Here is a 288358-nt window from a genome sequence, read left to right as displayed (position 1 = left end):
ACATTGTGAAGAAAAAGGAAATAAATACATGTATTTCACTTTTTTCAAAGGAGAACGGATCCGAAGGAATTTCAGAACGATCCACTAGGTGGGGCACTTCCCATTCAAAGAGCAGACGCTTTGCCTCTGTGCTACATTTTGTTGCTCTGAATAGTGGTGAATTGCATGTTCTTTTATCACATAATGTCGTAAAAAAGTTCATCTATAATAGTTGTTTTTAACACAGAAAGGACAGTTAATAAACAATGAAAAAATATTTGCACATTGAAAATGCAAGTAAAAAACGCAAGACTCACTCTGGGAAATTGGACATATACTTTCCTATCACAGAACTGTTTCTTATCATGTATGTAGCATAAAGTTATAACAAGAAATAGTTTTTGCCGCAGTCATAAAAAGGTATTGCTATCTTGTTTGCTTACATAATTGTGAGCGACCTCACCTGTCGCTTTTAAACCATAATGTACTGTACCTTGTTTGCAACAGAAACTCTACCATCTGTGGGGTTTACCCTAAGGGGCCTACTCCCCCTACCCTTTCCTTCCCCTTCATTTTCCTCATGTCCCCTCCTTCCATCACTACTGGATGGCTGTTCATAGAGCGAGCTAACACCATGGGCGTTGATTCACCAAAATGCCAGGGGTAGCAGAAGTGACATCACAAACCAACAGGGTCCATGCCAAACTGGGGGAAGGGTAATCTCAATGCTCAGATTGATTCAATGGGTGATAGAGAAGATAAATTAAATAGTCTGCCCTGCAAGCAGAGCACTGACAGGTTAGGTTTCTATGCAATGCTGAAACAGGTGCTGTAAAAGTCTAAGGAAAGAAAGGAACAGCTCTTTAGCCCGTGGGTGGCCATCTTCCTGTCCCAGGTACCACTCAAGTTGCTGTTTTGTCACCGTTCTACTATAAAGGAGCTGATCTTGAGCCTATGTTCTACTACAACTCTGTTTACTTTCATGCATAGTGCTTGAAGAGTCTTCAGCGTTGACGCCAGATTGAGTACTTTACGCTTCTTATGTGAAGAAGTGTGGCTCAGGGGTTAGAGGCGGCAGACCTGGAAGCTGAGATGGCCCTGGACCAGGGTTCAATTCCCCGCCTCGGCGGGTCTTGGGCTCAAAAATTCCACGGACTCGATAATTCTCGCTCCGGTGCCTTCTCAACTCACGGGTTCACACTCTGCGACTCTGGGCAATAGCTTGCTTAATCTCCACAACGGCCCCTCGCGGCGGGATGCCTGGCTTTCACCTTGTGGATACCCTGCCGGGGTTATCTCACAGGGGAATACCAGGACGGGTTCCCTAAGCAAGCGCCGGGAAACCCTTTGTGGGTAGCTGTGCGCTATATAAGCTCAAAATACATACATACATACATACATACGCTGAGCTCATCAGGATGGGTCACCAGTGTAACACTTGTATTCGGTGACATTTGCCGCTCCATATAGGTTTGCACCAATTTGCAATCCCTGGGCTCAGCACTGTCGAGTATACTTTCTATGGCCTGGGGTCTTTGAAATCACCACGGCTGTTTGCAGTCCTCCACTCTGCACAGATGTGGGAAGTTCTTGAAAGTATTTACCTTACTGGGTAACATCCAAACCTTTTCCTCACTGTTGGCTGCTGTGCACACAACTCTGGGCATGTCAGGCATAGGTTGTAAGCATGTCTGATAAATTCCCTAATCCTAGTCAGTTTCCTGCGCCTGTCTCATGAAGTGCTTCAATCCAACAGGCCCTATGGTCGCTGACCGCTGGAGAACTATTACCAGAACCGGTCTACAAATATTCCCTCCACAGACGTTCATTTCTAAGGCAAGATTTTCATGAATCGTTGTCTTTTTTTCAGCAGTCGAAGGCAAAGGAATTTGGCACCCAACTGAAATAGTGTTGTATGTCTTTGTTTTTTCTGAGCTTCTGCTGCACTTTTTTGAGCAACACATTGTTCCATCTCTGTCAACTTTGGGTTGATCATTTCTGTCCCTTGAGCAGTGACTGGTAGGTTCACTGCTATCGCCCAGCTCTTGGTATTTTCGATTGCATGTTCACCTCCTTGAGCTCTGACTGGTACTCTTCCTTGTGGATTTAAGCATAAGTTCAGGAAGTATGGTAGCACCCCAAAATAACCAGGCTGAAGTTCAGAAGGGGAATGAGCAATAAAGATGTTTTTAAATTTTGTTTTGATCTTTTCTCATTTGTGTGCATTCAAAGATAGAGATCATTTGTCAGGGAATCCGTTCTACAAATTGCTGCTTATTCTTTTAACATAGAGAGTGGTGTGTTATCTCTCTGACTGCAAATTGAGAACATTTTGTAAGGTGAACTACATGACAATCTTGCTGGGGGGGGAGGTAATGTGAAGGGAAAGGCTTTAGGATGTCATTTGCTTTTAACACACAATAAATTCTAAATACCTGTTAATTTACTGTACAATTTTTCCAAAATATTTCAGCATTTAGGAGCACAAATGAAGCATATTTGTTTGCAACTCTGAAACAAAGTTTTTAATAGGACCAAGACGAATCAACACACGTTACTTGTTGATGCGGAAATGATCAATATTTGCTGAAACCCAATTTACACACAGTATCGTTTAGTTTTAGCACTACAATTGCATGTCTGGCAAATGTACTGGCCATTTCAATGGGACATGCGCTGCCTGTAAATGACAGTGCTACCACACCATGTTTTAGTAATATATTAGCAACAGGGTCCTCCAAAATGCACCACAGGCTACATACTACTCTCTTGCTGAATGGGCATTGACTGTTTGCTTCACTTGTTGCCTGCATGACACCTGGATTTTTCACAATTCCTATAACTAAATTGATGAGGCATTGATTGTAGCACCCCCACCCTAAAAGTTGTTCCAGCCGCACTGGATTTAAGGGTGTCAAGGAGAAGCCAACTGAAATTGCTCATGGTCTGTGACACGAAGCTGGCAGATGGCAGCAGTGAACAGCGGTAGAGCAGGCCACACCAGCCATGCTCACAGGTTTGTCCCCTTGTTTGTCTTTGCTCTAAATCTCTCAACTACTGAGTATTTTTTGTGAAGGTCCCTCATCAGGACAGAGCTCCAAAGGTGTTGTTGTAGTTCCTCGTTTGCCCTTAAAACCATTAAATGGTGGTGCCTGCCTCCTCAATCAGTGCTTCACTTCCTCCGTCGTTGCTGTGCTCTTTTGTTCCCCCACACTGTGGTGAACCACTGAAGTAGTACTTCCATTATCCTCTTCTGAATCAGGTCTAACCTGTTTGAGCTATATCAACTTTTGTTTCATTAGGTCTAATCCAAATTATACCAGTCCCAGGATGCTTGTATCCGGTGCAGGGAGGACCTGGCTTGGCAATTCAGTTTGGACTTTTCACATGAGGCATAGGGTCAAGACTGATTTGCATATGGCTGGGTCTAAACTGGGGTGGCACGCTGAGCAAAAGAACAATGGATTTAACCCAAATCTATTGAGTGGGGGTCAATGTTTTGATTTGCTCTGCATTCCGTCCATCTCCATTATGTGAGTGTCTTTTGCATTCAAATTATATGACATTAGTTAAATCACTAACACTTGGTGTTAGCTCAAATCCTTTTTAAGAGGTGCTTAAATATACTGATAGGGGAACTCACCACTTTCCCCTCTCGCCAGCATTGGCATAGCTAGACCTTTAGCCTTCTGTGGCGGTCCCTGTGTTTGCCCTGGTGGTCTCATGTAAGGGGGATGCTGGCTATTCCTACCTTTGCTGCACCGCGGCAGCCGCAGGTAAGAGCAGGGGGGAGGCCGCCGCCCCCAAAACTACTTCTTGCTATGCCACTGCTCGCCAGGAAGTTGCCTCCTCGAACATTCTTGTTTTAGGTCCACCTAAGTGTCAGGTTGTGCCAGTAATCCTGAGATGAAAATTGAAAGGTGTGTGGCAATGGCTGTAGTCCAAAATCTGTGGGTACAACCCCCTTTATGAATTTACGCTTTCCCAAAGGCAAGTAACATGCCCATGCCATAACTTGCTGAACATGAAGGAACTGAGGATCTGGGACCAGCAACTGCTTTCAGCCTTCTATGGCCCGTACCTGGTGAAGACAAACTTCTAAACACAGACAGCTGCCTGTAATCTACCCACCACTGGCTGGACCAGCCCATGGGTCTGAACTAACACGGTTGTGCCTCCTTTCAGGAATAACAACATGCTCTTTCTTCCAGTACCAGCATGACAGTGCAGAGGTTTACAGGCCTGCTCAAGTGGGCTGCTACACTCTTCTAAGAGACCAGCTCCGAACTAAACTGAACAAACTGCTGGAAAGTTGCACTCATACACACTCAAGCAAATGCAATCAGACAATCAGATGACACTGCCCAGAATCATACAAGAACCCTAACCTTAAAATCTTTTACATCATCCTTTTTTCCTGGAGTAAATTTGTCAACTTCCACCGAGGCCTCCAAACGCATGGCATGTACGGTGCTCTGGGCACCTCCTGCAGCCGACACCCCAACATGTACACATATTTTCCAATACATATGGTGCCCTTGCAAGAAGGAGCTTCAATACCGCTGGGACCAACAGTGAAAGCAACAAAATCATCAAGGACCTCGAGGCTGGAAACAGAGCCATACTCGCTGCCACAAAGTCAGGTTGGGATCATGGGTAAATTCAAGTTAATTGCCTGTCATGTGGTTCAAGAACGTGTTCTGTTCCTAACTGAAGCAGATGGTTTGGTTTTAGCTATGAGCAGCCTACTGAAGACCCTCCGAACTCCAAAGCAGCTCCATTCCTCAAGTTGTACTTCAGTTAGCTTCAGATCGCCAGGCTTTGTTCTTATATTTCTATGTCATTCAGACCCTTTCCTACCCCTGGGAAGAATGCGTCCACTATTCCCAGAAAGGCGCAGGGCTTCTCTAATGGCTCAGAGGACTGCAGTTCAAAGAAGAAATTAGCTACTTATTCCTGCAAGAACACTGACCGCTGAGACAACTCTAAGTGGTTTCTCATCAACAGCATTTGCAGCCCCCGTCTTGGACCAACAAATACCTCAAAGCCCCAGTAATCAGACATCTGAAAACTGATTTAAGATCTAGTTCTTTGCCACCATACATGTGCAACTTTGTGGCTTAGGATTTCCAGTTCACTTTTATGCCGCTGTTTTGATATTACTGATATTTGCATATTCTCATCTACCTTTGCTCAAACCCATTACGTTTTCTATCCTTGCTCACTCAGAGGCAACGCTCAGACTTGTTATGGACAGATGTGCAGCATTTTTGCTTGTACATTGTTATGAGAATTTGTAGAGCGCAGCTAATCACCCGTGAGGGTATCCAGGTGCTGCGTAGGGCAGGCATTAGGAGGGAGGAGGAGATCACACCTGTTTCATCTTGATGAGCCATATTTTGAGGTTCCTTTGGATGTCCAAGAGGAAGTGGAAGGTTCTGAGGTGTTTCGGGAGGTCGCTACAGGTCTTGGCTACAAGGTAAGAGAAGCATCCTCCACTACTGGTCTTCTTGAGAAGCAGATCGAAGGTGCCTGGTGGGTTCATAGAAGATGAGGCAGTGGTTGAGGTAAGCTGGACCTGTGTTGGGGAGAGCTTTGTAGGAATGCGTGAGTAGCTTGAGCATACATTTTTACTAGACAGGGAGCCAGTGGCGATTGTTGAGATGTGGAGAGATGTGGTTATTTCGCTGAATGTTTAGCAAGCAGCATGAGTCTTGCAACGGCATTCCTGTTGGTTTGGACTCGACGAACAACATGGGCTTGGATGCTTTTGTAGAGGGCATTTCCGTAATAAAGTCTACTTGTGAGGGCTTTTTCCTCCCTTGTCCCTAGGAAGTGGAACGCCCTTCCTGTGGAGCTTAGGGATCAATCCTCTCATTCTCAGTTCCGGGAGGCCTTGAAGACCTGGCTCTTCAGGGAAGCCTACCTCTAGACAGCATTCCTCCTCTTTTTCACACTCAGCTTTTCATTCCATCTTCAGCGCCTCGACGCCTTCGGGCAAAGTTGCGCTATACAAGGCTCTAATCATTCATTCATTCATTCATTGTGATAAAAGCCTTGGTACCGTTCGTCTGGTGTTCATTGACAAATATGGCAAACCAATGAGACTCCCAGACTGTTAAGAGATACCCGCTGAGAATCCATGATTCTGCTCTCCTTACATAACATTGGGTATAGACCCCAGTGATTTTTTAATTGGAATATCAGACTATGTAGGAGATTTAAACATGTTTACAGTTATATGTTGGCTCCAGGTGGTGACTATAACCTTCTGGTTTGTTCTGGTGAGCAACCTTGCTACTGCCCAACATTCCCTATAATTAAAGAGCAAATATTTTTAAAAGCAATATCTTAGACTAAACATTCAGTTGCTTTCTTGTGATTACTGTTTCATACTGTATTTGAGTTCCAGTTGCTTTCCCAACTTCTGGAGTAAGTTTTGAGTTCGACCTAGCTACCTTTGGAGCATTAAATATAGAAAAGGTGCTATCCTCATAATCTCAGAAGTACCTGATGTCCTGCAACACCAGAAGTAAACAAAGGTCCCACCATAGGTAGTGTCCCGTAACCACTAACTTCCCCAGGAACCAGAGAGATTGTCTTCCAGCATCTTTATCAGAAACGCATACTTAGCTAGTAAAGGCTGATTATTCTGTATTTGTGATCATAATTGCCGAATAAGCAATTATGCAACATAAACCAACTTCTCTCATTTTACAATTCTGCTTCATTGGTAGTTGGTCTGATGAGAGACTGCCTGTCATAGTACTTAGTTCGATATCTACCAGCTTTTTTACAATGATTTTGCGACCTGATCATATGTCACATATCCTCCAGATCTTTAACGTTTGGCTTCCATTCTCGTCTAAGCATCCACTGATACAGAAAGAAAAGATACAGGGCAGACTATTTAGTTTTAGCCGCTAAACACTGGTATGTTGGTTTGACGAAAAAGCTTGTTTTTCTTGCTCTCGGCTATTCTCTATGTCTATCACTGCTTACCTGCTATATGATTGTTTTTGTGCTAAGAATGTATAGAAAAGGTGGTACATGCACTCCGAGGTTAAAAAATAATAATTTAGAGAGGTAAATAAGCTTTGCGCGTGCAAAAAACGTGGCTGAAAATAGAAAAGAAGCTTCATCCCAGGGGTAACAGTTCCTGAATGCACAGCCAAGATTCCAAAAATGGAGTAAACCAGTGTTGATCAAAAATTGAAATGCTAATCGATTCACAATTAGAAATTATTCCATCATCATGATTGCTCAACCATCAATTTTTAGAACTCATCACATTATATGCCATAGCAACAAAAAGGCTTGAGTAAATCATGCTTGTGCAAACCCAATGCATTTCGGGCAAGCAAAGCCCTTCATCAGGGGACATTACATCACCGCAGGTAACAAAACAAACTTCCGGCGTCTTAGTCGATGGTCTTGGAAAAAATGACAAGTACAGTAAAGGCTAATTACTCTGTATTTGTGGTAGTAATTGTAGAATAAGCAATTATGCAACATAAACCAACTTCTCTCATTTTACAATACCGCTTCACTGGTAGTTGGTCAGATGAGAGAATGCCTGTCGTTGTCAAGACGGTTTCTAAAACACCAGGAGTCACAGATCTCCTAGACCTAGTATTCTGGAACACTGTCCACCAAGACAGGAAGTGGGCGAGAAAAAACCCTCGAGTAAGGATCTGAAACATAGGGTTTCAGCTATGAATTATGAAAAACAGGGTGTATCTTCCATGTATGTGGTAGCTGTAGGAAGAAAAAAACAGGGTTTACCACTTGAGTGATTTTGAATGGTCCATAAAAGTGTGGTTTGAGTTTGCTATGTGACAAGTGGTGAGGCAAAAACTTTGAGGAAAGCCAAACCTTACTATCAACCTGGTATGGTGGAGACTCAATGTCGATGGAGGTCTGCAGTGTCTTTCATCTTCTTTTTGGCTACCTGAAGATTAACATTTAATTTTTGTATGATCTCTCAGATGTGTTGTATAAAAGAGGCTGCTGCAGGACCTGAAGTTTTATAATTGAAAGAAACTTCTTTAAATGTTTTACAATTTTGTATTCATCATACTTTGCACTAATGTATTGTATCTTGTATCTTTTTGAAAAAGACATGTCCTTATAATGTCCTACTTCATGAAATGGATTTCATATTAAAAAAAGTAATTAAATTACGAAAGACCATTCGAACTAGATAAAGGTCTGTTTAATAGTTAAACTGTAGTAATAAATAGAAGACCAGGGTTTCTTTCAATCATAACATGTGTAGGTCCTCCCTGACCTTATTTGGACCAAACCCCTTTTCTTATAGCAGGACTTGAAGTGGCATCAAGTAAAATAGATGGAAAGGTTCTAGAATGGTAACCATACAAGCAGAAAAATGGGGTGGTCTTGGAGGCACTATGGACTGTGTTGTTCATTGAAGACCTGGCTTGGCAGTTCGGGCTGGACTGTTCCCATTAGGCATAGGGTCAAGAGTGATTTGCATATAGCTGGGTCTGAACTGAGGTGCCGAAGTGAACTAAAGAATGATGGTGGATTCAACCCAGATCTGTGACTGGGGGTGAGTGTCTGAAAAGTTTTAGCGCTCTGTCAATCATCTCCTTGTGTTTGATTTGTTATAGGAATACTCTGCTAATGGTAGATATGAGGAACAATCACTTTGGGTAGAGTTACAAAAACAACCAAGGTATTGTTCTAGCCCTTGATTAAGGCGTTCCGTTTGACCGTTAGTCTGGGGATGAAACCCTGAGTATAAGGCTACTTCAATATGAAGGGTCTTACAAAAGTGTTTCAGGAATCGAGATGTATACTGAGGATCTCGGTCAGATGTAATGATCCATGGAAGACCATAAAGGCGGTAAATCTCTTTATGAAGATCTTTCTGAGTTCTTTGGCAGCAAATAATTTCCTTAAAGCAGTGCAATGTGCCATCTTGGAAAAGGAGTCTACTTTCACCCTAATCACTTAGTTACCTGCAGAAGGAGGTAGAGAGGATATGAAATCAGTGGATATGGTATGCCATGGAGCTGGTGGAACAAATAAGGACTTAAGTAACTCCACTGGTTTAGTGTGAAGTGTCTTGGCCTGGGCTCATACAGGATAGGAAGATACTATCAGTATATTTTCTTACCGATGGCCACCAGAAAGAATTCAGCAATAATTCAAGAGTGTTTGTAACACCAAAATGACCAGCAACAGAAGAATCATGAAACAACTGCAGGGCTTCTAGTTGTACCTTTTGTGTTGGGAGGAATAATGCCCTTTCGTGGTAGTGGTATTAACCATGTTGCATGATCTGACCGCTTAGCTTCTGCCATTATTCTTGGTTTAGGGAGGTATACCCTAATTGGACTCTGTCTAGGAATGACTGAACTGCGCCAATGATCCGGTGTGGCTCATTTATGTTATGTGTGTTGTGGTAGTGTTAGGCTTTCCGGATAACGAAGGGACAAGGCGTCTACCAGACTGTTCTGAGTCCCAGGTATATAGGTAATGGTAAAATCGTATTGGCTAAAAAAATAAGCCCACCGGGCTTGGTGGCTATTTTGACACTGGAGGCTGCAAAGGCATCGTAGATTCCTGTGATCCGTTCTAATTTCAAATCGGTCCTTGGTACCCATTAAGAATTGTCTCCATTCAGGACAGGCTAACTTCATGGCCACTAGCTCCAGCTTGAGAACAGAGTAGTTGCTCTCAGAGTCTGACAGGACATGAGACAAGTAGAAGACTGGATGTTCCAGTCCGTTGTCATCTTGTTGTTGTAGAGGCACCTATTGCTCTGTCTAACGCGTCTGTTTCTACAACAAACTTTCTTGTTGCATTTGGATGACGTAAAGCGGGAGCTTGAGTAAATGCCTGTTTCAATGACTGAAAGGCTCTCTCAGCAGTTTCAGTCTATTTGAATCCTAACCGGAGATTTTATTCTTTAAGGTTTGAGAGTTGTAACTTGTATGGTGGGCAAAATTATAAATGAATTGGTGATAAAAGTTTGTCAAGCCTAAGAAGCATTAAGTTTCTTTGAAGGCCTAGCGTTTACCTTTTGTGGATCCATGGCAATACCTGTCTTTTTCATTCAGTAACCTAAAAATTCCACTTCAGACTTATCGAACTCACACTTTTCGGGCTTACAGAAGAGGTTGTTCTGACGTAGTCTTTCTAGGACTTGAGCAACATGTATAAAATGTAACTCAGGAGCAACTGAGGAGACCAAATTGTCGTCTAGATATATTACAACCATTTGATTTAGGAGGTCGGAGAGCGCATTATCCATGAATCGATGAAAAATAGACAGAGCATTGGTTAGTATAAAGGACATAACTCTTTATTCGAAATGGCCCAAGGGTATTCTGAAAGCGGTTTTCCACTCATCTCCTTCTTTGACTCGAAAGAGATGGTAGGCACCCCTAAGGTCCAGCTTGGTAAAGACCTGTGCTCATCTAACAGCCTCCAAGATATCTTTAATCAAGGGTAAAGGATAACGATCCTTGATTGTGATCTTGTTCAGACATCTGTAGTCTATGCAAGGCATAAGGTCCTTTGTCTTCTTTGGAACAAAGAAGAGAGGTGCCCCAGCAGGTGATAAGGACCGAGTGATTAAATCACTTTGAAGGTTTTCTTCAAGATATTGTTTAAGGGTTTCCTTCTCAGGCTCAGTAACAGAGTGCACCCTTCCAAAAGGTACTATCGCTCTGGGCTCTAGAGGAATAGCACAATCAAACTCCCTATGAGGGGGCAGTTTCAAGTCCTTCGTTTTCTGAAGCACATCTGCATAGCTTTGGTAGTGACTAGGAACACCTTGGACTGTGTTAACAGAGATAAATACTTCATGTTTTGCTATAGGAATCTCTTTTGGGGACCAGTATTCCTCAGTATTCCTCAGTGAGATAACAGAATTGTTGGCAAAAATGCAATGATAAGGAAATAGCCCTAGTCTCCCAGGATTGTGTCTAATCAGCCAGGGTATTCCTAAAATCATGAAATGATTAGGTGAGGCTATCAGATCAAAGGATAAATACTCTTGCTGTCTTCCAAAAGTAAATTGTAGTGCCATTGTCATGTTTTTGACCGATCCACAAATAAGAGGAGTGCCGTCTACTGTATGTACTTGTTCTGGAGTCTCCTTCAGAATACGGCATATTTGTCTCTTTGTGGCCCATTATTCATCCAAATAAATATTGCTGGCTCCACAATCTAACAGTTCCAATATGCTTTCTTTAGTGCCATCAGGCAACCGTAGGAACATTGGTAGAAGAAAAAGAGAATTCAAGGTCTTTTTTGACATGCAGATTGAAGGTATTGCAGACCATCTCGTCCTCTCCCTTCTTACAGAGGACGGGATCAGGCATTTTCTGACTGTCTCAGTGGATGGGTTGGACAATTGCGGATCATATGACCAGAAGTACCACAATATAGACACAGTCCTTGTCTTCTCCTGTGTTCGGACAGCGGTCCTATGGTCAGGCTTAATTCCATTGATTCTATTTTGATGAAGCAAGTGTTTCTGATATAGGAATTTCTGTTTAACAAGCACTAGGTGGTGTCATTCCTGTATGTGGATGGACACATGATTTTCGTCTTTCCGACCGACGTTCATTGAGACGATGTTCAACAGACAGCGCAAGATCCATTAGTACAGTCATGGTATCAGCATGGGGAGAATGCACTAACTCTTCCGTTGATGTCTTCTCATAGACCTCTTCGAAAAAGAGTGACTAATGTTCATTCCACCCAAGTGGTTTATGCAGCTAGTTGTCTAAAGTGCATGATGTAGTGGAGGACATCCTGGTTCCCAGGGCTTCTTCTGCTGAGGTTTCCAATCCGGGTCTTTGGAACATTTATTTAAAGGCTACACGAAAGGGCATGTAATTCGATAACCGAGGATCGTCCGAGGCTACCAAAGGAGTCCCCATGCCAACGCAGGACCAGACAAGACACTGATGAGATGCCTAACCATACTTTTATCTAATGAAAACTGGGTTGGGCGGAAGGCAAAAAATACTATTTTGGAATCCAGTAATTCTTTCAACTTATTGGGATCTCCGAGGAGTGGTAGTAGAGACTGTGAGTACATCATACGTCTTAGCAGCCAACACTTGACGTCAGGCTGTATTTTGTATACGTAACTGTTGTAATTCTTGTTGTACAGTCTGTACTAATGCCTGTGTCACTTCTACTGACCCTTCTGGAGGTGACGTCTGAGGAAGATCCATAGCATCAGGATCAAAACGGGTTTTTAGGCATTGCAATCTGTCAAGACTTGTGATGTTCTTACCGGATCTGGCGTGTTGGAGAGGTTCTCGACTTCGGTTCTTGAGGGTTCTGGTAAGGACGACTGCTTCTGATAGCCACAGTGCCGCTGACAATGAAATAGCCAAAGCAGACCGTGCCCTCCAAAAGTAGTCCCAAGAGGAAAAAACTCAGTGGGGAAAACCTCTGTTGGAAGTGGGAACTCCAGGAATTAAGAGGAAGGAAAGAAACCTCCAGAAGGAGACAAGCAAGGCCACGAATCCGAACCGGAATAGAAAGTAAAATCGGGAACAAGGTTGGCCACATGAATCACAGATACACCATGCAGGAGCACAGGATACCAAGAGGAGCAAGGACACACAAGTAGGAGCGAAGAGTGTTGCAACGCAAGGAAATGAAGGATCCAGCCCTTTTAATACCCATGAACAGGAAGGGATCAATCAGGAACAGGAAGTGACTAAACAGGAACAGGAAGTGACCAAACAGTAAGTAAGTGACCACCATCTTGGATAAGGAAAAGGATAGTGAATGGAATAGGAAGGTCACAATCTTGAATTGGTAGAGCTGTTACTTCCCAAGACCTTCTGGGAAGAAGACTATGAAATCATGGGAAGGCAAGATGGCCCCAAGAAGACATAAAGAAAGAAATATATATCCAGTGAAAGGAAGATGCCGCAGCTCCACAACCAGAGCTGCGCCATTCCTGTCATACAAATTGTTAGATAACAGACCGCCACATAGGTAGGAGGCATGTCCAACATAAAAAGAGAGCAGGCACCACGGGACGCACCCGTGACACCAAAACAGCAACAGCGGGCCGCCGTGTAGCACTGTGACGTACCTGAAGAAAAGAAGAAGGCGCCACAGGCAGCATTGCAGCCCAAGAGGAAGAAGCGGGCAGCACTGCGGGCCGATCACAGTCTGCGGTGCAATAGTCGTACTACTTGGTTGGATGTCTACCAACTTTCTTACTATGATTTTGCATCCTGATTGTGTTAGGTGGTTTGTAGAGTGGATGGCTGTCCCTGCGAAGGGACGTCCCATCGCTGAATACCGGAGGGAAGGTGCATATGATACATCGGCTACTGAAACAGCCAGGTTTTACCTGCCTTTCTAAAGGCCAATTGATTGGGGATGTTCCTAATGGAGCGGTTGGGGATGTTCCTAATTGATATTCTTGATATGATATTTTGTCCCACAATATTTGTCTTTCCAATATTCTGTCTAAATAACACAACTCCTGAGACTCAAGAGTCATTTAAAAATGTGGGTATAAGGAACTTGGGAAATGTGCAAAAAATTTCTGAGAGTCTGGCAATGGTGAACATTCAGGAAGGTTTCTTAAACGTCATTTTACAGTGAATATCATGAATTGCCCGACATTTAATAATCTTGGAAATAGAGACCTCTGTTTGAAAGTCATTCAACACTTCAGAATTTAGAAAGTTCTGCAAGTCTCCTAACACTAGATATCTGAGACACTCTAAAGAAGCATGCCACTTTCAAGCATAACACTATGTTAGGACATTAGAATCTTACTAATCCACAGAGTTCTTTAGCACACAAATGTAAGTACTCCCTGAGACAGTTCAGAAACTCCTAAGCTGAGAAGTGCAGTGCAGAGGAGTTGATTTACTCAAGAGCTTATTATGGTCTCAGAAATAAGGCACTCAAGAACACTGTGAAAAAGAACAAGGCCAAGTCCCAACTGGCAACTCGGAACACTGTAACATCACTTGTACAAACCCTTGAGCCATGTAACATCCACCACACCTACAGCCATCCTCACAGGCAATAACACCACCTCCTACACACTGCGCCACAACTGAGAAGAAGTGGGAGTAGGCATTCTCTTCAGTAGACCACTTTAGGCCACTCCTAATCCCACACAAACTTTTGCCCTAACATGATTCTAATATCACTTCACACCAGCCACTGTCCTTTATAAAGTAAACATTCAATTTACAATTTACCAGGGAAAATAGGAACTTTCTTTGAGGAGCGTAACTATGTCAGGAGCTCACTGGCATGTTACTCAATTTTCAAACAAAACATATCCCTCTTCGGTCAGTTCTCTCCGACCGCTCATTAATCAATACAAGCACTAACAGATCATAACTCAGGAAAATTCAGAATATCAAACTAATATCTACCACACTATCTAGATTACCACCTATAGCTCATTCTCCTTGAGGTCATATTCTAGTCAATTATCCTCCCAGACTACCACTTCCCACCAACATCCCCATCTTCACAAGAAAGCAATCTCCGGATTTTCTCAAATGCAAAATTACCTCATTCCAATATGAATCAATCTAGTTGATCTATTTAGCCATAATCTGAAGCATGTATTTGATTCACATCACCCCTATGCTCACCTTCTCCTCAACTGCCCCACCACCACAACTACAGACTGCACTTATCAGATGTATGAAAAGAAAATGAATAGATTTCTATGTAAATGATTTAAAACAAGACCTCTATGAAATTGAGATGTACAAACAAGCTCAGAGTATACTCTGACGCTCTATACAATGCCGAATCTGTATACGTTCATGAGCCGATAACTTAATTCATCCTCAAATTAAACTTGCAGACACACACCATCAAGATTCCTCACTTTATCATGGGTACCTGTCATACAAACTTCATTTTCAGCCAATAACTTCACACAGTTCTTCTCTTTAAAATTAACCAACAACAAACAAACCATAGCAATACTACTGTCTCCCACACCTCCATTCTCCTACAACTTCACTTCATCATATCATCACTCAGCTGTACTCATTCTCCATTATATCTCCAAGTAAACTATTTCCAAGCCGCCAACCCATCCTTCTGCACCATGTGACAATACAGCCCAAAGATCATTTACCCTCACCACAGGGTTCTTCTCTGCTTGGCCGCTTATCTCCACTTCTCCCTTACATTTAGCACATGCCCTCAAGCTTATCATCAGCTCTAATTTTAGCATTTCTAAAAAAGAAATCATCAACAGCCGATTAATTTCTGTCCATCTATAGCCAAAATCACAGCTACCTTCTTTCTCCAAAATACTGGCATTGTGGGTCTTTAATCATATCACACGATTCTAGTCCTTGGACAACTTTCACAACCCTTTTCAATCGAGCTTCTATGCCTTTTTTTCAACCAATTCTGCACTTTCACCTGTGTCGAACTTTATCACCAACACACTCCACAGTCACCGTTCTTCTAGCCTCGCTCACTGTCATCTATCTGCTACTTTGATACAGTAGATCACCTTACTCATCTTCCTTTCCTTGTGTCACTGGGAATTACAGGGCTTGATGATTTAAAATGTCCACTTTTGGAGGCCGACTGCCTCCTTTTCCCCCTTCGGTGTTTGTTTCCCCTGCCGGTTGGGCTTCTTCACTCGCGGGCATGCCCCTTTCTCAGCATGACACTTGGGCAGGGGCCCCCCTACCCCCCAGGCTCCACAATGAGGGCTCGAGCTGGGGCTGTTGCTTTGCCCGGTCTCCAGCAGCACCCCCTACCCCCGAGCTCTCGCTGTGGCTGCTTCTTCGCCAGGTCTCCAGCATGAAGTCGTGTGTTATGGGGGGACCTTCAGAGCTAGTACAACCCTAGTTTTCTGTGGCCCGCAAAGTGCCTTCTGCTCGGCCCGAATCCAAGATTGAATTTGCGTCGTCCTGGAGCTGCTGCTAAAACAGGCAGTGGTATGTGGAGCAGCACTCTGCACTATCCAGTACTTTACGAGGATCGGAACTTCTGTGTCTGCAGAAGTCCGCGAGAAGTACTCTGACTGTCAGGATCCACCAAAAGCGCCTACCATACCTTTAAACTACATCTCCCAGAATCCTTAGAAGGGGTGTGAGTTAATAAAGATAGGGAGGACCATCCCCACTTTGTTCGTGATTTTGAAACCTGCAGTGTTTGAGTTCCAAAGCGGATCGTGGTTTTGCCTTCTCACTGATTCTTGTACTGAGAAGTTTTGTCCCTTTAGTTGAGGTTTTCAGCGCGAGTGAAAGCGGTAACGCGCTGGTTCTTTGGAGCAGTTAGAAATTGCCGACTTGAGCGGAATTGTGATTAACGTACCTTTGTTCTCGCGGGGCGTTCCTGTTGTCACCAGGCTTGGTGAAGGGAAGCAGAGGAACTCGCAACGGAGGAAGAGCGGACCGGAAAAGATCGGCTCAAGTACTGTGAGTTTTTTTAAAACAACGCGTGGAGTTTAACGCGTTGTTGGGATTAAAATACTTGTACTGTTTGCACTGAGAGTAATGGACTGCCGTCGTTGCTAGCTGATATTTTGTGGTGCATACATCAGAGAGCGGAGTGCAGTGGGGCCAGCTTTCTGCGCACTACCACTACGAAGAACGGCACTAGTGTCTTTAGAGCTAATTGCCAAAGCGGAAGATAGTGGGTAATCCTACATCTTGCCGTGTTTGGAGCATTATTGTTTGAGAGGACACAGAGTTCGATGGTAGGGAGCGGAAGGCAGTAGTAGGAAGCTACGTCTTGCCGTATTCCTAAAAGGAGTATATTTTTTGTACTTTCTGGATAAAACAGACATTATTGTTGAAGAGACTATATATGATTTGGATACACATGGTTGGTGGAATTACACACGTTAATTTAGAGCACAGTATATTCAAGGAGGGGTAGGTATAACTACATTATAGAAAATTGAACTTTAAGTTTAGGTGTGACCTGAGAGTAATTGTTGGTTATATTCCTTAGGACCATCGGTGCAGTTATTTACACACTCACTGTACAGGGAGGAGGAGGAGAGCATTATATTCGAGAAAGGTGAATACTCTAATATTGGTGGAAAGAGAACAATAAGAGCAGGGGTTGCTTAGAGAATAGTTATAACCTGTATATATTGTTTTCTTGTCTTTTCAGCCATCCCTTCCCCGCTGCCCCCTTCCTTTCCCTTCCTTGTTCAGTTATTTTCCCTCGCCCTATCGCTCGAACCCACTGTTTTTTTTGTTACCAGTGTGTTGGTGAGATCGGGAGGTGGAGTTGTATGTACATCAGCCGGATCCTGCAGCGTGGAGTGTGACAGAATCACGAACCCACGAATTGTATACTGCCTGATCCGGTTGGGGTACATATGGCCACCTTGGATGATGTGTTGAGGGCCCTGGTTTTGGTCCAACAAGAATTGGCAGCGTCCAAGGCAGAGGCGGTACTTCTTAAGGATAGGGTTGAACAGTTATCAAAAAATCCTTTTTCTTTAGGTTCTTCTCAGATTCAGGTTACCGTTCCCCCCCCTATTCCTTTAGCTACCCCAGAACGATGTGGGGGGGGACCCTCGTAAAACCCAAGCTTTCATGACTCAAATCATGCTCCATTTTTCCTGTAAACCAGCCTCCTTCCCTACGAACCATTCCAGGGTGGCGTTTGCTATCTCTTATCTAGTGGGGGACGCGGCCAATTGGGCTGTCCCTCTGGTAAAAAGAGATGACGCCATGTTGTCCAACTGGACCGAGTTCAGGAACGAATTTGAGAAAGTTTTTGACAGGAGGGCCACTAATTTCAGCGCAGATAAGGAGTTATTATCCCTGCGTCAGGGTAGGAGTGACTTAATTACTTATCTAACCACATTCAATCGATTGATTGCGGAAACTGATTGGCCCGAAGGCAAAAGAATGTCCCTATTTTATCAGGGTTTGAGGGATGAATTGAAGAACGCAGTGGCCTACATAGATCCTCAGCCCACCACTTGCGTGGATATGGTGAACTTGGTCCTGAGATTGGATGGTAGGCTGACTGAGCTGAGTGGGGATAAAAGAAAATGGGACAGAGGATACAATAGTCTAGTGAGCTCCCCTCCTAGAGCTCTAGAGGCATCGACAGACGTGGCAGAACCTATGGAAATAGGAGCTATTAGATCCCCTCTGTCTAATGAGGAGAAAGAAAGCAGAAGAATACACGGTCTTTGTATGTACTGCGGCAAAAAAGGGCATTACGTGCGTGAATGCCCTTCTAGGCCCCAAAACCCCTCTAGTTGGAACAAGAATAAAAGAATAGCTGCTTCCACTATGGGTAGGGAGGCAGACAACTTGTCAACGCCTTCATCCCGAGAGAAAGTGATACCTGATTGGAGACTCACTTCCCTATTATCACCTGGTATAGGAATGAATGAGTCGCACCTGGTTCTTAATATGTCCTTAGAATATGAGCAAAAAAGTCACCAAGTCAGGGTTATGCTGGACTCGGGAGCCACGGGTAATTTTATTGATAATGGGTTAGTGTCTCGCTTAGCTATCCCCAGAGTACCTAGAGATATACCAGAGAAGGTATTGGCAGTAGATGGACAGCCTATTAAATCGGGTCTAATAGTTGAGAAGACAGCTGAGGTAATGTTGTCAATAGAGGTGTCAGAAGGGAGACATGTGGAAAAGATAACGTTGAACATTATAGAAGCTCCCCAATATGAAATCATATTGGGGATGCCGTGGTTTACTTACCACAACCCTTCTATAGACTGGAAGACTCGAACAGTACATTTTTTATCTGGGTATTGTCAGGAACATCTGGAGTCTTATGCATCCTCACCTTTAGCGGTGGTCGCATGTCAGTTCAGGGTGGCCACATTGGCACAGAAGAAGGGGGTGGACGATAAACGGTCTATCAGTCCTATAGGGAAGGTCAAATGCACGATGAGGGCTGAGAGGTCTAGTATGAATGTGCGTTATAGTCCCCCAGGAATGTTCCCCTTCCCCGCTAACTCAGGAATTGTGGCCTGTACTTTGCCAGTTGATATTCCTTCTGATCTCCAATCTCAGCCATTAGTTAAGGAAAGGGTATCAATACTGCAGGGGGCTCACAATGGGGTGCAGGAATGTTTGTACAAGGTCAAGGAGGGATACATACAAAGGGTGGGCTGTTCCGAGGTGCCTGCTCCTGGGAAGGTGCTGTCTTTTCGTCAACGGTTTCCTGCTATGCCTGGCCCTAGAAGGCGCTAGGGACGGGGACATACTGTCAGGATCCACCAAAAGCGCCTACCATACCTTTAAACGACATCTCCCAGAATCCTTAGAAGGGGTGTGAGTTAATAAAGATAGGGAGGACCATCCCCACTTTGTTCGTGATTTTGAAACCTGCAGTGTTTGAGTTCCAAAGCGGATCGTGGTTTTGCCTTCTCACTGATTCTTGTACTGAGAAGTTTTGTCCCTTTAGTTGAGGTTTTCAGCGCGAGTGAAAGCGGTAACGCGCTGGTTCTTTGGAGCAGTTAGAAATTGCCGACTTGAGCGGAATTGTGATTAACGTACCTTTGTTCTCGCGGGGCGTTCCTGTTGTCACCAGGCTTGGTGAAGGGAAGCAGAGGAACTCGCAACGGAGGAAGAGCGGACCGGAAAAGATCGGCTCAAGTACTGTGAGTTTTTTTAAAACAACGCGTGGAGTTTAACGCGTTGTTGGGATTAAAATACTTGTACTGTTTGCACTGAGAGTAATGGACTGCCGTCGTTGCTAGCTGATATTTTGTGGTGCATACATCAGAGAGCGGAGTGCAGTGGGGCCAGCTTTCTGCGCACTACCGCTACGAAGAACGGCACTAGTGTCTTTAGAGCTAATTGCCAAAGCGGAAGATAGTGGGTAATCCTACATCTTGCCGTGTTTGGAGCATTATTGTTTGAGAGGACACAGAGTTCGATGGTAGGGAGCGGAAGGCAGTAGTAGGAAGCTACGTCTTGCCGTATTCCTAAAAGGAGTATATTTTTTGTACTTTCTGGATAAAACAGACATTATTGTTGAAGAGACTATATATGATTTGGATACACATGGTTGGTGGAATTACACACGTTAATTTAGAGCACAGTATATTCAAGGAGGGGTAGGTATAACTACATTATAGAAAATTGAACTTTAAGTTTAGGTGTGACCTGAGAGTAATTGTTGGTTATATTCCTTAGGACCATCGGTGCAGTTATTTACACACTCACTGTACAGGGAGGAGGAGGAGAGCATTATATTCGAGAAAGGTGAATACTCTAATATTGGTGGAAAGAGAACAATAAGAGCAGGGGTTGCTTAGAGAATAGTTATAACCTGTATATATTGTTTTCTTGTCTTTTCAGCCATCCCTTCCCCGCTGCCCCCTTCCTTTCCCTTCCTTGTTCAGTTATTTTCCCTCGCCCTATCGCTCGAACCCACTGTGTTTTTTGTTACCAGTGTGTTGGTGAGATCGGGAGGTGGAGTTGTATGTACATCAGCCGGATCCTGCAGCGTGGAGTGTGACACTGACGCAGCCTCCGCCCCTCATCACGGCACCTAGGGCCAGATGTAGGTAACCAAATAACGGTCGGTAAAGGCCGAAAAATACAGATTTTCGGCCTTTACCGACCTGTACTTGGCTTGTGAGATGTAGGGGACACAAAAACATCCGAATCGGTAAATTTACCGATTCGGAAAATTTACCAATTCGGAAATTAAGAATTGGTAAAAATGACTTTTGAGATGTAGGTAACCTCTTAAATACCGAATTTGCTTGAAATTCGTTATTTAAGAGTATGTATTTACCATGGATTGAAATCAGATGGTAACCAGGTGCAGGCTATAAAAAGGTCCCAAAATGCAACAGTTTCACCAGAATGGCGCCATTCTATGTGATTGCGAGGCGGCTACGGCTACAGGCAGAAGGAGAGAGGGTCTGGAGAAGGGAGGAGCAGGTGTACAGGCAGAGGATCACCCTATTCCAGCTAACTGAGTCAGAATTCCTGCAACGGTACAGGTTAGACCCCCAAACCATCCTGGACCTTATCAGGGACCTCCACCCACTGTTGGACCACCCAACCCCAAGGGCGTATGCCATCCCACCCCATGTGCAGGTGCTGTGCAGCCTACACCTGCTTGCATCTGGGAGTTACCAGAGTGTGGTTGCTGCGGTAGGTGGGGTGTCCCAGAGCTGCCTGTCACGTTTCTTCAAGAAATTCTCAGACGCTATGTTGCACAGGATGCATCACTACATCAGCTTCCCTGCAACGCATGCAGAACTGCTCCGGTCAAAGGCTGACTTTTATCAGATGGCACATATCCCCAACATCATTGGCTGTATTGATGGTACCCACATACCTATTTGTCCACCTGCTGCCACTGAGTACATTTATAGGAACAGGAAGTCCACCCACACCATAAATGTACATGTGATCTGTGATGCCAAATACATTATCACGGACCAAGTAGCCAAATTTCCAGGGAGTACCCACGACTCTTACATCTTCCAAAACAGTGGGATCTATGCACGCCTGACAGCGGGGGAATTTGGGGTAGGATACTTGCTAGGTAAGACACTGTGTGAAACTCCCTTGATACATATTGCAGATGGATGTGTATGTGTGCATGTGAGTAAAGTTTTTTTCTTGTTACTAATAGGGGATAGTGCATATGCCCTCCGGTCCTTCATCCTCACACTCTACCTCAACCCTTCAACAACCAGCCAGAGGAGATACAATAGGGCACACAAATCTACCCGAAACATTGTGGAGCGCACCTTTGGTCTGTGGAAGAGCAGGTTTCTCTGCCTGCATAAGAGTGGAGGGGCCCGCCAGTACACACCAATCACCTGTTGTAAGATGATTGCAGCCTGTGCAATGTTGCACAACCTTGCGGTTCAGAAGGGCACCGAAGTGGATATCTCTGGCTATGAGGACCATGATGATGAGCAAGCAGTGCCTGAACCACACACATCAACTGATGGCAGACTCAGACGGATGAGATCACACAAAACTTTTTTAAAGTAAGTAGAAACACACAGATAGGTGGAGTATGCAACCAACGTAGTTTAATCGTGTGATTAAGTGGGTTCCTCATGCACAAATGTGCAACACAAATTATTTAACTTGGATTAAGTGAGTCCTGGGTAACTTAAACATGAACTGTAAATAGTCATTTGTGTCCTCGCTTCCCAGTGCCAGTTGTATGGTGCTCACTGTGCACACTTTCGGTTTGGCCTGTAGCCTCAGCGTGGTGCCTGCTGCTCCTCCTGGTCTCTGGGACAAGGGTACTTCCCATGCTGCTCCTGCTTGTGCTTTCTTCACTCTCTGGCACATCCAGGGCAGCAGTATGTGCAGTTTGGGCATTCAACAGCGCCTCAAGAGCACTCGTCATCCTGCCCATGCCCCTAGTGAGCTCATTGCTGTTTTGGGTTACAGCCTCCTGCATGTTAATGCTTCTCCTGCATAGCACAGATGTGGCTGTGGCCAGGTGATTTATTGCTTTGTTTTGTTGTTGCACACGCTGCCTTTCCTTGCGCGTTGATGCTACTTCGTTGTCCAGTTTGGTGCATAGCAGCTGCACCGTTTGGGTATTTTCGTGAATCCCTGCAGCCATGTTTTTGTTTACCTCTACTAGTTCCCTGATGCCCTTTCCTATGTCTCCCATGTTGTTGTTCAGGGACCTCATTTGGCGTTGGCAAGACATGATGACTTTTGCCTGCATCCTCTGGATTCTCACCATGCTCCCCTCCAAGCCACGGAACACACTTGGATCCTCCACACGTGCAGATGCACTGCTTTCTTGGACTCTGCGGCGTCTTGCTCCAGTATGGGCCACCTCTGCGCTCGTCTGCTGTGTGGCAGAGGTACCATCCACAGGCAAGGTGGGTGTTACTAACCCCTCCATATCACCTGCTGATGACTCCATTTCTTTGAGTGGGGCCACAACATGCCTCCTGCTTGGTTGTGATGCAGGTGTTGTCTCATGCTGTGATACTGGCATTTCTGGGGATGACAGCCGCAGAGAGGATTGTGATCTGTCAGGGGACTCTGGAGCCATTTCTGCGTCTTGTGCAGGAGGCTGGCTACTTGGTGCACCTGTGTCCTGTGAGACTTCCTGTGTACTTGGACCTGGCTCATGACTCTCCTCCCTCTCTGGTGCCGTGCCTTCACTCTCCTGGGAACACCTGCGAGATGTGTCACCTGTGGACATATGAGCGTACATTACCTGAGTGCTACTGTCTCACAGTCACTACAATAAATATTTCTGACTTTAGCTTTATTCTCTGTGCAATCATTTCCCTAACTTGCTGGTTGCTGTGCTGTTTGACATGCTCTTACATTCCCTAACTACATGTACCATGATGCATTGCTCCTGTATAGTGCTAGCAGTACTGGACCAGGGGTCACTTGCCCACAAAGGTTAAAGGTAAGGGTGATGAAAGGGGGGGATGCTGTGCATGCGTCTTACCTTTTCTGCTTGCAGCACTGGCTGAGCTGTCTACTTCTCCCAGTCCGCAGACGCTGTCAGGTTCAATGGTAGAAGCCACCATCTTCTCAAGGTCAGTTAGGGGGGGTGCTGGGTTCTTGCCTCCACCAGTTTTGGTTGACTGCTTGTGGATTTCAGCCAATTTTATTTTGGTTTGGCTTCTGAGGTCGCAGAATCTCTTTTTCAGGTCCTCTGTGTCTCTGGTTGTCACTCCAACAGCATTAACTTTATCAAGTATGTCCAGCCGGAGTTTCCTTTTGGCAGATTCTGCCACAGTGAGGGACTTCCTGCCAAACAGTTTTTGGTGACCTTCACCACCTCCTCAACAAGGACCTGCAGCTCCATGCTGCTGAATTTCATTTTCCTCCTCCTCTCTGGCTGCTCTTTCTCTTTGCTGCTTGCCATTTTGCAGTTTTAAAAGTGCACAAAACTCTTTCTGCTGCTCAGAGACTCCGCTTGGCTCCAACTGCCTCGCCAGAAGCTTCTAATTAGTAGCAGCTGCCTGTGTAGCCACTTCCTGGTAGGGAGGGGGAGGGTGGTAGCACCTGATTGGCTGCCTACTTAAGTTTCACTTTTGTTTTTTTTCCGATTCGGTATTTACTGAATCAGTATTTTCCGATTCGGTATTTACCAATTCAGTATTTCCCATTCATTCCTATGGGCCAAAAGGCCCATAGGAATGAATGGGGAATACCGATTCGGTAAATACCGATTCGGAAAATACTGATTGTACGATTCCGATTTTTACCGATTTTTTATCTACATCCCGTTTACCGATTCGAAAATACCTATTCTGTAAAATTCGGTATTTTAGAATTGGTAAATTAGGATGACCTACATCTGGCCCTTAGTTCAGCATTCTCTCTAACTACCGAACAACACTGAGAGGGAGAGGGGTTTGCACACAGCTGCCATCTTGTCTCTCGACCGACATGACCTAAAAGGTATATGGTAGCCAACGTTTAAAAATGTGGTTACTGTAAGACATGTTGCAAAGGATCTGGTCCAGCATCTGTATAATAGGGTTGTATGCAATAATATATTCAACCTTTTCCAATGGTAATGTATCTCAAAGAACACTGTCTGCATTGAATCAAGGGCCAGATGTAGGAAGCCTAATACCGGTCGGTAATGGGTGAAATTTCCGAATTTCGGGCGTTACCGACCGGTATTAGGCATTTGAGATGTAGGGGCCTAATTCAAGGATTCGGTAATTTACCGAATCAGTAATTTAAGGAATCGGTAAATTACCGAATTCTTAAATACCGATTCGGTAAATTACCGAATCCTTAATGTAGGAAGCACTCAAGTGAGTGCTTTTCACTTGTAAGGATTCGTTATTTACCACCATCTACAAGTTGGCGGTAAATCACGAAAACCGTTAAACAAGCATTTGCAATGCAATAGGTCTCTCATTAGTAAAGTTTGAGCTATCGGTATTGTAAATGATTTTTTTTTATTTATTTGTTGCGTGTACACATGTTATATAAACATATGTGTGCCTTATGCTATCTATTTAACATGGGTGTGTTGAGTCCATCTAGATGCTCCTCCACTCCTAGAACAATTTTAATACATTTTCTATGATACTCTGCGCATCTTCATATAAGGTTTATGCCGTGGCATTTTTCATGCACATCAGTTTTTTTTTTTCTAAGAAATGTAATCAAAAACATGAATGCACGGGATTACATTTGTGCAACAAGTTAAAATCCCACCAATGCATTCTGATCAACAGAAGAGTTATTCCCACGTGTAAAGTAATTATAATGTGCACTCTTTGGGGTGTTAAACAGTGTCGGTTTTATGTCAATCAATCAATCAATCAGACAGATTTGAATAGCGCGCTACTCACCCGTTAGGGTCTTAAGGCACTGGGACAGGGGGGGGGGAGCCGATCCTGCTCGAAGAGCCAGGTCTTCAGCTGTTTCCTGAAGGAGAGGTGGACCTCGGTCAGACGTAAGTGGGCGGGGAGGGAGTTCCATGTCTTGGCCGCCAGGTAGGAGAAGGATCTTCCTCCGGCGGTGGTTCTGCGAATGCGTGGGACGGTGGCGAGGGCGAGGCTGGTGAACTGGAGTTGGCGGGTGGGTGTGTAGAATGTGAGGCGGTTGTTGAGGTATTTGGGACCCATGTCGTGGAGAGCCTTGTGAGTGTGGGTGAGGAGTCTGAACGTGATCCTCTTGCTGACGGGGAGCCAGTGCAGGTCTCTCAGCAGGGGAGAGATGTGGCTGTGGCGGGGGATGTCCAGGATGAGTCGTGCAGAAGCGTTCTGTATGCGCTGGAGTCTTTTCTGGAGTTTGGCTGTGGTTCCAGCGTAGAGGGTGTTCCCGTAGTCCAGTCGGCTGGTGACGAGGGCCTGGGTTACCGTCTTCCTGGTGTCGGTGGGGATCCACCGGAAGATCTTACTGAGCATGCGCAGGGTGATGACACAGGATGACGAGACGGCGTTGACTTGCTTGGTCATCGTGAGGGAGGAGTCCAGGATGAAGCCCAGGCTGTGTGCATGATCCGTTGGTTTGGGGGTGGTGCCCAGGGCAGGGGGCCACCAGGAGTGGTCCCAGGCAGAGGGGGATGTTCCCAGGATGAGGACTTCCGTCTTGTCTGAGTTCAGTTTCAGACGGCTGAGCTTCATCCATTCCGCGACGTCTTTCATTCCTTCCTGGAGGCTGGCTCTCGCGGTGGCGGGGTCGTTGGTGAGGGAAAGGATCAGCTGGGTGTCGTCTGCGTAGGAGATGATGTTTAGGTTGTGTTGGCGTGCGATCGCTGCGAGGGGGCTCATGTAGACGTTGAAGAGGGTGGGGCTGAGAGAGGATCCTTGCGGGACGCCGCAGATGACTTCGGGGGGAGGCGGACTCTCTGGGTTCTACCGGCGAGGAATGAGGGGATCCACTCCAAGGCCTTTCCTTGGATTCCGGTGTTGCTGAGGCGCTGTATCAAGGTGCGGTGGCATACGGTGTGGAAGGCTGCTGAGAGGTCCAGGACGATGAGGGCAGCTGTTTCCCCGTTGTCGAGCAGGGACCTGATGTCATCGGTAGCTGCGATGAGGCAAGTCTCGGTGCTGTGGTTTGCTCAGAAGCCGGACTGCGAGGGGTCGAGGGATCCGTTTGTCTCGAGGAAGGTGGAAGAGTTGTTTGTTGACGGTCTTCTCGATGACTTTGGCCGGAAAAGGGAGGAGCGAGATGGGGCGGAAGTTCTTGAGGTCCGTGGGGTCCGCGGTGTGTATCTTCAGGAGGACGCTGAGCTCGGCGTGTTTCCAGCTCTCCGGGAATGTGACGGATGTGAAGGAGCTGTTAATGATGTCCCGGAGTTGGGGTGCGATGATGGAGTCGGCTTTGTTGAAGATGTGGTGTGGGCACGGGTCGTTGGGGAGCCGGAGTGGATGGTGTTCATCGTGCTGGTGGTGTCTTCGGTGCTAACCGAGGTCCAGGTGCAGAGGGTGGTGTTAGGGGTCACTGGTTCTGTGGTTGGGTGCGTGGTCTGTGCGCCAAAGTTGCTGTGTATTTCGGCTATCTTGCGGTGAAAGAACGAGGCGAGCGAGTCGCAGAGGTCTTGCGAGGGTATGATGTCGTTGGTGCCGGCGCTGGGGTAGGAGAGCTCTTTAACGGTGCTGAAGAGTACCTTGCTGTTGTGGGAGTTGTAGTCCTGTCGTTCTTTGAATGTGGTCCTTTTGGTGGTGCGGATCAGCTGGTGGTGTTTGCGGGTGGCGTTCTTGAGGGCTGTCATGTTTTCTGTTGTCTGGTCATGGCGCCAGGCTTTCTCGAGGGTGCAGATTTTTTTTTGGAGTTCTTGAGGTCGTTGGTGAACCAGGAGGCTTTTTTGCTGCCAGGTTTGCTGGGAGGGTTCTTCAGTGGTGTGAGGTCATCGGCGCAGTTGGTGAGCCACTGTGTGAGGTTGCGGGTTGCTTTGTTGGGGTCCGTTGTGTTGGTGGGAGGGTTCTGGCTGAGGGAGGTGATGAGCTGGTCGGCGGTGATCTTGCTCCAACTTCTGCGGGGAACCCGCTGTGGGATGTGGTGGGTCGCGGTTCTCCTGAAGTTGAAGTGGACGCAGCTGTGATCTGTCCAGTGTAGTCCGGTGGAATGGCTGAAGGAGATGTGCTTGCTGGAGGAGAAGATGGGGTCAAGCGTGTGGCCGGCGTAGTGGGTGGGGTTGGTCACCAGTTGCTTGAGTCCGAGATTGGCGAGGTTGTCCAGCAGGGCAGCGGTGTTGCTGTCATTGTTGTTCTCCAGGTGGAAGATGAGGTCTCCTAGGAGGATGTAGTCTGAGGAGGTTAGGGTGTGCGGGCTGATGAAGTCTGCGATGGCTTCGCTGAATTGTGTGCGGGGTCCCGGGGGTCTGTAGATGAGGGTGCCTCTGAGGGTGGTCTTGAGGTCGGTGTGTATCTGGAAGTGAAGGTGCTCGGCGGCGGTGAGGGTGTCGTCAGAGTTGGTTGTGATGCGGATGCTGTTTCTGTGGAAGATGGCGATGCCTCCTCTGGTTTGGTTGGCGTGGTCCTTCCGGGTGATCTTATAGCCGTCCGGGACGGCTATGGCGATGTCGGGGGCTGAGGAGGCGATGTCCATTTCATTCTACTAGTAAAATGCTTGAATTTGCCCTTCGCACTGCGGTACATAGCTCTTTTTTGATTTATTTACAGCCCACGGTGTTGCAGGGGTTTATGCGTACCGCTCTAGCGGGATGGATCAAATTTAGGTTAAGGGTCCATTAACTGTAGTTCAGTGGGATAAAGCGCATGCTCTGCCGACTGCGCATACCTCAATAAAAGAGAAAATACGAATGTTGTAAGTCACAAAGTTACAGAACATCCAATACGCTAAACGGTATGAAATCTGTAACATTTCAACATTAAAAGAAACATAATGGGCTCATGCACAAAGAGATGTGACAGCATAAAACAAGCGCGGCTGCTAAAGTGAAAGCGCCTGCGCTGTATTTAATTATCCATGACGAGGGAGGAAAGCAGCTGCCTCGCTGCGCACCGCTGCTCGCTCCCGAGACCCAAAGGCCGTGGGAGTGAACGTTTAGAGAAAAGGCGGGACATGCACCCGTCTTTGGCTAATTGCTTGCTTTCATTATAGAAAGCCACATGCAAAGGCAAATGGAATGTTTGGGAGTTGCCAGACCCACATGGAGAAGTTTAGGGGAAAGTTTGGAGTGCTTACATTAAGCCTCCCATAGAGCAGCGCGCGCTAGGCTCAACCTAAAAAGGGAGAAACTAATAGCTTTTTATATATTAATATAAATAATTACAAGGGGCAATTACATTAAGTTTTCCATGGATCCCACACGTTTGGCGGAGAAGATCATTACTGGAACTTACAGGAACAGTTGCACTCTCAAGAGAGGCATAAACATGTTAGTGGGTATCTTTTTTTTTAAATATCTTTTTAGGCGGCATTTGGTATCTTTGAGTAAAGATGGCAAAGCCCGTAACCAGGTGGTTGAATAAAAAGAAACTGTAGCTTGGACTTCCCTTCTTAGAGCCAACTCATAGTTTTTGTAGCAGTAGACCCGTAGTTCAATAAAGCCAAAACAGAGCAGACTCACTCATTAGGCACAACGGAACTTAAAAAGAATGGGAGTTGTGTGGCCAACCACTTTAGAGAGCATTTGGCAAGTGGGCAACACGCCTCTGTCTAGGTGTTTTAATCACAAGGGAGAGCATGGAATGCCAGTTCTTTGCCAGCAGACCCTGACAACCAAATATTTGAAGGGAGACATTTTCCAAGAGATGGTCAGAGTCCTTTGTAAGTGCATTTCTTGCCATTATTAAAACATGTCTGAGCATTGCCTTGAGTAAATTTAACCTCATTTCCTGCATCCCATAATTATGTACTGCTCTGCATTCTTGTTAAAAGTATGTGAATTTATGAAAGCGCCAATGCTGTAGTGTTCATGTCCTATGCTGTGCGATAAGTACATACTTTAAACTATCGCTCAGAACCGGACTGGAAGCCAAAATTCGCCCTTGCAGAAATGTTTAGACTAGCCCCACATTTCAAGAGGTTGTTGGTAGAATGGGGCTCGGTCGAGTCATAGCAACCCATCCTGCTCTGAAAGCACCCACGCGGCCTGCAGCCTGCTGGGGTAAGGCCAGAGTGGCAGAATAGCCGGTCTACCCTGCTATTGCTTTGTAACTCTGTTTATTTAGAAAGTACTATAGCCGTTGCACAGGAAACATTTTAAAATAGAAACAAATACCTGAACATACAAATGGGATAAGGGTGGTTAATATTAAAAAGAAATGATAATTTGTGATATGGCTGAAATGCACCCTTCAAATGAATATTAATGGGGAAGACAGACGAGACAGTCTGTATGTAGTGAGATATGTAGGAATGAAAACATACAGAACACAATGGTTTGGTGTGAGTGGGACATTGCTCACTTTGTTTTCAGTGAGGTTAGGCTTCAAATAGATAACAAGCAGTGGAGTAACAGATGAGGGAAAGCAAGGAGAGGCTACGTGGGTAGTCAATGCAAGGAACGACTGCAAAGAAGGACTGCGGCATGAGGGTGCAGTCGAGAGATGAGTCGAAGAGCAGAAAAGTGGGATGAGGAAGAGGAAAAAAAATGAATACGGAGAAAAGAATGAGGCTAGAGGCGAGGAGATGAAAGGAGTGAGTGACGGACTGAAAATAAAAGTGCAAGGGAGAGAACGGAGAAGTTAGAGAAAGTAGGCAAAGGACGTATGGAAAAGAGAGAGGGGTGATTGAGCGGAAGGTGAGAGAGGGAACAGGAGCAAACATTGTGTAGGAGCAGAAATACTGGCAGCGCTGCACAAATCAACATTACATACAAGTGTGTCACAAAATTACATAACGTTGTATAATATAACAACATAACATAAACAGCACAACATGGAATGTTAGGAGGAAAGGTGGGGAAAGGAAGCAAGAAAGAGCGGGGGAAGTGAAGGCAGAGTAGGAAGAACTTAGAAGGGATTGAGGAGAAATAGGAAACAAGTATATAAAGGTTCACAAGAGCGAGGCCAGCAAGTTGGGGAGCGCATTCCTTTGAAGTCTGATGGGGGCGGGAAAGTGGGGGATCGGCTTCCTTTGAAGTCTGATGCCGAGGCCCAGACAAATGGTGGTGTGCGAGCGGCTTCCTTTCGAGTCTGATGGGGGGCGGGGGAGCAAATGGCGAGTGCGTGCCCGGCGCACATGCACTGGCCATAATCCGCATTCCAAAGCCCTCTGGCAGGCTTTCCTGGAGCCCCTACATAATTCTCGTCGGAGCAATGCGCATTGGCTCAGCGAGACCTAAAAAGCAATGTTGTGCTTTTTTAACAGTGCCATGTGGCAGACATACATGCCCTTATGGCATGTATGTGTGCCACATGTGCACCCATGCACTATTCAGGGGTGCAACAAGGTATCAATGTGACACCCTGCCACCATTGTGGGTCTTCCCCCTCTTACCAATTCGGTATTTACCGATTCGGAATTCCCCATTCATTCGTATGGGCCTCCATATTTTGGATACTTGTTTCATCAGATACAATCATACCCAAGTTCTTATGCAATTCTTTATTTCCAGTATGTATAGATTCAAAATGGTTTTTCAGTTTCAGACGTCGCACAAATTTAAATAAATCAATTTTCAAATTACATACATCTGAATTGGGGCAGAAGCTCATTCCTTTTGTAAGTACAGTGCTCGCATCTTTGGATAAACAAATACCAGACAAATTCACAATATTTACATCAATTATTTCTTTTGGGTCCAAGATCTGGTCCTGACACCTTGTCTCTCTTCCCCTTGAGCCACCTCTTTTTTCCCTCCTTGTTTTCCTGCCTGTGCGGGGCATTTGAATTCCCTGTTCCCCCTCTTTATTCTCCTCACTTCTAATAAAAAACGGTTGTTCCCATTGGCAGTGTTATTGTTATCAGATTCACTGTCCTCGGTATGGGCAGTGTCAAGAGAGGTAGAGCTGGAGCTCACAGACTTGGTCTCAGTGGTGCTACGTTGGTTCTCCTTTGGAACCATATGGTAAGATTTAAGGCATAATAGACCGTATGGAAGACTGTTATTATTTTATGACACGTTCCAAGTTGTCAGCCGTCTTTCGAAAACTGGGATAGTCCATCGTTGATTTTTAGTAGTAGGAAACCAGCAGCAGTAACAATGAGGAAGTGCTGTCTAGTGAAGGGATTCATAAATGGTGATGGCGCCGTACATCGGTAGCTTGCCCAACGCACACAGTGGTTTGATGATGCTTCGGTTTTGTTTGCTGTACTCTGCAACCAATATAAGGTAAGAAACGATCAAGGTATTTTAAGTGATAACCGCGATATGGATACTGTACTGAGTGACTAAACGGAATGAGACCATACGCAAGGGTTTGGATTAGTTATAACGATGTTGATCTCTACAGTTGCGGCTCTCTAATGTGATTTGGACACTGCATTGTGCGTCATTCATAATGATTATAGCACTGCATAAAAATTGCGAACTAAGAAACAGTGGCAGTGGGGTAATTTCTAAGATAAACGTTGAAATTAATATTGATTCTTATACTTAGATCAATGTTGAACACGATATTGCTCAGGCTTACATAAAGATCGCTAACTAGTTTCCAATATTACATTTGACTTCCATTTTGGGATAATTTACTTGGAATCAAGGGGACATTGTATATATGCTGAGGTTTGGGTATACAAATGACATATGGAACTCGGACCTGATTGTCAGATTTTCTCCCAATTTGACCGACACTGCAGAAGCGAGGATATGCCCAATCCGCTACCCCTACTCGGACTGTAGTTCGCCAAGACCACAACAGCAGAATCAACAGACCGAGCACAGGGAGAAGGTGGGAAAAAACAAAAGAGAAGGAAAGACCAATGGACCCAATTCGAACACTTCACCCTCAGGACTTGCTACTGCTAAGATACTGACTGGATAAACTGCAGAGAAAGAAAGAAACACAAGAGATTACAAAAACATCCCCACAATGTCGTTTCTCTTGGCACATACTTTACTCAAACAGTATGGCGAAATACAACCCCATCCCTCTGCTTACCAGATGGTACACAGTAGTTGTCTTTAACGAGTCACTGGATGGTAGGGCTGGTGCAAAAGTACTGCCTTGATCCTCGGTCAGAAATGTAATGTTCAAATTCCCACGTAATCAGTAAAGAGGGGAAAAAAGTCATTTGACCCCAAAAAAAACTAAAATGTACTGTTACTTCGTCTCAGTAAGGTACAAAACCGAATGTGGCCACAAAATGAAAGCAAAGAAAAGAAAAAAGCAACCGGAGACGCTAGACTCGATAGCTCCGTGAAAGCGTCCCAAACCCTCTCCACAATGAGGGCGATAGTTCCCAAAAGACCCGGAAACAACTCTTCCGTTTATAACAAAGTCCCGAGCTTGCACATAGCCGCGCACAGCCGGTAATAAACAGATTGATGGTCGTTACCAAACGATGACTCCTCACTAGGAAGACTGAGGAAAAAGGTAAATCCAAGAAAACATCCCACACGTATCTTCAGTCCGACGAGCAGAACGAAGCCTCCCTCTGCCTGTTAACTCCTTATGGCTCTGTGAAACGTCTCCGAAAACTGCCAGGACATAAATCAAGACAGGGACCCAAAACGATGGTAGTAGATAAAGCGACCAGTGTAGAAACCAAGCAAGGAGTCTATGACCCAGCACAAATTTATGACGCTGGGAAGGGAGAAGGACAGGAAAAAAGGGGGCGGGTCCAATAGCATGTTGTAGTGTAGAGTCCACTCAATTAATGGTAGAAAAGCAGGTTTATTGGAAGAGAAGCACAGGAGCAAGGTAGGGTACAACCTACACAGGACTTCTTCCCAGCAACTGTAACACACAGAAGCCAGGAAGAGAATCCTGTGACATAAAGGAACATTAAGGCAAAACAATTCCAAGAATAACTTAAAGGGGCAACACGACACATCTTCTTCCTTATGAAAAAAACAAAAAAAAACAAAATAAATCAACAAACAAAATCTCGTAACCATATGGGTTTGGAACATACACGTTTCTTACCAATAACAAAATTCTCTATACAATTGGAATCCATAACAGTGGCGTGGTTGGTGTTGCAATTGGAAGAACCACAATCAATAGCATTGTGAGCATCATTAACATTCCCAGTGGAAACCAAAACATCCTTACTAGAAACATCTGGAACAACTTCACTAATAATACTGCCACCAGTAGAGGTGCCAACAGGAACAGACGTAATTTCAGATGGAGCAGAAATACTTTCAGAAAAGAGAAAACCACCATGATCCTCTTTTTGAACAACAGGAGGATTAAATGATATGTTAGGCAAACTTGTAGCATTAACAGAGCAGAAATCTTCTTTTCCTTTGTAAATAGCAATCCTCTTTAAATTCCAAACTTTACCATCACTCAAAAGGACAGCATTGCGTAAAACTTTCTTAATCATTAAAGGTTTTGAGAACTGAGATTCACCTTTGCGAACCTTCCATGGTTTTTTAACTTTGACCATCATTCCAGTTTTAACACTAGTGGAACCAGAAGCAAATTTATTATCAAAATCTTTCTTGTATTGGAGATGTTTCCCAACAATGTTGTCTTTAATTTCATTCATACATATATTTAAACAATCTTTTTTATGCAACCAATTTGGATTATACTTGGTCCTAGCAACACGGCCTCTCATAATTTCGAAAGGTGACATCTTTAATGCATCATGAATATTGGTTCTATAGGACCAGACAGCTTTGTAAACACCAACTTCCCAATCATCTCCTTTCATTGTGGCAAGTTGAATGGCACTTTTCAAAACTTTATTGAATCTCTCACATAATCCGTTACCACTCGGATTATATAACGAAGTGGTTTTATGAATTATGCCAGTCTTGTCAAAATAAGATTTAGCCAGTTTAGATAAGAACTGGACACCATTGTCACTAATAATTTGAGTAGGAAGACCTTCCTCCATAAAGACTCTATCAATAAACTCTAAAACTGTGGCAGAGTCGACTTTATCCACAATGGTAATGCAGGGCCATCTTGAAAAAATATCAATGATAGAAATCACGAATTTGTGACAAACTCCGATAGGTCCCATAATATCCATAGCAACAGTATGCCAAGGACCATCAGGAATTATAGGTACACACATGTCAGGTTTCAAAGTATTGAGTACTTTATCAGAGTTGGAACAAACCACACATTCTCGTACCATTCTTTCAGACATGACATCAATACCTGGCCACCAGTACCATTGCTTGATATTTTGCTTGGTCTTAACAATACCACAATGATCCTTGTGGCATAACTCTAAAATGGAGTGCCTCAACGTTGCAGGAGGAACAGCTTTATCACCACGAAAAATCGTATTATCCAAAACAGTAAGTTCATTCCTGACCTCCCAGAATGGTTTAAGGTCAGATGGTAATTTACTTTTCTCTAGCCACCCCTTGCGAATAAAAGAAACAACAGAGGTCAGAACATTGTCTTTAACATACTCTTCAGTCCAAGCTTTCTTCTCAATGCAAAACGGATTCTCATCATGAATAAGAGCAACTTGAAAGGAATCCCATTCACTAACTGTACACTCTTGCAAGTCCGAGGGCATGCGCGAAAGAAAATCAGCAATAACATTGTTTTTGCCAGGGAAATATACAATTTTGATTATAAAATCTTGTAAGCGCATAGTCATCCTAGCAATTCTAGCAGTGGCATTGTAAAGGCCATCTGTAGAGAGGAGTTTGGTAAGGGGTTTATGATCAGTTCTGACTACACAACGTTTGCCCCATACAAAACTTCGAAAATGTTCTAAGGACCAGACAACAGCAAGAGTTTCCTTTTCAATGACAGAAAATTTGCTTTCAGGAACTGAAAGAGCCCTGGATGCAAAAGCGACAATGTCTTCTTTTCCAGAATCGTCAATTTGTGAAAGAACGCTGCCCAAACCCTTGTTACTGGCATCGACCGTAATGACAGACTCAAGGTCTAAGTCAAAAGGAGATAACACTGGGGCATTAATGATATCTGATTTAATACCATTGAATTCATTCTCACAAAGGGCGGACCACTCAAATTTGACCTTACTTTTCAAAAGTTGTCTAATATTAAAAAATTTACTAGAAAACCCTTTAACAAATTTAGAGTAGAATTCTACCATACCGAGGAATGATCGGACATCATCCTTGCTGGTTGGAGAAGGTGCCTCCTTAATGGCATCAACGAGTTTGGGTTTAGTTGAGACCCCATCAGAACATAGAACATGACCTAGGTAAGTTACAGATTTAACTCCAAAATGACATTTAGAAAACTCAATGGTTAAACCTTTACTATCTAGAATATTAAGAACCTCTTCAAGAATGGAATTGTGCTCTGTTTCATCATTTCCATAAACTAAAATATCATCCTGGAAAAATTTAATTTTAGGATGTTTGCCAAATAATTGGTGCATAATACGTTGGAAAATGGCAGCAGCGGAGGCTAAGCCAAATGGCATTCTCTTAAATTGAAAACATCCCATAGCGGTGATAAATGCTGTGAGATGCCTGCTGTCATCATCCAAGGAAATCTGATGGTATGCGGCCGAAAGATCCAATGTAGAAAAAATGGTGGCACCTTTAACAGAAGACAACATCTCAGAAATCTTGGGTAATGGAAATTTGTCAACTACAATGTTCTCATTTAAATGGCGAAGGTCAACACATAACCTAATTTTGCCATTCGCACGTCTAGCGATAACAACTGGAGAAATCCATTCAGAGGATTCTATAGCTTCAATAATATCCTCTTTAACCAACTTCTCCAATTCTTTTTCAACATCACTGCGAACTAAAATAGGTATATTCCTAGCTTTAAAAATTTTAGGTTTAGCATCACTTCTCAAAACAATGCGATGAGAGAAACCTTGTAGATTACCAATTTTGCCGCTAAAAACTTTGGGAAACTTTTTAAACATGAAATCACCAATTTTTTCACCGTCATCAATTATTAACACCGGTTCGGGACTATTGGGATTAAGAATGATGTCTAGATTCCACTGATCTCTCCATCCAAGGACAGAAGGGCCACGTTTAGACACATAGAGTTTCACTAGGGAATTTCTATCTTTAAATCTGAATTTTAAAGGTTTGAAACCAATGATCTCAATCTTTTCCCCCAAATATCCTTCAGGAGAAATATCAGAAGCATAAAAGTCATTACCTAAATATTGTGCAAAATCAGAATTCCATACTTTCTCATTAACAATAGTGTATGGGGAACCAGAATCTGCATAAATGTTGATGGGAACCCCACCAATCTTCATGTTACACATAGGTTTTTTAAGAACATTCCCTTTGAGAGAGTCATTGATGTTGAAAATATAAACTTTCTCAAGCGGTTTCTGGATACACTCATCTTCCATAGAGCAATGTGAAACCTTTTTAATGCACTCATCTTCAACAGAACAATGTAAAACCTTTCTAATTAAATTTTCTTCATCGCTAGAATCAGAAGAATCATAAATCACCTTCACTTTCTTACTTTTAGATCTGTGGCACGCTCTGGAGTAATGACCGATTAACCCACAATTGGAACATTTTTCCTTAATGGCAGGACACAATTTAAAGTTAGCCAAATGTGAACTACTGCCACACCTGAAACACTTGAGATTATCAGGATTTTTATCAGGTTTTTTAAACTCACCAGATTTAGGTTTATTTTGGAACTTCTGTTTATAATTAGATTTACCTTGAACTTTAGAAACAGTATGATCTGAAACAACGTTAGGATCTGGAGAAACTTTCTCATTAATTTTAATGGCTTTAGCGCTGCGACCAGAAAGTTCAGCCTTCCTAACAATAGCTAAAATATCTTTAAGATCAGAATCCCCATTAATCCAAAGTCTATCTTGGATTGATGGATCTGATGCGTGCATCACGACTTGATCCCTTATGAATTGTTCTTGAAGGTGATCAAACTTACAGTCATCAGCAATCTTTTTCAATTCAGAAATATAAACATCTATAGTTTCTCCAGGTTGTTGTTTTCTGCGAAAAAATTTATATCTGGTAATACCAATGCATACTTTTGGAGAAAAATGGTTATCAAAATCAATTAGAATATCATTAAAAACATTAGATTCTCCACCACCAGTACATTTTGACATTTCCTCATATACTTTTAAACCTCCAGCACCAAGAGAATGTAAAAACAATTTTTTTTTTCTTTCAGGTTTCATCTTTGCTTCTTCATCGATGGTATCAATAAAGTTTAAGAAATATGCCTTCCATTGAAGCCACTTCATACAGGGTTCTGGTCCGGATGGCCAAAAGGCTTGAGGCGATTGAATTGTAAAGTTTTGAGTAGCCATGAGAAGGTCAAATATGAAAGGAAAAAAATAAAAAGAAAATAGTCTTACTTGTTAATAAATAAAACGTTGTAATGTAAATAATGCTGAAAACGCTGATGGAAACTGCCTTGAACTGCTTTAAAATGAAGGAGCGCTGTAGAATAACGTTTGACGAAGAACAGATGGAGCGCTGACAAGTTTTAACGAAGAACAGATGAAGCGCTGACCCGTTGCTATGGAAACGCTGGAAACATAAATAAACCAAAATAAAATGGCCGCCGGCGTCTTTCGTCAACGCGTAACGTGCGTCAAACGTAGGAAGATGACGCGCCTCAAAATAAAGGTTGTTGTGAGCAGGAGAACTGAAGAATGGAGGCGCTCGAGAATGAAGGTTGCTGCGAGCTGGAAACCAAAGAATGGAGGCGCTCGAGAATGCCAGCGCTCGAGATAGGAAACGCTCGAGGATGAAACGCTCACTGCCTTGATGAGGTATTTATTTAAAAAATGCACCCATAGCCATAAACTCTTCGGAGAGGAATTCAACCCTGCGCTAATTAGATAAGGTTGGGGTGAATTAAGGAATAATAGCGCACTTGGAAACGGGGTCAAAACAACGAAGAAAGTTACTCACATGGCATGAGTGGAGCAGAGGCAGTTAGATGAAGCAGCAAGGAATCAGTCACATAACAGCAGTAAAGGCAGGATTCCAGAAGAAGAAAGTTTCCAAAATGCCAAAGTGTAGTCCAAGGTGATGAAATATTCGTAGTAATAAAAATTATTCAATAAAAAAAAAATTCTTGTAAATATGAAAAATAGTAAAAATTGTATAAATTAAAATCATCAGGGTTCATGGGTTCCTAGTGCTTCCAGGACCTCGTCGCCAAAATTGTAGTGTAGAGTCCACTCAATTAATGGTAGAAAAGCAGGTTTATTGGAAGAGAAGCACAGGAGCAAGGTAGGGTACAACCTACACAGGACTTCTTCCCAGCAACTGTAACACACAGAAGCCAGGAAGAGAATCCTGTGACATAAAGGAACATTAAGGCAAAACAATTCCAAGAATAACTTAAAGGGGCAACACGACACATGTGCATAGAGAGAGGACAGAAAGGAAAAAAACCAAGATCCCTACCTAATTCCCAACACTGATGTTCTGCATTGGATTTCAGATAAGGATGAATTGTATGGGGAAAACTTGGATTGGAAAGTGAAAGGAACTGCGTTTCTGAACGATTGTGATACTCCTTAGAACCCCTTTGTGGGTCGGAATTAACACCACATTGACAGTAGGTTTATTTTCAATGAAATCAGATTGAAGTATAAGAGGATTTATCTGCTATAGGCTATTGAATAGGAAGACATTGACGTATTTGTGCTTCTCTTCTATTTTTTATAGAGTCTAAAACTTAAACAATATAGGTATTTGCCCTAGTATTCCTTGACACATACACAGCACGGGATATTAATGGTATTAGTGAACCCCCTGTTGTTACGCACAGACCTAATTTTGAAACAACGAACTGGCTACGTTAATCCAGTCACTACTATACGCACTGGTGGATATGCTTTTGTTGGTGACTTTTTTGGCACTTGTTTCACCAATATGTTTGGGCAATAAGGTGGTACGTTCAGTGACGTATGGTTTCTAAAATGGTTCTCCGCTCTCTCATTCGTATACTTTATCTCAAATTGTTTTCTTTAGCTTGGAGCATTCTTTTGCCTTAATTTTTGAGAATGCTGGAGTTCACTTTGCGTTGACTATGAATTTGCCAATATATGTACAAGACTAGTTATAATGACATATAATTATGTGGTATCATTAAATACAATGGAATCCTGTATGCTTATGTTTATACAGCCTTGAGGAAGTCGTGGATCATGCCCCAATTGCGACGAAACACGTGTTGGCTGTGGCTGAAAACACCAGAATAAAGCTTGAACTAAGAAAACCAAAATAAATTGTGTATATCCTGTGTTTACATTACTGTATATGCTTGTCATTAATAGAGAAACCTTGTTATAACTTTAACGTGTGCTTGGGAGTAGAATTCATGTTTTAAGAGCTTTGCTCTTGCCTAGTGGAGGTTAGTGGTTCCCCACACCTTTGAGCACGGTCAACTTAATTCCTGAAACAATAGACAATTAGTGCAATTCAACCTTGAGGCGCCAAAATCCCTAAACACATAACCACATTTCTTGTATTTCTGTAACCTTGTGCATATCTACTGCTGTTAAAACCTCTATACTAAAATTCCATTCCTTTTTAACCCCCTCACCTGTCAATTCACACAGCTTTTGGCCAGGTTGTTATCTCAGACAGTATTTAGAATTACTCAAAAAGCAACCCAATTTCTGTTTTTATCCACATTTAAAAATAAATACTGTTAAGAAAATAAATGTTTTCTGTCTGTATTTATCTGTAAAAATCAGTAAAAATGGAAAACAGGGAGCCTTAAACATGAGCCAAAACCACAAGATGGATATGAGAGTCCCATGTTTGTCCCACTATATGTGTCCCCAATGTGGCCCAAGTTGACAGGGGTGTTGATTGAGCATTGATGTCATAAAAGTCAGACATCTGTAATTGAGGTATTCAGATTTTGTTGAAAGGGCTCTAACAAATCATAAAGAAGATCCTCTTCTGATATCCATGAATAGTTTGCTGAAACTTGTGGAGAAGATCGGTTAGTTATGTCCCTGGTGACAAGTAAGATATCACTAAATGAATTTTGTGCATGTGGAAAACGGGAAATATATATTAAAGACTCAGAGGATTTAGCCCTTGACATATATTGACTAACTAGAATATTTCCAGCACACATAAAATACTTCTTACATTGTGATTCATCCTATTCCTAATAGGATGGAGGTTAGCTTGTTTGACCAAGATAGAAGTGAAATCCCTAAATGTAACAATAGACTGTCCCATTCAGTTAACAACTCCCTGCTGACTATGGAAGAGGTGTAGCTCATCAAGATTATGGCCATAAATTCAACACAATTTCAAGTGGTGCTAAGTCATTTCCTATCAAGCCATAAGAATGTACACTGAACTTAAGGACTCTAACTCTGGGGTTATTATAAATTACTGCTTACCACGGAAGGAAACTAAGAAGACACAATAACATGTGAGATGCGTCTTTTCTGAAACACTTTCCAATGTCCTTTGCACCACTCTATTTATGTGTGAATAGATGATTGTTAGCTCATAGCACCATTTTCGTGGAACAATAGTTTAACCCGCACTATTTAACCCCTTAATGCTCTATAATAGGATTTTCAACTGGATTTTAATTATTCCATTGCTTCCCCCATGTGACAACTTCACACCCCTTATGCCCTACTTGCCTTAAACCCAATGTTTAGCTCTACTGCAGTCCCTCCCCCATCCAGTAGGAGAATCAATTCACATGGCTGTAGTCCAGCCCAAACCCTTTGCCACTTTCATGTGCATAATCACGGGAAAGAAAAAAGGGAATATGAAAACAAATGAATAAATATTCTATCACAATATATGTACGCTGCATACTGTGTCAGATCAAGATATTGGAGACTAAAGACTAGGTTAAACCAACTACAACTCAATCACTGTCTTAACATAGGTTGTCCAGTCATTGTGCTTTAGACTGCACATAACCAAGTACATATTTGGAAGTGGCAGCTGATGTAAGATACCAGTTTAGCAGGACTCATGTCACACTTTTTTCTACAAGGATGGCTCAATTTTTGTAGGTTCTAACTTCTGTCAGCTGTAGTTTCACAAACTTGAACAAAAAAACCTTGTGCATATCTACTGCTGTTAAAACCTCTATACTAAAATTCCATTCCTTTTTAACCCCCTCACCTGTCAATTCACACAGCTTTTGGCCTGGTAGTTATCTCAGACAGTATTTAGAATAACTCAAAAAGCAACCCAATTTCTGTTTTTATCCACATTTAAAAATAAATACAGTCAAGAAAATAAATGTTTTCTGTCTGTATTTATCTGTAAAAATCAGTAAAAATGGAAAAAAGGGAGCCTTAATCATGAGCCAAAACCACAAGATGGATATGAGAGTCCCATGTTTGTCCCACTATATGTGTCCCTAATGTGGCCCAAGTTGACAGGGGTGTTGATTGAGCATTGATGTCATAAAAGTCGAACATCTGTAATTGAGGTATTCAGATTTTGTTAAAAGGGCTCTAACAAATCATAAAGAAGATCCTCTTCTGATATCCATGAATAGTTTGCTGAAACTTGTGGAGGCCATCGGTTAGTTATGTCCCTGGTGACAAGTAAGATATCACTAAATGAATTTTGTGCATGTGGATAACGGGAAATATATATTAAAGACTCAGAGGATTTAGCCCTTGACATATATTGACTGACTAGAATATTTCCAGCACACATAAAATACTTCTTACATTGTGATTCATCCTATTCCTAATAGGATGGAGGTTAGCTTGTTTGACCAAGATAGAAGTGAAATCCCTAAATGTAACAATAGACTGTACCATTAAGTTAACAACTCCCTGCTGACTATGGAAGAGGTGTAGCTCATCAAGATTATGGCCATAAATTCAACACAATTTCAAGTGGTGCTAAGTCATTTCCTATCAAGCCATATCAATCTGCCATAAGAATGTACACTGAACTTAAGGACTCTAACTCTGGGGTTAGTATAAATTACTGCTTACCACGGAAGGAAACTAAGAAGACACAATAACATGTGAGATGCGTCTTTTCTGAAACACTTTCCAATGTCCTTTGCACCACTCTATTTATGTGTGAATAGATGATTGTTAGCTCATAGCACCATTTTCATGGAACAATAGTTTAACCCGCACTATTTAACCCCTTAATGCTCTATAATAGGATTTTCAACTGGATTTTAATTATTCCATTGCTTCCCCCATGTGACAACTTCACACCCCTTATGCCCTACTTGCCTTAAACCCAATGTTTAGCTCTACTGCAGTCCCTCCCCATCCAGTAGGAGAATCAATTCACATGGCTGTAGTCCAGCCCAAACGCTTTCCCACTTTCATGTGCATAATCACGGGAAAGAAAAAAGGGAATATGAAAACAAATGAATACATATTCTATCACAATATATGTACGCTGCATACTGTGTCAGATCAAGATATTGGAGACTAAAGACTAGGTTAAACCAACTACAACTCAATCACTGTCTTAACATAGGTTGTCCAGTCATTGTGCTTTAGACTGCACATAACCAAGTACATATTTGGAAGTGGCAGCTGATGTAAGATACCAGTTTAGCAGGACTCATCTCACACTTTTTTCTACAAGGATGGCTCAATTTTTGTAGGTTCTAACTTCTGTCAGCTGTAGTTTCACAAACTTGAACAAAAAAAACATAAACGAATGTTTTCCACACTCAATTGGTTTGCTAGGTCTACCATCTTAAAAATGACTCTTGAATAGAACATGTTTAGCAAAGTGACGAGAAATACTTCAAGGTAAGTCATATTCTGGGGTGGATGTAATGAGAACTCATGTGTTAGGTATTTGACAGATGAAGTCCCACCAAGACTACACATGTATGGCTTGACCATGAGATTTAAACATTCTTTTAAATCTTGTTGCTTCACCCCATCCTTATTAACAATAAGATAATTTCATCAGCTCATGTACTCCACCTTTGTTGTGACATTATTTACATGGTCACACAGCTTGACTAAAAATGTGGCATAGTTGGAGGAGACTTCTTCTGTCTCCATAACACTTTCCTGAATCTATCTCACAGAGGCTTATAACCGAGTTTTAGAGATATTCCGGACAGAATAATAAAAGTAGCACAAAGTGGGGGGAGCGGCTTGCACGCAGCCGAGATGGCCGAGTTTCTTTGAGCTCCGTCGCGTCGCCTGGAGGTGCGCGATAACAATCGCTAACGGAGCTTGTTTCTGCATGCGAAAATGATCGCATCGGATGGCGGAATGCGGGGAGAAGGCAGTGAACGTTTTTGAAGAGGCTGCGACGTTTCCAACATCCTTTTTTTTCACCTGAAGCCTTTCTCCTCAGCAAGCTCTTCAAAATGGCGGCTCTTATCAGCTGAATGAAGCGTCGGAAGAATACTGGGAAAAGTACTCCCTGTGCACCTGTGTGCTTATACTACTTGACTTTTGACTGCTCTCTTGACTGAATTTTGCTATTTTTTTACGCTTGCGCTCAAAATAGTGATACTAGATACAGCTTTCTCTCCTCAATATTTTTATTTTTTTGGTGCGCTTATATGCTACTTCTTTTATTTCTGCAACATTTTCAGCACTGAAATGCCCTACCTCTTCTTTTTTCTGTCCTGACAGTAGCGACAGTATTTAGCGCCTGGGTACTTTAGAAGAAGAGTTTTTGTTTTTTGTGCGCACTAGTTGCTCAAAGGTCTACTCTCTCCAAGTGATTACCCTTGTTCAGCGACATATTGGGTGTACTGGTTGTGGAGATATTCTTTCTGAGGTGACCCTTGTTATTATTTTTTCTTGTCTCTCCTCATGGCAGACAATATGCGTCTCTCTCCCAAAACTAAAGACTCCAAAACTACTCTTATAAGATCTAAACATAACTCTCCTTCTCCAGAACTTGTACCGAAGGACTCTGGCACTACTTTGGATGCTATCCTCTCTCGCCTGAATTCGGTTCATGATATTGCGCAAAGCACAAAAACCAATACTGACTTGCTTCAAGTTGAGGTTGCGGCAATTAGAAATGATTTTAAGAACTTAACACTTCGAGTTTCCAATGCTGAAGCGCGTATCAGTACTGTTGAGGACTCCACACACCAGCAGTCCAAATCCATACAGAATATGGAGCGCTCCTTAACTGCATTACAGAGAGATCTTACGGAGCAGGAAGATAGAAACCGTCGATCAAATTTGCGCATTTTTGGATTACCTGAGGATGCAGAGAAAATGGCGCCTTCGATGATTGACTTTTTACTCAGCTGGATTCCTTCTGTTCTAAATATTTCGTTTCAGAAAGACTTTGAAATTGAGCGTGGTCACAGAGTCCCTTCGTTCAAACCGAAATCTTCTCCACATCCTAGATCAGTGGTTTTTAAACCATTGCGACATCAACACTCTGAACAAATTTTAGCGCAGATGCGGAAAGTTAAGGTGATTACTTGGGAGGGCCACAGAATCGCTATATCCCAAGATTTTGCCAGAGATACTGTCATCCGTCGGAAAGGTTTCCTCAATTTGCGACGGCGTCTTCTTCACATGAACATACCATTCTCTTTTGCTGGTCCTTCAAGATTTCGTATAACTTTCAAGGGTCGCTCTCAGATTTTCTATGAGCCTACTGATCTGTCTACTGTTTTGGACAATCACTCTGAATCTCAGATGGAGTCCTCGCCTTCTTCTAGTGCCTCTGGTTCCTGAATAGTTCTTAGTTTTTTGTATACGCTTTGCCTCTAATGGTTTCTATATTCTTGCGAGAATATCTGTTAACATTTTAGAAAGAATGATAGGCTATATTCACAGGGTTTAATATGTTCTAATATTTCCTTTTCTCTATAGGATAAATTTATATGATATTGAATATGTTTGTTTAGTTTTCGTATCATTTATTTGGATGTCACTTTATATGTGATCTCTTTTTCTTTTTACCTATATGTCTCTTCCTTTTCCTGGGATTTCTTCTTTCTTTGAATATTCAGTATTCTAATAGTTTTTTCTCTTATCTTCTTATTCATGATCATTTGATGTGTCTGGTACGTCTCTATATCTTGTTTGTATGTTATGTCCGTTTTCTTTGCTACCTTTTTTGTCCTTTTCATATTCTGTTTGGCAAACTCTGTTTTTTGGCTTGTTTGTTTTTTTTTCGCTTGTCTCCTCTTGCCCTTATTAGATAAACTTTCTTGCATTTTATTTGCATTCTTTACTATTTTTCTTTCCTGTTCTTTATTCTTCGACTATTACCTAGTCCTGATGAATTGTATGATTTATATATAAGAATGTTATTTATAATGTTGTCAATAGACTTTTTATGGATTGATTACCTTATATTTATTCTATCAATATAGTCATATCAGTATGATGTTTCCATATAATATACATGAATTGACCTTGTCTTGTTACAGGAAACTAAAATTTCATATAAAGAAGCTTTGCTGCTGCGGAAAGACTGGGTTTTAGATGTTGTCTGTTCAGAAGCCTTTGGCAAAAAGAATGGTGTAGTGACTATGATTTCGAGGAAGGACTGACTGTTGTGGCTTCGGAACATGACTCTGAGGGAAGATGGTTGTTGACTCGACTATACAATGGGTCTCTTGATTTATATGTCCTGAATATTTATGCTCCGAATAATGAAGATTTGTCTTTTTGGTGCTCTCTGACTAAAAAACTTTGCGAAGTTCCTCACAATGGAAATTTGATTGTAGGAGGGGACCTTAATCTTCCAATGGACCCTCTTTTGGATAGACACTCAGCTTTCGAATTTCGTCCACCTAGAGCTCACAAACAGATGTCTAATATGTGCTCCTCTTCTAATCTTACAGATTTGTGGCGATTTGTGGTAGTGATTTCACCTTCTTTTCTTCTCCTCACTCTAGCTTTTCTCGTATTGATTACCTATTAGTTCATTCCACCTTACTTCGGCAATCCTCAGACCCTGTTATTCATCCTATCCTTATATCTGACCATGCTGCGGTTACATTCACACTCCTTAATTTGTCATCACCTAAGGAACCCCGTACTTGGCACCTGAACTCATAGACTCTATATGATCAAGCCCAAGTGGCCTTACTTACTAAGGATATTGAGCATTTTTTTCTTGAAAATGAATCTTCGGTTAGCTCTCCTGTGGTCCTATGGCATGCTTTTAAATGTATGATCAGGGGTCAGATTATTGGCAAAATGGCGAAAATGAATTCAGATATTAAGAAGGAACTTACGGAATCAGCGAATGACATTAAACACAAAGAATCTCTGTATCGATCTTCTACAGATAAACGGCTTTTACTAGATATATACATTTTTAAATACTCTTATAATTCTATTGTAACGAAAAGAGCTCATATTGGTGTTCATCTCCAGAAATCTAAAAGATTGCTTTAAAAAATCGTGCAGGGAATGTTTTGGCTGCTAGGTTGAAATTTCAAGACTCTGCTGTTAGATCGATACAGATATCTTGTATTAATGACAGTTTTGGTATTATGAAATTCCAAACTAAGGAAATCCTTGAGGTCTTTCGTGAATACTACAGCAAATTATATACTCCTAATAACCAAGCCTCTTTGGCTCATTGCCAACAATTATTAAACACAATTCCCATCCAGAAGGTGTCTGACGAGGATGGAGTAGAATTGGGAAGACCAATTGAACCTGATGAAATTCTTCTTGCTATTAAGGCTACTCGCTCTGGAAAAGGTCCGGGCCGGATGGTTTTCCCATTCTTTTTTTAAAAAACTTTTCTTCCGTCTTTTGTACCCCGTCTTAAGGATGTCTTTGATTCATTTATTTCATCTGGTTCAGTTTCTGGTTCGGCCGCGGAGATTACTATTGTAGTAATTCCTAAAGAGGGTAAGGATCATTCAGACCCTATATCTCTCCTAAACATGGAAGCAAAGATTTTTGCTAAGATCTTGGCCAAACGTCTGGAAACATATATACCTCTCCTTATTCATCCTTCGCAGACTGGCTTTGTTAAAGGTAGGTTAGCTAGGGATAACATTAGAACATTTTGTCATATTCTAGGGAAAGCAAAACTTTCTCAATTACCTGCAGCAACGCTTGCCCTTGATGCCGAGAAGGCTTTTGATAAGGCATCATGGCCTTTCCTACAAGCAGTCCTGCGGGCCCATAATCTTGGTGACCCCTTTGTTAATGTGGTGATGTCTTTGTACGCGCATCCTCGGGCAAACATTAGGGTTAATGGTGCTACCTCCTTTTTTTAAATTTATGTCAGGGCACTAGACAAGGCTTCCCGTTATCACCTTTTTTGTTTTTATTATCTATCGATCCTCTTCTTTGTTTACTGAACCTTAACCATGATATTAAAGGCTTTCAATTTGGCTCCGATTGTCTTAAAACAGCTGCTTATGCAGATGACGTACTTATTTTCTCGGACGGTATAGTCTCTGTAATACCTGCTATTTCTGAGACTATTAAATTATTTTCTAGCCTCTCGGGTTATACCCTTAACAAAGACAAAACGGAAATGTTCTCTCTTAATGCATATTGTTTTACTGCGCATATGGGGGATGCTGGTTTTAAGTGGCATAAACAAAAAGGAATCCACTCTGGTAGTGGTAGTGGTCCCTACAATGGTGGGAAGCACACAGTGTTGTTTTGAATACCCCTCACACACCAACAGGCCCCTTGGTGTCATGCTTCCTCATTGGGGTCTTCGCACCTCTCTACGGGATTCGGCATGCTACGACTCACGACTACGTAGGAGCACTGAAAGTGTACTATGTGTTGGTGTGTGTGAGGTAAATAAGTGTGAGTGGTGAGGTGGTGAAATGTGGTGGTTAAAAGATACCTGGCTCGTAGGTGGAAAAATAAACATTTTAATTAAGCCCTCGGATGGTATCGTTAAAAGGGGTGCAGGATGAGGTTGTTTACTGTATATTAGGGTACATCAACCTCAGAAAGTGCGTCGACATGTTTCGGAGTGTGAAAACTCATTCTTCAGGACGAGGATATGCACAACTATCCTCATCTTACTCACATGCAATGTAGATGTAAAAGTGAACTCTACAAAAAATATAAAATTAGGTGTAATGTGCCTAATAGTGTTTCAGAAATGTAGTCTGTTGCGCCCAATTGGCGTTTATAGAACAAGACCTGTAAAGAGACAAAAACAAAATAAATCATACCATCACAATAGGACGTAGATTTTGACTAGGGAAAATGACCTGTTCAAGATAAAGACGGCTAGTGTAGAACCAGTTGAGGTCTAAAAACCCTGAAAAGAAAAAGGACACGGACACACTAGAAGACGAAGACACACACATTTGAATGGATACGCCACAGTTTTCCCTAAGTTGGTTGTCAGGAGGGAAAAAAATGGTTTAGACAATGCTTACTTATGAACTAGGGCTAGCTGGCCTTATGAGCCTTTGCGTGGTATTGTTTTTTTTTTTCTTCCTGCTCAATACGGTAACCTAAAGGATGTTAGAAAGCTCAATTCAGGTTCTTATTGCTAATACTCACGAGTAATGTAGATACCATTGCCCTGATCAGTAAGCACCAAACTCACGGTTTCTGCAAGACCCAGTAGGCTGCCTTCCCCTCAACGCGGCTCCGACCTTCCGTCGAATGGCTGAGACTTGCCCCCTTAAATATTGCCACATTTCGGTTAATTACTGCTTAATTCGGAACGGATCATGCCCAAAGAAGGAGTGTGGCCTTCGATTGATATTCCGGTACTGCGCGGAAGTTTTTGGGCGTTACCCTTCTTGTGCGCATGCGCGTAGGGGAAGTGAACTCCACAGAGTCACTGTCCCGGTTTTCCGCGCATGCGTGATGATACGCTATCTAGCCGCGCAAGCGCACTGTGGAGGAGCCCACAGTAGTTATACTTATTCAGGGAGCCGGCGAAAATACGAGCACATGCTAAGTTTGGAATTTTGAAAAAAGAACTTGCATAGGTCTATAATCGCCACGGAAGTACCATAAGGAGATGTGGATATTACGAAGTATGAATTTTACAAATTATGGGCTGAATCAATTTAAAAAACACAGCAATTTGTCAAGCTCTACCATATATCGATGTTATTAGGGCAAGATTTAAGGATATCACTTCTAGATGGATAGAGTAAGTAATGTAATAAATGGGGCTGATATACTAGTTGAATCAGGGTTAGCTAGTGCCAAAAAATAAGGGATCTTGGTTTGAAACGTGAGCCCATAAGTCATCGCAACTGGCCCCATGGGATGGAGTCATTGAGTCCAGTGGTGTCCGTGCCAAGACGGAAAGCCCACCTCTGCTCCTTCTCAAATAGGCCAACATCTGTCGGTAGCTGTTCAATGACAGTCCAGTGTAATTCGTTGACACAGTGTTGTGCCTCCAAAAAATGTGCTGCCATTTTTGTGGTTGATTTTCTACACCTTACGTTGCTCTTATGCTCATTTATTCTGGTCTTCACAGCTCGAGTAGTCATGCCCACGTACTCCATGTTGCATGGGCACGTGATGAGGTAGACAACGTTCTTGCTGTTACAGTTGGTGAACACTCGTTGTTCCCACCTTGTACCATTTTTGAAAGTAAGGGTCTGACTTTTCTTAGTTAAGTGGCAACTGTTGCAGTTTCCGCATGGATGGTGTCCACGTAACTCTTGTAACCCTTGTAACCGGGGTTGTTGGGTAACTGGGGTTTGAGGTCTCGTATGCACAAGGATATCTTTAAGATTCGTTCCTCTCCTGTGGGCAAACAGAGGTTTTTCCAACTCCAGTGTGCCACTCGTTAGTATGCGCCAGTGTTTGTTCACCAGTTTAGAAACCTGGTCGGAGACTGAACTGTATGTTGTTACACAAACAGGTCTGTTCGCTGCGTTGTCTCTAGGAGCTCTGTCTCACAGGAGCGCCTCTCGGTTGTTGTTTCGTGTCCTTTTCATTGCACTGTTTATCACCCAGTCCGGGTATTGTCTTTGTTTCAGATTTCTGCTCAAGTCTTGGGACTTGTACCTTGCTATGTCGCTACAGTTGCGGCGCAGACGAAGGAACTGTCGGTATGGCAGATTCTCTCTTAGGTGACGAGGCGCTCCTGGAAGACAGAGCTCCTAGAGACAACTCAGCGAACAGACCTGTTTGTGTAACAACATACAGTTCAGTCTCCAACCAGGTTTCTAAACTGGTGAACAAACACTGGCGCATACTAACGAGTGGCACACTAAAGTTGGAAAAACCTCTGTTTGCCCACAGGAGAGGAAAGAATGTTAAAGATATTCTTGTGCATACGAGACCTCAAACCCCAGTTACCCAACAACCCCAGTTACAAGGGTTACGTAGACACCATCCATGCGGAAATTGCAACAGTTGCCACTTAACTAAAAAAAGTCAGACCCTCACTTTCAAAAATGGTACAAGGTGGGAACGAGTGTTCACCAACTGTAACAGCAAGAACGTTGTCTACCTCATCACGTGCCCATGCAACATGGAGTACGTGGGCATGAATACACGAGCTGTGAAGACCAGAATAAATGAGCATAAGAGCAACGTAAGGTGTAGAAAATCAACCACAAAAATGGCAGCACATTTTTTGGAGGCACAACACTGTGTCAACGAATTACACTGGACTGTCATTGAACAGCTACCGACAGATGTTGGCCTATTTGAGAAGGAGCAGAGGTGGGTTTCCCGTCTTGGCACGGACACCACTGGACTCAAGGACTCCATCCCATGGGGCCAGTTGCGATGACTTATGGGCTCACGTTTCAAACCAAGATCCCTTATTTTTGGCACTAGCTAACCCTGATTCAACTAGTATATCAGCCCCATTTATTACATTACTTACTCTATCCATCTAGAAGTGATATCCTTAAATCTTGCCCTAATAACATCGATATATGGTAGAGCTTGACAAACTGTTGTTTTTTTAAATTGATTCAGCCCATAATTTGCAAAATTCATACTTCGTAAAATCCACATCTCCTTATGGTACTTCGGTGGCGATTATAGACCTATGCAAGTTCTTTTTTCAAAACTCCGAACTTAGCATGTGCTCGTATTTTCGCTGGCTCCCTGAATAAGTATAACTACTGTGGGCTCCTCCACAGTGCGCTTGCACGGCTAGATAGCGTATCATCATGCATGCGTGGAAAACCGGGACAGTGACTCTGTGGAGTTCACTTCCCCTACGCGCATGCGCACAAGAAGGGTAACGCCCAAAAATTTCCGCGCAGTACCGGAATATCAATCGAAGGACACACTCCTTCTTTGGGCATGATCCGTTCCGAATTAAGCAGTAATTAACCGATATTTGGCAATATATAAGGGGGCAAGTCTCAGCCATTCGACAGAACATCGGAGCCGCGTTGAGGGGAAGGCAGCCTACTGGGTCTTGCAGAAACCGTGAGTTTGGTGCTTACTGATCAGGGCAATGGTATCCACATTACTTGTGAGTATTAGCAATAAGAACCTGAATTGAGCTCTCTAACATCCTTTAGGTTACCGTATTGAGCAGGAAGAAAAAAAAAACCAATACCACGCAAAGGCTCATGAGGCCAGCTAGCCCTAGTTCATAAGTAAGCATTGTCTAAACCATTTTTTTCCCTCCTGACAACCAACTTAGGGAAAACTGTGGCGTATCCATTCAAATGTGTGTGTCTTCGTCTTCTTGTGTGTCCGTGTCCTTTTTCTTTTCAAGGTTATTAGACCTCAACTGGTTCTACACTAGCCTCCTTTAACTTGAACAGGTAATTTTCCCTGGTCAAAATCTACGTCCTATTGTGATGGTATGATTTATTCTGGTTTTGTCTCTTTACAGGTCTTGTTCTATAAATGCCAATTGGGTGCAACAGACTACATTTCTAAAACACTATTAGGTACATTACACCTAATTTTATATTTTTTGTAGAGTTCACTTTTACATCTACATTGCATGTGAGTAAGGTGAGGATAGTTGTGCATATCCTCGTCCTGAAGAAGGAGTTTACACACTCCAAAACATGTCGATGCACTTTCTGAGGTTGATATACCCTAATATACAGTAAACAACCTCATCCTGCACCTCTTTTAACGATACCAGCCGAGGGCTTAATAAAATGTTTACTTTTCCACCTACGAGCCAGGTATCTTTTAACCACCACATTTCACCACCTCAACACTCACACTTATTTACCTCACACACCCCAACACATAGTACACTTTCAGTGCTCCTACATAGTCGTGAGTCATAGCAGGCCACATCCCGTAGAGGGTTGCCAAGACCCCAATGATAAAGCATGACACCAAGGGGCCTGTTGGTGTGTGAGGGGTATTCAAAACAACACTGTGTGCTTCCCACCATTGTAGGGACCACTACCACTACCAGAGTGGATTCCTTTTTGTTTATGTAAATTGCCAGGGGAGACCGAATCCACTTTTCCTCTCCCTCCCTCCTCTTGTTATACTTTTGGTTTTAAGTGGCAGTCACGGTGCCTCAAATATCTGGGGATTTGGTTTTGTAGTACTATTACAGATACGGTTTCGTACAATGAAGCCCAAACTTTACTTAAAGTTCGCCAACTTTTAGATACCTGGTCACCTAAATATATTTTGTGGTGGGGACGCCTTCAAACCCTAAAAATGATGATAACTCCAATTATTAATTTTGTGTCCTCAAATGTTGCCTGTTAAATTGTCTTTGTCTTTTTTTCACGAAATTGATTCTCTCACTTCCTTCTTCATCTGGAGTGCCAAGAGAGCAAGAATGGCATATAAACACTTGTGGAAACCATATGACATGGGAGGTTGTAATTTTCCGGATTGGGATAGTTATCAGGTGGCTTTTTTGGCCTCTCAAGGGGCTCTCTGGTTCTCTACAGACACTCTTCACACCCCTCAGTGGGTGGGTATTGAACGTGAATTATCTTCACCGCTACCTACTTCTGCTTTTTTAACTATGTCCACTCTATCTATCCCTTTCTCTCGCAATATTATTTTGGATACCATTGCCGCTGTGAAAGCGATTGACAGGAAGGTTTCTAGTCCAAGCCATAAATCTAGATGGTCTTCTCTATGGCATAATCCCAGAATTAAGATTGAGGCCGATTCCAAGTTGATAGATTATTGGGCTACCAAAGGTATTACCCTTGTTCAGCATCTTTATGATTCTAATCATGACCCATTACCCTTTTCGTCTTTGCCTCGACAGTTTTCTCTTACTAACCTAGATTTCTACACTTTTTTTTAAATTAAGGTTGCCGTATCTAAGACTTCTCTCTTAGCTTTATGGTATAAATCAGGTCAAATGGCCTCTAAGATTTATAAATTTCTATCTTCTGCTCCGCCTTTGGTGTTTACTGTCACACAACAAAAATGGCTTCATCATTTTGACCATGACTCTCTTGCACATATTTCTTCAGAAATTTGGCAATTTATTGGGAACTTCAATCTTAGGAATAAGATTGCCCCTCCCTAATCCAGTCTAAATTCTTCTCTCTTAATGTATTACATTGGACTCCGGTGCGTCTTCATTCTCTTAATCCTAAAGATGATGATTTATGTTGGAGTTGTAATTCAGCTGCTGGTACTTATCAACATATGTTTTTTGAATGTTCTCTACTCCAACCTTTTTGTGACCTGATTCATAAGCATCTTATGCTAATTTTTAATATTCAATTCCAGCTTTCGCTACCTTTAATCTTATTGGGCCCATGGGCCACGCTATTACCTTTACCGCTGGATACGTTAGAAATGTCTCTATTAGATTTATTACTGACAATTGCGGTTAATATTATTCTTACGGAATGGAAATCATTTGGATCGTATCCTATCATACCTGGTGGGCTTGGGTCTCATTTCTCCGTGGGGGCTCATACGTCTGTGGGGGAAAATCATTCTTCTCCCTCTATTCTGTGTATGGAGATCTTTAGATAGATATGTGGACTTGGCTTCTAAGGGGTTGGTAGAACAATATCCCTTTGTGTCGTCTTCTTAAATCTGTCTGTCTATGTAGGAGATACCTTACTTATCTTTTATCTAATCTCTCTTTCCTCTTCTTTCTCTACGCTCTCTTCTCTTTTCTCTAGCTTTATTCTTCTTTCCTTTCTCTTTTAGTCCTTTTTAGGGCTCGCCTGCTGTGCGCATGCGCACAGCTGGAAGCTCTATAGGGGCTTATCCAGTGTTTAACCACCACTGGCGATTCCACTGGCGATTCCTTTGAGTGCACGTGCTTTTTAGGTCATTGCGCAAGCGCAAGCCCTAAAAAGCGCGTGCACAATGCCACCAGCCATCTGCCTGCCTGCCTCGCATTACCACATCAAAGGCAGCCGTCCCAGGTCATTTGTCACCTCCTATTCACTGCCTGCCGGCCGTATTTTCAGTTTCGTCTCCTAATCTTCCCGCCCCTTGCTGCAACAACTGTTTATGCTCTGCTTGAAAAGAAACATGGAATGCATGCTGTATCCAGGACCACGAATTCCATGCTTCTTAAGAGGGCTTTTCGGAGTTTTGGTTTAAGTACTGAGTGCACTGTGTAGTGGCTAGCTAAGGCGCAGTTATGTTACCATGTGCTGTTGCCGTGCCCAGACAACATTCATATATATTTTCTTTCCTTTCTGCACACATTGTTGCGATTTATTTTGCCCTGCTACTTATCATTTTCTAAGCAGACCTTTAAAATTCGTAATTCCTTAAAATATAGTGTAGCTTCGGTATTAATTAAACACCGACAGGTTTAACAAAACCTTCTCCCAATGCAGATGTTAACAAACAAACCTCTCTCATTTACGGTTCGTACTCTTTTCTTTTCTGTGATTTAGTTTTCCTTCCAGAATAACGTCCTACATATTTTTCTGCATGTATCTGTTGGAACAGTAGCAAGCACTTGTCATAATTTATCCAGCATCGTTAAAGGATAGATTTTTTTTGTTTTGAGAGTTGTAATTTCCGTTAAGGCTCCCACCACACAGCTTCACCTACACAGCTCAACCAAGGCACCCACCACACAGCTCCACCGAGGCACCCACCACACAGCTCCACTAATGCACCCACCACACAGCTCCACCGACACAGCTCCACCGATGCACCCACCACCCAACTCCACCTACACAGCTCCACCGATGCACCCACCACACAGCTCCACCGAGGCACCCACCACACAGCTCCACCGAGGCACCCACCACACAGCTCCACAGAGGCACCCACCACACAGCTCCACAGATGCACCCACCACACAGCTCCACCGATGCACCCACCACACAGCTCCACCGATGCACCCACCTCACAGCTCCACCGATGCACCCACCTCACAGCTCCACCGATGCACCCACCACACAGCTCCACCGATGCAACCCCACACACCTCCACCGATGCACCCACCACACACCTCCACCAATGCACCCACCACACACCTCCACCGATGCACCCACCACACATGCCCCCACTACACATGCCCCAACCACACAGCTCCACAGATGCCCCCACCACACAGCTCCACCGATGCACCCACCACACAGCTCCACCAATGCACCCCCCACACAGCTCCACCGATGCACACAGCTCCACCGATGCACCCACCACACAGCTCCACCGATGCACCCACCACACAGCTCCACCTATACAGCTCCACTGATGCACCCACCACACAGCTCCACCGACACAGCTCCACCGATGCACCCACCACACAGCTCCACCGATGCACCCACCACACAGCTCCACCGATGCACCCACCACACAGCTCCACCTACACAGCTGCAGCGATGCACCCATCACACAGCTCCAGCTATGCAGCCACCACACAGCTCCACTGACACAGCTCCACCGATGCACCCACCATACAGCTCCACCGTTGCACCCACCATACAGCTCCACCGTTGCACCCACCAAACAGCTCCACCGATGCACCCACCACACAGCTCCGCCGAGGCAACACCACACAGCTCCGCCGAGGCACCCACCACACAGCTCCGCCGAGGCACCCACCACACAGCTCCGCCGAGGCACCCACCACACAGCTCCGCCGAGGCACCCACCACACAGCTCCGCCGAGGCACCCACCACACACCTCCGCCGATGTACCCACCACACAGCTCCGCCGATGCACCCACCACACAGCTCCGCCGATGCACCCACCACACAGGTCCACCGATGCACCCACCACACAGCTCCACCAATGCACCCACCTCCACAGATGCACCCACCACCCAGCTCCACAGATGCACCCACCACCCAGCTCCACAGATGCACCCACCACCCAGCTCCATCGATGCTCCAACTAAGCTCCACCAATGCACCCACCACACAGCTCCACCAATGCATCCACTAAGCTTCACCGATGCACCCACCACACAGCTCCACCGATGCACCCACCACACAGCTCCACCGATGCACCCACCACACAGCTCCACTGATGCATCCACCACACAGCTCCACCGATGCATCCACCACACAGCTCCACCGATGCACCCACCACCCAACTCCACCGATGCACCCACCACACAGCTCCACCGATGCACCCACCACAAAGCTCCACCGATGCATCCACCACACAGCTCCACCGATGCATCCACCACACAGCTCCACTGATGCACCCACCACCCAACTCCACCGATGCACCCACCACACAGCTCCACCGATGCATCCACCACACAGCTCCACCGATGCATCCACCACACAGCTCCACCGATGCACCCACCACCCAACTCCACTGATGCACCCACCACACAGCTCCACCGACACAGCTCCACCGACGCACCCACCACAAAGCTCCACCTACACAGCTCCACCGATGCACCCACCACACAGCTCCACTGATGCACCCACCACACAGCTCCACCGACACAGCTCCACCGATGCACCCACCACCCAACTCCACCGATGCACCCACCACACAGCTCCACCGACACAACTCCACCGACGCACCCACCACACAGCTCCACCGATGCACCCACCACACAGCTCCACCGATGCACCCACCACACAGCTCCACCGATGCACCCACCACACAGCTCCACCTACACAGCTGCAGCGATGCACCCATCACACAGCTCCAGCGATGCAGACACCACACAGCTCCACCGACAGAGCTCCACCGATGCACCCACCACACAGCTCCACCGATGCACCCATCACACAGCTCCACTGATGCACCCACCACACAGCTCCACCGATGCATCCACCACACAGCTCCACCGATGCATCCACCACACAGCTCCACCGATGCACCCACCACACAGCTCCACCGACACAGCTCCACCGACGCACCCACCACTCAGCTCCAACTACACAGCTCCACCGATGCACCCACCACACAGCCCCACTGATGCACCCACCACACAGCTCCACTGACACAGCTCCACCGATACACCCACCACACAGCTCCACCGACACAGCTCCACCGATGCACCCACCACACAGCTCCACCGATGCACCCACCACACAGCTCCACCGATGCACCCACCACACAGCTCCACCTACACAGCTGCAGCGATGCACCCATCACACAGCTCCAGCAATGCAGCCACCACACAGCTCCACCGACACAGCTCCACCGATGCACCCACCACACAGCTCCACCGATGCAGCCACCACACAGCTCCACCGACACAGCTCCACCGATGCACCCACCACACAGCTCCACCGATGCAGCCACCACACAGCTCCACCGATTCAGCCACCACACAGCTCCACCGATGCAGCCACCACACAGCTCCACCGATGCAGCCACCACACAGCTCCACCGATGCAGCCACCACACAGCTCCTCCGACACAGCTCCACCGATGCACCCACCACCCAACTCCACTGATGCACCCACCACACAGCTCCACCGACACAGCTCCACCGATGCACCCACCACACAGCATCACCTACACAGCTCCACCGAGGCACCCACCACACAGCTCCACTGATGCATCCACCACACAGCTCCACCTACACAGCTCCAACGATGCACCCACCACACAGCTCCACCTACACAGCTCCACCGATGCACCCACCACCCAACTCCACTGATGCACCCACCACACAGCTCCACCGACACAGCTCCACCGATGCAACCACCACACAGCTCCACCGATGCAACCACCACACAGCTCCACCGATGCAACCACCACACAGCTCCACCGATGCAACCACCACACAGCTCCACCGATGCAACCACCACACAGCTCCACCGATGCAACCACCACACAGCTCCACTGATGCAACCACCACACAGCTCCACTGATGCACCCACCACACAGCTCCACTGATGCACCCACCACACAGCTCTACCGAGGCACCCACTACACAGCTCTACCGAGGCACCCACCACACAGCTCCACAGCTGCACCCACCACACAGCTCCACCGATGCACCCACCACACAGCTCCACAGATGCACCCACTACACAGCTCCACCGATGCACCCACCACACAGCTCCACCAATGCACCCACCACACACCTCCACCGATGCACCCACCACACACATCCACCGATGCACCCGCCACACACCTCCACTAATGCAACCACCACACATGCCCCCACCACACATGCCCCAACCACACAGCTCCACAGATGCCCCACCACACAGCTCCACCGATGCACCCACCACACAGCTCCACTGATGCACCCACCACACAGCTCCACCGATGCACCCACCACACAGCTCCACCGATGCACCCACCACACAGCTCCACCGATGCACCCACCACACAGCTCCACCGATGCACCCACCACACAGCTCCACCGATGCACCCTCCACACAGCTCCACCTACACAGCTCCACCGATGCACCCACCACACAGCTCCACCGATGCACCCACCATACAGCTCCAACTACACAGCTCCACCGATGCACCCACCACACAGCTCCACCGATGCACCCACCACACAGCTCCACCTACACAGCTCCAGCGATGCACCCACCACACAGCTCCACCTACACAGCTCCACCGATGCACCCTCCACACATCTCCACCGATGCACACACCACTCAGCGCAACCACAGCATCACTGGTTCAAATATGTTCTTTCAATTTTTCAAGCTTTCACGCTTTATTACAAATCACAAAAAGATGTTAATATTTCACTTCTGTTCTTGGATTTTCGTCACAATAAAAAACACTGAACATAATCTTCACAAATGTTATTTACAAAAGTTTAAGCTATTGCCATTACAAATTAAATAAATAATTAAGTATTAATTATTTAAAAAAATTAAAAGCCATTGTTATTTGTAATATCAATACATCTAAGTCACGTAAATACAAAACATGTTGCATTGCAAATGCTATAGGTGTCACATTTGCGAAAGTTATAACTATTGGCATTGTAAATGATAAAGCTATTAATTTAGCTATTTTAAAAAAAACACATAAATAAAAATAATTCATTTATAACACCAATAGCTCAAACTTTCCTAATGCGAGCCCTATTCCATTTCCAATGCTTGTTCTTTTTCTTTCTCTTTCTTTCCCTCAACTTTTTCTTCTTCTTATCAAGCAATACATTCTGACCTTTGAATTTGACCTCTTTTTATTTTTGACGATATTGATTTTAACATTTATGGCCTATTTTGATGTGATGGAACATACTTCACAGAATTAACTTCATATTTCTTATTGTTCCTTACATTAATCTATTGCTTTTCACTATACTATTTATATTCTCTTTTAATCTCATAAAATATTAGAAAGAAAACAAAAAATAGCACAAAGTGCCTATAAATGTGCCCAACCCATTTTAAACACTGCGGTCAATGACAGCCTTGCTCATCTGCACCACTGACACCAGGGAGCTCTAGCAGAGAATCAACCTGCACAGTCACAGAGAAAATGGGGTGTGGCTTCTCTCCCTCTTGTGCTGACAGCTGTGGCCAATATGTCAGACTGGTGGCAGAGGTGTTCAAATAATCCAATTAATAATGATCTCATTTAAATTGCCACAGATCTTCACTCCCAGTCCAAAGGCTCCTTTAGTTTCCCTTAAGCAGCACCTACACACAAAAAGAGTTGGCTTGCTACTCCTCCTAGCTGGCTATCTAGATTAGATATAACTGTTAGGCAGCATGTGCTTATATTGGGGGACCCTTTCTTATAACACTTATTTGGGAGGTTTCCAGGTTGCATGTACCTCTTAAAGAGGAATACATGTTTGCACTGACCCAAATTTTCTATGATTGGTTACTACAGTGAATGCTACTTCAACTGAGAGGTGTAGACTCCACTGCAATATAATGATGTCTTGAAAGGGGGTCGGGGACAACCCTTAACCTTTCCTCTTGGATTCAGCCTGGTGTTATTATCAGATCTGGATAGCTTGAGGGATTATACATACTTGATGCAGATTATGTACTTTTGGTTGTCCTTGCAAAACAGACCTGTGGGGACCATGGCTACATCTTGAATAAATGTACCATTTGGTCTTCAGACTTGCTGTGGGCTCTGGTTGACCCTTATACCTATCTCTCTTATTGGCTGGTTCCCAAGAGAATTATTACCACTTTAAAAATCGCCTTCATTCATCGTATTGATACCAAATAGGGTAATTAAACATTTCATGCCTCTCTCCTACTTACCTCAATAGAACAATGACTAGCGTTCTCTAGAGTCTCTTCAAAAGATAGCTGTAAGACTCCATAGTCCGTTACTACTGAATGCTTACAGCTTGCAAAATCTTTCTGTAGGAGTGGGTGGTAATACCGGCCAGCAACAGGAAGGAAGCACATAATGCCTAGAGATTAGTGCCTTGGAGCAGCAATGAATATCTGCACAAAACCTGAAGCACACAGACCAAAGTCTGATCCCAAATTCTTCCAGGTAAACATACAATGGGATCCAAACCATAACTTATTGGGCAGTCATTCTAACCACAACACTAATCCAGTGACAGCCTGCCACAGAACAATATTTGTCAGTAGATGTAGTCTAAAAAATTGCATAAAGCAGCCGGGAGAGGACTGTGCTGCGGCTCAAGCAACCATCTCACTAATGGCTGCCATTTTCACTCAGAAATGTCATTTTAAGTGAAAGAGCTATCAATTGCAGGTCAGGACTGGCATCTTCCCGGTGACCTGCACCCTATGGGAGAGCTTTAACAGGTGGATGGGCTGCCATGACTCAAACATGAATGCCCCTACGGCTCCCTGCTAGTCAATGTCTTGTGCACTGCAGGGCAAGTTAGAACATTTTTGCCAGGGCTGATTTCGGTTTACAGTCCAGCGTTCCCCAAGTGGAATATTTAATAGCCATTAGTTCTCTAAAACCATTCATTTCAATAAGCTGATGTGTTGACAAATTGACTTTCAGCACATATACCTCTTGTGTTTTTGTGATGCACGTGATTCATCTTTAAGACCTGAGTAACTTTGGGACGTGTCATGGCCATAAGTGTTTATACATACAGGAGGATAACATGTCACCTTGCTTTCAAGTTAAATGATGCAAGATAGTTTTAAATAACATTTTGACTGCTTCTACTCAATTTCCTGCAAAGCTACTTTGTTCCATTAGTGCCCATGACGACAATGTATAACTCTCTCATCGAAGATGTTCCCAAATTTGGTATGCAATTTCACCTGCATTTTTATGCACTGCTTTCATGTAGCTTCAATGTTCTCATAGTGGAGGAAAGACGAGACAACAGAACTTAGACATTGAATTGGATATGTACTGCAAACGTGAATGAATTAACCTATCTGTGCAGTCGGAGGTATTTGTAGAGGTCTGTCTTACTTCCGTTTCAAAGAAGATTAAATGGTGTACGAGATCGAGGCCACACCTAGGCCCGTCTTTTCAAACTATTCTTTTATCCTTCTTCTTGCTGCCCAATGAGGTGTGTCTCAGAACAGAAAGTGTTTCCATTTAAGTACAGTGGTATAGACTGCATCGGCTTCCAATAGAGAAATAGCGATGACAAACATGTTATTCAAGGCACAGACCAAGTAGCAGTATGTAGTGGTGACAACTCATGTTATTCAAGGCATAGACCCGTAGCATGTAGCAGCAAACAGCCATTTGTTTGGCAATTTGGAAAAGCACCCTTTCCCGAGAGGCACTCTCAGCAGCAGCAGGTGCGCTACCGAATGAGCCACTGTTTGATTACCCATGTGCGCTTGTGTACACCATACAGCCACCACTGAGGCCTCCAGGCATGCAGACGGCGTTCGGTATAAACTGCTTCCCAGCCTCAAACCCCTTCCTCTCCAAACTCCCAAAAAGGCAAATTCAAAAAAGTATGGACTTCTCAAGTGTTTTGCAGTTGAGAATTCGCTGGGTTTACAGATTAGTTCCACCATCTGACAGACAACTTTCACAGAATGTGTGTGACTCTGAAACAACCGTGCTTAATGTGTAGAGATTTGGCAAGACTTTTCATGGCTGTGAGTTCACACGTAAAATATAGCTAGTACATAAATGTTACAGCATAAACAATGTAATTTTATCAAGCATGTTTGCATATTTCATAAAAATTATTTCCTAATTTTCTAATCTGCTGCCTGAAGTACGCTATCTGGAAGCAGAAGTGAATAAAAGCCTTTTTGGGAATGAAAAATGCAACATTTTTACCATGGCAAGCGTGTACATTGAAGTACTATTGATTAAAGGTGGCATTCCTTTTTTGACTGCCTACTACATAATTACAAATGTTCCTGTATTGTTTTCAAAATCACCGGTACATGGGGTACACAGTGAGAATAAAAATACTCAATTTCTGTACCCACACCCTATATAATCCAATTTCAACACACAATTTTTCAGACATCTTTTAATATGAGTATACACAAGGGCATGAGCCTCAGTTCTAAACAACACTAAGGTTGGTTAGACAGGTACACTGAAAATCAATAAACAATCTTCTATATATATAAAAACGAAGGTATGTCTGTTTGTCCTTTATGCATTACTACAGCATTCATCCGATCGCCATGAAACTTTGGGAAGTTGTTGAGTACACTCCCGCGAAGATTTCTGGCAAAAAAAAAAATTTAAAATATCGGCCCCCCGGCCCCCCAGGGCTCTCAATATCTTTTCAATACTGAACGTTTACAGTTTACGGTGCGACTCGCTTTTGCAATGACCATCAACAAAGTACAAGGACAATCGCTGCAAGTGTGTGGACTAGATTTGGAGAATCCGTGCTTCTCACATGGACAACTGTATGTGGCCAGCTCACGCGGCGGAAAACCTTCTGATTTATTCGTGTACGCACCAGACGGAAAAACAAAAAATACCATTTATCCACAAGCAATCGAATAAATAAACAGAATTAAAACAACACTTTAAAATGTTTTCCATATTAAAATGAATAAGTTTCAATAAAAATGACACAATGTAAATTGAATGTTATCATAACAACTTTCCTTAAATTTCCTTTCTTCTGAGATCGCAGCAACGCACGACCGGTAAGCTAGTTTAAAATAATTTACATGGAAAAACACTCATGATGCATTATACTTTAAAAAGGCACTGTGACAGGTTTAACAGTAGATTAACCCTTTCATAGGAAACATGGTCAAGCGACTGTCGACCACTGAACAAGGAGGCCTGATTTTTAATTCCTACTTTCCCATGCAACCCAACTGTTTTATTTGAACCCCATCAATTTACTTTGCTGTGCCCCACGTTCCTTATTTGTCAAATTCTGGAGAGCTTATAAATAGGTGATGCACCAGTTTTAAGTTTGTGTTGCGGGCATGCTATAGACTGGATACGATGCCTAATGTCTTTAGCAGAGAACCAGCACATAGCTGTGTACGGGATCAGCAACAGGAGAGGTGGGATGGAGCGAGTCTGACACGTTGAGTAGAGTTTTTAAAGACGGTTTTATTCTAAGATATGCTTTTCGCCTTCTACTAGTCTGTCTTATTCGAGCAAACTCGTCCGGCTCCGTCCTGACGCCTTTGGGAAAAGATGGAAGTTCCAGGGTGCTTCTACCACGCAGTGGTCGAGAGTTCTCCAGACCGGAAGTTTTTCGTGGTCGTCGGGCCGAGGTCCTCAACTCCGGGCGTGCGTGAAAAGAAAGGAGATAACAAGGAGTCAGTCTGACGACCCTCGTAGAAAGGTAGGGACCAGGGAGTGAGGGACACCAAGTGAATGAGTGTATATTATACGTAAGTTCCTGTGCCTTTAGTGCTCGTGAGGGAAAGGGTAAAGGAGGCTATACGCTATATACACTAGTCGTTTCACTCGTTTCCAGAGCTATTACGAGTAACCCAGCCCGCCACTTTGCCCAGGACCTTTGACAGCCACGCTCCTCCCGCGGGAGTGTGGCGGGGCGAATCACCGGGTCGTTGGCCTCCTGGCTTGTAGTCCACAGCTGGGCTCATCGGGGATTCTTCTCCGCCGTACTCCGGCTCGCTCTCACTCTCCAACTTCGTACGCCTTCTCCTCCTTGGGAAACGCTGTCCGCGGTCTTCAAGGTTCCACCTTCTTTTGAGTCGGCGACGTCCCAGGTGGGTGGAGTCTCGTCTCCCTCGACGGCAGAGTTAAAGGAGCCGTGTTTCTTTTCGCCTTCGGCTCCCCACGATTCTTCTGAGCCTGCACTAGTCCATTCCTCTGGCCAGGGAGAGTTTGGCTGTTTGTCGGAAATAGAAAGGGGAACAGCTGACCACCAGTCTTTAACATTATCAACACTGAGTTCTCCATTGTGGGTGTCAGGGTATAGTCCCGCCCATCAAAAGCTGTTAATAGACAGAAGCCGCCAAATCCTCTCAAAAGTATGCTTTTCCTCAACTTTTCAGAATTCTTTAGTCAATTTAAAGAAATAAGGGTCCAGACTAGGTTAAATGTAATAGTAGCAAAAATGTGTTAACTAAATATCACTAAAGGGTGAAAAATTGAACATTCAGCATCAACAATAATTTGACCATTTAATCAAAGATTTGAAAATACAGAAAACAATTCAAATTACCTAAATGTGGTAAGGTTTTACTAAAAAATACAGAGAGGTTGCAAGAGGAACCACTGGAAAAAACAGCTGTGACTTACTCAATGGTGTGTGTATGAGATAATTATTACCACTACCATTAAGGGCCAGATTACGATCTCGCTAGGAAAGCCCTCCGTACGACTCTGATCTGGAGGGCTTTCCAGGTGAATCGCGCTGTGCAAGTCCGACCGAACAAGTACGATGCAGCAGTTTGCTGATGGACTCGGTTCACTCGGACTACCATTGAACTCTATGGGAGCCCGTGTACTGACGCGTACACAGGCTCCCATAGCAAAAAGGGGTGGATGGGTCAAAGCGTGCACCCTGTGGCAGGCACCCCATGTTACCCGCCACGCTGTGCATGCATGGATCGTGGGGACCCATGGGTACCCCCGTGGCAGATTCGAAGGGCTACGGTTGAAGGTGGGTCTGCTACAGCCCCTCAAAGTCGGATTCCAAAAGCTGTTTTGTCTTGCGGAAACTGAGGCGATACAGCTGACGAATTGTGCATCGTACTTGCACGGTCTGAATCCGGCTCCATTGTGCGGCACGATTTGTCTGCGATCGAGTCCCTCAGACAGGATTGGGTTCAGGAAGCGATTTGACCAAAGCAGATGAGATCTTCGCTTTGTACTTGGTTGTTTGGAGCGGGTGACGACTTGGTCGGAAACATAAGTTCCGAATCGGATTCGCACTTTCCGATACCCGTCTGGAGGCCTTCCTAACGAGATCATAATATGGCCCTAAGTATTTTGTCTACTAAACTGTCTGAAGGCTCTTTCAATAGTGGTGCTTTCTTAAGTTTCAAAGATCCAGCTCCCCAAATAAAAAGCAATTACTTTTATGTTTCTTTATTAACTGCAGTGATGAAGAGCACATGGTGATTGAAAGCCAGTTAAATATTAATTGATAGGTTACAAATTTGAAGTCCAGAGTAAGCATGACTGTAAAGGACTAAGCAGGTAGAGAAAATGAGGCAAATAAGAAGTAAGAACATATATCTACATATGTATCTTCAATGGAGAGAATTCAGAAATAGGGGGCCAAAGTGACGAGGCCAAAGTAATTATATTACAAAAGGTAGAGACTGAGTCAAAGCAGTGGCATGGGGGAGTATTAGTGAAGAATTAATAGCATGGGAAAGTAAATGGGGAATTAAGGTATGGAATAAAAATCCCTTATATATGCGTATGGGTGTATGTTTTGAGTAATATGGCTGAGATACCCGCCACCCCCTCTCAACACAATCCCCAAGGATGGGAAACCGGAAACAGTTCTGAAGTCTTTGGAAGACGGGAGTGAGTAACCCCCCCGGCCGTATTTATTAAAATATGAAACAAAATTAAAACATTAAATAAACAGTTTCATATTATGTACAATTTCATTACCACATTGCGATGTTTGGCTAACCTTAACAGAGTCTCTAATACAAAGGTTCTCCTAGCCGAACTAACATCCTGCAAAACATTTACTTGAAATTTTGAAATTGTACATCCTAACGTTTAAGGGCCAACGGCAAGGTCGTAACCGGTGTCAAGATCCCTAACCCAGAAATATCGCCCTCACTTGTGAGGGGCGGCCCAGAGGCGTACCTCAAGTGCAATTACCAATTTCCCTTGACTTGACGGGGGCCCCAATAAAACTCGTCGCCACTTAGAGGTCGTACGAGGACTCGTGTGAGGTATCTAGAAGGTAGCGTTGACCTCCCCCCAAACCCCACACAACTTACCATATCTGCTGTCGCAGACGTCCTGGCCCCGGGAAATTCCCCAGGAGGGGGCTGTAACCCCTCCTACCCAGGAAGGGGCCTTGACCGCCTTTCCTCTTCTTTCGGCGACCCATCCTTAGAAGGGACCGCCTCCCCGTTGAGGGGCCAATGGCCACCTCCCCCGAGCGCTCCCATCCGTGCTGGGTGACGCCCACTCATAGGGATCTTCCAATTAGTGCTCACCGATCATGACCTTACCGCCCGACCAAAATAAATACGACAAATGCTAACTAAATGATTAAACTAAAATACAGTAGCAACTATACTTTTATTAAAAGCATGCTTACCAATGAACACTAATGCATAATTTCTTTATTTGCACAACACAAATCGACATTCTTTATTACATACTCAAAATCATCACGATAATACCACGACCTGTAAACAAAAATCAGAGTTGTCCATCAACTTTAATCAAAACCACTTGCTGTCATCAGGGGCTGGTGGGTGGGTCAAAATTGGCTCTTCGTTCCGTCTCGAGCTCACGTGCAGCGAGGAGGTGCAGCTTCAGAGCACAGGAACAAGAGGATGCCTTCGGATCTTGCTTCTCCTTTTATCCGTCTTCGGGGCGGGCGTAAACCCGCCCCTGCCTGCCCCTAGGGCGTGGCCAGCTGCGTCAGTGTCTAGGCCAACCCACTCTAGGGCGGGAAAAGGCGCGCCCCGGCTACGCCGCTTCGGGCATACCAGCCGAGACTCGCCTCCCGCCCAAGATGGCTTCCCGGGGGGATCGTGGTACTCTGCCATACGTTCGGGGGGACCGAGTGGTCGCCCCTTTCCATATGGCTCAGATACCCGCCACCCCCTCTCAACACAATCCCCAAGGATGGGAAACCGGAAACAGTTCTGAAGTCTTTGGAAGACGGGAGGGAGTAACCCCCCCGGCCGTATTTATTAAAATATGAAACAAAATTAAAACATTAAATAAACAGTTTCATATTATGTACAATTTCATTACCACATTGCGATGTTTGGCTAACCTTAACAGAGTCTCTAATACAAAGGTTCTCCTAGCCGAACTAACATCCTGCAAAACATTTACTTGAAATTTTGAAATTGTACATCCTAACGTTTAAGGGCCAACGGCAAGGTCGTAACCGGTGTCAAGATCCCTAACCCAGAAATATCGCCCTCACTTGTGAGGGGCGGCCCAGAGGCGTACCTCAAGTGCAATTACCAATTTCCCTTGACTTGACGGGGGCCCCAATAAAACTCGTCGCCACTTAGAGGTCGTACGAGGACTCGTGTGAGGTATCTAGAAGGTAGCGTTGACCTCCCCCCAAACCCCACACAACTTACCATATCTGCCGTCGCAGACGTCCTGGCCCCGGGAAATTCCCCAGGAGGGGGCTGTAACCCCTCCTACCCAGGAAGGGGCCTTGACCGCCTTTCCTCTTCTTTCGGCGACCCATCCTTAGAAGGGACCGCCTCCCCGTTGAGGGGCCAATGGCCACCTCCCCCGAGCGCTCCCATCCGTGCTGGGTGACGCCCACTCATAGGGATCTTCCAATTAGTGCTCACCGATCATGACCTTACCGCCACAGGCCGGATAGTTGACCGGCTATCCGGACCCCCCACAACACTCCTACCTAAAGGTCATGGTGTAACGTTTTTAGCCATGCTAAGAAGTCTCCTATGAGTAACTCATTCCCCACCCGAGACAAATGCACTCCATCCCCCAAATACATACTGTCATCATTAATACACCCATGGGAAATAGCATGCAGTGTCTTGGAACGGAACAACCTACTCACTTTGTTATTAAGCTTCCTAACAGAATGATTTAGAGCAGGAACCGAAATAGCACCCCGCCACACTTTTCGTGGGATCATATGGGACCATGCAATTGTGCACCCTGGAACTCTCCTCGCTAACCAACTTACAGTGGAAAGCATCGCCTCGAGAAGAAGTCGTCTACCAGTGGTGACCAAATCATTACCCCCAAGATGTACTATCACTACAGACGGCGGTGACCTCGTCCGCCCTAGCAAACCCTCAAAAAATGATTGAAACTGGTCAATACAGAGCCCGCCTCTTCCGTAGAAGGACACACTGTACCCGTATTCCCCAGCTACGTGAATCATATCACCTGCCTTGAATACGTCTGCGGCACGCCTCACGTATGAGTGGCCCACAACCCACACCTCCTTTTTCACAGCCGGTGATGTCTGACCGCTGGCCCGGTGTAGGGTCGACTGCAAAGTCCGCCCCGCCTCGTAGGCTTGCGCAACTGAAAACCAAACAAAAACAAGAAGCGTGAGTACATTGCTACAGCTTCACAACATGTGCAACCGCACATACCTCTTATAACAATTGGAGGACCAACGCCCCACCCGTTTAACTTGTTCAACATCCAGACCCCTGGCTGTTGCTTCTGTAGCAGCCCCTATCCGAAAGGAATGGGTCCCAAACTCGCCCGGGTTCAAGCCCGCAGCGGCAATCGACATCGCAAGCACCCGCTGAAACTGAAACTTTGTCAGTGGGGTGGCGTCAGCGTGTCTCAACAAGGTCCCCCCCCATGATGCCACCCTTCGTGCTAAATAATCTTCTAGACACTTTACCGGGCACATGGAGGACCCGGGAATCCTGCGTATGATTACGCAGTCACCCATCCCACTTTGATCGGTCTTAGACCTGACAAACGAGACCGTCATCGTCTCCCCTCTGATCTGGACGTGCTCCTGGCACAATCCTCCTGTCACATCCTGCTTGTTCCTCGCCACTAATTCGCTTACCCGCATAGCCCCATGGAATGCCAGCGTAAAAGCGGCTCGGAATAACACCGTCTCAAACTGAGACGAACACGTAGCAGGGAGACTGGACAATAACTGGGCCAGCCTATCCAAACCTATCGGGCGCCTCTCATCTACTCTGCGACCCTCAAGGCGTTGCCACCCCCGTAGCGCTTTCTGTACAACGAAAGACGCTGTCGGATCCTGGATCCCGTGAGCCCTGGCAACAAAGGAAATGGCCGCCCGATGTCTCTGAGCCGTGGCCACCGATTTCCCGACCCGATGTAAGGACATCAGAAAATCCACCACCCACTCTTCCTGGCCCCAAAGCTCCTCCCTATCAGTACCCAAAAAGGCCAAATAGGACCGGAACGCCCCTTCATATGCCTTCCTTGTCCTGGGAGCTAAACTCTCTCCCACGAGGTTACGAAGTTCGGGGCACCGAGAGACCAGAGAGCTTCGGGAAAGGGTGCCGGCTCCGGGTCCGCTGTGGGAAGGAAACCCCAGAAAGCCTGTATACGAAAACGAGACAGTGCATCAGCCGCCTGGTTCATTACCCCTGGGACATGTCTTGCTCTAAATAACACATTCAATTGCATACAAAGTAAAACAATTTCTTTGAGCAGTCTCAAAATCCACTTGCATCGTGCTGCCTGGCTATTGATACACTCGACCACGGTCATATTGTCAGACCAAAATACCACCGAGTGATCTCTGAACCCTTCGGGCCAAGTTCTCAGGGCCACTAAAATGGGGAAAAGTTCCAGGAAAGCAATGTTACTTGTCAGTCCACTGTCATGCCACCATGTCGGCCACTTTTGTGCAGACCATCTCGTGCCGAATTTGGCACTGAAACCTATGCTCCCCGCCGAATCTGTCCACAACCCCAGCTCCTCAGAGGACATGGCTGGTTTGTTCCAGACGACTCGACCATTGAAATCCGCCAGAAATGCCAACCAAATGCGCATGTCCTGGCGGACCTCTGCCGAGAGCCTTGTGCGATGATGGCCCTCCTTCAGGCCGACCATGGCTTGAGCGATCGAACGGGAAAAGGGGCGGGCCATTGGTATAACCCTCAGGGCAAAATTCAACTGGCCCACTAACTGCTGTAATTGATGCAGCCTAACCTTAGGTCCCCTTATACACATCTGCAGGGATGTCCTGAACCTTGACACTTTGTCAGCTGGTAAACGAAAACAACCTTCTGCGGAGTCTAACTCGATCCCCAGAAACTCGAGGCACGTGGAAGGCCCCACAGTCTTACCTGGTGCCAATGGCACGCCAAACCGATTCATCAAGTCACAAAACTGTGCTAAAGCCTGCCCACATTCCGGGTCCCCGGCCGCCCCCAAGAACAAAAAATCATCCAGGTAATGCATCACATTTCGGAAACCTGTCTTCCTTGTGAAGACCCATTGTAGAAAGCTACTGAATTTTTCGAAATAGGCACAAGATATAGAGCACCCCATCGGCATACACCTATCCATGTAATAATGACCCTGAAACATGAAACCTAAGAGACGCTGATCGTCTGGATGTACCGGGAGCAACCGGAACGCTGACTCGATATCAGATTTAGCCATCAGCGCCCCGGGCCCCAGGCGATTCAAAATGGCTACGGCCTCATCGAATGATGCGTACCGCACCGAACACACTTCCGGGTCTATCGCTTCATTGACGGAGAGACCACGTGGGGCTGATAAATTATGTATCAGCCGAAACTCACCCGGGTCCTTCTTTGGGACCACACCTAACGGGGAACAAACAAAATTAGGAACCGGTGGTATACTAAACGGACCGGCGACTCGACCTCGAGCCACCTCCTTCCTGATCTTATTCTGTACCACAGTCGTATGCTGAAAGACCGATAGCTGATTTTTACATTTCGATGCACCCTGAAAGTCCCCCACTGGGATGCGGAAACCATAAGAAAACCCGTTCCGCAACACCCCAGCAGAAGCACGATCCGGGTATTCACTGAGCCAAGGAATCATTGCCACGGTATCAATCGGGGTAGGTAAAGGCGCCCCTCGGACTATGTTAGACCTGTTTGGCGCCTCCTCTACCCCCGTTATCACCCGTTTTGGCTCTGCACGTGGACTCAGGATGGGATGATTGCCCACACCCACTACATTCATGTCTAAATTTGCATGATCCCTGGGGCCTAGTACATTTACCCCTGTTGAAGTTCCAACAAACCCCCCTTTTTCCTGTGTTACCGGCAGGCTTCGAGTAATTGTCTGTACCCGCACCTGACCGAAAGGGCGTCCCCGCATACTGGCGGGAAGACTCGCCGACGACACTCCCCACTAATGGCAATTTTAACATACCAGTCTCCTTCATTTTGGACCATGACACAGAATCATAACAATCCCATGTTAAGTTTTTATCGTGTTCTTTAGCTTTTCTAAACAGGTTATCATAGCAGAACCAATGATTACCCTCGTGTGATACCGAGTACCCCATGATTCGTGATTGATAAATCGGCAATTCGGGTAACAGATCAGGCCTTCGCTCCCCCAAGATCGATGTAAAAACCCCCCACGCTTGGCCCCAATTGCCAATGTTTTCATTTACCTTAAAGGCGGCCATTTTTGCGCGCCAAACACTCGGATGCATGAGCTCTTTCTGGCCCTTGACATGCTCCATCTCATAGTGATCAGTAAGCAACAAGAATATGTTTACATACTCCCCTGCCCATATCTTTTCCTTAATAGCCAAAGGAACATGCTGACCCAATTTTTCCCTACGAGAGGGAGCCGAGTCATCCCTCGCAATCGGCAATGGCCGCTTACCTGCACCAGACGTTGTCTCTGCTACTGAACCCGTCCCCTGCGGCTTCTCTACTGCTGCAGCCGGCGTGGACACCTTCGCTGCTTCCCGTGACTCACGCAGTTGCTTCATTAGCTCATGTGCGTCGACAGCCGTGGCGCCCTCTTTACCTTTTCCCAACCACGCTGCCAATTGTGCTGCCAGCTCGGGCGGCATATCTTCCTCGGACACGGGGGTGACCACAACGGGAATCGGATTCCCTTCCTTCGGCACGGGAGTTGGTGCCTCGAGCGGGGCACTGGGACCCGGGATGTCTTCTCCCGCTGCTCCCCTCCTGGGCCTCTTGTTTTTCCCTCCCGGGGCTGCTCCCGCCAAAGGACGTTTTGGTCCCCCTTCCTCGTTCTTATCCACTCGCCTCTTTAGTTCGGTCATCTCCTTCATGAGAACACGCAGCATCTGTTCGGTAGTCATGCGCTTTCCCGCCTTCTTCGGCATTCTCCAACAGAGTATCTGTAAAACAAACAAGAACGATTACAACGCTCAAAATTGGCTCTTCGTTCCGTCTCGAGCTCACGTGCAGCGAGGAGGTGCAGCTTCAGAGCACAGGAACAAGAGGATGCCTTCGGATCTTGCTTCTCCTTTTATCCGTCTTCGGGGCGGGCGTAAACCCGCCCCTGCCTGCCCCTAGGGCGTGGCCAGCTGCGTCAGTGTCTAGGCCAACCCACTCTAGGGCGGGAAAAGGCGCGCCCCGGCTACGCCGCTTCGGGCATACCAGCCGAGACTCGCCTCCCGCCCAAGATGGCTTCCCGGGGGGATCGTGGTACTCTGCCATACGTTCGGGGGGACCGAGTGGTCGCCCCTTTCCACAAACAGTGTGTGGTGCACACAAGTGAATGCTTAAGTCCTGTAGATATGTGTTTACAAAAGTGTTTACCATAAACATTAAACAGCTGATCGTTAGTTGGATTGTGTGTGTGCTGTGAGACTTGAGAGTCATAGGGATGTCTATTTGTTTTGGTATTTGTTGGATATGTAGTAAGTGTTAAATGCTGTTGTGCACGGTGACATTGTTAACACATACAGTGGATTGGAAATGCATTTGGAATTCGACCAGATGTTTCTTTCATTGAGTAAACTTACAGTGGACTGCCTAACTTATACTCTTTTTCACATTCCCGTGAATAATACTGTAGATGTCTTGTTGCAGTGATGAAGCCCAGAATTTGACTTTGAATATACGTCCACTCCCAAAATATGGGTTATGTATAGATGACATAATCAGATAGACTACAAACCCAAATTAACAGTTATATATAGACAACCATAGTCTATGCCTACATACATAATGTTTGACTATTGTTTCAGAAGCAGAAATCTGCTTTGATGCCATGTTCCAATTTATTTCCAATTTCAGTCAATGGGAATCACAGAAATGTGCTTGTTTCCCTGTAACTTAAAAAATACTAAAATGGATGATATAACCCAATGTGATGCTGATGACATTAACAGCCCCTTACATTATGTCCTAGTACTGTAGTACATTGCACCAATAAACAGCAAGACATTAATAAAACACTTCTAGTAATACATTAATAAACACAATGTGTGAGAAAACATAATTGTCTTAATATAATTGTGTTACTGTCCCCGTAGATCAACAGTGTAAAGTTCAAGCAGACAATTACATTATGTATAAACTGAATTAACCAACTGAATCCAATAGATCGCTTAAACTTCAGTCACATCGAATCTTTTCAAACATGGCAGCTTATATTAATCTAGCAGCTTCAAGTGATAACAAAACAAGGCTGACCGGCTTCTAAATTTCAACACATATGTGCACCTACATTATAAGCAGCAAGCAGTATTTGTGTGGTATAGTTGTGCAAGTTTAAAGCATAATATATTTTTATCTTCTGTGAGGAGTGCAACATTCACAATCCCTAACAATGCTTTGTTACACTTTTAACCCACTATGTAGAAATTGCATGATAAGAGCACTAACAATTCGCTCAAAAGCAAAATGTTTAAAGCAAAACATATATCAAATATGTGAAGAACACGAGCAGCTCAATTCCTAAGTAGTAACCAGTTGCTGTTATCTCTCAGATTGAGATTGTATGAAATCGTGATGCTGATAGCAGATGAACAGAAGCCCTTTAACATTTCACAAATGTTTAGCAAATTACAACTAATTTACAACAAAATGGCTTTAATACGTTCACGAGCTGAACCCTACTTTGCCCTGATACAGGAAGGAGCACACCTTGTAGGGTGCTTAACGACGGAATTCACGGCTGCCTCTACCTCTGGGTCCAAATCACGAACAATGTTATTCTAGGATTAAAATACCTCAGGGGCAAAACGATTTTGTACGGTTCCAAAGTGCGCACATGGGGACGAGTCAGAAACCCTTCCATCTGCACCATGCATGAGGTTAAATATTCATACAGTTTGCTAATCACATAAAAGAAAGCATTTTGTTAATAGACATGTTTACCGTTTCAATGCAGAAAACGTGCTTATAATCAAAAGCAATGTAAAAAAATATATAATTTGTATGTGCTTTTACAAAAGTGGGTAATAGCAGTGAAAGGAGTAGCATTTGCTTAGAAAGACGTAAAAAAAGTGATTTACTTTAGACCCAATATAATTCCTTACTGACATTTGTTTGAACCAATGTCACTAATCACCTGATTTGGGAGCTGGTGAACTTATGTGTAGTATGTACTCCTTTGTCACTATAAACATAACTTGACGTACCTATTCTTAGGCAGCCTCTTCAGATAGCCACTGTACAGTATAAACGTTTTCTACAACCACTCAAATTAAGCAAGTGTGTCTTACACAAACCTGTGTAAACCTACAGATGTGTTGTGCAAATGACCATGCTCAAGTAAAATACACAGCAAACTACCTGTACTCATAAAAAAATTGTGAATCACCTTCATTTCACCCACAAAAATGTTGTGCATTGTTTTTTTATTTTTATATTTCTTTTTATTGAAACAAACATCAGCAATAATTACACTTCAGAGGGTAAAGCATGGTAGCCGAGCATACATCACGGGGCAACTGAGTAAACAAAATTCAATACAATGTCGGAATTTCATAGGGAGGGGGAACCATCAGGGATAGTGCTTACAGGTGGTGTACAAATTTCTCCTCTGTAGCTGTTCCAAGGCCCCCAGACCAGTGACCATTTCTGAGGGTGTCCCCTCGCCAGATACGTAGTTTTCTCCCTGAACATACGCCAGTCTAAGTTGTTTTCCCAATCTTCCAGGGAGGGGGGCCGTTCCGCCCCCCACAACTCGGCGATATTCCGTTTGGCAATCATATACCCCAGTGTGACCCATTGCGTCTGCGAATTGTGTATGTCAGTAGGCTCCCATATATTGAGCAAACACCTCCTAGCCTCCGGAGAAAGGTTAACTCCAAGTACTCTGTGTAGAATGTGATGTATGCCGCGCCAGTATGCGTTGACATGTGTACATTCCCAAATAATATGCATAAAGGTACCAACTAGACCACAGTTCCTTTTACGTAAAATGTTGTGCATTGTTATCGTGCAAGTCCATTTCTTTTCATTAAAAAAAACTTTTGAATAAGTACTTCAGTATCTGACCAGTCCCTACCGCATATAACCTGGCAAGTACATAGCCTGTTGGGGTTTTCCCTCTCAACATGACCTGACAAAACTATCTTCTTAACTTACAAGATACACTGAAGGCTGGACAGTTGTCTCTCTCTTCCACTCCACCTAAAATCAATGGTAGGATTGGACCTTACTGTCTTGACCTCCTTTTTAAGCTTTGCCTAGACAGTGAATGTGCTGTCTCTTCGAGCCATGTTGTTTGCGTACAGTGGGCTTACAGCCCGTTCATAGCTGACAATTTTACTAGCTTCATTGTCGCTCTCATTTCCTTCGTCCCAATTTGTCACAGAATGTGGGAGTCCTGTAGTCTTCTTGTGTTTGACCCTCCCTTGGAGCTTGGACCAAGTACTTGAGTCCATCCACTGCTCCCATTTTAGGAGCTATTTTCTTTTTTAGCGTTCAAGCACTTAATAGTAGTGCCTATGTTTTCAGTCCCTCTCCCATCCGACTCCCATATCCCCATCCATGCAGCTTCTGTTCTTCCCATCCATCCCCATTCCACGTTGCTTCTTTTCCCCCCCGCATCCTTACCCTGTACTCAATGCCACTCTACTTTCATTTGCACCACTTTGATTTAAGCCACTGCACTCTATGCCACTCTACTTTACACCACTCTACTCCACTGCACTCTACTTCAGTGCACTATATGCTACTCAATTCTGCACCAGCCTACACCACTGCACTCTATGCCACACAACTCTACTCTGCACTACTCTATGCCACTACACCGTATGCCACAGCACTCTACTCTGCACCACTCTATGTCATTGCTCTCTATTCTTCATTGTGTGACGCTCGATTGCTGTTAAGCTACGTTGTAGCTTCATTGTACTTCGTGTAGTTCCCGCCGGTGCTGACCCTGCGGCCCAGTCCACGCTCGCTCGCTCCGCGCCTCCCTGCTGCCGACCCTCCCCTACTTAATGATGGCCGAACGCAGTGGGTACTCCACTGGAGCGCCAAAGGCACGCCTAAGGCAAGCCCGTCTGCGCCCGTCCACGACTCAACCGCGGTCAGCACCAGGAACCCTGGATCTCCGACCATCCACCGCTACAATACCGCCACCCTCCTTGCACTCAACCATGGAAGACTCATAGACTGCCAGCAGGCCTCACTGAACGCAACCCCTGGCCAGTTCTCCTGCCTCCACTGCTGCCAGACCTTCACCACCACTCTGGCCACCAACACCACCAACGCCAGCAACAACGACACCCTAAAATGCATCCTCCTCAACGTGCGCTCCGTACACAAACACGCTATTAAAATCTGAAACCTACTTGACTCTCTCTCGCCAGACATCGCCTTCTTCACCAAGACCTGGATCACCGCCTCCTCCACCCCCGACATCATCACCGGCATCCCGGACAGATACAAGTTCCAGAGGAAGGACCACCCCAACTGCCCGGGAGGGGACCTCGCCATCGCCCACCGTAACACCCTCAGCCTTACCACCTCTAGCAAAACCGTCCCCCCGCCGAGCACCTGCACATCCAGATCCAGCACTCTGAGGAACCCTTGTCTACAGACCCCCTGGACAACCTTTGCCACCACCTTCACCAACTTCATCGCGCCCCATGCCATCGCCTCAATGAACTACATTCTCATTGGAGTCCTGAATTTCCACCTCAACAACCCTAGCAACACCAAATCCACCACCCTCTGAGACAACCTCGCCAACATCGGACTTAAATAACTTGTCACCACACCTACTCACAGAGCAGGACACACCCTCAACCCCATCTTTGCTTCTGGAAACAGTGTAGACTTCAGCCACACAATGCAACCACCATGGACCGACCACCACTGCGTACACTTCTCCGTCAGAATATCCAAGGCACCCAAACCAGCCCAACGCCTACCATGAAGAAACTGAAACAAGGTTACTGGCGAGCAACTCAACTTTAGCCTCAACCAAAACAACCACACCTTACGACGCAAAACACGCAGCCAGAGGACTTCACACCTGGCTCACCCCCGCTACGCAACCCCAACAAACAACGCTCCAGGAAAGCCGCCTGGTTCACCACCGACCTCCAAGAAGCCAGGCACACCTGCGGACGCTTGGAGCAAAACTGGAGAAACACCAAGACTACCAGAAAGTACCCCACCTACAAGGACGCCATGACGGTCTACCACAACCAAATCAGAACCACCAAGAGGAACTTCATCCACAACAAAATCCTCACCAACTCCACCAACTCCACCAACTCCAAGGAACTCTTCAGTGTCATCCAGGAATTCACCAACCCACGCAGCGAGGCTACAGACATCACCCCATCCCAGAACCTCTGTGACAAGCTCGGAACCTATTTCCACCTCAAGATTAAAAACCTCTATGACAACTTCGTCGACCAGCCATCAGACGCCACAGCCAGCCCCCCGCCCTACAAAGACACCCGCCAGCCCACCATTTCCCACTGGACACCAATCACGACCAAAGACACCGTCTCAACCATGAAAGTAACCCACTCAGGGGCCCCCACCGACCCCTGCCCTCCCCACATCTACCACAAAGCAGTGGCTGTCATCGCACCCGAACTACTACGCACCTTCAACACAACCTTCGAAACAGGCACCTTCCCAGATGACTGGAAGCGCGCGGAAGTACACAGGTGTCTGTTCGGCTCCGGTACCAAATACTTGACCAAAAAATTCAACCTCTATTGCCCAGGACGCTCTTTGCGTTCCAGCAATCATCAGCTACTAGAGGTTCCCAGAATAAAGAGAGCCAGACAAGGAGGCCGAGCCCTCTCTTATAAAGGCCCCATTCTTTGGAACACACTCCCTCTCGCCCTGAAACAAACCATCAACCATCTGTCTTTTAGGAAACTTTTAAAAACCCATTTATTCTCCACACCCTAAGAAGAAGTAAATGAAAAGATCAGCTATATCATAGCGTAAACATTATGTCAGATTCTATTTGGTAGAAGCACAAGCGCGGAGATACCCCTACGGGGGTCGAGTCCGGCGCTATATAAGAACATAAATAAATAAATTAATTAATTAATAAATAAAGTCAGGCCCTTGCTCAAGAAGCCCACTGCTGACCCCACCAACCTCAAGAACTACCAGCCCATCTCGCTCTTCCCCTTCGTGGCCAAAGTCGCAGAGAGAACAGTCAACAGGGAACTGACTCGATTCATTGAAGAGAAAGCCGTCCTGGACCCGTCCCAATCTGGTTTCCGAAGCAACCACAGCACCGCGACCCCTCTACTCACCGCCATAGACAACATAGGCGCCCTCCTGGACCAAGGCCACTCCGCAGCCCTCATCCTACTCGATCTGTCAGCGGACTTCGACTCCATCTCCCACCGCACAATAGTCGCCAGACTACACTACGCCGGCATACATGCAACAGCCCTGGATTGGATCTGTTCATTCCTCACTGGAAGAAGCCAAAAGAGCAGACTACCACCCTTCCTCTCCACCCCCACAATGATCACCTACGGAGTCCCACGGGAGTCATCACTGAGCCCGACCCTCTTCAACATCTACATAGCCCCCCTCGCAACCATCGCCCGACAACACAGCCTCAACATCGTATCCTATGCCGACGACACCCAGCTCATCCTCTCCCCCACCAAAGACCCCACTTTCGCCAACCTTAACTTCCAGAAGGGAATGCAAGACCTCGCAGTCTGGATGACCAACAGCTCCCTAAAGCTCAATGCAGAGAAGACAGCGTGGAACAGCACCTAGCGGCCAACCGCCCTCGGAAGCCACCTACCCCTCAGACCACGTCAAACACCTCGGCATCGTTTTCGACTCATAATGAACTGACAGGTCAACACAGTCACCTCCAGCTGCTTCAACACCCTCCGCAAAACCTTCAAATGGATCCCCCCACAGAGTCAAGGAAAATAGGTACCCATGCACTCATTACCAGCAGACTGGACTATGGAAACGCCCTCTACACCGGAATCAACAAGTCCCAGCTCCACAAACTCCAGACAATACAGAACACCACCGCCAGACTCGTTCTCTGCATCCCCTGGTGCGAACACATCAGCCAACACCTACGCAAACTCCACTGGCTCTCCATGGAGAAAAGAGTCACCTTCAAGGTTCTCATTCACCCCTACAAATGCCTACACAACAACAGACCCAAATACCTCCATGACAGAATCAACTCCCACGTACCCAAAAGAAATGTCCGATCTACCAATCTTGCACTGGCTGAGATCTCAGGCATCCACAGAGCCAGAGCAGGCGGAAGATCCTTCTTCCACATTCCAACCAACACCTGGAACGAGCTACCGGCATGGATGATTAGCATGCTTACAATACCCTGATTGATTGATTGATCTATGTTTCTTCACTTTACTCTACCCCACTCCACTCTACTAAATGCCATTCCACACCACTTTACGCCTTGCAACTTCTTAAAGCACGACTCCACTCTACTCTAGTCTACCCCTCTCCACTCATTGCAACTCTACTCTGTGCAAATCCACTCACTGCCACTGCACTCTACACCACTCTACGCTACTCCACTCTACACTACTCCAAAGCCACTCTACTCTACTCCACTCGAAGCTGCTGTACAACATGGCTAAAAGACATTGGCAAAGCCAATAGCTCTCACGTAGGTGAAATCTATTGGCTTTGCCAAACCTTGTTTTATGTTCCTTCTGTTTCTACCTCCTTAAGTACTGAGACGCAGCTGATGAATGGGGCAAAGCGTCTAAGGGGAAACAAAGAAGTTAATAAAAAAATGCTAATTTTCTTGGTTACCTCCTATGAGGAGTTTGATCTGAGTAACCAGACATGGAGGAAAGAGTAAACACATGATGCTGGAGGGTAAGAAAGGGCTCCAACCAGAGCAAATAGCTTGCTTTCAATGGTTCCTGCTGCATTAAAACACAGTGGTAGTAATCTAAATTGATGTAGAGGTTTCCTCCAAAACTGAGAAATTGGCTATGATTCTCCTAACGTAGAAAGTGTAAACATGTAACAGAGAGGTCCACTAAGCATAGCCAGATTTCAAGCTTGACAGCCAACATAGCTTTTTTAATATACGTATTGTGCTAGCTAACAGTTCAATTCTAGCTATCATAAAGTAAAGTTTCTATTGGGGACAGATAGGGAAAGATTTGATTTATCCTTCTTTACTTTGAATTTATTCACTATCATTAAAAACCACATTAAAAAAAGAGCTAGACTTCTAAAAAACAGTAAGTTAAAACTGCATTCCAGGTTAAACACATGACCGTCAGCAGCCAATTATATTATAACAGTTCCCCAAACAACCTTGAAGGCATCAGTGTCCTTTGTTGCATATCACTTCCGTCATCTTCACCTATCTCATCGTTCAACTCCTCTTTCTGTTCTGCTCCTATGTAAAGAAGATACAAAATTTTAGTAACTCATTAATTTGACCATAATTATGTAAAATCATCTCACAATAATGCGCAAAATAGGGGGGAGGAGCCAAGCTCGCGACCGCGATGGCCGCACTGTAGCTCGGCTCCGCCAGCCTTCCTGCCCAACACGCATATCCTGTCAAGCATCCTGCCCCGAGACGACACACTCGGGAAGAAATGGAAAGGTGAAGCAACGCTTGTACTCACCGTCTGACCCGGGGGCTCCTGCGAGCTGCGGATCCGAAGCTGTGCTCCTGTTTGATCCGGGGCCTTCGCGGCGTGGAGACCGGGGACTTACCTGTGAAGGTCGGCCAGAGTGACGGTGTTGGCGGCGGCCCCTGGTGAAGGAGAGGGGTCGGCTGGAGGAGGCCGTTGTGCGGTTATGCCGGTGGAGACTGTCCGGGCCCGGTCCAGCGGCCGGGGGGCCCCGTGGTAGGGCGCGGCACGCCGTGGATGGGGGAAGACCGCGCAGGAGGATACCCCCTTTGTTGCCTTGTCCGGCCATCTTGAAGCCCTGCGCCCGGAGTCGGCGTGTGGCGCCCACGGGGCGGTGGCGCTGGCGGACCCCCCTTTTTGGTGGCTCCCCTTTCTGCATCCAGGTTGCCATTTCTGGGGCTCGAGTGAACTCCAGCGTTGGCCTTGCTTAATAGCCCGCTCCAGATGTTGGACGCGTGGAGACGCGGCTGACGCCCTGGGCCACGGATTTACTCAGGGCGGTGAACTTGTGTCACTGAAGTGCACGGGGCCTGGTCCTGTGAGCGTGAGCCCACGCTTGGCAATGTCCTTGACGCCCTACAGTCTTTACATGCGGCCATTGCCCCCGTCGCCCCTGTGCAAGATAGACGGTCCGCCGTCATTTTCGTTGGGCCGTCCCTCATGAACGTGGCTCGACTTCGAGTGTGCGCTCCTTCGTCCCCCTCAGTTGCTGCGGGGAGTGATGCCGCCATGCATCGACAAGACTGTACGCCTGCGGCCCCGAATCTCCAGGTAGCTTTGATTGTGGCGGGCGCGGGCGTGGGCTCCACGCTGGGGCCCGTTCCTGCTCGAATGTTCGGGGAGCGATGTGGATTGCCGATTCGATCTGCTTCGGTGAGGTCCCGTTGTTACTTTGCGGAGGAGACTCTACTTTCCTATGTGGCGAGACTGCACCCACACTGTTTGCTGCTCCAGTTGTCACTAATGGAAAGTCTGGACTGCCGCGAAAAGATCTTGTTTTGTTGCTGGTTGCCGGGGTCCCCTGGTTTACACCCTTGTCCCGTTGTGTTCCGATCGAGTGGCCTCTCCACCTTGAAATGTTTGCTGCCCACCACTTTATCACTTATGGTGGCAATGTCTAGGAAAGGACAGGGGTGAGCCGGACTGAACCCGTAGGACTACTGGTTAACGGATGGAAATGAGGAATGCCCCCAATCACGATAATATGGACGATTCCTTTGAGGGTTTATGATACCTGAGACTGTGTCGATCTCGTTTTGATATTGCATAAATGTTTGGGAGGGTGGGGGGCAGGGGCCAAACGATTCGATTGATGGTCTCTTCCCCCCCCCCGGTTCTTTTTCCTTCTTGCCTCTTTTGCTTCTATCCCTCTCTCTGACTTTTTCTATATTTCGGGTTCCTATTTAGGGCGACAGGCACGCTGCTGGGGGGGTAGGCCGTAGCCTTCTGCAGGGGTGCAGGGCGGGGTGGGTGGGTTGGGGCCTCTTATCTGTTCTTTTTCCCCTTAGTTCTATGGCTCTTTTGTATCCCTTTATCGGGGCGCCGTGTCTGTGCGTGTCACCCATGGTGGGATTGCAGGTGGGGATGAGGGGCGAGTTGTACTTCATTCTACGGTATTGATTGCACATATACTATGACTTGCACGCCCTGCCCCGATAGCGTGATCCTCAGTCACTTTGCGCGCCTTTATCGCTGTGGGGCGCGTGCAGAGGCGCGGCGTTCTTTCTTTTCTTCTTTATAATATTCCCCCCCTTCCCCCTTTTTTCTTATTAATTGGGTTAGTATAGAGGATGACTGTAACCACTGTTGCTGTTCTGGTTCCTCCGTTATGTATCAGTACGATAATTAGGTGGTCGGTGGACAAGCGACGGGCCACGGTGGGCACTGATTTGAAATATGGCGTCTATATCCTGACTGATGTGAACTGTTGCTGATAACTGTCTTTCTCGATGCCTTTATGTCTTGATGTTTGATTTGTAGCCCGCTATTGGAACTCAATGATTAAAAACTGCAACTGATCCTGCTATACTCCCTATTATAAAATTAACCTTCTTTGATCCTGTTTTCAGCGGTCGTGCTCAGCTTTTCTCAGACTGAACTACTTGCTTACACAATGCTGGGTGCTACCGGGAAACCTCCTTACTGCTTTATGTGCTTCTCATACTGTGTCGTGGCCGGCCTGACTGGTTGTAGGCCCGTATTTGTATGCTTCTATCTGCACAATAAAGGTTTTAAAAAAAAAAATAAAAAAAATGCGCAAAATAATGTGTGAGAAATTGGGTTGTTGGCTGAGGCGGGTGAACCTCTACTCAAGCAACAGCCACAATCCTTGTCAGGGTGAACCACAAAAAGTCACTAAATTAACAGGTGCTTAACTCTCTAGTACCTTGGCACAAAACCTTTCAGGTTTAAATTAGAGGCAATGTGTGAAGTATTTATGCAGCACTTAAAACAGTCATAACGTGCAAACACAACACAAGAAAAATCCCACACCAATTTGAAATAATTGAGAACATTGTAATGAATTATTTGACATCAAAACCAATTTCAGTTCAGTAAATCTTTATTTCGAAGAATAAAATTCCTCATAAAAACACATTACATAATAAAATTTCATTATATATCATTCCTGACCTTTTTGTAAATAAAAACTTTAAAAAAGAGAGGGTACAATTCATAAAGAGAGTGATTATTTACAAAGATAAATTAATTTCTTGTGTTCCTCAATCGGCTACTTTTAAAAAGCTTAAAATGGCACATAAAGTATGGATATCACTAGCTTTCTGTAGGAACAACAATGCAGCTCTTGCATGGCGAAATTTCTGTTTCCTAAGAATGTCTACCAAGAACAAACGTCTAGGGTTTCTATAAAATGAACATAAAAGTACAAAATGAAGGGTGTCCTGCGGAGACCTATTGTCGCAGCCGCAATCTGCTCAATTGTTACAGTAAAACCAGCAGGATAGGCTAAAATGTTGGGTAACCAATTGAGCCTAAAACGGCACATTAAAAATCGGTCATTTTGGCTGTACATCAGAAACAGATATGGTTCCATTCCCACCCCATTTCTTACAAGGTCGTGAGCTGCTATTGATTTCTTTACAGAGCCAAGACCACTTCTGTCAGATTCAAATTTTTATAAGAGCAATTTTTCCACCCTTGGTTTAGAACTATTTGAGATCGAGGATGGATCATTAAAAAGTTGGCACTGGTCAATGTTCACTAAAGAGTCTTTCACATATTTTAGCCAAGGAATTTGTAGCCCCTTGTCCCTCTGCAAGCAGTCTAACACGATTTCCCTGCTCAGGGCTGCCTCCGGGTTGGTCCAAATTCTAGTCCATGCCATGATTGGCCTCAGCTTAGCATTGTCTGAAATGTATGGCATCCCCAGTTCGGCATGGGCAATTTCAGCAGGGATGGTATGTGGGATTTTCAGGATTCTGCGGAAAAATGTATCCTCCTGTTGTTGCAGTTGCTTGCAGTCCCTGAAACCCCATACCTCAGCACCATACAAGGCCTTTGCTGTACTGATTGAGCCATATAGTGCCATTATCTGTTCTGGACACCAATGCCCCAACCTTCGGGCAAAGCTTAATGTGGCACCATTCGAAGAGACAAGCTTTGTACAATGTTCCTCGAGGAGCTGGCTAAACTGAATGTTACCATCAAATAGCAAGCCCAGATAGGGAAAAGTCTTTACTTTACCCAAGGTATGTGACCCTATCTTGAACACACACTTATTGGAGGGTTTTTTGCCAGCCACCATGACAAACGATTTATTTAAATTGACAAATTGGTCCAAGTCAGCCATAAATTTAACAAATCCATCCACCAAAAGTTGTAAAGCCCTCGGGGTCCGGGCCAGCAGGACCGCGTCATCCGCGTACAATAGTACTGGGATTTGACGCGGTCCTACTTTGGGGCAATCCACATCTAGGGCGGTGAGGGCACTCTCTAAGGCATTGATGTAGAGTGAAAAGAGAAAAGGGGCTAGTATGCACCCTTGCCTTGCTCCTCCTGAGAATAGGAATTGGTCAGTTCGCCCCCCCTCTGGGCTAAAACGGACCCTGGCAGTAGTGTTCCAATGCAACTCTTTCAGGATATTTATCAACCCCTCTTCAATACCTAGCTTATGCATCATGGACCACAGTTTAGTCCTACTGACATTGTCAAAGGCCGCGGCCAGGTCCATGAATGCCATATAGACCGTGCCTTTACTGGCTTTTGTATATTTAGCTGTTAAAAGATACAAATTTAGGCACTGGTCACTGGTCGATTTGCCGGCTCTGAACCTGTACTGTATGTCAACTATAATTTGATGTTCTTCAGTCCACTCCATGAGCCAAAACCAATTAGTTGAGCCAGAGATTTGCAATTATAAAGAACAAAGCGCCACCTGTGGTATTTGGTCGCCCTGAACCAGGACAAGGTCACAGGTTCAGGCCGACCGAAATTAGGAGAGGACCGGATAAAAGGACCAGGTTAGGCCCGCTGAAAATTGTACCTTATGTCCTTGATGCAGGGTGGGGTGCTGTGCTGCGGAATTACTGAGGAGAGATGCGGGTCCTGTGACAGTCTTGATGAGGGCTGCAATGTGAGGTCAGCATCGAGTTGCGCCACGCTCGGTCGGTTCCGATGAGGAGCTTTTTGAGGGCTGTGATGCGAGGTGCGCATCGAGTTGCGTCGCACTGCGTCAGTTCAGACGAGGAACTGTGAGGACCATGTAAAGTTGCATCGCCCTAAGTCTGCTCTGATGGGGCCCACAGCTGGACTGGCAGAGCACCTTTATTCCCACTGGACTGGAGAGGGATTATGACTCCCAGCAGGCGGAGTCCTGATGCAGGGTTCAAGGGTATTGGAGCTTGTTGTGTCCCTGTAGCTCACAACAGCTGGCCTTGTAGTCCCGCTGGGGGTCCTGTGTTTAAGGTGCAGGTCTAGTCCTTCTTCCTCAGATAGCAGGGCATCAGAGCAGTCTTTATTGCAGGAAAGGCAGCAGGTTAGCAGTGCAGCTGGGAAGTCCCTCTTGCAGCAGAGGAGTCCTTCTTCTGAGTCTTCCACAGGGCCTATTTATTATACCTGGTACCTACTTTGAAGTTGGAGAAACTTCTAGAGACTTCTTCCCTCAGATGTGTCTGGAACTTCCTGCCTTGGTCCCAGTCTGTCTGCATGCTAGTGTGAAGTTCTTTGTTTGAGAGCAGGGCTTAGTCTTTTGAAGTGCAAATGGGACTTTGCACAGCTCGGCCCCCATCCTGTCTGAGATGGCCCATCCAGGCAAACCTAGTCTCTCTATTGTGTGGCTGCCTGGAAACAATGCACAAAGAATCACTGTCAACTACACCTAGTCATGTGACCCAGGAACAGACTGCAGGTACAAAATAGCCAGTACAAGAAAATGTCAAGTTTCTGAAAGTGGCATTTTCAGAATTGTAACCTCATCATTAAATCCTGAGACACCAAACATAACTTTCCCATCTGCTTCTATAAAAAAAAATTTTTAAGGTAGATATTATAAAGATTTGTAAGGACAAATAACACATTGGTACATACATTTCATACCAGGTTCTCTCAATCTGTGTAATGTCCTGAATTTAATCAAAAACATTTCCCCAACAACACCCCTCTCCATCTATTCAAAAGTTATCACTTATAAATTGTTGTAAATAATTGGTAACGTAGTTCACGTTGTGTCTTTAGGTAGTTTATTTCCATGAAAGAATGTGTACAAGATTAGAAGAAGAGGAACCCCACCAGGAGCATCCTCCTGTCGCTCAGCCCTTCATCCAACTGACAGTCTTTCACACTCAACATTCTAACTAGCTCTCTCACCAATCATTCTAGGCTGAGCGGCTGGAATACAACATATCTCCCTTCTTTAATGGAAAAACAATACACAAATATAAATTCATGGAAACCAAATCAAAAAATGCAACCCAGCAATTAACATTCATCACTTCTCCCTTTCTCAAACAAAATGACGAACTACAAACACACGTTACAGTCAAGCCGAAGCAACAAACACACCACCACGCCAGCACAAGACAGACAAAACCCAATGAACCAATCAAGCCGAAAGGCCAGGCCAGCAAGAGGCAAAAGGGTCCCAACTCGCGGTGTGACAGGGAAACATCAACGAAGTGTAGAAACTCTATATAAAACTTGTGACTGGCTTCATCAATACGATCTGAATATTAGAGTTGATCCTAGAGCTGACCCACCAGTAATGTGCATTAACAATGATAATCGTGATTTACAAAGCATTTTATCTACTCATGAAAAGGTGCTTAATGCTGTATTAGGAGAAGCTGTCGGTTTTCAACATGAAATAAAACTCAGAAAAGATGTTGTACCTCTAAAACATGTAGCAAGAAAGATACCATTGTTCGCAAGAGTTCAAGCCAAGGACATCATCAAACAAATGCTCTATGATGGCATTATTGAAACTATGGAGGCTGCGGAGTGGCTATCTCTGGTAGTTATCACTCAGAAACAAGATGGTTCCTTTTGCTTCTGTATGGACAAGAGGAGTTTAAACAAATATATATGGACAACGGTCCACTCGATAACATCAATGAAATCATGTTAAGCCTGGCTGGTGGTAAAATCTTCTCAAAATTAGATCTTCGCAGAGCGTACCACCAAATCAAACTTCATCCCAACTTTATACTTCCTTCATATCATCTGAAGGCACATACCAATTCAATAGACTTCCGTTTGGATTATGCTCAGCTGCTAGTGCCTTCCAACGGATAATTATGGAAATCTCGAAGGGCATTGATCGTGTGGTATTTTTCCAAGACGACATCCTGATTCATGGTCTCGATGTTGGTAACCATAATGCCATTTTGGATAAAGTTCTGTCACGTTTGTCCACTGCTGGTTTGATCCTACGTAAAGACAAATGTGTTTTTACTGTTCAAGAGGTGGATTATCTTGGTTATCATGTCAGCAAAGACGGTATTCAACCTAAACATGACTTAGTCAGTGCCATATTAAACGTAACAGAACCAGATAACAGAGAGAAATTGAGATCGTTCATGGGCATGGTGGAATACTATGCAAAATGTGTTAGAAGCTTTGCACACAAAGTAGAACCATTGAGAGAGCTATTGAGGAAGGGGAAGACATTTTTGTGGGGCACTGAGCAAAAAAAGGCTTTTAATTTGATTAAGGAAAACACTGTCAATGCCAACATTTTGACTAGTTTTGTCACACATCTACCTACCTTTTTGACTGTAGATGCCAGTGCTGTAGGCATTGGAGCTGTTCTAACACAAAAACATGCTGGACAAAAAAGAACCGTTGCCTTTGCATCTCGCTCCTTAACCCAGACAGAGAGAAACTATTTGGTTATTGAGCGTGAGGCATTGGCGGCCGCATGGGCTACTAGACATGTTAGGGTTTTCTTGTGGAGTGTTAGGTCCCAGTGGTACTAAAAACTGTTATGGCAGACTTGCTAGGTTTGCGGTTAGTGTGCAAGACTTCATGTGCAGAGTTGAGTATGTACCTGGTTGGCGCAGACTGTTTGTCTAGATTACCAGACACCAAAGCTATCTCAGATGAATTAATTACTGAAATTGTAGTTGCTTATTTGGAGGATCTCACAGATGATTTGAGTAGCTCCATCTCAAAAGAAGAGTGGTTGGAAGCATGAAGAATGATACAACCATGAAAAATCTTGTTAAGATGACCAAAGAAGGGGTGTCTAGGCAAAGTACTGTTTTACCGGGTCTTAGACCTTATGTACAATTACAAGATGAGATTTCCAAACAAGGTGAATTCATTGTGTTGAGGGGTGAGAAATACATACCACCAGAGTCTCTTAGGTCTCGGGTTATTGCCTTAGCTCATGATGGCCACTTAGGTCAAACCTTGACTGCTAGACGCTTGAAAGAAAGATTTTGGTGGCCAGGTATGGATTGTCATGTGACACAGTGGGTAGAGAACTGTGCTGTTTGCACAGAGTCTGAGACGAGGCTACAGGTTGGCGTGGGTGTCCATAATTCCTCCAATCCTAACAATGTGGTGCCTGAAGAAGGTGTTTGGCAGAAGGTTTGTATTGACTTCATTGGTCCGTTTCATGAACTACAAGAAAATGAGAAGTTCGCTTTGGTATTGGTCGACTCAGCTTCCAGATGGGTAGAAGGTGTTTCCATGAGAAATATTAATACACAATTCACCATCAGGGTACTCAATGAAATACTCCGTAGAGAGGACATTCCTGCTACACCTCTGTCAGATAATGGCACACAACTTACGTCAAAGGAAATGGAGCTTTACTTTGATTACGTGTGCTTAAAACACTTGCGTACATGCTTATACAATCCAAAGAGTAATGGTTTATGCGAGAGGGTAAACAAATTTGTAAAAGGTACTATGCAATTAGCTTTAGCATCCAGCGGTTCTGTACAAAAAGAAATTAAAGAAATGCCTAGGGCGTACCACACCACAGTACATCAGGGTATGTCAAAATCCCCTTTTGAATGAATGAGGGGCAGACAAGCTGGTACAAAATTAGTTTCTACATGGTTATTGAAACATCAATCAGAGGTTCCTTCTTCCTCTTATCAGCAAAACATTTTCAAAGATAAGAGGAAAATATCTGAGGGTGACCTAGTCAAGGTTACATAAGGGTTTTACCCAGTTCAGAGGCCCTTTCCTGGTCAAGTCTGTGGGAGAAAATTATGTCAAATTACAAAATGGCCAAACATGGAATCTTCGCAGAGTAGCCTTGTATAAAAAAAGGAAGAATCTCTCCTAATATTCCCCATTCACAGGCGCCGCATTCGTTGTCTGACAATACATCTCATTGCAGTTATGATAGGCCTGTTCATGAACGAAAATCACCTGCATATTTAAAAGATTTTATTTAATTGGTTGTATAGGAAGGGAGTGGGGTCATGACTTGTTTCTGTTGTTATGACGTCATACATGCTTATTTTGTTTCACATGCTAGTTGTGATTTAATGATTTAACATTATTTTTTTTTTCTTTCTTGTTGTTGGAAAACTTTATTTCGCCCATTCAGACCATAAAAGTACATGAAAGACAATCCCCAGCATTTTACACGGAATATACAATAATTACACTTTCATATTATATACACTATTTTAAAAATACAAACTTTCGAATTCAGTTTTCTAAAAAAAACAATCATTGCACTCCACTCTAAAAATGAACAAGGGGTTTCATCAAATTAATTGTCCCCTAATGTTGCTTTAAAAGTCCTCTCCCGGTGTGCCACATGGCATTTAAAAAGCGAGATACCGCAAATACAATTGAGGATCTGTATCACATTTTAAAACTCTAAAAGCCTCTGCACAGCGTGTTAACCCTAAATTTTTACATAGTTGGATTACCCAGCATTTTACGGGGTAACACATAAACCGGGCAAAAGAACAACACATGCAAATCGGTTTCAGCCGTTATTTTACAATTGGGACACATACTTGAGTTCTCGGGAGCCCATGAACTAGTGTACGCAGCCAAAGGTAAATTATCCAATCTAAATTGCAAGTACAATTTCCTAGCCATAGGTGGCTGGATTACATCTAAAAAGGGTTTCTTTGTGCACACCTCTTTTACTTGGCTTCATACCCAAGTCCATGCAGAGGGGAACTAGAGGAGTGCTGCGTGGTAGACCTATGAGCTGTCTCATGAAGTTTTTTCTTTCTGATTTATTGGTTTAACATTGTTTTGAAATGTCCTTTTCTTGTTTTTCCTTTCCATGTTGAAAGAGAGGAGATGTGTTATATTTATCTCAGTGCTCCCTCTGCTCATGCTGGCTCGTGGGGCTGCCTGGGCTTGTGGTGTTTGTTCTCTCTTGCCCTTCGAGCCCAACGTTCTCTCACACAGCCGTTAGAAGTTAACTGTTACTCGGCTTAGCTGGTTGGGTTGTTTGTAACCAGCTAAAAAAATTAATTAATCCTTCAGTGTACTACGAGCTTCTGCGTATTCACTTACTACATTTTTGTAAATCTAATAGGGTAACTCAATGATATCCAATGGGAGAGGCAGACCTTACAGTAGTGAAAAATGAATAGGACATGTAAAACTTAAAAGTACATGTCCAACTTTTTTATTTCAATTCACCACACCCTATGGACTGCCTAGGGCCTATGTTAGGGGTGATGTACATGCATTAGAAAGAAAGTTATAGCCCTGAGAGGGGGTTTATTTTTCCAAGTCAAGTGGCAGTTTAACACTGCCAGCAGACAGCAAAGGGAGGCCCGGGACTTGTGTTAAGGGGCAACTTAAGTGGGTGGAACAATAAGAGTTGATGGCCCATTGGTAGCATTTAATTTACTAGCACTGACTACAAGGCATACCACTTAATTAGGGACTTGTAAGCAAATTAAATATGCTGATCAGCTGTAAGCCAATCTGACCGTGCTTTAGGGAGTAAACAAAAGCACTTTAGCACTGGTTCGCAGTGGTAAAATGCACAGAGTTCTAAGACCAACAAAAAGAAATTCAGAAAAATGGGAGGGGTGAAGGCAAAATGTTTGTGAGTGACTGAAGAGAGGGCCATGTCCAACAAAAGGTGTTCAATACACAGCTTTATAAGGCATCATAACACATCACTAGCCTCATATCAGGAATCGGATGACATTGCAAGAAGTGTTACTTCAAACCTCAGGAGGGATAATCCTCCCTTCTCTGTCTTAACAGAATTTACAATTTCCTTAATGGTAGCTAGTTCATTTTTATTCAATGTTATGAACAGAGATGAGAAATATGTTACTTTAAAGCATGCTGTCTATCCTAAAGCCATATCCAACACTGGCCTAAAATAAATCTGTCTATACATAGAGTTTGAGGGGAGTTCTGCTACCTTAAGAATGCCACAATCTACACCTCAGCAAAAAAGTCTTGAATGCCATAGCTTCTCTAACTGAACAAGCTTGAAAAAGCTTTGTGTCTTTACCAGCCTTTGCCACCACCCAGCAAACCAGAATCAATGTGTGTGAGAACAGGGGATTCACCAGATTTTTGGTAGAATATGCAAGTTACATAAATCAACTGAGTATATGGAAAAATTCCATTCTATAGATTATTCTGTCAGATTAATTTCTGACCACCTCTTCTACATTGCATCGTTTGTAAACGTCAAATAGAAAGCAGAAGATGACATTGCTTCCAGAAACATTACTGAATCACTCTTGCAGACCTGACAACAGACTGGAATTACAGAAATATTTTAAAGCAAACAGAGGAACCAGATATTCTAGTGTAGTGTAGTTCCTATATTCCCAATAGGCTCTGCGCATTGGAATAATATATCCTATAGATGTGACGTAGGACTTATGTCTACTAGGTCTCTATCGAATATATTAGACTTAATTGTGAGTGCCAGCTAGCTCAGAGGTCACTAGAAACTTTCTCGAATAAACAGGAAGGGATTAGTTTCTGACAACCGCATAAACATGACAACTTTATTTCCCCAAGATAAAACTGATCTTCAGAGTCGTGGAAACAATAGATAGGTATTTCACTCAGTAAATCGTGCATGCTTCGTTTCACCAGAGGTGCAGAGAACTAGAGAAACGGGCGTTTTCAATAAAAATTATGTATTGAAGTCTTCTTTTTCATGCAGAAGAAATGAACTGCTGGCTGTAAAGTATAATGCATACAGCAAGAAGAGTATTATAAAACAATACTGGTAAAGCATGGTATGGTTCCTAAGCCATAAAATACATACATGAATAAATAAAGACTAAAAAGTACTCAATTGGTGCTTCGAAAATACGCCTACCCCGATGTACCTAACCTAAGTCTAGTACGAGGGAAGAAGTAAGTATGGTGTAGCATAAGTTCGTATTCTTTTTGCCAATAATCTATCCAAGATTTCTCTTAGGGTTTAATCAGCTCCGTACCTTGGTTTAGAATGAAGGAGGACTGGTATCTTCCTGTCTCAGGACTTGATTTCCCAACACCCCCCAAGGGGAGCTTGGAAACACTGGAGCTGGATTTCCCAGCAAAAGAAAAGACAGCATCTCTCTCAGTGCGTCTGCTCGAGGGTCGGCTTCCTTCGGCACTTGCTGTAGCGAGATGCGTCGGACAAGTAGATAGTTGAACTGCTTCAAACCACCATGTGTTTGTTATGGCAAGTGTGGGCATATTTATACCTTGAAGGTGCCGAGTTTGAAGTAAGGTTGGACATAATAACCTCATCAAAGACTCACAGTTCTTTGAAAACTCCATGAGTTCTTGGACAAATCAATATTCAAGCAAGGGGAAGTCCCTGACTGCTGAAGCAGAGTTTTCCAAGAAATCGTTGTGGATTGTCGGAACTAGTGAAAGTAGCCATGCCGTACTTGGACTGCATGAGCTATGTCTAAATATGGTTTTGATTTATATGCCTATATAAAGATATGGTGATTAATACCTATATAAGGGCATGAATCGGGAAAATTACACTAGGGTCCTAAAATGCTATACAACACCCACTCCACTTAATTATGTCCGACATTACTTAATTTAAGTACTAAAACATATCTAAAGCATATGTTTACAATCCCACCCAAATTGAATGCATTTTAAAAATAGTTGTACACGAAAATGAGCATTTGTACAGTACACATTTAAAAGCAATGTTTTTTTGTAAGCATATAATATGATATTGGCAATGCTAACTAAATAAATCATGAAATTACATTCATGAAATGGCTCTTAATACAGAAAAAAATCGAGACCATTCCATAGCAGAATATATAAACTGTTTCGGTTTGTGGATAAGGTCAATATTGTTTCTAGGAAGTATTCAAAGAATTCTTGTTCTCTAAGAATAGTTCTACTTTAAGCAGATTACTTTGTGCCAAAAAAAATTCAATGTTGGAAAAAAGTCAAATCAAAATTGTAGAAAAATAGCGTTCCATAGTTAGAAGTTTAGTTTTGAAAAGTGAAGGTCAAATTCAGAGTTGATAGAACGCTGTGTGCTAATTTCAAAAGTTATTCTCGTTGTCAGGAGAAAACATCAAATCTTCTAAGCTGGCAAAGAAATCGTCTACCACAGTAGGTGAAAGTTGAACCACTTCATTAAGTAGATCAATCGTACACAGATGAAAAGCATCGCCGTCAGCGTCAGCCGCATTACCAATGTTCGTAGTAGATGGTACCTGTGTGCCTGTTGGTCCACGTACCTCACCGTCAGCTGGATGTGCTGGTGAGACCTCAATGAATGCCTTTATCAGGATTGGTAGCCGTTGTGGGCAACACAATGCTTGAGCCGTTACCAAACCAAGCAAAGCGTCAACATCCGTTGGCAGCACTGATGGAAGTGTCAGACAGATATCTAACACGCATTCCTCTCCACAAAGCAGGCATCGTAGAACAGGTAAGATGCAATCTTGCCAGATTGGTCTGGCCGAAAGGAACCATGTGGTATTCAGATCTCTCAAACGAGCCAAGCCAAGAATCTGTGTTATACGTTCACTATACTGCATTGCCAGAAGAGCGTTCTCCATGGTAATCTGGGTAGCACTGATGACTGGACTTGCCATATCGGAGCAAAAGGAACAAAAATAGTATCCCTGCTACGAGTCCCAAGACGAGAGGCAGGCCGCCGAACACAGAGTGCACGAAGTTTGGAAAAATGCCTAGGACTGCTTCAAAGGGTGCTAACAGTCCCGAAAAAATCGTTTTACATACATGTACAATACCACTGGTATCAGACATGTTTAAGATACGACCTAACATTTCTGCGAAATGTATGGGGCAGTTCGTTGATAATAGGCATGTATCTCTGCCGAGGACCTTGCAACTTGTAGATCATACGTCTCTTTGGACGAGGTCAGTGGCACAGTTGTTTGCAAAAGAATGGCTTTCATTCTGCTTAAAGTATCAATTCGTATAGAAGATCTGTTCAGTGAAGGCCATAGCGGCGACTCCCAGTCTGTCTTAGTTTTAGGAAACAATACTTGCATACAACAAGTGACCCTGGCTGACACACTAACGAGATAGGCTATTCCTGGCATCATTCCACAACAGCTGTGATCATTCAACATTATGTAGCTCCCATTGGAAAGCTGCCTAAAAATCGGATCTATCACTGCTGCCGGGGAACCCTGCAGGTGGCAAGATAAGTTGGTCGAAGAATCATCGCAGGCTCCGTGTAAATTAATACCTTGACACAAAAATGTACCCCTTAGTGAGCTTTTGCAATTTTTACCACTAAGAAATACCTCCTTTCCCCCACTCCAACATTTGTGTGTGTATGATAAATCCCAGATCGACTTTATGTATTCTTTACCCAACCTTTCATACAGGCCTGCTAGTATGTGTTTCAAGCAATACTGAAACTGGAAAATCGTCACTGGTATCGTGATGGTGCCATGTATTATCCATTCAACGGCTGGTTTCTCAGAAACGGTTACTGGTAATCTTTCCAGTTTTTCTATGCTCAGCACCGTATAGTCTGCTCCCCTCTGTGCCAAAGAGATTTTTTTATCTGTAAGGTTAAATCCAGTAAACAATGACGTGGTGTTGATTAGACGCCAAGACACATAGCCTGAACGAAGGTTTTGTAACGTCCAGCCTAGCAATATTATAGAACTTAATTGAGACTGTCCATGTTGTAACATGAACAAGTCCTGTTTCATTATGTCTATGGCAGAGGATACAATGCTGTCCAAAGAATACATTCTGGATGACAGAGTTGTTAATTATTGTCAACTACAGAGAGAGCTTTCTTTAATACGATCAATTTCTTGTATTCGTTCTGCAGTTTCCATTTGCGAGGCTTTCCATGCTTCATTAACAGCAGCATATATACCGGCGTATATGAAACGTTTATGACGCGGTTTACGAGGTCCTAGTAAGAAGTCTCTCAAATCAACATCATCTTTAAGTAAAGTTAAGTGTTGTTTTATTTCTGGAAGTGTGGCTTTCTGTAGCCACTCGAGGCATAGTTTCCCTACAATGTAAGTTGTTATTATCCCTGGATGTTGTCTCTGAACATATGTCGGATCCGTCCTAGTTATGTAAACCCTTGTGTCTTGTTCAGGAATCTATCTTGACAGTTATTCATGTCTGTGGGCCAGATTAACCATTTTTTCCAATCAGGATGAGTTCTGTTCTGTTGTAAAATATAGTTTACGTCTACCTCCTCATCTGTAGTTCCATTACTATCAGGTGTGGGCTTAGGTATGGACGGTTTGTTTAAATCTTTTATCTTAGCCAGGCCAAGACAAGATGTCTGTTGAACAGTGTCATTTAAAAACATTATTTGTTCTGGGATGATGCAGGCTCTAAATAAGGCTTCTAAACCTTGCACCTGCCAGTCTTTTGTGCCCCAGACAGTTTTTGTCTCAATTTTGTCTTTCCAAAAGTCCGAACCTAATGTGGACACTTGAGCATAAAAGGCCGCAGAATAAATTTGCTTAGTCAACATACTTTTCATGCCTGTCTTATTGACATTTTTAAAGTTTCTGGATTTGGGACATTAAAGCCTGAGAAGTATGGACATATTTCATGAAATGTTTTAGAGCTACCTTTTGGTGGCGTTGGACAATGTTCCCATTGATTACAAGTTAAAACATTTCTAGGGTTTGCAGATTTGTGCAAAAAATGATGACCAAAATGATTAAAACAATACATTTGTTCATATTCTGATGAACCTTCTAAGTATTCTTGTTTTGTAAATGTTGCTGACATTTCTAAGTCTGCCATCATGTTATTAACAGTCTCAAAATCCCAATCATCAGAAAATGTACTGGGTGAACAAAATCACTCAAGGAATCTTTTAATTGGTGTGGAATCTTTAACAGCTCGACCGGACCATAAATGTCATAATAAGTTCTGTCCGATGCTATACCACCAGGTAGGGGAATGGCTGTGATGTTCACTGACAACAGGTCTCTTTGTTCATGATGTGATGATTTCTGTGGCTTCAGGAGCAAGTTGATGGTCTTACTTGCTGGGTCCATTTTACTATATTTTCCATCTATCAGCTTTCCCAAACTTAAAACAAGAATGAGCCAAAGTAGGAGAAAAAGTATACCTAACACAATCCAAAATTCAACCCATGGTGAAACCAGATATGTATTTGCAAGCTGCTGAAAAAGTTCTGTTACTTGTTCCTTAAATGTTTTATTAGTTGCTGTTATTTCAGGCTCACTGGGATCCGCAGAAAAGGTATCAAAGTTGATGTAATAGCCAGAGGCAGTTCTTTCAATTGTTGGTATTGCATCCGGATTACTTGAAATCGCTGGAGCTGCTTGGTCCCTTGACATATTAGTATAGTCAGATGCTACATCATTGTAGACAGGAGTTTCTTGACAAACTGTTATTTGGGTTTCAAGAGGCACAAGTTCCATGGCTTTGTAGCATAGTCCTTCTTTTCTCACTGCAGATTCTTCAAAGGTGATGAGTCTTTCAGTTTGAACCTCTTGGATTGTAGCAAGATTTGGTTGTCTGCTATATCTTTGGAGTCCACTGGGCCTGCTACTTCTTATCGGCCACATGATGTGGTTTTACCAGGTCAATTGATACGGACCGGTTCTCCTTTTTTCCAGTAAGGGGCAGCAGTAACACTGTTCTTGATCCGTGGATTGCTAACTCAGGTACTGGTTTTCTGTAAGAAGGCCCATATTCCTTTTTATCCACTATTTTTTCTCTCACTAGATCCCCAACTTTTGGAATCCAGACAGGTCTTGCTGGGACAGGTGGTTTTTCTTCAGTGGTCTTTGGCTTCAGTAATGTGTTGCTTAGACTTCTTGTTTCATTCAAGTCCTGCAAAACAGCCAAACGTTCTTTGATATCAAAGGGTTTTTGTTCTACCACTGAAGTGTGACGATCGAAGTCTTGGACAAGCATACTAGTACCAAAAAGGATTTCATATGGAGTGATTCCATCCAGAGAATTTCTTGGCAGATTGTTAAGACTACGTTGGACACTTATTAGATGTTTGACCCACCCGTCACCCGAGCCTCATACCCTAGCGGTTATAGATTGCTTTATGTTACGATTTTTTCTTTCCACTACAGAATTTCCCTCAGGATGGAATGGACTTGAAAACTGCAATGCAACGCCCAAACTGGCCATGGCCTCCTTGTAAGCTCGAGAGCTAAACGCAGGACCCTGGTCAGAATGTAGCGTGCCGATTGCATATGTGCCGATAAAGACTCGCAAATCTTTTATAACACTTCGAGCGTCAGCCGAGCACTGAGGCCACATCCAAATGAATCTGTCCTAATAGTTGTGGGACCGCATTCGTCCATGCTAACATCTGCGTGTAGAAAGTCTAATGCTGTCTAACAATGGTGTCTGTGCTGTGCTGGCTACGCTGTAGTCAGGTGTCTGCCGGCGCTCTAAGCTGTGATCTCTGTAGCAGGTATCGCAATTAATTCCAAATTCGTAAATGTGGGCATTCATCCCTGGCCACCAGTACATCTCTTTTAATTCTATTAGAGATTTTGAGATCCCTTGATGCATCAGACCCTCTCCCATATGTGCTTCTTGAATCAAAGCACCGCTCCGATTTCTGTTTGGAATTACCCTATCCCCCACTCCAGGGATTCTAGCCAAAGCAACTGAGTTTGCATCAATTATGTATGAATATTCAAGTGGATAGTTTAGAGGTAACGCTGCACCGCTGCCTTTCATTGTGCATTGACTGCTAGCATTGTTTCACCATCTATTTGTGTTTTTGAACGAGTGATTGCAGTTAGGGAAGCCGTTTGCACAGCTGCCTTCGCGGCTTCATCAGCCAGTGAATTCCCTGCAACGTGAACGCCATCAAGCTGATGACTCAGTGTATGGATCGCGTGAGTCTTTTGTAGTTCTTTCTGTAATAGAATTACTTGTTCTCAAAGCAATTTATGCTTGATTGTGCCACCTTTTGCATCTTTAAAACCGTTTTGAACCCAGTTCTGCAAGTATTCATTGTAAGACTTGGCGCAGTAATACGAATCGTATACTATGAGTGTGGGGAATTCGCGATCTGTATTTTCCAGCGCCATCTTGAAAGCCTGTAGTTCAGCTTGCTGAGCTCTAGTCTCCTAGAGATTGAGTTTTTGTGACCATAGGTCTGAATTTACCATTGCCCCAATTGTGTTCTGTGCTGACCCGTCTGTATAAATTCTACATCCGTAATGTTCTAGAGGCAGAATCTCGATGGGCAGAGGACATTCTTGTTCGTATTGTAGAATTTCTTGAGTTTTCAAGAAAGGGTCAAAAAGGTATTCAACGTCTGTTGCAGCAAGAGAATTAACCCATTGTATCCATCTCGGATGTAAAGCTTTTGCATTTGGAATGCTCGCTTTTGTCACTGCCTCTAAGGCAGGTACAGGCGTAACAACCATTATGCGTTTTCCCTGTGCCAGGGCTCTCTCTTTTGCTACTGCAGTTTGAACCGCTGTCAGAATTTCTTCTGTTGAAGAGAATTTCATTTCAGCTTGTGTGTACAAGTGTGATATATATGCTATTGGTACCTTTTCACCTTCATTAAAGGTTAGGTATGTGAATCCGCATCTTCCTGGAATGATTAGGATTACAAGGTTGCGTACGTTTACGAATGTTTGCAAATGTGTTGTTGCTAACATTTCTGTTTGCACTGAACTCAAAATTTCTGTGTGTTTTTGAGTCCAATTAGTTGATTTGAAATCAGGTTTGATTAATTCACACAGAGGTTTAACCCTTTCTGCGTAATTTAGAATGTAATTTCTTCCGAAATTCAGGAAACCTAGAATTGACTGTAAGTTTTTCAGCGTTTTTGGAGGTTGGAGCAGCGCACACTTTTCTAAAAAGTTGGCTGCCAGGCTTTTGCCTTCACTTGATAACTTGTATCCTAAGAATAGGACGTTGATGTGGGCTATTCGTGATTTCTTAAAATTGAATTTGTACCCTTCAGATGCGAAGCCAAGTATTATGGTGTACACTATGTTCAAGTGCCTGTCCAAGTCATCGTCTGTTAGATAGATGTCATCGACATAAGATAAGGTATCATCATCATACGTTTGTAGTAACTCTGTTACTCTGGCTGAAAATAACCCTAGACTATTCTTGAATCCCTGGGGGAGATGGCAAAAATGACACCGTGTCCCCATTATTGAGAAAGCAGTCAAGTATCTGCTTTCTGGTGCAATGTTTTGACAGAAGAAACTGTTAGAAATATCTAATGTGGTTTTGTATTTTTTGCGCACAATGTTATTCATCAGTGCTGCACTGTGTGTCAGGATTCAACAAGGCGCCTACCTAATGTTTAAAAACTACAAGTCCCACAATGCCTATACAGGGGGCGGGGTCCTATAAATGTCAGGTGGACCCATTACTTCCTGTTAGTAATTTTGTAATCCTTAGTGATTGTGTGACTATCCTGGCTGTTGTTTCTTGGCTTCTCTTGGGACTGTGTTATAGAAGCCTTTTGTTGGAGTGTTTAGCAATCGGCAGCGCGAGTGCCTTTGGAACGCGCTGTTTGCCGAGGGTTCCGTTTTCATTCCTGAGTCGGCGGGGAAGGAGTTTCCCGTACCTTTGTCTGGAGCACACGCTGACTGATCTAGCCGCTCGTTAGCGGACTGGGAGCTTCTCGCTGAGGAAACGCGACAAGGAAGAAGAAGCGTCTTTTTGGTACAGTGAGTACTTTGGCAGCGCGTGATGTTAAACGCGCTGCAGTGAGATTAAAGGTGATGCAACCAAAAGGAAAACTGAATGTAAAAGAACTGATCTGGGTGATTTATAACCTGTGAGTGTTCTCGCCGGAGAGCGGAGTGCAGTGGGGAACTCTCCGCGCACTGCCGCTACGAAGTACGGCACTAGTGTCTTAGACTGTCATTTAACCAAGCGGAAGATAGTGGGAAGGCCTACATCTTGCCGTGTTGGGGGAAAAAAGGCTTTTGGAGACAATTGTTTATATATGAAAAGGAAGCGGAGGACAGTAGTAGGAGGCTACGTCTTGCCGTGTTCCTAAAAGAGAACCTTGCATTTAAGGGTGACACTAAAATACAATTTGGAAGAGCATAACTTTGTTTTGGTTTTTGGCAACACATATAGGTGGAGGATATTCGTTTATTTAAAGACTCTTTCTAAACAAGGAGGGGTAGGTGCTGTTTCTATGCCATCAGAATATACCTTCTACAGTAGGAGGTGTGACTCAGATCTAATTGTTTTTTACCATCCATAGGAAACCTGTGCAGATAAATTCATCTTTGTACAGAGAGGAGGCTATTCACAACCAGGATATACAGGGAGGTGGAGGAGTGCATTGATTCTAGAAAGGTGAACCCTTTACATATAGTACTACAAGAAGCAGAGAGACAGGGGTATGAAGTAATAGTTCTAACCTGTGCATTGTTTTGTTTTCTTGTCTTTCAGCTATCCCTTCCCAGCAGCCCCCTTCCTTTCCCTTCCTTGGTCTCCTATTTTTTCCCTCGCCCTATCGCTCGAACCCACTGTGTTTTTATAGCCAGTGTGTTGGTGAGATCGGGAGGTAGAGTTTTATGTGCATCAGCCGGATCCTGCAGTGTGGAGTCTGACAGAATTACTAACCCACGAATTGCATACTGCCCGGTCCGGCTGGGGTACATATGGCCACCTTGGATGATGTGTTGAGGGCTTTGGTCTTAGTTCAGCAAGAACTAGCGGCTTCCAATGCGGAAGCTGTGGCTCTGAAGGATAGGGTTGAGCAGTTGTCAAAAAACCCTTTTTCTTCGGGGGCACAACAGATTCAAGTTACCGTTCCTCCCCCCATTCCTTTAGCTACTCCTGAACGATATGGAGGGGACCCACACAAAACACAGGCCTTCATGACACAGATTATGCTACATTTCTCATGCAAACCGGCGTCTTTTCCAACTAATCACTCTAGGGTGGCGTTTGCTCTGTCATATTTGGTGGGGGATGCTGCGAATTGGGCGGTGCCCTTAGTCAAAAACGACGATGACATGCTGTCCAACTGGAATATGTTCAGGGAGGAATTTGAGAAGGTTTTTGACAGAAGGGCCACCAATTTTAGTGCGGATAAAGAGCTATTGTCATTACGTCAGGGGAGAAGCGATTTAGTAACGTATTTGACTACTTTCAATCGCTTAGTAGCCGAAACAGAATGGCCTGAGGGTAAAAGAATGTCCCTGTTCTATCAGGGTTTAAGAGATGAACTGAAAGACGCAGTGGCGCATATAGACCCACAACCAACCACTTGTATAGACATGGTGAATCTGGTGTTGCGGTTGGATGGTCGTTTGACTGAGAGGAGTGGGGATAGAAGGAAGTGGGACCGGGGCTATGCCCGTAATACAGGGTTTCCTTCTAGAGCTACGGGCTCTGCAGAGTCAGGGGGGGAGCCAATGGAAATCGGAGCGATCAGGCCCCCTTTATCGAAAACAGAGAGAGAAAGTAGAAGAGTACAAGGGCTCTGTATGTATTGTGGAAAAAAGGGACACTATGTAAGAGAATGCCCTTCAAAACCCAAGACCTCCAATACTTGGAATAAGAATCAAAGGGTGGCAGTGTCGAGCTCGGCAAGAGAGAAGGAAGAAGTGTTTCCATCATTGCCTAAGGCGGAAGAGGTTCCCGATTGGAAACTCACCTCCTTGGCTTCCTCTGGTATAGGAGAAACTGAGTCCCACTTGGTGTTGGAGATGTCCTTGGAGTGCGAACAAAAATCCCATTCTGTGATGGTGATGTTGGACTCCGGGGCAACAGGGAATTTCATCGACAATGGATTGGTGAACCGACTGGTATTGCCTAGGGTACCCCGAGGTAATCCTGAGGAGGTATTAGCGGTAGATGGGCAGCCCATTAAGTCGGGTCTAATAACCGAGAAGACAGCAGAGGTGGAGTTGTCTATAGAGGTTTCCGAAGGGAGACACGTGGAGAGGGTGGAATTGAACATCATAGATGCTCCACAATACGAAGTAATACTGGGAATGCCATGGTTCACGTTCCATAATCCGTCCATTGACTGGAAATCCCGCACAGTGCTATTCTCTTCTGGTATGTGCAAGGAACATTTGGTGCCTTATGTATCTTCTCCAGGGGCAGTGTTAGCCTTGCAATTCAGGGTGGCTACAGCGGCAGAGAAGGAGGTAGTGCTTCCAAAACAATACGAAAGCTATCGGGAGGTCTTTAGCGAAAGTAGAGCAGAGAAGCTACCGCCTCATAGAGCCTATGACTGTAGGATTGATTTAATTGATGGGGCAGTGATTCCTACATGTCGGGTATATGCATTATCCGTACCTGAAACAGCTCACTTACGGGAGTACATTACACACTATGAGAGCATTGGATTTATAAGACCTTCTCGTTCCCCCGCAGCCTCTCCCCTTTTCTTTATAGCGAAAGCTAATGGGGATCTGAGGGCGTGTGTGGACTACCGCGTCTTGAATAAAAATACCATCAGAAACCGTTATCCTCTCCCTCTAATCACCGTGTTGATCGATCAGGTGAGAGAAGCTGTGATCTATACTCGCTTGGACTTGCGAGGGGCTTATCACCTGGTCAGGGTTAGAGAGGGGGATGAGTGGAAGACGGCTTTCAAGACGCGGTATGGACTATACGAGTATCTAGTTATGCCGTTTGGGCTTTGTAATGCCCCCGCGGCTTTTCAGTTCCTGATTAATGACGTGCTAAAGGAGTTCTTAGACTTGTTTGTGGTCGTGTACATAGACGACATTTTGGTGTACTCGATGGATGACCAGAGTCATGTGGAACATGTTTGCAAAGTGTTGGCCAGGTTGCAAGAACATAGCCTTTTCGTAAAGCTCAGCAAATGTGAGTTTGGTGTGTATAGTGTAGAGTTTTTGGGTGTGATGATCAGTCCATCGGGTTTGCAAATGTCGGAACGGAAGGTGGAGGCAGTACGAGACTGGCCGGTTCCGAGAAATGTGAGAGAGGTCCAGAGTTTTCTGGGCTTCGCGAATTACTATCGCCGATTTATAATGCATTTCTCGTTGACGGCGGTCCCGATCACTAAGCTTCTGAGAAAGGGTAAGCCTTTTGAGTGGACGGTGGAAGCCGGGGAGGCTTTTGAAACACTAAAAAACTCATTCACTACTGCACCTGTGCTGTCACATCCCAATCTAGAACATCCCTTTATTGTTGAGGCAGACGCTTCGGATGAAGCAATAGGGGCGGTATTGTCACAGAGGGATGGGAGTACAGGGCAGTTGCACCCGGTGGCCTTTCTGTCAAAAAAGTTGAGTTCGGCTGAACTCAACTATACAATAGCGGAGAAGGAACTACTGTCGATAAAAAGGGCTTTTCAGGAGTGGAGGCACTACCTATGGGGGGCACTACATACCATCACGGTGTACTCCGACCATAGGAATCTGCAATTCATGTCATCTGCTAGACATTTAACCCAAAGGCAAATGAGATGGATGCTTTTTTTTGCCGAATACAATTTTGTAGTTACCTTTCGCCCGGGGACTGAAAATAGAAAAGCAGATGCCCTATCAAGACAGACCATGCCCACTGAGAGTGTGGAAGAAACACAGGCCATCATTCCAGAGGGGAAAGTTTTGTGTATAGTAAGAGCTGAAACGTTTTTGGATGAGGTACGAACCTATCAGTATCCTGGAGGATGGATGTCATGGGCTCATGGCATAGCAGAGAGGAGGGTGAGAGATGGTTTGCCTTTTTATCAGAACAAATTGTTTCTGCCTTCATTACCATTGCAGAAAAAGGCGTTTGTGTGGGGGCATGAGGGAGAGCTGGTGGGACATCCCGGTGTTCGTAAAACCCTTGAAATAGTTCAAAGACACTTCTGGTGGCCCAGTCTGGGCAAGAACATCAAAACATGGGTAGCCCGGTGTGACACATGTGCCAGGGCTAAGGGATTAAACACTAAAACAGCGGGGAAGCTTGTAACCATGCCTACTCCCAATCAACCCTGGCAACACATTAGTTTGGATTTCGTGTCTGGCCTTCCGTTGGACAAGGGATTTTCAGCTGTGTTAGTGGTAGTGGACAGTCTCACAAAAATGGGACACTTCATCCCATGTAAAAATCTACCGAATGCCAGTCAGACGGCGCAACTTCTAGCTAGTAATGTTGTCCGTTTGCATGGTATTCCCAGGGTGATAGTGTCCGACAGGGGACCGCAATTCATTGCCAGGTTCTGGCGTATGTGGTGTCGGGCCCTGAATATTGAGTCTAATCTGTCTACCAGTTTCCACCCCCAAACAGACGGGCAAACAGAGCGACTGAATCAAACCTTAAAGAAGTATTTGAGATGTTTCTCTAAAGAAGCACATGAATCCTGGGTTGATCTGTTGTGGATGGCGGAGCTGGCGTACAATAACTCCTGGCACAGTTCAACAGGAATGTCGCCTTTCAAAGCTACGTTCGGATTTGACGCAAAAACCTTGCCGATTGATATACCACTCGATCTCAAAGACCAACCCTCAGTCAGGGAAAGGGTACTAATGCTGAGGAAGGTACATAAGGGAGTTCAGATACATTTGAACAGGGCTAAGGAAGTGTACAAGAAATGGGAGGATCGTCACAGGATAGAGAGCCGACAGTACGTGGTGGGTGATAAGGTCTGGCTGTCTACCAGGAACATCAGGTTCAAGTTACGTAGCGTGTTCCACCCCAGGTTTATCGGCCCTTATGTCATTGTGAAGCAAGTGAACCCTGTCACTTACAAGCTGAAATTGCCTGGTTCCTTACGCATTCACCCGGTGTTCCATGTACAGCTGTTGAAACCTGCTCTTTCTTCACGCAGAGCGGCCCCTCCTCCAGTGTTGTGTGATGGGGGAATGGAATACGAGGTGAGAAGCATTAAGGACTCAAAGTGGAGCAGGGGTGTTCTTAAATACCTGGTTTCATGGAAGGGGTACACCGCGGAGGATGATTCTTGGGAGCCATGTTCGGACGTACATGCTCCGGCGGCGGTGCGCTCATTCCATCGGAGATTTCCCGCTAAGCCTGGCCCTAGGAGGCGCTAGGGGAGGGGACATACTGTCAGGATTCAACAAGGCGCCTACCTAATGTTTAAAAACTACAAGTCCCACAATGCCTATACAGGGGGCGGGGTCCTATAAATGTCAGGTGGACCCATTACTTCCTGTTAGTAATTTTGTAATCCTTAGTGATTGTGTGACTATCCTGGCTGTTGTTTCTTGGCTTCTCTTGGGACTGTGTTATAGAAGCCTTTTGTTGGAGTGTTTAGCAATCGGCAGCGCGAGTGCCTTTGGAACGCGCTGTTTGCCGAGGGTTCCGTTTTCATTCCTGAGTCGGCGGGGAAGGAGTTTCCCGTACCTTTGTCTGGAGCACACGCTGACTGATCTAGCCGCTCGTTAGCGGACTGGGAGCTTCTCGCTGAGGAAACGCGACAAGGAAGAAGAAGCGTCTTTTTGGTACAGTGAGTACTTTGGCAGCGCGTGATGTTAAACGCGCTGCAGTGAGATTAAAGGTGATGCAACCAAAAGGAAAACTGAATGTAAAAGAACTGATCTGGGTGATTTATAACCTGTGAGTGTTCTCGCCGGAGAGCGGAGTGCAGTGGGGAACTCTCCGCGCACTGCCGCTACGAAGTACGGCACTAGTGTCTTAGACTGTCATTTAACCAAGCGGAAGATAGTGGGAAGGCCTACATCTTGCCGTGTTGGGGGAAAAAAGGCTTTTGGAGACAATTGTTTATATATGAAAAGGAAGCGGAGGACAGTAGTAGGAGGCTACGTCTTGCCGTGTTCCTAAAAGAGAACCTTGCATTTAAGGGTGACACTAAAATACAATTTGGAAGAGCATAACTTTGTTTTGGTTTTTGGCAACACATATAGGTGGAGGATATTCGTTTATTTAAAGACTCTTTCTAAACAAGGAGGGGTAGGTGCTGTTTCTATGCCATCAGAATATACCTTCTACAGTAGGAGGTGTGACTCAGATCTAATTGTTTTTTACCATCCATAGGAAACCTGTGCAGATAAATTCATCTTTGTACAGAGAGGAGGCTATTCACAACCAGGATATACAGGGAGGTGGAGGAGTGCATTGATTCTAGAAAGGTGAACCCTTTACATATAGTACTACAAGAAGCAGAGAGACAGGGGTATGAAGTAATAGTTCTAACCTGTGCATTGTTTTGTTTTCTTGTCTTTCAGCTATCCCTTCCCAGCAGCCCCCTTCCTTTCCCTTCCTTGGTCTCCTGTTTTTTCCCTCGCCCTATCGCTCGAACCCACTGTGTTTTTATAGCCAGTGTGTTGGTGAGATCGGGAGGTGGAGTTTTATGTGCATCAGCCGGATCCTGCAGTGTGGAGTCTGACACTGTGTGCATTTTGTACTGCAACGGTTTTGCAACAAGAGTTTAAATGTCTGTAGTCCAAAATTAGACGATAGGTATTGTCTGGTTTGGAGACAGGAAACAAAGGATTGTTCATGGATGAGGTGCATGTTTCAATCACCCCTTGGTATTCAAGTTGATCTAAGATCTCCCTGACCTGTTTGCTAGCTTCTTGCTTAACTGGATACTGCCTCTGAGCAGTAGGTTGATTTTTTTAACTGGATTTTATGGTGAGGAGAGTCCTCATCCCATCCCACATGATTTTTATATAATGCTGGAGCTTGGGCTACTGCCCATTTTCTGGCATAGGTGTATTTTTTATTAATTGGAATATGATTTGAGAAGGCTGGCATAATGATGTCTTCGCCATGTGGGTGACAAATGTAGGTGGCCAGTCTTTTTCAGCTAGAAGAATGTCATTACCCTTAGAGAGCTTCTCCCAAAAGAGTGCTCTTATTTCTCTACTTATGTCCCCCTCTATCTGGAGTGTTATTTCATATAACTTATGGGGTACACTAACCCTGGTATCGGCAGTTTCAACTTGAATGTACTAATTCAAGTCCACTGTCTCCAGATGATCTTTCAGAATCCTGCGAGCTATGGTAACTTCTGCTGCGCTGTCAAGCATTGTCTGGGCCCACTCCCCATTCTGGAGTTGTATCCTCAAGATCCTCGGCATGTCTGATTTTTAGACTTGCTACCTTCTTTTTGGTGAATTGACTTTTCTTATTTTTTGGAACGTGTTGATCGACTTTGGGATTCACGCGTTCTTCCTTGTGTTCTGATCGTCCTCTTCTTTCCTATTTCTGCGAGGAAGTCTGAAAGGTACGAGAGGAACGTGTATCAGTATCTTGATATCTATCAGGTTTTCTCAAATTATCCCTATCCTGGAGGTTAAACCTCTTTTCAGAGGGCTCCTTTTGAGGAGATCTACCTCTGGATTGAGAACGCTTCTCTTTAGGAAGTGTCTGTTTGGTGTTTTCCCACTTCTTTTTAGGAGTAGTGAGAGTGTTTTTAATATAAACTTTTTCAGGATTTTCTGTTAGTTCAGGTTTTACTGGTTTTTCACCCAAACTATCTCTACCTAATTCTTTATAGGATTTTTCAATAATTCTTGCTAATTCATATGGTTGCTCAGTTACATCAAGTTCTTTTAGTTTTTGGCGGATTGCCACGGATGCTGCTTCACCTTTAATATTAGCTAATATTATAGCTGAGACCTGTCTGAAATCCTTCAGTAATTTCATACCTAGATTCAAAGCAGGCTCTGCCCCGTATTCATTTTTTAATCTGTTTCAGGACGTCTGGTATTACCGCCATAGACGGAACACCATGTTTTTTTGTGTAGATTGCAGCAATGAATGGACCCCAAGTGTCACAGTCCTCCAGGTGTGGTGCGATCCTCATTGGTAAACAAATTGTTAGAATCCTATGTTTCTTATGGGGTGTACTATCGGGAAATACTGCCTCTATTTGAGTAATTTTTTGAGCTAACCAGAAAGGAATTTGTTCCCGTTTTGCGGGCAATTTACCAATGACCGATTGTATAGTCTGTGGTGTAATTTTATTTGTGTTCCCGTGGTGAGGGGTGTGTTGTGGAATCCTTATAGCAGGTTGGACTGTTAAAGTCTGCATGACATATTGAACCAATTATCTATGTATTTTAATTAATTGTTTTAGCTGAGCTAATAGTTCTACATCTGACATTCTTTCAATGTCAGGATGTGGTGTAAAGCTGGATTGTACCGGCCATGTTGCTCCTGGTCTACCTAGTGGACCGAGCCTGGTAATGTGATTTTGATGTTGTAGGGCACCTTTAAACCAGAGCTGATGCTCTTGGTAAGTTAGTGGAATTTCAATGTCCTCAAAAGGAACGTATTCCGCTAGAGGTTCCTCTATCTTTTAGTAGTGGAACACATGTGTTGTTGGATTTGCTACTGGGAACATAATCCATGAATAGAATACCTCTGTGTGCCGATATTCATGTGCCTCTATGTAAAATATCACCCTACCACCTCTTGCTGATAGGCCATTTGTTATAAGCTTGGTGATGGTTTGCCTTAAATTTTCCGGGATGATTATTGCAACATCGCTGTCTTCATTAAACCCTGTAGTGTCAAAACCTGGTCGAGCTGCAGTTGCAGCTCCACCGGCTTCGTTTTCAGTCATTTTGTTGACTGAAAGTTTGCAGAGTAAGTTTCAAGGAAACAAAGATAAGGTGCATAATATTTTGGAACACTGTATCCTTCAACGTTAAACAAAACCAAAAACTAATACATAGGATTTTCTTCCTACTCAGTTATGGCGGATTTTATATCCTTTCACCCACTCCAGAACTCTATTGGAGTATTTTACGGGAAAAAGGGGTCTCTGTGAAAAGCACGACTGAGTTACTCTAGTATCTAGCGTTAAATTAGTGCCTTACCAAACGTTGGGCGCCATGTAGTGTAGTTCCCATATTCCCAATAGGCTCTGCGCATTGGAATAATATATCCTATAGATGTGACGTAGGACTTATGTCTACTAGGTCTCTATCGAATATATTAGACTTAATTGTGAGAGCCAGCTAGCTCAGAGGTCACTAGAAACTTTCTTGAATAAACAAGAAGGGATTAGTAAGTATGGTGTAGCATAAGTTAGTATTCTTTTTGCCAAGAACCTATCCAAGATTTCTCTTAGGGTCTAATCAGCTCCGTACCTTGGTTTAGAATGAAGGAGGTCTGGTATCCCTCTGTTTCAGGACTAGATTTTCCAACACCCCGCAAGGGGAGCTTGGAAACACTGGAGCTTGATTTCTCAGCAAGAGAAAAGACAGCGTCTCTCTCAGTGCGTCTGCTGGAGTGTCGGCTTCCTTCCGCACTTGCTGTAGCGAGATGCGTTGGGCAAGTAGATAGTTGAACTGCTCCAAACCACTGTGTGTTTGCTATGGCAAGTGTGGGCATATTTATACCTTGAAGGTGCCGAGTTTGACGTAAGGTTGGACATAATAACTTCATCAAAGACTCGCAGTTCTTTGAAAACTCCATGAGTTCTTGGACAAATCAATATTCAAGCAAAGGGAAGTCCCTGACTGCTGAAGCAGAGTTTTCCAAGAAATCGTTGTGGATTTTCGGAACTAGTGGAAGTAGCCATGCCGTATTTGGACTGCATGAGCTATGTCTAAATATGGTTTTGATTTCTATGCCTATATAAGGATATGGTGATTTATACCTATATAAGGGCATGAATCGGGAAAATTACACTAGTGATAATGATACTTTATTTGATTTAAAAAATCATAAAAGGGTGGGCTTACCACCATGCAAACAGCATATACATCATAAAAAAACAACACAAATTCAACTTTAAATGTAGTTAAAAACTGGTATCATAAAATATGCAAATTTATCGGGGAAAAAGATATAAAGAAAAAAAAAATGAGAGGAATGGGGTGAATTCGATCTGGGTTCACAATGTTTTTAACTCATGATAAAAGGAGAGAAGTAAAAGTGTGGGAAAATAACAGTAGTTCAAACGGGGGGCACGTTATTTTTAACTCATAGTGCAAAAAGACATCCGTTTGGAAAGGAGGGAAAGGGAGAGAAGAGTCCGTAGCCGGCCGAGGCCTGGCCTATTGTCCAGAGACCTCTTTGGTTGCCGCCCTGTTTTCCAGCTCTATGGCGGCGAAGTTCAAAAATGTTATGGTTTTGCATGAAACTTCTATCCAAGATCCACTTAGGCATCTTATCACCGCCGCTCTGCAAGTTCTCACCTGAGCTTCTCTTAGAAGTGGTCGAAGAAGCATTTTTCTAAGATTCTGAAGTGCCGGGCATATGCATATAAGGTGCAGCAAAGATTCCGCACCGTTGCCACAGAGACGGCAAACGGGAGTTGCCCACGACCGTAGCCATTTAGGAGTAAGCTCTTTGGAAGAGAAGCAGCCCAGCCTTAAGAGACTTAGTTTCCTTTTGTGATGGTCCCTGAAGCATTCTTTCAAGTATTCCTGAGGTTTTAAGTTAGTATATGATGGCAAAACTATCCAGGCATGGTTTTTACCGGCCACTGCTGCTTTGTCCATGAGTAATGATGCTTGTTTGACTGCTTTCTTGGTTATCAGCTTGAAAGCGGAGTAAGTCATGGGCAAAAGCCAGGATTCTTCCAGTTTTAGTGCCTCAAGAGCTTGCCTCAAGGAAAATTACACTAGGGTCCTAAAATGCTATACAGCACTAGAAGTAATGAAGGGAACTCTATGAAAGTAGTGGTCAGAGGATTTGCACTGAGTAGAATGGTGGGGTCAGGAAATCGATGAAAAATTAAATACAACTGAGTCAGCAATTGAACCGGGAGTTCTGATGCTTCTAACTCTATCGAACATTTAGACTTAGAAGCGCCATTTTCAAAAGAGGAACTATTGTTTGTGAAAGGGAAAGTAAATAATGAGAAAACACCAGAAGGTGGCAGATTACCTGGGCTGTGCAATGAATATGATGATATACTTGTTGATAAACTTCTACAGATATTAGTAGCAAAGCAGGAAGAGGGTTTACTATTCGATTATATATTCGGGAGCCCAGAATGCTGAGGAAACCAAAGCTGGGAGGTAAAAAGCATAACACCGGTGATGACGTTAAACACAGGCAACAAAATACATGACAAAGTATTGGTAAACAGGCTCAAAACGCTAATTGCGAGTATAATTCACATTCCCTATTGGTGTATTTTTAGGGAGCTATCCTCAAACTGCTCACAGAAACTGTCATTATGTTTTTCTAAATTGATTGTGGAAAATCGTGTAATTAAAAGGTAAATGTAATATGATAAATTAATGATATATTAATGTGTTAGTATTTGTGCTGAACTTGTTAAGGACAATGGATTATGAACCAAATGAAGGGTAAGCGTCATGTTTTTCTTCCCTTGTGGTCTATTTGGTCATTGTTTGCTACCCCTTGGTATCAATGGTGTTTTAACGAGTGGATTGAAGTTGTACTACAATTAATTTGTTTTTAATATTGTGTTGTAAATAAAGTGTTGTAAAATATTTTTTGATAGTTAACAGCCCTGATGAAGCTCTTGTTGTTAGAGAGCGAAATGCGTTGGCAATTCACTGTATTTTTACCATCTCATTCAAGAACATAAAGAAGTTAATTGCTACTGCAAGCTGAAAATCTTTGGAGTACTTCTTTGGACTTAAAAATGTAATTGTGAATATACAACAAGCTGCATTTGTGTTGCCTCTCCATTTAACCCTGCTATATCCAGTTTTGGACAAGCTACTAGAATAATTTAAAAGCTATTTTAAATGTTTGTTAAAAATCCAATTAAATGGTAAAATCATATTTTTAATAGATATTACAAAAAGTGACTTTAAAAGGTTAGACTCTATTTGTCTGATTCTACACTAGGCTAAGTGACATTATCCTGCTGGCAGATGGCCCTGCCAGTGCTTTCCTACAATGAGGTGTGAAAACTTCTCCCCAAAGCAGGGACAGCAACTTTAGATCTTTTCACAGGAAGACCTCGGTGTTTGGTATGTGACAGATATCAGCTAAGGAAGGACAGCTGGGATGGGAGCAAGAACTTCTATAACTTGAAAGGGACCAGCGTGAGACCTGCCCATTCATAGTTAAGTGTAAAGGGAGACCTGGGGAAGAGGAGCCTTTTGCTCCATAGCCCTCTGCAACCAGTTTGGCACAGCCCATTTGGAGAGGAAGCTAGTCCCATAACCAGTTTGATGTAATTTAGGAGGAGGAGATGCTTATTTCCCTAAACATACCCCAGGCTGGCCATAAGCTCCCTCCTGGGGCAAAAAGATTCTGCCATATGGATTTGCATCTGAATAGTACACTGTGGGATATTTTGCAGGAAGGCAAATAAGATTTGCTGCAAAAGTGAAAAGGGTTGCTACTGGGAACGCTTTTCTTATTGGCTAGGAGGTGCCTAGGAGCCACCACTGGCCACTGGCTAGTGAAAGCTACAAAGCTGGTATCTTACCCATAGCTCATGAGAATACTCTCTGGACCTGTGGAAGATCAGAAGAGGCCTGGACCGCTGTTTGAGACCTTTGTGGAGACTTGAAGGGCAGGACCTTCTCTCACTTGTACCTGGGAATGAGAAATGGCCTCAAAGGGTCGATTGGCTGACATTTTGGATGGGTGGCTACAGGAATACATCAAGCTCCAAGATACGTTTTTCCCGATGAGTCCAGCTGACCAGTAGCAACTGGAACTGGACAGGACCCTGTTGGTGGTCTCTACTGGAGTGAGATTTGCTGCCTAAGTGCTGCCCATTGAGAGCCACAAGCCTTATGAATGACCAGGAGAAGTTGCTCCCGGAGCTATGAAAAGTTGGGGCTTAGACTTTCCAAGAAGTTTATAAGTCCCAACTTTTCATAGCTCCGGGCTATCATATTAGAAGTAGAAATCATGTATAGATCTCCTATAAGACCCTGGACATTCGAACGTCAATTACTAGCTGATCCTGGTTAGTGTGAACAAATGTCCAATTGGATAGTTGATTTTTTTGAAAATAATTGTGGGTCTGCTCCAGTGTATATGGTATGGGATGCTTTCAAGTCAGGAGTGCGGGGAGAGACCTTAAGCTATTCCATCAATAAACAACATAGATTAAGGGTAGAATTTTCGGATGAGATGAATAAACTACGGCTCCTAGAAATTAACTTTATGCAGGCTGTCAGCAATGGTCAGGTTTCTGAACAAATCTCGAGGGATCTTGCCATTCAGAAAATGAGGCTGTATCAAAACTTTGCTTCTAAGTTAGCTGCTCAAATGGCAGTATACATGTCTGAGCTATATGAGGTGGGGGAAAACTCTGGCCGATTATTAGCCGAAAGGCTACAACAAAAAGAGGTGGCTAAGAGGATTAACTCCATCCAGGATGTGCAGGGGCAAATTCATGTTAAGCCTGCTGAAGTGTTAGAGGTTTTTGACAAATTTTATAGTCAATTATATACGAGTGAGAATAACCTGGGAACTGAAGGGAAAGTAGCAGAGTTTTGTGGCGATATTGCGATTACTAAGTTGACTGCTGATCAAAAGGAAGAACTAGATGCTGACATTACCTGGGAGGAAGTGGAGGCAGCAATATTATCATTGGCTGTCGGTAAGGCGGTGGCACCGGATGGGATTCCGCTTGAATTCTTTAGAACTTTTCGGCCGGTTTGGAAAGAACAAATGATATGATGGTGACCTTTTTGGCCGCACAAAGGGGAAATGCCCCATTGTCTTGGCGGAAATCTACCATTACAGTATTTAAAAAAAAAGATAACCCCCCCCCCCGTCACCATCATCTTATAGACCTATCTCGTTAATTAATGCCAATAGTAAAATATATTCTAAAATCCTAGCAGTATGTCTATTGAGGATTATTTCAACATTAGTCTCACAATGTCAGCATGGGTTTATCCCCGGCCGTGATACTGCTGATCATGTTCGGCGTTTGATAGCTCTTATGGATTGGGCAGAAGCTACAAAGACCATAATTGGAATCACCCTGTTGGGTGCAGAGAAGGCATTCAACAGGGTGTCCTGGCCATATATGTGGGAGGCTTTACGGTTGAAGGGCTTTGGAACTGGGATGCTTCAAGCTTTGAAGTCATTATATCTGTTTCCAGCCGCCTGTATACGGATTGCAGGTAGAGAATCGGGTTTGTTTACAATTAGTCGCGGTACACGACAAGGATGTCCGTGTTCGTCTTTATTATTTGCCTTATACATTGATTTTTTCTTGTCTAAATTAAATCAATCCGTCGACATTAAACCAGTCAAGGTGCGTGATATTGAGTATAGAGCTCTGACATACGCGAACTATATTGATATCGTTACCAGTGATATTGCTTCCGCATTGCCAGCAATTGATGGATTGGCAATAAAGTTTGGGCTTTTTTCTGGGTATAAATTAAATATATCTAAGACACAGATCTTATGCATTGGTGGCGATCCCCCTGATGATATAACTATTGTCTCGGAAGCCATTTATTTGGGAATTAAGATCTCGTCACCAATCAATAAGATCCCTGAGATAAATATGAATCCTGTACTCACTAAAGTTAATTCAATGTTGGAGAGACTAGACCATTTGCATTTATCTATGCATGGGAGGTCAAATGTTTTAAAAAGTGCTTGTACTGCCCAAACTTCTGTATTTGTTCAGAACCATCCCACTCGAATTTCCAGCTTCATGTTTTAGAAGGTTTGAGAGGATTAGTTCTAGATTCTTGTGGGGTTATAAGATGCAGAGAAGGGTGTATAAAAAGATGGTGCTGCCCAGAATTCGTGGTGGTTGGGGTATTTTTTGTTTTATTACTGGGCAGCAGTTTTGCAATTTATTATCCTTCTGGTTGTGGGTGATAAGGCTGGGATTATGCCCTGTCATAGCACCCTGATCGATGAGTTTGGGTTGGGGGAGGAGACCAATAGCTGGTTGGTTAAAGTACTGGAACCAAGCTACTTTAAGAAAACTAAATTTAAAATCCTTAAAGCAGCATATTCTGTGTGGAGGCGGGTCAAGCGGCATTTGGATCTCCCGAATATAAATCCCTATACTCCATTTGAAGCTGCCGGGGTACTCCCTTTGATTTTTCGAGATCGAATTTCATTTAGATGGCGCCTAAAGGGAATTTATCGTTTAGGAGATCTATGTCTTGATGGTCAGTTGGCCGCCTTCACAGAGTTACAAGCACAATATGGCCTGGCAAAACACACATTTTTCAAATGCCTTCAAATCCGTAGCTATTTGAGTACGCTAGGCCCGGGCTTAGAGCACCAACTCAGAAAATTCCCTTTAATTGAGAGAATGGGAAAAAAAACACCCATTTGTCTTTTTTATTCCGATTTGATTGAGGTACTCCCAGATGATGTAGAGCAATGCCAAGAAAAGTGGGCAAGGATGTTAAATCAAGAGGGAATTGATCTCATTAACTCTTTTAGCTTGGCTAATCAAGTCTTGCTGACGGGTAGGATGCGTGCACAACACTACATGGCTATTTATGATTTGTACTATACCCCAAGGAAAATCTCTAAATGGGGGACATAAGTTGGAACCAGATGCAACAGGTGTGGATTCTTTGCGGCGGACGCAGTTCATATGTTTTACGCGTGCCCCAAATTAGCGGACCTATTTTTGTCTATGGAGCGTTTTCTAGCTTTAATAATGGGATCACCAGTGTGTATAACTGGGGAACCGGTGATGACAGGGGTTAATTCAGGCAGTGTGGCACAAACAAGATCCAAAGCAATGACTTATTTTTTGTTTATTTGTATGTAAGTTGTGCGTGCATGTATTACGGAGGATTGGATTACCCCCGATCCTCCGTCATTTACAAGCTGGCGGGAAAGACTTTTGGCGATGTATAATCTGGAAACAGCCATCTATAAGATTAAGGGGAGAAGGAATAGGGCAATGGGAGCAAAGATTTGGGCTGCTGTTACTGACTGGATTTAAGATATAAATAATTGATGCTTATTGTTTATCTCTCCAAGTTCAAAATGTGTTTTTTACATTTTTTTTATTCTTCTTTCTCTGTCCTTATAGATGCCCGCTTCTGTTGCCGCAATTGTATATGTACCTATGTTGTGCTTTATTTGCTGACCCCATCTATCTGTGTTTGTATTGAATGAGTATCAATTGCTTGCATAAAAAGGGGGAAAAATCTATAAAAAATTAAAAAATAGAAACTTCTTGGACTTTCAAGAACTCTGGAGCTTCAGCAGAAACTGGCAGATTTTTCCAATAATCCGTATTTAGCCCTGCTGATCGGCCTGGGCACAAGCGGGAGAGTGCTCTGGTGGACTACTGATATAGATCAGGAGGATGAGAAAACAATTGCTGAGCCCTGCCTTGGCCTTTAAGCCTCTGAGCACTAGCAGTTGAGCATAGCGGCTTCCTAGAGCAGAAACACTACTGGTACTGTCTGGCGAAGACAGAGATACCTTCAAAGGTCCTTGCATCACCAGCCGCCTTTTTTCAGTCATGGACAAAATTGCCAGCAAAAGAGACCTGGATGCTGGAGGTCAGGCCACAACCATAGCGGCTGGGGTGTGCTAGTGGACACACTGCCGCCCCCAGGCGGGAACCCTAGAGGGGCCCACTCTCCAAGACATTCTACAGGCCATTAATGCTTCCAGGGAAGCATTGGAAACGAAGATTGCTATTTTTGTGGCAGACCTGAGCATCCTAAAATATTACCATAGATGCCTCGTTGAAAGAGTCACAACAGCAGAGAGAATAATAGCGAATATCCTCCTGCATATGGTTATCATGCATGAAAGGCTCACACTCATGGAGGACAAGGTCCAGACTCTGGAGGTTAGAGCAAAAGATAGCAAAAATAGATCACAAAGGAATAACATTTGCATCATAGGACTTCGAGAGCGCATAGAGGAGAACATTATGACGCCACTGAGGTCTTTTTAGCACCTGTGACTTTCCCTACTGTTACACTGAGGAGGCTGAAGTACTGGGGGGAGACATCACGCTTTTGGAGATCCAAGCAGCCATTAAGTCCATGGCCCGGAACAAAACACAAGGCACAAACAGGCTACCAGTCAAGTTCACCTCCACCTATGTAGGAGACCTGGCCCCCAAATTAGTGGATGTCTATAAGGCAGCTAGATGTGCAGGATTGCTGCCACCCTCAACACAGGAAGCCTTGATCGCACCCATACGGAAACCAGGGAAGCCAACCCATGACAAAAAGGCCTATCGACCATTATCGATGCTAAACATCAATTACAAGATTCTAAGTAGGATCCTATCCACCCGACTGCCTCACCACACACCTACCATCATACACCGTAACCAGGTGTGATTCATCCAGGACCAAAATACAGCACTTAACATTCGCAGACTCCTCACGCTGTTAGAGGTGGTTACATATGACAGAAAGAAGTCAATGATCTTCGCAGTACACATCGAGAAGCCTTTTGATAGCCTGGAATGGCCTCTATAGTGTGACGATGCAGTTCGACCTAGGACAAGGGTTTGTAGCCTGGACCAGATTGCTGTAAGTGGACCCCTCTGCCAGAGTTCGGATGGGTTGCATCATTTTGGAAGGCTACGTTGTCGAGCGGGGTACCAGGCAGAGCTGCCCTTTGTCGCCTCTACTTTTTGCAGTGGCATTGGAGCCATTAGCTTATGCCAGGGTTGGGATTATCAGGGTATAAAGGTTGGAGCCCATACCCACCATATTGTGTTATACGCAGATGACCTCTTGCTTCTCTTACACGAGATGCGGAGGGGGCTCTGGCAGACGCTTGAGATCTCCTGGGGCGATTCAGCTCCTTTGCTGGCAGGCGAGTTAACTGGCAGAAATCTTGCTTATTCCCAACGCTGGCATCTAGAGCCCCACCGGAGGGATTGAGGGTGTTGCAGGGGGAACCCTGTTGTCTGCCCTACCGTGGGTTGCAGATTTACCACAATCCTAGAGAATTATTACTGGGGGAATATGGGGAAGGCCCTTCGAGCGCTTCGATCCAGCATTGAGTGTTGGAAAACACACCCCTTGTCAGTGCGGGCCGAGTTACTAAAAATTAGAGGGCTCCCTCGCCTGCTGTATTTATTTGTACTATTACTGGTTTGGATCCATTGGGGTTTTTTCCAAGGTATAGGCACCCTTATTACGGGCTTCATATGGGGCTTAGGCCGCAGTAGAGTGCTTCTGACTACACTTCAGAGAACGTCAGACGTTGGGTTGGCTAGTCCCGACTTTGAGACCTATTATCTGGTGGCAAAACTTCAGTGGCTAACGCAATGGATAGTAGAAAGACTCACCCCAGGGTGGGGCAATGGGCCCTTTGCACCTGACTTTCACAGATTGACTAGGACACTTGTTAAGCTTCACAGTCCCAGTACATTGGACACTACGGAATTTCATGTGCTGCATCGCTGTTGGGCTAACAGGCTGCAGAAGACGTGGGTGAGGATACCGTATTCCCCCGACATTCCACTGGGATTCCTAGCACCGTTCCCACATGGGGGATTGGTAGGAGCTGACGAAATGGGTGGCCGCAGGGGCGACGATGCTCTGGTCCTCTCTGAGGCTGAAATGCTCAGAGAGCATTTCAGCCTCAGAAGGAGTTCCGCCTGAGGTATGACCTACCTCAGGCCATTTCCTCCTCCATGGTGCAGTAATGCCAGCCATTCGTAAGCACTGGGGGACGGGCTTGGCAGAACCGCCTCATATTAATGGCTGACAATACTTGGTCACCTCATAGGGAACCTTTAAAGCTGTTACTTGTTTGTATAAAAGAATACAGGGAGATATGGTGTTACCCGTAGGCACCCTTAGATCCCACTGGAAGGAAGCCTTGGGGATTCCCTTTTCAGAGGGGGACGGGGAGACCATTATAGAGAGAATGCACAAGGTGTCTAGGAACACCAGTTTTTTTTTTAATAAACTCTTTTTTATTGAAAAAGGCATGTAGACATTTAGGACACAGCATTATACAGGTAATCAATAACACACAGCACAATAAGACATCAAAAAGCCCCCCATTGCCACAGTACGACATGAGTGTCCTCGGGAGTACCATGCGATCCAATATTAGCAACAGTATCATCCTGGCTCCTCGGCGGAACACAGATCTCTCCCCGGAATGTGTTCCAAGGCCCCATATCTGCAACCACTTCTTCGGGCATCCCCTGGAAACATAAATAGGTACCTCTGTCACCATACACCAGTCCATATACCTGGCCCAGTCAGCAATGCGAGGTGGGTTTCGGAGCCCTCCACCATCGTGCGATATTTCGCTTGGCCACCATGAAACCCAAAGTAACCCAAATCCTCTCCTTGGCATTAAAGTCAGTGGGGCCCCATATGTTCAACAATATCAATTTGATGTTGCACTGTAACTGCTGTCCCAATACCTCCTCCATCATGCGTACCACCCCCTCCCAGAATTCTGAATTATTGCACATTCCCAGAGTGTATGGATGAAGATGTCTTCTTGTCCGCATTGTCGTGCACAGCTACTGTCTTGGGAGTAGCCCATATGGACCAGTGAGGATCCTGACAAGTACGTTCTATGGAGGATTTTTAGTTGGACAAATCTGAGTCTGGAGGGGATGGCAACTTCACGGGGAGAATCGACTGCGGCCCGCCACCCCTCTTCCTCCAAGCCAGCTACATCAAGGTCCCATTTACCTCTCAGGCATGTCAGGGGATCAGTCACGTTATTAATAAGCTTCTAATATATGAGATATGGCTTTTTCGGGCAAGTCACCATCTAGGATCCTGTCCTCCAGAGGGGAGGAATGAGGGAGGACCGTGCCATTTGAGAGAACTGTGAGCAAGGCGTGTCTAATTTGGAGGTACCGGAACCATTCAGAGTTGGCCATTTCGAAGTCTTGACGCAATTGGGAAAAGGGTATGACATCGCCCAATTTCCAAAGGTCCTCTATTCTGGAAATACCAATGATATCCCATTTGTCAAAACGCAAGGAGCGCGACAGCCGACGCAGCTGGTCACAATGCCAGAGCAACGTAGCTTGAGTGAGCTTGCCCTCCCAACCCAGCCTTCTGCTAGCGTCCTTCCATACTTGCACAGCATATTTGGTCGGGCCCGACAAGACAGATTTCTGAGATTCCGTGTACAACGCACCCTCAAATCCACCCCTCTGGGAGGAGCCAACTATCGATCCGAAAGGCCTGGCCATCCTGCTGCATATAACTGCATTGGTTAAAGGCAGCAAGCTGTGAGACCCAGCAATATCTTTTCTTGTTTAGGAGCCCGATGCCCCCCATCAAACCCCCCCAGTTTGAGTTTATGTGTGACGATGCGGGGGGTTTATCCTCCCAAAGCAGATCCCGCACTGTACCCTCCAGTTCCCTGAAGTATGACGCCGCGACCGGAAGGGATGTACTCTGTAGCGCATACAATAGTCAGGGGAGGGACATCATCTTGAACAGGGTTGCACGTCCCAGGACGGTTAAGGGGAGCAATTTACAGTGCTGAACGTCAGATTTAAGATGTACTAGTGGTGGCCAAAGGTTAGTGTCATAGAGGTCTTTGGATATCTAGATTCCCAGATACTTAAAGCCGTCCACGGCCTCCGTCAGCTGGCAACCCCCGGGAAGTTGAGGCTGCTGCCCACTAAGAACGTAGAGCACTGACTTGGACCAGTTGATCATGTAGCCTGCGAACCTACCAAACATTTGGAATATGTCCAATACCACATTAAGAAACCCTGCAGGGGAGGCCATATATAGTAGGATATTGTCTGCGTACAATGCTATGCGGTCCTCCCACCCATATGTCCATTTAGGCCCCTAATGGCGGGATCCTGTTGGATCCATGCCGTCCGAGGTTCCAAGGCTAAGGCAAATAAGAGCGGTGACAGTGGGCAGTCTTGGCTGGTGCCCCTACCAAAAGAAAAGACAGGAGATTTCTGGTTATTGAAGACCACTTGTGCCAACGGTTGACAATATAGAAGGCGCACCCATTTAATACATTCCGGGCCAAGACCTAGTTTGCGAAGCACAGCAAACATGTAAGGCCATTCAATAGTGTTGAAGGCCGAAGCAGCATCCATAGATACCACCACGGCGTTCTCTCTGATCGTATCCACCCTGCAAAGTACTCCGTGTAGCCAGCGGAGATTAAGAGGTGTGTTTCTTGCCGGCATAAACCCGGACTGATCCGGGTGTATCAGGTTGGTAAGAACTTGTAATAGGCGAGTGGCAAGAACTTTCGCAAGGATCTTGGCCTCACAATTGAGCAGCGAGATGGGCCTATAAGAGGAACACAGGTCAGCAGGTTTACGCGCCTTGTAAGATGTGTGTATTGGAGCTCCATAGGGTGCAGGCACCTAAGCAAGGCCCATAGCACCCAGAAAGCTATGGATCAGTTTACGAGATAATGGCAGGTCCTTCTGGGGCCAACGGTCAAGGGAGTCAGAGACAATGGAGTTGAAATCACCCCGTAGCAATAATCTCCTGTCCGGCAGACCCAGGAGAAGATCGCTGAGATCAATAAAGGCCTGCGTGTGTAGGCCTGGGGGAATGTATACCGAGACCAAGTTGAGGGTGGCTCCCTCCCAAATCCCAGACAAAGCTGCAAATCTACCCAGTGGGTCCATACAGACCGTGTTAATAGTCAGGGGGAAGGATTTAGGAACTACGATTCCCACCCCTCTGGAGCCAGAACCAAAAGCAGAGTGAGCTGGCAATTGGAAACCCCATCGGGACAGGGCCTTACAACCGTTACCCGACAAGTGTTTCTCCTGTAGGAAAACTACATCTGGCGAGTGTCTTTTCAGGAATTGGAGAACCACCTCACTCTTTATTCTGTCCCCTAGCCCATTCACGTTCCAGGAGAGCAAAGTGAGTTTCTGCCTAATCATAGTACCCATTGCTCTGTTTGAAAGGTGCGAGGTGACCCAGAAAGAAGCATGTCAAGGGGCAGATGGGGATAGATTCCGTAACATCCCCTAGCACTGTATTCAATGAGAACATTACAAACACCGTACCTGTTGCAACATGCATCTGAGATCTATCAGAAATGTCACGCCTAAACAAAAACAACCTAAATAAAAACAATACCAAAACACACATACCAATACAATCCACCCCACCCACCCCACAAACTATACCCCGACCCACCCTCCCTGCCTCCCTGTTCGGCGGTGACAAAAACTCCCGCCCCCCCAAACTAGCAGAGGGTAGCCTAACTGAGCATCCATCCCTGAAAAAGTCTTTCCAAACGACATTCACAATAACATTACACAGATATACTAAGAGCAACAGCGAGGATCTAAAATACACCTGAAAACGCACACATACGTGGCAAGAGAACAAACAACCTGAGGAGACCAGTTCGATTAATTTATCAATAAAAGCCTGACTCAATACAAATGAAAACTGGTGCCTTTGGAGGTGTCAACACTAAACACGCAGCCCCCAGTCTATGAAGAACCCTCCCACGCCCAAAAAGGAAAACATACAGACCAATTATCCGGTGCCGCCCGCCGCTTCAGTCCAGTCTCGTGGGGGTGAGCCACCACCAGAGATCTGAGTGTCTGCATCCATCCTCACACCCCGAGTATGATTGTGGAGGCGCACAACCATCTAGCCAGTCCCAGCCCTCCTCCGGGGTGGTAAAGAACCAAGATTTCACCTCCGACTCCACCCTCAGTTTGGCCAGGAACATCATGGCATATTTCAGTTCTTTATCACGAAGCGCCTTTTTCACTTAGTAGTTGCACCTTGAGGGTGAAGTCCGGGAAAAAGCTGATGCGGCTGTTCTGATAGTCCAAAGGCAGGGCCGAGCGGGCACACTGCAGGATGACATCCCTCTCACGGAAATTGAAAATCTTGGCAAGATGTGGTCGCGGGTGAGCTCCAGGTCTCGGCCGGCCCCCCTGGCACCCGGTGCACTTGTTCCACTGAAAAGAAGTTGGATAGCTCCTTCGGCTTGAGGTAACTAGTAATCAGCTCTTCAACAAATAGATCTGCTGAAGGCCCTTTCGCTCATTCCGGCACCCCAATTATTCAAACGTTTTTGAATCTGGAGCGCCCCTCCTAGTCATCCAACTGCGCTTCTAGTTTCGCGGCATCCGTCTGCATGTCTGCCATCTTCCTCTGTAGTGCAGACGTGTCCTCCACCAGAGAGGTTGCCTTGATTTGGACATCTTTCAATCGCAAATTCATCAAGCGCATATCTTCTCAGATAAGAGACAGTTCGGTGGATACTGTGTCAATGCATAATTCCAATGAGGTGCAGACGCTGGTGATGGCTTCAAGGGTATCTTGCAGCGTCAACTCCTTATGTTTCCCACCATGCTCAGACTTGTCCGCTGTGGTCAATCCTCCTTTGGGACTTGCCCTGGGGCCCCCTTCCATGCATATTTTGTCAATTTGGCCTGGAGGGCTGCTTTCGAGCTGCGACCCCCTGACATGATGTAGACAGGTTCTGCCGGTAAGGTTAAAGGATTGGGCCCTGTATGAGCCAGATGGCGATGTGCTGAACCCTTGTGTTGGGGCCTGGGATGAAAAGACCGCACTGAAGTGCTGCAAGCCCATCGCCAGGGGCAAGGTGTGGCCCCTCACAGGCAGAGATATGGGGGCGGTATACTCTAGGCCACCGCCAGCATTTACAGGACAACCTGGGCAGCGGGATCCACCTCACTCCAGCAGTACTGTGTTGGAATCCGTCTCAGGCGCAATATGGCCGAACGGCACCACGATCACCACCCCCAGGTATCAGCAGACCAAGTTCAATTAGCCCAGCATTGCAGTCTCTCCCGGGGCCCCTCACAGCTGGCACAGTGGCACGAGAAGCCAAGGGTAGTGGTGCAAAGCGGGCTGCACCGGGGCTCAAGCCGAGCAGAGTAGAGCAAGTTTCAGGCCTCTCCCCCCAGGCGCGGCATTACACCCACAACCGGCCGCCTCACTCGATTTGTGGTCCCGTCGCTGCAGAGTCTCCTCACCGGCAGCCCAGAACTATATAGCAAACATAGTGCGATTCTGTAGTTCAGCGTCCCAAGGGGCACGCAACACTCCGCAAGCTGTGAAGTCCCCGGATGACGGCCCGGGCCTTGCGCGCCGTCTGCGGTGCAGGGAGGCCCCGGCCCCGGTGTCAGATGTCAGCGGCCTGATCGTCGGAACCGCTGGTTGAATCCGGCTGAAATCACGCTCCCCTTATCCCTGGGTTTGCTCTGTGCTCCGGCGTGTAGTTATGCCGTGGTACGGATTTTAAAACAACGTAAGATGGCAGGAACGGGCGCGCTCGGATGGAGCCACCTCAAGCAGCGGCCATCACAATCGGCGGTTGGCCACGCCCCCCCAGGAACACCAGTTTTAAACTTATCAATCTTTATGTGCTGCACAGAGTGTATCTCACCCCTGGAAGGATTAACAGGTACTTTGCAGTCGAAGAAGTGAAGTGCCTAAGATGTAGGGAAGCCGGAGCAGAGTTTTAGCACGTTTTGGGAATGCCCGATGTTAGCGGATTATTGGAAGGACACTACTGGAGTACTGGCCGAGATCACAGAGATGGAGGTCTTGAGAAACCTCTGGACACTGTCTTTTGAGCTGGTTCACGCACACTGCCAAAACTAAGGCTATGAGCAGGATCCAGGATATGGTTTTTATAATTCTAAAGAGGGTAATTACCAGAAACTATAAAGTACAGAGGGGGTCCCAGGTGGTGGTTTGGAAAAGGGCATTGATACGTTGGACAGGCTATGAGAGAATTGTGAGGCTCCATTAGACCAAACAAGGTCATGGCTCGCTCGATGTAGCCAGGGCTTGGGAGGTGTTAGTAGATGCAATACCGAACCCTGATCCTTCCTCACCGAAGGAGCTGCCGAGCACCCCCTGGAAATAGTAGCTGCATTGAGGGCTACATTTCCCCACAGGGATCGCACACAAGAAACATGAGAGGACGGAACTCCATAGGAGCCTGGGATGTCACACAGAACCACATGGAACCACTTGCCCAGAGATGCTGGCACATACACCACCTATGGAAATTGAAGTAGACCAGGGCATGACTGAAGATAGGGGGAGGGGAGTTGAGGGGGGAATGTTACTACACTGATATGGAATGAAAATGGGAGAGAGGTGATATGGGGAGCGTAACTGTTTGTGAAGAGACAAACTATGGAAACCAAGCTATTAATTGCCCTATCTAAATACATTTGCATGCTTTCATTACATTAAAATGAGCGCTGATGTACTGTACATTTGCGATGTGAGTTGGCACAGCGCTGTGCCCTGTCAATGGGTGTATATGTTATTTGAAACTACAATAAAGTTTGTTTTTAAAAAAAAAGTGGCTGATTTCAGAAGGACTTCATCAGATAAAGCACCTGGCTTGTACCACTGGAGGATTTTGAGCTCCACAAAAAGAATGTCTGAAGGTATAAATCTGGACTAGATAAAAGCGCTAATGTATTCGACCGACAAGAAAACTTTGGCAGCAGTAAAATGTGAATTTCTCCTGCTCTGTGTTTTTTCTGCCAATATTGACTGCTATAGTGGGAACACACTGCGTGACTATCCTGCTTCGAGAGGTCTTTGGCAGATACACCCTGCAACCTTGCCTTCTTGATGATTTCAACTTCCATTTCAAAGACTAAATCAGAAGGTAAAATCTTTGATAAGGACAATCCCGCTTGGTGTATTTGACCTGCGCGCAATCGCTGTCAGCCTAAAATCGTTCCTAGGTCGCGGTTAGCCACAAACAGTGCCTGCTGATGGACACTTTACTTTTTCTTTATGCCTTAAATCTTCAAAAATGTATATCTACAGTTCACCTTATTGGATTTTGGGCATTTTGGTGCCACTTTACATATTATATTTTTTCTGTTTTTCTAAATTGGCTGAGGAATTTTTATTGTGTTGTGCTTTGACTTTTTAACAGTTTTGTTACTGCTAAATACTTTACACATTTTCCAAAGTTACGCCTGTTTGCTCTGTGCTATAGCTATTAAGAGATTGTGTTCAGTTTTGCCCTGATAAGTTGGTGGTCTTATTCCTTAAGGTGGTCACACTATACTGGAAGATTCCGGCTGGCATCAAGCAGGTTGCGCCATTAAAGAGGCTCCTATATTTATGTCAGCAGTGGTAAGTGTATGTACTCAGAATCTTTTGAATACCGAGGATTCTCATATATACATACTCATCTGATCAGAACAAGACTGGGTCATTATTACCACTGGTAGCCTCACTTCTAAACACCCTTATAGCCAACTTTCTGCATTAGGTTTCCAATTCTACTACAATGGAGATAAAGTGAGTTTATTGGAAAAAAATTGTATATTTGTTGGCCAATATTCTAAAGGTCATAAGGTCGACAGAAGAAATTATAAAGCTACCTGATTTAACGGAAGAGAAATGTGACCACCAACTACTCAACATATTGGAAATAAAATAAAATGCAGGTCCAAAAAACTCAAACCAATCAATAATTTTGTCCTAGGCAACACAACTTGAAAATTTTGAACAGTTAGGGATGGTAGACGAATCAAAAGAACGTAGAGAACAGAATTAATACTGATTTAAATCCAACTCGAAGCTGCTCTTTCATTACAATACTGGATCAATAAAGATCAATTGCAGAAGACGTCATGTTAACCAAATACAATAGGACTGCTTCTTGTGGCAATAGTTATGAATCTCCGGGGAATAAAGGTAACAGTTCAGTGGGAAACGTCAGTGGTCTGTGCACATGGGTGAACATTTGGGATAAAAGCACTGAACAGGTGGATCCAAACGAATAAACCCCAATGAAGCGATATATAAGCCAAAAACCTCACTCTAAAACAAGAACATGTGGAAAGCTAACATTAAGTATTTAAAACTTTAATCGGTCTAAACAAAAGAATCACAAATAAAAAGAAATCTACATCTGTACATGAAACAACACAATTATGTTTTAATACTAGAGTGAAATATATTGAAATTACAAATGTTCGCACTTTTGCCTAAACGGGTGACTGTTATGTGGCTGCCAATATTTTGGCAAAGTTCATGTACGTGATAATATGAATTAATCACTGGGAAATATTTTTGTCTTGTACACAGACTTGTAATATTTTACACTGCTAACAACTGTGGTGTAATAGAGTGAAAAAAATAACAAGCTAGTGTCTCGTATAAACACGACAAATAACAACAAACTATCACCATTACACTACAAAATGGAATGCAACAAGTCGTAAGAAATACAGTGCCAGTGTCTGTCCTCAAGGTGCTGGTGAATTCTTTTCTCCAGCTGCTGATAAGTTGAAGGTTTATGGTCAGCTCTAAGTAGAAACAACGATCATGCTAAAGGGGAGCTCTTTCTAGTATCTACCCCACTATACAAATGTGCTTCCGACATCCCAAGTAGTGGCAATTTATTCCAGGTGTTAGGGTCGTTTCCAAACGGTGAAGAAATTAAAAGATTAAAGGTGAGAGTTTATGGTCAATTGAGGCAGAAAGAATCCATAAGAATGTCCATGCTTAAAGCCTTTCTAATCAACAGTATATGGAAAGTGAATAAGTATTTGAACAATAGTGACATTCTATTGAGCAAACGGGTCTCCTCCAACTTACCCTTAGTTAAAACTTCATTACCCGACTTACACTAAGTATTTGCATGCATTCTATTGAGCAAATGGGTCTCCTCCTACTTTCCCTTAGTTAAAACTTCATTACCCGACTTACACTAAATATTTGCATGCAAAAAACTATTTTAAAAATATAAAAGAAATGTTTAGTGTCGTACGTAAGGAGGCATTCCATACAGGAACATTAAACCCCTAAGCTAAGAATCAGGCTTACATTGGGTAATGATTATAGAGACTCTGATAAAAGGAGGGATGCATTGTCCAACTTCTAAAGCTAAAGATGCAAAGGATTGCAGATGGTTGCCAGAAGTTTTATGTAATCAGAATGGATGGGGCGATAGTCCACTAAAAGACATGGAGTAAAGAGCAGGGGCCAGCTTCCTGCTCGTACAGAACAATTGTTTCATAAATACATTTGAGGCTGTGACAATAATAAGCAATAGGTCTTTAGGTAAGGGGAGAGGCACGCCATCAGAAAAGCATTCCAGTTAGGACAGAATACGTTTTATCATGTAATTGCAGGCTTAGGCAGTCTTAAGCGTGTTTTTTTCAACAAGTTCCGTTTTTGAAACGTATGATTTAATATGTCTACAGAAAATGTGGCTAACATCTACTTCCATATCTGAATGTTACAGGGGAAAGAGTGCATCCAGAGCACAACCTCCTCTTCAAATTATTAGCATGTAAAGGGGTACCCAGTGAATCAAAGAGTAGAAAAGGAGGACTAATTTACCTAAAGGATGAAGGACCTCACCTACACAGAGGTGGTATGCTTCATTATAAGGCCCCTCCAAACTTTTGTACAACATTCTGTCAATGTGGGCTACACCCTGAAAAACATGGAGCACTTGAGGCAGAGAAACACTGATCACAACATGGTTAAGGAGGCCACAATGAACTGGTGTGGGGGTAACACATGAATGTGGAGAGAGGGAAAGGGTTAAAAATACCTCCTGATGGGCACAAATGGTTTTATTTGAGTCCACAGTTGGTATAGTTAAAATTATATAAGTAGGATAGATCTACCCTAGAAGGTTCGCATGCTTCAGTCCTTCTGGTTGCCCTATAATAGGTGCTAAGGGCTTTCTTCAGGATCTAATCTCGCTGTACTAATCACCCAAGTGGTGTAGAATCACAATATGTAAAACAGGACACTGAACCTAGGTCTCCATCAATCAGATCTAAAGTATCACGTATTCTATGGACCCTGGTTAATGAGGAATTGCTGTCTCTACTCTTGGAATCGCAGGGTAAGGGGACATACTGGTGTCATGCATGTCCATTTTATGGTCTAATCCAAGGCATCTCGTAACCAATTTTGGCAGAATTGTCTACCAATGGGAGGAGGGACCTCATAATAAATGCATGCCACTACTGGGTGCGTGAGAGCTTTGGTCCTGCAACTCTCAATGATTAGAGCGGCAGACCCTGATGCAGAGGTCTAGCCCGGGACCAGGGTTCAATTCCCCGCCTCGGTTGGTCTTGGGCTCAAAATTCCACGGACCTGATAATTCTCGCCTCGGTGCCTATTCCAATCATGGAGTCCCACTCTGCAACTCTGGGCAATAGCTTGCTTAATCTCCACAACGGCCCCCACAACGCTAAGGATGCCTGGCCTCCACCTTGGGGGTGCCCAGGAGTGGACGCCTCACAGGGAAAGCCAGGATGGATTCCACAGCGGTATTCGTACAAGCGCCTTGAGACCCTTGCGGGTGAGTAGTGCGCTATACAAGTATCAACTTACTCACTCCTCTAGGAGGCATTAACTGAGATTTTTCCCTTTTTCTGCTCCTTAATTCACTGGGTACACCTTGTGCATGCTAACATTTACTTACATCAAAAAATATTTTCTGAACACATGAACCTTTATCCTAGAGCTCCAAATATAAAGGCATTAACTGACAACTACTTGTACTGTATTCTTTAGCTGTCTGAGTGAAAAGAGTATTCTATTCTTCATAGGAATTATATATTAATAATTGAATTGACTATGACTATGGCAAACAAAAAGATGACTGAGTACCCATTTTGGGCGATACATATTTGCTTACACAAATCCCTACCCAATACATACAGCTATGAGGTTCCAAAATGTTATAGTATCCCCCAAAGTCCTATATTTAAAGTAGGCCAATTGGTAAGTTCCAATCATTGATGAACATATATCAACACATTTAGAAAGAGATAAGAGGGCAATACATAGCTCACTGAGAAAGAAAATACAAATAAAATAGTATACCCCACACAGGCGAAATAACCAGCAGGTCTCTGTTAGTAAATCTATCTGACCACCCATATTTTTCATCATCGGCATTTAGGAGCAGCAAGAAATGCAGAGACAATATTCTAAGAAGGGTTCCAATAATGTTCTGGCCTGCACCTTTATAAGTTGTAGATATGTTGCAGGTTTTTAAATAGATCCTTACCCTCTGAGCAACTATTTTGTGTAAGTAATTCACTACAGAGAAGGGACAATGATCCTCTAGAATTTCTATATATGGCCAAATCATGAAACTTAGAGAAGGGTGAAGAACTCAGAGACTGGACCTACAGACCAATTAGTAAAACAATAGTCAGGTTCACACTATCTTAAAAACATGAAGCCCCCCACATTGCCTGGAATAAAGTCAACATTTCAGCAATGCAAGAGAATCTGAACTGAAAAACTGATTATATAATTATACACATTTCCAAAGTGACTATCTTAGGTACTGAGAACTAATGAACGAATTTGAAAAAGGTTAATAGACATGTCAAAACACTAGGAGAAACTTATAACTACTATCTGAGAAAACAATATACAACATTCTGGGAAGTGGCACCCAAAGATTTGTCTAATTCATGTTGCGAGCATGACTCCTTTATGAGCGAGCAACAATTGATGGCTCACACCATATATATTGGCCCAGTAGTCGTACCACTTCAAGTACTAGAAGCAAAACATGCACACTTGATTAAAGAATCTAAACAATAACGAGTACCTGTTTCATTTCACTGCTAAAGTTAGATGAACCTTTTTGGGAGAGGATTTGTTGCCCACCTTTTTAGAGATATCCAAAACCTACATCATTCAAGATTTGTGGCACGGTATCTGTCATAAGAGGAGAAAATCTCTTGAGGACTATAGTTTGACAGCTCTCCTGGATTGTGAAAGCAAGTTGGATGCACGCCTCATAGTAACTCACGTGTCAGAATGGGTTGATAGTAAAAGAATCCTTCCAATGGAGCAAGACAAATTTAGGAAAAAATACTGGCACCATTGATATCATGGTGGTTACTCATTTAGTATCAAATATATGTTGAGCAAAGGTCAACTTCTATGAATAATCTCAATGATCTTTGATAAGGCCAATCAATTTGCCAAAGTTTGGTGTGATGGGGTTAGATTAAGGCCTGTTGAGATTATTACAATCCTTTCATGAAAGGAACTGGGTGAACACAAGCATGACCATGAGTAAAGATGGTGCTTTCATATGTAAAATAAGCACTGAAATAGGATTTGAACAAGGATGTGTTCTTGCATCAACGGTATTTAATCTGTACCTTGCTGATCTTCCTGCTATCTGAAATAAGTTAATTCATTCACCTGATAGCTGGTGGGATCGTTTTTCATTTTTTAATGTATGACAATGATCTGGTGATCCTCAATCAGACTCCTTTGGGATTATAAATAATGCTGACCTAGCTTGAGAAGTATAATAACACAAATGTGTTGAATATCAATTTAAATGACAAATACATCCAACTTCACCTTGACAATGAATTATACAAATTTTGAAGTGGTAAACACATATCCATATTCGGAAACTATGTTCTCACACTATTGCATTTGTCAGACCATTCGGTGTATCTTAGTGAGAAAGTTCTGACAACCTGTAGCCTTCGGAGTACCCACACTTCTCTAAATTTGCCGCTTTCTGACATCAAGTTTAGTTGCTTGGCCACCTTAACCTCGGATGCTTCCACCTCATCTATGTTATTTCTCAATGATCTTCACTCAGCCCCACCCTGCTCAACACTTACATGACCCCACTCACCAGCATCATCTGCACCCAGGGATCAACATCATATCCTACACTGATAAAACCTAGTTCATACTCTCCCTTTCCTAGACCCCAAACACCCAGACCAAATTCTCTGTCTGTTTGACCAAAGTTGCTAGATAAATGAAAACCAATTTTCTCAAGCTCAATCCACACACCGAACCAGATCCGGCAGTCATGCCTTCTCCAACCTCACTTCTAAAGCCAGGAGCAACCTGCCCCAGCACATTAAAGCCGTCTCCACAGTTACTGTATTCCGCAAGAAACTGAAGACGTGGCTCTTCACAAAGCCCGACCCTAGCTCTGCCCACACAGCTCCAGCGTCATTGCCAGGGTACCTCCCAGGTGAGCTGTGAGCTATATAAGTACATATGACATGATAGGAAATGCCCTTTCACTGATATACCAAAGATGCTTAAATTAATCTCAGCCACTGGTAATGCCCCGAAACCGTCCCAGGATGCTCGTTTCCAGTCCAGAGAGGACCTGGCCTGGCAGTTCTGGCTGGACTGTTCCCATGGGGACCAGGGTCAAGACTGATTTGCATATGGCTGGGTCTGAACTGGAATGGCATGGGGAGCAAAAAAACGATGGATTTAGGCCCAGATCATTGTACTGGGGTGAATGTTTGAAATTTTGCAGCATTGTGTCCATCAATTGTTCTTTTTGCGCTGGTAATTACTTGGGCTGCATCCCAATCCATTGTTATTCTGCACACCATGTCACCGCAGTTTGGACCCATCTATATGCAATTCTGTCTTGACCCTGCTCCAATCAGAACAATCCATCCCGAAATGTCACGCCAGGTTCTCCCTGAACCGGAACACATGCAATCCAGGACCATTTTCACACTTGTTATGTGCTCATTAGCCAGGTATAGCTTAGTTCCAGTGAAACTGGGTACAGGACCAACATCTGGACATAGCTGTGCCGGAGCATGTGGGTCAGGGGTCATTCTTTATTTTACTTGCCAATATCCGCTATGCATTTATGCCTGTCAGGAATCCCTTTGTGGATTCCTGGAAGGCATAGAAAAGGACATAAACTTACATGTGCAACCCAAATCAACGTTGTGAATGGGGCCCAATGTGTTATACTTTACAGAACAATTTCACAAGTGTTAATGAACCACAACAAGGAAAAGTAAAAGAATGAGTACAAGTACATACACAAGTATGTAATGAAGAAACGCAATATATCAATATGGCCTTCACCTTACCCAACAAAAATTTTAAAGAAATATATGATAATGAAGCAAAATAAATTGTAGTCAATAATTGTAGCCTTCAGAATGGTGAAGAATTGTTTAACAGCCCACTTCAGTAGAACTCATGTAATAATAATAACAAAATCAATAATAATGACTTTCTATGCTCAGTAAATACCTGTTGCTCTTATCTTCTGTAGAAATGTTAAGCTCCATGTCCACCATGAAGAATTGCGTGCTGGGGATTCTATCGTGCATGTGACCTGCGGGCGGGTAAGACAGATTTGCATATAGCTGGATCCAAACTGAGGTGGCATGGTGTGCAAAATAAAGATAGGCTGATATGCAGTCCCAAGTAAATACCACTGCCTAAGATTAATTGAAGCATTTCATCCATCACTTTTTGTATACTTTAGTGTGTCGTCCTAAGTGGGACATGTGTGCCCAGACGTGGGTCCTGTACACACTGTGTCACATTAACCAAGCTGTACCTGGCTGATGAGCCCATAGCTAGTGCGAAAATGGTCCTGGGTTGCTTGTGTTTCAGTTCAGGGAAGACCTGGCTTAGCAGTTCGGTCTGGACTGCTCTGACCGGAGCAGGGTCAAGACTGAGTTGCATAGGGCTGGATCAAAACTTAGGCAACATGGTGTGCAGAATAACCATGGATAGAGATGCGGGCATGATGATTACCAGTGGCTGCGATTAATTCAAGCATTCCATCCATCACCTATTTGTACACTTTAGGAAGGCTTTCACTGATATAGGCTAGAGTTTGAATTTGTTGCAACTAGCAGATTAACGGATAAACATAGCCAGTTTTATCGTATTTGTATGGAAATCATTCCTATGGACTCCCAAGATACATTACGCATGGGAAAACATTAAGAAAAATAATGGCAAATTTTGTCACTACAGCCGAAGCCTTAATTGATCAATATGTGCTCTGCGACAATTCCTCTGTATGTATTTTGGAGAATAAGATTATTAAATACAATATATGATCTTGTAGCTTCCTACTAGGCTGTGATTCTATTAGATGTCTGAAAACCTATTCTCAATTTGCACATCGAAATACTTACTCACTGAGCTCCACAGTTATTTAAAAGATCCAAAGAATGTGTGGACAAGGTGTGGGTTCCTGCTTTCCTTTCAGATACGTTCTTCTTTCAGAATGTTAAGTTATGTGTATTTGTATGGTGTACATCTAACCCGGTAGGGTATCTCTGTGCCTCTAGAAGGACGGTGCGGCCCGGACTTGGACCTATTAGTACAACCAGGTTTTAATTTCCTTGCGGAATTCAAGGACTAAGCTAGCAGCTCTGATTTGCAGAGGGAGGTTGACCAGGCTTTGGGAGCCAGTTACAAGAAAATGTGCCCGTCTGCTCTGTCTCTTTGGATGCCAGGGACGTGGGTGAGTAAGAGACTGGCCGAGAGGAGGTTTCTGATCCAAGTGTGAAATTTGATGCAGCTGTTCAAATAAGTGGGGCCTAGATTGTGTAGCGCTTTGAAAGTGCACGTGAGGAGCTTGACAAGTGCCTGTTTGTGGACTGGGAGCCAGTGGAGGTCTTTTAGGTGAGTGGAGATGCAAGTGTGTAGTTAAAGTTTCACAGCTAGCCTGGCTGCAGGGTTTTCAATGGCCTAGACTCTCTTGGTAAGAAGTATGGTGATGCTGACATAGAGTGTGTTCCCATAGTTCAGTTTGCTGGAAAACTGGGCCTGTGTGACGGTTCCACAAGTGTTGAATGGAAGCATGCCAAGATTTTTCTGAGAAGCTTGAAGTAAGTCGCAGGAGGCAGAGACCGTGTTGATGTGACTGGTCACTGAGAGTTGGTTGTCCACTATTATCCTGAGGTTCCAGGTTTGGCTAAAATATGCATCATCTTGATCAGTTACTAATCTTTCCATTCAGGTTTGTGGACTTTAACCCCTTGCATGCTGATGACGGCCCCCAGCCGTCATGCACTACGGTGTTCGTGTGCTGATGACGGCTGGGGGCCGTCATAAACCCGCCCACTCGCGATTCTGCCGCACAGGGGCAGAATCGCAGCCGCATGGAAGGGGTTAATATTTTGATAGACACCCTTTTGAAAATTACTTGTGCTCCGCCCTTTCTTATTTGAAAGTTTGCTCATTGAAAACAGCTCTGCGCACATATGGAGCACAGCAAATGAAAGAAGTTCTGAAGCTATATGATACAGGTATTACTCAAAGATTATGTTAAAGTATCTTGAAATATGTAATATTGAACAAAAAGATAGATCTAATACATTAGGCGAACTTCAGTTTTAACTTTAACATTAGCAAGCCTCCAAAATACCATTATGTGGTCTAGATGCTGGTCTAACAGTTTTATTCTGTATAAAAGAGCCCAGCATATAGAGAAGGCATTTAAACCCGAATTTTACAATACTTTGAGGTTTTTTGATGAATGGCTATTTTACTTTAAGTGTGGGGAAGGATACATGGTTTATACAAGGCCTATAGCTTGTGTGCCTGATTAAAGTTTATTGCACGTTTTTTTACATTACAGTTACCTAATAAATTGCAACAAATATGAAATTTTTAATTAACATTATTTTGAAGAGAACTGATGCAGACAGACTGAATAGGTTTTATTCTGCGAATTTGCTGTTAATCGAATAATTGTCTATTAAATGTTACACCACCACATTTGGATAATTACCCAAAGACTGTAACAAATTTCGGACCTTGAACTATCAATTTTAACATGCCACTGCAGTGAAATAAGTTAATGATATATATTTAAGTGACACAGGCATTCAAGAAATTACCTATTTGGAAGTGACAGAGTTATCTTTTTGTAGGACCTGTGTATATTATTTACATAACAACTCGTCCTATGCCTTGTCCACTGCTTTGGGTCTTAGACATGGCTTTCAATTGGATCAAAAGGGTGTGAGTGGGATGTGGTCTAATATAAGTGTGGCCAAAGAAGTATAATTAGAAATACATTAAAATACAAGATTGTGAATTCAACATTACCAAAGTCCGTGGAAGGGGTATTGGTCTTTGGAGTATCTATGCAGTCTCTCGGTTAGTCACTTATGCCCTTTTTCTCCGCACACATTTCTGAAATCCTTCATCTTCATAACTCAAATCATCTCATTCCTCATCAGCACATAGTTTGAATTTCTCCTTCTGCGTTTACTTTTTTTCATCTCCATCCAATGCATGCCAAACACCCTCTCACCTGTAAGTACAGCATTTTCTTTCCGTTTGGTGATGTCCATATTTCAACAGCTTTGGACCTCCTTCACATATTTTCCCACAATTACAACTGTCACCTATGTGACTGTCTGAACTGTAGAGGCCAAGGAGTGGATGTGCTCAATATCTATCCCGACAGGTACTGTGAGTAACTTGTGCTGCTTTCAGCCTGAGCTCTAGAGCACTCAATCATGCCACATCACAAACACAGTGGTTAATTTAAGCTTGTGGGTGTTTGTGTGTCCAACATCCACGCGGTTAATTAAAACCTGTGGGTGTTTGTGTGCCCAACATGCACTTATTTTTTGGTACTGGAACTAATTTTGCTAGCCCTCCCATAGACCGTCTTGCTGGTCCGATTCATTAAAAAACATAAAAGACACAGCCTGGCCTCAGTGCAAGCATGCTGCTGCATTTTCTGAACGATGGAAGCTCGTCATCCTCTTTGGAACCTGTTTACATAGCACAGGTGACGTCATCCACAGAAATGCTCACACTGGATATCATCGGCACAGGACAGTCGAATTGCGTAGGTGCCAGGACAGTTGTGCTGTCATACAGTTCCAGGATTGGCTGCTTGCGGTGCTTAATTTGGAGCCTGAGGAATTATGGGCACTTATCTGTGGGGATCATGAGATGTTCTGGATGTCACAGTATAAAAACTAAAAACGATGTTGTAGAACACATTGGGTACAGGAAGCTCCAGTGCATGGCTTTTAAAAGATAACTGGAGTTACATGTCATGTCACTCAAGAGTGGATCCTCCTGTGGGCAGTCTTCAGGAGGGGAACATGGCGGCCGGTAGGTAGTGCTGGTTGGGCGCTCTTCCTGCTCCACGGCATTCATGATACAACCTGGATGGTGCAAATGTAACAGTAGTTTCCTACCTGTTCTGGGAGGAAGGTGTCCAGGTGCAGGGCCTGTTCTGACTTTTCGCAAGGGTGGGGGCGCATGATGGTTTCTATGCCACCCTTGTGGACCCAGGTGGTTTGGGCAGCCACATCTGACTGTAGCAGAGCAGGCGTAAGGGCGGAGGCCGCGGTGCGGCTTGACAGAGGCCAGCAAGCCTCAGTGAGGATCAGCTTCCGGGGCATCTCAGGCAGAGTCAGCAGAGGAGCTTGCCTTCTCCTGTCCCCACATCGATCTATTGCTGAAATCTAAACCAAGGGAATCAAAGGCAATAGTGGCCTCAGAGAATCCATGAGCCCAGCAAATAAGAAGAACCAGGGAAGAAATTGCCTGCGTGGAGCCTCCTCGGACACAGGTCCAAAAGCTAAAGGTAAAAATAAAGGGGTGAAAGGGATAGGAGGGGAAAAAAACTGAACCTGTTTTAAACATGTTAGACCTGCAACCCAACAGATGTGTTAAGGAACAGACACATCTGGGAGGAAGGAGAGCCAGGGACCTTTCCTCACACAATGCCTATTCTCCCTTCAAAAATAAATCCCACTAATAAAGGGAAACCTGCTATTCCAAAGGGGAGCCTGTTCCCCCAGCCCCCATGTACTCAATCCCCAAAACTCCCAGGTGAACAGCCAGTATCAAAACCAGAAAGGAAAGGGGCTAAGAAAGTGGATTACGTTAAGATCACTCCTTCCTTGCGCTCTTACTTTAGGATCCAGTCGAAAGGGGAACAACTTGTCTCTTTTTCATCTTCCCATTTTGCCCATTCCTTGCAGGTTTAAGAGTTAGGAGCTGAGCTGGAAACACAAATAAAAACACAAAAAAGTACGGACAAAATAGAGGATACTGGGGTAAGAAAACAAAACGCCAGGGCCTAAGGAGTTGTATGAATCCGAAAACAAATTCCAAGTACAAGCTGGGACTAATACTCAAGAGCAGGAACAGGCACTACCCTCTGCCTCCCAGTCCCAAATTTAAGGTATTGGCGCTCAATGCCTAGGGAAAGAAAACTAGTTAGGAGTAGAACGGATGCTCTCTACTCTAATAGATGAGGTTCGGGGTAACGTTTGCAGTATCTGAAAGATATCAGCAAGAACTTCAGAGAGCATGTGAGGCCTCTAGAAGTTAAGATTAACTCTCTAATGGATAGGTTTCGTGTAATGGAAACGTCCCTTGCAGAACCCACCAGGGAGGTTGAAGAAAATCGAAAAGAGATAAAGATGTTGAAAATTGTCAATAAGGACCTCCAAGACACGATAGAAGCACTCGAGAACAACGCTAGAAGAAACAACATCAGGATACTGAACGAACCTGATGGTCTAGAGGGGGAGAATATCAAAAGCTTTACAACCAATTTACTAAAGGATGTTATTCCTGATATTGATGTAGCTACTGTAGAGGAAGACAAACAGAGAGAGGGTCCATTTTTTTTTTTAGAGTTTTATATAACGCAAACTCGACCCGAGACATTGGGTATCAGAGCGCTTTACATGAGCACCAGTTTCGTTACAGAAGGACACATTCATTTTTGGTAGGCACGGGGAGATTAAGTGATTTGTCCAGAATCACAGGATGTTGAGCGTCGTTGCCGAGACTCGAACCCGGTTGCCCAGCTTAGAGGTCGACCGCTATAGCCTTATGGCTACATACTCTCACAAGATCTCCATTGAGATCTGTTCTCTAGAGGACTAGCTAAGAAGACACCAAGAAGAATCCTGGTTAACTTTAAAAATACTCCCTTAAAGAGAAAATCATCTCGGGGGCTTTCAAGGCAGGGAGTTACACGAAAGGTGATTGGCGTTTCTGTATTAGGTCAGATATCTCCAGAGCCACACAAGATAATGGGAACTAGGAAAATACATCCCAGAACTCAGGAAATTAGGAGCACCAGTACATATACGCTTTTCCTGTTTCTCTTAGAATTCTGTGGATTAATCACAACAAAGACCCTAAGGAAGTAGGAACACTATTTGAGCAGATCAAAGTGCACCACAAATGATTGGCTTGTCAATGCAGTGGATTAAAAGAAAACTCTAATGAGCAACCTTTCAAGAATACGGATAGTTGTTAGGGAGGGTTCCCCAGGCGGGATGGGTGGGACACAAACTCAACAAAAAAAGTATTGCTTTTTATAATCACTGGGTGTAGGAGCATATGGGGGTAAGAAAAACATGTACATGTACACGTCCTCATTGCTGTAGAGAGATTATGTGGGTGAGCCAGGTATGCAGCCATATCTAACTCAGTCTCATCTACCAAATATAATTCACGGTAGAGCCGGTGAATTGTAGACCATTAAGGTTCCAGAAATGGAATGTTAATGGTCTCAGGATCAGCGTCAGAAGGAGAAGAATCGGAAGATATACTAAAAGGTTAAAGATGGATAGAACACTGTATATGCACCAACCAGTCATGTACCTTAAAGGGAGTGACTCTCCTTTTTAAACAGTTAATCATTATCATTTTGTGTGATTGCATGGTCGATCCTGGAAGGAGATGCGCAATAGCAAAGGCAAAAATACATGGCACTTGGATGGCCTTTGTAGGGTACTACGAGCCAAACATAGATGATCCAGCCTCCTCCAGAGTTTATACAATCAGCTCCTAATTGTTAATTTCCCTATCATATTGGGAGGGGATTTTAATGTGATAATAGATCTTGTCCAAGGTAATCTACCTCTACAGGAACAGCCAACTCACCCAATATAAGAAGCCTGTTGAACAGTTAATGGGAAACATAAGCCTCATTGACATTAGGATACTGAAAGGGGGAAGGTTCACATTCCATAATAAGAAACATGAGCACTGGTCTAGAATAGACTTTTTTACTTCTGGATATTACAATTGGTTACAAACACTAGTAAAATGGTACATGAGGTTGAACACCTGCCTGACCACTGGGCAGTGAGCTCAGAAATCATGTTAGAAAACAGGCCCGCACCCCAGAGATGGACAGTAAGTAGAGTACTACTCTTAGATCCACAAATAATAGAGGTTAAAACAAGCTACAAATTATTTTTTTCTCTTAAATAAAGCATCAGCCCCCCCCCACACACACACGCATGTTGTCTGGGACAAATATAAGACCTTTTTAAGAGGCACCTTAATAGACCTAGCAGCAACACAAAATAAAAAGGTATAGAGGGACTTAAGTATACTTGAATCCTCTATACAGACCTTGGTGAGAGAACGCTCCTGACAATCAAACCCTGACTCTGATTGAGGAACAGTTAAAGAGGGCAAGGCTAGAGTTGGAAAACTACCTAGAGGCAATAGTAAGGAGAAATTGGAAGGCTAATTATCTCTCCCATTACGAGTATGGGGAGGGGTGTGGGAAGCGACTGGCCTGGAAAACTAAAGTAGAGCACACGAGGAATATATAAAAGCACACAAGAAATGAAGTAACGTGTAAACTATTTTCAGAGAATTTAGAAATAGAACAAGACTTTACACAATTTTACCAAACCCTTCACACAGAAGATCTGGAGGGCCAGGGACGACCAGATTAAGACATATCTTGAGGAATAAGAAATCCAGCCCATACAAGCGGCCTCTAAGAATGAATTAAATGCAGAAATTAGCTCTGAAGAAGTCTCCAAGATAATTAAGTACCTGAAAAGAAGAAAATCAGCTGGCCCAGATAGCCTCCCAAAGGAAATATACATGGTTCTAGGGGATGAGTAGACTCCCATTCGGACAGAATTTTTCAATTTGGCCTTTGTTAAAAGACAGGACTTTCTGCATACTTGGGACAGGGCCACCATAAATATAATTCTTAATCAAAATTAAGATCCTACGTATTGCAGATCCCGTAGACCATTCTCTCTTTTAAGCAGTGACTATAAAATCTTCACACAAATCCTAACAAAACTGCTTGAAAAGGTGATCAATGTCTTAATTTATAGAGATCAGAGGGGTTTTGTCAAGGGGAGGCAACTACAGGAGTTGATACATGATCTAACAGGGGCAATAGATATGACTAACAAGGATAGAATTCCACTGACAAGTTCTTACTTTCAGTGTGGCCAAAACTTTCGACAGGGTCAGCTGGCCCTTTTTGTACATTGTAACTAATCAATATGATTTGGGAGAGGTGTCTTTAGTGGCAGTCAGGTCCGTTTACAAAAACCCCACAGCTAGGATTCTGGTTAATGGGAATTTAACTAAGCAAATACAAATCAGAGGAGGGACTCAGCAGGGATGCCTGCCCCCACCTTTGCTTTTTAATCTTTAAATAGAACCACTGGCAAATACAATACGGGCAAGTAAGAACATAGCCCCTTTTGTTTGTAAAAGTGGGAGAAAAAAAAATTGGACTGTATGCTGATGGAAAGTCACTCTCAACAATTTGGAAGACTTTGGGAAGGTCTTGAGTTATCTTATCAACCAACAATCAATCAATCAGTGAATCAATCAGGGGAATTGCCAGTGCGCTACTAACCCGTGAAGGTCTCAGGGCACTGGGAGGGGGGCCGCGTTTGATGTCTGCTGGTAGCTCGTTCCAGGTCTTGAGGGTCTTCCTGAAAGTGTTCAGGGAGGGGCCGCGTTTGATGTCTGCTGGTAGCTCGTTCCAGGTCTTGGCTGCAAAGTAAGAGAAGGATCTTCCAACAAAAAAGGAAAAGGTGGCAGTGGAATATTCAGGAAAGCCAGCACCTCCACTATGTTTGCATTAAAGTCAAACTATCCCTCTTTCTTGTTTTAAGGCGTGCTCAATATCTTCATACTGTACCACCCACAGTACCACCTAATACATAACGGACATCTCCGTATATATTAATCAACTTAGAAACATAGACAGAGCACAACACAAAATTAGGTAAACGGCCGATTGCTCCCAACCAGCGAAATTATTTTAATACAAAGTTCATGGAGTAAGTTCTGTTCAGCAAACAATCTTCATGATAGTTGTTCTGTGGTTACAACATTAATTCCGCTACAGTCAACACGTGTTTCGTCGCCATTCGCAAATTTTTCAAGGCTGTTGAAAAGTTCATATAGAATATTAATTTGTTGTAATTTATCAAGTTTGATGGAGAGAATGCTGAATTTATATTACACAATTCAATTTTAAAATTTAGAGTACCCCTAATGTGCTTAATCAAAAAGTTCCTCTCCCTCGTGTTTAGGTGTTCATGCAAGAGAAGTAAACAAGACTAGGAATCTTTTTAAGAATTACTATGTGACTCCACCCAGTCCAAAAAGTAATATAAACAAGGACAGTGTGCAAAATAGAGAAATGGTAAAAGAAAAGAAAAAAGTGGTGAAGAAAAGAGGAGAGGGGAGAAAGAATGCGGTGAGAGTGTCTGTATTCCTCAATACTAGATTTCCCCCTTTGTCAGCCTCTTTCATAATCAAGCCAGGTTGTTGGCTGAGTTGACGTAATGCCTTTCTTTCTCCCCAGGTTAGGTTATCCCTCAGTTTAGGTTTCTTCTTGGCATAGTAAGCCTCCCATTTATGCAAGTCCTTAGTAACTAGATTTTGAAATGTTTCCATTGCATTATCCCCACCTAAGGACGGGAGAAATATAGATTTGGGTTTGAAACTCAAGAGAATGTGGCCTAAAGGCTAGAGTGGTGGACCTCAAAGCTGGGGAACTGGATTCGAGTTTTGGCAGGCATGCTCAACATACTGCAATTCTTGGCAAATCATGTAATATCCCTGTGCCTAACAAAATGAATGGTTCGGTCTGTAACACAGCTGGTGCTCATGTAAAGCGATCTGATACCTTTGGGTCAAGTTTGCGTTATATAAAACCCTGAAGAAAAATGAAGAAAAAAAGGTCCAGACCTGATCAGCGAGGAAGTTGAAGAAAAAGGTTCCTTGCAGTGTTCTGTAGCTATAATAGGACGTCAGCCTTATGACCCTTGGATTCACCTTCTTTGTCCTAGGTGTAAGAAGGAGAACAGGTCAAGTCTTCAGGGCTTTTCTCAAGTCAAAGCCAACAAGGCAGGTGTTCTTCTTTTTCTTATGAAGTCCAAAGAGTATTCTAAAGTGGGTGCCAGGTTTACGCCTGGCACAATCTAGTGGGTAGGAATGACCCCCTGGGGACACCCTAACTCAAGGTTTCATGTGGCCCATAGGGACATTGTCGTTTTTCACTAACTTAGAATGAGCACGTTGCAGCTTGCCTGCTGCTTTTGCGCACCTTACTACACTTCTTTAATGACTGCTTTCACATGAGACCTCATCGCTGTGTTCACACTCTGCATGTTCCTGGGATTTTGACTGAACATTATGTGCAAGGTCGAACAACAATGCCCCTTGTTATTTTGTTCCGGCCAGACCTTAGCCCTTAGACAAAACATACTGATGCAGCTGCTGTTTAGACAGCGTTCTTTGGTTTTTAGTGGGGTACACGAATAGGTGAGGGACACTTGGAGAGGGACCTTTCCAGAGAGAAGAGCGAGACAGCGCCTATGATGTAGATCTACCATCCATAGGCTAAGGTACGGGGTCTGCTGACAAAGCCCAGAGATCTTCTATTATATAATAATACTTCTTCTTAGCAAGGGGAGGGAGGTTAGGCACTATAGTCCTTTCTCCATTGTCTTTTTATGATGACATCTCCCTATATGATTTATGGACTAGCTGCTATACTGACTGTATTTGTACTATGCATTTTGGATGTACGTTGTTACGACGCGTGGTATTACCACGCGTATCGTTACACCGCGTATTTTACAACTCAAGTCGTTACCACGACTTGCGCTGTAGGGGTGCGGACTTAGGAATAGTTTAATTTACTATTCCAACACCAGCCTACGTACAGTAGGGAAGGTGTTGGAGTAGTAAATCTACTATTCCTAGTCCTTTAGCGCCCTCCAGCACCAGTCGTGGTTACGACTTGCGTTCTAAAACACGCATTGTAACGGTACTGCTGGGTAACATCCGCATCGTAAAGGATGTTCCCCATTCATTTTCCTTCTTGTTCTGGCCCGTATAGTGCATGTTAGTTAAAATAAATATTTGTAACTATTTCGTGTCTCTGTCAGATCTTATTGTGGAGAAGTACAAGAGTGCGAGCGAAAGGGTGTGTTTTGTTACCGCGATTCTTGAGAGATCTGGGAGTGTTGTGGGGTGTCTAATCATTTGTTTCTCTGTGAGTCAGTAGGAGAGCAAGTGAGATACTATAGTTAGTCGGTCTTGGGCTCGAGGGTACCAAGGTGGCAGGAAGGCCCAGTCCCTATACACCAAGGTCCCATAATCCTGAGCATAGGTCTGTGTTTGTGCAGAATCCCTGCAACATGGTGCCACCAACGTTAGGTCTGGTACTTACTCATGAGACCCCTGAGGTGCGCTTGTGCTTGACCACGATACCCTCTCACCAGTTACGGAGACGTCCGTGGTGTGGGGGCTTAGCTTCCTATATTTGTATATTTATAGATTTTTCAAGCTTGAATTTTAAAAGGTGTTGTTTCTCTCTTACACCCAGTTTTGCGCTACTGTTCTCTCTGTTTTTTTTGTCCCATTTCTATTATGGCACAACCGGTCGCTATTGCAGCACCTAACTACGCGGTGGTTACCGCATTTTTAACTCAACATGGAGTCCCTAAAGCAGGGGCTGATTTTATATTTGTTGTCGAGGCAAACTCTGCTTACCTCTTCGATGTTTTCTATTCTTGAGTTACATTTCCAGCTGTGGATGGAAATGATAATTTGTTTCATGAATATACAGTAGCCGCGGTTCCGTGGAATTATTGCCCTTATTACTTGAAGTTCCGTTAAAGGCCTGGAAGCGCACCATCTGGTTTAATTGCACCCTTCCTATCACTGTTTCTGTTGTCCGTTTAGGCTCCTTATCGGTCGACTAGGCCGCTTGTCCGGTTTTGGCTGATTTCACTCCACATCCGAATTATCTTCATGTTACAGTCGCAGAGCTATGTCAGCTACATACATCATTAATTCATATACATAAAAGTTTCATACAATTTATGTCAAGCAATATTCAAGTGCCTCTGGCTAGAGTCGCTTCTCAGCCACCGGGGCATGGTGGTGGTCTAGTCATAAGTCCCATTATGACTAATTCAGTGATGGGTAAACGTCCTCAGAATAGATATGATTTGCCATATTGGCTAGGAGAAAAATTTGAGCAAATCAAGGCTGTTTACACATACTACTCCTGTAGAAACATAGGATCCTGACAATGAATTTACCAAATGGTATTATTCCCGCTTTAGCTGATTGCACCACCTGGGGGTCGGTGTTTGCTGCAGTGTACACACTGTGCTTCGGCATGCCCTCCATGAGAGTTCTGCCAAGCATTCTAAAGAAGGTTCAAGATGAACACGGGCTGGTCCAGCCCTGGAATTGGGGATGAGATTAGTGGGCATGTTTCCTATTGTCTCTGATATGAAGCAAAAATGTAGACGGGCCGAGAGGCAATGGAGGAAATCTTATGAAGATGCAGAAAAATAAATCTATTCTCAGTCATTGACTGTCTATAAAAAAAATTATCTTAGAGAAAAAATGTAGCTATTTTTCTAACAAAATTGAGCAGGCAGGGACTTCAAGTAAAATACTGTTCTCAGTGCTTAAAGAGTTAGTGACTCTCCCGACTGCACCCCTATCGAACAATAGTTGGCAGATTTTTTTCAAGACAAGGTGCTCTCGATTTATGAGACTTTTTGTAAAAATAATAGTAACACCCCAGTGAGTGAACCTTCTTCCTCCCTGAAACAGTATGATCATGACTTGGCTGTCTTTGTACCTCCAAATACAGAGCAGATTTTGCAAATAGTTAAACAGGTGAAATCAGGAGCCCCCTTTGACCCCTGTCCCCCAAAAGTATTCCAATACACTGCAGAGGAGATCAGCAAATTACTCCATTCTCTCTTTAAAGAGATATTTGATTCTGGCATCTTCCCTGAGTCATGGAAGAGGACTTCTATCCTGCCCTTGTTAAAGAAACCGGGTCTGGACCCGGATGTCTATAGTAATTATCGCCCCATAGCCAGGATCCCGTTCCCAGCAAAAGTGCTGGAGAAGATTATGAATCACCCGCTTACGTCCTTTGTAGCCTTACAGAACTCGCTAGATTCCACACAATACGGCTTCCGGGAGGGGCACGGCACAGAGACAGCCTTGGTCATGGCAGCGGAGGAGCTTCGATCTTCGTTGGATTCAGGTGCGAAGGCCGCCTTGATTCTTTCAGATCTTTCGGCAGTCTTCGACATCGTGAGCCATGACATCTTCATTTCAAGGCTCTGTAGGCTGGGAGTCTCAGGCCTGGCATTAAGTCTGCTTAGATCTTATCTTAATAATAGACGCCAGTTTGTTCAGATGGATGACCACTGCTCCAAACAATTCCTACTTACGTGTGGGGTTCCGCAGGGCTCATCTTTGAGCCCTACGTTATTTAATTTATATGTTACCCCTCTAGCAGATGTCATCAGACAGTTTGGATTTTCGTTAGTATCTTATGCTGACGATACACAGATTGGGGTTTCTATCTCTGGCAATCCAGATGAGACAGCTGCTTGTTTTAATCAATGTATGACATCCGTAGATTACTGGATGAAAACAAACTGTTTAAAGTTGAATGGAAGTAAAACGGAGGTGCTTCTTCTGGGTTCAGACCCCTCCATATGGTCTGAGAAATGGTGGCCCCAATCAATGGGAACACTGCCTATCCCTGTGAAAAAGGCTAAAAATTTGGGAGTGATTTTTGATGACGATCTAACATTCTGACCCCAAGTTAATAAGGTTGCTTCCCAGGTACACTTAACCTTAAAACTGATTCAGAAGGTGAAACCTTATATTCCACCATCCACTGTCAAGATATTGGTAACATATTTTGCCTTAGCCAGATTGGATTATGGCAATGCCCTGTATTTGGGTCTTCAAAAACAACATCTTGCCAAACTCCAAAGGGTTAAAAATTACGCTGCCAGGATCCTGCTGAATATCCCTAAGTTTCAGTCAGTATCTCAAGGCCTAAAACATCTTCACTGGCTGCCGGTGAAAAAAAGGGCTGAATTCAAGGCCCTTTGTTTGACCTTCAAAGCACTGCAAGGGACAGGACCCGAATATTTGAAACAACATCTCCGATGGTATCTCCCAAATAGAACACTTCAGTCAGCCATGAACAAATTTGGGCTTGTGGGTACTAAGGAAGTAGGAAGACCCAGTCCTTATACACCAAGGTCCCATAATCCTGCTCATAGTTCTGTGTTTGTGCAGAATTCCTGCAACAAGGGGTAAACGTTCCCCTGGCTAACCTTATCCACATTGGTTATTTTCAAGATGGCAGAAGTCTTCAGCCACATTAAACTTGGGCTCTGAGGGCTGGGGTGAGTGTGGGGAGGGTACTAAGGTAAACCTAGATTGCTCCCACATCTAACACCAAAATCCATTTTGAGGCAGTCCTTGTATCCCCAAGAAACTCAGAGATAAAAGTCTGGAAGAAAAAAACTGTCCTTTTAGTAGCCAGACAGTGAATATACAAGAGATGTTTTGGTATCTTGTTCTCACCTTTTTGAAGTGTGCGCCAAGTGTTGTATGTGAACCTCCAGCAGACCAATCACTGTAATGTCAAACAAGCACTGGCGTTGCCAATAGGTCTCGCAGTAGGAAAGTTGGAGCTATTGGTTTTGTAAATGACAAAGCCCTTTATGTATTTAAAATGATAACCAAAGTGAAAGGCATTGTTATTTGCAATTGTAATGGCTCCAACTGTCGTACTGCGAGACCTATTGGCAACGTGAGTGGTTTTTCGTGTGTGAGTGGCGTTGTGTGTGTGAGTGGCGTTGTGTGTGTGAGTGGCGTTGCGTGTGTGAGTGGCGTTGCGTGTGTGAGTGGCGTTGCGTGTGTGAGTGGCGTTGCGTGTGTGAGTGGCGTTGCGTGTGTGAGTGGCGTTGCATGTGTGAGTGGCGTTGCATGTGTGAGTGGCGTTGCATGTGTGCGTAGTTGAGTGGCGTTGCGTAGTTGAGTGGCGTTGCGTAGTTGAGTGGCGTTGCGTAGTTGAGTGGCGTTGCGTAGTTGAGTGGTGTTGCGTAGTTGAGTGGCGTTGCGTAGTTGAGTGGCGTTGCGTAGTTGAGTGGCGTTGCGTAGTTGAGTGGCGTTGCGTAGTTGAGTGGCGTTGCATGTGTGAGTGGCGTTGCATGTGTGAGTGGCGTTGCATGTGTGCGTAGTTGAGTGGCGTTGCGTAGTTGAGTGGCGTTGCGTAGTTGAGTGGCGTTGCGTAGTTGAGTGGCGTTGCGTAGTTGAGTGGCGTTGCATGTGTGAGTGGCGTTGCATGTGTGAGTGGCGTTGCATGTGTGAGTGGCGTTGCATGTGTGAGTGGCGTTGCATGTGTGAGTGGCGTTGCGTTGTTGGGTGGCATTGCGGCGTTGCGTAGTTGAGCGGCGTTGCGTGGTTGAGCGGCGTTGCGTAGTTGAGCGGCGTTGCGTAGTTGAGCGGCGTTGCGTAGTTGAGCGGCGTTGCGTAGTTGAGCGGCGTTGCGTAGTTGAGCGGCGTTGCGTAGTTGAGCGGCGTTGCGTAGTTGAGCGGCGTTGCGTAGTTGAGTGGCGTTGCGTAGTTGAGTGGCGTTGCGTAGTTGAGTGGTGTTGCATGTGTGAGTGGCGTTGCGTTGTTGCGTGGCGTTGCGTAGTTGCGTGGCATTGTGGCGTTGCGTAGTTGCGCGGCGTTGCGTAGTTGAGTGGCGTGGCGTAGTTGAGTGGCGTTGCGTAGTTGAGTGGCGTTGCGTAGTTGAGTGGCGTTGCGTAGTTGAGTGGCGTTGCGTAGTTGAGTGGCGTTGCGTAGTTGAGTGGCGTTGCGTTGTTGCGTGGCGTTGCGTTGTTGCGTGGCGTTGCGTAGTTGCGTGGCGTTGCGTAGTTGCGTGGCGTTGCATGTGTGAGTGGCGTTGCATGTGTGAGTGGCGTTGCGTTGTTGCGTGGCATTGCGGCGTTGCGTGGCATTGCGGCGTTGCGTAGTTGAGCGGCGTTGCGTAGTTGAGCGGCGTTGCGTAGTTGAGCGGCGTTGCGTAGTTGAGCGGCGTTGCGTAGTTGAGTGGCGTTGCGTAGTTGAGCGGCGTTGCGTAGTTGAGCGGCGTTGCGTAGTTGAGTGGCGTTGCGTAGTTGAGTGGCGTTGCGTAGTTGAGTGGCGTTGCGTAGTTGAGTGGTGTTGCATGTGTGAGTGGCGTTGCGTTGTTGCGTGGTGTTGCGTAGTTGCGTGGCATTGCGGCGTTGCGTAGTTGCGCGGCGTTGCGTAGTTGAGTGGCGTGGCGTAGTTGAGTGGCGTTGCGTAGTTGAGTGGTGTTGCATGTGTGAGTGGCGTTGCGTTGTTGCGTGGCGTTGCGTAGTTGCGTGGCATTGCGGCGTTGCGTAGTTGCGCGGCGTTGCGTAGTTGAGTGGCGTGGCGTAGTTGAGTGGCGTTGCGTAGTTGAGTGGCGTTGCGTAGTTGAGTGGCGTTGCGTAGTTGAGTGGCGTTGCGTTGTTGCGTGGCGTTGCGTTGTTGCGTGGCGTTGCGTAGTTGCGTGGCGTTGCGTAGTTGCGTGGCGTTGCGTAGTTGCGTGGCGTTGCGTAGTTGCGTGGCGTTGCATGTGTGAGTGGCGTTGCGTAGTTGCGTGGCGTTGCGTAGTTGCGTGGCGTTGCGTAGTTGCGTGGCGTTGCGGCGTTGCGTAGTTGCGCAGCGTTGCGTAGTTGAGTGGCGTTGCGTAGTTGAGTGGCGTTGCGTAGTTGAGTGGCGTTGCGTAGTTGAGTGGCGTTGCGTAGTTGAGTGGCGTTGCGTAGTTGAGTGGCGTTGTGTAGTTGAGTGGCGTTGCGTAGTTGCGTGGCGTTGCATGTGTGAGTGGCGTTGCGTTGTTGCGTGGCGTTGCGTAGTTGCGTGGCATTGCGGCGTTGCGTAGTTGCGCGGTGTTGCGTAGTTGAGCGGCGTTGCGTAGTTGAGCGGCGTTGCGTAGTTGAGTGGCGTTGCGTAGTTGAGTGGCATTGCGTAGTTGCGTGGCGTTGCGTAGTTGCGTGGCGTTGCGTAGTTGCGTGGCGTTGAGTGGTTGAGTGGCGTTGCGTGGTTGAGTGGCGTTGCGTGGTTGAGTGGTATTGCGTGGTTGAGTGGCGTTGCGTGGTTGAGTGGCGTTGCATGTGTCAGAGGCTAAATGTAGCACAGGGAGACCTCCAGTGGTAAGACAATCAAAAACAACTTAGAAAACATTTGACAGTATGAAGAGATCAAACTCATGAACAAGCGTGATACACCTCAGCTAAAAATCATGATAAATAACAACACACATTAGAAGTGAAACTGCAAGTACAGAAGGACCAGCTTTGCTTGTTTAAAACTCCCACTTCAGGCAGATGAGTGTAATGTGTAAAGCGTCTTGTGCACATGAGCAGATCGGAGTCTAGAAGTGAAACTGCAAGTACAGAAGGACCAGCTTTGCTTGTTTAAAACTCCCACTTCAGGCAGATGAGTGTAATGTGTAAAGCGTCTTGTGCACATGAGCAGATCGGAGTCTGGAAGCAAATACAAAGAAGAGGAATGACTGAGGCGCATTGGTGTGAAGCACATCAAAGGGCTTCTCCTCCCCTAATTAGCCATTCTGGGGAAACTGAAAGTACGGCCGGCCTGCGGCCGGCCATGAATAATTAGGGGAGGAGAAGCCCTTTGATGTGCTGGGCTGGCTGGCCCTGAATGCGCGTGCATGTTATCACGTGGTTCACGGGCACTGCAAGAAAACCGCGGCTGAAAGCCCTTTGGTTTGAAGAGAAAATAGCCGACTTGAATTCTCCCCATTTCCCATTCCTGCGGAATGGTAAAGGCTCGACCTAAAAAACTACCAGTGTTATTGGGGCCTGACTTGCTCGCTGGTAAAAAAGAGGGGACAGGCCTAGGTGTTCCCTGCATCTGCCTGTGACAGGAGAGGCCTCCTTTTAAGGTTATGATAAGGTAAAGGTGCATTCAAGGGATTTATTCAAGTGTTTAGTTTAAATTATGTGTATACTTAAATTACAAGGCCAGATGTATTATTTCATTTATTGGTAATTAATTCCAGCAATTTGATACCTCAGTGCAATAGTGTGTAAGAATCACAAATAGGAACATTAATTATCATGTATGATATGAATCATAAGTGCAAAAGCATACAGAAAAAAATGGATCAAAGACGGGTGTATATAGAAAAATATTCACTTTTTATCTTAATTAGTCAAATTAGGGTACTTTTAAAAAAACATGTTCCCAAGCACATCCTAATCTGGCTGACGGTGTCTAAGAGACACCTTCACCATTTTAGTGCTTTTCCGCCGCGGTTGTAAGCCAGCCGCGGCGGAAAAGCTGCGGACCTAAACCATGACCCACCAGCCATCCTAATGTGGCGGTGGGTCCTGGTGGGTCCGCAGAGGATTTTCCGCATCCTCCGGGCCGGCAGTGGCTTCCGCCGGCCCGGAGGATGCGGAAAATCCTCCATCCTAATGACCTCCTTAATACTGAAATAAGTGCTGTCGCAAAAGTGAAAGCGGACCACCCCGTAAATTAAACAATTAAATAAGTGTGGCCGGTATAGTTAAAGCGGACCGTGTTGTAATTTAAATAAATACATTACAAATAATATAAAAGCTAACATCGTGCTGCGATGTTGTGGGTGGAATAGGGGAAGATCATTAAAGAAAATAGTGCTCACCAAATTATAAAGCAGACCGTGTAACAACACAAGTTAAATATCCAGCTGTTATGGGAGGTTACAAATGCAGACAAGCGGTACCAAGGATGGACAATTAAGGCTATTCGCAAAGGAAAAGCAATGATTTCGCAAGAGCAGTAACAGGAGCCAATTGAAAAGATGGGCGTGAAATAGGCGGAGCTTCTAGCCCATACCTAAATACAGCATGCCTCACAGAGCAGCGCATGCACTGCCCAGGCTGAACCTAAGAATATGAGGTAATACAACACAAAAAATGGTAATTTCCAACAGAGGTTGTCTGCTCTAACTTTCACAAAAAAATATAGTACCCCAGCATTCACTAAAAAGATGTGCTCCTTGAACATCACTAAGACTGAATACTTCTTGCCTCGATATATAGATTCAAGATTTACTGCAAAAATCACTTAACACAGCAGACCCAAGTGCTGAAATGAGCTGCACTGTGGATTAAGTGGACGCCTCCATAGTGAACGTGGGCTGCACCGCTGATGGGAGTGAGCGACAGCCTACTTTAAAATTTTTGGGGCACAGCATTTTTTTAAATAAATGGAAAAAGCTGGAGAAAGGGTAGAGGATTGTGAAAGAGGCATGGTTAGAGAAAACATTAGGGTAAAAAGGTGAGAAATAGATTTAGGGACAGGGGAAACGACATAGATGTGGTGTGCCAAGAAAGGAGAAGAAAAAGATTGATACAGTAACAAGGGAAAAGAGGAAGAGGGAGAATGGGAAAAAGACAAGGGGGAAGAGGAATATGATCGGGAGAGTCGGAAAAGAATGAGAAAGATATTTAAAGATAGGGGAATAATTACGAAGAGGACAGGATCAGTTGAGACGCCACCCTCGCGGTGCAGTGGGTGACGCCAGTGGGAGAAGCGCCCATCTCATAGTGGCAATGGATGGCCAACTCCTACCAAAAGTTTTGGGAACCGACACTTTTATTACTTATTTTATTAACACAAATTATGAAATGCTCATCCACATCGTGAACTCATCCAGACATCTAGAGGCTAGTCGGTCATTTCAAAATATGCACTACGCTAAAGTCACGGGTTGCTTGAAAAATCATTACAGAAACAGCCGGAAAAATCAAATGATCTAACAGAATGCAACATAAAGTAAATCGTGAAGTATAAATCGGGACCTCGTCGCTGGCATGGATTCCTAAAAGGTGTCTCTAAGTCACTGTTGAGAAATCGGTGTGCGTTTAAAGCAGAACCAGTCTTTAGCTCTCTATGAATTTCTTGGCGGGTCTGCTCAATAGTACATTTACATTAGCATGCACTTCTGGTTGAGCCCTGGGAGGTTAACGGCTGAATTGCGGGAAGAGTTTCGGTGAAACTGAAAACATGGTAGCTGCTCTCTTAAACAATACAACAAAACCCAGAGAAACCTCAATGGGGAATTGAGGAAGTGGGGAAACATCCAAATAACATTCCAAAGCCCCGGAGGACTTTATCTGCCTTTTTCCCAACCCTACCCGCAAGCGTCGTTTATCAACACTTGTTACTCAAGTTTTGGGAGGCGGGGCTTCCTACCTGACTGACACAAGCTCTTCCTGTTGAGTTTAGCAATGCCCGGAAGAAGGAGGAGCCGTGCTCGCACACCTAGACCTGTCCTCCCTATTGGACCCGGAAGTTGGCGCCGTCGTGAGCGCGCTTCGGTTTCGGCCACTCTAGGTCACTCCCTCTGTGGCCAAGGCTTGGCCCGCGCGGCTCTTTTGCGCTGGTGCCGCGTTCACAGTATTATCTTCCCGAACCTGCCACTCCTGTACATTCGGCCCGCGCGGAGGACTGCACCTGTAGGGCGTTGGTGCCCGCAAGACTTCCGCCATGGAATCTTCACTTGGGCCTCCAGCCGTTCTTTGCCTACTTCTAATCAGTTTCTCCGGTAAGTTAAGGATAGAGTGCTTCCGCGATTGTCCTGGAAGGAAGCACGGGGCGACAGTGTATTTGAGGTCACAGGCTTTCCGGTCTCGCGATTTGATTGGGATTACTTTTAGTGGTACTTGGAGGAGAATGCATTTGTGTGGGGTGTACAAGGTGGCGACAGCCACACTGCTGCACTATCATTTGTGGTTCAGGGATTCCCCTTCATTTGAATTTGAATGAAGACTGCGTTTGTCAAGGCGCGTGAATGGAATTAAATTTGAATATATGAAGCCTTTCTGAAAATGCATGTGATGCTGCTGCGATTTTACTAATATTGCATTTGGTATTTGGTAGTTGTGTAGAGGTATGCCCTTATTCATTATCCTTAAGTCACGAGTTGGCCGATTTTATTTAATTCACTTCTCTATGACTGAAAGACTTTATATACCCATGAAGCACATTTTGAAGTACCTGGTTCTCATGACGCATTACGGTAGGTATTCTGATTTGATGGTCTCTGATTTCAAAGTCTGTCAACGTTGTGAGTTGTAATTTATATTGGTACTAACGCCTGAAAGCACTTTTAAACTTTAAATAATATGATTAGAAATGTAATATGCAAAATTATTCTGTTTATCAGTTTTTTTACGTTTATGAAAGTGTGTGGTAGTCTGTGAGTTGGCGCCTTACAGAGAGAAGTCCCCTGAGCTACAATTCTACTGCTGACCGTGAAGAGAACATTATTTTGTCATAATCACATATCAGTGGTACATTTCAATAACATGAGTCAGCCGTGCTCCTGTTAGACGATAAGAGGCTTTTTGTTATTGTTGCAGACGTGTAGCCAATGAGTCAACTCAGTTTTGTGTGAAGTTATGTGGTCAGAGTTGCAGAGGCAGCGTTTCGTATTTCAAGTGCCCTTAGACTGAGATTCGCATCTCTCCGGGCCAGACCTGGTTGAGTTTTGGGAGGAAGGATATGCCTGTCTTTTTCTGTTGATAATTTGTTTTCATTTTATGCTGCATCGTCTAGGCCTCCGTATGGTTGGAACGCTTGTTCTCAAGACACAGGCAATCCAGAGCTCCTGGGCCACATATTAGGACGGTTCAGCGACTTAAAGTTCACCAGTGGTATCTACACAATGGAGGCATAAAGAATTTGAATCCATCAGGGCAGGTTTATGAGTCGGTGAACTAAGTTGCAGTAAATTACGTAATAATAAATGTTATTTCCAGCATTTGTAAATGGCTTGAGTATGCTGAAAAGCTTGATATAATACCAAGTTTTTATTATTAGTAAGGTGCAACTTGAGTTTTACAGTGGTAGCATATTTGAGACCCATGTGCGAGTGTGTGTAGCTGTTGCTCTTGGTTTGACTCGTTAAGAATATAATTTCTAGAATGTCTGAATCACTGGTGCGTTGCATTCTGTAATTTCCAATAAAACCCTGTAGTCCTTTGTCGACTTAAGTTGCACCTCTCCAGGTACGTGACTTACAATCTTTGGGTGTATTATTGCTTTTGGATCTTGACCAAACTGATTTACGTTTGGGTTGGACCATGTGTGAGAACAGTAAGCAACAAAAAAAAAACGTTGTCTAGGGTGGTTAAGTAGCTTAGATAATTGAAAGCATTTCATCCATCGCATTTTTGTTTCTTTTACTCCAAAGTCTATAAACTGGAGCTCCGTGTATATGCTCGGTGAGTCACGTGATGATGAATGTATCCTTGCTGGGTTGCATTTTTTACATGCATGCAGGTACTCGTAAAGATCGCGATTCTGAGTCAGTGGATGCTTGTTTATTGTTTTCCGTTTATAGCTGCACACCATTCTCACGACCGTATTTGTTCAAATTGTATCTAATGTAAATGTGCAAAGACTCTGAATTGTTCTCTGTATTGTATCTTCTTGAAACATCAATGGTCACACTTAGACTACTGAGTTGGTACTTTTGTGTCCATTCATCCAGCTTTCCACAATTCAGGAGCTGTTACCACTTACTGTCTTTGTTGCTTGCAGTTTTACTTGTCTGCGTAAGTTAGTGTCGTCCCAAGCAATTCTAATGCTTGAAATACAGGCGGGGGATTTCTCGTCCAGTGAAATTCATCCTCACTGTTAAATACCTGCGGCGATTTAGTGGCATTCCTACAGTTATCACTGTTGGAATGCCACAGAATACTACTTGCAGATGTGGTTATATTGAAAGTAGAATTCCCTTAAACGAAGTCAGTTTTGTGAAGTCGCTAGAATTGGAAAGTGCCCTCCAGTGAGGTTGGCTATATCTGCACAATAAGATGATTTACCCCCAGAAAACCTTCGTGTATACCCAACTAGCACAAAGGGCATGACAGACAATGGAATACTGTGCCACAGCAGCCCATAGCTGTCTGCCTTTTGATTATTAAAGGTAAGGAGACCTACGTATTTAATGTGTGGTATGGTTGGTGTTGCTGGTTTCACATTTAAGTGAGCATGCTGTGTCACAGACGTCTCTTCTGACCAGGAAGGCTATCCCCCCCCCCCCCCCCCCCCTACTTAGGCACTAACCAAATGTCCCTGCTTTTTAACTATGTTCAGAATAACGACTTTCTCTGATTGTTTTCAAACCTAGGATCTTTTATGCAGACAAACAAAAAAATGAGGTATTGATTGCAAACAAACGAGTTGTAGTTTCGAGGGTTCTTTCAAATGAAGCATTCCATGACAATTACCTTAACGACGTGGGAGCAAAATATTAAATAGAGAGTGGGGACATACAGACATCACTCTTGTTCACACACGTTTAAATGAATGATTGATGATCTGTACTGAATTACTGTACTTCAGTTTGTTGCATTCATGCTATTGATCAGTCTTATGAAAGGTTCAGAGTGTCGAATATTTAGATGCTAATTTAAAGTCTTTTCTGAAGCAAGACTACTTCACCTTTAATGTCTCAATGAAAAAGCTACATCATTGTGTTCTCTTAAGTCCGATGACCTGACGAAAGGAGCATTGTGGATTTAATACTTGTGAACATGTAACTAAAGAGTAAGCACTCTGAATCAAGCTCTCACAGTCATTTTATGACAGTGGGAGCTAACCATAAATGCTTGATAGGCTACTAAGACAAGGCAAAAAGCGTTGCCCCCTTCTCCTGATCGGTATGGAGACTGCTCCAGGACGTACAAAAAACCGAAGTGAGGGATTTGTCAGCCGCAACCCTAAACTTGGTACTTATGAGTCGGAGAATACAATGATGTAGCTACAAATCTTAATTCTACATTGAAAGAAAAGGGAACAGAAATTGTAGTGCTAATTAGAGCTATCAGTATAACTCCCTCAGGGAGTGGGAGGAGTTAATTGATTGCCACATATTTTCCGCGACTGGTATCTATGGAGAAAAGGAATGGCAACCAAACTGTTTACAACAAGTGCAAATAAATATGAATCCCTGTTCTTTTCTGTTAGCCCCATGGTTAGGGGTCGTGTCAAGTCCAAAATGTAAATCCTCGCCCACCTAGTGTGTCATGCTCATCATAGGGCTCTCCATCTAGCACTGAAAATTTAACTTGTGAAGTGTAAATTCTTTGCATTACCTTGTTCTTCTTTACAATGCAGTCAACCCTAACTGTAAACTGTCCTGGTACTTGTTGTCATGCTAGTATCTTCACAGCAAATGAAAAATATCACTGTGTGCCTAAAATGTTTACTCATCTCTCACTTTTCGCATGATTTAAAACCCATTTAAAGGTTCCAACAAGAGCATACATGTCTAACAATGCATAATTCTGGCAACATTATGCTGAGTCCCGGCTGGCTATAAAACCTGGAGTGATGCATTGTCATGTTTATCAGCAGTGTCAAGCTATTTTTTTTAAATAGCAAGGCGTCTTCTAGTCGTAAGATCTTTTCCAACAAATGACAAGCTATGACACGTGCTCTCTCCCTCCCCCTCCAGAAACTGAGCTCTTTCAAGCCAGTCATATCCTTCCTCTAAAGTCTAAAGCAAAGGCATCGGATGCAAATGGGGTCACCCCATTTGCATCAGCTTTGAGGGTTTCCCCTGAGTGACCAAATCTCTGGCAGAGGGTTGCATGATTCTTGGCTTGAGTCCACCAAAAAATGATGCTGGACATGTTCAGGGGATCAACCTCGTTGGGGGTTCAGGGGGTGGTTTCACATTCTTGCACATGACCGCCACATCCAAGAAACTGCTAAATATAGGTACTCCGATGGACCATCTTCCACTCACTAAATAGTCAAATTACAATGTTACAATTTATAATGTAAGAGACATAAATAACCCTGCAAAATTAGAATGCCTACTCAGAACTTGCATTGCTAAACCCTGATGTGCGTCTTTCACAGGAGACCCCCTGATTCCCTCTGGCCATGCTTGCCAGCGATTCAAAATCTACTCCCCAATATTTCTTCCTCTTTTGTGAAGAGGACAGTAGAGTTTACAATTCTCGCAAAAGGAGGCTGTGGGTTTGATTGTTTGGTGCAGCAATGACTTTAGGAATGCCGAAAGTTTACCTTGCATGCCATGGTATAGTAGACATATGGAGGTCTAGAAATCCACTATTAAAGGATTATTCCCACTGTTCGGCCACCCTTAAAGGTTACACACAGGTTGACCACTTGTTCCTACAAAGATCTACTACCCATGATCCTGGAAGCCAATTAGGGGCTCATGACCCTTTCTGACCATGGTCCACTGTCCTGCATTTTGGAATTACCCACTTTTAAAAGCAGACCAGGGCGCCCCTGGTGATTTAATGAAGTTTTATAAGACCAGTTGGTAGTCATTAGCAAAAGTATTGCAAGTCCTGATATTAGAACAAACTACCCAACCCACCATTGTCATCTCTCCTGATGACCAACCCCCATTGAACTATGAGCCTGAGCCGGGGTCAGCTCTTAGCACCTTCACTATTACTGAACTTTCTGGTACACTGGACTGTGAACCAATTAAGCAAGATTTGTCGGTTGCCCAGGTTAAAATCCTCTCTTGGAACATGGCGGGTCTTAAGAATAAACTGCCCATCCCAGAGTGGGGCTCCTTTATGGCCTCACATAATATCTGTATGTTGCAGGAAAACTGGGCCTTAAAAGAAAGTAGGGTTCAAGGCTTTGCAACATTCGACATCCTGGCAAGCATGGGTGAGAGGCGTAGGCCTTCGGGTGGGCTGTCTATATGGGTTGGTACACATCTTGGTGCTAAGGCATCTCAAATTCCAACCAACTCAATGGACGTGCAGTGCGTGTTGTTGAGTATGTTAAATGGGCCGGACATTGCCTTGATCAGTGTATATTCAAGGCCAGTTAGGCGAGGTCTCGAGTCAGAGGCTATTGAGACCTTGTTAACCTTCATCCAATCGATTGATCCATCCACCGTGTTAATCCTGGGTGGAGACTTTAACTGTCACTTTGAGCCACTCATGGAGCGGAATTTGAGCAATCCAGATGAGGTTGACTTGCTGTGGGCTATTCCTGACCCATTGATTACCCGGGTGAAGGCTTGGACCCCTTTGGTTCTACAATTGCAGTCATTCTCGCTAGTGACATCATTGCGAGCCTGTAATGGGAGGGTGGAGCCTGACAGACAAGGGAAAAACACGTTTAATCGATTTAAAAACCAGTACCTCAGTAATCGATTATATATTCATCGAGGCCAGGCATTGGGACATGCTGCACAAGTTCAGGGTCATTGAAAGATCTGACAGTGATCATAATGCTTTGGTCCTGTCACTTAAATCGGGGAGCTTTGGGTTGAAATGTCAAACTCCGGCTGAAGATTTCACCATTGTGCCTTTAATAATAACAAACTGTAGGCGCAGGGTTAAATGGCCAGATCTTCAGATGTCCACTAGTAAACTTGCCGAATTATGAGTCTGTTATCCCATTCATTGAAGACCTGGGGAAATCCGGCCACCTAGGCAGGGCTTCTGAAATACACATCCAACTGGTTGCCCCACTCCAAGACATTCTGTATCCGTGAGAAAGCCAAAATACCCTCGAACAATAATACTTAGATGGTATAACGCCTCCTGCAGGAAGGCCAAAAAAGCCCTTCTCATAGCAATAAAAAACAACAACAGGGAGGAAATTAGGGCCCTTTGCATCATGTACAAAAAGGCAATCTGTGATGCTAAGAAGGAATGGGAGGCCTCTGCGTGGGAGGAATTGGGATCCGCGCTTAGCGCCAATGACTTTAAATCATTCTGGTCCATAGTTGCAACAAGACTTAGTGGGCATACCCCTGCACTTGCTCCGAATATAGCCCCTTCAATTTGGGAAAGCCATTTTTGTGATCTCTATGGCATCCATGAGCCTGATGAAAAGCCTGTTACTGTCCTCGAACCACAGCAGCCTGTAAGCATTAGTGGGGCTGAGCGGGGACAGTTATCTACAGTTCCCTTATGCCCCGCCCCAGTTGAATTTTTCACCCTAGCTGAGGTAGAGACAGCTATAGGCAAATTGATTCCAAACAAAGCTCCAGGTTTGGACAAATTGCCAGGGGATTTGTTTAGGACACAACCGAAAATCTGGGCCCCCTATTTGGTGGTTCTGTTAAATGGTATTCTACAGGGAGATGACTTGCCACCTACCTGGTTAGGGGATGAAATCGTGCCTATCTTAAAAAAGGGTTGTCCATTAACCCCTTCTAATTATAGGCCGATCATACATCCCAAAAGTTGATGGGGAGGGTCATCCTTGGTAGGATTTTAGGGTGGATTGAGGATAATGGGATACTGTCCATACTCCAGGCAGGATTTATGTCTGGCACCTCCACTCTAGACCAAATATTTCGCCTGCAGGTCCTATACTGGAAGACAGCCAAGGTGGAGGGTGGCAGCCTCTACCTTGTGTTTGTGGACCTGCGGGCAGCTTTTAATCTAGTTCCACGGAAAAATTTGTGAAGAGTACTAGCAGACTTGGGCCTCCCGCCCTATTTGTTAGCCATTCTTTCTAGGCTTCATGAAAACAACTTTGCCCAGGTGAGGTGTGGCGCGCACGGCGAACTCACAGATCAATTTCCTGTTCAAAAAGGAGTTCGCCAAGGGTGCGTATTGGCGCCAACGCTATTCAGCCTCTACATAAATGGCCTCGTGGAACACCTGAATGGTGTGGAAAATAATGATGCCCCTAAATTAGCCACAGGTAGAGTGCCCGCTCTGATGTTCGCAGACGACACCTTGCTGTTGTCTAGAACATCATCGGGCATTCAGAGAATACTTGATGGTTTTGTGGAGTTCTGCGACCTTCGGGGGCTGGAAATCAATTTAGGTAAAACGAAATTTATGATTTTTAACCCTCCGAAGCGCGTACGCCCAAATCCTGTTTTTCATGGTACTCCCCTTGAAAGGGTTACAACGTTTGTTTTATTTGGGTGTCACGTTAACTGCGAATTTTGGTTGGAATATGCAGATCGCCAAATCCACACTCAAGGTATCCCAGCTAGCGGGGGGCATCAGTAAGGTTTCCAGGGTATCTACTTTCAGGCCGGCGTCCCCAGCCCTGGAGATATATTGCCGGCAGCAACCTATGGGGCTGAACTTTGGGGGCACAAGCAGATAACTAATCTTAAAAGGGTGGAGCAGTGTTTTGTTAGAAATTTAGTTGGGTTACCACCTAGCAAGCCATTGATCCCTCTTAGATTCGACCTAGGCATGCTGCCAATAGAGGAGATCACCAGTGCTAGACCAATTATGTACTGGAAGAGGTTGTGGTCAGTCCCTGAACTGGATGCGTACAGAGCAGAATTTTCTGAGATTTGCCTCTTCTTAAAAACAAAAAGATCCCTTGGCTTCAGCATATTAGTACCCGTTTAGGTTTTCCTGAATTATGGGAAACCCCTGAGATTTTCTGCCTCGGGATATCCAAGAATGAACTTCTTTCTCAGATACGTACGTCAAACTATCAAATATTAATGAGCTCTGCATCACTGGGTAAGCTGACATCTGAATTCCTCCTAGTTAAACCAGAACCTAAAGTCGAGGAATTTATTGCCTTATTCGAACCCCCAGTTGCCCGAAAGCTGTATCTTCAGTTAAGGCATGGCACTCTTCCAGTTAGGTCTTTTACATCAAAATGGTCAAATCCTAACAATGAAGTTTGCCCAGCTGGCAGCTATAAAACTGAGAATGTAACCCATGTACTGTTTTTCTAAATCAGGCTTATAATCGGCAGGCAACAAAACTCTGGTTGCCGAATTTATTTTTGACAGGGTAGGTTCAAGTTGCTCCCGCCCCTTAAGGAGGATCTTGCAGAGAACCAGAAAGTATTGGTTTAGGATAAACTGGAGTAAATCGGAGAGCATTACAATGGTCTAATTCTACAATCTGATAATGGGGGGGGAAAACTCTGACAGGGACCAGGTAGGCTTATCAACGTAAACCGAGGAATACAATAGACACTGAAATTAACAGTTGGCACACTCTTTCCCGGTTCGGGCGTGTCACAGCTATTAAAATGTCTCTACTAGCCAAGATACTCTATACCTTCCAAAATATGCAACTGTGTATACAAATTGAATAAAGACTGTTATTTATGATGTCCAGCTCCTACAGATGGAGTAAAGAAGGCTCTGTAGATGGAAATGCTTGATTGGTGCCAGACATAGAGGTATAAGAGTGTCCAATCTCCTTAACTACTATTTTATGGCTCACCTCCGTTTCTTCGTAGATGTGTTAAGAGGAACATTGATGAAATCAGGAGCATGCTTGACCCTACTTTGAAAGGGAGCTGTTCTCTCCATGGTCCCATAAATACCCAAAATGAACAGAAGGGCTAATTTATATACGTACACATCACAACATCATCATTAAGGATACAGGATAGAATAGGGGTGAGGCGATGCCTGGCCATGTTCCCCTCCCGTTTATACCCCTCTGGCAATAAAGAATTCTCTCCAGGCTAAGAGAGGTAGACTTAAATTGTGAGAAGGGGGAGCAGTTGTACAACTTTAAAGGGGGACAGATAAAACCTTTTGAGCAACTCAAAGAGGAGTATGGGGTACAAGAAAATTAACAATTTTGTTACTATTAAGTACACCATTGAGTCCTATAGCAACACACAAAGAAGCCTGCTACTAGAAACCGCACTTCATTTGAATAGTTTCTCTTCAACCATGACAGCAAGAGGTGGGTGGTTTCCAAGCTCTGCCAGCTCCTCAGCCGACTTGACCCTGGTAAACTGCACCCATGCCGGGATGGCTGAGGGAGAGAGCATGCCATCAGGCTCGACAGTGACCTATGGCAAGACATTATAACCAAAGCTATATTGGAAGTAGGGAGACTTTCTTGAAAATATGATCTTGGTGGCTCGCCTACCAAGTTGAAATCTAATGGACCCCCTGGAGGCACACACTGCATCCTTAACCCGCATTCTTTTGTTGTGCCTGCAGCTACAAACCTTTTTGCATTTGGTTCTAAAAACAATTGAAGGCATAACTAAGTCCCTACTGGTAAGATGCCGGTGATTGTTCTGGTGGAGTCACCATCAGAAGAAATGTACCCCTTACATGGGAGAAAAGATAACATTCTTGGCTGTGAAACACAGCCTCTCGCCAGAAACTGCCCTGCAAGATACTAAGCAACATTACCAGTTTCCATGACAGTTTTGTTCTGCTCTGATATTTATTATTCATGTATGAAAAGAAAACATTTAAAATATTGTTCATGTCTCACAGAGCAGAGTAGCCTGGGCGAGGAGCTAAAAAAGTGGCTAATGTCTCGAAGTTTTCGCACCATTGGGTGATCGCCCACTTTTGAACCATCTATTGGAAGATGACCTGCTGATATGGCAGTGAGGAAATGTTTACTGATATGTAAGCAAGACCAATTCAGACAAGAAATCTAGTACAGGTACCAATTCTGACCGCACAGGATCAAGTGTTTCTCAGACACCATCCAACCCAACATTATCAGGCTAATCTGTAATGCTTGTCTGTGAGTTCTGCCTTTGGTGATGAATTATTCAGCTGCTCACAATAAGCCTAAAATCACCCAGTGTACCCTGTAATCCTCCACGCCATGAGTATTCTACTGTCCTCTGGCACAATGTGATGAGCCGGGCCCTCTCGGTTCCGTACAAGAAAGTTCCGAACAACAGGATTCTAGACTTGTAATTTCCTATTCAAAGTGATCATCACAACTTTTTTTCATGACATGGGCCATTGCTGAATGGTTAACAGTAGAAAAACATCCCCTTTATTCTGCATCCAGCCCTGGAGAAGCACATCCACTGCCACTACGGCTGGGTTTGGTTACAATTTGTATCACCTGCCTATTTGGTGATCCAGCCTGGATGCAAATATATCAGCTGAAAACAATCCCCATGCCTGACAAAGTGTGCTGAAAACTTCTGGATGCAGCTTTAAAATGCTCCAACCCTGCAGATGTCTACAATGTCAGCTCGTGGTCCTTGACCCAGGTGAGTACTCTGCTGTTACATTATTCTCCAGGCTGAAGTGCCAACAATCCTTGGCTCTGTTATACAGGACCTTCAATCTGGTGCCACAGAGATGATTTATGGATTGAATTGACAACATATTGTCTTTCTTTAACAGAGCACAGCATTGGACTTTCTTGGTACAACATTTTACCGCAGAGGACCCCTCCAGGAGTTTCTTGCAGTTGATATGGAACATGAGCTTCTTCTCAGGTCTTTCTCTCCTCCATAGACAAGTCGCCACATCTTGCACACCAAGTGGTTTTGCTGGTATAGGATTCCATTACAAGGAACGGACCGGAAGATGGCTCTCCTGTTCCATGCTTTTAGTTGAGCTAGCCACCGCCTTCTTGGCCTCCCCCGAGTGGGTACTACTTCTGAATAGGTGAGGCATTTCCCCAAATGAATGGATTTCAGTCTCTGGAGAACCCAGTAGTGGAAATGACCTGTGAATATTGCCTGAATAGACGAATAGAGCAGTCTCACCACTTTTGCTTTCTGTTGATGGGTAGTCCTGGGGTTGGCTAGAATTTGTCTCCGTTTCTGGCTAATCACACAATCTTCCTCAGTGAGAGACTATGGGGAGATTCTAAGTCAATTGCAAACTCATGAAAAGTTTCTTGTTATGAGGGCACCACCAGTGACTGCTCATTGATCAGGAGCGTTGTCTATCAAGAAGTAAGATTGCCTTGGCTGGGTGTTTGGTCATCCTCCTCGAGCACTGTTTCATTAGTAGAGTGTCATCTAAGTACACTTTAAGTCGGATGCCCTGAGTTCTAAATGTTTCTGGCACTGGTTTCAAGAGCCTGGTGAAACTCCACAGGGCCGAGGCTAGGCTGAAAGGGAGTTACTTGAAAACTCCATCGTCTTTTCCTTTTAGACAAATTGAAGGCATCTGCAATGGACTATCGGAATGGAAAGATATGCCTACCGTAGATCCAATCGTTCCATCCAGTCCCCTAGATGGTGTTCGTCCCTGACTAAGCAAATACCTTCATTTTGCAAGGGAGGGGGGGGGGGGGTAAACCTAAACCATCCACTCATTGAATCCCTTGAGTTTTATCAGGGACCACACCCTTTTGTTCTTCTTTTCCACCAAAAAGAGTTCCTTGACAAAACTCCTTGGGGTGAGAGTTGATCTGATAACAATCCTTTCCCTTTAATGCCACCACATCTTGGCCTATCAGGAGTGCATCTGCTTCTGAGGACAGTGGCAGAGGTCAGTGAAGTTGTTTGGGGGAGCATAATGTTGTATATCAAACACATTCACGGTCTGCAAGATTCATGCATTTTTGATTAGAGGTTGCCAAATCTGTGTAAAGACGTCCACCTGCCCCTACCTTTCACACTGGAAAACCGAGAAACACTGACCAGAATAGTTTTCAGAACTGTAACTGACACGAATGAGCCCCTCTGCCTACCCCATGAGAAGGGAATAATCAACTGAATGTTTTGATCTTGGCAGTGGCCCCTTTTGTTGTACTGTCCCTAATGGGGGGCTTAATGGAAGAGTGCCCCCTACTATGACGGGTCCGGGTGAAAACCTTTAGTGTGAAGACCTTCTTGATGGATGCCAGGGTCTTGTCCACAGAGGTGAAAGTGGATACAAATGTTCCCATGAAAGAGTTACCAGAGAGGGCCCCCTCCTCCCGGGGCTACAGTACCTGCCTTGAGGAGGCTAGTCTTGCCTAGTTTAGGATTTGTCTTGATGGTGAGAGATCTATGTCGCTTGGTGTGTATGGCACGGTTTGCATGCCCGTCAAAAAAGAAGTTTGCCCAGCATGACAAGATGTTGGAATATTAGGAAGTCTGACTGCCATCCTCCGTCATATCTAGGATTTGAATGAGTGGGCCTGCTAAATCCTGTAGTTTGCCCTGGCAGGTCCGGTGAATGCATTTTTCAGAGCCCGTGGCAGAATTTGGTAGCCATCTTGGGGTCCAATATGGTATTATGGCTACTTTGCTCTCCAGAGAGGGCTTTGGACATTCCACTCTGAGATGGTTACAAACTTCCTGCGAAGCTATGTGGGATGCCACTTTGATCACTGGTGAAGGTAAATATTTTTAATATTTTACTGTGGGAATGTCATTGCTGCACAGCATGTTCAACATGGACTTGATTCCTGGTCAGATTCCCCTTTTAAAGTGCTCTGGGACAGTGCGAAGTAAGAGATGGCCAGACGTACCTCAACTTGTGTGACCTCCGGCGGTCAGCTGTCCCAAAGGCTGGGAAGCATGTGGTCAGTCTGCACTTAGAGCGCAACTGCCACTGGAGGACGCCTATTGCGTGTATGTGCGACCTCGCACCTGACAAATTAAGCAGATCAGAGCAAGTAACCAGAATAGCCGGTCTCGCAGTTTGTTTACTCTAACACTGCAAGGAAAAATTTAGCTAAAAGGCATAGCAATCCTATTGCAGCAAAGCAATACCAGTTGCATAAGAGAGGAAGAAATATATGCACTTATCTGGCGGCGCAGCGAAAAAAGATGGAGCACATGAAGTGGAAAGCCTTTTTCAGGGATAGAATGATGTCAATTGGAGGCAAATGTTTCCTCCTCACCCCCACCCCCGAATATATTCTCTATGCATGGTATAGTTATAAGGCAGTGAATGTGTTCTACTGATTTAGAGGATCGGACCAACCCCATACAAGTCAGTACGAGTTCATGCCCTATATATACATCATGTGATAACTTAATGTACATCCTTGAGGTCTGTGCTCTACCAATCTCCCTTGAGCTTGGCATGCTCTGAGTTGAATGTTCTTCATATTCATGTAAAACACCCATGTGTTGAACTCATCATGGCGACGGCCTGGAGCATTTAGTTTCCTTTTTTCCGTACCACAAATTCCTCAAAAGCCCATTGTGTTTAACTACTTAATCTCTGCACTTGCTTGTTCTTTGGGTCTGCTAATATGCTCAAATGGGGGTAATATGAAAATACTTATGCAGAGCCTGGGCAGTTACTAGTCATCTGATGTTCGCTTCTTTCAACTAAATAAGTGACTGGCCATCACAGGTCTTACCTGTGCCAGCATTGAAGTCCTTAGATGTCCTTCCATTAATAGTCTTTGTCAGTGCCTCTCCCCCTAGACTTGAAGGTTTTGAAATTGCAATTTTCCTTTTGTATGATGCTTGTGTAACTCCCTAGAAGTGTTTGTTAGACTTCTAATTGAGCCTGCTTGGTAAGTAGCCCGCAACATGCCCTCCTATTTAAAAAAAAAAAAATTGAATTTGGTAACTTTTTGTTAGTATTTACAAAAATACAAGTGCATTTAAACCGTGTGTGCCTCAAAAACAGTGAGTGCACATATAACATGGCTGTAGGCATAAATGCTAAACTAAATCTCTCGCCGCATTGTAGACAGGTCAATGAAAGCCTGCCAGACTCTCATGTCAGTCCTGGAATGAGTCATCCACGTGTCCAATCTTTTTTTTAATATATATATTTATTATGAGAACAATGCTAAAAAATATAGTAAATAAATAATACAATAATCAGAAGGTGAATTTTACAGATCACATTGTGTAAAAGCAAACAACCAACCTTGTTTACCCCCTCCCCAGACACCACATACACAGCACCCATTGTTTAGGAGACTCCGCATCCCTATGTAGTCCTCCAAACAGCACATGTCTGCATTTCCTTTCTTCTTCAAGGAACGTCCTGTCTTCTCCTCCCACTGCTATCTATTCGCTCTAACATGTAGTACTACAGCCATTTACCGCATACATTTGGAAATTTTCAGGGGCAACCCCTACTGGCTTATGTTGTTTTTTGGGCCATCGTTTACATGACCATTCACCGTTTCCACTCGTCCCTGGTAGGGCAATCCCATGACCACCAGTGTCTGGCAATATCTTTTTTGAGCTACAATAATGTCAAGGCAGCAGAGGAGTAGCTGAGCTTGTTAAAGATCTGGGAAGGAAGTGACTCATTAGAACCACTGTGTCACTCCCAACCACCTCTCAGCCTTCTATACAAATGAAGAGTCGGTCAGACAGTAGAGAATACAAACCAAGTGTATTTTATTCAGGTACACTTGAGCGGAGTCCAGTCTGACCAGCCTCCTGGGATTGCTGCAGAGGGACTGACTTAAACCAACATAAAGATACAGTATGTACATTTCTGAACCAGGAAAGTCCCGCCCGTAATGGAATTCTAGTAGCAGATGCAGCTAAAACAAAGAAGTACAGAAAGATTAGTTTCGACTCTGAGGCGGGGCACACTTTATCTCTATGCCACGGTCGTTTTGTTTGTGCCTACCGCTAGACTAGTGGGAGAAAACCTCTATCTATGGGAAAGGAATGTGTTAATCAGAACAGTGTATTCATTAGCAGAGCAAGGCCTAACCTTGGAGAAACTGAACTTTCCACAGCCTGCTTCTCGATTAAGGGAATACGCAGCTGACAATATGATTCAAAATGGCGACTAAACATAAAATGTTGCCACGAATGCTAACTTAACATGAGAACAAAGCACAAACAAAATAGCAAAACATTTTCATTTCATCAGACCCTCCTTTTATCATTTGTTAACCCATTTTAGATTGTGAAGGAAAAAGGTGTAATATTCTGAGAAGCAAAAGGACATCAACATTCGGAGCAATCCATATACTCGGTATCGGGAATAGAAGTAGTAAGGGATAATGTGGAACCAAACATGCCCTCGTCGATCTGGGTCATGTCATGAATGTCCTTTTGGAGCATGACCGCAGCACTAGTTTTATGAACTGGCATTTTTTGATTAGGAGTGAGAACATTTATACAATAGGTGCAGCATATTGGGAGACGGTGTACACAAGGCAACATGTGAAGAAGATACCAGCAATCGGAACTAGAAACATGAGGATCTTTCAACACCAGGACGTAAACATTCCAGAACCACCCTGATAGAGTCCAGGTACCATTTTCTTGGTGTATGTTAGATGAGTCTATGCAATTTCTGTATAGCAGCATACACATTGGGGGCGTGGTCAGGTATGTAAATGCAACAGCTATTGCCAATGACGCAACATGCCCCATCCCTATCTGCAAGTTTGACGTCCAACACCATCCCGTTCTGTAAGGTAACTAACCTCGTAGACTGAAGCTCAACAGTGATGTTTGTCAGTATGCCAGTATACCAGCTGTATTAATAACCCTTCAACAACCCTTGTTAACAGACACATTTTAAGGCTATTCGACATGGGACCCCAAAAGGGTATGAGACCCTTCATGGCATCCTCAAACTATTGTGAGGTGGTTTCTGTCTGATCTATATCCTTTGTGTCAATAACCCTTGTGACTCGGGGCAAGTATATACTCCTACGCTGCAGCTGATAATCTTTGTTAATTTGGCGGAGCAACATACACTGAGGGAAGAAGAAAAGAAAGAGAACATCTGCCTGACCATCCCAGAGGAAGCCATACATAAGCTTGGGGCCCACAGACAAAATAGACATTAAGGGGCAGAATCAAAGGCAAAGCATTAATCGTGCTGAGTGTGTAGGTGAAATTACATTTACTCTCCCCCGCCTATTCCCCTGGACACCAAAAGCAGCTGCTGAGCTGACTGCAGGCTCCAGTATTGGTCTGTCCTTTGTGACATTACGATCTTGGAAAGATTATAAATACCTGGAGGTGTTAAACTCCTGGAAATCAACAGTTTCCATTTGAAGCCATGTGGTGTTTTTCACCTTTTCATATTTGCTCATACAAGAGTCTAGGGACAACTTACCAGAAATCCCTTGGCCTTCCTTTCCTATGGTGCTAAACCCATGTTGGAAACTTATATAGTCTACCACAGTGCGAGAATCGGCAGACGTCATGACCTGAGTAGAGTGCTGGAAATAGTGGTGTACCATAACGAACAGTTCAAACCAACCCTCACAACTCCCAATGTATGACAATGGCATTGACGACAAATTATCACTTTTATGAGTAACTGAGGGGAACAATCCACAAACCCAACAATTAGTAGTATTGGACACATCATGAGCTTGGTGCAACATTTGTATAAAGACATTATCTGTGTAAGTCTTTCGGTGCTTTTTGTGAGGGGCCAAAGTAACAAAAATGTGTTCATTTGTTCATGGGGAATGGGCCTTGTACCAGTCAAGGAATGTACAGGATACTTCTCCTCTAGAAACCAAGATATTCCAAGTATCGCTACTAGTGCAACCACAACTATTATTGCAAAAACTATTTTACTCTTTGTAGACCAACTCCGCGCTGGACGTGGTGGTGCAAATGGCTGTTCCTCCACGTTAATAGGCTGACCAAATGGGTTCATTATGAAGCAAGAAAGAGAATGCAGTAAAAATTGATAACCAAGGCAATTGTTCCCAGTGTCCGTCTGTGCCTCACTCGTATAGTGCTCTTGAGCACTGGCGGTGGAGCTTGCTCAGTCCTAACCTCTTGATGAATCCCACGTTGATCAGGAAAATGTAATTCTCCCCCCCGCCCCTCCCCCCACCCCCCCCCCCCCCCCCAAAGGAGCATGTTCAGTCGATCCTGTCCAATGTCCGAACAGTGCACTAATCTTGCCTCTCCCTAAACTAACTCCGTTGGTAATACAGCAGTACACCCTAACTTGCACAGCCCATCCCTTACTAATCTGACTCCACCTTTGGTACACAGTCCCTAAGCCGAGGATGCAAATTGTACCTGTTGACTCCAGTCACAGAGGGGTCAACGAAGAGAGGCTCTTTAATGGCTCAAATTTCTGGAGGGATGACTGCATTTAGTACATCATCGTTCTCTGCATCCGTTGGGGTCCATATAAGCAGCGCATCACCAAAAGGGATGAACTGAGATACCATCTCACCCTCAGCATCCCCATTGCCCTCCCTTACCGACTGGTCCTTGAGCAAGGGTATCCGGCAATCCGGCAACAATGGCTGGAATGGATCCAATTCTTTCGGCCTGCAATTTTCATAGCAGTCCGAGTTGCAAGGAGAACCTGCTCGGGACTCAGAGCTCTTCTTCTTCCGCGGGAAGTTACGCAGCAGAATCCAGTCTCTCAACAGGATATTGTGACCAGGCCCCTCTGGAAATGGGTGTGAGTGACTCGCGAATTTGTTAAGAAATAGAATACAAACTTTTAGTTAACTCGTACAGGTAATCTGTCAGCAAAGAGTACTCCATCTCTGAGAACCTACGCAGCCAAGGGCCGCCCCAGGCCTTTCCGGGTCATCCAAACACAACCTATTAGGGTGACAATCCTGTTCTAGAGTGTGCTATAGTTCTAGTTGACAAAAGAGCTAAAGGCAAATAATCTGGCCACTGTAACTCTGTCTCTTGAATTTTTGCTAATTTCATCTTGAGTACCATTTTACCTCTCAACCAAACCTGCTGACTAGGGGTGATTCGCAGCATGAAATTTCTGTTTTATGTGCAGACCCTCTGAATTTAACTGTATAACCGTGGCATTGAAATGACTTGCGTTATTACTCTAGATCAAACATGGCAAGCTGAAGCGAGGAAAGAACTCCTTCAGGAGTACCTTTGCAGTCTCAATGGCAGTATTATCTTTGGTGGGGAATGCCTTGTCCCATTTAGTGAACGCATAAATAACCCCCAACACATACTTCAAATTATTGACTGTCTATTTCGATATAGTCCATTTGAAGGGCCTCGAAAGGCAAAGTGGGCGGTGCAAAATTGCTGGGTCGTGTAGGGGGTACCATTACCAGAATTGTGCATCATGCACACCATACAGTATTTCACTGAATGCGCAGCCATCTTTGGAATGTTATCATTCTGCCATACGGGGTCTAACAATTTGCAAATACCCTTCACACTGATATGAGCTGGCCCCTGAGCCATAGTGACTACACGAAGAACATATGCATCTGGCAACCTCCATCTCTGCTTCCCTGACTTGTCAATCTAACATCCCTCTTCATTCAAATTTGCTGTACTTTCCTGCCGCACCACTAATTCCTCCACTGTGGCCGCCCTCTATTTCCTTCACATTCCCTAGCGTATCCTCAAACATGGTGACCTCGGGCACCCACCTAGTGGGACCTCTACAAACATTCTTTTCTTCTTAGGTCAGGCTGTTTCCTTAGCTGTCTGATCTGCAAAGGCGTTCCCCTTACCCACATCATTAGTAAATTTCCTATGGGCGCTGCACTTCACTATTGCCAATTTCTAAGGGAATGTCAAAGCGGATAGAAGCCTATATTTGAGAGGGCCGTGTTGAATTCTCATCCGATGGGAAGTTAGGAACCCTCTCTGCCCAGAGCCGCCCAAATTTATGGGTGACTCTGAAGGCATACTGACTGTCATATAAATATTGACAACTAGTCCCTCACTCAATTCACAGGCTCGAATAAGGGCGACAAGCTCTGCAGCTTGGGCCGACTGATGGGGAACTCTTGATGTCTCAACTACCGTGTGCAGTGTAGTAATAGCGAATGCAGCCATTTTAGTGCCATCTGGTAACTTAAGGCAAGAGCCATTGATATATAATTCCCCTTGAGAATCAGATAAGGGAACATCAGTCAGGTCTACCTGTCCCGTCGTCTCTTTTTCAGTCCGGAAGATACAATTATGTATGCCCCTCTCCTCATCCTCAGAAGGGAGGAGTAGTAACGTGGCTGGATTCAGAGTGACACACCGTTTGATCGTAATGTGCTTCGTAAAGAGCGTTTGCTCATAACCTGTCAGACGCGCACTCGCGAGGTGCTGTGTCCTTGTCTTATTCAAAAGTGTATCCACAGCATGGGGGTACCATAACTGTGAGGTCAGTATCAAGTACCAGTCCAGCCGATTGTCTTATTGAGACAGCCACAGCCGCGACCGCTCTTAGACCGCTCGGGAGGGCTCATGCGACTGGATCAAGCACAGCAGAGAAATAAGCACACAGTTGCTTATCCCCGAACTTTTGTGTTGAAACAGAAAGTGAAGAACCACCCATCTCATGGACTTACAATACAAAGCATTTTGCGTAGTTAGGGGTACCAAACACTGGAGCCGAGCAAAGTACAGTTTTTAATTGCTCAAAAGACTGCTGACACTCTGGCTTCCAAGGCAGGGGTTCATGCACATCTTTTTAGTGTTAACGCAAGCAGGGGCTTAATAAGCGGCCTATAGCCAGGTATCCACTGCCTGCAATATGAAGTGATACCTATGAAAGTGCGCACCCCTTTCTGAGTTTGCGGAGCAGGCATTATAACAATGGTACTGATGCGCTCGGGGGTCAATCTTCTACCCTCCTTCGACAGTAGGTGACCTCCTGCAGGGGTGTGGAATGTAATAAAATATCTACTTGTCCATGGGGCAGGTTGCTTCATAAATCTACTTGTCCTGTAACAAAATCCACTTGTCCCCTTTGTGCCATGTAATACGACGACAAATTATGGAAACAATCTCATTATATAAGAGTTCTGAAATAGCTCTCTGATTATGCCAGGGCTCCTTTAATAGTAGGGTTTGCATACTAGCAATTCCCTTATGTTGCCACGTTTCCGCAGATATGCATACTGGGGCTGAAGTTAATGGTAAGCAACAGTTACATGATTACCCTTTTGAGTCTGTGCAAACCTACTAACTTGCATGCTTTAAGGGGTTTCACAAACTCTTCTCAAATCTTTTCCCATACTGAGAAAGGCTGGAAATATTCTACTGACAATGGCAGACATAACACTTATTCCAGGGTTGGGGAAAGTTTTGGGAGGGAAAGTGAACTTGAAAATCTACACCTGCATATTTGCTCATTTTCTAGGAAAACTATTTCTTGGCTTACTTCTGTAAAGGCTTGTGAATTCACGAAAGTAGTATATCTGCAATTGATGCAAAGACATGGGTGCACTTTTGAGACTTTAATTAATAATTGGGCCCCTAATTAGGTCTGGCATTAACCATCATGTTTTGTGACTATTAAAATGTTTTCTCTCTGTCTCGGCTTGCTTCACTGTGAGTGACAGCATTCTGTTCTTTAACAAGGATCATATTGAAAGTCATTTTGTTCAGTGCCAGCAACTACTGTGGCAAGGTGTGCTTTTTGAGACCATGTTTGTTATAATGCAGAGGGCCAAGCAGCTCCCACACCAGTAAGGTCTTATAAAATCCATACCAGAACAAGTCATGAATTACAAAACCAAAAAGGCTGACCAACAATTTCAGATCTACTGGGTTTACCAATGCTTGTTGATTTTTTTATGTTTCCCATAATCTTATTAAAACTAGTTACACTGAGTTTCCATTTTGAATATTTTTGGAAAATACTACCATACATAAACACATTTTACTAAATGATGCTGCAAAGAAATGGTATCTAAAATTTTACAGTAGTTTAACTAAATGTATTTGCATTTTTTGTGAAGATTTTATTTTGAAGGCAAAGAATCATCAATCTTTCAAGCTTCTGCAAATATTTGTTTCTAATCAGAGAGCATTCTGGGAGCAGTATACATAGCTTCATATTGCTAAAAATTGAAAACGTGTGTACACATTTTTATACTGGAACCACTGAGAAGTGCAGTCGAGCTTACAACATTTACTTTGAGTGCTCACACAGCTTTACAATATGGACACAAATATTACCTCAACTGCAGGCAATGCCTTTCCCTGATCCAAAATGTAAACTGACAACTAAAGGGTTTGTGCTGCAGGGGGTTGGGCCTCCTTGTCCAAAGGACAAAATACACATGAACTTGTTGCCCTTGACCCCAAACAATATGTCCCGGGCATCGGGCTATAGGAATTCCACATCCCTGCTCCTGTCGACAATACTGAAATTTGGAAAGGGAGACTTTATGGCCATGTTGAGCAAAATGTAGCAACAATTTAACTGTACTGTCTCTGCAACCTTGTTCTGTATCCGAGCGATGAGCAAGTCATCGACATAGTGGAAGTACATTAGCCGTAGGGAGCGACAAGGAATCCAGCGGACTTTTTTCAATGCCTGACTCTGTATAGCCTTGAGGAGCGTCCCGGAATCTGAAACTTCTTACATCTAGGGTGGAACCGTACAGATATCTGCTATCAAGATGGATGGTATTACTGAAGAATGCATTTTTGAAGTCAATGACAGAAGAATTTAGCAGAAGAAGGAATCCTTGTCCAGAGTCGTAATGTCAGGGACCACCAGGAGTCACTATTTTATTAATTTCACGCAAAACAGTCACAAAACTATAGTCTTCTTGATACCTGGAGGCACCCGAGGACGTCAGTTTGAGGATGGGAAGAATATGGCTGTTACAAACATTAGCATTAGTCTCATCAAACCCTCCTTTCTCATTCAAATCTTGCGCAATTTTTATCAAAGCTCGCTCACCTGCCTGCAGAATTTTATACTGAGGGATTCAGGGTAAAATAGCACCTTCCTTTACACGTATCGAAACTGGCAATATCTGCAACAATCCCACATCTGTGTCACCCGTTGCCCACAGTGTGGGTGGTACATCTTTAAATTCAGCTGGGAGGGGCACACCTTTGGATAGACACTGCTTAACGCTCACCACATCAGGACCCATTGTTATATAAACACCTGCTGGGAAAGAAATATAAATCGTAGCATGCAATTTTTTTTAACCAATCCAAATGCGGCAAATTCTCTCCACAATTGGTCGTCAACAAGAATGGCGAATCCACAGTGAAAGGAACAATAGTCAATGCAAGGGGTTTCAAAATGGGGCTCACAACTGGTACACCAGAAAAACCTTCCAAAACATTATTATGGCCAGACAGAGCTGCCACAGGGACCAAGGAGCGATAAATGCAGCTGTTTCTTGCACCTGTATCCACCAAAAACTCCTGAGCCGAACCATGCACATCCGCACTAACATACGGACCGCGTTGATCTACAGGTATCGGAAATGGTCCCTCAGTCTGTCCCTGGTTTACGTAGCTGTAAGCCATTCCTTTCACCTTATCCATATCATAATCGTCATGATAATACTGTCCACCCGAGCGTCATTTAAAATAGTTCTAATCTGAACTTCACTGCACTGAAAGGCCACCGCATTCTGTGTCCTGTCCACCAGCTCCATGACCCTGTCCACGAGAACCTAGTCTTCTAGGGACCGCCTGCAACAACACCGGACACTCTGCTCCAGTGTCCCTCCTCTTTACAGTACGCATGCTGATTGGTCCTAGAGGTGTAGTATTCTGCTAGTGTGTGGGAGCTGTCTGGCCATACCAGCACATCCTCTACCAATTCCCCTGGAAGGCTGCTGCAACAACACTTTCAGTTTCAAATCTTTATGCTTCTTTTCTGACCTCTCCTTATCCTTATTTTCCATATGTTGCTAATAATGCACCATATTCAGAATAAAGGAAGGGGAAGATGTGGACCAGGTGCTTTCAGAAGCCTGCAATTGGGTCGCAATCTCAGGAAGCAAATTAGAAACAAAACTATTAACAAACAGTCGCACACCACCTTCAATCGACAAGTCCTATCCCCTATAATCTAGAAACACACCTTCAAACCGAGTGGAAAAAATCAGACACCCTCCTCTTTCTTCTAACGACAAACCAATAATTTGTCCCAATCAACCTTCCTCAGAGGAATAAGAGAATGCATGTACATTATGATATGACCGGGCAAAGCAAGTATTTCTGCTATAGGCTTATCACCTAGCTTTTGTTCCTGATCCCATACGTTAATTTGAACCCAGGTACCACCCAATTCACGTGATCCTGCTTGTGCACTTGTCTCCAAATATCAACCAGAACTAGTAGACCAAAAAACATTTCAACATCAGCAAGTGTCATTACAGTTGAAGAGGCTGCTTCAGTCAGCTCCTAATAAGCAGTAGGATTTTTCCTAGGGTCAGGTAACTGAGTCTTAAGAGACAAAACCTCACACCTCTTCCATGAAGTATAAACCCATTGTTCTTGAAAATGGGCATCTACCCTTGGCCTAGTCACATTATCATGTTGATCCCTTAGCTCTGGTATCTCAGGATGGTATATAAGATGTACACCTCTCATCAGAAACCGAGGTACCGGGGTGAGGCTCTTCTCCAGCAGCCTTCCCTGAAAAGCAACCAATGTTGCAACATTACCAAAGACATGAGCAGGCTCCATATCAGTACCAAAGACATGAGCAGGCTCCATATCAGTATCACACATTATCCCTAATATCTTATATGATTTGCCGTGCTGCACCCTTGAAATGCAGCTCCCAAAGACCGATCAGAGTATCCGACATGTGCTTAAGGGCATGCTGCTGTGCAAAAGGTTCATAATCTTTAATCACACTCCACATGTCATCCACACTGTAAATGAGGTTACAAGCCCACTGCACGGCCTGATTATCCATCACCTGTTTCTCTGCATCTCCTACATCAGATCAGACCAATGTCCGCCCTATGTGCTCCTTACATTTCGTCCAATCCCTATCTTTGGGGCCGCGCACTGATGTCTCACTACTCAGTAATGTCGGGGAATGGGGGAACACAGTGGGGGTGACAACAGAGGGAGCTGGCACTAATATCATTGTCTGTTACATCGTGGGTACAAGAGCTAGAGAGAAAGACGCCGAAGCAATAGGCGTTGCAGGAGTACTAACAGTCACAGTTGCCACAGACGGCGAGGACAAGGAAAGGACAGGACAGGAGGTGCCAAGGCAGTCTGATCAACAGTAAAAATCAGAAACTGCAGAGACAGACGATCGGGTAGCTGGGCCTTTGGGGGAAGAGCAGGATATACCCTCTGCGGGGCAAGTGGAGGTGGTGGTCAAGTATCTAAAAATTGCTCCACAAACTTATCATTTTCTTCTTGGGTCATGTACGATTTATCAATCTGTAACCAGAATCTTCTATCCTCACGTTCTATCCGTATCTCCTGCTTCTCTTTATCATGCGCTACAGCTTTCTGAGCCAATATTTGCATACTCCCTTTCCGGGCCTCTTTCTCTGCCTTAATTTGCCTCTGTTTAACCTCCTCTTGCCATGTTCTGAGGTAATCAAACATAGACTGCCTACTTCTTCTTGCAAACAACTTCTCCTCTAAAAAGGCAATTTTTTGTTCATCAAAGGTGCCAGTCAAAGGCCACTGTAACTCAGCATTGTCCCTCGTATATTTGTGCCATAGCGTACTAAACATAATAGGGCCAAGACCATGCTTCATATACATATCAAAATTCGGAGTGCCTTCTGGAGGCCCTGGCTGACTTTCTTCTAGTCTAGCATCAGCAGTACAACCACAGAAAAACAAAAATCGGTTAAACGCAGTCCTTTTCAAAAGTAAGTCAAATTTGTTGTGTTGCCTTGCAAAGTGTTCACAAGCACTTTGTATCCAAGTCAGTCCTCAGACCGTACCAAAGACAAACCACAACAGTACCATATCCATAAAGAACCAGAACAAACTCACCTGGTGCACACAGGTCAAACAAATGTATTCTCCACTGCAGACTTTTCGAACCAAACGGCCAGATCCAAGGGTTTTGCCGTTCAGGACCCAAGTCGGGATGACCACTGGGCGAGGCACCAACCAGCTAGTCAGACTGGGCAGCTGCGAGTTCAAGAACTCTATAGTGCAGGGACCGTCTGTCCGACCCGAAGATGGTCCTGACCTCCTAACCTGTTCGCGAGCGGGGATGGGTCACCCGATGGAGTCTCTGTTCAGGCGCCTACTAAAGGAAGTGACCCGATTAGGGCCACCCGTGTCACTCGCAACCACCTCTCAGCCTTCCATAAAAAATGAAGAGTCGGTCAGACAGTGGAGAATACAAACTAAGTATATTTTATTCAGGTACAATAGAGCGGAGTCAAGTCTGACCAGCCTCCTGGGACTGACTTCAGCCAACATCAAGATATATTATGTACATTTCTGAATCAGGAAAGTCCCGCCCTTAGTGGAATTCTACTAGCAGGTGCAGCTAAAACAAAGAAGTAAAGAAAGAGGAGTTTAGACTCTGAGGCCGGGCACACATTATCTCTAAGCCAAGGTAGTTTTGTTCGTGCCTACCGCTAGACTAGTGGGAGAAAACCTAGAATGTGTTAATAAGAACAGTGTATTCATTAGCAGAGCAAGGCCTAACCTTTTGAGAACTGAACTTTCCACAGCCTGCTTCTCGAGTCAGGGAATACACAGCTGGCGACATGATTCAAAATGTCAGCTAAACATAAAATGGTGCCGCAAATGCTAACTTAACATGAGAACAAAGCACAAACAAAATAGCGAAACATTTTCATTTCATCATCTACATCATTGGGGAACCCCAGGATAAGGAATTTGGGATCTAATGGAAGTTGGACCACAGTGATATCCACCTAATACTCCAGAATCCAAGGACTGTTCGAGATCGTGTGAGAAAAGGAACCTGTGTCCCCCTGATAGAGCGCGCTGGTCACCCGACTATAAATTTACCTTACTTACCTGGGCCCATAATCAATAACTCATACTTTTTAATCAGGTAACCTTCGCTCTACTACCAGTCTATTTTACTTACTAGGTTCTATACCATTGACTTACCAATACTAGTCGCTGGTACCTGTAAACCTATTGGATCAGGATGGTAGATTGAAGATAGAGGCAAAATAACGTTTGCACTCATATACTAATCACAGACTCAGGAAGTTTTAAAATCTTTATCTAAGTTTCTTAAATGGTCATGATCCAAAGATTAAACACCAAAAGACTCTCAATCATGAAAATCAATACTAGAATATAACTATGCAGAAAATGTATTAAACCGATTTCAATCATTTAGGAGAAGTGTGGCTCAATGGTTAGAAGAGGCAGACCATGAAGCAGAGGTCAGACTCTGGACCAGGGTTCAATTCCCGACCGGCAGGGTCTTGAGCCCAAAATGTCCCCGGACTCGATAATTCTCGCTTCGGTGCCTGCTCGAATTACAGGTTCACACTCTGCAACTCTGGGCAATAGCTTGCTTAATCTCCACTATGGCCCCCGCAGCGGGATGCCTGGCTTTCACCTTGGGGGTACCCAGTACGGGTTATCTCACAGGTAAAAACCAGGACGGGTTCCCAAAGTAACCGCTTAGAGACCGTTGGTGATAACGCGCTATATAAATATAAATTACAATTTAGCAATAGGGAGGGTAAGAAAAGGAACATACTATGCAATCAAAATGATTTTGAGCGTTTATCAAAGGGAGGGTAAGAGAAGGGAACATAATAGGCAATCGAAACTTTAACGGTAGGAAGGGTAAAGAGAAAGGGAACAAAACATTGATGAACCCACACTAATTTATATTTACCTAGAATAGTGTGAAGACCAACCCTGGCCACGGGTCAGTTTAAAGGATAGAGCCCCGAAAGTTGCAGTTGCCAGTAGGCTAGCAGGTGCAGATTCAGAATCCGGACAGGTAAAGCCAAATTGGATCAGACCAGGACTTGGGTGAATTTCAGCACTTGCGCAGTGGGGATTTCAAGATGGAGTCACAGCACATCCCAGGCCCAAAATACGATATATGCAAGAATAGAAAATAAACCATTTTAGAACAGAAAAACAATGAATGCTCTGTATACCACTTATCTCTACTCTATTCCCATTATTTTATTTAAACTATTGCGTTAGAGGTTAAGCAGAACGAACAGCTTAGCAAAAGCAGCAGTGCAAGCTTCATGCATGCGGTTACACAGACCAGCCATTTTAATTCTAGTGCGCAGAAGCAAAAGTTTCCCTCCAAGCGAAAGCTACGCCATGTCACGTGAGTATGACAGACGCATGCGCAGTAGAAAATTCCACGTAGCCGCAGCCATTTTAGTGCAAGCAGATTATCGTTAGTAGAAACACATATGCAAGCTGCTTCTAGATATCCAATGTTTGTGAAATACGATAGTAATAGAACAAACATGTTGATTAGTATATTAACGTTATGTCGAGAGGACTGAGTACGAGCAAGTCGAATTACGTCCGAATCCTTGCTCCATCACCCCGATATATCTCAAAAACTGCAGTGTCTGTTCCCTTCCCATTGCATGTAGACGACGTCTGTCATAGTACACTCTGTGTAGTATTTTAAATTGGACTAGACACAGGCAGGGTTTAATTGCTACCTCTCTTGGGTGCATTAGAGCTGCCTCCCAGTCTATGTTCTCCATTTCCCATACACCCCATTCCTTCTCATTTATCCCATAGCTTACAGAAGGTGTCTGGCATGTTGTTATTGAGGGTCTAATAGGTCAGAGAAACCGCTCCCTTTCCTAGCTGCTCTGTTGGGATTCACCCCTCAAGGGGGCTGTATCCCGGGTTACTCTCCCCAGGAAATCTCTCGGCACGCATATCATATTTGTGCTGGTTGGCGTTCATCCAATATTCTAGTTGGAGCGAAGCAAACAGCATAATGTCTCCATCCTTGAGCAGGCCTCCCACTTAAGTTATGCCAAGTAAGTCCCAGTCCTGTAGTTTCCGCATTTCAGGGAGCTGTTTCACCTCCCACAAAGGATTTTTTCCTAGTGTTTCTTCCATGCCACCCTATCTATTTTATCGCCCTTTCCCACACAGCAAGTGCGACCTGTGTGGCCGGGAGGAGCCGCCCTGCCTCCTCCATATATACATAGTGGAGACCAGACCTCTCCCTCCATTGTGCCCATTCTATCCTGAAAGTTGAATGGTCCCACTGGGCAAATAACCTATTGTTAATGAGGTGGGCAGCCAAATAATTTTGCTGTATGTCTGGCAGGACCAGTCCGCCGTTGTATTGGTTATGCTGTAGGGATTTGAAGGCGATCCTGGGTTGTCCACCCTCCCAGAGTAGCTTTCACATGTCTCTCTCGATCATTTGGAATTTCTCTGGAGAGATCCTATAGTAGTTATTTTTTAGGATGTGGAGCAGTTTGGGTACAGAAATCATCTTAAACATAGCTGCCCTCCGCCATCAGTGTGAGGGGTAGCCATCTCCATTTCTTCCCAACAGGATCTAATCCCCCACCAGAGGTTACGAATATAGCAGGCTTACTTTTCTAGTGTCATGAATATACCCAAGTACTTGACCCCGAGGGTGGTGTGTGTCAGATGTCTGTCACAGGAAAAGCACTGATTTATTCTAGTTAATACAGTAGCCAGAATAACTCCCATACTCCAATAGTTGAAATGCTGCGAGGAGAGCCGAGGATGGGTCAGTCAAGTATAGAAGGATGTCACCCGCTTAAAGTGAGATTTTCTCTTCTGTAGTGGCCTCACCCATGAGCTGAAAGCCATGGATTCTGGGATGATCCTGGCCTGCACAGGCGGCTAAGGACTCTGTTGTCAGGGCAAAGTGAAGAGGGGACCAGGGACAGCGCTGTCTTGTAGCTCTACCGATGCGAAACCCATTAGTTACTGCTCCCTTGGACCCAGGCCGTCGCCACTTGGGCGTGGTATAACAACTTGACCCATGTCCTATAGCAGGGACCAAACCCGAATTTAACCAGGGTACCATCAAGGAAGGGCCAGTGTACTGCATCACACACCATTTCAGCATCAAGTGCGAGCAAGACTTGGGGGTCGGGCTCTCCCGAATTTTTTTTCATCCAGTTGTGGACTCTCCGTAGATTGTATCAAGTGGATCTCCCAGGCATAAACTTCAGTTGGTCTCTGTGGATCAGGGGCGTTATGACTTGTAACAGTGATGCCAAGATTGTGGCCAGATCTTTAACCTCAATATTAATTAAGGAAATCAGGCGGTATGAACTGCAACAATCTTTTGGGCCTGCCATCTTTATGTATAACCATTATGACGGCCCTCTTTAGATCTGGAGGTAGAATGCCCCATTTGCCTGCTTCGAGAAACATATTCAAGAGGTGGGGTCTCAGTAGGCTAGAGGATCATTTATAGAATTCATATGGAATCTCATTAGGTCCCAGGGTCTTGTTAGCTTCAAGCTTGGTTATGGCAGCTTGGGTAATGTCTCTTCCAGGGATCCCACTAGTCTTTTTCTTGTGGGCTGTGAGGTTTTGGGTGCTGTCTCGGATGACTGTTTGACATGCCCCCCCCAAAGTGTTTTTTTGGAGGTATCTCATTTTCTTGAAAATATAGTTCAAAATCTAACCTCAGACTGAGTGCACCTCCCGGTCCCTCCAATTGCACGCGTTCAGTTTCCAGCCCAGTTTCACCAACCGAGGGGAGTGATCTGAAAAGCCCCAGGCCAAGTATTCCCCTTATTGGATTGTGCCCACCTCTCCTGCTGGGGCAAAAATATAGTCTATATGTGAAAACACTTAATGGGCCTTTGAGAAATAGGTGTATTCTTGCTCAGAGGGAAGGGCGCGTCGCCATAGGTCCAAGCGGCTCAGTGTATCTGCAAAAAGGGAGGGGGGTGCATACCAGTCCCCCAGGAGCATGACCTATCCATCTTTGTTGTCATTACATAATTGAAATCTCCTCCTGTGATATGGAGTAGTGAATCCGCTTCAAACAATTCAGCCAGCTTTTCCAGTGTGGAGGGGCTTTAGCCGGGGAGGTGCATAAACACTGATCAGCGTGACATCTGTTCTGCTCCAAAAAACCCAAACACCCACATAACTCCCCAACGGTTCCATCCACTGTTTTATTATCTGAACAGGTGTGCCTTTTCTAATCAGGATAGCTATGCCCCTGGACTCAGAGGTGTATCGCTTGTGGGCAGTAGTAGTGTAGGCACCTGTCCCAAGGAATTTTCACCGGGTTCCTTTAAGATGGGTCTCTTGTAGAAGTATCACATCTGGGTGAAGACGTTTAATATATTGCGCTACCAGACCCCTCTTAATCTTGTCACCAAGACCATTCACATTCCATAATAAGATCAAAAGGGTCTTCGTATCCACCTGTGATGTACCCATCATGAGCAGGACAATACAAGAGGAAAATGCTCTCCCTTACTGATGGGCAATGTGGTGCATGTTGCATTAGCTGGGGCTGGTCATTAACTGCTGTCTGTGCTGCCGGGCCTGGAACTGAACCCTCCAGAACCCCCTGAACATGTGACCCCCTCCTGAACACCCCCAATGACCCCTGTGGGTGTAGAACACTAACATAACAGCCACTCTACAGAGAATCTGAGAGGTCTGTAGCACACCCCCCACAAATTAAGTCCCCTAACGCGCTCACTCAATCAAAGCCAACCACCCCTGGAAGTGGTGGTATCAGACAAGCGAACAATGGACAAGTCTGTGGTCATGAAGTCTTTCTCAAAGCATGTTACCATCGTCTGCTATTGCCCAAAGTTTTAATGCCACACCCATGACTAGCTAACGCCGTCCGAAGGGGGCACGTCTGGTTCTTTTTCTAGGTGTGCTATGGCAACCATAAGGGGTTGAGGAGTCTCCGATTCAGTCTTCTCCTCATCTCCCATGTAACCTAGTGTAGAGCCCTCCTCCTGATCTTCTGTCCCACTCTTTTTAGGGGCTGAAGCACCACCGGAGTCCAAGGAGCACGCTGCTGATTGGAACATTCCTGTATGGCTCTAAATGGCCTGTACATGTCCATGGTTGAGTAAGCGTTACAGTGGTTGAAAGGCTGCCATTATGAACAGGTGGAGAATGCGGGCTGACTGCCCAATTGTCACTAGATGAGGCCTCTCTAGCTATCCCTGCCATCCATTCCACGAGTGGTGAGGTCCTCACCCGCCCGCATTTCAATGTATATTCTATTAATATACATAGTTTTATCTGACCCTGTATGCTCTGGAGACGATGGCCAGCACAGACAAGGTAGATACTTTCCTGGAGGGGGTGCTCCTCCCCTGACTGTCGGATGAGATCTGTGCACTGCTGGAGGGGGAGAGCAGTAAGATTGAGATTGCACAGGCAATCCCCAAGCTACCCTACCCCAAAGCTTCGGTGGAAGTTCGCTTCTCTGTGGAGTTTTATAAATGGTCAGGGAAAAAGGTTGTCGATTTCCTCCATGCTGCCTTTCAAGAGTCTGAGCAGGCCTGGTCCCTGGGCTCTCTCCAACAGGGCTGTGATAGCGGTCCTCCCCAAACAGAGGATGGAGACCTCAAGATCCTCCCCAGTGTCCTAGCAGGTCGCCTCAGCAAAGTCATTACTTCCCTGATACACCACACACAGGGAGGATTTGTCCTGAGACATACCTCCAGAAACCATCTTCACACCCTTGCCCACTTCCCATGGGAGGGGAAACATCGTTTACAACGTGGTGTTTACACCGCAGTACCTTTACAACGATGCCATTACAACGCAAGTCGTTACTACGACTTGCGCTGTTGGATAAGGAATATTGTAATTTTATATTCCAACACCTTCCCTACTGTTACGTGGGCTGGTATTGGAATATAAAATTATAATAATCCTCAATCCGCGCACACCAATGCAAGTCGTTTAATGGCAGCGTTGTAAAGTACAGCGATCTAAAAGATCACGTTGTACTGACGTACATACCTATGAGAGGCCAGGGACCTGCCGGTTGAGGCCTTGGCCCTCTCCCTCGGCACCAAGAAAGTGTTTGTTCGCATTGAATGGGTATATCTCTTCGCAACCTTGAAACGTTGTGGACTGGGAGAATAGTTCATTGACATGGTTTGCTTGTTGTATGATTGTCCTACCGCCTAGGTTAACTGCGGGGGGTTTCTATCTGACCCATTTGCGATCCAGAGGGGTACACAACAGGTCTGCCTGCTTTCGACCCTTTTATTCCTGCTGGTGATGGAGCCAGTGGCCGCTACCATCCGCCAATCGCCTCCCCTAGCAGGGGTATCCATCAAGGGCAGAATTTCCAAAATCTATTTATACGTCGATGATTTCCTACTTGCCTAAACAGATCTTTTTCCATTTCCTCTGAGTCCTATTCGAGATCACTGATGGCTTCGCAACCCTGTCTGGTTAATGTGTGAACCGGGACAAGAGTGAGGCTCCTCCACTAGCGACCATAACCACAATATCGCAAATTTATGGTTTTCCCTTCTGGTGGAAGTAGTCGTGCCTCAAATATCTGGGAATCTTGGTCAACTGGGGCCTGGATCGAATGTTTGCGGTCCATCTTGAACTTCATATTGTTCATACGAAACTTGACTTTGAGAAATAGTCCCATCTGGGCTCTCCATGGGGCCAGGGTGTAGGCAGTACAGATGGCCACACTGTCGCAATTTGCGTACGCTCTGGGCAAGCTTCCTCTACTGGTGCCCTTGGCAACCTTTATAGATGCACAGATTTGTGCCTTTGTGTGGGACTCCTAACTGCCTTGACTGGCGTCCGCTAAGATCATAGTGCAACACTCGTGCTGGGGCCTCGGTCTTCCATTGGTGGACACTATGTCCTAGCTCTTCACCTCTCACAATTGGCGTATATGCTCCCAGACCCACCACAATGGGTTAACACAGAACGATTGCGGCTTTCCAGCCCTCACTGCCTCACTGCCTCGACCCTTTGTGCACGGGGTGTCCCCCCCTCAGTCCCGTCCTGTCTATCCCATGCTACAAGCTATGCAAAAGGCCGGGCACACGCCTCTTCATTGTGAACCCCCATTTACAAGGGCGGGTGCCCCTATTGGGCAATGATTGCTTACGCATTGGCCTTCCACTGGGAACCGTGGCGAGTGCCATGCATCCACTGTCTGGATCATGTCCTGGACGACAGCGGCCATAAACCATTCAGACAACTAAGTGAGGACTTAGGACTCCAGCCCCACCAGGCTTAGCAGCGCTTATAGCCTGTGGTGCTGTCTGGGAACCAGGACCTGGACTCTACAGACCTCACCCGTGGTGGCATACTTCAGAACTTGTGGTCGTTTCAGGGGAGTGATGTTGGTGGTCCGCGCCATCTCACAGCCTCTCCTCCACAGTCTCCGCATCACATGGCAGTCCTGTTTGAGGAAGATTGGGCTGACACACTGGAGGCTTTGGATAGGGGCAACGAGAGGCATGGCTGAGGTTCTGTCTCTTCAAGACACTGCTTGAGTGGCACTGGGCCCCAGTGAAACTGCACAGGGCCGGTTTGCTGCCACATGCGACTGCTGCCGATGCCCAGACACCCTCTGGAACCTTGCTCACATTCTCTGTGAATACCTCTCGCTTTAGCCCATCTGGGAGGCTATCTGGACTGCATTGGGTAAATCAAAGATGCTCAAGTCACCCTCCCCCACTCTCTGATTCTCCTTCATGACATACAGCTCTGGCGACTGTCAAAATATGTATCCGCCGCCAGTGGCGCTCCCCTATGTCTCCATCGCAGGAGGACTGGACAGTGGTAGACAGTAACCCATGAACGTGCCATTTATAATCTGCAAGACCAGTCAGAAGTGTTAGGGCAGACATGGGCTCCTGTCCTCTGAGACAAATCCTAACACATCTGGCAGCTCATACCACAGAATGCGGATAATGCCATCAGCTGGACTCCAGAGGGATGCCAGCCTCTCCCCTCCCTTTCGTCTTCATCACACCCCCCCTGCCGTATTCCTCTTTTCTTTCTCTTCTCCTTTTCCCTCCTCATCTTTTTTGTCGTCTTAATATTCTCCCTTGCCCCCCCCTTTGATCTTGTATTTCTCCCTCCCTCCCTTTCCTCAATCTTGGTCTTCCCGGTCTACCCCCCCCCCCCCCCTCCATTTCTGGCATACCTCGATCCACAACGGGCCCTGCCAGGTTTGGCGGATCTGCATGATTCCACCTCCTAGTCCTGTTGATGGCTCCTAGTCAGTAGCACAGGACTCATTTCCCCGTCCCCTCTTCTTTTGGTCGTACCCCCCTTCCCCCCACCACCACCACCCCCGTCCTTAGAGCGTGTGCCCTCTTCTGATGGCTCTCCTCCTTTTCCTTTGCGTTGTTAATCTCAGCTGGGCACTTGGGGCTATTACTCATCGTGGTCTAGGTCTTTCAGAATTGTAATTGTTGTGCAAATTTTGTGATCTTCTCCCACCCCGCCCTCCTCCTATTTTTTGCTCCCTTCCGTTTTAGTGCAAACATTGCACTGTATGGTACTGTACTTATTGTATTTTTCTTATAACCCACTACTATATTTACTATTAAATATTGCATCACAAAGAAAATTACAGAAAAGTCGGGATATTCAGCCTCCATAAACACAGCTCTAGGTGCATGAAATTTAAGCTTTACGAATAATTTCTTGTCATGCAACTTTTCGTAGTATTACGCTAGAAAGTTCTACATATTACCTTTTCATGTGTCCCTTGTGTATTCCATTATTCCTCCGGAAGTGGGAGAATCATACTCCTAGCGTATATTATGTTAAAGCTACAAAAGACTGCACACACAACACACTTGGTGTGACTGATATGTAGTCCTTAATGCAAAACATGTGCTTGGCATTGCAATTAAAGTTGTCAGTCTTGCCTAATAAGGTTATACGTAACACTGAGCACTGCACAATAACTGAGAACTGTACTAAAATACATACATTATTAGGTCTCTCTATTCACCAAATGCAGCAATTTACTTGCCAGTATGTTATGGAGCGAAATTTCTCATTTTTCATTATTTATTTGTATTGGATAATAATAAACATGTTTATCACTTCCCACTCTGAGGAGTGTATAAACTGCAGCATTCCCCAATGACGTCCAGGCTAATCGAAACAGCAAGGACTGACCATGCTGTAGAGAGCCACACGGGCTCTCCCATACAATGTTGCGACTCACACACGCATCCCTGCATACCCCGGGGCGGGCTCGCACCGGGGTATAAATAAACAAGGCGGAAGACCGCTCGGGGTCTTTCCGGCTAACTATCATCCTGTGTGCACGTCCCAGTTATTTGCCACTTGTCCAGCACGTGTTAGCCCCGGGCCTGGCCCTCCACAGTGGCGACGAGGCCGGTTTCATCTCACACGCGTGCGGAGCAACCCCTGCCTACGACGCCGCGGTGTGCTAGCTGCCTGCTGCGGAGCCCACCCACTCATCCTCCGGCGCTTGACACCGGCTCTGAGGCCCGCCCACGCCTCTCCCCGTCGGGAGCGCCTTCAGCTGGCGGGGCTCGCCGGGAGTGCTGCACACAGCCGTCGAGCCACTTCATGGTGCGGGTGAGTCTGCCTCCACGCGCGCCAGCGTTTGGCTCACCTGACCCCGTGCACCTCCGCCGGATCGAGCAGCAGCTGGCAACACAGTGGCCTACAAGGGCCGGCCGCATCGGAGAGCGTGAGGGGCGGAGCTGCGTGCGACACAAGGCAGCAGAGCCCCGCGCGGCCGCCGGAAAGCCACAGAAGCACCTCACAAGCTCGAAGGCCACAAACAACACGCGCAGGGACAAGACGCTCCTCCCCCCCCCCCCCCTCCCCCCGGCTCCCACGGACCCCAGATAGCGTTGGAAAGCATCAAATCTATGCAGCCTCTCCGAACAGCTGCCACACTAAGCACGAGCATAGGCAAAGGAGCCCTCGGGTATTTCACGCCCCTCCACACTCTGTACCCTGTCTACACAGGCACCAAGCACTGGCCAATCCAAATACCTGGGTGCAAGAGTTCAATGCAGGAAGCACTCTGATAAGCGCCAGAAGGCCCGCAGAAAAGGCGGTATCATGTGTCACAGCGCCAGGTGCAGGCCAAGACTGAGCCGCACAGAATGTACCCGCATTGGTCGCCCCGCCAGCAGTAGTAATCGCGCCACCACCGCAAGGCCAGAACCGTCGCACCGATGCCACATGCACTAGGGCGCAGCACTGATTTCCCCCGTTCAGTGAAGCAGCGGATCCTGCGATGGAAGGCGTGGGTCGGAAGGCTAAACCTGTACTTCAAGGGCACGCGGGAGACAGATGTGACTGTCAAGAGGTCGCTCCTCATCCTATATGGGGGTCCTGAAATCTACGAATTGTTCGAAACGATTCCCAATACTGGACCTGAGCATGACTAAGACGCCGCGCTAGCGGCACTAGATGCACACTTTGATCCCCAGCTCAACAACGACTTCGAAAAATTCAAATTTAAAAGAGCATGGCAAACCGAATCTGAATCCATGGACATGTTCTATGCCCGACTACGCCGACTAGCCAAGACTTGCCCGTTTGCAAACCCGAGGGAAGAAATCCGAGACCAAATAGTGGATAGTAGGCTGTCGATCAAAACTACTGAGGAAACTCATTCTACGACAGCCTGGCATTTCCCTAGATGAAATATTGATCCTGGCAAGGTCACACGAACTCTCTGATGCGAGGGCGGAAGAAATGGAGGTCGCTCTACGTACACCGGTGGTTGCACCAGTCACGAGCAGAACACCACCAATCAAGAAGGAGAAAATAGATGCTATCCAGAGAAGACCCCAGACAACCCGCCCACGAGCCACTGCTGCCCGAGGGAGCCAGTGCGGATACTGTGGGGAAGATCACCCGCCGACAGCAACGTGCGTAGCGAAAGGCAAGACCTGCTTAAAATCTGGTCGGCTGAATCATTTTGCTGCAGTGTGCCGAGTAGGAAAATACAGACCACCAGGCCAGAGGCCCAGGTCGATGACCGAACGTCTTCGACAACTCTCACTCGACCAGGAACAACCTCCCCCAGATGGTCAAGCGCAAGGGAGACCACCTCGATATGAAGACGACGTAGTGTACGTGATATCCTATGTCAGCAGAGCATCAACCAAGAGGAGACCGCCGCCCATGTGCTCCGTCTCCATAGAAGGCACCAAGATCGAGGCCCTCATAGACACAGGTGCCTCAGTGAATGTCATGGACTCAGACCAATACGACAAGATGTCTCCCAAGCCTCCGCTGGCACCTTCTAGCGCCAGGATGTATACATACGGTGGCACCAAGCCGCTACCGCTGAGAGGAGTCTTACAGACGACCGTCATCAACGGTGAGTACTCGACAGAAACACGATTCCACATCACCGAAGGAAAGAAAGGTACCCTGCTGAGCTGCCACACAGCGAAAGACCTCGGGCTCGTATTCTTCGCGAAGCAGGTACACCAGGCACATGCAGACATCCTCTTGAAAGAGTTCCCAGCATTGTTCCAAGGCCTAGGAAAACTGAAGGGGAAAAGATTCAAACTCCACATCGACCCCTCCGTAAAACCAGTATCCCTCCGACACAGACTAGTACCATTCAACCTGAGGCCACAGGTGGAAGAAGAGCTCCAGAAACTGGAAGACCTGGGAGTGTAGAAAAGGTGTCGGGCCCGACGCCATGGGTATCCCCGCTGGTAGTAGCGCCTAAGCCCAAACAGCCAGGGGCGATCTGGCTATGCGTAGATATGAGGCTACCCAACGTCGCAGTCAAAAGGGAAAGGCACATCACCCCTACCATGGACGACATAGTGGCTGACCTGAACGGGGCAAAATGGTTCTCGAAGTTGGACCTCAATTCGGGATACCATCAACTTGAACTGGAGCCAGCAAGTCGATACATAACTACCTTCTCAACCCACGTAGGTCTACGTCGCTACAGACGGCGGAGTTTCGGTGTGTCCTCCGCTGCAGAAGTTTTTCAAAACGCCATACGGAAGGTGTTGTCCGGGCTGAACTGAGTCATCAACCTCAGTGATGACATCCTGGTGTACTCAGCGACACTAGAGGAACACCATGCGCACCTAAGGGCAACACTTCAAAGACTAGTAGACTGTGGGCTGACATTACAACAAATATATAAAACATCTGAAATTTTTCGCACGCCTTGAAAGAAATTTAACCACGCGGAACTTTAACAATCATGCAAAAAGATTCACCTGGATGAAGAAGAAAGTGTGACTACCATAACCACAGTGAACTAAGTCGCACCTACCGAAAAGATAACGGACGCGATCCTCTCAAACCTATTCCCTCTGTGTATCCAGATGTTATGTCGACATAATGGCACGTGCAACGTTATCGAATTCAGTTCTGCACCCAAAGGAACGTACATTAACTCATAAATGTGTAGACACATAAATGTTTAATAATGGTAGTAAACCTGCATTTAAGGGTGTAAAATGTGATCGCTCATAGTTGGAGTACCTTCAGTGAACGAATGCACTCTTAAAAAGACACCAGTCACACTGTTCCATACACTCTGGGATTGCCCACGCATAATGGAGTTTTGGTGAAAGGTAATGCGCACTATCTCGCAAACACTTCAAATTTCCCTAATACCGGAACCGCGAAAATGCCTCTTAAATATTTGGGAACCAAACGATTTGTCTAGGTACGACCTCATATGGGCCACTTTAGCGGTCATGGTGGCTAAAAGAGATATTGCACAGAAGTGGGGCGCTCCAGACTTGCCTGCGGCGTCGATGTGGAGTAGGAACATGGACTTACTAATGTACATGGAGAGGACAGTATATGTGCTTAGGGCCTGCCCCCGTAAATGGAATAAAGTATGGTCCGCTTGGAATGTATACAGAGGAGAGTTGTGTGACCCCTTACCGGAAGACGGTAATCTGAGTTCCGACGAAGAGGAAGAAGGTGACTAGAAGGAGTGGGATGGTGGAATAGGTCATGTGAGAAAAATGACGATACATCATACTTAGGGTATAGCTCTTAGTTACATCACTGTATATGAATGGACCTAATCAGTGGGTAGAGGCAGACATGGTATGTGTCAATATGTGTGAATGTTTATCTTGATCTTAGTTACGAGTTATGGTTCATGAAACAGCAAAATATAAAAATGATAGACCTAATAATTGTAAAACACGGCATGGAGTGAGCCATGCGAGACACTTTGCTGCTACGCCGCCGGACCCCAGGGTTGTCGGCCTTACGGCTGTGTACATGCGAACAGTATTGGAAACATGAGTATATGAAGCGGCCGGCCTTGCGGGTTGTAGGCTATAAGCTGTGTTTACCACTTTAATATTCTCAATAAAGGTCTTTCAAAAAAAAAGACACCAGTCTATAAAACACATAAAAGAATTCCCATTTATTGAAGAAAGGCGCTTGAAGACGCATGAGAAGCGCTATATGAATGTGCATTTACATACTGTTCACCAGAACAATGTGCATATTCAGCCACTGTTGCTCACAAATAAAATAAAATCATTGGAAGTACAACTTCGCAAATAGAATTAAGGAAACATTGGGCCCAGGCCACAACAATGCAAAAAACGGACTTCTGAAAAGTACCAGGAAGTATAATCACGGTATTTTAAAACAAATAACATCACAGATCAGTACTAAAATACTAACACGTTTCTGTAAAAGCTTGGGAACCCATGGTATGACACTATGAATTGTTCTGTGTGGATGTAGGTTACTGACCCAACAAATTGTTTGGGTTGCATAAAGATTTTTGTAAAACCGTAACAGTTTTTTTTCCTTTTTGTTTTTGTGAAAACATGTTTATTGATGTGTTTCAGCCTTTAATGAGACATCGCATTTTTTCACTGGGTTTATTTTCAAATACAATTACAGTTCTTCTCGTTAGCATGTTTTGTAACCTAAACTAGTGTTGAAAACGCCTTCTACCTACACGTGTGCGCTCACATAAACACACAAATAAATTCTACTTCTGATATACAGGTTGCCTATCATAATATACTATACGTTTCAAAGTGCGCTGTGTGCGTCCCTTTGGCTGCTCAGACAGACCCACAGCTCGCACCTGGTGCTGACTTCTGAAGCTGGAAGGCGCTTTCGCAGGTTCACACTTTCTGCACTATAGACTGAGCCCCTGTCCCTCTGTCACCTACACCGTTCCTAGACACGAGTAAAGCGGTTGAAGACACGGACTGCAGACCACCGCGAGATTCGATGTGGCCACGAGCGGTTGCTTCGGTTGTCGACGCCAACCTAAGACTCCCCATAGAGTCTTGGTTTAATTATTTCATTGTTTCGCAAAGCGCTCCCTTGCGACGGACTGCCGCCATGTAGCACTTGTTGAAATATGCCCACGCTTAAGTGTCTGGTAAATTGCAAGGCATTTGTATGTGTAGGAGTCGGTGGGTAGGTGAATGTACCTCAACGGGTTGTCAGAGACTACCCGTTGAAAAGCAGAAAGTAGAATCCGCCCCGGCGGCCGCCAAACAACCTGGAAACTTATTTATTTTATTTTATACAGCTTGTAAAGCGCATGGTTCACTAGCAAGTGTGTCCCCGCGCTATTGAACTGTTGCCGCTTCAGCTATAGCTTACATCCAGCCTAAGTAGAGTCTTTGGGGAAGAGAATTGTTTTGAGCTCTCTTGGGAATGCGGGCTCTGATGTCTCCAATCTCAATCTCATTGGCAGTTTGTTCCACTGGATGGCGGTCTGCACTCTAAAGGACCGTCCACCCATTCGCACTCTTTTGAACTTAGGGACCTGAACCTGCCCTGTGCCACCAGATCTCAACTGGCGAGTAGGCTCGTAACGTTTGAGGAGACTGTGCAGGTACTTAGGGCCTTTTCCATGGAGGATGCGATGCCCTACACAGAGGGCCTTAAACGTCACCCGTTCTCTGACCGGCAGGTGGTGTAGGGGCAGAGAGCAAGCTGAGGCTAAACAAACCAGCATTGACCGCGAAAGTAAGATGATCGCTCGTGTGTGCGCGCGCATTCAGCCGCGAAAGTAAAAGCTCAAGCTGAAAGTGTTGCTGAGGAAGAGAGGGGGGGGCGGGTTGGCGCGGACCTGAAAGTGACGCAATCGCGCACACAACTTTAAAAGTGAAAGCAGGCTGGTGAGTGGCAAATGGCAGCTGTGCACGTCGCGCGCGCTTGTGCACGTAACAGCAAGCTGGTAGCCAAGCCTTTGCTAGCAGCACTTTTCACACAACTTTAAAAGTGAAAGCAGGCTGACGAGTGGCAAATGGCAGCTGTGCATGTTGCGCGCGCTTGTGCGCGTAACAGCAAGCTGGTGGCCAAGCCTTTGCTAGCAGCACTTTTAAAACCTGCTTACAAAATGTCTCGCAAAGTAGCGCATGCGCTGACTCAGCGAGACCTAAAAATAAATAACACTAATACTGAAGTTGACTCAATGTGGGACTTTGCTTCCATGGCAGTTTATATATTGGATTAGAACCCTGGTGAAATTGGTGACCTGCCTCAGGTACTTTATTAATTCTTGCCCAGCACGCACTCTTGGGTTTGCTGCACTCGCATGTTTTTTACCCCTTCACTTCCATGGCCTAGCTTCTCCATTCCAACCTTCTCGCCCTCCAGCTATGCATTCTATCCTCTGAAAGAGGCTCCCTGCTGACTGCATCTTTTTTGGTGATTTAAATAAATGATGACTTGTAGAATGTCTGTCCACTTTCTCCTATATTGGATGGCATTCGGGCTGCTACATAAACCTTGATGTAAAGGACCATCTCACTGTAATGTTGACCGCAGCGTCATTCCCTTCTGCAAATCCGTAATATAATTGTATAATCAAAATTGAGTCCAGTATTGCATTTTTTTCCGTGTATAACTTTTCTGTGACAAACTTGGATGAACTGTCTAAAATACTTGTTGTATGCCACCTCTTTCACTTTCAGATTACTTATATTAGAAACTTGACATTATTTAAAAGCCAAGCTCTCCATACGTTTTGCAACGGTAGCACGGATTTTCATAAGGAAGATCATATTATTTTTCTTAATTCCTACACATTCAATCAGATTCCTAAGATGTTCCTTTATATTATAACAGCCCGTCCCGACCTTGTCCGGGTATCAATCAGGCTTCCCGGACCCCCACCCGCCCCGACATTGTGCAGCAGCCCGGCCCCCGCCCGCCCTGACATTGTCAAGCAGCTCGGGCCCCTGCCTGCCCCGTCCCCGGCCTGCCCCGACCCCCGCCTACCCGGAGCCTTACCTCAGCCGCCGCTCCTCCCCCTCGCTCCTCATTTCACTGCTCCGCCGGTCCTCACCGCCGTTCGTCACTTCTCCTCCCCTTGATGTCACCACGCAGGTCCCGGCCGGCGCTACTTGCAAGGGACTACTTTTTTTTTTTTTATCGTCAATTTTTTAAATAACGTATATATTTTTTATTTATATAGCCTATGTCCATCTGCACACCCTGACGATTACAATGATGTATCGGGCGTGTGGATTGGCGCTGTGGTTCTCGAGTTTACCCGCCTTAAAGGTGCAAAGTTCTTCCTTTATTATAGTAGTATAGATAATGATTTGTTGTGATTTTGTGGTGCTTAACCCTTTATAATCTGTATTTTTTGGTGTTTCTTGTAGATCCTTCCACTGCAGTACAAGTTACAGTTCCGAATGCATTCAACGTGGTAATTTTATTCCAGCCAATCACTTTACAGTGCAATTATCAAACCTCTGCTACTCAGCCTCCTGTTGTCATCTGGAAATATAAATCTTACTGCAGGAGCCGGCTCACAGATGCTTTAAATCCAACCAGCCAAGACACTCAAATCAACAGTGTACTACAGGCAAACAGCCCAGGATATAATCCTTATGTGGAGTGCCAGGACAGCACAAGGACTGTCCGAGTGGTAGCTACTAAACAGGGCTCCGCTGTCACTCTGGGAGATTTCTACCAAGGCCGTAGAATCACCATTACAAACAGTATGTATGTTTTTCCTTAAAAGCTTTTTATTTTGCCATTGTAATTTAAGAGATTGAGAGAAACCTGTCTGTTGGACGATAGATGCAATGCTTGCATAGTACCCCTAATCTGTGTAATCAGATGTTCTATTAATGGGTCCCTCTAGACCAGCTGAATCTTTTTAGACTTGATATCGATGTTACATGGTGGGGGAAGTGCTATAGCGGCCTATCTCACTTATCAGAAGATCATTTTCTAATTTCTATTCATTTGTAATACACTACCAAGAAACCTGTTTACACTCCACATGTTCTCCAGTGTTAACATTGTAAATGCTGATCAACCTAGTAGAGCAGCTGTTGTTATCCTTTTGACTTTTGTGAGCCCCCACTGAATCATTACTGGAATTCCTGGATCCCCCCCTGAATCGTTATTGGAAGCCGTGGACCCTGGGCCTTAGCATTTCTATTATTTGAATCTCAAAACGATAAACCAAAACAAGTATATATCAAGAAAATTCTCGCGCACTAAAATATTTTATTTAGTACACAATCACTTGTAGAGAAAATGTCAACATTTTCAATTTTGCTTCTTTACTTTATTAATTTTAATACATTTTAATCATTTTGTAAAACAGTTGCTGACCCCCCTGAGTAGGTCTTGTGGGCCCCCAAGAATACCCTGACCACAGTTTAAGAACTGTTTTAACAACTAATAGTAATAGCAATTACTTGCATAAATGAGAAAACAAACATCAACATATGTATTAAGTTAGCATTAATTACCTTATTAATATTAAAAGTTACCTGTGTGTTGTAGGATAGATGCAAAGCTTGCATAGTAACCCCTATGTATGTTATCAGATGTGATATAATGGTATCCTGTGGACCAGCTCAATCTCTCCAGACTTGATATTCATGTTATATGATGGAGGGAACTCTGTGGCATGCCTGGCTTACTTAACCCGACTGCCATTTTCTAATTTCTGTTAATTTGTATAACTCTACCAATAAACTTCTTTATACTCGACATGTTCTCCAATGTTGACATTTTAAATTCTGCTCAACATAGTAGAGCAAGAACATGCATAAACTAGAAAACAAACTAGGATCGACATCTTTGGTTTAATTTAGCATTGATACCTTGCTACACTTAAGGCATTGAAATAATATGTTCATGTACAGTTACATTAGTTCCAATGTAAATACTTTACATTTTCAGAGATTATTATCACATGTTGCATCCTTCAATCTATGTGGTATTGTTTTGCCTTCCATATTTAGTATTTTGTTTTTGAGCTAATGTCGACGCTGACTAGTAAGAGTTTGTGTGCTTCTGACTAAAAGTTCAACAGTGCTGTTAAAAGTGGTTTAATTATATTTCTCCAGTATTAGGGGTGTCTTTCATAGATTCACATGCTTGAATATTCCCCGTCGTCGAAGTGGGAGTCCCACGGTAAATAAAATAGCAATAATGCTAAATAAATATAAATATATATAATATATATGTAAATATAATACAAGATAAAGAACAGGAAACCTAATAGAAACCTCAAACTATTCCTACATAGGAATGCATGGTAAAGAGAAAAACAACTTGCAACACATTAGTGTCATTATGTTAGTCCAAATTACAGCCATTCAGGCGTCAGCACCCTCTAGAACCTTCTCCTCAGCTCAAGCCCTGAGATTTTCTACTGCACGTCGTGTGAAGGGAGTCTCCCTGAGCTCTGCTCAGTTTTCACCTCTACTCATCTAGTTCCAGTGTTTTTTCACAACATGTCAAGTAAGAAGTCTTTATTTAGACCTTGCTCTTCTTGTGGGAAGCTGCGCCTTTTTGAAAAGGACCCCCACCAGAAGTGTATATACTGTTTATATCCTGATCATGAGGCTAGCAGCTGCAAGTTCTGTAGAACGTTTTCTACTAAGACTCTGAAGGACCGAGAAGGCGCCTTCTCCTTTGGCTTCAACGTTTAAAAGACAAGGATTCAGTCTTGTCAGACGCAGAAAGTTTTTATTCAGGACTTTCTTCAGCAGCATCCAAGCGTGGTAGTTTGCAGGATGTTCCATCTCCTTTCCTGAAAAAGATGAAGTTGGCCTTGCCTCTAGCTCCTGGGGTGTCTTCTGCCACTCCTACCACTTTTACGCCCACGAGACCTGGCTATCAGGCGTCTTCTGCTGCTTCTCGAGGTGTTTCCACGCCTCTCAAAGTTCCGTCGTCGACGGGAGCGTCGACGAGCGTTCCGACGACGAGAACGATATTTGCTGCATCCTCGACGACGACGCTGACTATTACCTCAGCTTTTTCCTTATCGACGACGAGGGTTGCCCTGCCTTGTAAGCCAGTTCCGTCGACGATACCCATTTCCTCGTCGACGAAGAAGAAAGAATCCTCGTCGACGAAAGTCTCCAAGAAATCTTTGTCGACGGCGATTCCGTCGACCAAGATCTCGTCTACGAATATTCCGTCGACCAAGGACTCGTCGACTAAGACATTGACGACAAAAGCCTCGTCGCCGAAGACTCAGTCTATGGAAGTTCCACTGGCGTCGACTACCGTTCCGTCGACGATTGCTTCGTCGACGGCCTCGTCTACAGCTGATAGACCATTGACAGTGGCCCCGAAGACGATGATTTCTCCAAAACTTTCTTCGTCGATGAGCAATTCTGTATCGTCGACGTTAACGTCGACGGTGGCACCACTTTCCTTTGCCTCGTTGCCGTTAGTGCCTTTGAAGACTTCAGACTCTTCTCAACGTCGCGATAAGGCTCCGTGTCACCAGCTCTCTGACCCAGAGCTGCAACCACCTTCTCCAATGTTTGCCACTACATCTGAGCCTGAAACTGACTCAGAACATGAAGGGGATACCTTTTGGAGCGGCACACAGTCCATCTGACTTAATAATTAAGTGTCAGGACTCGGATTCTGACGAAGGTGACGGTGATCAACAGTCTCAATCTGAGGAACAGCTGGTTCAAGTCCCTATGGCTACCATTCCTTTAACTCTGATCTCAAATCTCCAGCATATGCTAGATGATTACAACCGCCGTTTCCCAGCTACGCAACAGAGTACACCGGCACCATCTCCGGCTACCGTAGCACTGCCTCCACCTTCTCGGCCGCCTGTGTTACCACCTACAACTTCGGCTCAGGTTCAGACCTCTATTAGGATCCATACAACGGTTTATCCGCAGGATGCGGATGATGTGGAGGTCCCTGAGCGCGAGGACGGAGAGGTCCCAGACAATTCGGATGAAGCAGGCGACCAGGATATGGCGGAATGGGATAATTATCGGGCACAGACGCCCTCACCTCAGCCAGGGAACTCTGGAGATTCACCTCCTGTGGATATCGCCAGTTTCCATCTCTTAATGGATAAAGCGGCTCTGCGCTTCAAATTACTAAGATCACAACGTGAGGAGGACTGTTTCCTTTATGATTTTAAAGACAAACCTTATAAACAGACCTACACAATTCCTATCATCGATTTTGTTTGAAAGGAAGGAATTAAGCTCATGACTGCTCCAAACTCCTTACCTGCACAGATACCGCGCCTTGAGAAGAAGTACAAGGCCCCGATTGGCTCTCCGGCTTGCCTCCTTTCTCACCCCAAGCCGGACGCGGTAGTCCCCCAGGCCGCACAGCGTCGAGCCCGGAACCCAGCGGCTCCTATAACAGCCCCTCCGGATAGGGAGCGTCGACGTCTGGATGCTATTGGCCGCAAGTTCTCAACGATGGCTTCCACATCTGTCCGGGCAGCCAATGCCTTAGCCATCTTGGGACGTTATGACCGACAGATGTGGTCAGACATTTCAGATCTGATAGAACTAATACCTGATGCTTCCAAGGCTGACGCTCTACAGATCCTTCGAGATGGCCAGAGAACGTCAGAAGAAATGATCGACACTGCAGTTGATGTGGCTAACACAGGATTCCGTCTGCTTGCAAGTGCGGCTGCACTCCGACGACAAGGTTGGCTAAAGTCCACATCCTTCCGGCAGGAAGTCCAATCCAGAATACTGGACATGCCCTATGATGGGGAATCGTTATTCAGATCCCATATTGATGATGCCCTGGAGTCCATCAAAAAAGACACCGATACGGCAAAGTCTTTGGACACGTTGCAATTTCAGAAGCAGTCCTTTCGAGGTGCGCGCGGACGCGGCACTTCTTCCAATGTTCGAGGTGGGCAGCAATACCGTTCATACAATCAGAGCGGCCAACGTTACACGCCCAATCAGCAGTCTCGCCAGCAGTCCTCCAGGCCTTACAGAGGAAAGTCCTCTTACCGGGGATCCACCTCTAAGCGCCAATGACTTTTCTCACCATCAAAGTGTTGGAGGTCGAATCTCTGTTTTATTCTCAGTGGTCCTCGATCACCTCGGACCGCTGGGTTTTGGACATTGTATGAAGGGGTCATACCCTAGAGTTTGTAGAGCTTCCTCCGTGTACTCAACCTCATGGCCCGCCTTCTCCACACCTCGAGGAGCTTTTCCGTCAGGTTAGTCTTCTTGTGTCAAAAGGGGCAGTCGAAGTGGTTCCGAAACATCAAAGAGGAGAGGGGTGTTACTCTCGATTCTTCCTCATATTCAAGAAGACCGGAGATTGGCGACCCATTCTGGATCTGAGGGCTCTCAACCAGTTCTTAAAGTCCCAATCGTTCCGCATGCTGACGTTACAGGAAATCCTGCGTCTTCTATCCAGCAAGGATTTCATGACCACCATAGACCTTCAAGACGCCTACTTTCATGTCCATATTATCCAACATCGCCAGTACCTACGTTTCAAGGTGGGGCCAATGCATTTTCAATTCAAAGTACTGCCCTTCGGGCTGCGATCAGCTCCTCGTGTGTTCACGAAGGTACTGGCCCCTGTGGTGGCTCACCTGCGTCTACAAGGCGTTCAAATCTTTCCATATTTGGACGATTGCCTTCTAAAGTCTCAATCCCACCATCAGCTCATTCAGAACACTCGCCTTTGCCAGCAGGTGTTTCAGTCCCTGGGGTTGACCATCAACGTAGAAAAGTCACAGTTTGCACCTCTGCAGACCAGATCCTTCTTGGGAGCGATCCTAGACACGAAGCTCTGAAAAGCGTTCGTCCCCAACGAGCGACGTCACAAGCTCCTTCGTCTGGTCTCCCTCATTCAAAGAAAACAGTCAGTTTCCATTCGAAAGTTAAAATCATTGTTGGGAATGGCTTCATCTTGTATCGCACTGATCCCAAACTGCAGGTTGCGCGCCCGTCCCATTCAGGAAGAACTGCACTTACAGTGGCGTCAGGTCTCCGGGTCATTCAACGACCTTGTCGCAGTAACTGCTCGCATGAGAAAGAGCTTGCTTTGGAGGGCACAACCTACGAACCTGGAAATGGGAACGTCCTTTCTCGTTCATGCACCAGATCTCACGTTGACGACAGATGCCTCCCTGCAGGGGTGAGGCGCTCATCTCCAGGGCCTATCCATTAAGGGCAAGTGGACTCCGCCCCAGCGCAAGTGGCATATCAACAGGCTGGAGTTGATGCCGATCTTCCTAGTGCTCAAGTCATTCCTCCCTGTAGTTCACGGGGAATCCGTGCTAATCCAAACGGACAATACCACCAGTATGCACTACGTGAACAAACAGGGAGGAACCAAGTCTCCTCATCTGTCTCACTTGGCCCAGTCCATCTGGGATTGGGCTCTCTGCCACCAGATCACCTTGACAGCCGTCCACCTTCCGGGCGTGTCCAACATTTTGGCGGACTCTCTGAGCAGGTCCACTTCCTCAACGCACGAATGGGAACTACACCAGCCAACTCTAGATCTTGTCTTTCACCAGTGAGGTCACCCAGATCTAGACCTCTTAGCAACACCGGAGAATCGGAAATGCCCGTCTTATGCAAGTTGGCATCCCCACCCCGGGTCGTGCGGGAATGCCCTTTTGATAGACTGGTGCGATCTATTCGCTTACGCTTTTCCGCCGATTCCATTAATACCGCAGGTGCTGTGGAAGATGCGCAGACAACCTTGCCACATCCTGTTGATCGCACCTCTTTGGCCCAGACAGGCATGGTTTTCAGAACTGCCTCTGTTGTCCCTATGCGAGCCCATTCCTCTGCGCCCTCGTCCAGACCTACTATCAATGGACAGAGGCCTAGTGTGTCATCCGGACCCCTCCACGCTACAATTGTGGGCATGGAATCTGAGCACCTTGAATTCGCAGGTTTGAACTTATCTCAGGAATGCAGAGACATACTGGCTCAAGCTAGGGCTCCGTCTACCATCAAGACTTATAAACTCAAGTGGAAGAGATTCAGCCATTGGTGTGTTACAGCCAATGTCCATCCCATCTATTCCACTCCAGAGCAGCTTCTTCCATTCTTCTTAAGCCTTGCTCAGTCCGGACTCTCTCATTCTACCCTGAGAGTTTTCTTAGCTGCGATATCTCGTTTCCGACACGATGGCTCTTCTTCCCTCTGCTCATCCAGAATCATACGTCAATTCTTCAAAGGACTTTTCCGCAAGTTCCCACCTGTTCGGCCCCCTCCTCCATCTTTCACCTTAATGTTGTACTATCCCAACTTATGAAGTCACCATTTGAACCTATCCATAAAACTGATATCAAATTCCTCACCTGGAAGGTTGCACTTCTTTTGGCTTTGACCTCATCTCGTCGCGTGAGCGACCTGCACGCTTTCACTATCAAGCCTCCTTACCTTCAGTTCAGGCCTAACAGAGTGGCGCTCCACACCAACCCCTCTTTCCTACCTAAAGTACCGAAAGACTCATTTGAATGAGCCTGTGTTCCTGAGAACTTTCTTTCCGGACCCTAAGTCTCCGGCGGAGCAGCGCTTACACTCTTTAGACATCAAACGATGCCTTAAATTTTATATTGCTAGAACTGCCTCCTTCCGCAAGTCCGGCCAGCTGTTCATTGCCTACGGACGGCTGCGCAAGGGACATCCAAGCCAACAATTGCTCGGTGGCTTTCCTCAGCCATTGCTTTCTGCCACCAACAAGCTGGTAAACCATTACAGTCTTCAGTGAGGGCTCATTCTACGAGGGCGATGTCTTCATCCACTGCCTTGTTTGCTGGTGTGCCTCTTCATCAGATTTGCCGTGCAGCGACATGGTCCAGCAGGCACACTTTCACCAAGCATTACTGTTTGGATGCCATCAATGAAGCGGATACCGCAGTGGGACAGGCAGTGCTTCGCCATCTTTTTCAATAAGGTGAGCCTCTGTTCCCTCCTCCTTGATGTTTTACTGTGATTGCTATGATGTGTAACATGACTGTATTATTTCTGGTACTGTCTTGTTTCCCTCCATATATTTACCTAGCAATCTCAGTTCTCGGAGGTTACTGCTTTCTATTCTATTCAAGCATGTGAATCTATGAAAGACACCCCTAATACTGGAGAAGAACAATTGTTACTTACCTGTAACAGGTGGTTCTCCAGTATTGGTGTCTTTAATAGATTCACATGCGACCCACCCTCCTCCCCTCAGAGGCTCTCTGTTCTCCTCATACGCTCTTGGTTACTTGTGCTACGAAAATCTGAGGGCTTGAGCTTCTGAGGAGAAGGTTCTAGAGGGTGCTGACGCCTGATTGGCTGTAATTTGGACTAACATAATGACACTGTTACAAGTTCTTTTTCTCTTTACCATGCATTCCTATGTAGGAATAGTTTTTTGAGGTTTCTATTATGTTTCCTGTTCTTTATCTTGTATTATATTTACATATATATTATATATATTTATATTTATTTAGCATTATTGCTATTTTATTTACTGTGGGACTCCCACTTCGACGACTGGGAATATTCAAGCATGTGAATCTATGAAAGACACCAATACTGGAGAACCACCTGTTACAGGTAAGTAACAATTGTTCTTAAGACTGCATGCTGCCAAATGTGTACTCTGTGTTTCACTAAGCATATCTGTGCTCCTCTCATTTACTCACAAGTGCAGCGGCAATCTTTGACACAAAAGTGTGCCTGTGGTGAATTGTGTTTCAAAATATGCTATTAGATATTTTTGCCAAATTTGCACTGATAATCTGCTGATTGTTATTGGTGGTGGGCAAGTGGTTAGCTCTAAGCAACTTCATCAGTTCCAACATGGTTGCAGTATGAATCTATTGTCCAGCCGCATGCAGACCCTTATTCTTTCTTCTAGCTGTTTGATACTATGGTTACAAATTGTGCATTTGGTGTTTTTTTTTAACCGCATTATATAAAATTAAGTACAGTAGAGTAAGTAAACCCTTTCTTTTTGGCTCTTATCAAGTGTCTTGTGTGACTTTAAATAGAAGCCCACTGTAGCACTTGAATGTACGCTTTCTGCGGTGAGACTTACTATGAAGCAGCTGTGAGGCTTACAGGCTTTGTACACGTTACTCAATTGATGCCTCAATCTCCAGAGGATGTGTCAAATTCGAGACTAACTTTGTCAGCAGACATCACCGGAACAGGTTTTATGTAAAGTGGAATCTAAATGGGTTTGGTATTTTGTAAAAGGTTTTCATCAGCTCATAGTTTTCTTGGTGAAAAGTGCCCTTAAAAAGGTGTCAAAATAAATTTGCTGGCAAATAAAGACTTTCTGTCCACATAAAGAAGCACACTAGCATTCAGTTGTTTGTGCGATTTGGTGATAAATACCTCAGAAAAGGAGGCCGTTTTTTCATGATCAATATGATTCTGAACATGAAAAATGGAGTCCCAGTTTGAGATTCCTTGAATAAATCAAGAAATAGTAATAGCCTGGCTTAGAAATTGTGTCTTAAGTCTCTTGTGAGTTTGGGCACTAAACACGCCATACGTGCATTTTGTCATTCATTCTTGCATTCATTCTCTTTCCCATTCACACTAAAATACACATACAAACTTAAAAAGCATATGTAAACTAAGTTTAACCCCTTCGATGCTGATGACGAGCTCAGCTCGTCATCAGCCACGGGTGACGTGTGCGGATGACGAGCTGAGCTGTCATGTATCGCGGTAAATCGAAAACAGCCGCACAGCGCAAAAATCACCGCACCAGCGATGCGGTTAAAGAATGCATTTTGAGAAAAAAAGGCAGCAACCTAAATATGACAGGCATGTGCTTACAAAGAAAACATTAGTAAAAATTGAACATATAAGGGGGCATTCCTCTTGGTGTGGTGTTGTACATAACCTATCAATTGCTAGTTCCAGCATGTTAGTCTGACACGTTTCGAAGCAATGTGTGCACCATCTTTCAATGGTTAAACCAAGCAGTATGCAGTTTAATTAATGCTGCTTGTTTGATATCTTTATGGTCCATGTTTTTTTTCATCGAAGATGTTTTTGGTTTACCAACATCTGTTTTTCAACAGGCGGAACGGCTTGGTAGCAATTGATGAACTGACCAACACAATATTATTTTTGTATTCTGTTCTTTTTAATTATATATAACCTTGAATTAAAAGATAAAAAAAATTAAAGAAATATTGTTTTGCCCACATCTTAGGTGGGATATGTATGCTTTTTTCCTTTTCCTTTGATGTTTTGGACAATTTCTGTGCCAAAGAACTCAACTTTTTTGCTGTGGAGTCTTAAGTGTTGTCAAGCTTGTTAGACTAGTAGGGAACATTAACGAGTGAAAAGTAGGATAGCGTCAAGCAATCCACGCAATTCAGAAGATGTATTAAAGAAGATTTGGCAATCTTGCTTGGTGCATTTATAAGAGATGACTTGGAAGAAAGTAGCGTAAGGCGAGCAGCCGATTAAAAATGCCCTATTGAATGCACAGAAAATGAACTACCAAAGCGTACTCTTGTTGTGAACAGTGGTAGTGTTAAGGATGCTGAGAGTACTTTTAGCTGTTTTGTAACCGTAACCCACTTTCTCCCACCTCCAGACGTGCTCATCTCCCCTTCATTATCTGGCTTTTCAATCCTTTCCAGATGCTGACCTCAGTATTGACCAGACTGCATGGGGCGACAGTGGAGTTTATTACTGCTCTGTGGTTTCAGCTCAGGATCTTTCGGGAAATAATGAAGGTTATGCTGAACTGATTGTACTAGGTAAGATGTACATGTCATTTTTATACGGTGAGTGGATAAAAAGCTTGCAAAAATCTTATCTTTTGTCCTATTTGTGATAGAGTTGCACTCTGCACAGTGGTTGATACATTTGTGGCGTAACAGAATTTGGGCCCCTCTTTCACATGGTGTAATTTGGCCTCCTGGCTAACTGTTTGTTGCAGATGTTCATAAATCTAGATGTTAACTTGGGCATCATGCTTGATCTAGACCTTTTCGAGAGATCAGTGCGGACAATTTAACCTAATCGCCATGCTGCTTAAATATTAAGCACTGTAACTTGTCACAGGTAAAGGAAACTTAAAGAGTAAGGTTGCCATGGTCTAATAGTGGAATTGCAGAACTGCTACTTTGACCAACCCCAGTGCATGACTTCTTGCTTCGTCTTGCTCACTCCAGTGCCTAGACCTTGCTGATGGCTCTACATTGTTCCTCATCTTTTCCTTTGCAGAAGAGGAGACCGGCATAGTAGCCAGCATCTGCAAGTGCGCTAGTACCATCTATAGTCCACCTAAGGCATCCACTGAGTAGTCTATAGGGGCTAAGTACATGAGAGATGTGTGTGGTTATGGTTGGCCCTCAGTGATGTTTAATTTGATCATTTGTTTCCCTGTCTTTTTGGTTTATCTAGTTTTCAGTTATGGGCCGGTACCGAGTTTGTGATTTTGTAGACCTGGCTGTCTGTATAACCAGTGTTTTCCTTTTGATTGCTTCCCATGACAGGACTGTAGAGCATTTGTCATGGGTACCTTTATAAAGTGCATGGCTGTCCGCTTGTCCTTTTTTGCTCTTTGGTGGACTCTAGTGAACGTCAACCAGTGCGGTCTATAGTTGATTGCATCCTTGTGGATTACATCAGTCTCGCTCCTGAGTAGACTCTACAGAGTATTGACCATAGCTGCTTGTTCCTTGTGCATGCACAGTGGTTGCTCCTCCATGTACTCAACAAAACATTTAGCTGCCTGTAACTATTGTAAGTGTAACTCCTTTGCACCTCATTTGACTCCATAGAACAGATTTCCAGTGAATTCACATAGGTTGGTCCACAGTGGACCTCTGTCGTTCCTAGGTATATTCTGTAGGGCATTTGCTGTGGATGTCTAAATTATGCATGCCTGTCTGTGATTCCTTTGCTTCTCTCTGGTGGACTCCACAACGCATAAGTCCTGGATACATGTAATCAATGTATTTCTGTGGGTTGTTAGTTTGCCACTTGAAAAAGTAGAACGTTACCTCACTAGAAAACCATATGTGCATCTTTTTTCTCATTCATTCTTTCCACTCCACAACATATGTGCAGCTACACAATTGAAGGAATGCAAGAATTCTCATCACACATAACAAAAAACACCTATGTAGTCCATAGTCAATACCCACACCCTTCCAGTCGAGAAATAAGACCATAAGTTAATGTTAAGCTCCTGTTTCTTGATCTTCTTAGTGCAACTAAATATGTAAGTGCAAGTACCAATGTCAGTACAAGTGCACCACTTTTGCTTAATTATGTACGATTCCACACTTCCCACTCAGGCCTCACTGCAAATCAGTACTCTACCAGTTAAGCCCTCCTCTATGCTTAAACATGCAACCCATATGCTAATACTCTTCTTTGGGGACTGAAGCTTTTTATAAATGCAACTACAATAAAACAGAGCAAGATATAATACAATGGGTTCCAGTGTCCAGTTGTAAAATAGACTATTTATCTTTCTCACGAAAAGTGTACTTCACAAGCAGTTCTGAAATTGCTAGCTGCCCTTCTCAGGCATTAAATCTTTCATAATGTATGAATCAAGCAGTCAAGAAGATCTTTATTTCGGCAGTGTGCCATAAAAGAAGCAAATATATCAAAACAGTGCAAAATAGATGACAATCAAAGTTCATAATGTAAATAACAATTGCTGCAACATTTTTCCACCCAAACAATTGGTCGGATTTCATAAGTATTAACCAAAATTAAAATTGTTATAACAATAAATAGATTTCATATACCACTTTAAGAACATGTAAAAAAACAATATGCCACGGGCTGAAAATGCAGGCTTAGGTTCATGCAATTAATAGCCTGTGTTTAAGCCACATAGCAGCCAAATATTTTGAGACTGCAAATACAATCGGACCGTTTTAGTTTTTAGTATTCGGAATGCCTGCATGCATTGTCGAAAGCCTACGTTTTTACATAAGGGAACAAGCCAATAGTTCCTAGCCTTATAGTATCCTGAACAAAAAAACAGTACGTGTAGTTCAGTTTCGGTTTCATATTTACATGCTAGGCAATTTTTCAGGGCAGAGGGTGACCACCTGCTGGTGAGCGCTCGCAGTGGTAATACACCATGCCTCCACTGTACATATAGTTTTTTTGCTGGAAGAGGGTAGATGTCATCAAAAAATTGCTCAAATAGATAAATATCTTTGACCAAGAAGAGGCTGTTGTAGAGGCAATTTGTGGATTGCATTTTACATCATTAAGTCTGTCGGCACGGAATATGTTTGAGCTCGGTGCGCAAGAGTTTTGTACAGCCCCTGTCTGGATCAGACCATAGGTCGGAGATTTCTAACCTTATAAATTCTTTCCTTATGTATGCAAGCCAGGGAAAATTCCCCGAGCCTGTATGGGTCATGATCTCCTTAAGTTATTCTCTATATTGCGAGAACTCTGGGGTAAACCAGAGCCTGCGCCAAAATCTCAGGGGTTTTAGTGCTAGCTCTTCATTAATCGGTCTAATGCCCAGATCAAGCCTTAAAGGAACAAGTGGGGTACTAGACGGTAATGCTACTAACCCTCATAGGAATTTATTTTCAGTCGCAGTGATTTCTGGACTAACTGAGTAACCCCAGAGTTCACCCCCATACATAATGGCACCCCTAGCTTGTGCCTTGTAGACCTCCATAGGGAGTCCCAGAGGTTTAATTGTGGATTTGTTGGATAGTTTAAGAATGCCGCCCGAAAGTTGGGCCAGTTTTAACTGTGACTTAATCTGCTGGGGGCCCCATGTAAGATTTTCATTAATTGTGAACCCGAGATAGTCAAACGTGGTTACCCTTTCCAAAAGTGTGGCCCCTAGACTAGGGTTTGGCCGAGTAGTTCTGAGAGATTTGAAGATCATAAATTTAGTTTTTAAAGAATTGATCTCCAAACCTCGAATAGTATAGAATTCCTGAAAACCATCCAATATTCTCTGTACCCCCATGGGGGTTTTAGACAGCAAAAGGGTATCATTGGCAAACGTAATTGCTGGGACCCTATTGCTTGCCTACTTTGGGGCATCATTATGAGAAACTCCATTAAGGTGCTTGATGACATAGAGGCAGAACAGGGTTGGTGCGAGCACACAACCCTGCCTTACCCCCCTGTCAACAGGGAATCTGGATGAGTGTGCCGTTTTCCACATCTTACTTTGCCAAAATTGGCCTTATGAAGCCTCATTAAAATAGACAAAAGGTCCATGGGAATACCCAGATGGTGAAGGACTGCCCAGAGTTTACCCCTGGTAACAAGGTAAAAGGCGGAGCGGAGGTCGACAAATACCATATAGAGGCTGCCACCCTCTGCTCTCACTGTTTTCCAAGAAAGAAGTTGTAGACGAAAGATTTGGTCCACAGCGGAGGTATTCTTCCTAAACCCGCCTGGTAGGGGCTAAGGATTGCAGACTCCTCTATCCAGTTCTGCAACAGGTCCAGAATCAGTCTAGCAAAAATCTTCTGAAGGACATTAATGAGGCTGATTATCTGTAGTTGGATGGGAGCAGAGGAGAGCCCTTTTTAAATATGGGCACGATCTCTGCGCCGAGCCAAGTACGAGGGACCGTCATGCTTCTCAACCGCAAGCGGTTTTGAAGGTGCAGGGGGAGGAGCGCGTTTTTGGTAAGTGCGGGGACTCCTGGGCAATGGAGTCCCGCTGTCTCCCTCACTCCCGTCCGGTCTCTGGTATCCCAAACAGCCGCTGCGAGCGGCTCCCGCGGAGCGGGGCCGTGAGTGGTTTTGAAGGTGCAGGGGGAGGAGCGCGTTGGTGGTAAGTGCGGGGACTCCTGGGCAATGGAGTCCCGCTGTCTCCCTCACTCCCGTCCGGTCTCTGGTATCCCAAACAGCCGCTGCGAGCGAATCCAACTTATTTCTTAAATTGCTAGCCGGCCTATTTTTGACTCCTGCCTACGAGTCCCTCTGGGTGACGTCACAGCCAGGAATTGTACAGTGAGGACATTTCTTAGAGGCGATTCGAAGTAGAGATTGGAACTCCGATCAGCACCGAGCTCTTATTTTAGTATAAAAGATCAGGTCACTGATAATAGCAACTTTTTTTTTTTTTTACAGAAATAGGGGTCAGAGATATGGGTTTCTGGATAAGTTTGCGTAGTCTGGTTCAGGGTTTTAGTCGAATATTTGGAGAGATTTGTCGGGTAGTTAATTACGTGGCTATTCGTACCAAGCTTCTCTGGTCTCGTGTCCAGTTTGCACTGGGCAACAGAGGTCATGGTGGAGAGTGAAGAGATCGCGAGTAATAGTATAGATGTATAGGCGTACGAGATTGGTGGGTGTAGACCTTATTGAGGGGGGTCTTGCAAGACATGGCGGGTTAAGTAGGGTGCTGTCACGTTTCAAGTTAGTGATATTCATATGGTCTCCTTCTGAGTGAGAGACATATTTTTCTAGACAATCAGGGCCATACCAGTGATCCTACAGATCTTGTACCAATCGGGTAGGGGTGAGTCCTTAAAAGGTAGAGCTCGTGAGAGCAAGGATAGGTGATGATTTGAGTGTAGGGGAAGGGTAGTAAGATTACCATGAGTGGCAGGTGACAGCGTGGGGCAGGCAGATCCTCGGTACTAGCCAGAGAGGGCCAGAGGCTGTACATAGTAATTAGGGAGCGGACAATTTAAGTGGTGTGATTTTCATAGAGTGGAGGGGTCAAGCACACACCCAGGTTGTCATCCATTTCGAGTAGCAGGGTGTTTGAACTGGAGTGCGTGAGGTGGAAGAGGGAAGGCCGCGAGTAAAAGAGGTCCAGCGCAGCCTTCAGTGATAGTGCGCAGTGCACTTTTTATGTGGAGGTGGGATGTGTATGTGTGTGTGTGTATATATATATATATATATATATATATAAAGAATTAGTTAGGATTTTTTTTCAATGCAAAATCTCAAAATTCTATTGTGAACAACTTTGGCGACGGTTGACGAATCTGCCTGAAAATTGCCTCAAATTTGCCTTGCGGAGCTCCGGCCCTTCCCTGAAAGTTTCGGGGGGATTCGTCAAGCGGGGGCCGAGATAAAAGGGGGGGGTCCCAAAACGTGTTTTCCCCATGTTAATTTCCATAGGACGGTCGACCTCACTTTTAGCCCGAACGGCTGAATGGATTTCCACCAAACTTGGCAAAATTGTAGGGACTAGTAGCCCGATGTGCCTTTGCTATGTCTCAAGATATGTGCTCCAGTGGTTTTTACGAAATTTAACTTTGAAAAAATATATATTGGGCTATATATATATGTTGGAGCCCAACTGTAGCCCAATGTAGCCCAATGATGGCCAACAGAGACAAAAAAAACAAATGTAGCCCAAATATCAGCCAGATGTAGCCCAACTATAGCCCAATGACAGAATGTCCCAGAGTGTTCTAAAGAACACCTAGAACGCTAATAATTTTACTTCTGACAAAAGTATGGCACACCTGAAGTCATCTTGATTGGAATAAAGTGGTAACACTTAATACATTTAATTTGAAAAGGAACAAAATGAGGGGTTTCATTTTGCCATAGAAATTATATATATATATATATATATATATATATATATATATATATATATATATATATATATTCACTGAAAAAAAACCATAGGTTTCACACCAGTTATAGTTGGATGGAAATTTTACTCGCATAAAACCATTGAAATTCCCACGTTATAGTTAGTTGGACTCACTATAACTTGCGCGTGCAATGCACTGCTGATGTCACATATTACATCACTCATGACATGGTCAGTGACCTCACTCATGACATCACTGATGACATCACTGATGACATCTCAAATGACATCATGACATCATCCAGTGAATGTGTATCTTTCTGAAAAATAAATATTTTTTATATATGTATATCTAAAGGTTGATGGAAGAATAAATGAGTAAATGTCTAAATGGATGTTTTTTTGTGTAAAATTGATTGGTTAACTGACTTATTAAATGTATCTTAGTTTATACATATATTAGCGAGTAATGTTTAAATATTTAAATATCTGTGTCTCACTTTGTGTATAAGTGGCTGCATGGGTTGGTGAGTAGCTGCATGAGTGTGTATATGGGTTATTGTTTTTGAGTATCCGTATCAGTGTCTGTATGGTTCGGTGGGGGATATTACTTAGTGCACAGATGCATGAATGAGTGACTCACTATTTGTATGTATTTTGAAGACAGCATGTGTGCAAGACTATGGGTGGATGATTGTGTGTATGGGTGGGTTAGTGAGTATGTGTTTTTATAAATGATTGTTTAAGAGAGTAAATATCTTTCCGTTTCTGTAGAAGTATGTGTAGTGGTGTGTATATAGCAGTATAATCAAGTAAATGGTTTTTTGATAGTTTATTTGCATGTGTGAATTTGTGTGTGAGTAACTATATGGATGAGTATTAGTGGTAACAGGATATATAGGTGTATGAGTACATATGATGAGTAAGTACATGCATGAGTGACTATATAGAACTGTTGGTGAATGAGTGGAAGTGTATGTAGATGTTGGAATTACCTAATAAGTTGTTGTAATTGGTATTGGTTTCTCCTTTTTTAAGAAAATGTTAGTTTCTATTTTTGAATGTGTATCAAAGGTTATTTTATGCTGCTAGGAGGTCTGCCACTTTGTCACAAGGAAGTTGTCATCAGTGATGTCATTTGAGATGTCTTCAGTGATGTCACTGACCATGTCATGAGTGATGTAATATGTGACGTCATCAGCAGTGCATTGCACGCGCAAGTTAGTGAGTCCAACTAACTATAACGTGGGAATTTCAATGGTTTTATGCGAATAAAATTTCCACCTAACTATAACTGGTGCGAAACCTATGGTTTTTTCAGTGAATATATATATATATATATATATATATATATATAATATATATATATATATAATGTGTATATATATATATGTGTGTATATATGTATATGTGTGTGTGTGTGTATATATGTGTATATATGTGTGTATATATGTGTGTATATATATGTATGTATATATATGTGTATATATATATATATATATATATGTGTGTGTGTGTATGTATGTGTGTGTACGTGTGTATATGTACGTGTGTGTATGTGTGTGTATGTGTATGTATGTGTGTGTGTATATATATATTATGTATGTACACTCACACTGATTAGCTGCTGCCATTTTTTTAATCAGGTTAGGGATACCCTGAGTCCTGGCTTGTTGGGGGATGGGGATTCCGATATTTTCCCTTTTAAAAAATAACATTAGGGGCAGGGTAGGGATAACCTGAGTCCTGCTGGTTGGGGATACTAGTATTTACTTTTGAAGGAACCGCTGATGGGACCATTGATCCGCCCTTTTCAATTTTAATGCTCCTTAGGTGGTTTGCATTGTTTTAGGTTAGGCAGACATGCAGCGCACACCTTAACCCTTTGAGGCCCTGGGGAACTCTATACCTCGGGCTCCCGTCATATTGTTAGAGAGGAGGCAAGTGTGCCCCCCCCCCCCCCTTCCCGGGCCATAACAAGGCCACCTGTGGCCCCGTCCCCCAGAGCTGCAGCAAATATAAAAATGTTGTGCATACCTCAATACCACCCGGGACACTCAAAGCAATTGGAGGCCTCTGGGGAATGCGAGGGGAGCCCCAGGGTCCCCTTTATCTCCCCTACCTGCACCCATCCCAGGTGTGGCCGGAGCAGGCTTTATCGGTTTACTTTCTGCTCTCGCCAGGCACCAATGCAGGAAGGTAGTTGAAACTTTCCCTGCCTGCGTCTTCTCGTCTTGGAACGGCAGTGTTCCAGGGTGATCAACCCCCTGGAAACTGCTGTCATTAGATACAGTGGGATGAGGTCCTTGGGTCTCATCCAAACATCAGGGAGGGAGTCGACATGCTCCCTTCTCCATTAAGAAGATATCTGCCCCAGAGGTGCGGTCTCCGGGGCCTAATAAAGGCTCGGGAAGGGGGAGATACACGCCCCCCCCCTATTAAAAATGTGAATGGCCCTGGGGGATGTAGTCCTTAAGGTTTGAAAAGGCTCTGGGGTGGAGGGGTCCTCACCCCCCTTCCCAAGTAAAAAGAAGGCCCAGCTGACAAGTGACTACTGGATCTAGACTAGACTGCTGTTAGCCTCTGCCTGACAGCCTGTGAGTCTCTAAGTACCTCCCCTGAGGTCCGGGGGGGTGTTCAGAATTGTACTGCTGTGACAGATTGAGACTAAAATCATAACGTAAAATTTTTGACCTGGACTAACCTGGTTAATATATCCAACCTGTGCTCCATTGTAGTCTGCTTCAAATTACGCCTAGGTCCGGTTCTACCACGACCTTTGACGGTCATTGGCGCTTTGTGTTTCTTGGTGCTATTTCATATCTCTGGTACCCCTCATTTGATCATGGTTATTTAGGTTATTAAGTTTTACTCTAGTTTTCTAATTTGTTTTGGGATTGTTATTATTTAGCATTTCGACTTAATTACAGCATAATTATTTTATAATGCAGATTGCCTCCAAGTCAAGCCTGTCTGCTCTGTGTCCTAGCTACCAAGTAGTTGAGCTCAGGCTCATTCAGTGACTTTGAGGGTTCACCCTGACAAGAACTGTGGTTATTATCTGAGGTGGGTTTCCCCCCCTCGACTAATATCCCAATTCCTCACATCCAACAAGCTTTCAGTAGGGGAAGGTCCTTAAAATTGACAGAACTCTCAACCCAGCACAGCTCAGTATAGACAAGTCATTCTTTTGAAAGTTTGGTACATAAGGTATCAGTAGTTTTGACCTTACTTGTAGGCTGCAATGTGGCCATCTAGTTTTCTACGAAGGCCTGCATAAATGCCAAGAAAATATGCAATGTTAGCAACAAACTTTTATTGCTGGGCTTAAAGTGTTTGGGAGAATTATACAGAGGTTCCACTGGTAAAGCAACCAGCGAGAGATTCCGTGAAGAGCGTCAACTGCACTTATAATGTGCAAGAACCCACTTAATTTTGGGGCCACAATCTGGATTGGTTGGTGAATTCCGATCCTCTGAAAGTCTTATTTTAGCTTTCAACTCTGTTATGGTCCGTTCAACATTTTATCAGTTGTGCTTTTCCCATTCGGGATAAACCTTTCTAGAGTGCCCTGAAAATAGTTGCAAAGATTAAGGCTTGGTTAAAAATGGTATCCATTGCGCTTTTGCAATCGGGTAGCTTCTACTGTCAAGAAATTAGGAGTGACACTTTTCACCAAAAAGGTGACAAGGTGTTTGCTAGATCCTCTTGTTTTTGAGCAGTTCCCAAACTTCCAATTATTTGATAAAACATGGAGTCAGTTGTGGGCAAGCAATTGGAGAGTAATGTTTAGACTCCTTAAATCATAGATCTTCAATTTAATTTTTATCCTGTGCATAGGAACTGAATCCTCCTTGGCTGTTTAGGGTTGGCTCCTGTGATCTAGGGACAATGACTAACCAGCCTTGTTGATTCTGCTCTATTTGTTTTCTCCTTACATGCAGTACTGTTGACCATTCTATGCTGTTGAAATGTTCAGAGGGAGTATTGGGTATCAAGTGGCGAACAGTAAACCGATACTTAAAACTGGCCTGCATTTTTCTGCCCCAGCACCTGCAAACTGCTGTTCTGCAAGGCTTAGTCCTTTAACTTTTACTGCCTAATATCTATATCCAACCACTAGCTGAGTTACTCTGAAATATGTGCTTCTGACGCCCACATTGCCACAGATGAGGTACTATCCAAGACACCACCTTCTAGCCTTGAATGTGGCAGCAACAGAAGTCATGGTGTTGTGGAAAATTGTGTCTCATTGGGCCATGCTCCAATCCATCTCTTTGTGAAAAATGTCAGTCTGCTTAGCTATTGATGATCTTTCAATTAACTGACTGATAATGGAAGTCCTCTCACAACCCGCATCAGCCTCGTACAGCTTCCGCCAGTGCTATCGCACAAAATACCCATTCTGCTGTTTATTACCTTTGTGAGACCATGCTCTATGGTGTGTGGCTTGAGACTGAGTTTAATCAATTCTTCAGAAGAATATCCGTTGTAGTTTCTACTCCAAAGGGGACAACCCCACTAAGTAAATAGCTACAGAGTTGTGTGCAATCTTGAGAGAAAGCCTGCCAACTTTTTCTCTTTCCTATGCGCCAGCACTTGCAAGTGTGCTTTCTTTTCACTTTTAGTTTACATTTCCTTTCCTGCTCACACAAGAAGCAAGACCTCTGTGTGGCTCTCTTGGCACTTTTCCTTGTGCTTCAACAACTAGACCTTTCAACTTATTTGCCCTCCATAAACAAGTGGTACCTCAAAGACTCTAAAGTGAGGCATTCCCTGCTGGTTTCAAATCTCTGGCCATGGGTATTATCTTCAGTTACACTGTATAAAACTTATGCCTCAAGTTTCTTCTTCACTCATTCCATTCAAAACTTTCTCATTCTCTTAACTGACTTAATTTATTAAATTGACCAACTCTTTGATTCCACTTCAAGTAATCAGGCTAACTTCTCACTAACCAAAGAACCAGAGAGCACAACTGGACACTGTACAGATGAACACACTGAAACGGGTGTAAATATAGTTGCTGCACACATCAAGATCTAGTTTATGGTCCTATGTGTGTAAAGGTGGTACTGGAAGTGTGAGTTTTGCTGGCCATTTCTTGGAGGCGTTGTGAGATTAAGTTTACGCAGTATGCCATATTTTGGCTTGCCCTGCCTTGAGAATTGCAAGGGTGATACCCATCACACAGAGCAGATCACTACAAACACATATCTCTGCCTGTGGGCAAAGAAAAGATCAACCTAATGTACAGTACTTAAACTAATTTTTAATAACAAACATTAAAATAGCCATGCAAATAAATGAAAAATACCAAACCACCCTTCTAGGTTAAGCAAGGTTGCTGTTTAGATGTTTCCAGAGGACCTGTCAGTTTGGAATTGCATATTTGTCATCGTAACCTGCTGCTTTCACAGTCTTTTGCTCTTCACCTTATGACACTGCTGAACTGTCATTGGTGTCTGTGGAGGGAGCAGCATTTAAGCCATGTCTTTCCCTGCTCACTCTACAAAAGCGGAGCCAGGGAGCACTTAATTAGTTCCACCGCGAGAGCAGGTCATTCCCGCCGGGTGAAACCACAACATACACATATACTCGATCAAGGGTGCTGGCTGGGGGACACCAGGGGTTTTGGACATACCCGGCAGTCCATAACAAGTTGCTGGGGCACCCACCCAAATAAGAAATATAGATTTGTTTTCACTAAAAAAAAAACAAAGGTTACAGGGACGTTATAGTTAGGCTCCGATTTTACTCATACAAAACTAGTGAGTCAGCAGTTCTGGGTATCTGATCTAACTATAACTTACACCCCTGCAATGCACTGCTTATGACCTCACATATTACATCCCTCATGACATGGTCAGTGACATCACACATGACATCATCCAGTGATCGTTTTTCTAAAAGTTCTTGTGTTAAACATATATACCGAGATACCCCAAAAGTTAAATTAGTATACTTTGTGTTCCACTAATGAGTGATTCCTTTTTTAACTTAGTTTATGAGTCGCTGTGTGTATTTGTGTGTGAGTGGATGTCTGAGTGACTGTACAGGTGTGTGAGTGGGTGTGTCAGTATGATTGAGTGGGTGTCTGAATGGCTGTGTGAGTGAGTGTGTAAGTGGCTGTAAGAGGCGAGCAAGTGGCTGTATGAGCAAGTGAGTGGCTGTTAGATTTAGTGAGTTGGTGTGTGACTGGATGTATGCGAGTTTGGGATTGGCTGTATGGGTGAGTGACTTTGTGAGCAGTTGTATGGATGTGAGTGGCTCTGTTGAGCGGTTGTAAGGGTGAGTGAGAGTGCCTTATTAGGTGCAGAAGTGTCTGAGTGTGTGTCTCAATGGGTGTGAGTAGGTGGGTGTGTCTGAGTGGGTTTGCGAGTGCCTCCATGAGTGTGTGTCAGTCTGTGAATGAGTGCATGAGTGTCAGAGAGGGTCTGTGACTGGGTGTGTGTGTGAGTAAGTGGGTCTGTGACTGTACATGAGTGTCTTAGTGGGTCTTGGTGTGTGCATGATTCTCTGAGTGGGTCTGTGAGTGAGTGCATAAGTTCTCAGTGGGCTTGTGCTTTAGTCTCTTGAGTGGGTCTGTGACTGGGTGTGTGTGTGAGTAAGTGGGTCTGTGACTGTACATGAGTGTCTTAGTGGGTCTTGGTGTGTGCATGATTCTCTGAGTGGGTCTGTGAGTGAGTGCATAAGTTCTCAGTGGGCTTGTGCTTTAGTCTCTTGAGTGGGTCTGTGACTGGGTGTGTGAGTGTCTGAGTGCTCTCTTTTTTTCCCTCTTATGCTCCGTTTTGCCTTTTTTGCTTGTTTTCTGCCCTCACCCGCCCTCTCGGACCCACGGGCGCCTGCTCGGACCCATGGGCGCCTGCTCGGACCCGCGCACGCCCGCTCGGACCCGCGCGCGCCCCCGCTCGGACCTGCGCCCGCTCGGACCTGCGCCCGCTCGGACCCGCTGTCAAAATTTGGTCTTATTGACTAGTATTATTTCACCATATACTCCCCTAAACCCACACAATTCCTTGCACCACCCTTTCCGGGCCACTGTTATTTTTGGTCCTTTGTAAAATTGTTGAACCTATATATGACTACATTAAATTGTGAACCATGGATTGTTTCTTGATTCTATGTGATTAGTTAACATTGAATCTTAATTATTTTCTTCTATCGTTTGTTCTCCAATTGAAAATACAATTTTGTCTTTTCTTTCCTTTGATGGTTACACACTGGGACCACTTATAATTGTACCACTAGCAACCCAGGTCTCAGTGACTATTTTGGGTCTACCCCCCTTTTCTGTACCACTTTATGAGCAGGTGCATGCCTGCGAGGTATCATATTAGAGATACTATACTACATCATGGTTGAAAGCGAGTTACTTTCATATACCGAAGAATACATTAACCAACTCCTGCGGGATCAAACTAACACCATTCTGTCTGCCAGTACACCCACTATTGATGTGACGCTTAATGACAAAGTTGCCCGTCTCGAACAACTCGAGAAAAAACTAGTGCGCATCATACTGCATGGACATCTGCTATCACAATATTTGCAGGCCAATATCTTTCCAGTTGGCCTTTAAATCCGCATTGAACCTGCAATCTTTATAGATGTACCCACGTTTCGCGAAGGCTTCAGCTTTGTTGCCAACAACTGCTCCTGGCACTGGATGGTGCTGGGAGTAGAGACTGTGGCAGAGCAGGTGCAAGTACTATCTAGAGAAATTACTACCTTGAGAGCAGAAATACTTGGAAATTCTGCTCTAATGCCAAGGACGCCCTACAACAACTTGACTCAACCCTCAAAGATTTTGAGTTAACCACACAAACACGCAAACTTGAGAAACTAGCACGTGACATCAGTGCATACGACAAGAAGAGTACATACCCATAGGTCTCTGAGGAATATTACACACCAGACACCCAAGGTCGTTATACGAATAGGGGAAGTCAACTATCGAGGTCGAAGGAACTACACAACCTTCTCCGATTCATCCTATAGCTCTGAAGGAGAAAGTGCACAGGCGGGCCCTAGCACGGGATACAGGAATCTAGAATACGGTCCCCAACATTACGGCCCCCCACAGTACGGCCTTCCACAACAAGGTCCCCCTGCTTTTTTAGGATCAGGTGGATGGAGACCCCCGCGGGGCCACGCCAATCTTTGGCCACGAGGCCAACAACGCGGACAGCAATCACCCAACGCGAATTGGGATACCGGACGGGGCAGGGGCCCCAAGCAAGTCCGTTTCCAGCCGGAACAACACTGGGAAATCTCCACACGGAAGAAGGTTTATCGGTGGTGAGTCCAGTAGCCAACCCAGTGATTAACATCTCCTCCTATCAATTGAAGGATGAAGAACTACGCATCCTGAGCAGAGGGTTATCTTTTGTCCCGACTGCATTTCCCTACAAATTTTCAATTAAGTCGGAGCTGCACAAATGTTTTCAAAAAATACGACTTCGATATTTCTTCAGGAACTCGATCTCCCAACCGAAGAACTCATACACTGGCTTGAGACCTCCTTCCACCTTAGTGCCTCCTAGACAAGCCATGTCTAGTAGGATCCTGGCAAATGAAAGCATAGTATTGAGAGACGTTTGAAAGCTCCTAGATACCCCGAGATTTACTAAATACATCATTAGTAAGACCGAGAACACAGCCATTAACTCACTCCGGCACAACAAGAATGTGATCATCAAGCCCGCCGACAAAGGCGGAGCAATTGTCCTGCAGTACAGGATGAGCTATCAACAGGAGATTTTACTCCAGCTGAATGATGGTGTGAGCTACAAAAAACTTAATTCGAACCCCACAAAAGAGCTAGCCCAGGACATTTTATCGGTGACACAGGATGGTGAGGAACAAGGCTTTCTGAGTGAACATGAGTACCAATTTTTGAATCAGAAATACCCACGTCTACCAACGATATATACACTCCCAAAGATACACAAAGACCTTAACAACCCCCCAGGATGCCCTATTGTGTCCGGATGCAGATCCATTCTTGAGCCTTTATGCAGGTACATCGACTTTTTTCTAAAACAGATTGCCGAAAGTACACCAACGTATCTCCGTGACACTATGCAAACCATAAACCTGGTAGACGGCCAGCCTTTTGATACCACCAAACAGTTACTGGCTACATGCGTTATTATCTCGCTGTATACCAGCATCCCTCAACAATCTGCATTGGATGTCATGGAACAAGTCCTTAACCAAAGACCGGCCCCATGCGCGATACCTACGAAGTTCATCATTACCCTCCTACAAATCGCTACGATGCGGAACTTTTGTCTTTCAAGGAACCTTTTACCTGCAGACGAAAGGAGTGGCGATGGGTGCTACTTTTGCCCCAGATTTGGCCATAATATATATGGTTTATTTCGAACGCACCCATGTGCTCAGCCCTGTTAATCCCTTTGTAACTCAGTTGAATCTTTGGAGGCGTTACATAGATGATATTCTCATCATCTGGACGGAAACTGATGTGGAACTAAGAAACTTTCATACATGGCTTAATCAATGCAGTTCTGATATCCAATTTACTATACAATCTGACCCACATAAAATGGCCTTTCTTGATATCACCATTTATGCTGAGAATGCCTGCTTAAACACCACACTGTATCGGAAGTCAGCTTACCGAAATTCACTCTAACAGTACACCAGTCACCACCCCGTGGGCTCAGACAATCTCCTCTTCGGGCAGTTTCTCAGGACCAGGATGAACTGCTCCAACAAAGACAACTTTATGAAGGAATCGGAGGACCTCATCAACCACCTGATTGATCATGGTTACCCGAGGAGACTAGTCAAAAGGGCTCGGAAACTAGCATGGTTCAATCCCTGTGAGACCCTCCTACAACCCAAGGCATGTGATGACATTACCAACCTGAGAATGATCTGTATATAGACTTTCTGCACCTGTAGCAATGCTATTAAAAAAGTTGGTAATAAACATTGGAATTTGGTATCTGAAGACATAGACCAACCAGCCCCTCCCATGCATTCATTCAAGAAAGCCAAAAGTGTCCGTGACCATGTAGTTCGATACTATCTGGACATTCCGGACCAGCCATCAATACAATCCATGTGGGACCTTCCACCGATCCAGGGGCATCATCGTTTTGGAAGCTGCAAAGCATGTGGAATGACTATGCAAACTAAGGACCTAGAGTACAAACATCTTAGGGTTAAACTCAAGCCATTTACCAACTGCAATACTGAAGCAGTAATTTACTAGATCCTCTGTCCATGCGATCTGGTATATATCGGCCAAACCCAACAAAAAGTCAAGGCCAGAATATTACAGCACTGCAGTAGGATCCGCTGTGAAGTTCCTGGCGCACCCCTTGTGAAACACTTCAAGGCTAAGGGCCATCTAATTCACTACGCTGGCTTTTTCTTGAAAAAGCTACCCTGGGGCCCCGGGGTGGTGATTTTCGGACTATACTTAACGTTGGGGAGTCCAAGTGGATATCCTTTTTTGACTCGGTTGAGAATGGCCTTAACGAACTTGACAGCAGCCAAGCCCAACTACCCATGCTGTGATTCCGTACGGGCTTTTTCTCCACACTATCTGGACAGTAGAAATGTATTCCTGTCGTTTTAGACTCTGTCCTGAGGTCTTTTTTTCTCCCATTCTCAAAAAAAATTCTATTATTCTTTCAATTTTCTCCACAGTGCTATTTTTTAACACACCTATGCCCTCCTGTGGTGAGAGGCTCTGATGTTTTAATCACTTCTTCAAACATTGGAAGAATGATGATGAATGCGCCACTAGGTTGCCCCTTCGCCCGCCAGTGTTGAGAGGCGCGGGCTACTGTGAGTGGACTCATCCAAAAATGTTATTTATCATTATTATTTTTTGTGCCCCTGACTGAAAGATATCTGGTGTGGTCATTTCGCCCTCTTGCATTGAGAGGCGCTGACCTGTTGTGTCTTGCAATTATGATTGACGCTCTGTGCTAGAACGAACCAGCATGTATGTGTGTCCCATAAGTACCTGCTCACCCTTTACTTGTGTCCGCATTCGTTATTAACATTGTTCCATGTCAGGGTTTTAGTATGAGTTTCCAGGCAACACGTTAACCCTACTTTCTGTTGATTGGTCTCCATGGGAACATGTCCGATTTTAGCGGCATTCGTTCCTTTTCCTTGACGCACGCTCACGCCCCGCCCAGCGTTAGCGTCTACTTTACCTTTGTTTTCGAGCTAGTCCTTTGACACGACGTGACCGACTTTACCGCGGCCGTGATGCGGCGTTATTGGTAAGGGAATGGCATTCACCCCCCTTTTCCCCGCTCCCCCCACTCTATGAGCAGCCTGATCACCTGCTGCTATGCTACAGTGAATGGCATTTCGTTTTAATTACTCCTTTTAGAACGCGAGCCTCGACCTGTTCAGGCGGCAAACCCTTTGCACATGCTTGCATTGGATGCAGATTAATTCTGTAAGTATCTAACAGGTTGTTTGTAATAGTTCACGGTTTCTTTCACTCCGGACCACTGGGCAATTGAACCTTGGCCCGTTCCGCGCCAGTCGTGCACCTCTGGTGGGCCTTCATCATTGTGCTGGTTAAGCATGGCACTTTCTTTTCATGAGCCGTAGCTTACAGACAGTAATTCTAATATATTTCCTTCTGGCATATTTTCTCTGTAATTCTTCACTCCTCCCATATTGTTAGATCACTACTGATGTACCCGCGTCCATATGAAACGGCCAATCACTGTCGTCAGTGCAGGCTTGATAAGTTGCACCCTGACCAGCTCCCATTTTATGTCACAAGGCACATATACAGTCGAGCATGGTTTTCATCTTTTTAAGCATGTGTTGTCTCAGTCTCTCTGGCTAACTAAGTGTTAGTTTTACCCTCGCAGGTTTTGTTTTTGTTTTGCTTCACGCCGTCCCGCCCCTGGAGGCGCCTTTCATTTTGATGATATCCGGGATTTAGACCGATATATCAAGTGAGTTTGATTTATGCTCCACACCGAATTCTTATACCCCTATGTGCACCTTATAATTGCTAAATTCGGAGTACTTTTTGAATTTTTGCTCTTATTATTACGTTTTAGAACCTATTTTATTGTCATTGTCTCGCTTGGAGCCTCGGGCCCAAAAACTCACCATGAAGTCCTAGAGCTGTGATGACAAGTAGGTCACAGTAATTATAATTTTCTGCTGCGTATGCTTTATTGACTATTCTTTAGGTCTTAAAATTATACTTACTCTGTGCCCCTCCACCCCACCCCCGCAGGTACCCTGCCCCCACAGTGTTTGTCCTGATGAAGACCCCAGCCTAAGGTTTTCACCGTTTCCTAGAATCAGAGGGGTCGAAACGTCGACTATCTTCCACCTTGCCCACCAACAAACCATATTGTTATATTGATTTAAATGGTTATTTTTTGAGGCTTTTTGTATTAAATGTTGAATGACATTAATGTATTGAGCGTGGCTGAATTTACAAGCCAACAAGCATCTTAATGTTTGTCAAAATATGGTCTTATTGACTAGTATTATTTCACCATATGCTCCCCTAAACCCACACAATTCCTTGCACCACCCCTTCCCGGGGCACTGTTTTTGGTCCTTGGTAAAATTGTTGAACCTATATATGACTACATTAAATTGTGAACCATGGATTGTTTCTTGATTCTATGTGATTAGTTAACATTGAGTCTTAATTATTTTCTTCTAACGTTTGTTCTCCAATTGAAAATTAATTTTTGTCTTTTCTTTCCTTTGATGGTTTCACACTGGGACCACTTATAATTGTACCACTTGCAACCCAAGTCCCAGTGACTATTTTGGGTCTACCCCCCTTTTCTGTACCACTGCTTGCCTGCTCAGGCACGTGTACGCCCACTCTGGCACTCGCTCGCGCCCCCGCCCCCACTCTGGCACGCGCTCGCGCCCCCACTCTGGCTCGTGCCCCCACTCTGGCACGCGCTCGCGCCCCCACTCTGGCACGCGCCTCCGCCCCCACTCTGGCACGCGCCTCCGCCCCCACTCTGGCACGCGCCTCCGCCCCCACTCTGGCACGCGCCTCCGCCCCCACTCTGGCACGCGCCTCCGCCCCCACTCTGGCACGCGCCTCCGCCCCCACTCTGGCACGCGCCTCCGCCCCCACTCTGGCACGCGCCTCCGCCCCCACTCTGGCACGCGCCTCCGCCCCCACTCTGGCACGCGCCTCCGCCCCCACTCTGGCACGCGCCTCCGCCCCCACTCTGGCACGCGCCTCCGCCCCCACTCTGGCACGCGCCTCCGCCCCCACTCTGGCACGCGCCTCCGCCCCCACTCTGGCACGCGCCTCCGCCCCCACTCTGGCACGCGCCTCCGCCCCCACTCTGGCACGCGCCTCCGCCCCCACTCTGGCACGCGCCTCCGCCCCCACTCTGGCACTCGCTCGCGCAGGTTAAGTGATACAGTTGGGAAACAAAATTTTAAAAGCCTTAGAAATTCAATGAGAGAAGCAAAGGTTACAGGGAATTAATAGACTTAGATTTCACTGATACAAAACCAGGGATATTCAGCAGTTAGCTGAACTAACTATAACCTATACCACTGCAATACACTGCTTATGACTACACATATTACATTACTCATGACATGGTCATTGACATCACTGATGACCTCTCAAACGACAACGTTGCTAATAACTTTATCGCTGTTTCACGAATCTCCACTCACCTTTCAGAAAAAGTGTTCTTTTTTGCCTGGTTTGTGCATGGAAGGTTTCAGCGATATTCGTCAAACGTTGGCTGTGAAAAGTGGGCATCCCAAAACGCATTTTCTCTGTTTGTTTTACCAGAGGAACTTTAGACTCCGCAATAGCCTAAATCTCTGAACTAATTTACTACATTTGACAGAAAGCTAGATCTTAGTAAAGAAAGAGTGCTTTGTGTGTTTTGGTGTTAATCTGTTAAGTAGTTTTTTGAGCAATTTAAGCTCAAAAACTTTGTATATCTAGAGACATGAAGCCGCAGTGGACAGACAGATCTCAACTGAGATCAGATTCACTGCCACCACCACAACCGAGACAATGTGGCAGACTTTTTAGGACTTCGATCGGCCTCGAGTCCTAAAAAAATAATAAAAAAAACAAGGGAGCATGGTAGGTATATCCTCATCCCTCGGGGGTTCCTAGAGAAACCCCGCCTGGGGCCCAAAGGGTTTTTTTTTATTCAAATTTGCAAATACTTAGTAAAATTACTGCATGTTTCCTTTAATAGATTCCACCATCACCCTCCTGTTGTGCAGTGTCGGGGGGGGGGGGGGTGGAGAGAGGTGTGGGGTATGTTTTGGGGTGGGCGTGCAGCTCCCTCCCCCATGCCTCTAAGAGGCCCAATGGACCCCTTTCCCTGAGGGCTGATAAGTTGGAGGGCGGGTGTGGGGTGTGTGGCCCCACACCCCAGGAGAGGTCCCGGGGACCCCATCACCTGGAGCAGCTTTTGTATTAAAGGGAAGGGGGTCTGCGTGGTCCCCTTTCCAGAGCCTCCAGGAGGCACCAGGGACCCAATCTCCTGGCAATGATATCTTAAATAGAGGGGGGGGGGGGGTCATGCGGCCTCCCTCCCTGGGCCAGGAGTGCCCCTGGGAATCCCATTCACTGAGGCCATATTGCCATTGAAGGGCAGAAGGGCCGCTCCTCTCTGAGTTATGCTATGGCCCGGGGACCCTATTCCCCTGGGCCGGCTCGGTAACAGTGTCCTGGAGTCCCAAACCCCCTGGACACCATCTATTTGTTCTCCTACGGGGCGATAGCACAAAGCTGCTCCCGCCTGGTGGGAGAACAAAGCATTTCCCAAAAAGCTTTGAATTTCTTCAGCCCAGTGCGAGCAAAATACAACTGCTTCTGTGGAGTTGGAGCAATGCTGACTCGTGCTGCCCTGCTCTGGGTGCAAGCAGGGGAGCCGGCAGGTCTGTTGGGGCTCAAGTCCTCCACCTCCCCCGTGGAATTTGTCATTGTGTGCCCCAGATAAGCACTAGGGCACCTCATTAAAAAGAAAAGCAGTTTTGGTGGACACCGGTTTATGCCACATAAAGAAATCATGCGGGCTCCAGCAGGAGCAAGAATCCCACGGCAGACCCCAGTGTGGGATTCACTGAGGGATGCACTGGGGCACCCATGTTAAAAGAAATAAAAATGGAATAAAGTTTTGGGGTGCCACATGTGGGCACTGGACTTGTAAACCTATGATGCCGGCAATAGCAGGGAGTCAGCTGGACCACTGGGGCCTTAGGTCCCCCCCCAACCCCCCCACCCCCCCCCTCATGGCCCCTTTAATAAAATACAGTGAGTGCCCCGGTGGAACAGTATTGAAAGGTGCAAAAAGTGAATAATAACTGACCGGCCACAGATGCTCATTTATTTTTCACTGCTCCTTCAAGGAGCACCCCATAATGACCTGGAAAGGCTATTTACATATGTGTTTTTGACAACGTCCCTAGACGGGGCAAGGACATCACCAATTTTATTTTTTACGGTTGTGTTAGGGCTGATAAACAGTCCGCCAGCAACACTAGTAAAAAGAACGATAAGTATCCTGAGTCTTTGAAACCATGACCCCAGGAGCCCTTACTAAATTTTTAAAGCCTTTCCTAGGCTGGAGCTTTTGCTATACAGCTGGGACTGCATTGTCACTTAGGGGATGACTTATGTGTTGCAGATGTATCACATAAAATATAAGGCCTTTATGTTGTTATTTTTACCATTGCATTTTATGGGGTGTAAAATTTTAAAAGGTAGTAGAGATATATCTGTTTGAAGTTTTTTTTTCTTAAAGAAAAAAACAACTATTTATAAATTTCTCACCCCCTTAATGTAATAATGAAAACTGTGTGGAAGAATTAGTCACAGACCTGTAGTTCAAAAATACTTTATTGAATTTTTTTAAGGCCATTACTGAAATATGCATTAGATTAAAATTATTGATCATTTACGGAAAAAGATGATGGGTTTGATTTATATATAGGAGAGGGAAGGCTTGGCTGCCTGCGGGTCTTGGCCATTGGGCCTCGCTTCTTGCCAACCCTCCTCCCTCTGCCGCACATGGCCAAAGGCCCTGTGCAGCGTGATGTTGGCGGCATGCGTTGGTTGGCGGCATGCTGGGGTTGGCGGCATGCTGGGGTTGGCGGCATGCAGGGGTTGGCGGGCATGCAGGGGTTGGCGGGCATGCAGGGGGTTGTCTGCAGGGCCTGGCCCAAAGGCCCTGCTCAGCCTGGAGTTGACAGCATGCGGGGGTTGGCTACAATTCTTTGGTTTAAGACTACGCCCTGCAGACAACCCCCTGATGCGCATGACTGGAGGCTGTGTGCCGTAGGGGGTTGGATTTACGCATGGTAATGAAATATTGCTGTAGATAATTTTAAAAAAAATCGAAATTAACTGAAAAAAAGCAAAGGTTAACTTAACATTATAGTTCGGTGAACTGTTCAGTAACAACTTAATGTTTTAAAATGCATTAATTGCTCAAACGTCTGAATGGATTTACACCAAAATACAAAAGCACTCTTTCTAGACCAAGATCTAGCTATCTACCAAATTTGATGTATATCTGTTCAAAGGTTTAGGCGAGGAAATGGATAGCAAACCAGGATTTTGGGACCACCATTTTTTTCAGCCCCTGCTCGACGGATCACCTTGAAACATTCCATGCACAAATTAGGCAAAAAAGAGTGACAACTCTTATTTTAGTCCGAAATCACTATAGAGCGATTTTATGTTTTGGCCTTTGGTGGCAGAATGACATACGAGTTCAAAACAAATTCTTGACCCGTCTTGAACAGAACCAGTTGTTGAATGAATTAGACAAATTCTCTTCAAAGACTTCAGCATTCATGTGCTTTAAAATAAATTGGCTTGAGGTTGCCTCTGACCATAGCTGAAACTTTGTAGCTCTCATAATTAAGTCACCTTGCATTAAATATGTAAAACAAAATATGCTTTTGTTGTAGTCCTTCTTTCTTCATTATATCACCTAAGTTATTTCCCAGTAGCTTTCCCCATAATTGACAACTTCTTATAATCTATACACTCCACTCAACATTAATTTTGTAGATCACGTGTGGCTGCTCCCAACTTGCTGCCTTCTTAGTTTCCACTTAGACATTTTTTGTTGAGATTTTCGCTTGAAAGAGTTTTATCAATTTAAAAACTTTAATTAAAAGAAAAAGCAACTCTCGACTTTTCTCAGCCTCGTTTTGGTAACTTTTGTTTCCTTTTGTCCCTAGGTAGATCACCAGTGGTCTCTGAACTTTTACCAGGCTTTCAGATAGTTAACATGGAAGGTAATATTGGCCTTGTGTTCTTCCATGTCAGTATTGGGGTGAAATAATAATTCGACCCACTGAGCTCCCAGTAGTGCTAGGTGTGGTCGATTTTCTTTAATAGATTGCTTGTTATTTATGTGCCAAGAATGTAAGCAAGATTGTAGTTAGTAGTTGTCCTAAAACAGAATTTTATTTATTGCATCTACTTACTTGGCTTAGGTGACAGCCTTCCTTTTACATAATGCTTGTAGAGATCACCCACTTGCTGTGTGCCATTAGAAAAGAATGGTAGCTACCTTAAAATACCAAATGGTTACTTGCGGAATCTACTGAAACATTTCACTGTTTAGACCTGGCCCTGATAGACATCAGCAAGACAACATAGTGACCATTGTGGCTATTGTCCAAGCGGCCTGATGCTTATCTTTTAAATTAAGTTTCAAATATTTGAACATCTGTTTTTTCTATTTAGAGTTTCATAAGGTGTAAAGTTTGTATGCACTTGGCTATGGTGCACTTAACGAGTTTGGTACTTATCCCTCCAGCTAAACTTCTGTCCTTACCCCATACCATACATTCACACCCAGCAAGCATTGCACAAACAGCCTAATAGAGGCACGACAAGTTGGAGCACATCTGTTGCATCTACCATATAAGCCCCCAACCCCCTAAAACCACAAACTAATCCCCAGTAAACTTCTGTCCTTAGCCCATCCCATACATTTACACCCAGCAAGCATTGCACAAACACCCTAACGGAGACACTGGAAGTTGGAGCGAATTTCAGTTGCATCTGCTCAAATGAGCCCCCAACCCCCTAAAACGATAAACTAATCCCAGTACACCATTCCAGGTTCTTCAGTTCACATTCACTCAAAGAAAACTTTCAGATTTAGCCGACCAAATCACACTTTGCAACATAAACTTACTCTTCATCACAGAAACAAAAATCCCAGTCACCTTAGACGTTGGCTCATTGCTGACAACTGCACAATTACACAATAGCAGCACACTCTCAAAACTGGTTGCACCCATGCTGCTGTTCACAAAACCAATTTGCACTTCTCCCAGCACCGTCCTTCTTTTTCCTTAGCCTAACCATAACCCCAATCATACGCCTTCTTGGTTAACGTGTCAGTCCTACAACAAAAGCAGTGCTTCATCACAAACTAACAACTTTTATCCACTGCTAATGTTATTAACTCCATCAAACTTATTAGTGACTTCAAGGCAATTCAGATTTATGCCTCATTCCTTCATGAACCTTATATCAGTACAACTCCACTCATTTCACCACATCCACACACTCCAAAAGCAGCAAGCTGAAGTATTTCATGTCTGCTCTTCCTTTCTTAATTTGACAAAACACATCCCCTAGATTGCTCTGACCACCAGACACGTCCCTTCATAACAAATTCCTCCACAAAGATCATTCCTAACCTACTTGGCATTCTTACCAATACCGTTAATGCTAACCCTCCTCCTACCACCTGCAGCATGGATTGTCTAACCTGCATGCTCAGTAACCCTCTCACTCGCCTCTCCCTTACTTGATAAAATCACACATCACACCCTCTTCATTTGGTGCACTCTGCAGTTAAATGTCAACTGATATAAATCGCCACTTGACCGAACCATATTCCACTAAATTTTACAACTAGAACTTCACTCCCAAAGATAACGAGCATCTCAAAATCATCCACTTGTCCAATAAAAAAAGCAATGTACTGCTAAGAGCTGTTCTAGCACTATTTCAATATCAATTCATCCCATATGTAATACAGAAATTCACTAGTATTAACATGCTTCATCAACCTATTCAAGTAGTTTAGGATATAATTTACATCGCAGACATGCACCCTGAAAAACCTTTGATCCTCCTTACACAATCCTATTTTTACACTTATTCCCACCCATATAATCAATGTGCTGGCCATTGTTATACACTTTGAGCGCAAAACAATAGGATGGTGATATCCCCCCCCCCCCCCCCCCGACACTTATCCGATCTCTCAAGTAAATTAAAATACGAACATTACCCCTCCCAAAAACCTAGCTTGCCTTCCGTGGACTATCAAACTACTGCATTATCATGCCCCACTGCTTCCTATGGTATACCTTGGAAGGGAGTCCACAGTCTGTTCCAGAAACGCCTTTCAAGCTATTACAATTGTACCAATCTATGTTCTGCCAGAGATGATCCACAAACACAGCAAATATCCAGTTGGTAATGATTATCCAAATATTTTGGATAACGTTGCCCTTGCTGACTAGTATTCCTCAACCTGTCGGTGGCTTGTGACACAGTTCCGTACAACACCTTGTTACAGAGCCCATTACACACTATCTGACTCCCTACCATCAAGGGGTCCGAGGGAACGAGAGGGATGTATGGGCTGTATACGTTTGCACCCTTCCACATCTGATAAACACCACAATAAAATTAGGGGTGTGCTTTATTTGCATAGTCGCGCTATGCAAAGCTCTGCGAAACTGTAAAAAATCTCCGCGAGCACACCTGTTCCGCGAGCACGCTGAATTGATTGTTCCGCCCGTTCTCAGTGCTTTTTTCCTGTTCGCGAATGCTGTTTGCATGCTTGGGGAGAAATATCTCGCTAATACGCATTTTGAAAGCACGAACAAGCAAAAAATTCAGCGTATCGCAGAATTTTTGGCAATTCTGCGTTCTCTGCGGAACGCGAAATTACCCAAATTCCGCGAGCGGAACGGAATTTACTGCCCAGGCCTAAATAAAGTGAGTCTTGTTTGCTTTTTGCGATGTTGCTACGGAGCCCCTTAGCATGCATAGGCTTTACTGATATGGTTCTCTTCCTTCTCAAACAAAAATCAGTTTAATTCAGCCAGGTCCCACTTCTCACTGTCATCTTCTGCTTCCACAGGACTTGAAGCTTGCTTCTTTGTTATGCAGTATTTATATGGAGTCACAGTGGTTACAACAACATGATTTCACTCTAAACAATTGTGACACCAATTGCAACTGTACCTCAGAATGCCTTTGGCCACTAATGTCCACAATCTCTGATCATATAAGCTGGTTCAAGTGCTCCCCATGCAATGCATCTGGTACAGGCAGTACAAAGTAATCCTTAAATGCACTGTTTGTAGCTGAAGTCTTGATGTGCAGCCTGTGCTGCATAGCCTTTTGCGCTACAGTTTTGTTCTTGAGAACTCATTGGAATGCAGAAAGTTTTACTTTATGAGAATGACTGGCTGCTGAGTTTATATGGAGAAGTGCTAAACAGCTGCCAGTAAACAGCTCCTGGTCCTCACTTTTAAATACCTTCTCCCACAAGGGGCAGGAGCTTGAAATAACAGTATCTGAAAGTGGAGTTGTATATTGCTCACAAGCCTGTTTCTTTCCTCCCCAGGCAGTTTATTATGGTACAGGTAGTACAACAAAGCTCTTTCTCATTGTTAGTTGTCGCTTGAGTCTGAACTCTCAGCTATTGCTGAGATCACGATCCAACACCATTCAAACAGCGGTGACCACTGTTGGGTCGAGCCTGGGCAGTGCATGTGCTGCTCTGCGAGGCATTCTGTATAAGAGTGTGGAAATAAAGCCCTGCCCACTCTCCGCCCATATTTTTCATTGGCTTGTCATTGTCCGTCGTAAATGCTGGCTTCTGATTCATTAATGGGCTTGTTAGTCCCTCCTTAGTACTGCCTTGTCTTCATTTGTAATCTTCCATGAAGAATGGCCCCTTTACTTCTATTGTCACACGGTATGTTTATTTTAGTCTGTAAGCACTATTTTCTTTAATGAGTTGCTGGTTCTGAAGTAACTACGTGCACCATGCCATGCGTGCTTCCTCTTTCAAAGCAGCCTAGAACAATCGCGGCCGCTGCTTTACAATGAAATAGGTCTTGCTAACTGCAAGACCTATTTCAAGAGTTTGAGTTATTGCCATTATAAATGACAATAGCTTAAACTCTCGCAAATGCGAGACCTGTTGCATTACAAGTATTTTTTTGTAGAAGCGCCCCATTCGACGCTTTAACTTTAATGTTGGCCACGTTCCTTTTTTTACATGCAGCTTGTCTAAAGAAACGGGCGCAGCCGCTATTAAAGTGAGACCGCGTCATGGGGCACTTTTTTACAAAAAAAGCATGTTTCTCAAATTGACAAACAGATTCTTTATTTTTTGTGTAAAAGCGACACATACAGCGCTTTCACTTTAATGGCGGTCGCGCCCCTTTCTTTAGACGTGGCTCGTCTAAAGAAAGGGGCGTGGCTGACAGCTTGAAAGTGTGGCATGGGGCACTTTTCCAAAAATTGCATTTGCAATGCAGTAGGTCTTGCGTTTGCGAGAGTTTAAGCTATTGGCATTGTCATTTACAATGGCAATAGCTCAAACTCTCGTAAATGTGAGTCCTATTGTATTGGAAATGCTTATTTTCTTAAACAGAGTGTGCTTTTATGAGATCCCTTCTGTCCCTCAAAAAAAGGGAAGAAAGCCCAGGCAACATGGTTCCAGCTGAGTGTACGGTACAAAAAAACATCTTCTGCTCTTTGATTCTGAATCCATGCTCCCACATTGATTGGTGCAAACTAATGTTATCTGCTCTCCCTCTAACCCCTCTGACGACACTAAATTCTGCTTTTACTATTGTGGGCCGTCCTATTACAACCAGCAAGCAATTTGACCTTACCATCTCTATTCTAAAATTTCAGTAGTCCCACTTTTTCACAATACATTCACTACAAAGCATGACCTTCCAAACATGTTAATAATACATAGTTAACAATGTCAACATCACTGGCATTGTTTATAAAACAACTAGGTCAAAGGTGCTTCCCTTGAAATCCTAAAACATATGCTGCATGCAGAGCTAAGCTTTGTCTTATTCTCCACAGTTGTGCGATAAACCCCTCCTGCACGTAAGGTTTGCGTCTTCCCTTCCAGTACTTCCAAAACGTGTGATTTCATCCCCTCCCTTCATCTTTCCTATCCATACCTTGTTGTAACATGCTTATTATGCTTATAAACATATCTGCATCCACTCTGCAGGTCATGTATTCTTATTGGCATGTGCAGAACTATGCTGCAAATCTGTGCCAGATCAAGACTCAATTATTCTATTACAAAAAAAAAATGTTGATGCTTTCAAAAGAATGAAAACAATATTCTCTAGTATTGGGGTGTCTTTCATAGATTCACATGCCTCAATCATTCCCTGTCGTCGGAGTGGGAGTTCCACGGTACATAAAAAAGCAATAATATGCCTATAGAAAAACCAAAACCTTGGTAATAACTAACCAGGAAGTAAAGTAGCCCTAAGCTACAGTGAACAGAACTTCCACACTCATGACTATCCTAGTCATATTGTTAGTCCAAACTGCAGCCACTCAGGCGTCAGCACCCACCAGAATGTTCTCCTCAGAGACTCAGGTTCTCAGATTTTCTACTGCACGTCGTGTGAAGGGAGTCCCCCTGAGCTCTGCTCAGTTCCTACTTACTTTGGCTGTTTTTTTTGCCTTCTAAAGATGTCTACTTCTAAATCCCTTTTTAGGGCTCGTGATTCTTGTGGAAATCTAAGGCTGTTTAAACAGGATCCTCACAAGAAATGCATATATTGTCTGTATCCAGATCATGAGGTAAAGGAGTGTAAAATCTGCAGAACCTTTCCTCAGAAAACCCTCAGGGACAGAGAGGGTCGTCTTCTCCTGTGGCTCCAGAAGATAAAGGATCAGGATAACACCGTTTCTGAGGTAGGGAGCATAGCCTCAGGGTCTTCTACTCCCAGTCAAGAGGAAGAACCTTTTATCGAGGAAGAGACAACAACAAGAGCAAGTGAGAAATGCATCCTGCCACCACTTCTACCCAACCTAAAGCAAATTGGAGGAAGAATATCCCTATACTTCTCAAAGTGGTCCAACATTACTACGGACCGATGGGTCCTGGACGTGGTATCCAGGGGTCACATTCTAGAATTCGTCAAAGCCCCTCCAAATTCTCCCCCGAGAGGTCCACCACCAGCTCATCTCAAGGAGCTGTTCTCCCAAATATATTCCATGATTCGGAAAGGAGCAATCGAAAAGGTACTTCAACATCAAAGAGGAAAAGGCTTTTATTCGAGATTTTTCCTGATTCGCACGAAGTCGGGAGTAGCGCCCCATCCTCAACCTGCGTGCCCTCAACAAATACCTCAAATTATCCTTCAGGATGTTAATGCTTCAAGAAATCCTCCAGTTTCTTTCAGAAGGGGATCACATGGCAACACTCTACCTTCAGGACGCATACTTCCATGTGCCCATTTTTCCCAAACACCGGATGTTTTTACGGTTCAGAGTGGCTGGCAGGGACTACGTTCAGCCCCCAGAGTTTTTACAAAGATGTTAGCTCCGGTGGCAGCCCACCTGCGATTGGAAGGAATTCAAATGTATCCATATTTGGACGACTGCCTTATCAAGGCCAGTTCTTTCTTCACAGCAAGAACTCACGTTCAAAGATGTCTGTCACTACTTCAGAGCCTGGGTTTCTCGGTGAATTTCGAAAAGACTCCATCCCAGAGAAAGTCTTTCTTGGGAGCGACGCTGGACATAAAGCTCGCCCAAGTTTTCATTTCAAGAGAAAGGCAGTTAAAGATTCACAAGATGGCTTCTACATTACTACCAAGAAAGTGTGTTTCTGTTCGCAAGTGCAAGTCTTTCCTAGGGATGATCTTGTCCTGTATTCCTCCCATCCCCAACTGTCGCCTAAGGATGAGGCCCTTGCAAGAGGAACTCAGTCTTCAGTGGGTACAGGTAGTAGGATCATTCGAAGACGTTATCAACCTAACCCCTCGGATGAGGAACTCCATTCAATGGTGGATGCAAAAGTGCAACCTACAGGTGGGATGTGCATTCCTGACAGAGGTGCCCAGATTCATCGTGACCACAGATGCTTCTCTGGAGGGCTGGGGCGCCCACCTCCAGGGAATGACAATCAGTGGCAAATGGAACATACAGCAGAAAAAATGGCACATAAACCTCCTAGAGTCACGAGCTATTTTTCTCGCCCTGAAACCCTTTCAAGCAATTTTAGAGGGTTCTACGGTTCTAATTCGAACAGACAACACAACCAGCATGCATTACCTGAACAAACATGGAGGCACAAGGTCGGCCCGATTATCCCATCAAGCACAAGAGATTTGAAATTGGGCCATGGATCACAACATCAATCTGTCGGCAGTCCATGCCCCAGGGGTTGCCAATGTACTAGCGGACTCCCTCAGCAGGTCTGCTGCATGCAATCATGAATGGGAGCTACATCATCCAACCCTGGATCAAATATTCCAAGAGTGGGGTCCCCCCGACCTGGATTTGTTTGTTGACGAATCAGAACCGGAAATGCCCACGCTTTGCAAGCTGGATTCACCACAGGAACTCATGCGAGGATGCCCTTTTGAGGAACTGGTGTCTGATATTTGCATACGCTTTTCCGCCGATTCCTCTAATCCCCAAGGTCATCAGGAAGATGAGGAGACAACCATGTAGTCTAATTCTGATTGCTGCAAGGTGGCCCCGACAATATTGGTTCACCGATCTTCTCCTCCTCTCGGAGTGCAGGCCAATACAGCTGCCTCGAATACCGAATCTCCTGACAATTCAAGAGGGCCAAGTGTACCATCCGGACCCAGTTTCCTTGAAATTATCAGCTTGGCTCCTCAACACAATGAATTCGCCCACTTAGACATTCCTCAAGATTGTCAAGAAGTTCTCGCTAATGCTAGAGCGCCATCAACGATTAAGACCTACAAACTCAAATGGAAGCGTTTCTGTGCCTGGTGTCAAGCTGTTGATCTGCATCCCATTCATGCTAGACCAGAGCAAATCTTGCCTTAATTTCTGCATTTGGCTAGATTGGGTTGGCACATTCAACCCTAAAAGTATTTCTGGCAGCCATTTCCAGATTCCGTCAGGACGGATCAAACTCTGTTTTCTTCAAGAATAATCCAGCAATTTTTTAAAGGTCTATTTCGTATGTTTCCTCAGATTCGACGACCACCTCCATCTTGGCATTTGAATGTGGTGCTAGCCCAACTCGTGCGTCACCCCTTTGAACCTATCCGTAAGATTGATCTCAAGTTTCTTAATTGGAAGGTCTCTTTGCTATTGGCTTTAACATCAGCTAGAAGGGTCAGTGACATTCAAGCATTCACTTCAAAACCGCCTTTCTTGCAATTTACCTCAGATTCTGTGGTGCTACGTACCAATCCTAGGTACATGCCCAAGGTTCCATCGGATTTTCACCTAAATGAGCCGGTGATCCTAAAGACATTTTTTCCAAATCCACAATAACCAGCTGAAAGAGCTTTACACTCTTTAGACATCAGGAGATGTCTCAGGTTCTATCTTCAATGAACGGCAACTGTTCGCAAAACAGACCAACTGTTTGTGGCCTATGGAAGACTGCGCCAAGGCTGCGCGGTATCCAAGCAGACTATAGCCAGATGGGTCTCTTCAGCAATTGGACTCTGTCATCAACTGGCAGGAAGACCCTTGCAGTCCTTACCAAGAGCGCATTCTACAAGGGCGGTATCCTCTTCCACCGCTCTATTCGCTGGTGTGCCTCTTCTGCAAATCTGCAGGGCTTCAATGTGGTCCAGCAGGCACACTTTTACAAGACACTACTGTCTGGAATCAGCAAGTGATGCAGATGCTTCGGTAGGAAGAGCAGTTCTTCGCAATCTTTTCAAATAAGGTGAGCCTCTGTTCTCTCTCCTCCTCTATGCTCTTGTTTAGACGCTTCTAACATGTTGTTGGTTATTGCCTTGCATGCATATCTGCTGTAAACTGTAAGCGTCTTACAAGCATGTTTTTTCTTGTACTGCTATCTACTCTGATTCAGGCATGTGAATCTATGAAAGACTCCCCAATACTGGAGAAGAACAATAGTTACTTACCTGTAATCTGTGGTTCTCCAGTATTGGACACATGCACCCGCCCACCTCCCCTCAGAGGCTTCCTCAGGCAATTACTGTGTTCCACTCCTGTGCGAGGAAAATCTGAGAGCCTGAGTCTCTGAGGAGAACATTCTGGTGGGTGCTGTCGCCTGATTGGCTGCAGTTTGGACTAACAAAATGACTACGATAGTCATGATTGTCATGATTGTGGAAGTTCTGTACACTGTAGCTTAGGGCTACTTTACTTCCTGGTTTGTTATTACCAAGGTTTTGGTTTTTCTATAGGCATATTATTGCTTTTTTATGTACCGTGGGACTCCCACTCCAACGACGGGGAATGATTGAGGCATGTGAATCTATGAAAGACACCAATACTGAAGAACGACAGATTACAGGTAAGTAACTATTGTTCTTATGATCTATTAGTGATAATATGGAATGAGAAACAATGTTCTGACTGTACTTTTTCAGATGGCCATGTGGCAATATTCAGTTCTTCCAGAAGAAAACACATTCCATATCTGTCTGGTGAGGAGCTGCCAATGGGGCTAATCGCAACAAGGAGACTGGCACTTTTTCCTTGATTCCTAGTCTAGTGCCGTAAGGCACCCTAGTTCAGTTTGTGAAACTTGGGATACAGTGTTCAGAGTCTGTGTCTTAGAGGGTAATTGGAATGGGGTGTATTGGGTTCTCTAAAGGATAATTCTTGTCAGAATAAGAATTATAAGAAAAATGAATTGCAGTACAGTAAGAACCTTCCAATATTAATTTATTTGTGCAGAGATCTTCAACAAAAATTAATTTATTTCCTATATCTATAATCCCAATCGATTAAATATACAACCATGTGAAATTAAGAACAATGGCTCAGATATAAGTGGTAATTGTAACCAAGATGTTCCAGGTACAGCATGCACCACATTGATATAGCATAAACCTAGTCCTGATTACATTCAAACTGATCTCATGTCCATATCCATGCAAATGGGTTTGTGTGGATTAACACGTTTTGGCATTTAGCTGCCATTTGAGGGGTACCTTTATTATCACAGCTGTTAAGACTTAAAAAAAAAAAAAGGAAGTAGACCATGAATCTTTAAGAACAAAGCTTTTGTAAGGTGTATGAAAGAGGACAGGTCGTTATGTTGGCGATTCCTTACATTTTTGTTTTGACCGGGAATGGAGAAGCAGTATTGCACTGAAAACATCCCACACTCTAAGATTATTTAGGTCTACATTAGATTCACCACCAACTAGCAGCCAGGAAGATTTTCAAGGGCCAACCTCGTGCTGGTCAAAACAACTAAGGTAATAACAGTTTGACTTGCTTTTTCTTAATACAGTTGTAGAAATACCATACACAATCAATGAAGGGTAGCTTCTAGATACTCAGTTGACCAGAAGTTGATGGAAAGCTAGTAGAAGTTTTACTCTTAAGATTTATTGAATCCTATAAATAGTTTAGCCATTGTGATGAAGGACTCCGAACTGCAGGCAGAGGATTAGAATGTGTTGATGCACTTTACTTTGTGGATATATCCCTCAGATTAGATTTTTTGTCTTCAATGCAGAAGCTTCATTCGACTCTGTCTTCAGCACTAGCGTCTCTCTGCACAGCTGGAACGTTTAACAGCCAAGTGGCTTAGTGCAAAGTGAAGGTATTCTTTCAGCCCCAAGAGCTTTAACATATGGGGATTGTTCTATTTAAGACTGAAATATTTCAAGGCAGGTAAACTAGGAGCTAGATGATGACTTTAGCGGGGGTAATGAGTATTGTGATCTCTCCATTGTTTACATGGACCCTTTGATGGTTTCTACCCATTGGACCCTCTAACAATCCTTCAGATGACTTGCAAGATTTTAAAGTCACTCAACTAGATGTACTGTTGCCTATTACATAAGTGTCTCCTCTAGATGACCCTTTATCAATATCTGATATGATGCCATTTTGTTTTGGCAATATCAGATTTCCTGGCGACAGTTTAAGTTGCAAGAATGCTTCTTGTTTTGGAGACACTAATCATCTTCTGCACTTAAGGGTTTGTGCCTCGGGTCAGGGGATTGTTTCCGTTTTTTCTTTTCTTGGCACTGTCTTCTATGAAGTGTTTTTAGAAATATTTTTAACGACATACATGGTTCCCTAAACACTATGATGGTTTCTCCTGCTGGCTCTCGTGGTAGCAGTTGTGTACAACTTTCTGCAGAATGAAGGTTTATGTACTCGGGCTTATGGGAAGCCACAAACCAGATGTACTGAAGAAAAAAATGTCTTCTTTACGACGGCTGTTACCCTAAGAGCAGTACATACCCTGTTTGTTTAAAGAAATCTTCATTTCACTAGAAGGGATACGATTGCAAGTAATTTTTTTAATTCCTACTTTATTAGAAGGGTATAGAGGCTGAAGCTCTGCTTATTGAGGGCCATGTAATATCGAACCAATTCATTTGGGCATCAGTAGATGTGGTTAATTTAGCAGCTAACTCATCAGAGAATCATAAGTCATAAAAACCAGCAGATCCATAAAATCGCCTGGAAATACCTCAAATGTCACATGGTGGATTTAAACACCCCTGACAAAAACCATGATACAAAAAAGCAAATCTTATAACTAGATGAAAATTGGAGATATAATAAAGCAGGCCATACTTGTACAAAGCCGATAGACAAAAATAACAGGCTTATATACTAGCGGCATAGTTTGGCAAATTTAGGGCGAAACAAACTATTTGTAAAGTGTCAAGTGCAGCAACCATTTCACATGCGCAAATTGGAGGCTCCGAGGGTCTATGCCATCCTTTTAACAGCTGAGGGAACAGATTCAAATGTAAATACGACATTAGACGTCTGTGTAAAATTGGCATATCTAATGTCAAATACAGTTCTAATTTGCGAATTGATTTTTCCTTAAAATAATGGGAACAGGAGTTTTTGGACAACATACATTACACCCTTTTTTCACTTTAGGGCGGAATGCCGCCTTGTTCCACACATCTGTTTTACTAATTTGCTCAGGGTCAGAAAAAAAGGTTGGGTCTATCAATATCACCCAAAATACTTTTGACATAATGCAACCATGGAATAGGATTATCTTTCTATTAAACTGCAAATAATTTTTCAGCTAGACAGAAAACCACAGAAGTAGGAGTTGAATTTGTATACATTCAGAATAAATCCTTCCCCCATTGGTACACTCTGGGATATCCTCCGAATCCTCCTAAAAAATTGGTTTGCGGTACTTGAATAAGATGACGAGGCTTGTACCCCCAAATTTCAACCCAAATGAAACTGAGACAGACTTTGCTCTATAAATATTCAATATTGATTTCACATGTATATGGCCAAGGTGCCTGTCAAAGGCATCAATACTATGAGCAACCCTGTTAAAGGATTAAACATGGGTACTCATCACTGGGTCCCAATTAATTTTACTGTCCAGCTAGATGCCTAGATAACATTTATTGGTGTTACCAATATGCGTCTATTGTTCGTGAAAGATTGTTTTAACAATTTTTTGACCTAGCACCATGGTGTATGATGTGAAAAGTTTGAATACATAAAAACAATCTAGACCGAGTTACTGGCAATTAGCTGTGCACACAATAAATACAGTGTTGTCGGCATATAATAATTTGGGACCTGGCCTATTGTTAACCATCAGGACGTTCTTGCACTTGGCCACTTAAAATCTCTCAAGCTGATTAATATATAGTATAAAAAAAAAGCAAAGGGGGAAAAATACAGCCCTGACTGACTCCTCTCCCCAGTTGAAAGTACAACGTGCAATGCGATACTCTCCTCCTTTTTAGAGACTCCTAATCTCCTCCACCGAACCCAGACCGGCTTTCGCCCTCTTCAGGGAACAGAAACTGCCAGGATCTCGGTTGTAGAGGAAGCTAGGAAAGTAGTGGACTCGGGCTGCTCGACCTCATTGCAGCTTTTGATACCGTGAACCATCAGATCCTAATTCAAAGGCTTCACGACCTAGGCATCTCTGGATCCGCGCTGGCATGGTTCCAGTCATTCATTGAGAATAGGTCCTTCCAAGTCTTCCACATCGAAGCTATCTCCAAGAGAACCCCTCTCCGCTGTGGAGTTCCACAGGGCTCTTCATTGAGCCCTACTCTTTTTAACACCTACACTGGCACTCTAGCTGAGGCAGTTCTTCCTTTTGGAATCCATATCGTCACGTACGCTGACGATACGCAATTAGTGATTGGACTCAACAAACCTGATAGTAACTCTCCAAATCCTCACAAGTGCCTCCAAGAGAGAGCCTCTTGGATGAGGGACTCCTTTTTGAAACTTAACGGGAAAAAGAGCGAAATCATGGTCTTGGGAAATCGCTCGCCACTCAATGTGAAAGATATTTGGCCTACCGTCTTAGGTCCTGCCCCCTCGCCTAAACCCCAGCTCAAAATCCAGGGTGTCTGGTTGGACCAAGACCCGTCCTTCAAACTTCAAGCTAGGAAGACAGCCGCCACTTGTTTTGGCATTCTTCAAACTGCTCGTAAAATTCTTCCCATCCTACAGTTTGGGGCTAGGAAAATCATGGTACAAGCCCTTGTCTTGTCCAGGTTGGACTATGCCAATGCGATGTATCTGGGGTCCCCGCTGGCCACCATTGCCAGGCTACAAACCACCCAGAATAGGGCTGCCCGATTACTGCTCAATGTTCCCAAAATCCAATCGTCCAGACCAGCTCTTAAGGCTCTACATTGGCTTCCTATCCAGGAGCGCATTAATTTTAAATCACTATGCATTGCCCATAAATCCTTCCATAATATAGGCCCTGCCATCCTCAAGAACATCGTACAGCGGTATGAGCCTAATAGAGCCATCCGTTCCAAATCATTAACCCTGGCATCCTAAAATTAAAAAAGCCAGAACTGGAGGCCGACTATTCTCTCTAAATGACGCAAAACTGTGGAACTCTTCCACTCCTTCTTCGGGCCGAACCCAATCATCTTTCCTTCCGCAGATCTCTCAAGATGTGGCTATTGCTGTAAATCCCGCAAACCATCTGCCCTGGTTTCTACAAGCGCTGGGATGCCTTCGGGTAGTCATGCGCTATATAAATACCATTTCAACTCAATTCAATTCCCCATTGGGGCCAAATCTTACGAAGTCCTCCAACTAACAGCAAATTAGATTTAATGGGTTTACATTGGCATTCCAATGAATTTGGGTTGCAGGCTGCAGACATGGGTCTGAATCTTTCCATATAGTCTCTAAGGTCCAGTGAATGCAAACAAACGGATTGTATGATCAGTAAGGCTGTAGCCAAGATGGCCACCAGCTTGGACGCAGTTTTGTGGCTCAGTAGGAAGTTAACTTTGCCACTGCATGACCATAGTCATGGTAGACACTTTGCTTCCAAAACATTTTTGTATCAGATTCTGATAGTAAAGGAATGAGGTAGATCTCAGTTTTCTCTACCTCCTGCTGCCAAGGCAATTCACAATAAACAATGACCCTTCATTGTGCATGCTATCCACTGGGGAGGCTGGGTGCAATTTTGTTTTTTCGATGAGGAGAAAGAACTACAATGTATACGTGCTAGAGATTCTGTGCCTGAGTCCCTCATTCGCTCTGCACTACTCTTTAGATACATCACTCTGGCTGGTGCATTGCCTACTTCAGTGTCTCTCCTAGCTACTGTAGAAAGTTGAAACTGTACTATTACAGGATATTATCTAAAAGCTTCTTTACATCAGAGACCGAGTGTACTCCAAATACTTTCTGGTAGAAAAATAATACATAACTGAGAGACCTATGTTAGATCTCATTATTTTATACACACCCCTTGCAGCTATGTTCAGAAGTGTAGCCTGGCAAACACACTACCCTTCTTCCTCAGCAGATAGCAATTTGTTGTCCCTCTGAACCTCAAAGGCATATGTTCACATCCGCGTTCTCATTGTCATAGGAAATGGCTTTCTTTTGTAGTGAGAAGAGGGACTTGCACATAAAATTCAATGTACTTCTCTTTGTACCTAGATCATTCATCAGATGCCCGGCCCATATAGTAGCCCAATTCTTTGCATCAGGGCATTAGGATTTATCTAGATCTTATGTCTGTTTGCTTATTGCTCCATCAGAGGAATATTTACTTGCAAATACCGACATGTTAACTTTACATTTTGAATTTAGAGAAGTCCATGTTGATTCCTCAGCAAGAAGTTCAATTTATGGGTGCAATTCTGAACCCTCTACAAATTAAAGCTTCTAGTTTTCAAAAAGTTTCTATTTTACTGGGGAGGGGCCATAGAGCCACTCTTACAGGTTTTATGGTTCTTTTCCTGATTTCGCATGTGTGCCTGCATTTGATGCCTTTGAGAAATACCTCCAGACTGAACTGTTCTGACAACTCCATGAACAAGTTTAATGTTTTTCTCCAAAAGCACTCAATAACCATTGACCAATCCATGCCCTTGTATATCAAGAGTTTGTTAGTGGGTGTTGCAGTTGGAAGTAAAAGGGCCTGTGAAGGCATAGATGGCTTAGCACATTAAGTAGAATCAGTTGTGGACTAGGAAGCCAGTGCAACTTTTCCTGAATTTGAGTGATGATGACATTTTGCAAAGCTTTTTGAACAGGTGCATGATGACGTTTCCCTATTTTCACTCCAGGCAGGTTAAAATGCAGAGCATTGTTATAATAAGAGTAAAATACATGTTCTGGCCACAGATGCATCAAAGATGTGGATGAAAGGAACACTTTACTTATTGACTGCAGTTGGAGAAGGAGCATACCAGCAAGATTTATTAGCCTGTAGAGCAAGTCTTGATCTGTAATAAAATCTTTTTTTATTTGGTTTTCAACTTTTGCAACTGAGCCTGGTAGATTTCCTATGTAATTTGGGCAAAGATTAATGGGTTTGGTGGAGAGATCTTGGCCAATAATTAGAACATTTGCCTTTTCTTCATCCAGTTGTAGAAATACCAAACACAACCAATGGTACTCAGTTGACCAGAAGTTGATGGTTTGCTGGTTCAATCTGATGGAGTGTTCTCAGTGTATGAGACTGAGCAAAACCCACTGATCAGTGGTTCTGCTGCTGAGGCTTTAACTAGATATTATACTAAAAATGTAATCAAGAAGAGCCCTGGGGCACTCCACCTGAAAGCTGGTTGTCAACATACTGAAAATAAGGTACTGCTGCTCAAATCAAATTGAGTTAAGCCTACCAAATAAAAATGAAGTACACCATTGTAGGCCGGGCCTAAGAAAAATGTGAGGCAGTTGATCAGTAACTCATGGTTGGGCATTTCAAATGCAGTGGAGAGGTATAAGTGACTAATGCCTACCAGCTCTCCACATTGCTGCATTGCACTTAGTACCAGTGAGGTATGTCAGCATTTGCAATATATGGCCTAGTATCAGTCTAGCAGGATTCTTATAGCTGACTATAGCACACTTGTGTGGTCCAGGGATATTCCAGAAGCAAATAAGGCGCTGATAATAATAATCTCTGAAATCAAAGCATGTGCCAGTGCTTGAATGGATGTTCTAGAGCGCCAATTTAAACCCAAGCAAAATTTATCTAACAACTTATGATATTTTGGGAGTGATCAGAAGGGTCAATCCAGAGACAGCTGTCTTAGTGCAGACTTCCTAATTATCCAAAGAGCCTTGGATATTTTTAAATGCTGCTCAACTTCAGGAAGCAGGGCTGAACAAGGTCCCTGTTGGGCAGGAGGCTCAAAAGCTATGCCATTGTTCTCTTTGCCGGGAAATGCATCTCGACCAACATTTTCTTCTCACCCCCGGGGGACGAGCGACGAGGCCCCACTGGGCAGTATTTCAACGTTCACGCGCCCCTTCCTTTCGTCGCGGTCTTTCCCTGCCTATTGTGGCTCATTCCTCTGCTAGTGACGACGGAAGAGCGTCTCGCGGGCTGAAGCACCAGCATGGACCCACTCAGTGCACTAACCTGTAGCCAGCAAGTACCCGGATGCGACGCACAACCGATTTTCTGGGACGATGTAATTGAGGGATACTTTTTTTTTAAATGTTGGAAAAAACAGCAGCTAAGCTTGCACTTTAAGAGGAGAAAACAAATGCATGCTATTCCAGTAAAAGTTGTAGGGCACTCAGCCTCTCTGTGAAAATGCATTTCTTGTATATAGGACAGTGCCCTGGAAGGAAAGCTTACATTTCAAGTGCTTTACCTAATTTTGCTTTAACAGAAGTCTGCGTGGCCCCAGAGGGCTCCGGACATGCTGAAATGCTGAGCTCATCATCTCCCTACCCCATCTTTGCATAAATGTTTCACCCCTCTGCTTTTGTTTGATACTGCATACCAGCGCTGCAGCTGCCTCCTCCACTGCTTGCTATTTGAAGACATTAAAATTAAATATTTTGCAGATTTATTAGCACAAACTCGACCCGAAGGTATTGAAGCGCTTTACATTGCACCAGTTAGGTAACACAAGGACACATTCGTGTTTTGGTCGGCACGGGCAGATTAAGTGATTCGTCCAGAATCACAGGTTGCTGAGCTGACACCGAGGCTCCAACTTCATTCCCCAGCTCCAAAGTCAGCAGCTCTAGCCACGAGGCCACATCCTCTCCCCTTTGCATTGTAAAAGTTAGGAGAAAAGAAAACTATAATTATGCACTACTATAATTAAGACGTTCACTATTAACGTCTTAATTGTAGCAGTGTATACCTATAGATGCATACCTATAGATGTATTTTCTCTTAACTTTAATTGGTTCCATGGTCATGACAACATCGCAAGCTGCATGGGGCACAGATCCAGCATTTGCAATGCAATAGGTCTCGCATTTGCGAGAGTTGTAAGCTATCAGCATTGTAAATGACAATGCCTTTGGTTTATCTGTTTTTTTTTTAAAACACTTAAAAAAGGGCATTATCTTTTACAATGACAATAGCTGAAACCCTTGTTTAATTATCTCGCGGGTAGCACAGTCATGGCAGAGGCAGGATCTCCGATAATTAAAAGGTCCGGGTTAGCTGAGGCGATGAGCACGCCACTCCCGCTTGCACTACTGAGCATGCCACCGCTACTCGCACTACTGAGCACGCCACCGCCACTCGCACTACTGAGCATGCTACTGCCACTCGCACGCTACCGCTACTCGCACTACTGCAGGCTTGCCTCAGTCTCTGAAGTCCACCTAGCCCCACAATCATTGGCGGCTGCGGACTCGCCATTATGAACCTGCCGCCATGTAGCAGAGGGTTCCAACCAGCTGTTGCCCCTGGACCAGCTGAAGCGGCTCAGCACCTCCAAGGACCTAGTGAGTACCGCAGTGCTACTTCCCTTCTTGACTGCTTGCTTCTTATGCTGTGAACATGCTGCCTGGGGCTGCCATTTGCTACCCTATAGCCACCTTCCCCAGGTCTGTGTCCCTAACTCACTGGCCATCCTACTTCTCGTGTCTATAATCCTGCCCGCTCTTATCCTCGTGTCTGTGTCCCTGGCCGCTAGTATCCTCGTGTTTGAGCTCCTGTCCTCATGTCTGTGCCCCTGCCCGCTCCTGTCTGTGCCCCTATCCACTCCTGTCCCTGTAGCCCTGCCCATAAACCCATACCCAGCTGTGCCCTATGTATCTGGCCCTAACCCCATGCCCGCTCCTGTCCTTGTGTCTGTGTCCCTTTACCACTATCAATATCTGTACCCCCTAACCACTACTGTCCTCCGTGTTTGCGTCCCTGCCCACTCCTGCACCGGGTGGCTGTAGCCCTGTCAAAAACACTCTACCCACCCCTACCTACTATAGCTGCGCCCTGCCACAACACACAATCTACTACTACCGCGGGCTCTGTATGCCTGTCCCCATCCCGTGCACACTCATGCCCCTTTGTCTCTGCCCCTTTCTCCTCGTGCCCTAGTATCTCTGCCTCAGAATTAGTGTCCGCCTCCTCAGCCTTAGTGCCCACTGCCCCTGTGTCAATGCAGCCACTAAACTGCCCCATAAGTGTGCCACCAGTGCGTGCGCCACCTGCTACAGCACCACTGCCCTCACTCTAAACACCAGAGCATATAACCTATACGCGTGCAAGTCCCACGGGATGTGTACCACTGGCTGCGGGAACGCTTACTCTACTATCCTCTTGCCCTCAATAAACGGCCCTACTCGATACTGATACCACTCTAACCTTTTTGCCTAGGTTCTTCTACATTATTGCCCCTAGTCAGCGGCCCTTGTAATTCTCCCTCATACCTCCGGTGGCCCAACCCTTCTTGCCCCGGTGGTTCTGCCCTATTACCCATAATCACCACCCCTACTGCGCCCTCGTCCCTCCACTAACTCTGTCCTTCTTGCATCTGTGATTCTTCCTCCAATAACCACACCTAGTAACTACGCCCTCTTAACTCCAGGGATACTGCCCTTTTTGCCCCCGGTGGCCCAACCCTTCTTGCCCCGGTGGTTCTGCCCTATTACCCATAATCACCACCCCTACTGCGCCCTCGTCCCTCCACTAACTCCGTCCTTCTTGCATCTATGATTCTACCCCCTACCTCCAATAACCCCACCTAGTAACTACACCCTCTTAACTCCAGGGATACTGCCCTTTTTGCCCCGGTGGTTCTATCCTATTACCCCCAAACACCGCTCTAGTAACAGCTCCCTCCTGCCTCTCGTCGCTCTGCTTTTCCTGCCTCAGTGATTCTGCTTCATACCCTCAAATACTACCCCTAGTAACCGCAACCTCCTTTCTCCAATCATACTACCAGCGTGTAGTTGTGCAATATGCAATGTACTAATTCTCTGGTATGTGTTCCGGAAGCTGCAGTATTAGTGTAGGTGGTGTGTGCAGGACTGTCTTTCACTGGCAAGTAGTTATTTAATAGGTCTATATGAGAAATGTTTAATTTCTACTGTCCAGGGGTATGGGGGATGTTTTTCGAATTAACTGTGAACTGCTGTAACGGATTGTGAAGGGAGCTTCTATTAGTAACACAATGAAGCCTTTGGCGCGTATTGACATTCCGATTCTTTTTTTAAATTTTTATAATTAAGGACACTGACCCGCTATTATGTTGTATTTGTTTTTTTTAATGTGTTGTCTCAATTGCTTACATCGTAATCGCATATCTTTTGTTTACAACATATGTACTCCCATTGTTTCATCTGTGTGTGCATTTTGTGCCATAGTGGCATACTTGGGCCTTGCATTACTGAAAATTACAGCTATTGGTGTTGCATTATTATTTGCAACGCCAAAAGCTCAAACTTTTACTAATGCAAGACCTATTGCATTGCAAATGCTGGTTAGTATGGTCTTTGTTTCGAATGGCAGCCAGTTGTGTTGTGTGTGGGTGGGAGTGATGTGGCCAAAGAGCCTTTCCCCTGATCTAAATCTAGCCACAGCGTGGAGTGTGGCTTACAATGTGGCTAGGTACGTTTTTGTACGCTAATAATTTCATTGCCATAGTCCAGCTTGGATAGTACTAAGGATTGCACCACCACCTTTAGGTCTTCAATGGGGATGAAGAGTTTGACTTTTTAAAAGCTTTTCAGCATGTAGAATGGACGTTTTGCAGAGGCACTGATATGGTCTTTCATGTATAGGAGGCTTTCAAGTGTAATCCCCAGGGATTTAACAGAGTTGGAGATGGACAGTTTGCAGTTTAATGCTGTGAGGTTGTTGAGCCAGCTGTCTGAGAGGATTTTTGTTTGGGATGAACGAGGAGTTCAGTGTTGCTGCTGTTGAGGTGGTTGCTTCTCAGCTAGGCTTGAACTGTGAGGAGAGAGTTATTTAGGTGCTAAATGCCTTTGACTGATGAGATTTTCATGTAGAGTTGGGTGTCGTCTGCATATAGATGGTAGGCAATTCTAGCGTGTTTCAGGATCATTGCAAGGGGTTCCATATAGAGGTTGAATAGTGTAGGCGAGAGGATATCCCCGTGGGACTCCTTGAGAGACAAGTGTTCTTTTTGAGGTTGAGCTTGATTAGCTGCAAGCGTTGGCTTAGAAAGAAAGTGAACCACTGAGAAACAGTCCCCTTGATGCTTGCGTGCTGTGAGAAGGAGTTTAGGGCGATGTCTTGGTTGACAGTGTCTAATGCGGTTGAGAGGTCTAGGAGGACTAGAAGCAAGGCCTGGTCATCATCCAAAGATCTGTGTAGGTCTAGGATGTCTGTGATGTATGGTATTGCAGTCTCTGTACTGCAGCCTTTCCTGAACCCAGATCGGAAGGTGTCAAGCAGGTTGCATTTTTCAATGTGGTTGTTTAGTTGTTCACGCACGCATCTTTCAAAGCTTTTGGCGAGGAGGGTGAGGTAAGTTATAGGTCTGTTGTTATTTGGTTTGTTCTGGTCGGCATCCATTTTTTTTGATGAGGTGATTGACTTGGCAGAGTTTGAGGGAAGCCGGCATAGAGCCTCTCGATAGGGTGGAGATGATGATTTTAGTCCAAATAGGAGAGATGATGTGTCTTGAGATTTTCTACCATCGCAGCAGGGAGGGGGGTCAGAAATGTGAGATGCCGGCTTCATGCTGGCAAGTAACTTGAGGACTTCTTAAGTAGTATAGTTACATTTAGACCAGGCTGTATTGTTTTTTAGTTGCAGGGGGAGGAGGTTGGTGAGCTATGTTGGTGAGAGAGGGAGGCATCTGTTCATTGATGGTATGGCAATGGTTAAACCAGGGGGCTTCTTTAGTGCAGAGTGGGGAGGTGGGTGGCTCAAGAGATAGTTCAGTGTTAGATATTTCAGCATGAATTGTGGCAAACTCTTCACAGCACTTTGAAGAGTTGTTTCGTGAATGTAGGGAGGTTTGCTGTTTGATGTTGAATAGGTGTTTTCGTCTGTTCCTGGAACGGTCAAGTTGATCTCTGAAAAACGTGATTTTTCTTTGAAGATGTGTTTTTTGTATTTTTGGTGTTCAGCCCAGAGTATCGAGAGATTGGATTCAGAAGGATATTGTCTCTAGTTTCTTTCAGCTAAACCGAGTTGTCTCCTTTCATTGTTCAGGTCTTTGTTGAATTGCTTGAGTTTCAGGGGGGGTGATTGTTTCCACGAGTTCTGTAATTTCTGTGTTGTAGTTGGCATTTAGGTCCTCGGCAGATGTTAGGTCAGGTGGAGGTAGGATTTGGATACTGATTAATGCTTCTAGCTCCTCTTGGGTGATTTGGTGTATGTTTCTTACCCAGTGCTTGAGGTGGCTGCATTCGTGTCAAAGGTGATGGATGGAGTTGAGATCCAAGAGAATTTGATGGTGATCTGAACAGTCGGATGGTTGGACATAGAGCTGATAGTGTATTGTGCTTGTCGATGATTGCGTCCAGGGTAGAGCCCTTATTGTGCAGTACTGCTGGGTGAGATTGTTCATTTCCAAGAGGTTGGAGAGGGCTTGTACTGTGGGGCCTTTGGTGTTGTGCAGGTTTAGGTCTCCTGATATGTCAGTACTGTCTTTTAGGTAGAATTGCGATATAAAATTGTGATTTATTTTTTTCTAGAAGGGTTGTAAATGATGTGGAATTTGAGGGGGCTGGGTCCATTTTTGGAGAGCAGTACTCTTAGACATTGAAAGGTAGGGTATTTGGCAGTGCAGAAAGGAGTTAAAGAGATCAATATTGTATATAATGGCTACTCGGCCACCCCTGCCACCTTTGCGTCACTGTGAATGATTGAGAAGCCTGCTGGGGAGATGTCGATTAAGTTGATGCATGGTCATTTAGCCAGGTTTCAGTTAGAAAGTAGATATCTGTGGTATTTTGTAGGGAAGTATCAGCTATATTAGTGGCATGCTTGATTGCTGATCAGCAGTTGATTGGCATGCAGTGGGGCATGGATGAAGGTCTCTGTTCTTGTGTCCTAGCTGACTCATAGTATGGGGTACATGACCCTCAGACCTTTAGCGCAGACATTCATGGGGTGTAAGATGCCACTAAATAGGTCAATGTGTGTAAGAGAGACCCTCAGGTTGTGCAGGTAATTGTGGAAACAGTGGAGGTCTGGGGAAAGCGAGCCGGACTCAGCAGTTCCAGAAGTAGCCCAGCCAAATTCCAATTTCATGGCAGCACCACCAGCCTCTAACCCTCAGCCAAAGAGTTTGGTGTATTTACACTATTTTTCCACCTGACACTGAAGAAGTTTGATAACTATTAGATCATATTTCGGAGGAATATGGCCGGCAGATGTAGGCAGGGGAGCGTTAGTGACATGTTGCTGGACTCCTAGTTTAATTCAAAACATTGCCTCCAAAGATCAAGTTGAAGTTTAGAATTGGGTTTTCTGATCAGAAATGCCCATCAACGCTGCAAGATGAAGATGTTCAAGCATAAATGTAATATCTTCATCCAGAACACATAGGCCATCATCTAATCACAGCAGAGCAGCAGTCTCATTGCTGCACCGGGTATGAGATCACTATGGAGAGGTCAGTAAGGACTCTTCTCTTATTACCTCAAGTAGCTGATCCATCAGAAACAGCTCCACTATTTCATACAGATGCAGGCCGCATCATTGAAACATAACAGCCTTTGAGCCGCTTTTGTACATTATTCCACTACATGTCTATTCCACTACATTGCCTAGCACGCTTCATATTTACTATAAAACATCTGTCATGCACTGCACTCCTCTGGACACCTACTAAAAGTGCATTCTAACTCATAAATCAATGCGCATGATACATCATTACCTACAGTATTTCTAAAATGCTACCTATGACTGCATCTCACAGGGATCACAACCCGCTTCATACTAAACAGCACTGCTACAGGTATAAGCCAGTGTCTAGAGCAGTACTACTAATTCAAACAGACAAAAATGCATCCACATACACACACACACAAGATCACATTTCCCCATTTCTGTTTAAGAGATTGCTCTAGCCTTACCCAGATTGTTTGGTATTCTGACCCATCAAGGAACTAGTTAGCCTATCTTTTTAAGCAGGGCACTACGCTATCTGGTCATTTTTTTAAGTGAGGGAGACATATCCCTCCCTTTTCTTTAGAGAAGAAGATTTTAAGTGACTGTTTTGCCACAAAAATGTATTGAAAATTATGTCTATCTTTGTCAAGGAATCTTCAGTTAGGGACATGGGGAGCACGTTAATGAGATAATTAAGGGAGCGATCATCATTTAAAAAGTTTTTTAAAGCTATCCTCACTCGGCTGTTTAACTTAGTGATAACTCAATTTATTTCACTATCCTTCCTCCATGAGATATTCTAATAGGTCTTGCTCCCATTTCAATTGCTTGAAATTTCAACCAGGGTAATTTTTAGACACTTGTTGGCACAGTTGGCTAAAAAAACTCCTAAATAAGCAAGACAATTGTAAATTTCACAGTCAAGTTAAAATCATAATAATGAGTGAGAACATGCCAATTATTAATGTAGTTCCCAATACCTCTCTTTTAATGAAACTAGATCTGAGCCCCCACATAGATACCATATTTACACTACAGGTATGTATAAAACGGTATTGCCACCTGAAACCTTGCAAATTCAGTGCAGGATTGAGAACAAAGGAAAATGAAAACATCTGCATGAATAAGCTAGGCAGAAACAGCAATCACTCAAAGGCAGCTTTCAGGCCTAAACAAAAGTAGGCACAAGAAGCAGAGCACAAAATCAATAGATTAAGAACCAAACTAGGGTCTTGACTGATCTGAAATGTGATGTCTTGCAAGAATAGTAAAGTGGTAATGAATGAGTGAAAAAGTTATTGGAAACAAAACAAAAAAATGTGGACTCCCTGGAAAGCAATGAAACTCTTAACTTTTGAAAGATCCAGAAAACCTTCTGGAAATAAAAGCAAAACCTAAACCATGCATGCCAATGAACTTTTATCAATCTCTTCATAACATTTCAAACATCCAGTATAAACCAAAATACATATCAATTTCATATCCCAAAGACAAATCACTGAAAATGGTTCTTAGTTTGAGGAGCTGCAATTCAAAGAGACCGCTAGTGAATAGTTTGTTAATCTTACTGTGAGTTGAATCTTCTTGAAATAGTAATTAATCTCTGATTGCACTGTGGATGATGGCAAAGTAAAGAGGTACTGCATAGAAGACTCCCTTCTGGTCATGATATACAGTCCTTTACGCGCACTTTAAAAAAAACAAAAGCAAAAACCAGGACACCATAAATCCACTCTACATGCTTCACAAATTTTATTGAGTGTACTCAAAAATCTTTATTGAAGCGATTTTTATAATTTTTGCAGCAGTAAAGTGCTTATCCTACACACTCCAATTTACAAACTGAAGTTTGACATCATTTTGGCTGATGTGTCTTCGAAAATGTATTAATTATTAAGGTCATTAATCCTAATCCTTGAAAATAAGGAAATGTAAAAGTGCAGCTCCCAAAATGCGAAATTCAATGATGAGAGAATCCAGAATTTCAAAATGACTGTCTGAAGCTGCATTTGTCTGCTTCTTTGATGCTGCTTTCGTCTCTGATTTGCAAATAGATCCTCATTCTTCTTTTCTTAAAGTCAATTGGATGTTCGTCCTAATATCACTGTTGTTCCACAAACTCTAAAACCAGTAAAGCTAGAAGTCAGACTAAACCGAAATAGATACTTCATGTGTTTTAAAACACTTTATTTGTTCTGCTTCAAATGAAGTGTTCCTGCCCAAATACTAACTTTGTTTCAGATGTTGACCGCTTGACCTCAATCTACCTGGCAATGTGGACATTTATACCAAAACCTCTTCTTTCTGTTTCTGCACATTGATAGTCTTTTCAATAAAGAGCTAGATCTGTTTCACCCTCATTGCGTCCCTCTTGCTGACCTGCCTAACTTGTTTGGAAATGAAGACCCTATACTGAGTCAAGATAGTTTTGGAGGTAAAAGATCCTTCAATGTCACTTCTGTGTTTGATGCCTACGACCCATTCAGGCTTTCTGTCTGTACTTTCTTTTATATGCTGGCATTGTGTATGACCACACATCTGCCCCAAGTCTTGTAAGCTGTTACCTACAATTTAACATCTGCTTGGTGCTGCATACTAGTTACATTTGTGCCATTGAAAACCCATGGATAGATTACATACCATACTGAAAATTATAGCTTCTAGAAACCCTTAGTAGACATTTATTACATTTTTGTTGGTAGTCTTGCAAACGTATTCAGTCTGTTCAAGAAGCCTAGTCCCCATTGGGTTTTAATGTTGAGCACCATAATAATGTGCCACTTTTGGGGCTAGTGTGCAAATGTGAATTTCTGGTGTTCATTCATGAAAAGTAATTTTAAGGTCTGAGGTCAGCCAAGACATTTTGATTTTTTAGCAAAACTACGTATACAATATACTCACTTGTAGGTGCTTTCAGCCATCCCTCTTCATCCATTGGTCTGTTGTGTGATTCACAATGATCCAACCCTCTTTAGCTGTTGACTCATTTCATGGTAATGACTGCATTCTGCTGTTTCACAAGGAGCACATCTGTTCACTAGGTAGTTCCTTCGATGCCTTGGACTACAGAATATGCTTTTTTACAACCAAAACATTATTTTTGCTTTTGGCCAATTTTTTATTTTAGTGCGGGCCCATTAGCTTCTCCAACAATGAAGTTCTAAAAAAGCACAGCAAAACAAGCGCTGGCAATGGCTATCAACAAAACGCCAGATCTTCTGGCTTTGCCAATGCTGGTTTACTGTATTTGTCCTGCAAAATTAATACTGCTGAAACACGTCCATCAACTAACTTGCATTTCACTATTTTTTAGGTCTTGCCTCGCGTTGCAGCGCTACGCGCTGCACGCTCGCGCTGCTCGCTCTGTGGGGGCTTCTTGTAATCAATACACTTTTTCAGAAGTGGTGTTTCGACTCCACTCGTTATTTTGATTGGTTAGCGTCATTCGTTATGGTAAACGGTATGTCTTGATTGTAACTGACAAATGCAAAAACAACAATTGATGGACAGAATGCAGAACAATGTCATACATTCACCCCAGTACAGAGATCTGGGCCGAATTCCATCGTATGTTTCTCACCATGTCATTCCAGTTTAGTATTTTGTTACATTTACCCAATAGTTATTGTTATGACACAGCGCTCTGTTATTTTATTTTTTTACTGATGCCAGGGGGGTCTTCCTTGCACGCTGCGAATGCAGCCTTTTTTTTTATTGTTGCTTGCACGCTCGTAATGACCGCTCGAGCAGCCTCTCCTCGCTTCAGCCCCCTGCCTCGGAGCACAGGTCCTCTCTGGGAGCCTCTCCTCGCTTCAGCCCCCCGCCTCGGTGCTCACGTCGCTCAGGGAGCCTCTCCTCGCTTCAGCCCCCCGCCTTGGAGCACACAACTTGTTAATTATTTGGCACGGTTCATGTGTTACATGCTACTTTCCCCAATTCGCAGGTGCACCAACTCCAGTTTAATTTATTAGCCCTCTGGCCCTTGTTCACATTGTCCCACTCAATTCCGGCTGGAACAGACATGCTACTCTCATTTATCCTTGACCGCTCGTTGCGTCTGTCTGGTGAATGTCTGCCACCCCTCCCTTGTTATACTTTTGTGATGCACACTAATTCAGTGCGTGAGTCTGCAGGTTCTCGCTCTTACCCTCCCGCTGTCCATTCTATTTTGCCAACCGTCTGCCTGTTCTGTTTAGCCAACCCTCCACTCTCTTCCCGTTGTCAATTCTGTTTTGCCAACCCTACTCCCTCCTCCTGCTGTCCGTTCTCTTTACCACCATCAGCCCTCCTACAGAGGTATGTTCTGTTTAACACCCTCCTCCCGCTCGCAGGTGCACCAACTCCAGTTTAATTTAGTAGCGTTCTGGCTCTTGTTGACTGCGTCCCACTCGATTCCGTATGGAACAGACCTGGTACTTTCATTTATCCTTGGTAGCTCGTTGCGTCTGTCTGGTTTAAGTCTCCCAGTGCACACCTACACAGTAAAAACATTTAATCTAATAATGTAGTGTGTTTATAGAGGTAAAAGATGTTTTAAACATGTTTACTATGTTTATCAGTAAATGAGGAGCGCCTTTATGATAGAAACACATCCATGGTTAAGTCTGCATTTGTGTAATTGCTTATATAAAATACAAAATCCCTCACAAAATGATATCCTGACTTTTAGAAATTGCCCCTTTGCTTTGGGTCTACAAAAACGAGTTCCATGATGGCTGCTGTTTGTTCCAGTCTCTTTCCGTACCAGCATGAGCAGATCGACGAGGAACGTAGCAAAGTGAGCATGGGGCAAACTGAGGGCCTACACCTCATTGGTGCATTAAATTTAAAATAAAGGCAGAAGGGGAGGGGGGCGGTTCAAGACCGAATCTGCGTGCCAGGGTGAGGAGTTCAGTAGCTTTTGTTAGGAGCCATTCTATAGTCCAGCAGAATGTCAACTGAGACGGTTTCCTACATTAATTAAGTGTTCAAAACACTGTTATGACCAGCATTTGCAATGCAATAGGTCTCACATTTACGCGAGTTTGAGCTATTGGCATTGTAAATGACAATGCCTTTTATTTGTTTTTAGTTTTTAAAACCTAAATAAAAGGCATTGTCATTTACAAGGCCAATAGCTCAAACTTGCGTAAATGTGAGACCTATTGCATTGCAAATGCTTGTCAGTAATATGCCTTCCTCCTTTGCACAATAGGCATTATTACCCAGACCTTTTGAGACAGTTTGAGGTAACATGTCTCTTATGGTATTGGTCTTTGAATTCCTTAGGTGGGAAAGTGCAGTTGGGTAATAATGAAGACTTTAGGGCCCCAGGAGAGCTCTTTGTGGATTGTATCCTGCTAAAGAAAAGACTATCTTTGAGCAACACCTTAACACGTATATGTCATGCATAAAATACTTTTTCTGTCTGGCCAAGTGTTCTCTTCTGTCTTTTCTTTTTCTCTTAGTTAATTAGAAACCAGTCTTAATCTTTACCTCTGCATGACAATTTCCCCGTTCAGAGAGAGATTTATGAAGACATGTGCATGTTTTTGGGTGTTCGTACCCTTGCATTATGTCAAAAGTAAATTTTTATTCAGTTTAAAACTTCTCAAATTAAAATGAATCACTCCGTACCTCCTGAGACGACTCTTAGCTGACTACTTCTTAAGGAAAACGGCCAATCTGTGTTGGCTGATGAAGTAAATTACTTTGTCAGCCCAATTTTTACAGCTTAGTTTGTCATATCTGCAACCCTCCGTCCCTTGATTCTCAAATGTGCATAATTTATGGAAATTGGTAAACTGAGTGGGGATTGTGAGAGATGATTAACATTATGAATTTAAAAAGTCTACTTTTGCCTTGCAATGATTTAGAGGAAGAGGGGACAGTATGCTAATGGTGTGTGGTTCCAAAGAAGAAACCTATGCCTAAGAAATATTACAACTGGCAACTAAAATTTCCAATTATTAATTTACCTGATAGATTTTGTTAACTATATAAATGCTTTTGCAGTGGACCATCCCTGAGAAACTGAGATTAGAATCTTAATATGATGTATCTGCTAAATTATTAGGGAAAGATAAGTTTGATTGGTTGATGTTTGGACTGATTATAAGAAATAGTCAAACTTTTGTCGAGTGTTAAGGGTTGTTCAAGCCTTTATTCCTTGATCTGAGTCCTACTGTTATTGCAGTAAGGTGCCTGCATCTGAGCTGAAGTAGGAGTACTTTACACATTAGTGTGATGCTAATCACTTTGTAGGCACGCTCCTCTCTGGCATCTAGAGCACTTGGGTATGTTATCGACATTGACTTGCTCAGTGTCTCTTAACCTGTTGTCCGTGGACCCCAGGGGGTTCACGAAGCCTACTTGGGTTTTCCTGGAAAGAACAAGAAAATTAAATAATAGATTAATAAAGAATGTATAAATGAAGAAGCAACATGTACAATTGAAAAGGTGAAGGAACTTGAAATTAGCAGTCAAAAATTAAGTTACTAATCTCAAATTGATTTAGGTGAGCAGTGCAAGGGAATCGGACTGAATATAGTATGGATGAAGAGTTGCCTGCATTGAATTTTGGAAAAGATCCAACCTTCCCATTAAAATTTGGATTTCAAACAAATACATATTTTGTGTGAATTAAATAAAAATGTTCATCATTTGTGTATTTGTTTGATAAATGCTTGTTTCTGTATTGTTTTGCAGTTCCACTTCTCATAAATGCTTAGGCCGAGGTCACTGGCCTTCTATTATCTATTCAGTGGGTTCCCTGGATTTCAATATTTATTCATTGGGGGATCCCCAGATTCCAGTAATGATTAAGTACAAGTCCACAGAAGTCAAAAGTTTAAAAAACTGTGGCCTAACTTTTTTATCTGAAGAATTTTAGTTTTTTTCTAGGTAGTCTGCAATACTAATACCCAATCACGGGCAGAAGATGATGCTAGGCTACCATCCCTGGGTATTAACCCAATGTGTTTCTGCACTTCTGGTCTCTGCTACTATTTTGGCATTTCACGTTTGCAATCTATCTTTAAAGAAGTGTATGGATTACGATAATGTTGACCAAAACTCTGTTGATTTTCCTAGGTGTCAAACTTTCTTTCTGCATCATAGAGTTTCCAGAAAATCTGTTGCTTTGAACAAAACTAAATCTCTCTGAATAGGGGTTAGTAAAATAAATAACCGGTAACATTAGTTCATGTGATTCTATAGTCAATCTTGTCTTTTTAATATAGTGGAAGAATGACCCGGCTGTGCTCATAAGTCATGTAGCTATATACTTCAGTTTACGACTGAGTCAGATATTGTAATTGTCCATGGTGAAATCCTATTTTTGGTTGTACAAATATTTGAAAATCTATATAAAAGAAAATAATTTGTACAAATAAGGTAGACCTTTTCTCTGCAGTCTACTGTTACTAAAAGTTTATGAAAGTTTGAATATGAAACTTTTTTTTTATTGAGAATGGATTGATCACCTCAGTGCTGTATAGCTTTGTTGCACAGCATGAACCTTAACATAATTCACCATTGTCCTTGTTCATTACAATGGAAACAGTTTTCGGTAACTACTATATTCAATCTTCCTTCCATGCAGATCATAATTAAAGCTTTTCCACTAGAGCAGAGGTAGATCGCTGTGGTGTGTGTAGATGACAGTGAGTAGGGTTTCATTTCTACTAACTTTTTATTAGCATGACTTTTTTTTGTATTATCCATAGGCTTGAATATTTCGTAAGATGCAACTTACATCTAGATTCCCCATCTAGATTTTAGGTTTCCGAGTGATCAACCTATACTATGGAGAGTTTTTCTGCTGCTGCTAATGTTATCACATGTAATAAACAGTGTTCACGTTTCAAAATCCTTGAAAAAGCTCATTGAAACTTCATCTTTTGTTTTTCAGATTGGCTGTTTGTAGTTCTCGTGGTTCTTGCTGGGTTTTTAGTCTTCCTACTCATTAGTATCTGTTGGTGCCAGTGTTGTCCACATACTTGCTGCTGTTACGTTCGTTGTCCATGTTGCCCAGAAAAATGTTGCTGTCCTGAAGCATGTAAGTTTTCCAGATAAAAATTTGACATGTTAAAATATATGCTCTTGAACCAAGGTCATAATTTAGCATTCGCCAACTTCTGAAACACAATGCTTACTCATGAATTTTGCCTTGAAGCTAAACAAATCTGGGGCTAAAAAATCTTTTGCTAGAGGAAGAAGATGAGGCACATTTGACAGAGCTGCCGACTTGGGAGCTGGGAATTTGGGTTCAGGTCTAGGTGTCGGCTCAGCATCCTGCGATTCTGAGCAGATCACTTTTCTCCCCCTGCCCATGGACAGCACCTGGATACCCTCACGGGTGATAATCTGCACTATATAAATCCATGCATTTTATAAATTGATGTATTTATGGGCTTCTCTGTATATGCATGAGTGTTAAATGCCTCTGTTATATTAATGGTGCTGTGAAGAAATGCACACAATTGCTTAAGAACATCATTGAATGAGTTTATTACACCACTGAAATCTGCTGAGATTTGTACATATACTTTCTATGATCACTGGGACATCGGAGCAGTTGTCCTCATTGGTTAAAAATGAGTGATTGCCACACTTGGCAAATTATGGAGGTTTCCTTCCGACGTTCTGCTATCCTTTCTCTGGTAATGACGTGTATGTCTCATTTCATACTGTTTTGCTGTATCTCAAGCCCTTTAGCGACATTCCCTATCTTCAAACTGTGGTTCTTTTTGCATTGTCTGCAACCTTTTGAATACTCTCTTTTTCTGTACGTGTCTTTCTGTTCTTATCTACTTGTTTCTCCCAACCTCTCAAACCAAATTCAAAGGGTATCGCCGTAGTGCATATTGGTTACAAAATAGACCCATCCTTGCCCTACCATCTCTACTCACCCCCACTGCCCAGCACACATTCACAACTTTACCCAAGAATCACCTGAGCACAACTGGACACGACTACATAATGACTTTTCCTAATTTTGTACAATAAGGTAAGAAAGTTCTAGGCACCAATGCACAGCTCTCTCAATGGTTGGGCAATCCTCAGATAGGCAAGGATATAAATAGTTGAGGTGTGTGTATGTTAGTTTGCTTTGGATTTACGCATAACATTCTTCTTCAACTTAGTAAGTAAATAAATGTAGACCTACCAAATTTACATTATATTCTTAATTTGGTGACTATTGGTTCTGGACTTGTAGCTTTTTTTTTTTTTAGTTGGGTTTTCAAAAATGCTCTTTCCAATCTTAATTTAGAAGTCACCTTTTACATTTTTTCTGAAAAGAAATGCACCCAATTATAACAGTTTCCCATGTTGCGATGGGAAAGTAATGCAGTGCCATTTTTGGTTGGCAAATATGTTCCAGTGATATTGAAGTAAGAGTGAAGAGTATCTTCCAGGTCATGCTAACCCTTTAAGCCAGTGTGTTCAGCTATGGAGTCCTGCTTCACGTTTTAATGTGTTAAAGCTGAATGTAAATCTTAAAGGACACCATTACCTAATGACACTTTGTAGGTTTGTGCGACATGTAAGATTAGTGTGAGATTTTTTTATACACTTATTACAATGCTAGACTCTGATAGCTCATCAAATTAATTAGTCACAGAGAACTTATATGTTGCTGCATTTTACAGATCTAAACCCCAGGAGGGCTGGCATAATGGTTGATGCACATACCTGTTCTAAGGGAAAAACAACAGGAGTAAACCTGTATGGTTCTAAAGCGCACCTCTAAGTAGGGGAATAGTTGCACCAGTTATGTACAGCACTACAAAGGGCGACTGCTAGCAAGCACTATATAAAATATAATTTTCAGCAATTGTCAGACATAGACATATTGAGTCATTTCTAATTAATCTCCGCTTTCACTGTTCAATTGAGTTTCCTTTTTTAAAGAGAAACTTACAAACTGAGTTCTGTATGGGGTGTATTGTTTTGTTACTGTTATGGGTTCATGACCCTTCTTCTTTGGGGTGTTTGGAAGGAAAAAGGTGAGCCGAAGTAGACAGCCTGGACAGTAGGTAAAGAAGTACATTCAAATTTAAATGTAATACTAATGCTGCTTTATAGCTCAATTATACTTACAAAATGTGCTTTTGCATTTCTGTTTGTAGTGTATATGGCAGGAAAGGCTGCCACCTCCGGAGTACCCAGTATTTATGCTCCTAGCGTATATGCTCCTTCCGTTTATTCCCATCCAAGCCAGGTCAAGATGGCACCACCACTAATTCCAATGGGTCCTGTACAGTCTGTTTACAATGGATATACTGTCGACTATGATGCAGCGAGCTCTGGTAAGTTAAAATTAAGGACAAACTACCCATTGTGTATGGAATATGAAGTTGTTTGGCAAGTGCTGTGTTAACGTTGAGATGTGGAAATGATACATGGTAAGGAGAATCTCCGAAGATGAAATAAATGAACTGAGTAACCCCTAAATTGGTGTATATATTCAAGGAGCTTTGCTTTTTTGTTAACTAGAATCTAGACTTAAGTTTTTAAAATGTTTAATATTTTGGAGTAATTGTAATATTCTATAGCAGTAGATAATGAGGTGCTTGGTTAGAGATTGTTAAAGAAATATCTTTCAGAAGATATTTTATTTTCAAAACACTGAAGAAGTTAATCCAAGGAAGAGTTATGAAATGATAAACTGTAGCCGCAATCTTCCTTGTAGTATTCTTGTGTACTGTTGCCCATTTCTTTAAAGCAGTGTGCGTGTTGATTAAGAACTGTGACATTAAAGATCAACAATTGCGACAGAGGATGTGCAGGGGATCACTCTGGTCGCAGGTATCTATTGGTTTCTTCTTTCCCTAAAGCTGCAGACTAGTGTTTGTATATTATCTTTTCCAGAGGATGTGTATATTTCCTGTGGCGAGATCGTTTTAGATTTGTATAAAACCACTTAACAATAGTCTGCAAAGTACTAGAGCCACAAATCCTCCAGGCTGAGGAAGTATCCATACTGTCTGCAAAACTATGGCTGGCATGGGCTTCCAAAACCATGCATGATTAAATAAACTTGACTGTAGTATCCGAAAAAGTATGTTCTTTCCAAGATTTATTTTGCCAGCTTCCGTTAGAGGAAAAGAGTGCTGCCATCATCTCTTAACGTGAAGCCCTTCTACAAGACTTGCTCCCCAGTAGATTCTACATGGGTTATAACCAGTCCTTGAAAGCAACTCCAGTATCCTGGCATATTTGTGTATCTCGTTTTAAGAGTCTGGGGACACGAAGCACAGAAAATTTAAGGATAGAGTGGTGGAGGAATTGAATGACTAAGAGGATAAAATAATAATGTTTACATCTGAATGAGATACATGTTGCCAAGCTAAATGAAGCCTATGCTTAATTAAGGTTAAATGATCAAAACTAAAGTGTGGTCCATAATGAAATAATGATTAATACTTGTGAACTTCGAAAATTCTACCTGTATCTGGGATCTCAGAACATTTCTTTCCAAGGAGAAATATTTCCTATCAAAAGGCAAAATTAGGTTTCAGAAGCTGTTTTTGCCTTAACTGGACATGGGTAGGTGCTGGTTTGCTTTCATAAAATGTTTTCCCTGAATGTACATTGCAGTATTATACTTTTCACCTCTGCAAAACTACTGTGATGTGAACATTGTGTGTTTGTAGATCACACTTATTCCTGTTTCCATGACTATTCCATCTTTTAGGGTAATATTTGCTAGGATGGTAATATAGGCCCCTTAAAGACTCAGCCGGTTCACTCATTTGCTAAGCTGGTCTTGCTGAAGAAAATGCACAGGTTCTGCGTCTTCGGGTACCCACCAGGCAGCAAGACAAGGAATATTCATAACCTCCCCTCATACTTAGAGACCTACACCCATATCTCTGAGGGTTCCATATACCCGAGTTTAATCACTGTTCCTGGTTAATCCTGAATATTGAGGGCTTTGATGTGAAGAGCCTTACATTTGACATGCTCCACATCAAAGTATGTTGATGACCTTGCCTTTGAGGTATTCACCAAACACTGCTTTAGTAGTGTGGAATTCCTAGAGCCAGACACCCAACACATATTGTTTGGGGTCAAGGACAACAAGTGTTCATGTTTATTTTGTCCTTTGGACAAGTAGGCTCAACCTCCTGCAGCACAAACCTTTTGGCTGCCAGATTACAGTACCTTATTATGGATCAGGGAATGGCATTGTCTGCAGTTCAGGTAATATTTGTGTCCATATGTTAATGCTGTTGGAACTTTTATTTATGGTTCATTAATACAAAGCCTTTATTATTAGGGTTAGCACTCTAAAGAAATGTAAGTTCAAACTGCACTACTGACAGTGGTTCCAGTAAATAAATGTGTACACCCGTTTGGAAAGTTTAACAATATGAGGCTACATATAATGCTCACATGAGGCCCTCTGATTAGATGCAAATATCTGCAGAAGCTTGAAAGCAAGTCTGATTCTTTGCTTTCAAAAGGAAATGTTAAAAAAAAAATGCAACTGGGAAAAACATGTTTTGCTAAACTACTGTGAAATTTTTGGTACCATTTCTTTAAAGCATCATTTAGTAAAATGTGTTGATACATGCTAGTATTTCCAAAAATATTCTTAATGGAAAATCAGTGCAACCAGTTTCAATAAGATTATGGGAATATGAAAATAAACAAGCACTTGCAAAGCCAATAGGTTTGACATTGTGGTCCGCCTTTTAGTTTTTGTCAATACATTTCTTGTTTTGACTTGATTAATGTTGTAGGAGCTGCCACTCCCTCACCATTATAACAAACAGCTAAGTTATTTTTGATTTCAAAATGCATCCATTGCCGCAGTAGCCCCAGGTACTTTACAAAACTACTTTGTGTGCAGACAATCTCCTTGAGAAAAAGCGAAATGCAGTCGCTCTCAGTGAAGCCAGGCACCAGATAAATAAAGAGATAGAATGTTAATAAAACCAAAATGTCTGTTAACATCAGACCTAACTAGGGACCCAATTCTTAAAAGAAGTCACAAAACGCCCCCTGGTATGTGTTGTTGCATTAGTGCAGATTTACAGCTTTCATGAATTTTCTAAACTTTACAGAAGTAGGCCAGGAAATGGTCCTCTAGAAAATATCAGTGAACTACATTTTAGTACGAGCAAATTTGCATATGTAGATTTGCTCATGCGAAAATCTGCTGAGCGTTTACAAATTCACCTTTCTTACAGTTTCTTTTTTCACAACCCTGGAATAAGTTTTACTTCAGCCCTTGTCACAAGTAAATTTCCAACCTTTTTCAGTATGAGAAAAAATTAGAGAAGAGCTTGTGAAAACCTCTAAAATATACAAGTTAGTTGCTTTGTCGAGACTCAAAAGGGCTGTCCAACCCTGAACTGTTGCTTACCACTACCTGCCTAATATGTAGATTTTCGGGAAGGTAGCAAAATCAGTGAATTGTTAATAGTTCGACCCTATTATAGCACATAATGAGAGCGGCTATTATCGGAGTTCTTTAAGGAGATTGCTGCCAAAACTTTTCACCACACTACATGGCACCAAAGGGACAAGTAGATATGTTTACAGCACGAGTAGATTTATGAAGCAATCTGTCCCATTGACAAGATATTTTATCAAATTCCACAACCTGGCTGCTTACTCTATCCAGGAACCCAGGATAAGCTACCATCTAAGCAGTTATGACAAATTCTATTTGTCAAGGCTGGGCCCTTCTGCATGAGAGGACCAACAAGGTAGATAGACTACTTGTGGCAGATAAAGAGGCCAGAGAGTTGGAGATTGATCATCCTATAGATACATTTTCTTCCAGGTTTAGGGGCACACCCTCCAGGGTGAATTGCCTGCATAGGCCTGCTATGCCATTGAAGGAGCAGTACTCCAAGAAAGAGATGCAGTTATCATCCCGCACTTAAGTTGAAGCAAGTATTCGCTAACCTGTATGTACTCTTTCCCTTCAAGGCTATTGATTATCTAATGGCCTTCAATAGAGTGACTGCCAGGAAGCTTAGTTTCAAGGCAGTGCTTTTTTTTAGCATGCATCCTTTACATATGAAACTCCTAGCCTCTTGCTCCTTTAGGGCCTTTACCGTTAGTTCTGGTCCTTAAGGAACACCCAGTGGGAAGGTATTTGTTACACTATTCTCAGTGAAATCTTGTAAACCAAGGCAGGAAAAAGAAATCCAGCCCCCCTTATTGATGGCCATTAACCTAAAGCAACCCACTTCCTGGTGCAGTGTTTGTTTTGGTGGTCAGGAAGCAGTATCCTTCCTCTATATTTCCTAGTCTACTGGAAAAGAAGAGTAATGTAAGGGACACTGGGAAAGAAACGTTGTGGCACTACCCTTAATAAACCAGCATGACTGGCTCATATCTGCTTTTCTGGAACTTTTGAAAGGACTTCTGCCCATTATGTTTGCTCGCTGTGAGGTCCACAGACTATTGGCCTTGAGAAAAAGTAATTCAACACTTCTCATTCTGAAAGCTTGAGAAGAGATGTTCTTTTTTTTTTTTGTGGACTCGAAAACCTTACTGCCAAACACTGCATCAAAATCATGAGTTTGGGAACCAGTGGAAAACCAATCACTTTAGTTTGAGAAAACATCTCACTATCTTTCAAGTGGCAGAACATATTGTAAGATAAATAGGTGTTCAACTTTATACACTATGGCCCGAGATTCCGAAAGGGTTTGCTACCCGTTTTCACTGTGAAACCACCAGGCCCGTCTTGTACCAAGTAGTTGAGGATGTAACCATTGTTCTAAAAGTAAGTGACAGCGGCAGTTATACTTTTAAAAGCAGCAAAGGCATGTATTTATGCCATTTCCCATTAAGAAAGACACCCAAAAAGACAGGTGGCCAGGACCTAGCTGTTTCTTCAAACCCATGAACATGGGATACCGTAGCAGTTGATATTTCTTACCTTGCACAAAATCTGTACTGATTTACATCAGGTACACTGGATCTGAATATTTGACCACCAAGATGCATATTTTCAAGTCTCCATTGTGATAAGGAAACAGCAATCGGAGTCCATGTTCAACAAATACAAAGTACTTCCTTTTGTAAAGGCCATACCCCGTATATTCTTTTTAATGCATGGCAATAGTAACATCATACCTTTTAGGTAGGGAAGATATTAATTTACTCTTCTGGGGATGAGGAATCTCAAAGGCAATTTACCAGATGACGAGAAGGATTATTATTTGCCCCTTGATACACTGCACAATAGTTTCTTGACCGGCACAGCAACATTTCTTCCCCACACATTACAGAGGAAAGAGGGCTATTTTGACCCAAGGAACACAAAAATATCTGGTTTTGTACCATACCTCAGAAACATCATTCACTTCAGACAAACCCTCATCCTAGTTCCAAAGATCTCATCTCTGCTTTGATAATTTTCTACATTTTCATGGTTCATCATGCAGAACTACTTACGTAGCCCTACAGAATTGCCTTCAAGACCAGTGACTTCAGAAATCTAGAATGTAAGCAGATAGTTATAAATTTCCTTTTGTTCATCACAATATGTCTCTCTCTGATCTGTCGCTGTCTCTTCTGATGATAACAGAAAATCATCGCATTCTCTTCCGAAAACGATTGCCATCCAGACAATTTCGACAGTCCAGAAAAAGATGTGCAGACCGATCGACTATCATTTCATCCAAATGTGTTGCAAATAGAAAGATAAAATAACACCATCATGATTGAACTGAGGGACAACCATCTAACCCCAAACTTTTTTTTTCTTTTTTTTAATTTCAAAATCTATTGGAGAATGTTATGATAGAAAAATGCGACATGAAGTTTGTCCTAATTTACCAAACTCACAGGAGCATGTTTCGGGACGTTCTAGCTTGAATCTAAAATAATCCTTTTGCTTTTTGACGTTTAACTAGCAGGCTGAAGTAATAGGCATACTTGGCTAGGGAAATCATTAGTACACGAGGTATGCAGAACACTTATTAAAAAATACTCCGGATATTTATGGGGTGATTTCTCAAGTAGCCCCCTTTCACCATGGTAAGACACACACAATACTGTACGTCCAGGTATACAGGGACTTAGCTTCTAGGGGAAAGTCATCTTGTTCAGACACTCAGGTGTTCTAAATTTTTCATTCAACACATTCCTTTGCGACCAAAGGTGATACTAAAACTCCAATTACCAGAATGATGAGCTTGAATGTAGTTACCCTCAGCTTGCCATCCCAGAGGTGATATTGCGACCGCCTAATTTCTGAAGCAACTTAAGTTGCTTTGGAGGCTGTATTTCATGGTACGGAAGACCAACCTAGTATTTCAATTCTGCCTTCATGGCGGAACTTCACAAAGTTACTCCTGAATACCTGCAGTATTGTCATGTGAACTTCCTTATGAACTATGCAGACATTGTGAAGATAAGGAGTGTTTGTGTCCTAGTGTACTCGATTGACCAAAGAACAATATTAGCCATAGCAGGTTCCATAAAATCTCCTTCTCAGATATCCCTTTTCACCGTTCCAATGGCCATGGACTTCCAGAATGTAAAAAGTGTCTGTCCTCAATTGCCAAGACCTTCATTGTATTTGGACTGAATGTGCTGCTTTCAAGTTGACTTCAGTTTAAACCCAAGCACCATATTAAGAACCATTATGTAGTGACCTTGGCCTCAACCGGAAAGGTGAGCAAAATGCAGGTGCTGTACTTGCATGAGCCCACACTATATGGTATGTTTGCCTTCTAATTGTAATTTTAGTTTTCCATGTAATTCATGCCAATTCTTTTCCATGATTTCCTAAAAACTATTACTCTAGCAATGATGCCTTCTGCACCACCATGACACACTGAAGAAAGTAGGAAAAATCTTGTTAGTTCCAGAGCTAGATAATTCTAGAACCTCCTTTGGTGGAGTATAGGAACCTATAGATCATTCTGCAAAAGTTAATTCTGCTACATTCGCTCTCATGAGGAATGTTAATATTTATTGATAGTGAAGAACTGCTAATGGCTGATCCACCTATTTCCTGGATACTAAGTTTTGATTATATCTCTCTAACAGGAAAAAGTTTTCTTGCTATTGTCAAGTGTGTTCATCTGAACATTTCACACATTATTTGTGGCTTATGAATATTAATAAAGATCTCCTTATGGAGAAGTAAAATGTACTCCTTTGTAATCCTCGTCTACATCAAGCGCATCTTCATTACTTTCATAACTAACCTGACTGCCCTCATGATTGTGCCAGGAGTATGGATGTTATTTAGTGATTGCTCTTCCTCTGTCTTGCCTGTCCAAACAACATGGTGATGTCTAATAGTGCACTACAGTCTGGTCTCTGGAACATGCATAAAGCGGTCTTAAATGATGCTATTAAATTCCTCTCAAGACTTAACTGCAGAGTAGAACAACAATTTCTTTTCAAGAGGCGAATTAAAGACTTCTGGAGTATGAAAACAAGTCAGAACCTGTCCTCTTTAGACAGGCAAAAATATTTCTAGGAAGTGATTTCTTTTCCCAAAAGAAACTTTCTACATTCCCTCATACAGATATTACATTATTAGAAGTTTTAAAAGGGGGCAATCTTCAGATCTGTAGGTGTATTGCTTGAAGATCAGTGTCTTTAGTTTGTTTGAGAAGTAGATGTGGAAAGATACCCGTCAGATTTGAACTCCAGTGAAGCTCCACAGCATTGATGACTATCAGGGGAAAGTTAAGCCTTCTATATTCCCGGAGTTTCATTCTGCTTATGCTGCATGACTTGAAAATCCCTCTGTCTTCATTGAGCATACCAAGGATTTTTATGTTCTGTTCTTGACTTACTGAAAGGTGTTGCAGCATGCATTAAAGGTTATAAGTTGGGAGCTAGAGAAGGTAGAACTATGTAAATTATTGTGTCAAATTTCTGTGGTCCTAGTTTTAAGAATGCTCTTCAGAAACATCAGATGGATCTTTTGGACTCCTGCAAGTAAAGTGTTGCCCTCATCAAGATGATGGCACTGTCAGCTGAACGGCTGTTCTGAGCAGTTTCATTCTGTACAGTAGGGTCAGTTAATGCCAGGCAGGCTTGTGCACAGTGTATGTGCTTAGGCTGATAGCAGAAAATCTGTAGCTTTTTTACTGATAAGTGGTAGAGCAGTGTCATCTATATTCAATTCATTGTGCCATTCCTGAACTTTGGATGTTGCTGACTGGCATATTAGCGCAGAGAGCATGGTGCCTTGGTTGAGTAACTCTTGAGAGAGGCATTGTACTCTTGAATAATTGTGGCATAATTCTTTAAGCTGAATGAGGTCTTATGTGAGACCTTGAGGGAGTGTAGGGTATCATTTGGTTACTGGTTAATGCTCACATGCTTTTCAGTTGGTGGGACTCTAGGTTGCCATGTGCAAGTTTCAAGTCTTGAGAGGATGATGCCTTGGGAGTCACCACAGGCTATACATATGGGCTTGTCCATAATCTGTGTGGCCTCCGTTCAGATGTGTTTACAATGACTGCAGGATGGTGCAACAAAGCAATTACTGAGTGTGTTTGTCAAGCTCAGCATGATCGTAGACCGAGTCACAGCCTGCACAGGTGTCAAGTAAAATTAAAAAGAATTAATTGCCTTTGGCACTCATCTGACAGTCTCGTCAGCCACTTGGATGGTTGCTGTTTTTATGTTGCAGGGTGGCCTGAGGTCAGACACACTGTCCTGCAGCAGGGCTTTACTCCTAATTCTATTGTGGAGCTGGTTTGCAGCTGACGTGTCGGTGATCTTCCCCAAAATTGAATAGTGTAATAGACAAGTGGTTTGTGAGGTTGTGTGAAGCTAGGCGTGACTTACTTCAGCGAGACATGGTCTGTTTGATCTTCCTGAGCATCTGGGAAGGTGCCCTGCAAAAGAAAATCAGTTGAAGCAATAATCTTGTTTAATCGTGACAAACTCTTGTTGCTATTCATGTGGCAACTTTTGTCATTCCACTTGGGCCACCACCACAGGTTATTGAAATGACTGTGTTGTGATTTTGCTGTGTAGATGCAATTATTACAGCAATGATTTGAATAAGAACATCTATGGCATGTAGGTAAAATCCTGTTATATCACATTACATTTGGGCTTTGAAGGTGAACTAATTATACTGGAGGCAGGTCCAGAGTTTCAGAATGTTCATCTGTCCCTCATAGATAGTTTATGGTAACTCACGGACTCCTGAACTTAAAATACAATTTTGTTTGTCCTTCTGCTAGGCACAACAAGTGGAATGAACAGAAGATGTATGATGCATGTTTTTATTTATTTATTTATTTTTTATTTCTAATAAACTTAAATCTGCATGTTCTTTAACCTTTCCAGTTGGTGGCCACAGTTCTCAAGTTCCTCTTCTCCATGAGAATGAATCAGGTATGCACAAGCACTAGAATTATTTTTAATAGTGTTGTTGTATATTTTTCTGAAATAAATGTTTGTTCTTTTCTTTATAAAAGATGAGGCTGCTTATCCCATCTCGGCCAGCCCAATGTCTCATCAAATCTAGTTTTGTTTGCTTGGGTTCTGAGCCAGAATCTGAAATGCAGTAACATTTTTTCTCCAGTATTAGGGTGTCTTTCATAGATTCACATGCTTGAATATTCCCCGTCGTCGAAGTGGGAGTCCCACAGTAAATCAAATAGCAATAACATACCAATAACATATGTATGTAAAAACATAACACATGAAATAGAGTAGTAACTACATAATAAAGGCTCAAAACCAATTCCTACATAGGAATACATGATAGAGAGAAAAAACACTTGTAACATATTCCTGTCATTGTTAGTCCAAACTACTACCAATCAGGCGCTAGCACCCTTCCAGAACCTTCTCCTCAGAGCTCAGACCTTCAGATTTACTACTGCATGTCATGTGAAGGAAGTCTCCCTGAGCTCTGCTCAGTTTTCTCTATTTCTTCAAGTTTTTCCTGTCTTCTCAACATGTCAAGTAGAAGTCTTTACTTAGACCTTGCTTTTCTTGTGGGAAACTGCGTATTTACTTTGAGGACCCCCACAAGAAGTGCATTTATTACCTTTATCCGACCATGAAGTTGGTAGCTGTAAATTTTGCAGGACTTTGTCAACAAAAACCCTTAAGGACAGAGAAGGCAGTCTCCTCATTTGGCTCCAACGTCTTAAGGACAAGGATTCGGCTTTGTCAGATGCAGAAAGTTTGCAGTCTGGACCTTCTCATGCAGCCTCCAAGCGTAGTAGTGTGCAGGATATGCCTTCTCCTTTTCTAAAAAGGAAAACTTTCCATGTCTGTGGCTCCTGCAGTGTCTTTACCACCTCCTACTGCCGCTACGCCCACGAGACCTGGCTCTCAGGCGTCTTCTGCTGCCTCCCATTATGTTTCTGCTCCGAAACATGTTTCATCATCGACGGGAGCGTCGACTATCATCCCGACGACGAGATCAGCCGTCTCCAGATCGTCGACGGCGACAGTGACGACGACATCAGCCTCCGGATCGTCGTCTACGTCGTCCATGTCGACAAAGGTATCGCTTAGCTTCAAGACTGTCTCGTTGACGATACCTATTTCCTTGTCGTCGATGAAGAAATCTGCTTCGTCGTCGGCAAAGTCATCGTCAACGAAAGCTCACAAGAAGTCTTCTTCGTAGACGGTCCCGTCTATGAGGGCTCCATCGACTCCGTCGACGCAGGCTTAATCCTCGTCGATGACCTCGACGTCTACGATGGTTCCGTCGACGGCGGATTTTTCTACAGCGACTTCGTCAACGCCTCTACCAGCGTCGTCGTCTGCACCATTGACGGTGGTTCCTTCATCGTTTGCCACAATACCTTTGGTGCCCTTGTCTTCCACTGGGTCTGGTTCATCCACCGCCGACCCCTTGCACCATCGTCGTCGGCGGACAGTTGACCAACTATCCCTTCCAGATCCACAGCCTCCCTTGCCCATGTTCGCCACGGGCTCTGAGCCGGATTCTGAATCTGATCTTGATGTGGATGATTCTTTCAGAGTGGCACGCAGTCCGTCAGATTTGATTATTAAGTGCCAGGATTATGGTGATGATGATGATAGCGATGGCCAGTACTCTCAGGCAGAAGAACGCTCTATACAAGTTCCTACTGTGACATTGCCATTGTTGCTCATCTCAAATCTCCAACATATGTTGGATGACTACAACCAGCGTTTTCGGTCTTCTCCGCAGGGTACGCCTATGCCTCATGTGCCTGCGACTGCAGCGGCTCGTGTCCCTGTTCCGCCACCTTTGCCACAAACACCTTCACCACAGGTCCAGACCTCAGTGAAGATTCACACTACTGTGTACCCAGTTGATGATGATGATGTCACTCCTGAACGGGAAGATGGTGAGGTCCATGATGATGATGATGAGGCCACCCTTATGGCTGAGTGGGACGACTACCAAATCCAGACGCCTTCCCCTCCCCTGGTAGAGCCCAGGGATTCGCCTCCGGTGGACATTGCGAGTTTCCATCAGCTGATGGATAGAGCGGCCCGGCGTTTCAAATTGCCTAGAGTCCAGAGGGAGGAGGACTGTTTCCTCTGATTTTAAAAATCAGCCATTCAAACAAGTCCACACTATACCCATCATAGACTTTATATGGGCTGAAGGGGTGAAGCTCATGCAAACTCCTAATTCACTGCCGGCTCAGCTGCCTCGCCTTGAGAAGAAATACAAGGCGCGTGTAGAATCTCCGGCGTGCCTTGTCGCTCATCCAAAGCCCGACTCAGTGGTCACTCAAGCTGCACAACGTCGTTCCCGTAATCAGGCATCACCAATTTCAGCTCCTCCAGATAGAGGGTCGGCACCTGGACTCTATTGGACGCAAGCTCTCCACTATGGCATCCACTACGCTGAGGGCGGCTAATGCTTTAGCCATCTTAGGCCGCTACGACCGCCAGATGTGGTCGGACTTGTCTGCCCTGGTGAACCTCATCCCTGACGCTTCCATGGCTGAAGCTTTGCAAATCCTGCAGGACGGAGAGAGGACATCAGAGGAGATCATTGATTGTGCAGTTGACATTGCGTGTACTGGCTTTCGTCAGCTTGCTGGTGCAGCGGTCTTACGAAGGCAGGGCTGGTTACAGTCCACCTCTTTCCGCCAAGAAGTTCAATCCAAGATCCTGGATATGCCATACGACTGTGAGACGCTTTTTGGAGCACACATAGACTCGGCTTTGCAGGCCATTAAAAAGGACACTACACTGCTCGCTCATTGGGGACTTTACAGTTTCGGAAGCAGCCATTTCGGGGTGCTCGCGGACGCGGCACCTCAATTTTCGTGTAGGAAACTATCAATACCGCTCTTACCATCAAGGTAACCAACGTTACTCTTCCAACCAAAGGCAGTCCTCCCGACAGCAGTCGTCAAAATCCTACAGGGGGAAAATCCCCATATAGAGGATCCACTCCCAAACGTCAGTGACTTGTGTATCCCCACCAGTGTTGGAGGTCGAATCTCTGTTCTTTTCTCAGTGGTCCTCCATCACCTCGGACCGCTGGGTTCTGGACATTGTACAAAAGGGCCATGCTCTAGAGTTCATCAAGATTTCTCCTCCCACTCCACCGTCTGGCCCGCCTCCTCCCCACCTCAAGGAGCTTTTCCATCGTTAGTCTTCTAATTCAGAAACGTGCCGTCAAGGTGGTTCCCAAGTCTCAGAGAGGAAAGGGTTTCTATTCCTGTTTTTTCCGAATACTCAAGAAGACAGGAGATTGGCGAGCAATTCTGGATTTGCGAGCGCTCACAGGTACCAAGAGTCAATCCTTCCGCATGCTTACACTGGTAGAGATCCTGTGTCTTCTCTCGATGGGCGACTTCATGACCACCATCGACCTACAGGATGCCTACTTCCATGTTCCAATTCTTCAAAAGCATCGGAAGTACTTGCGCTTCCGGGTGGGACGGAGAGACTTCCAGTTCAAGGTGTTGCCTTTCGGCCTCCGATCAGCCCCTCGTGTCTTTATGAAAGTATTGGCTCCAGTAGTGGCTTACCGGCGTCTCGGAGGCGTCCAAATCTTTCCATATCTGGACGACTGCCACATCAAGTCAGTCTCGCAAACAGCTGTTTCAACACATCCGTCTTTGTCAGGACGTGTTTCAATCTCTGGGCCTAACCATCAATGTCCACAAGTCTCAGTTCGATCCGGCTCAAAGCAGGAATTTTCTGGGAGCAACATTGGACACAGTGCTTTCAAAGGCATTTGTGTCCCAGGAGCGTCAACAAAATATCCTTCGCTTGGTGTCTCTGATTCGGGCAAGACTGTCCGTTTCTGTCAGGATGTTGAAGTCATTTCTGGGGATGGCATTGTCTTGTATTGCACTGATCCCAAATTGCAGACTTCGGACTCGCCCCATTCAGGAGGAATTGGACGTACAGTGGCGTCAGGTCTGCGGTTCTTTCAACGACCTCGTGAGTGTCACCGCTCGCATGAGATCAGCTCTCCAATGGTGGGCGCAACCGTCCAACCTTGCGACAGGAACTGGTTTCCTCTCCACCACTCCAGAACTCACGCTCACAACAGACGCCTCATTAGAAGGCTGGGGTGCTCACCTTCAAGGCCTTTCCATCAAAGGCAAATGGTCTCCGCTTCATCGTTCCTGGCACATCAACAGGCCGGAGTTGATGGCTATTTTTCTGGCACTCAAGTTGTTCCTTCCTGTGATTCAAGGGGAATCCATGCTTATTCAGACAGACAATACCACCAGTATGCACTACGTCAACAAGCAGGGCGGAACCAGGTCTCCACTCTTGTCTCGACTGGCTCAGTCGATCTGGGATTGGGTAATCAGTCATCAAGTTACCCTGGCGGCGGTGCATCGGCCGGGCGTCTCCAACATCCTAGCGGATTCCCTCAGTAGGTCCAAGTCATCGACCCACGAGTGGGAGTTACATCAACCACCTCTCGACCTCGTTTTTCAACGATGGGGTCGTCCGTCTCTGGATCTCTTTGCAACACCGGAGAACCGGAAACGCCCATCTTACGCAAGTTGGCATCCCCACCACGGGTCGTGCGGTAATGCCCTTTTGATGAATTGGTGCGATCTATTCGCCTACTCTTTTCCTCTGATCCCGTTGGTGCCTCGTGTGCTGTGGAAGATGCGGAGGCAACCCTGCCACATTCTCCTGATCGCCCCCAGATGGCCCTGTCAAGCATGGTTCCCTGAGTTGCTCCTTCTGTCCCAGTGCGAGGCCATCCTCCATCCTCGACCGGACCTCCTCACGATGGACAAGGGTCAGATTTGCCATCCGAACCCCTCCTCTCTATAATTGTCGGCCTGGAACCTGAGCACCTTGAATTTGCGCATTTGAATATCTCGCCGGAATGCCGAGACATTCTCGCTCAGGCCAGGGCTCCGTCTACCATTAAGACTTACAAGCTCAAATGGAAGAGGTTCTGCCATTGGTGCGTGGCTACTAATGTCCATCCTATCTATTCCACTCCGGAGCAGCTACTTCCGTTCTTTTTGGACCTGGCTCAATCCGGGCTTTCCCGTGCTACTTTGAGAGTTTTCTTGGCGGCAATCTCTCGTTTCCGGCAGAATGGCTCCTCCTCTCTCTGCTCTTCCAGAGTTATTAGTCAGTTTTTCAAAGGACTGTTCCGGAAGTTCCCACCTCTTCGGCGTCCTCCTCCCACTTGGCATCAATGTCGTCTTAGCCCAACTAATGAAGGCGCCATTCGAGCCCATCCATAGGGCGGACTTAGAGTTTCTGACCTGGAAGGTAGCCCTTCTCTTTGCTCTGACATCTTGTCGCGTGAATGATCTTCAAGCTTTTACTGTTAAACCTCCTTTTCTCCAATTCAAACCTGACTGTGTGGTGCTTCGCACCAACCCGACTTTCCTGCCAAAGGTGCCTACGAATTTCCATCTAAACGAACCAGTTTTCTTAAAGACTTTTTGCCGATCCTCAATCTCCGGCAGAGCAACGATTGTACTCTTTGGACATCAAACGATGCCTTAAATTTTACATCAGCAGGACTGCCCCTTTTCGCAGGTATGATCAACTGTTCATTGCCTACGGACCCATGCGTAAAGGGCGCCCTGTTACCAAGCCAACTATTGCATGTTGGATTTCTTCAGCCATTGTCTTCTGCCATCAGCAGGCTGGCAAGCCTCTACGATCTGCAGTGAGGGCTCATTCCACCAGAGCGATGTCACCCTCTACTGCCCTATCTGCTGGTATGCCGCTTCATTAGATCTGCGGAGCAGCCATGTGGTCCAACCGGCACACGTTCACAAAGCATTACTGCTTGGATGCCGTCAACGAGGCGGATACAGCAGTGGGACAGGCAGCCCTTCGTCATCTTTTTAACTAAGGTGAGCCTCTGTCTTCCCTCCTCTGCTATGGTTTTTGTGATTGCTGTCAGTACTTACATGACTGTATTATTACTGTCACTTTGGTTTTTTCCATGCTGTTGCATAGCAATCGGACCTCTTCGGATGTTACTGCTCTCTATTCTATTTAAGCATGTAAATCTATGAAAAACACCCTAATACTGGAGAAGAACAATTGTTACTTACCTGTAAACAGGTGGTTCTCCAGTATTGGTGTCTTTAATAGATTCACATGTGACCCACCCTCCTCCCCTCAGAGGCTCGCTTCTCCTCATGGACTCTTTTGTCACTCTTGTGCTACGAATATCTGAAGGTCTGAGCTCTGATGAGAAGGTTCTGGAAGGGTGCTGGCGCCTGATTGGCTGTAGTTCTGACTAACATAATGAAAGGAATATGTTACAAGTGTTTTTCTCTCTATCATGTATTCCTATGTAGGAATTGGTTTTGAGCCTTTATTACGTATTTACTACTCTATTTCATGTGTTATGTTTTTACATACATATGTTATTGGTATGTTATTGCTATTTTATTTACTGTGGGACACCCACTTCGACGACGGGGAATATTCAAGCATGTGAATCTATGAAAGACACCAATACTGGAGAACCACCTGTTTACAGGTAAGTAACAATTGTTCGTTCTTACCAACGTTGCAATTACAATTGACCGGTATTTTAAGCCTCTAATTGCAAAATGGTGTTTATTTCATTATTAGTAACCTCTAATTTGCTGATTAGAATAATGCCCAAAAAAGTCTAGTACTGTTTCATAGTGGAGTGTTAGTTTGCATTGGCTGCCCACCCACAGCAGATTTGACCAGTTACAGATCAGCCTGATTGCCAGTCTTGACGGCAGAACCTCGGTGGTTCCCAGTCTTATTCTCTCAATGCAGATGCACTATAATACCTTTGTCAAGATGTCCATGGTTGGCCGAATTGAAAACTATGTTACTCTTCTTCCCCTCTTGACAGTCTAGGTCTGTGCATCGCTATTGCAACATACTTCTTTTATAGCCAGTCTGAGTTGGTTGTATCCAAGAATTAATGACATGTTAAGGAGCCTATCTTTCTGTAGGCTAATGCTGGCCAGAGCAGGTTTAAGTGAAATGTTAAAGAATCTTGCTACCTGGATGAGATTTATATTCGGTCACTCGTTTTCCTGCTGACGTTTGCTTGTATGTCTGTGCAACTTCCTCGTTGGACCATAGCGATTTCATGCTGGTGCATGACGATCCCATTATACCAGCATTACATGTAGTAAGCAATCTTTTTACAAGTCCTATTTGTACACTTGTTCAATTGATTTGTAGTAGTGATGTCGCTGATCATTGTCTTGAATTAGACACATTACCTAGAACTCAGACAATATCTAAGTTGGAATGTGCTAGCCCAGCTGTTCTTTGCCGCCAGTCCTGCCACTGAGGCTTATGTCCTGAAGGGCTCAATCTGTGACCTAGACAGGTAGCTAGTGATTTGATTGTGCATCCTGTATTAATTTTTTGTGTGCTACAGTGGTGTGTAGGAGGTTGAGGTAGGTTTTTAACATTTCAGGCTTCAATTTTAAGGCTATCTTCTTTGAATTATTGCTTTTTGTATGGTTTATGAAGCAAATGGCTGCCTAATGTTATTTCCTGACATATTCCCCAATCGCGGGAAACCAGTATTTCTAAATGGTAAAATGTTGCATATGGTTCACTGCAACATGTTGTGTTAGCAAGTGAGTGAAACCAGCCCCCCCTCCCCTAGCAACAGGGATATTTCAACAAGAGGGAGAGATCAGAGGGTGCTCTGAGACAGCAGTAATCTGCTGTTCAAGCTGTGTTTAATAGGGACTGCACTTCGTTTTTTGGCCAGGAGAGGGAGTAAAGATTTATACAAACAGTACTGTTAGAGGACAAGTTTGTTAGGCCCTTACCTGCAGTCCAAAGCGTGGATTGAGTTGTCTGTCTCCTAGGATATTTCTGATTAGAAGAGCAGCTTCCAATTCCCTGGCCGGCAAACCTTGTCTGAGGTCGCTGGGACCTTATATAGTCTGCTATTGGTTGGTACATGTGTACTCTGATTGGTGGTTGTAACTGGTGTTTCTATTGGATTAGGGTTAGTGTCCTCATTGCTTGCGTATTTGAGGGTTCTAATTGGTTTCTGGGCCTGTGACTCAATTAATGTAGGGTTGAGGCTAGGGTTGGGATTTCTTTTGGAAGTAGGGACTGGGGCTTCCTGCGTGATTGGTTGTTGGGGCTAGGGTTGGGCCTTTAAGTGGAAGTAGCAATTAGGGCTTCCTGTGTCATTGGTTGCTTATGCTTGGGTTGGGACTACTGGTAGGGCTAGGGCCTCTATTGGACGTTGAGATCAGGGTTTTTAAACTGTTTGGGTGCTTGGACTAGGGCTAAGATTGGCTGTAAGGGCCTGATCTCCTATTGGTTCTAGATTTTAGGGCTAGTTTTGTAATTGGCTAGTGTTAGGGCTGGGGCTCCCATTGGCTAAAGGGGTCACCTGATTAATAGGGCTATAAAAGACCAAGGCTTAGGGAGTCTCAGCCAGGGCGTCGATGCTAAGGGCAGAGAGAACAAGGGCAATTGCCTGTTTGAGCCTGGCCGGGACTAGGGCCAGAAATGCTGCCCATTTTCCCATTCAGTAATACCCAGCCCACACCATCCACAAACAGAGCAACACACTCACCACACCAAATTTACACCAGACACTTACTACAAACCAACACTATGTACAAATCCATGTCTCAGCACCCGCTGCAAAACCACACCTATACACCCTTCTATCCCAGTTACCACTCATTTCCGCCATCACCTACAAACAATACACAACTCTATCCTATACCACAAACCAAACCACTCATCACTAACACAACCCCATTCCACACCATACTTCACTACATCCCATACAGACGCACACTTCCTGCTCTAATTACTCTACTTTCTCATAACAGACTACGTTTTATCACTAACAAACATATAATCAGCCATCCATCATTTGTCCAACCAACATCCTCCTCTTTCTTCTACCATAGTACCGCAAACGCACAACTCATACACTGCACAACACCATACTTTTTAACTCTTGCAACAAACCAGTCTAAGAAACTCTTTCCTCTACTTCATTCCCTCCTACACAACACACTCTACTCATAAACACCTCACCACCCCCTCTACCTTACAACCTCCTCTCACAAACAATACTATACAAACAAATCCATTGCATGAAACAAATACACCAGCACCTCTTTTCAATACTCCTCAAAAACAAAACCTATCATGCACACCAACACAACGAGATCTTCCAAGCGCAACATCTCATAATACTTACCATCGCAACATTCACCCACCTTTCAAACCACAAAAAGGAACCAACACCAATGCCAAGCTTTCTCCTTTCCACCACATCTAACACAGATACAGCAACACCGCATCTCTTCCAAACGCCTCTCATCCATTGGACAATTTTGAACCTCACTACATGACTGACATGCTCTACCACCACCCCTGACTCATACACCTTCTGCCCTAAATGCAGGCAAACAGTATAAGCGACATTCCACACCTCACAACTTCGCTTCCCCGTGTCTACTGCACAACAATGTTACACCACGAAAAACAACACAGCACACCAACTCACTCTCAAACACAGTCTCCACCACCTAAAAACGCAGACCCATCAAAATGCCTTCTTAGCATGCTCGATGAAGAACATCATACAGAACAGCTACACAATGGCTACCCTAAAACAGCTAATACCAGCACTAAAAACAGACCTGCTAGAAACCCACACAATACTAATCACTCTTCTACAAAACAAAGTCTCACTATCACCAAAGCCCATTCTCTAAACTGTCTACTAATAAACGCTCGACCCCTCTCTAAAAACAAACATCACATCTACGACCTTCTCACTGACGCAAAACCAGACATACTATTCGTAACTGAATCATGGTAAGATGTTATGGCTTCAGTTCTGCATGAAGCCGTTCCTCTAAGCTATCAAATGATCACCCAAATTCGTATAGGCAAAAAAGGAGGTGGTCTAGCAGTTTTGTTCAGGCAAACATTACATATCACTAAAGTTGACAACATCACCATAAAGAATTGTGAGGCTCTTCTCACCAGATGCAGTCCTACACCGTCTTCATCCTGTAACTTCCTGCTCCTTTACAGACCTCCACCTAGCAAGGCGACATTCCGAGACAGTTTCAAACCTAATAATAATACACTCCAACCTATGCGTTCTAGGTGACTTCAACATTTGGTTTGACAAATCCAATATGGCCCATCCAAAAACAATAATCACTGACCTAGACACACCAAACCTGCATCAGATTGTCCACAAACCCACACACATCACTGGACATATCCTAGATGTCATTTCTGCTAATACCAAACTAGTTACCTTTCAAACTATAACTCCAGTCACATGGTCAGACCACCACTTGCCTGTTTGCCAACATAAAACAACACTAAGCGACTTACCTAAAACTACCTTACATCCATCCACCTATCCACCATGGAACAAACTCAATTTGGAACACTTCGAAACACAACTAACATCTGAAAGAGACATGTTAGTGATAGATTCCTTACCTTAGAATATCCCCAGACGTCAGACTGGATCCGGAAAGTTTTGCTAGCAGGACCCCTGTGCGTCAGTAGGTGGCGTCCTACGGCTCCGCGTCCGTCGCTGGCGTCGTAAGCGCCGAGATTACGTCACGGAGATTACTTAGACGCCACCCATGCGCGCTGACAGCAGTTTTTCCGTGCCAGCAAGCGCAGATCCGGATAGAGCACGTACCTTAGTCACTTTTTGACTACTCTTTTGAGACTATTTTCTCCTCTTTTCTCCTGGTGCACATAGGGATGCCTGGCTTTAAGTACAGTGGGGCCTGCCGTCCCAATATGTCGGTGGCGGACCCCCATGATGTTTGCCTCTACTGCCTGGAGACCGACCACAACTCCCGGCCTCTCAGGCTATGGCCCCTCAAGCCTTGAGGGAGCGGCGCAGGAAGCTACTGGAGGTCCAGCACTCGTCCCGACACCGCTCCGAGTCTAGAGACCGTTTCTGGGACCGCTCGCGGGCTGCAGTCGTCGCTCCTTGGGCTCCAAGTCTTTGCCCTCGGATTCCGGTAAGTGACGACATAAAAAGAAGTTGAAGAAGCATGTTTGCTCTCTGACGTCCTCCCGTCGGTCCTCGGATGCAGATGAGGGGGGGCAGGGGTTCTGCCCCTGTGGCTCCCCTGGAGCCGGGTAGTCCCACGGTCTACCCACCTTTCCCGGGTCCGTCGGTGACTCCCGAACAGGTGCAAGAGTTTCTTGCCACCATCGACCGCCTTTTTAGGCCTCAGGCTCCCGCCGATGCGCCTTCGGGCCCCGCAGTCCCGTGTCCAGATCCTGTTGGCCCGTCGGCGCTGCCGGCGGATCCAACTTGGCGCCACAGTATCCTATGCCGTTTGCTTCAGCCCCGGCGCCAGGGGGTCCGGCACGGCCGGCCCCAGCGCCGTCCTAGTCTGCACCGCAGTGGGTGCCGTTCATTCCGCCCCAGTTCCAGGACCATTTCATGCCTGCCTGGGATCCGCATTGGGACATGGCGCCGGCCCAGCCCCGTTCGACGCCGTTTAGGCCGCCTTTCGTCCCTCCTCCGGCTCCGCCCCCGCGGCCTTCTCCGGCAACGGAGGTGGAGGATGATTGGGAGGGGTCCAAGTACCATCTTTCCCGTCAGTGTGACTCCGAGCAGGACTGGGTGGACGATCTGGAGGACGGAGGCGACCTCTATGTTTTTTCTGACCCAGGGTATACCTCATCTGCGCACGATGGAGAAGGGTGCTTCCTACACGATGGTGCTCAGTCAGGCTGCTGAGGTCCTCAGCCTGGACCTTCCTACGGTGGCCCTCAAGACTAACCGCCTCACCAGGGTGCTCCAGACGGCTTCTACCTCGTCTGAGCCACTGCTTCCCTTCAATGACCCCCTCACTGATATCCTGTTGGGTACTTGGTCGCTGCCGGCCACAGGGGCCCCTGTGGATAAGAATGTCGTCACCGCCCGGCGCCTGGTGACCCTGCCTTCTTCGCCACCCATCCGACGCCTGAGAGTCTGGTTATCCAAGCCTCGCCGTCGCAGAGTGCTTTTCCCACGGCTCTGCCCGATAAGGACTCTAAGAAGCTGGAACAGTTTGGTAAGAGGTTATTATCCTCGGCCAGCTTGGGGCTCAAGTCGGTGAATACCGCCTGCTTATTAGGCCGCTAATCCCATGCAGTGTGGGATACCGTGGTTCAAGTATTGCCTCAGTGTCCTGAGGAAGTTCAGGCTGTTCTTTCCCAAGCGGTTGCTGAGGGTAAGTGTGCGGCTAAGTTCGCCATTCGGTGGGGTTTGGACACCTCTGACTCGTTGGGCAGGGTGATTTCTACAACTGTGGTACTGTGTCGCCATGCGTGGTTACGTTATACTGGGTTCTCGCCCGATGTCCAGAGTTCACTCATGGATATGCCCTTTGATGGCACTCGCCTGTTGGGCGATAAGGCCGACATCGCACTGGAGCGTTTTAAGGACTCTAGGGCTATGGCCAAGTCCTTGGGCCTCTCTGCCAAGAGCCCGGCCACTCCTGGTTATTGTTCCTTTCGTGGCCACGGCAGGGGCCCCCAGGCATGTTCCTCCAGCAAATCTGTGCAGAACCAGCCCCAGCGGGCCGCGGACGCAGCTTCTGCAAGGGCGGGTCTGGGAATCAATGTGGGGGTCAGTCCACCTCCGCCCGCTGCTTCTACCTCCAAACCTTCCTAATTCGAGACAGTCCGCCACCACCTCCCCCACTGGGGCGATATCACATCTGACAAGTGGGTGTTGCAGATCATCCACGGGGGTTTCTCCCTTCCCTTTCAGTCCTTCCCTCCAGACATGCCACCTCTGTGCCATCACATGTCGGGGGATCACTTGGTTCTTCTCCAGCAGGAAGTCACAGCTCTCTTGGCCAAGGGGGTCATTGAGTGCGTTCCCAGCCCGAAGTCGGGAGTGGTGGTTGTTCCCACTACTTTCTAGTCCCCAAGACGAACAAAGGGGGTCTGCACCCCATCTTGGACCTCTGGAACGTCAATCGCTTCCTCCGGAAGAAGAAATTCAAAATGCTGACTCTGTCTCCGATCCTGGCTGCCCGCGACCCTGGAGGCTGGATAGTAGCGTTGGACTTGCAGGACGCATATTTTCACATTCCTGTCCTGCTGGCCCACCGGCGTTACCTGCGGTTCACGGTAGGCCAGGAGCATTTTCAGTTTGCCGTGCTCCCCTTCGGACTTACCAGCCCCCCTCGCGTGTTCACGAAAGTGATGGTGGTGGTCTCAGCCCATCTGCGCAGGTCAGGAGTATCAGTCTTCCCCCTACCTCGACGACTGGTTGTTGAAGGCGGGGTCGCCCCAGGCAGTCGTCACCTACCTTCAGACTACGGCCGACCTCCTGCATTTGCTGCGGTTCTCAATCAACGTGCCGATGTCGCACCGGAGTTCCTCTCTGAAGCTCCCCTTCATCGGAGCGGTTCTCTATTCGACGCAGTTTCAGGCTTATCCTCCCGAGCAGCGAGTCCGGGAAATTCAGGCTATGATTCCGATTTTTAAGCCTCTATCCCAAGTTTGTCAGGATGACCCTCCTGCTCCTGGGCCTGATGGCCTCCTGCATCCTGCTAGTGCAACATGCCAGATGGCACATGCGGGCTCTGCAGTGGGACCTGAAGTTCCAGTGGGCACAGCATCAGGGCAACCTGTCCGATCCTGTCCAGATCTCAGAGGGCACTGCACGCCAATTGACCTGCCTCCTGTCACGCTCGAACCCCGATCCCCGGCGCAAACGACTAAGTGTTGACGCCCCCGGAGATAGGGTTGCAGCCGCCATCTTGAGCGGAGGAAAGGTTTGCGGTCCAGCTGTTGGACGCCTCTCACCCTCCTCACGACCGGATATAAGACAATGCTATCCCGTCCGCGCAGCGGGCGCGCCAAAGGCAAGCCCGTCTGCATCCGGGCCAAGGGCCACGACCACTGGAGGATCCCAGGTCTGTATCTCTTACTCTAAGGTGGAGTTATTGCAACAACAACCCCCCTCAGTTAGTCACTGTTTAATGCATGACCCAGATTCTATTCCCTCACTGACTGTTATCAGCTGTCCTCACTGTAAATCCACCCTCCCTTTTATTACAAACAACGTTATGTCCAGTAAAAAGAGCGCCAAAAGAAACATCAATATCTCGATGGCACTCATTAATGCTCGATCACTAGTAAAACATCGACAGGAAATAGCAGACCTCATAAGGATAGGAATCTAGATATATTGCTTGTCACAGAGACCTGGATGGATAGTGCCTCAGATCCTGATTTAGTGGTTGCAGGATACAAGGTCTATCGACGGGACAGACAGAAAAAGAAAGGTGGTGGTCTGGCAATAATTGTCCGTAATTTTTTTATAGTGACAATGTCTCCCATCTTGTCATCAACTTGTGAAGCAATTCTTTTTAACGTCTTGCTGACTCCTTCGCATAATTTCAAAGGAGTGCTTCTGTATAGACCACCTGGAACACGCACTGATTTTCTCTCTGACCTGAACTCAATGCTTGAATCGTTTGCAATTGAGGATTCCTATACAGTTTTAGGTGACTTCAACTTCCACCTAGATAAACAAGACCATAACGAAACTCTCGCATTCTTGTCAGATATGGAAACACTAGGACTTTCCCAATTAGTCTCCTCTCCCACACATGAGGCTGGTCCTACTCTGGCCGGCATATTTTCTAATTTTAACGGGATCCTTTTATAAGACGTCCTCCCGCTCCCTGGTCTGATCATTATGTCATTCTTAGCTCTATTTCCATTAATGATGCCCCAATAGACAGACTACCTGATCCTTGTCTCACACCTTTTTAAAGCGTGGAAGGACCTCGACAATGCAGACTTTAGAGCATTACTGAACAGCACATGCCCGGTGATTTCATTAGACCCAAATATAGCCATGAATCAATACTCAGATTGGCTAGGCAATGCTATAAGGGCTTTGGTACCTTGCAAAATTATATCCAGGAATAGGACAGCCCCCTCTGCGCCTTGGTTCTCGCAAGAACTCAGGAAACAAAAACAAACTTGTAGGAATGCCGTGAGACTCTGGCGAAAAAGCTACGATCAAGAATGCAAATCCTTATACAAGGAAACACTTGCTAACTATAAAAAAATTATCATTACTGCAAAAAGGCAGTTCTTTAGCGATCAAATAGAAAAAGCTAAGAACTCCAG

The 288358-nt window shown here is 44.5% G+C and overlaps 1 protein-coding gene across 1 annotated transcript; it reads left to right on the top strand.

Annotated features, from left to right (window-relative positions):
- Positions 1–154130: 154130 nt before the first annotated feature.
- Positions 154131–273281, top strand: LOC147668236 (lipolysis-stimulated lipoprotein receptor-like). The gene is made up of 8 exons (XM_086948678.1): positions 154131–154864; positions 197169–197510; positions 207401–207520; positions 230514–230570; positions 261708–261854; positions 263929–264108; positions 273101–273148; positions 273232–273281. Exons 1-8 carry the CDS (start codon positions 154807–154809, stop codon positions 273279–273281), a joined length of 1002 nt encoding a protein of 333 aa, XP_086804804.1. The 5' UTR covers positions 154131–154806.
- Positions 273282–288358: the final 15077 nt, after the last annotated feature.

This window comes from Lissotriton vulgaris, unplaced genomic scaffold (assembly GCF_964263255.1).
Source record: "Lissotriton vulgaris unplaced genomic scaffold, aLisVul1.2 SCAFFOLD_361, whole genome shotgun sequence".
Classification (NCBI taxonomy): domain Eukaryota; kingdom Metazoa; phylum Chordata; class Amphibia; order Caudata; family Salamandridae; genus Lissotriton; species Lissotriton vulgaris.
This window is presented reverse-complemented; position numbering and strand designations above follow the sequence as displayed.

What these genes read in the sequence shown, in the direction of transcription:
- LOC147668236 (XM_086948678.1), top strand. Translation starts at nt 154,807, where the DNA reads ATGGAATCTTCACTTGGGCCTCCAGCCGTTCTTTGCCTACTTCTAATC. An exon ending in TCAGATAGTTAACATGGAAG is followed by an intron (nt 230,571 to 261,707) that starts GTAATATTGGCC and finishes TTTGTTTTTCAG; the next exon opens with ATTGGCTGTTTGTAGTTCTC. An exon ending in ATGTTGCTGTCCTGAAGCAT is followed by an intron (nt 261,855 to 263,928) that starts GTAAGTTTTCCA and finishes TTCTGTTTGTAG; the next exon opens with TGTATATGGCAGGAAAGGCT.